At 36.6% G+C, this 221,480-nt stretch overlaps 1 protein-coding gene and 3 pseudogenes across 5 annotated transcripts; 3 read left to right on the top strand and 1 right to left on the bottom strand.

The window, feature by feature from the left end:
* The first annotated feature begins 7,920 nt into the window (after window positions 1–7,920).
* Window positions 7,921–8,990, top strand: LOC101041643 (eukaryotic translation initiation factor 4E transporter pseudogene; annotated as a pseudogene).
* Window positions 8,991–27,034: 18,044 nt separating this feature from the next.
* On the top strand, window positions 27,035–27,995 carry LOC101041964 (acylglycerol kinase, mitochondrial pseudogene; annotated as a pseudogene).
* A 475-nt stretch (window positions 27,996–28,470) lies between these two features.
* LOC101034521 (large ribosomal subunit protein eL28 pseudogene) lies at window positions 28,471–28,902 on the top strand (annotated as a pseudogene).
* A 34,100-nt stretch (window positions 28,903–63,002) lies between these two features.
* On the bottom strand, window positions 63,003–218,879 carry PPP1R12A (protein phosphatase 1 regulatory subunit 12A). 5 transcript variants are annotated; one of them, XM_074402511.1, is made up of 26 exons: window positions 218,454–218,879; window positions 159,556–159,686; window positions 139,608–139,726; window positions 126,839–126,998; window positions 122,524–122,668; window positions 116,828–116,902; window positions 116,154–116,242; window positions 115,852–116,009; window positions 111,885–112,009; window positions 103,930–104,145; window positions 102,631–102,725; window positions 101,949–102,053; window positions 100,876–101,043; window positions 100,297–100,473; window positions 93,319–93,409; window positions 91,620–91,820; window positions 91,215–91,383; window positions 88,982–89,103; window positions 86,838–86,903; window positions 82,674–82,690; window positions 79,857–79,992; window positions 77,557–77,661; window positions 72,513–72,560; window positions 69,930–69,960; window positions 69,160–69,210; window positions 66,501–66,591 (listed from the first exon to the last, which is right to left on the bottom strand). In XM_074402511.1, exons 1-25 carry the CDS (start codon window positions 218,688–218,690, stop codon window positions 69,179–69,181), a joined length of 3,018 nt encoding a protein of 1,005 aa, XP_074258612.1. In that variant the 5' UTR covers window positions 218,691–218,879; the 3' UTR covers window positions 66,501–66,591; window positions 69,160–69,178. The 5 variants fall into 5 exon arrangements, with proteins under 5 accessions (XP_003927878.1, XP_074258613.1, XP_003927879.1 ...); XM_003927829.3 differs by lacking the exon at window positions 69,930–69,960 and having other exon boundaries at window positions 63,003–66,591; window positions 218,454–218,877; XM_074402512.1 differs by lacking the exons at window positions 69,930–69,960; window positions 100,297–100,473 and having other exon boundaries at window positions 63,003–66,591; window positions 218,454–218,877.
* Between the last annotated feature and the right edge of the window lie 2,601 nt (window positions 218,880–221,480).

Raw genomic sequence — 221,480 nt, 5'->3', positions numbered from 1 at the left:
ACCCTCCTAAGAAAACTGGTGTCCTGGTGAAAAGGGTTGGCTAAGAGGAAGGACTTACTAATATCTTAGACTTGCGGGAGAAAAAAGTTCGACAGTTTATTGTATTGGCGATCCCAGTCTTGGAGGTTTCCTCTTAACCCCGTCTCTCCATCTCTTTACAAAGAGTGAATTTAGCAGCAAAGCTCCCTACCAAAGTACTAACGCTGCGCTGATGCTGATTTGAGATGAGCTGGGCAGTGATTGTCTCTATTTCTTCATTGTTAACATGCCAGAGGCTTATCCTCAGATGCAAGTCATCTGAAATTTATGGATCAGGTGGTGGGTGGGCTGCCACTGACGCACCTGAAAAGACTGACCTTTCTATATCCAAGTAATGTCAGGGCACATAATTGTGGGCGGCGACAAATGCCAGGTCTCCATTTTGTAAAAAAAAAAAAAAAAAAAAAAAGTAGGAGAACCCTAAGTCACACTCTTACCTAACATAAACCTTTCTTCCTGCTTAATATTCCTGTTTCGCTCAGGAGCACATGGTGAGTGAGCAATCAGTGTTTGCCTGCCACAGAACTGGGAACAGAAGAAAGTGATTCACATGCTGTGTATTTCTCAGGGAAAGACAGTTCTGGTCTTCGGTCTGGAACGTATGGAGAGAGGTGCAGAAAAATCCTTAGAAAAGTAAAGGCTTTTCTTGGGAATAGGACTAAAAGGGTGAGCAGCTGTTTACCTAGCTGGTACCAACCCCAGTGTGCCAGCTGAAATTTCCCAATTACATAGTCATTATTTTGTTTTCTGAGTTTTACGGAGAGTAAGGAAGGGTGGGACATTAAATGTATTCACATTAATATGCTTTGTAACTTAACAAAGGACTTTGTCTTAGAAGGGCTGCAGGATATAGTGGAGAGAGGGTATAGTCAGCCTGGATACAAACCTATGTTAAGTAGATGAAGAGGTCTTGGGCATGTTTAAATTACCTGGCACTCAGCTTTCTGTACTATACAATTAGCAAAAATCACATTATTTTTAAGCTGTCTTAAGAACTGACACTGCACATAAAGTGTGCTTGATTCGAGGAAGGCACTCAGTAAACATAGTCACTTCTAGGGACTTACAGTCCTTGGTCTCTAAAAAGTATATGGGAGAAGAGGAAAGTAAAATAGGTGGGATACTGAATATACAATATCAACCTAAAAAACGATAAAATTTGAATGAACTAGGATAACACACCACATAAATTTATCACTGCATAGGTTAAGACCAGTTCTCTTAGTATTAATAGGTTGTGAGTCAGGAATTTTGACTGCTACTGACTTGTGTGGCTTTGGGCAAGTTGCTTAACTTTTGTGCCTCTGTTTACTTTTGTATAAAATGGGGATAATAATACTTTCTACATTGTGAGAGTGTTGTGAAAGTGCCTGCAGTCCTCAGATAAAAGGTAGTGTGTGACTACCAGAGTAGTTATTATTAGGTCTGTAAAGATCTTTAGGAACCATGGATGAAAGAGATTATAGAGGTACAAAGCTTTGTGTTTTATTATTATTATCATTTATTACACCTTTTGTCTTTACCATTCTCAATATTCCTGAAGGTATATTTCACAGCCGGACTGCTTCCAACATTGCACCAATGTATTTAGCTGAGTCAGTCCTAAATTGCAAGATGTTTGCATATCATCAATCTTTATGTATAGCATTCTGATGAAATAATCTTCAAAGACTTGGAGCTTGGTTTCTCAACCTCAGCACTATTGACATTTGGGGCTGGATAATTCTTTGTTGTCCTGTTTAGCAGCATCCTGGGCTTCTGCCTGTTAGATACCAATAAGACCCCCCCGCCTGGGATAAAATTCTTCCCCCATTGAACACCTCTGAATTAGCCTAAAATAACCAGTTTTTAGCTATGTACTTGCCCTTAATAATAAAAAGAAACATGATAATGCCTACAAAACATTCATTTTAATATGTCAGAGTGAAACCTCTTCTGGATGTTAAAGTCTTAATGCTTTTAAGGCATGGTATTATTAATATGTATGGATAGCTAGCATATTGGGAAGTAGCCATTTTGCCTTAAATGCAGATATTTCTGGAGCATATGTAATTCGTCCTCTAACATCAAAGTATTACATGTGCATAGTATAAAAAATTACATACTTTAAGGCCGGGCGCGGTGGCTCAAGCCTGTAATCCCAGCGCTTTGGGAGGCCGAGACGGGTGGATCACAAGGTCAAGAGATCGAGACCATCCTGGTCAACATGGTGAAACCCCGTCTCTACTAAAAATACTAAAAATTAGCTGGGCATGGTTGCGCATGCCTGTAATCCCAGCTACTCAGGAGGCTGAGGCAGGAGAATTGCCTGAACCCAGGAGGCGGAGGTTGCGGTGAGCCGAGATCGCGCCATTGCACTCCAGCCTGGGCAACAAGAGTGAAACTCCGTCTCAAAAAAAAAAAAAAAAAAAAAAAAAAAATTACATAGTTTAGTTCTACAAGGAATACAACAAAAAACAGCAATCCCCTCTCTACCTTACCCACTCTGAAAACCTTACCCAAAACTTTAAACTTTTTAAACTGTTTAGAGATCTTTATATTTTTTATGTGTATATCTGCTATTGTATGTCTTGATTTTTCCATTTTTAGATATCTCATAGAAGAGAATTTAGCTCTAATATACTAATGACACAAATACTTTTCATACTCCTACACTCCAACTATATTTATATCATGATTTTTATTGAATAAACATTCAACGTTTTTAGTATTATGACTAGACAAATACTGTTCACAGCTGAATCATGTGGTGTACTATGATTGCATTTTTTACAACTGTTTTTCCTTGTTGTACAACTATACCTTTTAACCATTTTTCTGCAGTTTAATCTTGCCTCTTTTATCATCTTTTTTCTTATACACTAGTCCCGAGTTTATACCCAAATTTTCCTCCTTTCAATGAAGTTAATCACCCTGAGTAAGCTATTAGTTCTGTTCTACCTTATTCTCTCTTTTCTGGGGGGAGAGCAGGGAGAAACATCTCTTCTGGAGCCCTCCATCCCCTGCTTTAATCTGGTTGGTGATTTTTTTTTTTTCTTTTTTTCTTTTGGAGATGGAGTCTTACTCTGTCGCCCTGGCTGGAGTGCAGTGACACGATCTCAGCTCACTGCAACCTCCACCTCCAGGGTTCAAGCAATTCTCCTGCCTCAGCCTCCCAAGTAGCTGGGACTACAGGCGCATGCTGCCATACCCACCTAATTTTCTGTATTTTAACACACTATAGAAATGATCCCTGAAGTATAGTCTTAATTTTCTGTATTTTAGTAGAGACAGAGTTTCACTGTGTTGCCCAGGCTGGTTTCAAACTCCTGAGCTCAGGCAATCTGCCGGTCTCGGCCTCCCAAAGTGCTGAGATTACAGGAGTGAGCCATTGCACCTGGCTTAATCTGAATTGATTTTTTTTTTTTTTTTTTTTTTTTTTTTTTTTTGAGACAGAGTTTTGCTCTTGTTACCCAGCCTGGAGTGCAATGGCGCGATCTCGACTCACCGCAACCTCTGCCTCCTGGGTTCAGGCAATTCTCCTGCCTCAGCCTCCTGAGTAGCTGGAATTACAGGCATGCGCCACCATGCCCAACTAATGTTTTGTATTTTTAGTGGAGACGGGGTTTCACCATGTTGACCAGGGTGGTCTCGATCTCTTGACCTCGTGATCCACCTGCCTCGGCCTCCCAAAGTGCTGGGATTACAGTCGTGAGCCACCGCGCCCGGCCAATCTGGATTGATTTTAAGGCTTGTTGCTTTGTGGTCATCCTGGGATTATGCTTCTCTAACATCTTGAGAATCATTTTCTCTGCAGACTTCTTGTTTCCTTAATTCCATACTTTTCTCTTGTTTGTTTCTCCCCTTCATTTTAGTGAAGTATATCCTCAGTATATTCTGAAGATAGGATAATTCATTCTTAGAGACCTTGCATATTGGAAAATCTGTTAAATTCATCTTCATACTTGATTAATAGTTTGGTGAAGCATACGACTCTAGGTTAAAAATTATTGTCCTTCCTAATTTTGAAGGCATTGCTATATTATATTCTAGTTTCCAGAGTTGCTGTTTAGAAGACCAATGGCATTCTGATTGCATTGTATCTTCTGTCTCGAAATTTTTGGATTTTCTTACCCAGATCCTCTGAAATATCTTGAAGATATGCTCTGATTGGGTCTTTTATCATTATCATGTTAGGCATTCAGTGGACTCTTAATTAGGTATCTGCCTTCTAGTTGGGAAATTTTCTTATTCTCTTTCTTTGAAAACACATTCCTTTTGCTTTCTCTGTTCTCGCCTTCTGGAACTCCTGTTAAGTAGGTATTGGACTGCTAGAAGTTCTCTAACAAATTTTTTATCTTTTCTCTTTTTTCATTTCTTTGGCATGTTACTCTACTTTCAGTGAAATTTCCTTCACTTTATATGCCAGTTTTTCTATAGAATTTTCCATTTCTGACAGTTTATTTCTAATCACTTTCTTATTTTCTAAATATTTTTTTCTCTAGCATCTTGTTCTTATGACTCATATTGAGCATTTTTTTCTCCCTAAGCAAATTGCCTACTTCTTAAAATTTGTTTTAATCTTCATCTTTCATGTTAGAGCACTTCCTCATCAGTCTGCTGTTTATTCATATTTAAGACTGAAGAAATGAAAAGCTCACTACACTCACTGAAAGCTTTTCTGTGAAAGGGAAGAGCTTGTTGACTGATGGGCGTCATTTAGGGAGCCGGTGTTTGACCCCAGGGATTTTTCTGGAGGCGTGCGTCAAATGAAGCATCTGTGGAGCTTCTTTGGCTCAATAATTTTCCTTGAATAAAACTGTATTTCTGTTTGTGTTGTCAGTTGCCAATGTTTTCAGGTGCCAAGTAGGGAAAGGAGACTGGCAGAGTCTCATTACTCAGTATGCAGATTCTCACATAATCCCTATGCTTAATATATCTGACATACCCAGTTTCAGGGCTTTTGTAATTCAACATCTGCACAACGTGAACTTCCAGTCCTCTGCCAGGATCAGGAGAGATAGCTTCCTTGCTACTGAGCCCTGCAGAGGGGATTTGATAATTTGTTTATTGTGTAGGTTTTCAACTAATCTTTCTGTTTTCACCTCTATCCTTCACTGTTTCAGAGGTATATGCTGCTGCCTCCAATTTCTGAATCTTTTTTCAGAGCTCTGCAAGACAAAAAAAGATTACTTCTTACTGGCTTTGTCTCTTGTAGGTTGTTGGAATTTACCTTTCTCTGCTCTGCTAAAGTCTGCTTCCTGTCTTTCTTCTTCCAAAATTTTGTTCTTACTGCTCATCCTCTTTGTTGTTACTGGTTTATCATTTTACTTTGGCTTTAGTGAAGTTACTTGAGAAAGTAAAGATAAACATGTGTGTTCAACCTGTTATAGTGAATAGGAAGTTCAATTCATCCATTTTGCAAATTTCCAGTTACTTTGCAATCTATTCCGTAAGTCCAGATCAGCAGAGACCTCTACATCTTATTTCTGTCTTCAGTGAGTTACATCATAAGCCCATATTGATGTACACTATAAGAAAGAGCTCTAAAAATTGGTTTTATTTTCTATAGGCTGTTTTTGAAGGTGTTTTTGAAGGCCCATTACATTACATAATGTTTCTATTATTAAAAACCTAGAAAAAAGTTCTGATATCCATATTAAAAATAGATGTGGTTCTCTTTTGCAACTGTTTTTTAACCATTTAGTAAAACTATTTTTATATAGCTAATGAATATTCTATTTTCAATTGCCTACAGGTAATCTTAGACCAGATTTTTGGCCTATCCAGGGAAGACCTAGATTTTATGGTCCCTGAAGCTTATATAATTTTATGGACTTTCTATAAGAAAAAGAATCCATAAGAAAATAAATATTTAGAATAAGTGAGAAATTATTTTAAATTATGAATTTTAATAAATTAACAAATGCCACAAAATCACAAAAATCCAGGAAAAAAAAATTCCTATTCATTTACTGACACATTTCTATGCCATTTTGTATGCATTTTATTAGTGATATTATTTATTGATGCATAAAGTACATGTCTTTACATGCAGATATATCCACTATTTGTAGTACAAGTATATAGGTTTATGTATCACAAACATATGAACTCTGATAAATTTTACATCAAAAAAATTCTACTTCAAAAAAGAAAATTATGTATTGGCCATTCATAATTTTATCTCTGGCATTGTATCATATATTCCTCATAGGAAAGAATATCTGTTCCTCATAGGAAAGAATATAAAATGCCAATGAAAACTTAATTCTCTGCTTATTTTACATGTCTTATGATTGGAAGAATTTCCCACAGACTGGCTTTAGTGCTATCAGACTATACTACTCTCCAAAAAGAGCAACCATTGTTCTGTCATCGACATACTTCCAAGTTACTCTTACTTACTGAGGACTTTAACTCCTAGCTGACTTTCTTCCTCTCCACACCTCTTTAGGTCCAGCTCTTAGTGATAACATCTACAAACATAATTTATCCAGGCTCCTGGCATCTCAAATACTTGACCTCCTCACTCCAAATAATGTTTTTCCTCTTTACCCCCCACTTCAGCTAGATATCTCTTGACTTTGTCATCATCAGTAAGTGCATCTTCAAAATCTCAGTTCTGAACGTTCCATTTTTAAAACTCTACCACCTAACTCTTAAGCACACTTCTGTCATACCCTCACTCCAACCATTTTTCGATCTATTGATCCTACAAATTTTTCATTATCCTTCCTTTCCATGTCCTAACTTCCTTACTCAGCTTCAGTTCTAAAGTTTATAATTATTAGGCTCTTCTGTGTATACCTGCTCAGCTAAAGAAGGATAGTTAAAAACACTATGGCATGCTTTCTAACCCTACTTTAATGCATGACCGCAGTCTCAACTAGGCAGTCCATCCTATCTGGCAATCCTGCAATCCTAGTAAGCTTGCTCTCTTGTATACCAAAATTACTAGCTTATATCAATCTTTTAAGCCTCTAATTCCACCTTATACCAACCTCACTCTCAGTTGATGAGCTTGACTTTACACTTCACTAACTAAAGCAGCACCACTCAGAGTAGGGCTTATCTTCCCAAGGCAGCTTTACCCAATCTTCATGCATCTGGATCTACTCTCTGCCTTCTTATTTCAAATGAAGTTATCTGCTCCTCTTAAAGGCTGTCCTGCTATCTGTGTCTTTCCTCATTTGAGGGTTTTGCTTCTACAATTATACTCTCATGCATGATCAGTTTCTTCTTCTCTATTAAATCACTCCCTCGGCATACAAATGAGTGCTAGTAATTCCCTCTGTATTAGTTTTCTCTTTATTGTTGTAACAAATTTCCACAGACTTAGCATCTTTAAAAAGACACACACACACACACCTTTGTCATATTACAGTTCTGTAGGATACAAGTGCAACCTGGGTCTCACTGTGCTAAAATCAAGAGGCTGGCAAGGCTGCATTCCCTTGTGGAAGCTCTTGAGAACAATCTATGCTCTTGCCCTTTCCAGCCTCTAAGAGGCCACCCACATTCCTTGGCTGGTGGTCCTCTTCTCTCAGAGCAAATAATAGTGCATCTCTCTGCCTTTCCTCCATAGTCACATCTCCCTGGGATTCTCTCTTTTGCCTCCATGTTCTACTTTTAAGGATCATTGGGACCACCTGAATAATCCAAGATTTTAAGGTCAGTTGACTAGCAACCATAATTCTATCTTCACTCTTAATTTCCTTTTGCCATGTAACTTAATACATTAGAAGTTCCAGAGATTAAGGCCTGGACGTTGTTGGAGGCCATTATCTACCTACTATATCCGCTTAAAGAAATAAACTTCCTGGCCAGGCGGCAGGGGGACGCCAGAGCGAAGGCTGTGGGGAGCCGCGCTGGGACCCATGGGGGCGGGGGGAGGGGAGCGGCAGCCAAGGCAAAGGGGCGCCGAGTGCAGAGCATTGTAGACCAAGGAGCCATGGATAGGAGAAGTGTGGGTGAAACAGAAAATGGCAGTGCTTTTCTTGACCTGAAGAAGCTGCTGCCTCCAAATGCCCCCATCGCCATACAAAAGAACTCTTGCGTATAAAAGAACTCCCCCATTCCAAACGGCAGCCTTCTTGCCTTTCTGAAAAATGTGACAGTGATGGTGACTGGGACTCTGAGAAGTGGCATGCCTCTCTTTGCCCAGCTTCAGCAGAACTCACCAGTGGAAAGTCTGAAGAAAGAGTTAGATACAGACCGGCCTAGCGTGCAGGATAGTAGATCCACCAGAGAATGTGAAAGAAAATGACTTAGATGTTCTCAGCCCTCCGAGATGGAGCCTTGGAGGGGGCTGCCACATAACAGCTGCTGTTAGCTCCTGGTGCTCAGGAAGTCCGTTAAAAAAAGACAGTGATGGGCTTCGTCTGCTTGGTGGAGGTAGGATTGGCAGTGGGAGGATAATCTCTGCCCAGACCTTTGAGAAGGATCACCGTCTTAGCGATAAAGCCCTGTGGTACTTGAGAGTCAAGAAACCGAGAGAGGGACTTTAAGGATAAGCGTTTCAGGAGAGAGTTTGGGGATAGTAAGCATGTCCTTGGTGAGCATAGAAGAAATGATTCTTACACAGAAGAGAACCACACTGGTTCTCAGCTGGACCCACGAGTCAGTCTGAAACCATCAAACTGACTGGCTTCAGTGATAACATACTAGAAGAAGATCACAAAGGGAGAAAAAGAACAAGGCGATGGACAGCCTCTGTGAAGGAAGGTATAGTAGAGTGCAGTGGAGGAGTGGCTGAAGAGGATGAGGTAGAGGTCATCCTTGCACAGGAGCCTGTGGCTGATCAAGAAGTGCCAAGGGATGCCGTCTTGCCTGAGCAGTCCCCAGGAGAATTTGACTTTGATACGGTGTCATGCTTGGCTTCGATGAAAGAAGATGTTTTGGGAGAAGAGTCAGTGTCTGCCAGTTAATTCAGTAAGTGGCTGACCAGTTTTTCATTTGATTCTCTTTAGTTTTCCAATAATCATAGCATCAGCAAATAATGATAATTTTGCTTTACTTTTTCCTATTTCAGTTTTTAAAATTTGTTATCTAGTTGTGTTGGCTGAATAACAGTGATAAAGAAGATCTTTTGCTTATTATTGATATTAATGGGAATGCTACTCTGCTACAAGCTTCTCTGTTATAGTTAGAAACAAAAGTCTCTGGCCAGATACAGTGGCTCATGCCTATAATCCCAACACTTTGGGAGGCTGAGCAGGGAGGATCACTTAAACTCAGGAATTCAAGACCCACCTGGGCAACTTAGAAAGATCTTATCTCTACTAGAAATTAAAAAAAAAAAAAAAGTCAGATATGGTGGCATGTGCCTGTACTCCCAGCAACTCGGGAGGCTGAGATGGGAGAATTGCTTGAGCCCAGGAGGCTGAGGCTGTAGTGAGCGGTGATCATGCCACTGCACTCCAGCCTGGGCAACAGAGCAAGACCTCATTGAGAGAGACAGAAAAATCTCCAACGAAAAGTTTTTAAGTTGTCAAACGTGGGGTGCTTCTCAAGGACCAAGTCTTTTTTTTTTTTTTTTTTTTTGAGACGGAGTTTCACTCTTGTTACCCAGGCTGGAGTGCAATGGTGCGATCTCGGCTCACCGCAACCTCCGCCTCCTGGGTTCAGGCAATTCTCCTGCCTCAGCCTCCTGAGTAGCTGGGATTACAGGCACGCGCCACCATGCCCAGCTAGTTTTTTGCATTTTTAGTAGAGACAGGGTTTCATCATGTTGACCAGGATGGTCTCGATCTCTTGACCTCGTGATCCACCTGCCTCGGCCTCCCAAAGTGCTGGGATTACAGGCTTGAGCCACCGCGCCTGGCCAGGACCAAGTCTTTGAACATGAAGAGGTTTATATATAGGTTATTTCTGGTAATGGGGAATTTATCATAAGAATATTTGGGAAAGTAAGGGGATAAAAAACCTTGGCAGCATAGTTGCTAATTACTCTTCATCTCACTCTTTTTTGCCATCCTAACACTAAAGTATCCTCACATTTTTACATGCATAAGGTTGTCCAAAATGTACCTCCTCAAGAGTTACAGGCTATATGTAGAGGCAAAATTCTCTCAAATGAAGCTAAATTGATAGAAATTACACTTTATTGCTCTGAAATTACTCATTACTTAATGGATGTACTGGCGAATAATGAAATTCCTGAACAACAAGAATAGGAAGGCATGATGAGATCCACCTGATCTGGTAGTACACGAACTCATCAGTCCTCAATTAGCCAAAGTTTTGGAGACTTTTTCCTCAAACATATAAAAATTTGGCCTCCACTTGTCTAATCTATCAATACTCAAGATTTCTTGTCTAAAAACATTGCCTTCAGGTTGTGCAAAAAGGATTTCATTTTGATTCTCCACAATGCCTCAAATATAACAGATGTTAAAAAAAAGAACTGTTGAATGAGTGCAGGTTAAGTAATTAGTGCACTGTGTGTGATTTTCTTGGTTTTATATTAGTGATATGTTGCAATGTATACTGAACAAATGAAAGACTTTATCTGACAAATGCATTTGTTTTTTTAAAGATGATAAATGTGGCTCACGCCTGTAATCCCAGCACTTTGGGAGGCCGAGGTGAGTGGATCACTTGAGGTCAGAAGTTTGAAACCAACCTGGCCAACATGGCGAAACCCTGTCTCTACTAAAAATACAAAGATATTAGCCAGGCATGGTGGTGGGTGACTGTAATCCCAGCTACTCAGGAGACTGAGACACAAGAATCGCTTGAACCCGGGGGACAGAGGCTGCAATAAGCCAAAATCACACCTCTGCATTTCAGCCTGGGCAACAAAGTGATACTCTGTCTCCAAAGAAAGATAATAAATGTATTTTCAAAATGTCATATTATTATAAGAATATCATGTTTATGGATTGCTCACAACTGGATTTGTACTGAAATTTTATCAACTATTGTGGTGAAGATTTACTCTGTCCTCTGCTGCTTTGTTTTTTGTTTTCCTTTTAAAACACCCAAAAGGCACTGTAACCCTCTAACTGTTATTTATTAACAGCACATATGTTGAGGTAAGGACATTTTAAGCCCCCAAATTGCTGACTTTTCGATGTTTTAGTGTCTGTTTGGTTTTTCTTTCATGTTGCAATGGTGGGAGAAAAAGAGCTGAATAACTTACGTTCTGCTCTGCAGGTAATAGGACAAAACTAAGAAAATTTTAAGAGTCTGAAAAAGGTTTGTCAAAACAATTCTTTTGGCTTAATTCTTTAAACTCTCTTTAGCTATTTGTTTGATATGAGCCACTGTAAATAAAATAACTTAATCCTAGAAATGCAAATAATATGTAATTCATCTTCAAATCAATTGCTAGGCACTTAATAAATGATATTAAATGAATTAGTGGATAAAGAAACTCAATATATCTTTCTTTTTAGAATTCTAACTTACCTACCTACCTAGCTATGGAGCATAGAATTGGTAGATCCAACTATTGATACATGACTAGAAAGAAATGTTTCATGAAATTTACTCAACATTTTTATTTGAAAAAGGAAAATATTCATATTTCCCTTCTGAGTCACTTTTTTTTCTTTTAGAGACAGGGTCTCACTCTGTCACCCAGGCTGAAGTACAGTGGCAGGATCACAGCTCACTGCAACCTCAACCTCCCTGGTACAGATGATCCTCCCACCTCTGCTTCCTGAGTAGCTGAGACTACAGATGCATGCCGCCACTCCTAGCTTTTTGTTTGTTTGTTTGTTTGTTTTGCATGTTTTTTTTTGTAGAGGTGGGTTTTTGCCATGTTGCCCAGGCTGGTCTCTAACTCTTGTGATCAAGCAGTCTGACCACCTGAGCCCCGCAAAGTGCTAGGAAAAAGCATGTGTGAGCCAACATGCTTTTCTCTGAGTCATCTTAAATGTTTTAGAATTTCCACAAAATTAAGAAATAAGATGAAAGAGGCCGGGCGCGGTGGCTCAAGCCTGTAATCCCAGCACTTTGGGACGCCGAGGCGGGTGGATCACGAGGTCGAGAGATCGAGACCATCCTGGTCAACGTGGTGAAACCCCGTCTCTACTAAAAATACAAAAAATTAGCTGGGCATGGTGGCGCGTGCCTGTAGTCCCAGCTACTCAGGAGGCTGAGGTAGGAGAATTGCTTGAACCCAGGAGGCGGAGGTTGCGGTGAGCCGAGATCGTGCCATTGCACTCCAGCCTGGGTAACAAGAGCAACACTCTGTCTCAAAAAAAAAAAAAAAAAAGAAAAAGAAATAAGATGAAAGAAAATAAGTTTTCTACATTGTGCAGTACTCTGATGATGGCTAGTCATCAACATTCACTTAATCACTTATTCATTAAAGGGAATCCTAGGATCAGAGAACATTAGAAGCAACATTAGACATCACCTAACACAGGACTCACAAATTGGTGACTAGCAGATCCCAGATGGTTTTTCTTGACCAGCACTTTCCTTTTTTTTTTTTTTTCTAAATATGATTTCGAACTCTGTACAACGGTCAAGCACCTCACAGTGCTGTAGGTTCCTAAGCTCTATATTATCTCCTGGGCTTTTCCCCCAGCAGCCTCAAAAAATGTTTTGGATTCCCATGGTTATTTAATAAATGAATTCTAGTCCAACACCTCACTCTACAGATTAGACCCAGAATGTAAGTAGACACGATGTGTTAATGTTAAAAGTCTGCATAAGGCAGCAGTTCTAAAAGTAAAGGATGGATTCTTGGGATTTTAGGGGGATTTCTAGATGTGTCAGAGGTTAGTTTCTTACATCATTATATATGGCAATAGCCAGTGTGCTAAGCTCTTTCAGGTTGCCAGGGAGAGCTTTATACTCAGGGTCTGTCTGTCTGGTGATGGAGATTTATTGAAAGGATATGAGAAAGTGAAGAAGAAAAGAAACCATGGTAGCAATTGAAAGACCAGGCCTGAGGAACTAAAGCCCAGAGTAAAATACAACAGTGGATTCAGTAATTTTCCATTTTCACTACTTATCAGCTCCTCTGTTTCTCTCTCAACTTTTTCATCCTAGTTCACTACTCCCTGTCTCCTGGTATCTATTGTGTTAAAAATCTAGAGGGGAAATATTTGATTGATTCAATTGTCACAATATAGAATCACTCCTCCATGGGCTAATTATCACCTCAGGTTCCTGGCTATCCTAGGAATCAGCATGTATCAGGTATTTTGAACACAACCTGCAGCAATAAATATATTTTACATGTGATCTTATGCATGCATGCATATACTTTTTTTTTTTTTTTTTTTTGAGATGGAGTTTCATGCTCTGTCACTCAGTCTGGAGTGCAGTGGCATGATCTCAGCTGCAACCTCTGCCTTCAAGATTCAAGCAATTCTCCTGTCTTAGCCTCCCAAATAGCTGGGACTACAGGCGCATGCCACTGCACCTGGCTAATTTTTATATTTTTAGTAAAGATGAGTTTCACCATGTTGGCCAGGCTGGTCTCAACCTCCTGACCTCAGGTGACCCACCGACCTTGGCTTCCCAAAATGCTGGGATTACAGGCATGAGCCACCGCACCCAGCCATTTATACTTTCTTAAGATAATATTTAGCCAAACTATGTTTTACACTCTGACAATTTCTGTTCTTCACAGTCCTATTCTGTCCCATTCTACTCTATTCATTTAGCTAGTTATGCCATGCTGAATTTATTCCATAACTGTAAGTTTTTACAACAATGCTATAGATCAGTGTTTTTCAAACTTTAACATATAAACAAGTCACCTTGGGGGTCTCGTTTAAAATGCAGATTCTGATTCAGTAGATCTAAGATACTGTGTTTCTAACAGACCTCAGTAATGCTAACACTGCCAGTCTATGTACCACACTTTGAGAAGTAAGCCTGTACGTAGTTTGTCTTTGGTTCTTGTGGCTCAATCCCTGGTTTAATCAGCCAAGGTCAGAGGCTTAGAATCTTATTATAAAGTAGCCAGGCATAGTGGCTCACGCCTGTAATCCCTGAACTTTGGGAGGCCAAGGTGGGTAGATCATCTGAGGTCAGCAGTTCAAGACCAGCCTGGCCAACATGATGAAACTCCATCTCTACTAAAAATACAAAAAAAATAGCTGTGCATGGTGGTGTGCACCTGTAATCCCAGCTACTCAGTAGAATAGCTTGAACCTCGGAAGTGGAGGTTGCAGTGAGCCAAGTTCGGGCTACTGCACTCCAACATGGGCAACAAGAGCAAAACTCCGTTTCAAAAAAGAAAAAAAAAAGCAATCTTAGTATAAAGTATGAAGATCTATGCACAAAGATCTTTGGCCACTTTGTTGAGAAAGAGCTGTGGCCATGATAGGCATTCAGAACAGCAGAGACTCATACCAAGTATGGTGACATTTAGTTCAGATCTTAAATGCGATAGTGTTCATTTAATGAATATTTATTTATAGAAAATTTACTATGTGCCAGGCCTAGTTCCAGGATAAGACAAAGTCTTTCTTTCTTTTGTATTTTATATGTTAATGGAGTAAAAAATTACATCTATAATTTCAGGTTATGGTAAATGAAATGTAGAGAAATGAAGGAGGGTGAAGGGAAAGATCATGGCAGTGTGAGGTGTTCGATGTGTTAGATTAGGTGTTTGGGCAATGCCTTACAAGGCCAGTGGCATTTGACAAAGACTCAAATGAAGAAAGACAACCTTGGGAAGATTTAGCCAAGGCAGAGAGGACAGCAAGGGCACAGGGACTCAGGTGGGAAAACAGTGATGTTGGAGGGTTCAGCCAGAAGGTGGGGCTGACTAGAGAGGAGTAAGAGAGGAAAGATGAGGTCAGTTAGGGAAGCAGCCTTGATCAGGGAAGACGTTACAGGCTGAGCTAAGTTTGGGTTTTATTCCGAAGGTGATTGGAAACACTGAAGGGTTTTCAGCAGGGAAATGACATGAAATTTTAATTTTAAATGACTACTCCGGTGAATATGTAGAAAAACACATTATAGAACAAGCTTGTCCAACCCACAGCCCATGGGCCACATGTGGCTCAGGATGGCTTTGAATGCAGCCCAACACAAATTTGTAAACTTTTAAAAAATATTATTTTTTGTGTGATTTTCTTTTAGCTCATCTGCTGTTGTTAGCATATTTTATGTGTGGCCCAAGACAATTCTTCTTCTTCCAATGTGGCCCAAGGAAGCCAAAAGACTGGACATCTCTGCTTAGGTCAAGAGTAGAAGTATGAAGATTGGGTAAGGCATTATAGCAATAGATCATATTGACTCATTGTGTCCACTGAATTGATTGTACCAAATTGTTTAGAATAGGGGATAAATGGAAGTATTCAGCACTGCTGAAAGACTAGAAGATTGAAAATATAAAGATGCGCATTTATATTAAGAGCTTTGTTGATAATTGACATCTATCAATTCAATTCAGGATGCAAAATTCAACGGACAGTGAAAAAATATAATTGATTGCCCTATTTTTCCATAAACCCAGATTTCTAGGTGAGTTCTTTTTTTTTTTTTTTTTTTTTTTTTTTGAGACGGAGTTTCGCTCTCGTTACCCAGGCTGGAGTGCAATGGCACGATCTCGGCTCACCGCAACCTCCGCCTCCTGGGTTCAGGCAATTCTCCTGCCTCAGCCTCCGGAGTAGCTGGGATTACAGGCACACGCCACCATGCCCAGCTATTTTTTTGTATTTTTAGTAGAGACGGGGTTTCACCATGTTGACCAGGCTGGTCTCGATCTCTTGACCTCGTGATCCACCCGCCTCGGCCTCCCAAAGTGCTGGGATTACAGGCTTGAGCCACCGCGCCCGGCCTCTAGGTGAGTTCTAAGCTTACACAGCATTGGCCTGACCTCCATTCCCCAATGTCCAGATACCAGAGTAGAAAATTTCATCTTCCTAGAATTATCAAGTGTTCAATATCCTGAGACTGACTCAAGTAACAGGAAATTATATGTTTTTTGTTTTAAATAATAAAGTAATGAATATTGGTTAAAGGTACCATCCCCCTCATCTCTCATAGGTGATAACCTTCTCCCTCTGGGCTGTCTTGTTCTAATCTGATCTTGCTGCTCTTATTTCTTGTATTATTCTAAATTTAAGATGTCATCATGTGGATAATGATGTACCATTATTTAGTATAACATAGAGAAAGAAAAGATACCAACACTACCAATTAAGTAGACATATCATCAAATATAAGATGAACCTCAACTACAGAGATGTCAAAATGTGAAAAATATGTTCTTAAAAGTTATGAGGTATGTATTTTTATCATTATCCATCTACTCAGAAACCTAGAGGTCATCGTAGGCTACCCTCTTTCAACTCTGGTCAGGCACTGGAATTTCTACTCCCCAAATATCACAAATTCTTGTCTTTTCTTTCATGTTGGAAATCTCTTATCTGTTCTAGCCTGAACAACTTTATTAACTACAAAGTCATTCTCCACATTAAAAGGAGAATGATAATCAAAAATATAGATCTGATAATTACACTACTAGATTAAAAACTTCATTATTCTCTAGTTTACTTCTGGGTCTAGTCTAATCTCTTCGTAATCTTTTTTTTTTTTTTTTTTTTTTTTTGAGACGGAGTTTCGCTCTTGTTACCCAGGCTGGAGTGCAATGGCGCGATCTCGACTCACCGCAACCTCCACCTCCTGGGTTCAGGCAATTCTCCTGCCTTAGCATCCTGAGTAGCTGGGATTACAGGCACGTGCCACCATGCCCAGCTAATTTTTTTGTATTTTTAGTAGAGACGGGGTTTCACCATGTTGACCAGGATGGTCTCGATCTCTCGACCTCGTGATCCACCTGCTTCGGCCTCCCAAAGTGCTGGGATTACAGGCTTGAGCCACCGCGCCCGGCTTAATCTCTTCATAATCTAAACATACTTTTTGATCTTGTCTCTACCTCTGTTTTTGTTTGTTTGTTTTCATTTGTTGTGTTTCAAGACGGAGTTTTGCTCCTGTTGCCCAGGCTGGAGTGCAGTGGCGCAATTCCAGCTCACTGCAACCTCTGCCTCCCAGGTTCAAGCGATTTTCCTGCCTCAGCCTCCCAAGTAGCTGGGATTACAGACACCCGCCACCACACCCAGCTAATTTTTGTATTTTTAGTAGAGACGGGGTTTCACCACATTGGCCAGGCTGGTCTTGAACTCCTGACCTCAAGTGATCTGCTGACCTCGGCCTCCCAAAATGCTAGGATTTACAGGTGTGAGCCACTGAGCCTGGCCTCTACCTCCTTTTTAAGTAGGCTCAGGAACTTAAAAACAAACTAGTATGTAAAAAATGTATTCTTCTGTAGTGGCTTCACCTTCTCCTTTTATTTTTTTCCTTCCTTGAGACAGGGCCTCACTCTGTCACTCAGGCTGGAGTGCAGTGGTACAGTTATGGCTCACTGTAAGGCTCACGCAATCCTCCCAGCTCAGTCTCCCAAGTAGCTGGAACTACAAGTGCATGCCACCACATCTGGTTAATTTTTGTACTTTTTGGTGAGACAGGTTTTGCCATGTTGCCAAGGCTGGTCTCAAACTCCTGAGATCAAGTGATCCTCCTAACTCAGCCTCCCAAAGTGTTGGGATTAAAGGTATGAGCCACCTTGCCTAGCCCCTTTCTCCCTTTTCTGCCTTGAGAATAACTACTTACCCTACAATAATTGGTTTAAATGTTGCCTCCTTAGTAAACTTTTTTGGTACCCTCTGTGCCCACTCTCCAAGAATCTAAGTGTTTCTTCTTCTGCGATAGTTGACTTACAGGCCCCTACTTTAACCTCTATCCAATGTTATAATTGCTGGCCCTTCTGCATTGTAAGTTCCTTAAGGTCTGCAAACATAATCTGTATATCATCACATGCTCAACACACAGCTTTGTTCCTGGCACCCAAGTAGGCCCTTAGCAAATGTTTGCCATTAGTAAGGAAATGATGTGATGCTGAAAAAAAAATTACCCTTAGTAAATAATATGTGATCTAAAAGTTATAAAATATCAATTACTCCAATTTTGAGGAGGGAGTCAGGGCCAAAGAAAAGACATGGTCCCTCTTGCCTTTCTCATCCCCCAGTGTGAAGTCCACTGCTCTTGCATGGAACCCAGAGTACTATGGAGCTCTGATCCTGGGACCCTCTGTGGCTACAGTGGTCCCTGAAGTAAGTTTGTGAGGCAAAGCAACCTGGCTAACCATAGAATGTGGGGATGCCTTTTTGTCAGCCATCATTGTATTCAACAAAAGTAGTCTAGATTTATAATCAGTTGATCCATGTGGCTTATCACTAGAAATTATTTGATGAACTTTCAATCAGCATTTCAAAAAATTATAATGGGTAATTTTCAAAGTTAGTCAACCATATGGTAAAAGAGCAACAATCCCTGTAAAACTTTCCTCTATAACTCTCTTAAGGGTAGGTGGTCAAAAATCAGAAAATTCCAAAGAAAACTGAATAGTCCAATGTATAAATTGTTCTTTAAATTATTCTAAGGCCAAGGGGACGATTTTCTTTCCATTTCACGTCTTTGTACACCATAGCACCTCACAGAGTGCCAGTACCTTGTGGGTACTTAATACATGTTGATTGAAAAATGTTGAAAGAAAAATCTTACTTTGAAAAATTTTGTCACTGTAATTTTGCCTTGGGCTTGTTTCTTTCACACTTGGATAAATAACAGGGAAAAACATAATCAGTCTCTAAGCCACTAAAATCATGATTGACTTACTTATGCCCCTATATTACTACAGTATAAATATTACAATAAATATTCAAAGTGATGTTCAAGCAGCAGAAGGTCAGAAAGCAATAGGACTATATTAAGGGGAGGCATGAGCACCCAAATTTCTTCTTATGTGGTGTTGCTCTAATTATGGTCTACAGCAGGCGTCCCCAAACTTTTTACACAGGGGGCCAGTTCACTGTCCCTCAGACCGTTGGAGGGCTGCCACATACTGTGCTCCTCTCATTGACCACCAGTGAAAGAGGTGCCCCTTCCTGAAGTGTGGCGGGGGCCAGATAAATGGCCTCAGGGGGCTGCATGCAGCCCACAGGCCGTAGTTTGGGGACGCGTGGTCTACAGAGTTGTGAGAGGTTTGAACAATAAGAGAGAGTATAAGGACTATTCAAGAAGTAAAGGGAGGAATAAGAAAATAATATTGAGAAAGACAATTTATATTACATCAAGCCATTTTTAAAATGCCATTTTGTAGTAAAAAATGGTTGAAGATATGAGCCTGTAATCCCAGGATTATGTGAGCTCAAGACTTCAACCCTCTCTCAAACACGGGGGAAAAAAAAATGGTGAAAAGAAGGTATTTTTAAAAATAAGAGATATGTTCATGCAATGTTAGTGACTTGAAGGACTCAAAAGAAATGAAAACAGCCCTTTCAGAAATGAAAACAGATACAGGATCTGTATCAGCTAGAGACTATGTAGTATATTGGTTAAGATATGAATTTTTAAAGGTGTTGGTTCTTTTTCTTCTTTTTTTGACAATTTAAAATATTTTTTAAGTAACAAAAATTATATATATTTATCACATGCAACAAGTTTGAAATACATATACACTGTGGAATGACTACATTGAGCTGATTAATATATGTACTGCCTAACATACTTATTTCATATGATGAGAACACTTAAAATCTACTCTCTTAGCAACTTTCAAGAATACAATACCTTGTTATTTACTATGATTTCCATGTAGTGCAATAGATCTCTTGAACTTATTTCTTCTACCTAACTGAAATTTCTTTTCCTTTGACCAATATTTCTCCAATACCCCCCTCCCCACCTCCCTCCAGCCCCTGGTAACCAGCATTCTACTCTCTAATTCTATGATTCCAACTTCAGCTTCTTAAAATTCCACAAATGGGTGAGATCATGCAGTACTGTCTTCCTATGCCTGGCCTATTTCACTTACCATAATGTTCTCCAGGTTCATCCATGTAGTTGCAAATGACAACACAGTCATCCTTCTATGTTGTCAGGGATGGATTTTCTTACTTTTAAGGCTGAATGTTATTCCATTATGTATACATTTTCTTTATTCATTCATCTGTTGATAAACACAGGTTGATTCCATATCTTGGCTATTGTGAAAAATGCTGCAATGAACATGGGAGTGCAGATATCTCTTTGACACAGTAATTTCATTTCCTTTGGATAAATGTCCAGTAATGTGGTAATTCTTTTAAGATATGAGTTTTAAAGTCAGAATTCCTTTAATTGAATCTTGCCTATACCACTTACTGTATGATCTTTGTTAAATTACTTCATTTCTACTGCCTCAGTTTCTTCACCTGTGAAAGAAGAAAACAACAATATTTACTTCATTGGGTTTTTATGTAGTTTAAGTGGGATAAAGCTATAATGAGCTTAGAATGGTGCCTGGCACATACCAAGTTTCTACTAGATGAATGATGTTACTTCAGTCAGTCCTCTTCAGTCAGAAAGGAAACTATGAAGTTAGCAGTCATTTATGTGGGGGCAAATAAGAATTTTGAGTTCCTAATTATTTTTATAGACTTATTAGGGGACATGAGGCTTTGGGGTCAAACACTTCTGGATTTGTCTTAGGGGACACTTATTTACCTTTTCTAACATCTTTTTCAACTGTAAAATGGGCAAAAGGTTATAACTAAGTCATATATTTCTTGTGAAAAGTAAATGAAATTAATTATGTAAAATCCTCAACAGAAAGCTCACAGAGTGCTTAATAAGTGGTAGCTGTTGCTATCAACAATAACTAATTACATTTATTTATATATTACAGGTATATCTTCTTAGTTTCCTAAAATTGCCCAATTCAAAAAGAGCTTAAAATGTTGTTACACAAACCTATTCTTGAATGTTCTATAGTAACACTTGCCTCCTTAATTTTTTAGAGCTAATTAGAAGTATTAAAAATATATAAATTTTGAAGGTATACTCTATTTTGTATAATCAAAATATATTAACAATGTTGAGATTTCAAAGTGAGGACCACATAGAAACATTAAAACAATTATATTATTTAACCTGTTTTAAAAAATCACAGTTTCTAGTTTTAAAGTTCTATGTGCAAAAATGAAAAAGAAAAAATTGAAACAAAAATACTGTAAACAGTGGACTTCGTAGCTCACACCTGTCTCTAATCCCAGCACTTTGGGAGGCTGAGACGGGTGGCTCACCTGAGGCCAGGTGCTTGAGACCTGCCTGGCCAACATGGCAAAACCCCATCTCTACTAAAAATACAAAGATTAGCTGGGTGTGGTGGTGCGAACCTGTAATCTTAGCTACTTGGGAGGCTAAGGCATGAGAATCACTTAAACCTGGGAGACAGGGGTTCCAGTGAGCTGAGATCATGCTACTGCACTCCAGACTAGGTGACAGAGTGAGACTCTATCTCAAAAAAAAAAAAAATACTGATAAATGAAGGCATATTTTGTTGATCAGTACAATGAAGAGGAGGCAACACAAGGTTGATAGAAACCTAGTAAAGGGGGTCCAATATATTTGAAGGGATAGCTCATGTTTTATTTCCCTTTTCATAACTATATAGCTCCAACACAGTGGTGGTCTGATTCATAGGCCTCAACTCTAAGGAGATATTCTTCCAACCAGCATGTTCTTATGAATGGTATAATTTAAATGACGATAATAAAAAGTTAAAGGTAGTTGCTGAAATCAACTTGGAAAACTTGGGAGAGAAGCAGATAGAATATGAACAAGAAAAGATCAGCTCAGATTGAGTCATCAAATAATTTTAAGAGGCATTGGTTTAGAGAGACACTCCTAGGGATCTGTATATTCAAAGAGAATTTTAAAATGATGTCATGGCTATGCATTTGTTTAATGGAAGGGACAACATAAATGGTTATAGAAAATGTGCTTTTGTGTAACTTGAAAAGGTAGAAATTGATACACAACCTCAAAACACTTCATCAACTAGGATTGTGTTTTCCCCTGAGGCTCAAGAACTTTAAAGTCACATGAAATATTTCATTGTCTTGTGATTCATAATGCTGGCACGTCTTACATCACACTCAGTTAAAGAATAGGGCCTGCTTCTATACATCATCTCCCCACAGAGAAACTAAGGAACAGAAAGGCAAGTTACATTGTCAGAAATAAGATCTTCACTCCTATATTAGACATTTTTATTCATTTCTTCTTTGATATCTCCATACCTGACTTTTAAGTTTCTGTTTCCAATATACCATATGCTCATATGTTTTTCAATTTCAATTTGCAACAGTTTCATTTTGGTCGAAATTAGGCAGGTAACTGGAGGCCTTCTATATACAGTTGTTTTGATTTCAAAAGGAATGAGTCAGTATAGCAGAGTGGTTAAATTTCATTATTAGGTTTCAGACAGACGCAGTTCAAATCCAGATCTGATTTATGTACTTCAAGTCTCTAAACCTCAGTTTTCTCATCTGTAAAATAAGTATAATAATAATAATATTGACTATCTGGTTGTCTAGAGCATTAATTGTATGTAAGGGACTATGGTAAAAACTAAAGGCATGATAATTATTTTTGAGCTCTTTGTTATATTTGTTGAATTATAGACATTTACTTATTAAGATGGGAACTCAAGTCTTTCTTGCTTCATGGAGTATCCTTAAGAAATAGCATCTCTTCTGCATTTAATATTAATTGCATACTTTGAAATACCTTTATTCTTGTTTTCTATGGTGGGGTTGAGATTATTATCTCAATGAATAGAATAAAATGACTGGAAATGAGACTTCTGCTTCTGGTAAGATGGAGTAAATGTACTTTTTCCTATTCCTCTCATTAATACAACTTAAAACCCTAGATATTATCTATAAAACAAACATAAATAGACTATGAAAGGTGGAGGGAAGAAGGCAGACCAGCTAGGGAACTTGGGATTCAAGGAATAACATGGCAGTGAATTCCTTTGGTTTTCTTTTTTTCATTTTTTTTTAAGACAGAGTTTTGCTCTCTTTTTTTTTTAAGACCTGTTTTTTGTTTTTTGTTTTTGTTTTTGTTTTTGTTTGAGACACAGTCTTGCTCTGTTGCCCAGGGTGGAGTGCAGTGGTGCATGATCTCAGCTCACTGCAACCTCCACCTCCCAGGTTCAAGCGATTCTTCTGCCTCAGCCTCCTGAGTAGCTGGGAGTACAGGCGTGCAACACCACGCCTGGCTAATTTTTGTATTCTTAGTAGAGATGGGGTTTCACCATATTGGCCAGGCTGGTCTTGAACTTCTGACTTCATGATCTGCACAAGTCAGCCTCCCTAAGTTCTGGAATTACAGGCATGAGCCACTGCCACCCAGCCGAGTTTTGCTCTTATTGCCCAGGCTGGAGTACAGTGGCAAAATCTTGGCTCACTGCAACTTCTGCCTCCCGAGTTCAAGTGATTATCCTATCTCAGCCTCCTGGGTAGTTGGGATTACAGTTACCTGCCACTACACCCAGCTAATTTTTGGTATTTTTAGTAGAGATGGAGTTTCACCATGTTGGCCAGGCTGGTCTCGAGCTCCTGACCTTAGGTGATCCACCCGCCTTGGCCTCCCAAAGTGCTGGAATTACAGGCATGAGCCACTGTGCCTGGCCAGGTTTTCTTTTTGCTTCATATATCCTGGATTGGGTGCTGGAGAAGGCTATAATCCAAATCCCAACAAGCACTGACGAAAAAGTAAAAACCCCTCAAAAAGTCTGCTTTGTCTAACTAAAAAACCAGGAAAGGGGCAGCCTAAAAGGACAGAAAATAAAGCACCAGGCTGAAATAAAGCACCTCAACTACCCCACCAGAGTGGTGTCAGAAAAAACTAGGGAGCCAAAACTTTTGTGCCCATTACGCAGCAATGAGCCTCCGACTCCCGTGCTTCACAATGACAGTATAAACCATGTTGGGGGCTTGGTCTTCCACTACCACCAAGTAATAATGAGATGTCCTCCCTCCCTACTGTGGTGGTGTAGAGGAGGCTTGGTGGAGAGTTAGGACTTTTACTACTGCCTAGCAGTAACGAGACCACACTCCTTCATCCCTCTGTGATGTCAGTAGAAAATGTACAAAGAGGAGTGTTGAGACACTTCTAGTTCTCTAAGTCAAGGAGGCCTAGTTGAAGCCAGAACACATAGCCTTGCCAAGAAAGAACAAAGAGCCGCTGACCAGACCTGTCAATGAAGGCTGAGTACTGAACTTCTACCCCTAACTGGTGGTAATGAGATAACATTCCACCACCCTGCTTTCCCTGCTAGAGTGGTATCAGAGGAAGCCAGCTAAAACAAACTTTAAATAAGATTCAGAGTCTCATAACATAATGGTTCAAAAATCCCCATTTCAATAGAAAATCACTTGTCATACCAAGAACTAGGAAGATCTCAAACCGAATGAAAAAAAGTCAATAGATATCAGCTCCTAGATGACAAGAGAGTTTAGAATTATCTGGCAAATATTCTAAATGAGCCACCATAAAGATGTTTCAATGAGTAATTACAAACATGCTTGAAATAATTTTTTTTTAAAAATAGAATTTCAGCAAATAGAAAATCTCAGTAAAGAAGCAGAAGAGATGAAGAATCAACAGGAAATTTTAGAACAAAAAATATAATAACTGGAATAAAAATGAAAAAAGCAAAATAGAGATGACAAAGCAAATAATAAGTAAACCAGAAGACAGAACAATAGAAATTACCCAATCTCAACAACAGAGTTAAAAATAGTGTGGGAAAAACAAAAATGAACAAAGCCTTAGAAACATAAGGAACCATAACAAAAGATCTAACTTTTATGTCATTAGAGTGCCAGAGGAGATGATAAAGAGGTACTTAAAGAAGTAAGACTGGTGCTGGGCGCGGTGGCTCACGCCTGTAATCCCAGCACTTTGGGAGGCTGAGGCAGGTGGATCACAAGGTCAAGAGATCGAGACCATCCTGGTCAATATGGTGAAACCCTGTCTCTACTAAAAAAATACAAAAAATTAGCTGGGCATGGTGGCGCGTGCCTGTAATCCCAGCTACTCAGGAGGCTGAGGCAGGAGAATTGCCCGAACCCAGGAGGCAGAGGTTGCGGTGAGCCGAGATCGTGCCATTGCACTCCAGCCTGGGTAACAAGAGCAAAACTCCGCCTCAAAAAAAAAAAAAAAAGAAGTAAGACTGAAGGGCTGGGCACAGTGGCTCACACCTGTAATCCCAGCACTTTGGGAGGCTGAGACGGGTGGATCACGAGGTGAAGCGATCGAGACCATCCTGGCCAGCATGGTGAAACCCCGTCTCTACTAAAAATACAAAAATTAGCTGGGCATGGTGGTGCACGCCTGTAGTCCCAGCTACTCGGGAGGCTGAGGCAGGAGAATTGCTTGAACCCAGGAGACAGAGGTTATGGTGAGCCGAGATCGAGCCATTGCACTCCAGCCTGGGTAACAAGAGCGAAACTCCGTCTCAAAAAAAAAAAAAAAAAAAAGAAAGAAGACTGAAAACTTGTGAAGTTTGACAAAAGACATAAACCTACAGATTCCAGAAACTGAGCAAATGTGATAAACCGAAAGAAATATATAACAAGACATATCGTAATCAAACTTCTAACAATTGAAGACAAACAATCTTGAAAGCAATGAGAAAAAAAATGACAGTTTACACACATTACTAGGGGATAAACAATTCAAATAACAGTGGATTTCTCATTAGAAATTATGGAAGCAGAAGGAAGTGGCACAACATTTTTCAAGTGGTTAAAGCAAAGAATCATCCACTCAGAATTCAGCAAAAATATCCTTCAGGGATGAAAAACAATAAAGACATTCTCAGATGAAGGCATATCAAGAGAACTTGTTGCCAGCAGACTTACACTTTAAAAATGACCAATGAAAATGCTCTAAACAAAAAAAATGATGAAAGAAGGAATCTTGGAATATCACAAAAGAAAAAAGAACAATACAGGAAAGATAAGCAAAAATATGGGTAAATATATAGATTTCTTTCTGTTTTTGAGTTTTCTAAATTTTGTTTGATGAATTAAAAAATTACAATACTGTATGATGCAGTTTTAAATGCATGTAGAGAAAATATTTAAGGTACTATAAATGGGGGATATGTAAAATGATATAAAGGGAGATAAATTTCTACATGTCACTCAAAGTAGTAAAATAACACCACCGGTAGACTGAGATAAGTTATATATATGTATGGTAATACCTAGAGCAACCAATACAAAAATAAAGATTTTCATTTTAAAACACTGTAGATAGGCCAGATGCAGTGGTTCACATTTGTTATCCCAGCACTTTGGGAGCCCAAGGCAGACGGATCACAAGGTCAGAAGATCAACACCATCCTGGCTAACACAGTGAAACCTCATCTCTACTAAAAATACCAAAAATTAGCCGGCCATGGTGGTGGTCGCCTGTAGTCCCAACTACTTGGGAGGCTGAGGTAGGAGAATTGCTTGAGGCAAAGGTAGTAGTGAGCCAAGATTGTGCCACTGTACTCCAGCCTGGCAACAGAATAAGACTCTGTCTCAATCAATCAATCAATCAATCAAGCACTGTAGATAAATAAAAATGGAATTCTAAAAAATGTTAAGTAACCTACAGGAAGAAACTGAAAAAAAAAAAAAAAAAAAAACGACATTAAAAGGATAAAACAAACAGGAAAAATAAAACAAAATACTTATGCCTCCAGGTAACAATAATTACATTGACTATAAATGGTCTAAATATACTAATTAAAAGATAGATATTGCCGGGCGCGGTGGCTCAAGCCTGTAATCCCAGCACTTTGGGAGGCCGAGGCAGGTGGATCACGAGGTTGAGAGATTGAGACCATCCTGGTCAACATGGTGAAACCCCCGTCTCTACTAAAAGTGCAAAAAATTAGCTGGGCATGGTGGCACGTGCCTGTAATCCCAGCTACTCAGGAAGCTGAGGCAGGAGAATTGCCTGAGCCCAGGAGGAGGAGGTTGCGGTGAGCCGAGATTGCGCCATTGCACTCCAGCCTGGGTAACAAGAGCGAAACTCCGTCTCAAAAAAAAAAAAAAAAAAAAAAGATAGATATTGGCAGAGTGGATTAAAAACAAGACCCAGAGAAGTCACGAGCGGGAACAGCCATGAAAATCTCTAGAAAATGATTGTGTTCTTTAAACATTTTGAAATCATTGGAAGAAAACTACAGCTGGGCTCTGCCTGCTGACCTGGGGAGGCCATTGGCTCTATGGAAAACACTGTGATAACCTACTAAAGAGAGCAGCCTGTCAAGAAGCTCAGGTGTTTGACAATCAACTTATTCATTCCTCCCCATGCACAAGTGAAGAAGGCAACTGTTTTTCTCAATCCTGCAGCTGGCAAAGGCAAAGCCAGGACTTTATTTGAAAAAAATGCTGCCCCAATTTTATATTTATCTGGCATGGATGTGACTATTGTTAAGACACATTATGAGGGACAAGCCAAGAAACTCCTGGAACTGATGGAAAACACAGATGTGATCATTGTTGCAGGAGGAGATGGGACACTGCAAGAGGTTGTTACTGGAGTTCTTCGATGAACAGTTGAGGCTACCTTCAGTAACATTCTCATTGGATTTATCCCACTGGGAGAGACCAGTAATTTGATTCATACCCTCTTTGCCAAAAGTGGAAAGAAAGTCTAACATATTACTGATGCCACACCTGCCACTGTATAAAGAGAAACAGTTCCACTTGAGGTCATGCAGATCAAGGGTGAAAGGAACTGCCTGTGTTTGTGATGACCAGCCTTTGATGGGGATCCTTCAGAGATGCTGGCATCAAAGTTAGCAAGTACTGGTATCTTGGGCCTCTAAAAATCAAAGCAGCCCACTTTTTCAGCACTCTTAAGGAGTGGCCTCAGATTCATCAAGCCTCTGTCTTGTACACAGGACTTACTACAGAGAGACCTCCCAGTGAGCCAGAGGAGACCCCTGTACAAAGGCCTTCTTTGTACATGAGAATATTATGAAGGCTTGCATCCTATAGGCATAACCACAGGATGCCCTTTCCCAAGAGGTCAGCCCAGAGGTCTGGAAAGATGTGCAGACCTCTGCACAGCAAAAGAAACAATCAACAAAATGAAGAGACAACCCAGAGAATGGGAGAAATTATTTGCAAACTACCTATCTGACATGGGATTAATAACCAGAAAATATAAGGAGCTCAGACAACTCAACAGAAAAAAGAATCCAAATTGAAAATGGGCAAAAGATATGAGTAGACATATCTCAAAAGAAGACATACAAATGGCCAAGGGGTATATTTAAAAAATCCTCAACATCACCAATCATAAGAGAAATGCAAATCAAAACTGAGATATTATCTCAGTCCAGTTAAAATGAGTTTTATAAAAAAGCCAGGCAATAATGGATGCTAGGGCAGATGGGGAGAAAGTGGAACCCTCCTACACTGTTGGTGGGAATGTAAATTAGCACAGTCACTATGGAGAACAAAATGGAGACTTCTCAAAAAAAAAAAAAAAAAAACAAAAAAAACAAAAAAAAACCTAAAAATGCTCTTTTCGTCTTAGGCCACCGCTGCGAAGGGAACTGCCATCATGTCTGCGCATCTGTAATGGATGGTTGTGGAGAACTGCTCCAGTTTCATGATCAAAAGGAATAAGTGAACCTACAGCATGGAGCCCAATAACTTGAAGGCACACAATTCCTTCTGCTACAAGGGTCTGATTCACCACAAGACCGTGGGCGTGGAGCCAGCAGTCATTGGCAAAGGTGTGGTGGTCATGAAGAGGAGATCCGGCCAGCGGAACCCTGCTGCCTCCTACGTGTGGGCCACCATCAATAAGAATGTTCGAGCCACACTTAGCCACATCAGACACATGATCAGCAAGAGCAAGTACCGCCCTGACCTGCACATGGCAGCATCCGCAGGGCCAGTGCTACCTGTGCAGCCAGAAACCTGTGATGGTGAAGAGGAAGCAGACCTGCTCCACCAAGAACTCCTGAGCCCCCTGCCCCCAAAGCAGTAAAGACTCAGCTGGCTTTCTCTCTCTCTCTCTCTCTCTCTCTCTCTCTCTCTCTCTCTCTGTCTCTCTCACACACACACACACACACACACAACGAAAAATAGAACTATCTGATGACCTAGCCATCCTAAGCTGGGTATAGGATCCGTATAAAAGGAAATCAGTATATTGAAGAAGTATCTGTACTCCCATGTTTATTGCAGCACTATTCACAGTAGCCAACATATGGAATCAACCTAAGTATCCATCAATGGATAAATGGACAAAGAAAATGTACATATATACAATACAATATTATTCAGCCACAAAAAAAGAATGAAATTCTGTTATTTGCAACAATATGGATGGAACTGGAGGGCATTATGTCAGGTGAAATAAACCAGGCACAGAAAGACAAATATCACATGTTCTCGCTTATATGTGGGGGCTAAATGTGTTGATCTCATGAAGATACAGGGTAGAATGAGCATTACCAGAGGCTGGGAAGGATACCAGAAGTGGAGAGAGGGTGATAAAGAGGGATTAGTTAATGGGCACAAAAATATAGATAGAAGAAATAAGATATAATGTTTGGTAGCACAATAAGGTGACCATAGTTAACAGTAATTTATTGTATATTTCACAATAGCAGAGTGGAATTGGAATGTCCCTAACACAAAGAAATGATTAATGTCCAAGTTGGTATCTCAGTTACCCTGATTTGATCATTACCCGTTTAATGCGTATATCAAAATATTACTTCTATAAAATATGTGCAACTATTATATATCCATAAAAATTAGAAAAAAAACCCTAAACATGCAACTACACAGTGACCCAGCAATTGCACTCCTGGGCATTTATCCCAAAGAAATAAAAATTTATATTCACGTAAAAAGCCGTACACAGATGTTTATGGCAGCTTTATTTATAAGAGTCGAAAATAAGGGCCACGTGCAGTGGCTCATGCCTGTAATCGCAGCACTTTGGATAAGTGAGAGATTGAAGTAGGTGGATCTCTTGAGCTCAGGAGTTGGAAACCAGCTTGGGCAACATGGTGAACCCTCATCTCTACAAAAAATACAAAAGTTAGCCAATGTGGTGGTGCATGCCTGTGGTCCCAGCTACTCAGGAGGCTATGGAAGGAGGATGGCTTGAGCCCTATAGGCGGAGGTTGCAGTGAGCTGAGATTGTGCCACTGCACTCCAGACTGGACAACAGAGTGAGACCTTGTCTCAAAAACAAACATGCAAACAAACTAACACCTGAAAACAATTTGGATGTCCTTCAATCCTTCAGTGGGTGAATATTTAAAAATCTGTGGCACATCCATACCATGAAATACTCAACAACAATAAAAAGGAATGCATTCTTGATACATACAAAAAAAAAGATGAATCTTCAGGGAATTATGCTTAATGAAAAAATAAATCCTGAAAGTTTACATACAAATGATTCCATTTACATAACATTCTCAAAATGACAAAAATCATAGAAATGGAAAACAAATTAGAGGTTCTTGGGGGCTAAGGAGGGAGTCAAGGTAGGAGTGAAATGTGTAGCTCTAAACGGGAAACAGGGACTCTTGTGGTGTTGGAATTGTTCTGTATCTTGACTGTATTAATGTCAATATCCTATAATTTTGCAAAATGTTATCATTAAAGGAAACTGGATAAATTTTACATGGGATTTATTTTTCTTTCCTTTTTCTTTCTTTTCTTTCTTTCTTTCTCTTTTCTTTTTTAACAACTGCAAGTGAATCTCTAAGGAGACTTTTAGAAAAATATTAAATTGACAGGCGCAGTGGCTCACTCCTGTAATTCCAGCATTTTGGGAGGCCAAGACAGGTGGATGACGTTGTCAAGAGATTGAGACCAACCTGACCAACATGGTGACAACCTGTCTCTACTAAAAACACAAAAATTAGCCGGGTTTGGTGGCATGCGCCTGTAATCCCAGCTACTTGGGAGGCTGAGGCAGGAGAATTGCTTGAACCTGGGAGGCAGAGGTTGCAGTGAAACGAGATCACAGCACTGCACTGCAGCCTGGCAACAGGGAGAAAGTTCGTCTCAAAAAAAAAAAAACAAAAAAGAAAAAAAAAAAGAAAAATATTACCCAGCCTTAGTTTACTATTTATCTGTAAAATGAAGGAAATAATAGCTGTACTGTATCCTGGAATTGGGCAGCTAAAGTTGGAAAATGCTTAAGAACTTGGACATAGTGCTACATACTTGGGTTTACAGACTTCTGGATCACAGAGTTGTTAATAATTTTCTATTTCATTGGTATCCAATTTATTTTTTTTCTAGACCACAGATTGGACACTGAGGAGACTGGTGGGAAACAGCAAAGGTGCTTCTCAGACCTTCTCCTTCCAGCATCCAGCCACACTTCCCTCTCAGTCTTGCTTTCATCCGTTTTCCATATTAGAATTCTGAAGCGTTTTGTAGAAGAAAATTGTGTTTTACTTACATTTTGAAACCAACTCATTTAATTCCAATCTTTCACTTTACTGATCAGGAGATAGAAACCAGAGAGGTTTAATGACTTACTCAAGACACTGAGGCAGTTGGTGGTGAAGCTGAGAACAGAACCAGGTCTAGTGACCCCACAGTGTTTTTTCCACTAAATCATGGTGACTTGTATGTTGATTGCTTTCTCAATATTTTTGTCAGCAATCAAATAGCTTCTTAAGCAGCTAATAATTTAAGAAAGCAACACCATATTGTTGTCTAGAGGCATAATTTTGTGCAGTACTTCTTAAGCATATGGGTAGAATTTTAAGCATTTTGGTAGTTGAGGTCTGGGATATTGTTCAAGGAGTATCTTAAACATAGGTACATTGTTTAGCGTACATATTGGAAAAGCTTATTGGTGCCACCTAGTGGTTGGAGTGATAGGTATTAGCAGCAATTCAGAAGATATCTCAATGCCCCACCCCACCCCACTTTTGTTTATGCTTTATCAATGGATACATTAAGTCATCGCCAACCACCTCAGCCACTTTATTTCTATAATATTTTAGGTGAAAAATGCTTTTTAGAATACAAAAGAAGAGACTTGGTTTTGGGTTAGCTGTAAAGTTTATCTCTGCTAATTAAACTTTCTTCTTTTTTTTTTTTTTTGAGACGGAGTTTCGCTCTTGTTACCCAGGCTGGAGTGCAATGGCGCGATCTCGGCTCACCGCAACCTCCGCCTCCTGGGTTCAGGCAATTCTCCTGCCTCAGCCTCCTGAGTAGCTGGGATTACAGGCACGTGCCACCATGCCCAGCTAATTTTTTGTATTTTTAGTAGAGACGGGGTTTCACTATGTTGACCAGGATGGTCTCGATCTCTTGACCTCGTGATCCACCCGCCTCGGCCTCCCAAAGTGCTGGGATTACAGGCTTGAGCCACCGCGCCCGGCCAACTTTCTTCTTAATAGAGCAAATTATTTAGATGAATTATTTTCAAACTCAAATTACCTGCTAGTTACAATTAATTCTTAAATCAGAAAAAACAGACACTTAGCACAGATCCTTAGGATTCCAGTAAAATGAATAGTTGGGTTCAGTATGTGTTTAGAAGTACTAATTTTTAAAAAAAAATTCTGTGATTCAGATTTTTTATTGAAACAGGTATTTTTCTGTTAAAATATCTTGTGACCATATTAAAGACTATTGTCATAAGAGCTGCAATAATAATTAAGTGCACAATTTAATCACTAGAAGATTTTAACCATTTGAAGTTTTCTAATGAGCATACATTTCTTTCAATGAAAACTTATACTGAACAGATACAATCCTTGTCCTAACATCAAAGCAATTATTTGCAGACCAAACTCATCAGTACAATTATCAAATACCTAAAACATTTAATTACATATTTATTCTCACCATACATTTTTTTTCTCTTATGAAGGGTCACGAAAGGAGTGAATCACAAAATAATTTGTTTGCCCAAGGTGTTATTAACTTTAGAAATTGCTGGTCTTCTGGGCTGGCCCATTTATCAAAGCCATTTTCAGAACAATTATGACAATGATGACTAAATACACAAGTAGACAAAAGATGTTTGGCAGACAAGGAAAAGGGAAGTTGTTAACAAGTCTGTAAAAGGAACTTGAATAAACCCAAGAATTGCAGGGTACAAAGGTGAGTGTTGAGAGGAATGGGATTAGTGACAGGAAGAGAACAGAAAAATGTTTTAAGAAAAAAATGCCCAGCGTGTGGTGGCTCACATCTGTAATCCTAGCACTTTAGGAGGCTGAGGCGGGTGGATCACTTGAAGTGTAGAGACCAGCCTGGCCAACATAGTGAAACTGTATCTCTACTAAAATTACAAAAATTAGCTGGGCATGGTGGCGAGTGCCTTTAATCCCAGCTAATCGAGGCTGAGGCCGGAGAATCACTTGAGCTTGGGAGGTGGAGGTTGCAAGAGCTGAGATCGTGCCACTGCACTGCAGCCTGGGCGACAAAGCAAGACTTAAAAAAAAAAAAAAAAAAAAAAAAAAAAAGTGAGGTGTCATCATCAGAAAAGGGAGAAAGTTCTCAGATAATACTTAAGAGGGCTGAAAAAGTTTAACTAATGGGAGGAATTTGGAAAACATATTTAAGTGCCCACTTAAAACTTTCAACCTGTGCAAATCATGCTTTCTGGTGTTTTTGTTTTTTTTTTTCTGAGAGTTTCACTCTGTTGCCCAGGCTCCGGAGTGCAGTGACATGATCACAGCTCACTGCAGCCTTGACTGTGCTTAAGCCACACTCCCATTTCAGCATCCTGAATACCTGGGACCACAGGCCCACACCATCATACCCAGCTAATCTTTGTATTTTTTTGTGGAGATGGGGTTTTTGCCATGTTGCCCAAGCTGGTTTCCAACTCCTGGGCTCGAGCGATCCTCCTGCTTCAGCCTCCCAAAGTGGCCTGAGCCACTGTGCCTGGCTAAATTTATTTTAATAATTGAGAAATTTTAAACCATTGATCAGATTTATATTTTCAGACTGCCAATTCGAAAAGATTTACTGAGAAAACATGATACAAAGGTAGTCCACTTTCAAGGGCAAGGATCAGACATGAAGCTTTTGGGTAGTAGACATCACTCAGGTCAGAATATATTTCTCCTTAAGAAAATCTGAACATTTGAACACCCTCAGAATTGTTTAGTTCAGTGGTTTAGATTGAATGTTGAAGACATAGGAGAAAATGGCAAGTTATGAAAGAAAAGTACATGAGAACTTTTGTGTTGATTTGAAATTACATGAAGTAGAATGAGCATTAAGTAAGATATTGTTCAGCGCCTGGCTTCATTGCTTATGCTTTAAGCTCATGAATTCAATTTCTTCCTCTTAACTAAAAATCATACTGTCTGTTATGATTGTTGTGAGGATTAAATCATATACTGTGCATAAACTACCTATCAATGCTTGGCACATAGTAAGGTATAAAGAAATGTTCATTTCTTTTTTCTTCATGACTAAACATACCAGATAACATTTAGCAAAGCAGTCAGCAAAGCCTTCAAAGTTCTTTCCCATACATAGTTTTTTGGTTTCACTGGTTTCATAGACTTGTAATGGCAAGAAGTCACAAGGTTTTTTTTTTAACAATACTCACATAAAATTCTTAATGCCCAAAGAATCTATTATAACACATAATTATAACAAGATTTTGTGCATAGTGACATATATTTTTAAATTTTCAAATAATACAAGATAGGAAAACTAACATATTCCATTTTGACTTGAGGTTGCAAATTTCATAGTCTGGAGTCAACAAGGAACTTCTTGAATAAGGGAGATAAGAATAAGGGAATAATAAATATATAGGCTACAAAAAGAACACTTCTGTTTTTAGGATCAGTATCAAATAAATGTGAAATATTGGTGATTTCTTTCCTTTTTTTCTTTTTTTTAGACAAAGTCTCGCTCTGTTGCCAGGTTGGAGTGCAGTGGCACTATCTCGGCTCACTGCAACCTCTGCTTCCTGGGTTCAAATGATTCTCCTGCCTCTGCCTTCCGAGTAGCTGGGACTACAGGTGCATGCCACCATGCCCAGCTAATTTTTGTGTTTTTAGTAGAGACGGGGTTTCAGCATTTTGGCCAGGATGGTCTCAATCTCTTGACCACATGATCTGCCTGCCTCAGCCTCCTAAAGTGCTGGGATTACAAGCATGAGCCACTGCACCCAGCCAATGTTGCTGATTTCTAAAAAGATTTTTGTATCAATATTTGAGAAAAATATTCTTGCTTCTATTAACATTTTCAAAGATTTATACATGAAAGCCGGGCACAGTGGCTCACACCTGTAATCCCAGCACTTTGGGAGGCTAAGGCAGGCAGATCACCTGAGGTTGGGAGTTTGAGACCAGCCTGACCGACATGAAGAAACCCCATCTCTAAAAAATAAAAAATTAAAAAATTAAATTAAAAATTTTAAAGGCCTGGCGCGGTGGCTCAAGCCTGTAATCCCAGCACTTTGGGAGGCCGAGGCAGGTGGATCACAAGGTCAAGAGATCGAGAACATCCTGGTCAACATGGTGAAACCCCATCTCTACTAAAAATACAAAAAATCAGCTGGGCATGGTGGCGTGTGCCTGTAATCCCAGCTACTCAGGAGGCTGAGGTAGGAGAATTGCCTGAACCCAGGAGGCGGAAGTTGCGGTTAGCCGAGATCACACCATTGCACTCCAGCCTGGGTAACAAGAGGGAAACTCTGTCTCAAAAAAAAAAAAAAAAAAATTAAAAAGATGTACACATGAATGGAGATGATAATTTTTAAGGATTCTGTGCAAGATTTGCCACCCCTTCCAATACTATTCCTGTCCAAATCCAGAAACATAAACATGCTATAACAGGCAAAATGTCATTATTGAGATAGTATCTACGTTACAGTTCCTTACCAACTCCATAACAATAATCACATACTCTCACATTAATAAACTGTGTTTGCAGACATGTCCATTCAGTGGTTTACTGATGAACTTTGAAAAAAAATGTTGGCATATCGTAAAGTGCAAATATAACCCTTTCTAAAAAAAAGAGTCTGGCAATATTTAAAGTAAAAGTATAGCGTAAATTTTTTTCAAAGTGTAAAATATTGAGTGCTAATTATATTTTAGAATGGTGCCTAATCATGCCTATTAAATATATAACTTTGCCATATGAAATTGTTTAATGTTTCTCTTATTAAGCTACTAAATGTATTTTTGTTCTTTTCTTTTTCTTTTTTTTTTTTTTTTTTTGAGAAGGAGTTTCGCTCTTGTTACCCAGGCTGGAGTGCAATGGCGCAATCTCGGCTCACCGCAACCTCCGCCTCCTGGGTTCAGGCAATTCTCCTGCCTCAGCCTCTTGAGTAGCTGGGATTACAGGCACGCGCCACCATGCCCAGCTAATTTTTTGTATTTTTAGTTGAGACGGGGTTTCACCATGTTGACCAGGATGGTCTCAATCTCTTGACCTCATGATCCACCCGCCTCGGCCTCCCAAAGTGCTGGGATTACAGGCTTGAGCCACTGCGCCCGGCCCCATGTTCTTATATTTTTCAAGTAGATCTTTCAAAAAATAGGCCAGGTGTGGTGGCTGATGCCTGTAATCCCAGCCCTTTGCCAGGCTGAGGCGGGTGAATCAGCTGGTGTCAGGAGTTCGAGACCAGCATGGCCAACATGGTGAAACTTCACCTTTACTAACAGTACAAAAATTAGCCAGGCATGTGGTGCATGCCTGTAGTCCCAGCTACTTGGGAGGCTGAGGCACGAGAATTGCTTGAACCCAGAAGGCGAAGGTTGCAGTGAGCCAAGATCAGGCCACTGCACTCCGGCCTGGGCAACAGAGTGAGACTCTGTCTCGATTTAAAAAAAAAAAAAAAGCCCATAAATACATTTCTTTGCTTTCTGCAAATTTATATTATCTCTGGATATATATGTTATTCTGTTCAGTTATTCAGTCATTTACTCAGTTTTGAGTGTGCCTCACAATATTGAGGAGTTTGGATTTGCCTGTATCCTTGATGTATATACTCTAGCCAAGGCTTCAAACACTTTGAAGTGCATTTCTTTGTTTTGGACAGTCACCTAACCTCATCTTCAGCACAGTTATAGTCCTCCTGCTATACTCCTTTCTTCCTGTCTCAGGGGAAGAAGCGTAAAGAAGTGGGGATAGGAGCTTCTAAATGTTGCTCCAATCAATCCCCCAAATTCAGATATGAAGGACAGAGGGCATGTGTAAGGGTGTGCCCCACAGTGACAACCACTGGCCTGTGCAAGGAGTCCCCCAAGATGTGAGAATGGACTGAGTATGATTTTCACATGTATGATTTTAAGTTGCTAGCACCCATTCTACTCCACTCCTGCTCATCATTTCCTCATTTATGAATCTGACATTCTAGCTTACTTGCCTGAGAATTTAGCTGCAGTAACTCTTTTCTTCCACCTACTGGCTTTTTATCCATTAATCTCCCTAGCTTGATAAGGAGGGGAGAAGTAAAAAGGCTACAAGATCAATTCCAACCCTGTAACTCTATAGTGTTCACTAAAGTTTTGTATTAAATTTTATAAATGACAAGTGCTTCATTAACCTTAGCTTTTATCACAATTTTTGTCAGATTCTATGAGTATCTTGTTGCTCTATATTGCTATACTAGTTTTGCTGCCTGTTATACATGTGTTCTTTGGTACTTAAAATGGCCTCTAAAATGGATTTAATTTGTACAAGTATGAGGGGAAAAAATGACTCAATTCAGGGCCTTAGACAAAAATAAGATATGCTGACTTATGGTTTTATGGGAAGAACTGATTGATGTACTCAAAACCAATTATAACCACTGTGGCAGAGGCACAAAGTAGTACCATGAAAACCTGAAGAAAACTCGGCTTCGCAAAAGGGATGCCATGTTAGCTGGCCCTTGACAGCTGCATTGGAAACAAGGTAGATTATAGACAAAGACATGGAAAGTTAGAGGCCTGCTCTGAGAGTGAAATATCGATGGAGCATAGAGGGAGGCAAATTAAAGTGTGATTGACTTAAGAAGCAGACCTGGCACAGTGCCTGGCTTATAAGAGATGGCCATTCAGTGTTGAAAGAAAAGAAGATGGATTATGTCACTCTTCTGCCCAAAATCTTTCCATCACATTTGAAATAAAAGCCTAGGACCATACCCTGGTTCATGAGCCGCTACAATGCCTGCCCTCTTCCCTCCTCACCTCATGTCTTACTATTCTTCACCCTGGTTAGTTCTGCTCTGGCCTGCTGTCACCTTCCACTTCCTCAAGCAGGTGAAATGCACTTCTGCCTCAGAATGTGCATCTGCACTTCCCTCTGCTAATCCAATTCTCCTTTCAGATATGCATGCCCCTCCAGATCTCACCTCCCTCAGGTCTCATCCCTCAGGTCCTCTAGGAGATAAGACATGGGCATGTGAAACAGTTACGTAAGAATGCAAGCAACATGGATGGAACTGAAGATCATTATCTTAAGTGAAATAAGCTGGGTACAAAAAGACAAATATTGCATGTTCTCATTTATATGTGGCAGCTAAAAAACTGGATGAGATGGAGGTAGAAAGTGGAAAGAGAGATAACAGAGACTGGGAAGGGTGAGAAGGGTGGGGGAGGAGGATGAAGGGAAGCATGTTCAAGGTTGTAAACATATGGTAAGATAGAAGGAATAAATTTAATGTTTGACAGCAAAATCGGGCGACTATACTCAACAAGAATGTATTGAACTCAGCTGACAAATGCCCCTAAATACACTGACTTGATCACTATGTATTACACACATGTAACAAAATTTCACATGTACCCCATAAATTTGTACAAATAATAAACAAATATGAGCCAAGTACAGTGGCTCACACCTGTAATCCCAGCACTTTGAGAGGCTGATGCAGGACTGCTTAAGTCTAAGAGTCCAAGACCAGCCTTATGAAACTCCATCTCTACAAAAAATACAAAAATTAGTCAGGTGTGGTGGCACACCTGCAGTCCCAGCTACTTAGGAGGCTGAGGCAAGAGAGTCACTTGAGCCTGGGAGGCAGAGGTTGCAGTGAGCCAAGACTGCACTCCAGCCTGGGTGACAGAGTGAAACTTCATCTCAAAAAAGTAAAAATAAATAAGAATGCAAGGACCTGTAAGAAAAAGATCAGTGGTTATAATACTGAGTGAAACAGATTTTCAGTCTGTTGGAGAGAAAAGAGAGGATATTGTGGGTGGAAGGTGGAAGGTGCCTCAAGAAGCAGGTAAGATGCAAGCAGAACATGGAAAAGATGTCTGGAATGTGGCTAGATAAACAGAGGTAAGAAGCCTTCTAATCAGGGGAATCAGCACTTTGGAGAATAGGATGGGCCAGCACTGCTTAGAGTGTTAACATGGGAATGGAGGAAGGAGTATGGCTTGGTAGCAAGATTACAAAAGGAGGCCCTTGAAAATAAGCCTGAAGAATTTAGACATTCTCTTGAGAATTATTAGGAGAGAGTGAAAGTAAAATGTCAGTGAATAACTGGCTCAATAACAAATACTTACTGAGTACCTATTATATGTCAGGTATTACACTGTGCCAGTACAGCATTGAACAAAACACATCCCTGCTTTCATGGAGGTTAGAAAGAAAACACATTAGCTGATAAAGATATGTAGGATAAACTGGACAGGAAGATTAGCCCTGACCAAGAGAAAGGGATGCACATGACATAATACATTTGCAAAATAGGAAAAAAAGGGAATTGGGCAATGAATGAATATGGAGAATAAAGGCAAGACAAGAGTTTTGGGTCTTTGCTTTGTTTTGCTTTCCTACCCACCATTCTATTTTTCCTCACAATTGAGAAATTAGTCCGAAGTTAAGACTTTTAAAGAATTGAGTGTTGACTGACACCTATTTACTAGGTTATTAAAAGGTTTGATTTTACAAACAGCTTTGTAACAATCTTTTTTACTTAAAACCGCAGATTCTCTCAGTCTCTCTGCTGTCTTATATGGTTGGCTTATATAAACCAGTCAGGAACTGTGTAATAAATAATTTGCAATAATGGTTGAAATAGAAACAATGTATTTTACATAATTAGGCATTCAGTAAGTATCTGTAAATGAATGAAGTTTTCTAATTATTTGCTTTAATAAGTTAGAGCAGAATCAGTGTTTTCTGATAAGAATGTTTTTCTTACTTAGCTGAATTATAATATACTTCCCTGAGTGTGCTGAGAAAAAAAGGTGGTGAGTAACTTACTGCAGTCAGAAGGGAATCTCCCATAATCTCCAGTTTGTTTTATCTATGCCAAAGATCACAATTTAGCAGAAAACATTGGAATGTGAAAGTCATACAGTATGTGTGTCCCAGAGGGAAAAAGTATTTGAGATCTACTGCCTTAAAAGTCATCCTCAAATTTCATCATTCTACAAATTAGTTGTTTTCCTTTTTCCATATTCCTTTCTGATTTGCTCTAATGCATACATATTAGTTGTATACGTATATTCATTTTTATGTACTATTAAGCTGGACATTTAAAATGAAATATTAAAGGTTATTCTATAGCAGATTCTTTTACTACATAAGGGAATCCAGTAGGTTTATAACCCAGGCATTTGGCAATGAGTTGCAGCTAATTGCCTTTGTATATGGTAGACTTTCCTAGCTTTTTTTTTTTTCTTGATATGGAGTCTCGCCCTGCCTCCCAGGCTGGAGTCCGGTAGTGTGATCTTGGCTTACAGCAACCTCTGCTGCCTCGGTTCGAGTAGCTGGGATTACAGGTGCCTGTCACCATACCCAGCTAATTTTTTCTATTTTTAGTCAGACAGGGTTTCACCATCTTGGCCACACTGTTTTTGAGCTCCTGACCCTGTGATCCACCTGCCTCGGCCTCCAAAAGTGCTAGGATTACACGCGTGAGCCACCACGCCGGTCACTTTCCTTGCTTCTTTAAACTTCTCTGCCCCTGCGAAACCATCTTCCCCCACCCAACAGGTAAGACAAAGGTGACTCATGTTCTTCACACATAAACACACCTTGTACTTTAACTTATATAATCTCTACTTAACACTGGGCCTTCACTGCAGCCCAGAGAGTAGAAAGTGTGTAAGTTAATATTCACTGGAAATTTCATTCACTGAAAAAAGTTTAATGAAAAAAAAAAATTATCGCTGGCTGTGGTGGCTAACACCTGTAATCCCAATACTTTGGGAAGCCGAGGTAGATGGATTGAGTGAGTCCAGGAGTTCAACACCAGGCTGGACAATATGGGGAAACTCCATCTCTACAGATATACTAAAGTTAGCCAGGCATGGTGGTGCATGCCTGTAGTCTCAGCTACTTGGGAGGCTAACGCAGGAACATCGTTTGAGCTTGGGATGCAGAGATTGCAGTGAACTGAGATTGTGCCATTGCACTCCAGCCTGGGTGACAGAGACCCTGTCTCAAAAAAAAAAAAAAAAAAAGAAAACCCAAAAAATACATTACAGAAAATTTGAAATATAAAGGAAAAAATATTACCCTATAAAGCTAATCGTTAATATAAAAGATTAATTTTAGTCCATTTGTTTTAGCCCTTTGTAAAGGTAGTTTTTAAACTATAGAAGTAATAAAGTAATACAGAGTTTTTGTTTTCAGTAAAGGCACAATAGCTTATATTGGACTGTTTTCCACAAATAACAATTTCGGACCCTGGACAACATTTTTAAAAGAACCGAAAAGTAGAAAAATGACCAAAAGTAGTTGCAAACTGAAAAAGACTTCACTCTGGTACTGTGGTTTCAATATGCCCCCCAAATTTCATGCATTGGAAACTTAGTCCCTTAATTTATATGTTGATAGTATTTGAAGGTGAGACCTTTGGGAGCTAATTAGGATCAGATAAAGTCATCAGGATGGGGCCCCTATGATGGGAGAAGAGGAAGGGAGACCTGGGCTGGCATTTCCTGCCCTCTTGCCATGTTATGACATAGCATAAGGTCATAGCCAGATGTGGCTGCCTGATCTTGAATTTCCCAGCATCTAAACAATGAGCTAAACCAAATCTCTTTTCTTTATAGATTACCCAGTCTCAGGTATTCTGTTTTAGCAACAGAAAATGGACTAATACACCTGGAAGAAGAGAACACCACTTAGTAAAATCTATGTTTAAACAGTAATTCCTGAGAGCATTTTCCAATCATTGTAGTAGAAGGAAGCTGGAACTCAAGCTTAAGTCTGATTGGCTTTAAGTATGAGAGGACAGAATTTGAGGCTGCCAGCACAGTGGGGAACTGGGGACAAAAGTTCTGAAAATGAGAGCCATGAAGATGGGAGTCCCAAACCTGTGCATTAATTACCTTCAAATCCTTGGATGATCTCTGAATTGCACATGCATTGTCTCTAAAAAGTTCATTGTAAAGCAATAGCTTAAAAATGCTCAGCAGAGGCCGGGCACAGTAGCTCACACCTGTAATCTCTGCACTTTGGGAGGCTGAGGTGAGTGGATGACCTGAGGTCAGAAGTTCAAGATCAGCCTGGCCAACATGGTGAAACCCCATCTCTACTAAACACACAAAAAATTAGCTGGGTGTGGTGGCAGGCACCTGTAATCCCACCTACTCAGGAGGATGAGGCAAGAGAATCACTTGAACCCAGGAGGCCTGGGCGACAAGAGTGAGATTTCATCTCAAAAATAAACAAACAAAAAATGCTGAGCAGAGATTTCATTTGTTGCTCACCATAAGAGAGACAGATTTTGCAGTCTGAAGGCTACAAAGTCAAAAAGGGGCTTGGTAAACACCTGAAGCTTTCCAGAGAAACTTGAGAGGGGCCATACCTTGGTGTAAAAACTGTTTCCTAGGACTAAGGATTTAATAAGGATAAAATTGAAATAGATACATCTTAAAGTTATAAAAATCAAGCTTACACAAGTTCAAAGTCATTAGCCAAAAACTTAGCTGCCTGCTAGAATGGAAATCAGCATTCTTCAGAGAAAGATAATGTGTTATCTACAATGTCTAGTATAAAAAAATTAAACATGTAACAAAACGGGAAAATGTGACTCAAGATCAAGAGAAAGAATAATCGATACAAACAAATCCTGACATGACCCACATTAGCAATAATTTTAAAGCAGTTATAAATATTTTCAAAAACTTAAAGGAAAATGTAGTCATAGTGAGTAAACAGGTGAAGGAATCTCAGGAGATATGCTATTAAAAAAAGAACCAAAATGAAATTCTAGAACTGAAAAGTATAATATCTGAAATTTAAAAAAAATCTCTGGATGGGCCTACCACCAGAGTTAAGGTGGCAAAAGAGTCAGTGAACATGAAGAGAAATCAACAGAAAATGTTTAATCTGAAGAACAGAAAAGAACAGGATGAAAAAATGAACGGAGCCTTAGTTAGCATTTGGACAATATTAAGTATTCTAATGTGCATGAAGTTTAAATCCAAGAAGGAGAGGAGATAACACAGTGGAGAAGAAGAAAAATTTGAAGAAAGTAATGAATAAAATTTTCTCAAATTTGGTGAAAATGTCAACTGAAAATCCAAAAAATGTCAGTGAATGCCTAGCAGCAAAAATACAATCACATTATGTACTACCAAAAATAAAGAGATGGTCTTAAAACAATAAAGGAAAAAATTACATATAGGAGAAAAATTAATTGTAGCTGAATTCTCATAAAAAAACAATGGAGACCAGAAGACAATGGTATGACAAGTTTAAAAAGCTGAATACAAAAAGTATATAAAAAAGGAATACAAAAGGATGTCAAAGGTAAATGATATGGTATGACAAGTTGGATCTACAGGAAGGAGCAAAAGATAAAAGACCATCTCTATTAGTTTCTTGTTGCTGCTGTAACAAATTACTACAGAGTTAGTGGCTTAAAACAAGACAAATTCGTCTTATGACTCTGTAGGTCAGAAGTCTGAAATGGATCTTTCCTGGGCTAAAATTAAGGGGTTAGCAGAGAGTGTTACTTCTGGGGGCTTTAGGGAGAAATAAATGTCCTTGCTTTTTCCAACTTCTAGAAGCCACCTGTATTCCTTGCTCATAGTCCCATTTCTCTATCTTCAAAGCCACCAATGGCTTTGAAGTCAAGCCCTTTTCATGTTGCCATTTCTATTGGTCCTCTACTGCACCCTTCTTTTCATTTGAGGATCCTTATGATTACCCTGAGACCTTTTGGATAATCCAGAATGTCCTCCCTATCCTAACATCAGTTGATTAGCAAGTGTAATTCTATCTGCTACCTTAATTTTCCTTTACCATATGACCTAACATATATAGAACTGCTACAGATTAGGCCATGGACTTATTGCAGGGGAAGGACTTTATTCTGCCTACCACACTAACTTTTTTTCCTCTTAATTTCTTAGGTACAACTGTTATTACACAAATCGTAACATAGTATTTTGCCATTAATAAATAAGAAGATATAAAATGTATGATAGCAACAGCACAAGGGGAGAAGGGTGGTAAATAGGATAAACTGCTACAAGTTTACATGAAGTGGTTAATCATATTAACTTGTAGTAGACTATGATACATTAGGGCTGTATATTATCCCCAGAGCAATCATATTAACTTGTAGTAGACAGTGATATATTAGGGATGCATATTATCATCCCTAGAGCAAAGTATCTTAAATAGAGTTCTATGGAACCTAGGTTTCTACAAGATGTTGCTAGTTTTGTTAGAGATTATGATTTCTAAAAAAATATAGGTAAAAATGTATTTTTTTTCCCTGGTCTTTCTGGTCTATATGGCAGTGCACAGTAGGATTGTGTTTATTTGGGTGAATACATTCTTAGGTTTTGATGTGAGATAGGCCATAGATAATCACTAAGTTCTGTATTGCCTAGTGGGGAGGTTGGCAGGCTTAGGGTGTCAGCCTCTCTCTTGAATTACCTTCTGTAATCTTCTATTTCATGCCACACAGACTTACATTAGTGAACAAGCTCTGTCAGTGAAATAGCAAATGGGAAGGAAGTTTTATTTGTTAAGATTTACTTGCCCTGTAATCCCAACACTTTGGGAGGCCGAGGCGGGTGGATCACGAGGTCGAGAGATCGAGACCATCCTGGTCAACATGGTGAAACCCCGTCTCTACTAAAAATACAAAAAACTAACTGGGCATGGTGGCGCGTGCCTGTAATCCCAGCTACTCAGGAGGCTGAGGCAGGAGAATTGCCTGAACCCAGGAGGCGGAGGTTGCGGTGAGCCGAGATCGCGCCATTGCACTCCAGCCTGGGTTACAAGAGTGAAACTCCGTCTCAAAAAACAAACAAACAAACAACAAAAACTGCATGAAAATCTGGACAATCAGTGAGTAAATCACTTGCTACATACAGAAATCCAGCGGCTTAGCAGAGGAAAAGTTCTTAGCAGAGTGCTTGAACTTAAAATCTTGCAGGTTTTTTTGTTTGTTTTGTCGCCCAGGCTGGCATGCAGTGGTGTAATCTCAGTTCACTGCAACCTCTGCTTCCCAGATCAAGCAATCCTACAGCCTCCTGACTAGCTCGGACTACAGACATGACTCATCACATCCAGCTAATTTTTTATTTTTATTTTTTTAGAGATGGGTTTTGTCATATTACACAGGCCAGTCTTGAACTCCTGAATCAATCAGCCTAACTCAGCCTCCCAAAGTACTGGGATTACAGATGTGAGACATTGCACCCAGCCGCAAGAGTACTTTCAAGAAAATAAAGTGTCAAGAGTTTGCTCCATGCTTTGAAATGCAGAATAGCTGCAGAAGTGAACCTGCTTAGCAGACATCTTTCATCACATCAAACAGTTGGCTAAATCTCTACAAGACCTTGTAGAAAACGTTTTTATTGCAATTGACAAAATTCTTAGACTTTCAAGGGAATTGAATCTTTGGGAAAATCATTTTGCAGAAAGAAATTTTGAAATGTTTTCAATGCTGCCTTTTTTTTTTTTTTTTTTTTGCAAGAGAGGTGGGATATTATAAAGTATACTTTTTATTGAAACCACCTGGAAGAACTTCAGTATGCAACTGAGCAGTATTCTCCCTCCCTTCCAATGCAGGAGGATCCCTTTAAGACCTTTTCAGCTTGAGAAACCTGAGTTGCAGTATGATTGTACACTCAAGATGAGAGCTACTGATCTGACTCTAGACAAATTCTGGATTTTGGGAGGGAGGGAGAGAAAGAGGGAGAGAGGAAGAGAGAACAAGAGAGAGAGAAAGAGAGCAAGAGTGAAAGAGAGAAAGAGTGAGTGACAGAGAGAGAGAGAGAACAAGAGAGAGAGAAAGAGCAACAGTGAGAGAGAGAGAGCAAGAGTGAGCAAGAGTGACAGAGAGAGAGAGAGAGAGAGAGAGAGAGAGAGAGAAATATCCTGTCATTCATAGAAAAATAATCATTATCTGGCTGGGTGCAGTGGCTTGCGCTTGTAATCCCAGGACTTTGGAAGGCTGAGGCAGATGGATCATCTGAGGTCAGGAGTTCAAGACCAGACTGACCAACATGGTGAAATCCCGTCTCTATTAAAAATACAAAAAAATTAGCTGGGCATGGTGGTATGTGCCTGTACTCACTACTCAGGAGGCGGAGACAGGAGAATCACTTGAACACATGAGGCAGAGGTTGCAATGAGCCGAGACTGTGCCACTGCACTCTAGCCCGAATAACAGAGTGAGATTCCATCCCCACTCCCCGCAAAAGGGTATCTTGCTGAAGTTTTCAGGTCCTTGTATGTATGAATAGGCTTATTTATTTCAGGTGAAAATGAATCTGTGTACTTATCCTAACCTATACCCAGAATTGAGAGCCCATTAAGGCACATTATAACCAATATAGGCATAATCTAACAATGATATGCTTTCAATTCTTCCCTTCAATCTTCTGTGCTCTTGTTACATAGTTACATTTAAATGTTATACTCTCAATATATTGTTCCTATTTTTTTATTTAGCCAATCATTTTAAGAGCTATTCTGAAAAAAGTCCTATGTATTTACCTATATCTTTTTTATTTTTTTTTTTATTTTTTTGGAGACGGAGTTTCGCTCTTGTTACCCAGGCTGGAGTGCAATGGCGCGATCTCGGCTCACCGCAACCTCCGCCTCCTGGGTTCAGGCAATTCTCCTGCCTCAGCTTCCTGAGTAGCTCGGATTACAGGCACGCGCCACCATGCCCAGCTAATTTTTTGTATTTTTAGTAGAGACGGGGTTTCACCATGTTGACCAGGATGGTCTCGATCTCTCGACCTTGTGATCCACCCGCCTCGGCCTCCCAAAGTGCTGAGATTACAGGCTTGAGCCACCGCGCCCGGCCCGTATTTACCTATATCTTAAGCATTTCCACAAAGTTTCTCTTTGGGTAGTTCCAAATTAGTTTGTATCCTATTCCTTCTGCCTAACTTCTTTTAACTTTTTTTTTTTGTAGTGCAAACGTGCTATTGAATTTCACATAGTTCTCTTAAAAAATATTTGTCGCCGGGCGCGGTGGCTCACGCCTATAATCCCAGCACTTTGGGAGGCTGAGACGGGTGGATCACGAGGTCACGAGATTGAGACCATCCTGGTCAACATGGTGAAACCCCGTCTCTACTAAAAAAAATACAAAAATTAGCTGGGCATGGTGGCATACGCCTGTAGTCCCAGCTACCCGGGAGGCTGAGGCAGGAGAATTGCTTGAACCCAGGAGGTGGAGGTTGCGGTGAGCCGAGATCGCGCCATTGCACTCCAGCCTGGGTAACAAGAGCGAAACTCCATCTCAAAAAAGAAAAAAAAGGGTCAAAAAATATATATATATTTGTCATTCATTTTTGGAAGATACTTTGCTGGTCGGGCATCGTGGCTCACACCTGTAATCCCAGCACTTTGGGAGGCTGAGGCAGGTGGATCTACTGAGGTCAGGAGTTTGAAACGAGCCTGTCCAACATAGCGAAATCCTGTCTCTACTACAAATACAAAAATTAGCCAGCCATGGTGGCAGGCACCCACAATCCCAGCTACTCAGGAAGCTGAGGCAGGAGAATCACTTGAACCTGGGAGGTGGAGGTTGTAGTGAGTCGAGATTGTGCCGTTGCAATACAGCCTAGGTGACAAAGTGGGACTCCATCTTAAACAAAACAAAACAAAACAAAACAAAACAAAACAAAACAAAACAAAACACTGCTGTGCACAGAATTCAGAGCCAACAGTTCTTTTTTCTTTAAAGGTATCATCCCACTGTTTTTTGGCTTACATAGTTTCTGAAAAGGAGTCTGCTACTATTTTTAACCATCTTTTTCTGTATGTAGTGTCTTTTTTTTCCTCTACTGATCATCTGCAAGATTTTATCTTTATCTTTGGTTTTCAGCAGTTTGAATATTATCAATCTAGTTTAATTTTATTTTTTAAAATTCTTCTTGGCATTTTCTGAGCTTTTTGAAACTGTTTCATCATTTTTGAAAAATTCTCAACAATTATCTCCTCTCTTTGTAGGATTAAAATTACACGTTACAATATATGATATTGTTCCACAGCTCTTGAATGCTGTTTATGTTTTGTGTTGCTTTTGTCACTTATTTTTCTTTTTGATCATTTCATTGACCTATTTTTTTTTTTTTTTTTTTTTTGAGACAGAGTTTCTCTCTTGTTACCCAGGCTGGAGTGCAATGGCGCGATCTCGGCTCACTGCAACCTCCGCCTCCTGGGTTCAGGTAATTCTCCTGCCTCAGCCTCCTGAGTAGCTGGGATTACAAGCACGTGCCACCATGCCCAGCTAATGTTTTGTATTTTTAGTAGAGATGGGGTTTCACCATGTTGACCAGGATGGTCTCGATCTCTTGACCTCGTGATCCGCCCGCCTCGGCCTCCTAAAGTGCTGGGATTACAGGCGTGAGCCACAGCACCCGGCCCATTGACCTATTTTTAACCTCACTGTTTCTTCCCTTGATTGTGTCAAATGTATGCATATGTTGGTATTAGTCACTTTTTATATCTGTTACCGTGATTTTAAAATCTATCATTTGAATACCTTTTACCTTCTATCTCTCTGCTGATTTTCCTTATCTGTCCATGCATGTTCCCTACCTTTTCCATTAAAGGCTAATCATAATTATTTAAAATTTCCTATCTGATCCAACATCAATGGCATCTCCAAATCTGGTTCTATTGATTGCTTTTGTGTCTTGAAAATGGGTTAAATTATTATTTTCTTGGCTTTTTTGTATCTTGTACTTTTTAATTTCTTGCTGCACAAAGTAGGTAGAACAGTAGAAATGGAGAGAAATAGTAATAAGTTCTATTTATTACTGGAAATGACATTTCTACTGTTCGTTTGTAGAGGGTTGAGTCAATATAGTCAGGAATTGAGCAAGATTTGTCTTTTACCATTGCTATGTTTATGTTCCATGTACCACAGGTTTAAAATTGCATGAGATTTACCTAGTGCTTAAGGTGTGATTTGGTTCCAAGAGGCTTTTTCCTCAATGTCCTGCTTCTTCCTTAACTTTATGCCTTCTCTACAAATGTGTGCCTCAGAGTTCTCCAGGCTTTTGTCTCTTCCCCAAAAGTAGACTTCTGTTGCTTGATACTTGGTACTTGTTATTTGGCACTTGCTGTGGGGGTCGGGTAGGGAGAGAGAGGGCAGGAGAAATTTCTGTGGTCCTGCCTCAGCCTCAGACTTAGCCAGACCCTGTTATCTCTGGGTCTAGGAGTGAAGGTTTCTCAGTGATCATATCCCTCACCCAGAGGCACGAAACCTCTCATGGACTGGATCCATAACAGTTTCTTGCCCCTCCTCCAAATTAGAGGGTTTTGTTCTTTATATTCTCCCAGATGCTATGGTATGTCATCTGTGCGCTGGGGGAGGTAAGTTTACTGCCCTTACCCTAACAACATAAGTATTTTGTTTCTTAGGGAAGAAGGGTCTCGGTGGAGCTTTGTGTGTTTACCACAGAACTGGCTATTCTCCTCTCCAGGCCTATACTACCAAAGGAGACTTCCTATGAAATCCCACCCTGACTCCAGTCTTTCTCATCTGTATCCAGTGAAGTTAGTGAAAACAAAACAGCAAGAGAATGCAAACTGTCTTTGGGTCTAGGGCTCTCAACGGTTCTGTCTCATGCTGGAACAAACTCAGCCTTTAGCAATTTGTTAAGTATTTTAGCTGGATTCTTCTTACCTGCTTGTATGGTGGGCTTGTGTTCGTTCCCCTTATGCTTTGCCACAGGTAAGTCAGGGCTTTTCATCTTTTCTCCTCTTGAAGGTACTTATTTTTCCTCAGAATTTCCGGCTATTTTGATGCCTTATCTCAGTTCTCGAGTTGCGGGGTGGTTCAAGGCAAATTATTATTTTGTTCATTATTTTTTCTTGTTGTTAGCAAAATTAAAACTTATTTCCAGCTTTCTCGATATTAGGCAGAAGCTATAAGCATTCCTAAGGATGTGAAATGTCCTATCATATTCTAAATTCTCAAATATATTTGGATTGATTTTTAGACTTTTTATGCTATTTCATTAATCTGTCAATCTATGCATGCACCAGTTACATGAATTGTGGCTTTATTGTAAATAATGATGAGGGGCATTTCATCCATTCTCATCATGTTATTTTTCAAAAATTTCTTAGATATTCTTGCTAAGTTCATTTTTAAATATAAAGTGTAACACAATTTTCACTTTAGAGAAAGCTGAACTTAAAACAGTATATGCTTAAGACAGCACTCTACAGCTGTAGGTCTAAAAGAGACCCTATTTCTAATCTTTTAAAAATTTAATAATGTTTTTCTCTTATCAAATCCACACTTATTCACTATTGCAAAATAAAAAATAATAGATAGTTAGATAAAAAGAGTAAAATTACCTGCAATTCCAGTATCCACTGTTAGCTGTGGACTATATCCTTGTTACAGGATATAACTACAGAAGCAGACACATATTACACCTATTATATAAAAATGGTTTCACACTGCATAATCTTTTAAATTTAAAATTTTTAAAAATTAAATATTAAAAAACCATTATCAAATATTTAATAATCATTTAATAATAGTAAATATTATTAACAATAGTTTACAAATACATACCCTTCTAGGACAGTGATTTTCAAATGTGCTGCTTGGAACTCTAAGGATTTGTAAAAACTTTTCATGGAGTATTCTGCATGGGGTTGGAGAATAAAGCTAAGCCTGGCTCTGGCCCACTATTCTCTCTTCTAGTACAACATTTATTTGTCTCTTTTATTTCTTAGGGTTCTGCATAGGTTTTAATTTTAAAAGGGCCCCAAAAAGAAAAATACATCAAATAATCACCATTTTGCACCATCAATTAATTTTGTACGAACTACTTCAGGCATACAAAAAATAGAGTATAATATAAAACTTGAGCATGTATCACTAACCTCAAGGAATGGATATAATTGAAGCTTTCTGGATACATCTTTTTCATTCCTCAGAAGCAATCAACCACTATCCTATATCATTCTTCTGCAAGTACTTTTATATTTATATATCATTTATATTTATATATATCATTCTTCTGCAAGTTCTTTTATATTTATATATCCTGTAATCCCAGCACATCGGGAGGCCAAGGCGAGTGGATCACCTGAGATCAGGAGTTCAAGACCAGCCTGGCCAACATCGTGAAACTCCATTTCTACTAAAAAAAATTAATTAGCCGGATGTCGTGGCAGGCACCTGTAATCCCAGCTACTTGGGAGGCTGAGGCAGGAGAATCACTTAAACCCGGGAGGTGGAGGCTGTACAGTGAGCCGAGGTCACGTCACTGCACTCCAGCCTGGGTGACAGAGTGAGATTATGTCTAAAAAAAATCCTTTCTAAAGAAGTTGGGGCAATTATATATGCACATTAAGAATAAATGAAAGTTCCAGTTCCAGTTGTTTCACAGCCTCACACTCATGTTATTTTTGGAAATTATTATTATTTTTGAGATGGAGTTTCTCTCATCACCCAGGCTGGAGTGCAATGGCATGATCTCAGCTCACTGCAACCTCAGCCTCCCAGCTTCAAGCAATTCTCCTGCCTCAGCCTCCCAAGTAGCTGGGATTACAAGCGCATGCCATCACACCTAGCTACTTTTTGTATTTTTAGTAGAGATGGGATTTCACCATGTTGGTCAAGCTGATCTTGAACTCCTGACCTCAGGTGATCTACCTGCCTTGGCCTCCTAAAGTGCAGAGATACAGGCATAAGCCACCATGCCTGACCAGTTACATACTTTTTAAATTCATTTTTGCCAACCTAAGATATCTAATTTGGTCTTAATTTGCATTTCATTAAGAATGAGCTTGCACAGATTGTATAAACTTCTGTAATATTTATTGGCCATTCGGATTTCCTCTTCTGTTAAATATTGTTACACATATTTATAGTTCATATTTTAAAACTAATCTTGGAACTAATCAGTACTATGTATTGCAAATATCTTCTCCTACTATGTGACTTGTTTCATTTTTGTATATGTTTTTTATGCAGAAAAAATTTAAAGTTGAATGTAATAAACTATTCAGTATTTTCCTTTATGGTCATCTTTGTGTTTTCTTTTTTTTAAACCTTACCTTTAGATAAAAAAGATAGTCTCCCACATTCTATTAAAAATGTCAAGGTTTTTTTATTTGGGCTTGTAATTTGCCTGAAAGGGCTCTGCGTGTGTGTGTGTGTGTGTGTGTGTGTGTGTGTGTGTGTTGAGATACAGGTCCAATTTTATTGTTATTTTATTTAGATAACCAACCATCCCAACCATTCTTCCTCTGATTTGTGATTCTACATCTGCTACTTATTAAGTTCTCATAAGTTTGAGACTATTTTGGAATTCTGTGTTCTGTATCTATTGTTTATTATTCTATTATTGAGTTCGACATTGTTTAAAATATTATGATTTTATAATGTATGATAGTTTTTGGGGTAAAACTTCACTTTATCCTTAGTCTTCAAACTGTCTTGGCTATTCTTGGCATTTAACTCACTCACATAAACTCAAATTCTTAATTTCTGAGCAATAATATTATCCCTAAGTCATCTAATTTTCCATTTTTGTTAGTATATAGAAATGCAGGCCGGGCGCGGTGGCTCAAGCCTGTAATCCCAGCACTTTGGGAGGCCGAGGCGGGTGGATCACGAGGTCAAGAGATCGAGACCATCCTGGTCAACATGGTGAAACCCCATCTCTACTAAAAAATACAAAAAATTAGCTGGGCATGGTGGCGCGTGCCTGTAATACCAGCTACTCAGGAGGCTGAAGCAGGAGAATTGCCTGAACCCAGGAGGCGGAGGTTGCAGTGAGTCGAGATCGCGCCATTGCACTCCAGCCTGGGTAACAAGAGCGAAACAGTGAAACTCCGTCTCAAAAAACAAAACAAAACAAAACAAACAAAAAAACACAAGAAATGCAATTGATTTTTGAAATTGGCCTTCTATCCTGAGACCTTGGTAAATTCATTCTTAGTTCTAGTAGTTGTTTAGTTGATTCCTTAAGATTTTTGTGCAAACAATATGTCATCTGAAAATAGTTATACTTTTTCCTTTCAGATATTTATCTTTTATTTTTTCCTTAGAGTACACTAGCTAGGACTGCCAATACCATGTTGAATGGAATGAGTAAGGAAGGAACTAAGGGGACATTCATTACTTGTTCCTGATCTTAGGAAGAAAGCATTTAATATTTCACCATTATGTTGAGTGTAGACTTTTAATTGATTACCATTACCAGACTGAGAAAGTTATTTTATATTTCTAGTTTGCTGAGAGTTTTACATTATGAATGGGTATTGTATCTTAACAAGATGCTTTTTCTGCATCTATTGAAATGCTCATATTTTATTTCCCTATGTTAATATGAATTGATTTTCAAATCTTAAACCAACCTTTCAATTCTAGCATAAACCACATTTTTTAATTATGATGATTTATCCTTTTTATATAGTGGTTAATAGTGTTGAAGACCTTTGCATTCATGTTCTTGAAGGATACTGGTATCTAATTTTCTTGTAATGTCTCCATTAGGTCTTGGTATCAGGCTAATGCTGAACTTACAAAATGAACTGTAAAGTGCTGCCTCCTCCATTTTTTGGAGTTTGCATGTAAAATGTTTTATTCCTTCCTTAGTTTTTGGTAGAATTCAATATGGAAACCATCTGGACCTTTAGTTTTCTGTGAATCACAGCTATTTTAAAGTTTGTTTCTGATAAAACAGTTGTACTGTCAACTTGGACAAGCTGAAACTACATTTCAAAGAATTTCCTTCCATTTTGCTCTGGATTGGTTGGCCAAAATCAAAATATGCATGAGATTTGGAAGGTAGAGTGTAGTAGTAGCTAATATACTCTGATGGTCTTTGTGATGAGAAGTGGTGAGATACAAATGCAGAGGTGCTGGTGGGTTCGTCTGTTCTTGTTCTTCCCTGCTCCATGCCCAACTTTTTTATTTCTAACTGCAGAATCTGTTGACCAATTATGACCCAAGGCTCACTACCAAATGAAGTGGCAATACCTTTACACAAGCTTTCTTTACAGCTTTCTTCTGCAGGCTGAATTCAGAACTGGATTTGCCTGGCTTCTCAATTTACCTGACAAGCTGCAATTTGGCCAACTATACCTGTGCTTCAGAAGGGCTGGTTCATGACTTTTCTCTGATCCACCAACTAATCCTTTAAGATCCTTACTTCCTCAGTTTCTTCCACAATTGTGTCAAATCCTGTTCCTATAAATTCCTTATTTCATAATACGCACACTGGTTCTGCTTGAACTTTAATAGAGGTAACTTAAAAATTATAATTTTCTATGGATCTGTTTTAAATATCTTTTTCCCTTTCTGTTTTTACAGTCAGTTGGTTTTATCTTCTTGCATGCCTTGTAATTTTTTGATTGAATGCCGAACACTGTATCAAAATTATACTAACTTGAGGCTCTGGATGATGTTATCTTCTTCCAAAATGATGAACTTTAACATCTAGCAGTGAGTTAGGGTAAGAACAGATCATCTTAATCGTGTTCAGAATTGAGCTAATTTCAGACTTTGTGATGGCTTATTTGGGTTTATGCTTTTCTTTTAGGGAATAGCTCTTTAAGGATCCCTACCTTTTTTTTTTTTTTTTTTAAAAAAAAAAGGCTGGTATTTAATGGAGTTCCTCCCCTTTGGCAGGCCATGAACTCCTGTTTTGAATCCCCTACCCTGTGTGAGTGATAATACAGCTGCTCAGTTTTTCAAGTCTCTTGGCCACTAGTATCAATTGTCTTTGGGGAAAAGCGGTGCTGAATGTTAGGTTCACTTTTTTTGAGCTTCTCTTCTTTTTAGGATCCTGGTCCCTCAAGTCCTTGCTGCAAAGCATTGGAAAAAATTATCTATACTAAATCCAATTCTTTCCCTCTCATTCTGATCTAAACAGGATTTCACCCCCACCACTGTAGTTAAACTGCTCTTATAAAGGTCATATTGTTATATCCAGTTGACAGCTCAGTCCTTATCTAGTAACAGCAATCACTGCTTCTTGGACACATTTTCTTTATTCTCGAGCATCATTCTCTTTATTTTTCTCTTGTTTGATTGGCCAACTTTCATTATTTTTTGTTGGGTTCCTATCTTCTTGATCTCTTAACATTAGATGGCCTAGGCCCCAATCCTGGGGCCTTTACTCTTACTTGAATATCCCTTGGTAATCTTATTCAATATCATCAATTTCCTTATCATGCATATGCTCAGGCTCCCAGATTCTATCTCCAGTTTAAACTTCTCTTCTGAACTCAACATCTTGACCTAAATATACACATTGGTAAGAATTTCAAACTTAACATGTCCAAAACATAACTTCGTACTTTCTACCACAAACTTGTTTTACTGTCTTCTAAGTTAATTGCAATCCATCCTTCTAGTTACTAGGGCTATAATCCTGAAATCCTACTTCAAATCCAATCGTGTGGACTCCACCTTCAAAACAGACTTAGAATCCTACTGCTTCTCAGCACCTTCAATGTTATCTCCTTGGGCCAACACACTATCATCTCCCATCTGGATTACAGTAAGTCTTCTAAGTAGTCTAAGGGAGATTCCTTAAAAATCTAAATCAGATTATATAATTCTCTTAAATCCTTCAAATGGCTTCCAGTCTCAGATTAAAAACTTTATAAGACCATACATAATCTTGCCTCCAAGTATTCCTCTGGCCTCATCTTTCACTCTTGTCCTTGTTTACTTGTCTTCAGCCACATTGGCCTTCTTGCTATTTCTTTTTTTTTTTTTTTTTTTTTTGAGACGGAGTTTCGCTCTTGTTGCCCAGGCTGGAGTGCAATGGTGCGATCTCGGCTCACCGCAACCTTCGGCTCACCACAACCTCCGCCTCCTGGGTTCAGGCAATTCTCCTGTCTCAGCCTCCTGAGTAGCTGGGATTACAGGCACGCGCCACCATGTCCAGCTAATTTTTTGTATTTTTAGTAGAGACGGGGTTTCACCATGTTGACCAGGATGGTCTCGATCTCTTAACCTCGTGATCCACCCGCCTCGGCCTCCCAAAGTGCTGGGATTACAGGCTTGTGCCACCGCACCCGGCGCCTTCTTGCTATTTCTTAAAAATGCTTCTGCCCCCTGCCTTTGGGCTTGCTGTTCCAAATGAACATACTCGGAATGCTCTTTCCCAGAAATCCTGATGGATCACACTATCATTTCCTTCAGTCACATCACTGTTGCTTTCCTTAACCTACTTAAAACCAAAACCCTCCTCCCTAATATACTCTTCACCAACATTCCTTAGGCTTTTTCTTATCTCTGCTTTTTCTCCAAGGACTTATAATTCTCCCTATTTAACTCTGTTTTTCTGCCTACATCCAGTAGCATATAAGCTTCATTATGGTGAAGTTTTGTCAATTTTGTTCAGTGCTTTATCCCTCACACCTAGAATAACACCTGATACATAGTAGCACTCAATATTTGAATAACTCATCGATTTTCAATAGATTCTGATTAAATTTACAAGTCAATTCTAATTCTAAACAAGTGGTGACATTAAAGGTTTAAGCTTCAATGATCAGGTTCCTCTTGGATTATATTCCTATAATTTATTTTTTGCTTGCGTTTTGTCCTTATTCTGGTTATAGCCCTCTTCTTTTTTTGTGTGTGGGGGTTACTTTATATCCTTTATATCTTCTGGCAATGTGCTAACCATAAAACTTTACTTCACCCTTGCCCAGAGTGGTGAATAGAGACCCAGGACTGACCAATTAGTACTCCATCTCCCTGGAAAAACCTTAGCTCAAGGGATGAAAAAAGCTCATTTCCTGGGCTTTCAAATACTAGGTATTGGGGTAAGAAATCATTTCTTTCCTCTGTGGTTGTTAGAGTCATCCATGTCATAAGTTTCCTCCATTTTAGTAGGTCAGATGAGGTCAACGCACAGAAGAGGAGAGAGGTGACACCCAGTGGATTCTGTCTAAGGACAGCTAGACCTGTGAACTTCCTGGTAACTTCAGCCAATATATTTTATCCATCCTCCCACCAAATTGCCTTCTAGGCAATTTGAGTTTCTTCACTTTTAACTTCATAAGCACTGAATAATATACTACTCATTTAAATAGTATAACCTTATCTCCCCCCTAATAAAAATCTCGTTGGGTTCCTTCTGTAGGGATTCCCTAAAAAAGATTTTTGAAGTGAATCTGCTCCACTTAAAATGAATTCATTTGATTAGAAACTTCTCCAATCCAGTTTCAGAGATTAAGCTCCTCCCTAGCATTTTTCAAATGGTGGAAGCAGAGTCAGGAGTTTATTCCATAACAGCCAGGGATTTCTCACCCCACTAATTCTTTTCACTCCTCACTAAGAGCCTTAAGAATTCTTTTTTTTTTTCAACCTTAGTTCTACTTCAGCCCAGGTGATCTAGATTTGAAACCTATCGGTCAGTAGTTCTCAAACTTTAGCTTGCATCACAATTCCTTGGCAGGGTGCTGAAAAAGACTGCTGGGGCCAGGTGAGAGACTCATGCCTGTAATCCCAGCACTTTGGGAGGCCAAGGCAGGATTGCTTGAGCCCAGGAGTTTGAGACCATAGGGAGACTCTGTCTCTACAAAAAATAAAAAAATTAGCTGAGTGTGGTAGTGCATGCCTGGTAGTTCCAGCTACTCGGGAGGCTGAGACCTAGGTGGAGGAGGGTGGAGGATCCCTTAAGCCCAGCAGGCCAAGGCTGCAATGAGCCATGTTCATACCACTGTATGCCGCTTCAGCCTGGTAGAGCAAGACTCCATTTCAATAAAGCAACAGCAACGAAAATCGTTGTGCTTCATCTTCAGTTTTTGATTTTGTAGGTTTGGAGTGTGGTCTGATAATTTGTATTTCTAACAAATGCCCAGGTGATGCTGATACTGTTGGTCCCAAGATGACATTTTGAGAATTACTAATGGATTCATATATTAATAATATAAAGTGGTTAAGTATATTTTCCCTTAATCCAAGTACCCAGGTAACTGGCAGTCCTGGTATATCTAGCTGCCTAAGTAATATAGCAAATTGATGCATATTTTAGTAGTAGTAGAGTCCCTACATTATGTGCCATGGTGATGATGTACTTTACAGAATGCAGAAAGTTTGGGCTTCAAAGATAAGTAAACGTTGTGTTGGCCTTCCTAAGAAATTAAGCTTGCAAGTGATCTAGACTGTAGGACATTTTCCTCCCCACCTGGAATTTTTAGCTTTCTCTCTTTCTAGCAAGCAGAGAAGAGATGTAGGAGATTGGCTACTCTTTTCTTGATCAAATGTAAGGGACTATCATTCAGCTGTTTGTCTCATATAAAAAATCTTTTTCTAATTTGATTTCCCAGTAAAACAGATTAGATTTGTCTGTAAGTGTATTTTTCCTCTGCCATGGAATATGTAGCATGATTGAACACATGATCTTTTACTTTTTAACTGTTACTCGTGTTACCCAAGGTTTGCTATCTATATGATATCTTTTTTAACTACTAAGATAGAATACCTACATTTTAAGTTCTCATAAGTGATTTTACTGCTGAACTCTATTTTCATTTAGAAAAAAAGACAACTGATAGTTTAAGTTTCAAAATATGGTTTCTGGACCAACCAACAATATCAACATCATCAGAGAACTTGACGGAAATGCAAATTCTGGGTCCCACCCAGAACCTCAATACTAACTTAGAAACAGGAGCAACCAAAATTGTGTCTGAACAGGTTTGCCAGGTGACTCAAGTTTGAAAACCACAGTTATAGAGGAATAATTGAGCTAAACACTCCTAGGACAAGAAAGATGGTGAATATTACACACTGGGATGATATTACTATGATCCCTGTTGGAACAACAGCACATTTATGGAAGCACACCTCAATATTTTAGCTGAGACAATGTAAAGACAAATGAGGACAATGTGCATTAAGTGTACAGACCAATAGTAAAATATGTGAGAAAAAATCATTTTCTGAGAACTGCTCTAAAAATGTTTACTTTGCCCAATGAACTGTTACGATTTTTTAAATATAACAATGACATTTATAATGATTAATTTTCCTACTCCTAACTTGGCTGCTTGGAGATTTTCTTTTTTTTTTTTTTTTGAGACGGAGTTTCGCTCGTTACCCAGGCTGGAGTGCAATGGCACGATCTCGGCTCACCGCAACCTCCGCCTCCTGGGTTCAGGCAATTCTCCTGCCTCAGCCTCCTGAGTAGCTGGGATTACAGGCACGTGCCACCATGCCCAGCCAATTTTTCTGTATTTTTAGTAGAGATGGGGTTTCACCATATTGACCAGGATGTTCTCAATCTCTTGACCTCGTGATCCACCTGCCTCGGCCTCCCAAAGTGCTGGGATTACAGGCCTAAACCACCGCGCCTGGCCCTGCTTGGAGATTTTCACACTGTTTTACATTTAAATGTGTGTTTCTTCTAGGTGATTTGGCTTAGTTTTCTAGGTTAATTATCCTCCTTATTAACTTATCATATAATTTTTTTACTGAGAAGTATTTATAGTTATATAGTATTTGTGGGTTTTATTAAGAGTTACAAATTCTTCTTGGGAAAAGAATATAGATAAGATTTTTGAGGGAGCAAGTCTAGCATATAATACATGGTCAATGAGTATCTAAATGAAGTCCTGAATTTAGCTCTCCTGTTGCCTCTCTGACCTTCTCTCCTATTACTCTACTTCTTACTCACTCCAATATAATCATATTAACCTTACTGTTTCTCTAACATATGAGAACATCTGCACCTCAAGGTCTTTGCTTTTGTTCTTTCCTCTGCATAAAAATGCTGGTCTCCTAGACATCTGCATACTTTTTGCCCAATCTTTCTTGCAGTTTTGGCTCAGATTATTACATTCTCAGTGAGGCCTTCTGTAATTAGCTCTCCCTTCGCTCCTGAATTTTATCCTTCCCTAGTTTTTCTCTAGTTACCTATTATCTTGTAAAATAACATGTAATGGTTTTTTTTTTCAATCTTTCTGCTATCTGAATGTAGTCTCCACAACGCAGGGATTTTATTTTTGCCTGTTTTGTTTTTGGATGTATCTCCATCACCTACAGTAGTGCTTGGCATTTAGGTGGGAACAGGAACTTGTGAATGACACAAAGTATGCAAGAATCTGAATGTTTATATTTAGTAACTTTAAACAGCTTTCTTAAAAATCTAGATGCTAGCCTAGATTTTTTCTTCCACAGCACTTACCACAACTATTCAGATTTAGTCCTTCCTCCAAAACATTTAGTAAACACCTACTACATACCAGTCACTGTGCTAAGGGCTGAGAACAAAGATGAAGGAGATTCTGATCTTTCCAGGAGCTCATAGTAAAATAAATGATTTTTTAAAAAACCACAAATACAAGATATGCATAGGGTTTTGTACACAAAAAATACTAAAATTTAGGTCTTTTCCCCTCTGGTTTTTCTTGCTACTAGTCTCAGTAAAGCAAATACTAGACACTAGAGGGACAGTACAGTACAAAGAAAGAATAAGATGGGCAAGACTAAAGCTTCAGACAAAAGAACAGATCACAAATTATAATATTCTTATGCAGAAGAGCATTACGTAACAAGGTTAGTCTGAACTGAAGGCTGACAAATGGCCCAGATGACCTCAGGATATTTTAAGAAGCATTACGTAAACTTTAAATCCACAATTAGTGATAATCCTAACATTCCAACAAATAAAATAACTAAAATAATAAATATTTTCTTAACAATGATTAGCTCTTAAGTATTGATTAAAACATTTATTAGCCCACACTGTCTTTTCTATGGCAAATTAACATTTTGTATGTGGCACCTATAAACAGCCTGCCACTTTTCCCTATCTTTCCTTCTCTGGTAATAGCAACTAGAGTTCATAAACAAAGCAGACTCACATGAGTAGCAGGTCAGTGTCCCTGGAGTCCTTCAGGACAGAGAAGTGTCCCTCCAGTGTCCCTGGAGTCTTTAGGATGGACAGCATAGTTAGAGGTATACTTTCTTCTTTCAAATGGTACAAGGAAGTCCTCTGAAATCCACCTCTTAAACCTTTCTCCCTTACTAGTCTGAGTAAAAAATTAGCTGTTCATGGTAACCAAGAAAATTATTTCAAAATTTTGCTTTAACATATTTTAAGAAGAAACAATAACATTACATTTGTAAAACAAGATGCTTTGGATATATGTAACTGACTTTTATCAAATGAAGCTGAGATTCAGATTTAGATGTGATAGATGCCAAAGGCCCATGTCAAAGGTTTACACATCAGTGTCCCTGTAGGGTTTGCAAAAGTATTTTATGGATCTCACAAAATTTAAATTCAATTTTTTTTGCCAAAATGCTTTAATTTTTAGAAACTGTAAAAATGTTTAGATATAGGCAAAATTTGGACAATATTGACTACTAACACACTAACTTGTACTGTGAGGTCATCTTTGTGTGAGGCTTCTACCCTGTACCTGTATTTGGTTTTCACTGTTGAGGAAAGTAATAGCACACTCACTCACATAAACTAGTATACTACTAGAACATGTGTATAGTATATGTATATAAAAGGTCAGATGCATCTGCTCAGCAATGCTGTGGTCACAATCTAAGAATTGTGCAGTAGCAAGTGAAGGAGTCAAGCTGCTGTCATTTAACCATCTTATAGAGGCCCATTTTGGCTACTTTTTTTAGAGGTGGGGAAATTCATATCTATGAGTTTATATAAATACAAATTTTATGTTTTACATATTTGGTATTCCATACGTTTTCACTGGGAGAGAAAAATCTGTTAAAACTATAGGACTAATAACGTTGCTTATCTTACTAGGGAATAAAAAAGGATTCTTGGGAATTAAGCTCTAAGCACCAATTTTTAAAAAATCGATTTTTTAAGAATGCAAAAGAAATTTTTCATGCAGGTATGTTAAATCTTTTACAAACTTATAATGGACTATTGGGCATCATTAGAGTTTGCACCAGAGAATCAACTAACTGCTTGAGCATTATTATAGCATTCCTCAATTTAAAACAAAAAGAAAAACAAATTATAGGGCAAAGTGGTATTAAGTAATAAGAAGCCCTAAAAAAGGAAAAATTTAGCTTGTGTGGGGGTGAGGATATCAGATTAGAGGAGGAAAAAAAATGAAGAAATTCCATCCTCAAAGATAATCAAATATTTTAAGCCTAAGTATATAGACTCAAGAAACGTTATGTAATTACATGTAAATAAACTATCAAACTAACTGGTATATGAAAAAAGTCCTGGATTCAGAGTTGGGAAAAACCACCACTGCAAAGTTTTGGTTAGAGTTTTGTGTTATACCAGGCTTTGGATGTTGAGCCAATAAAGAATATGTAAACCTCAGCTTTCTCACCTGTAAAATGGAGCAGTTTAAGGATCATATGAGATATGCTACTGAAACAGACCTGTAAGAAAAAGTGAGAGGAAGAGAGGAGAAAGTAAATCTCTTCTTTTTTACTATCACTCTTCCAGACCTACAACCACGAAGTACATATTCTACTAGTTATATATTGTTGAGGACAGAATCTACTAATATCCTTCATTTCTTCAAACTTTTCCACCTTTCCTTCAACTTTTTAAAAATGAAAATGCAGTTGGTTTATGAGACCCAGACATTTACTGGAATTTAAGCAGGGACGTGTTAGGATAGCTTGGGTCAAAATAACTTACTTCTAATAACCTTTAGACAACTTTTAATAATAAAACATTGAAGTTACAGTAATAAGGTAGAATTCATTATGTTTCCTTATTATATAAATAAATCTCACACTTCTGACTCCTGTATTTTTATTTTAATTGCAATCTGGTTATTTTACAGGCAAGGAACAGCAATATAATACTCTCCCCATCACTTACCTAAGAGAAAGAGCACTCTTGTTTATATGGCAATTAACACCAGAGAATCTTCCCAAAATCAAAGTCAAGAAATGGATTTAGTTATAGAGAGATGAATAATAAACATGAAAATAATCAATATTTTACTCTAAACCCAATACTTTTTGGAGAGCAGTTCTTGTAGGTACATTATCCCTGCTGAACATCATACTCAGATACATAGAGACCACACATATACAGTGTAAAACATGGAACATCAAAGCAAAGACTGTCCATCAGCTAGCTTTCATCTTTGCAAACAAAGGTTATCATTAGCAAGATAGAGCTAATGAATAATTAATAATTTTTAATGGAGTTTGCACTGTATTCTGCTTATAATGTCAAAGTGAAGGATAATCTACAAAGCTATTTATTATGTCCAATGGGAAATGTGTTGGAATTGGGAGTCATGACTGTCTCAGATAAGCCAGGGAAGACTAAGTGGTAATATATTTTTAAGCAAAAGAAAAAGGTTAGCTTAATGGATTAGCAAACATCTACTCACTTTTTTATATGAATACTCTTCTAGAGTTCTATAGTGGCTTTTCATTTGGTTTTCAAGTATTTGCATGTGAAATGCTTTTTTTTTTTTTTTAATTGAGGACAAATAACAGTAAAACCTACCATTTTGAGCATGAATAGGTAAAGTACCAGAAATAGAAATAGTAGAATTCAATCTTTGTTGTATTAAAAACACAGGCTTACTACCAGTCCTCTATCAATGTTCCAAAATCAAAAGTGCTTCCTAATTATAGATGTGTTAACATGCCAAACCTTGGACTAATCCAAATTGGAAAATGATCTAATATTAAAGTAAATTGTATGTTTCAATGGAATATTACCTTTATATGTATCACTGAGCCTATGTCTGCAGGTAAGAAAAAGCACAGGTTTACTTTTAAAAAACCACAGAATGTTTATGGAAGTGATATCTTGTGCTACAAAGCAACTACCCTGAAACTCACTGTTGTTACTATTTTTTTTACCCACTTATTATCATAAAAAAACTAGTTCTCAGATTCTGCATACAGACAGCTTTATGTAAAATATATAAACATTTGTCCCAATTGGTACACAGATTGCATAAATACGGCAATTAAGATCACATTTACAGATGTGCATGTACAATGCTGTGCAAATTATCACAATATTACAATTTCAGAAATTATTCAAATTGGTATCCAAGTAAAGCAATTAGTGAAAAAATACCCATGCAGAATTTAAATATCTCAGAACAAAATTTAAAATGTCTTCATTAAAAGTTCACACATTTAAAATAGTTTTATTCATTTTATTTGTATATGTCAAAATACATTTTTATTTCCAAAATAGTGGGTTTTGCAACTAGTTTCATGCAGAAACAAGGTCTGCTCAATACTACCAATAAAATCAATATAGCACAGTAGCTGTTCAGTTTTAGATACAAAGAATAAATAACCTAAATACAAAACACTAAAATATTAGAAACATGTATTTAATCATTCTTCACAGGCACCCAAACTTCACAAATATAAACCATAGCATGCCTAACTGTTGTGCAACCAGAACATGTTGCGGTCACTCAAACTGATCAGTTATCTATGTATTTGACCTCCACGTAAGACCATGGAAATTCTCAATATTCAGACCCACCATTCATACAGTTCAAATATAACCAAAAATAAAACTCCCACAACTATCCTTGTACCTTTAAAATCAAGAATCCTGAGCTTGGTAGTAAGAGCATAACCTTATATCTTCATAAAACCAATCAAGAGAGAGAGGACTTAAAATCCTGCTTACCAAAACACCCTTACCCAACCCCAAAGTAATCTAAAATAGGCAGAACACAATGACCTTTTAAAATGAAGGGGTACAAATTCACATTTAATATAGTATACAATACAATCAATAATACAATCAGCTACTATAAGCTTTACAATGTACAATTTATTCAAATGGCTGAACTCTTCAGTGGTTAAGGAGACAGTTATGTGCCAGAAAGATGTAGTATTTTTTGCATGGTTTAATGAAAATATAAAAGCTACTTGTCCAAATAAAAGCCATCTTCACTATGTACTTGGTTTTGCATTTTTTTTTTTTCCTTAAAAAAAGGCCACTGAAATGTATAAAATGGTCTGAACATGATGGTGGTATCAAAGTTGATGCCTCTTCACATGGCAATAACGGTGCATTTAACATTAACTCACAGGTTAATTTTGCAAATGATTTCATAGCATTACTTTGGCTAGCACAACAGTTTTAGACAGCACTCAGATAAATATAGGTATGTGAAATGTAAAGCAATTATCTTATGCAACTTTAATTATGGTTGAGTACTATCAAATGAAACTCAAAATCAAAGCACTTTACAGTAGGAAACGTTTATAAAGATAGGGCTCCACATAATGTGTAACTTTTAAAGTCTTATATCACATTGTTAGCAAATTTTGTTTTTTAACACTATCATGGAGTCACCTACTCTGCATTAGCAGACATTTGAAATAAGAAAATACTCAAGCATGCTATGTTGTGGTCTAAAAATCAAAACAATACACTTATTTGTATATACAGCATCACTCAGTACCTGCTAAAATGAATGTGAAGATTACAGAATCTAACATCTTATATACTACAATAAAAAAAAAGTGACCAATGAAGCAGAAAATAGGAATTAAAAGATCTAATCTCAAACGACTTTAAAGCATTCATATAAGAAATAAATGCATATTGCACAAACAGTGAAAGTATATTTTCCACCAAGCAATTCAGTTCCAGGTGGGAGACAACACAGCATTAGCCTAATACATGACAATAATCACAGAAGAGCAAGTGTTCTTTTCTGTAAATGAAAAAGCTGTGAAAACATAGAAGACTCTGCCACATGAAGAGTTAGAAGGAAAAAATACAAACCCAAACTTAGATGAAAAGCCAAAAAATTTAAATATTGAAAAACTGGAAACTGTGGCACATCAAAAAATGTTGAATAACTGTCTTCTGTGAGAGCTGAAAGTTTTTGTTGACACAAAAGTATTTATGTACAACTAAGGCTTACTGGTTAAATATCTGAGGCATATCTGGCCTTGAACACTTTCCTTATGTGCTGGAGCTGTAAACAAGTTTTCTCAGTCATTAAAAAAAAATCTTCTCAGCAGCTGCATTAACATGAAACAATGGTCTTGATTTTTAAAAAAAGAAAGAAAGAAAAAAAACAAAAAACAAAACCAACAACAAAAATACCCCAGAAAATTAAACAAAATGAAACAAAAATTCTAGATAAGAGGGCATTTGGCAGGATATCCGAAAATGACAGTCTCCAAGAATTCTTCCCAGGCTTCCAGTGACTGCCAATTATGGTCCACTGGGTTACTAATATGTGCAATTCCATTACTTGCTGCCTTTTTTTTTTTAAATTATTATTATTTGGAAAGTTTGCTTATAACTCTGATCAAGGCCCCATTTTCATCCTTTAGCCTCTGGTTGTCTGCTTTTAGGTCTGGTAACATCTATAAGGAGAAAAATCGAAGATAAAGTTTTACCTTAATAAAAAGATAAAACATAATTCTTAATAAATGTTATCTTTTCACCACAAAACACATGATCAAGCTTTGTCAGTTATATATATTTCTATCTAAAACATGTATCAGGAAGAAGGAAAAAAAACCCACACCTGTATTTGTAAAGCTAATTAGTTTCATAAATGCTGGAATGAAACATTTATTCTCTCCAAATTTTCCATTGAAATTTACTAAATCACTTGATTTTATGACTCAAAAGCACACCACATTCGAGCAGCCAAGACAACGAAGCCTGTTTTCGTTAGGTTAGGCTCTTAAAACAAGTTCCTGTCAGCACTTAAACCAAAGACTTTTGCTTTATGTATGTTAGACCTAAAACCGTAATACTTAATATTGTTCTACAAGAAAGCCAAACTATATAGGAAAATATTGAGGAAGTTAGAGTTGTTCTAAATTATTAAAATTCCTTAAAAGATTCACCTAAACTACCCTAGTTTAAGTTGTCTAATACAATGTCTGATCCTAGATATATGCTTATTAAATGGTAACAAGCAATTACTATTAGAATAGTACATCATTTTTAAGCTAAAGTAGTAAATCTGTATCTATGATTCAAGCATTACAAAAATAACCAATTTTGAAGCAAACGGCCTCCTATCTTCAAATGATGCATCTCAAATTTCTGTTGTTTTACAGACAAACATGATGAAGGGGGTAAAAATGTTACAAGTTAACTGAATTTTCTACTATAGATGATTAAAACTGAATGTTCTTTGCCAGTTTCACTAGGAAATGAAATAGCTCATATTTTTGGCCTTTAAAACATACTTTCCAAAATAGTCCTCTTTCTCTAGTTTTCAAAATATACTAGGTTATTTAACTAGAGATAAAAGTAAAACTTCTATTTGCAAAACTACCTTAAGCAAAGTCTTTAGGAAGATTTAATTTTATGTGGAGCCGATATGTTCTTACCTGTGTTCAGAATCTTTAGATTAAAAAAATAGTAATCTTAAGTTTATTCATTTGAATATTTGTTATAAAAAGCTGAATGATTATAAACTAACATGGTTCTGACTTCAAATGACATTTTGAAAAACCGATAATGCATGCTTAATCTTCAGCTTCAAAATATATTAATTATGTGTAAAATGTTATATGCTTTACAGAATGTTATGTACTCTTTCGTGTAATATACTGTTTTCTCTGTAGTAAAGAACTGTACATAACAGCTGTATTTTAAGTCCTAAAATATCTGTACAGCTAAAAAATGTGCAAAAGCTTTACAAAACGTACAAGACTTTAACTTAAATTCCAAAATCATCCCTAATTTTACTGTAGTTCATCAGTTGCAATATACAATTAGTGACAATTTCTAACATTCTAAGAAGCCATGCATAATTAGTTATATAATATGCTCCAGACACAATGGCATTAATTTGTAAAAGTGAGCTCTCACTAACACAAAACACGCCTACTGATATAAAAACACCTGCCTGGCTCTACCAAGAAGAAATGGTGAAACTAAAAATTATAGGTTCACAGACTCCAGTTGCCTGTAGAACCCTGAGCGTTTGGCTACCACTCTTGTCAAGGCCCTATTCTCAGTCAGCAGTCGCTCATTTAACTCCCTCAGAGATTGAATTTGCCTTATTTGGTGCAGGTTCTGCAGGAATCGGAACATAAAGAAATAGGAATAAAAAATAAGAAAATGTAAAAGAGTATAATGAGAATACAGAATCACAGGTAATAATTTTTTTAAAAATATTAAGTCTTAAGAGATTCAGAAAGGTAAACACTGTATTCCTAAAATCCTATTTCAACTAAACAATACATAAGCAAACAAAATACACACGATTTGTCTCCAATCTTCAAAGCCATTCAATAATAATGATCTAATAAAAAACAATTTAATAACAAAACATCTAAATCTTGAACTTCTAATTCTATGGGCACAATATCCTATGCACTGGTTAATTAATTCACAATGTGATAAAGATATTTTATTAAGGACAATGTGGTAAGAGGTAATCAATTAACTATGCTACTTTTCCTGTGAAGACATTCAAAATATAATTATTTCTACAGGTAATAGGGAGTTTGATAACACAGCTCTGCCTGTTCACTCTCCTAAAGTCCTTTACTTTCAAAGAACACTTTATTTTATATTATCTCCCTCCACTTATTTACTCACCAAGAAACTACAAGTTATATAGAAACGTAAATAAATAATAAATCCTACATCCTATTATTATTACTGTCTAATTTTTTCTATACCTGAACAGCAAAGTGCTCCACAAATTGATTATCAAAATGATTTGGGTTTTATTTTTTATTTTATGTTTGCTCCTTCTTTTCACAGGTGTTAAGATTTGGGTTTTAAACCCTCTTCTAGCTCACTAAAACCTGGATTCAGGAAGAAAGAGAAGCACAGATATAGATAGTTCACAAATTGGGTAATCAGCTTTGAGAACAATTAATGTAAACCATATCTGTAATAGTATTTTACACATTAATCATAAACAGCACTGGCTCTCATAAATAACATAGTTTACTTACTTTGAGCTCTTCTTCCATTTCAGATATTCTTCTTTCTAGGGCTCTTCGTTCCTAGTCAATTTAAGGTAACAATATTAGTTATGTAATTATTACATTCTTCAGTTTTCTTCTATACTGTGAAATAGTGATACTTCAGAATTAAAGATCCAATCAGGAGCAGTGTGGAAAAGATGTGATGCCAGTGATGTGTAAAGAGCTTTCCAAAATGTGAGAAAAATAAATAGGAAGATCTTTATCCTTACTTTAGTACAAGCTCTTTCTTTAAAGCTTTGACGTTCTGGGAAGAGGCTATATAACATGTTCAAACTACTTTTTTAGTTCATGTGAAACTTAAGAGTGAACCAATACTCAAGGCTGAAAATGGTACAGAAAAGAAAAAAAAAAAAACTCACACAAAGATGCAATTATATTACAGTGATAGAAGCAGAAAAGCAAGAAGCAAACATGCCTAAAATATGTGTACTTTACAGTTTCAAAAGGATGTAAGAGAAGCTCATTTCCTCCACCCATAATGTGTACTAGCCATTATTTATCCATTTGACTTTATAGCTTTGTATTTAGGTTGACACTGTGTGTAGCATTAATGCGGTGAATCTAATGGAGAAGCAACTGTAGCATTTATTTTAAACTTGTTTCAAGAAGTGATAGGCAAAGCCAACACATTATTGCAGTGTACTGTTTTACTCTCCCTTAAATAATAAGCATTCTAGGGTGTTATGCAAACAGCAAGCAGCAGTAATTGATGAGCTGTAAAACTGGTTAGGTCATACCGCCCAGAAGATACTGACTCTTGCCGGTCACCTTTCAGATATAAACCATTTAAATTTAGTTTAATCACACTGAAACTATTTCTAAGACATTCTTTCCCAGATTAATAACAAATGTTGATATTTAGTCAAGCAGTACATTTACTGTAAATGTTAATATTTTTAGGGTATGTGATTTTAAAAAGTAGACAGAATCCTATTTATAGTCTTTTAAGTAACGTGTTATTCTAACATTGGCATGTCTAAACATTATTATAGAGACAAAAACATTATTTTCAATACATAAACCTTTCTCCTAGTAAATAATAAGTCATGACAAATTCATATAAATCATCACACTTCTCAAAACACTAGCACTTGAAGTGTCATACTTGGTCTTTACCACTTTGCAAAATACCAAAAATAGAATATTTCTTCTGAGAGGTAATTTCCCTATCAGTCTGTTTCATTAGGTGGCTTCAAGATTTTAACTCAGTGGTAAAGTAAGACAAGAACACTATACCCAACTGCCTTATTCTATTAGCTCAATGAAATTGACAACTGTAAAACTCTATGAAGTTTCTCATGTTTGTGACAAACAAATGTATTAACATTAAAAAACATGACTGGCCAGGTACAATGGCTCAAGCCTGTAATCCTAGTACTTTGGGAGGTCTACAGGGAAGGACGGCTTAAAGTCAGGAGTTCAAGACCAAGACCTGGGCAACAAAGTGAGATCCTGTCTCCACAAAGATATTAAAAAATGAGCTGGGTGTGGAGGCATGAACCTGTAGTGCCAGCTACTGTGGAGGCTGATGTCAGAGGACTGCTTGAGCCCAGGCATTGGAGGATGCAGTGAGCCATGATTGTGCCACTGTACTCTAGCCCGGATGACAGAGCGAGATTCTAAGGAAGGACGGAAGGAAGAAAGGACAGGAAGGAAGGAAGGAAGGAAGAGAGGGAGGGAGGGAGGGAGGGAGGGAGACAGAGGGAGGAAGGCAGGGAGGGAGGGAGGGAGGGAGGAAGAAAGGAAGGAAGGGAGGAAGGGAGGAAGGAAGGAAGGAGGAAGGGAGGAAGGGAGGGAGGGAGGGAGGGAGGGAGGGAAGGAGGGAAGGGAGGGAGGGAAGGAAGGGAGGAAGGAAGGAAGGAAAAATGGAAGGAAGGAAGGAAGGAAGAAAGAAAAATATGGTTAAGAGAAAATGCAAAGTGTTTAATTTTGTGCCTGCTTGATACATAGAGAATGCTGAATAAATATTAGCAGTTTCTATTAACATCATGATTACAGAAAGTGGATTAGCTACTTTGTAATTTATCCACATTTGACAAGCAGAAGATCAGGTGAGCATGTCAGGATATGAATGTCTCTGCATCACGTATATGTTAGAAAAAAAAAGTATCGAAATATCATCTCTGCATGACAGATTATGGCTAACTTAACATTTTCTTTTTTTTTTTTTTTGCTAAAGTTTCTGTAATAAACATCATTACTTTAAAAAAAAATTAAATATTTAAAATTGTGACTATCTGAAAAATAAGTATTACTTTATATACAGTATCTATGCTTTTCATCTCAACCATTAGTATGAATAATAGAGAACTGATTTTATTATTTCTGCCTATCTGGAGATAAAATTAAGTAACAGTTACTTAATGTCTTATGTCTATGACATAGACATTAAAAGATTACTTTTATATTCTGTGTTTTTTTAAACCATTTCTCTCTTTTTTGGTGAAAAAGATAAATTGGTTATTTTAAAAATAGAACGGAAGAAAAATGTTTTTATATTAATAGCTCCTGAGTATTTACTCTTTGATCATAGCTACCAAGATGTTAATTTCCTCTCTGTTCAAAACCCTTCCAAGTCTAGCTACTGCTCCGCCACACTACAAACAAGCTTTGGGCACTTTTCTTTTAACTTTTGGATCATTTATACAATCTCAAATGATCAGGCTAAACTTGTAGTTATTCCTATGGCTACTCCTAACCCCTGGGCAACAATAAGTGGAGAGAAATACAAGTGAATATATTACAGTCAATAAAAAATTGCAGAAGGACATCAAGTGGCATAAGGATTTTCTTCTAATCAATTTTCCCTGTTTAAAATATCCTACTTAAGTTAAATATATAAAGTCAAAAATTAAAAAAAAAATTATTACATTAACTTTTAAAAGAATTTGAAAATTTGATGTTCCAGATTTAAAAACTTTATTTCAAGAATGGAAGTATTTTAGGTTTATAAAGAATTAACATAAATATATTTATGATGAAAACATTCAGGTACATAACCATAAGAGATAAATGGCATTTCAAAAATATCAAATTCACTATCAAAATGTATATAGTGCATTTCAGAATCAAGACAAGATAGTTTTTTTAATTCATTAAAAGAATTATGTGGTAAATTAAATTTTATTTAACAAGGTCACTTCATATCTAGAGAGACCCCATAAAATTCTACAAAGAAGCTAAGCTGTAAAATACATTAATTCAATAAATATAAATTTAAACTTATTAAAACTATCATTTATAACAACACAAACAAAAACCTACCATTGTTTACCTAAAACAAGAAAGAGAAAAAAATAATTAGTAAGTGAGACACTTACCCTTTTTTCCATTTCCAACAGTGACCTATCAGCAAATCTTTCTTGTCTCTGCAACAAAGTAAGAAATTATAAAGAGGTAAATGCTACAAAGATTGAGGGGGACCATAGTAACTCTCTTTTAATGGGTACTAAATCACAATATTCAAGTGGAGTAAAACACAGGTTCTTGAGTAAAGCAAAGGAAAACAGAATTTGTATTAAAATGACAAAGAGTGAAATGAATGTTTAGAAATAGAATGGTAACCAGGGCTCTCATTTTATGTTCTCTATCACTTTTCCCCAGGAACTTTCATAATTTAGTTGGGCGTTAAGCAGAAATTCTTTCCTTGCCTACACCATCAGGAGTGGCGAATCAGAATGGTCAGATTCCAGGACCTTGATTGAAATATATTCATTACCAGGTTGAGTGACTGTATCCATGCAGCCAGACCAGTAAACTGGCTTTTTTATCTTCTCCCACAGCAACCTTGGTCTTGGCTCACATTCCAGAGGTTTCTTTTCTAATCATCCATGCTCCACAGTTGGCAGGAAGGTTCATATAACTTTTACTCATAAGAAATTCTAGCTGTATAGCTTTTTTCTGCTGATGAGCTCAGGCCTTTCATTTTTTCCACTTCCTGTACTATGTAACCAGCTCAAAGTTGATAAAATCCTGAGACCTGAGCTTGGTTTTAGGGGATGGAAAAGCACCTTAAGTTTTAGCCACATATTGTATCCTGTACTAAAGAGCTCTGGATATTGAGCACAGGCCCCATTTAAAAATAAAACAAAACAAAGCAAAACAAAAAACAGTGGCACCTTAGATCTTATTTACACTGATCTTTGTATAAACATCTCCCTTGGAATTGCTGGTCAATTCGCTGAAAATGAATTCCTCAAAAGCCAACTTGCTTAATAACCAATTTTACCAATTTACCAAAAATGGTTTTTGACAACTTTAGCAATGCTTTATGGCTAGTAACCACAAAATACACTTTAAAAACAAATTGATTAAACACAATTTCACTGTTCGATACGGTAATTTTAAAGATACTTCTTTGCATAATTTCCTTTTCTGCCAACCCTTTCAGCATTCACATTTTAGTATTTCTAGGACTTGTAACCAAGTCACTTTTTGATCCTTCTTTTACAATTTTTATGGTTTTGGTGTATAACAGTTGAAGAACTAATCATGGCCAGGTTTTGTTATCTTTTTTCTTATTTTAAAATAAGAAAAAAATATTTTAAAAGGCTTATAAACTTTTGTGCTTATTCTCTCTGGAAACATAAAAGTCAATATTCCAATTGCTTCTTGTGAGAAATTCAGTTCAAAATTTTAAATATGAGGCTGGGTGAGTGGCTCACACCTGTAATTCTAACACTTTGTGAGGCTGAGGTGAGCAGATCACTTGAGCCCAGGAGTTCAAGACCAGCCTGGGCAACAGTGAAACCCTGTCTCTACAAAAAAAAAAAAAAAAAAAAAAAAAATTAAACAGGTGTGGTGGTATTGCCTGCAGTCCCAACTACCAGGGAGGCTAAGGTGGGATGATTGCTTGAACCCAGGATATTGAGGCTGCAGTGAGCCCTGACTGTGCCACTGCACTCCAGCTTGAGTGACACAGTGAGTCACTGTATACATTTACAAAAATAATAATAATAATAATTCAAATATGAGTAAGGTTGTTCAGTTAATTCTCATTTCTTTGAGTAAGGTTGTTCAGTTAATTCTCATTTCTTTTTGGTTTTGAATTTAAACATTTAATTGCTAGAAATATAAAACAAAGGCTGATATGCCACTTGAGGATTTTAAAATGACATTCAAAAGCACCTGGAAAAAAATCAAATAGCCAGAATAATGCCATCACATGTATATTAACAAAACTTCACACAGAAAATTAGCATTTCATTGGAGATTTTTTCATATGGGAACTTTTAGCTAATTTATGTGGTTTGCCAATTTCATTGATTAAAAAACATCAACATCGGTTTAGATAATATTTTTACTTAGTTAACTTTCTTGTTAAACATTCCAGTTAAAGCTGTTAAAATCACAATGAGTAAATTGGTAAACTGGTCATTTGGCAAAGCAAACTGCTTTCTTCTAAGTTGGCCTATTTTCTCCCTTCCTTGGAGACCATATGGGAAGGAGGGTGCCTGGGTTAGGGCAAGAGTCAAGGATTCCAGAGTCTCTTGGCTAAATACTTTCAAACAGACCTAACTTTCAAGATTAACAGTCCATGCCACTTTCAAAACTGCCACTGCTATTTGTGACAAATATCTGACACAAATATTTGTATATTTGTGAATAGTTATAAAGTCAATCAATGCCAAAAAAAGAGATGGAAAAGTTCACAGAGGATTCAGGATAAATGCCTGAAAGTTGAACCCAAAAAGTTTACTTTAATGCTTACCAGTTTTACTTTTATGAATTATACTTCTCATTATTAACTCAGTATACTGGACGTGACACTCACAGTACCTGCCAAGGCAGAAGCTGTCATACTTTTTAATCCTACTTCTCTTACCAGGTAACAGAAACTGGTACCTGACCCACAGGCAACTTTCTGTCCAGTGACCTATGAAATGGTCACTAACAAAACAGGCTGCTCCATACTGGGTAGTAACTAGCTAATTCTATCAATTCCCCTCTCTTGCAGGGTTTGAGTGAGATGAGAGACATATAGAAAGAATTACATGACAATGAAGTAGGCAGCAAAGCAGAACACAGAGAAGGCATTAAGTAGGGGAGACACAGATTAGCTGAGTCACCATGACAGAATGCTATAGTAGGGAGCAGTGGACATTATTATTATTTTTTGAGATGGAGTCTCACTCTGTCACCCAGGCTGGAGGGCAGTGGCGCAATCTTCCTGGCTTAGCTCCTGAGTAGATGGGACTACAGGCACCTGCCACCACACCCGGCTAATTTTTTTGTAGTTTTAGTAGAGATGGGGTTTCACTATGTTGGCCAGGCTGGTCTCAAACTCCTTACCTCAGGCAATCCACCCACCTCGGCCTCCCAAAGTGCTGGAATTACAGGTGTGAGCCACCATGCTCGGCTGCATTGAACATCCTTACTTAGAACTAACATTATAATGAAATCCCTAAAGCTGAAGCTATGCTCAGAGAACTCATTATATTTTAATGTATGCAGGCTCACTAAGCTACTAATGCAACATGAAGGATAATGACAATTTCATTGATTAAAAAACATCAACATCAGTTTACTTTTACTTAAAGGTTAACTTTTCTGCTAAACATTCCAGTGTACCATAAAGCCTAAATATAAGTCAGTAGTTTTAATGTTTATGACATTCTAAGTTTACAACACCTCACTATAAAACGTATTCTTGTTCTGTTTTACTTTTCCATGTATCTTTACAAAAACCTCCATTAACATGAGGAGCCTTCACAACCTCATGACGTTAGCCTGACCCCTGGAAGTTTAGCATAGTATCCACTGTGTACAGACAATGGCTTTACAACACAAAAAAAGTTAACAAAAAGGATCTGGTAACAAGTAAAAATTCAACAAATAGAATGAACTTTTTTTTTTGTTGTTGTTGTTTTTTTAGAATTAATTTTCAATAATTAAGAAAAAGATAACTGTAAAGACTGATAAAAAAAGTATGCAGTCCCATCTGCAGATCTGGATATGGTGTTTCAGATCTACGCTTTCAGCTGGATTCTAAGAGTTGTACTGAAGAAATATGTTTATGCTAGAAAGTCTCAGATTAAAATTGAACATGTTTGTTTTCTTAAAAATTACAGGATGCCTTAGAGCCTTTAGCATATAAATAGACCATGTAGTCTCTAGCATGTAAAATATGTTAGCATTTCCCTAGTCTCTTTGATCACAAAGCTTTTTTTTTTTTTTTTTTTTTTGAAAGGAGGAGAAGATGTACCTATTCCTATCTCCCAGAACTAATGTTCCATGGAAATGGAAAAGTGGCTTGGGAAACAATTCTTAGGTCATAGTACAAAAGGCTGTGAGTTTTGCTTGGCTAACCCAATTTTATTGTCCAAATTTATCTTCTCTAGGCTGCTGCATAGAAGGAACTTACAAAAGAAGTTATTATTAAAATTATCTTCTTCCAGCACAATATAAAATCACCTTTACTTGAATAAACAGAAAATATTTGTAATAAATAATTATAAAAAAAATTTTTATATGGCTATAAGATGATTCTGTATAGATGCTTTTAATGCGTTGTTACATTTGGTATGCTGGAAATAAGCATTTAAATCCTTGACACACTACAAAATTGGTATTAAAAGGCTTTTTATACATTGACTTTTGACTGAGACTATTTTTTTTTTTTTTTTTTTTTTGAGACGGAGTTTCGCTCTTGTTACCCAGGCTGGAGTGCAATGGCACGATCTCGGCTCACCGCAACCTCTGCCTCCTGGGTTCAGGCAATTCTCCTGCCTCAGCCTCCTGAGTAGCTGGGATTACAGGCACACGCCACCACGCCCAGCTAGTTTTTTGTATTTTTTAGTAGAGACGGGGTTTCACCATGTTGACCAGGATGGTCTCGATCTCTGGACCTCGTGATCCACCCGCCTCGGCCTCCCAAAGTGCTGGGATTACAGGCTTGAGCCACCGCGCCCGGCAATAATTTTTTTTTTTTTTTTTTGAGACAGAGTTTCGCTCTTGTTACCCAGGCTGGACCGCAACCTCCGCCTCCTGGGTTCAGGCAATTCTCCTGCCTCAGCCTCCTGAGTAGCTGGGATTACAGGCACGCGCCACCATGCCCAGCTAATTTTTTGTATTTTTAGTAGAGACGGGGTTTCACCATGTTGACCAGGATGGTCTCGATCTCCTGACCTCGTGATCCACCCGCCTCAGCCTCCCAAAGTGCTGGGATTACAGGCTTGAGCCACCGCGCCCGGGACTGAGACTATTTTTTAAATTTACTCCAGAAAAAGTAAATAATCCATAAACTGCATTATCTTCCATTATCAAACTTCTATTTAGTGCATTAGAGAAAATTTTAATACCATTTTTAGATGGAATAAATCACAACCATTACCTTTAGAGTAACAAAAAGAAAAGGGTACGAACCTGGGTGGCCTTTTCCAACTGTAATTTAAGATCTGTTAGTTCCATATTTGTATCATGTAGCTGTGCCTTCAGCTTTTCATTTTCAGCTAGAATTTGTTCATAAAGCTACAAAAATTAGGGTAAAACAACAAATTACTTTTCTACTCTCCTAATACTTTAAAATCTCTCATTGATTACTTTGTAATATTAAAACAGCTTACTATAGCATATGGGTTATAAAGGATACATTTAAAAAAACCTTCAGGGTTGCAAAATAGAGACTTTTGGTTATACAAGTGTGTTTGTCCCCTATAAAGTCTTAAAATTAGCTCCAGCATTAAAAAATCAAGACTTGACAGGAAAATCAGACTTTTCAGGTTCTCTTAAAAAAGGTCCAGTTATCTGATAACGACAGAGCACATACCCGCACAGCAACAGCGGCTAGGGTTAAGGAGTCACTGTGATCTTTATTTGGAGTCCGTGAGATTTTGTGCCCATCATTCTGTCTCGAATTCCCAAAAATGAGATGGAGTACCTACTGTATTTATCATTATACTTCTACATTGCTTAAAGTTAAAAGGCAAATTATGTATTTCCTGAAATATTTCAAATTCAGGATAAAATCCAAGACTTTCCACTTTTCTAATGCTGCTTTTCTTATTTTCTTTCTTTTTTCTTTCTTTTTTTTTTGAGACAGAGTCTTGCTCTTGTTGCTCAGGCTGGAGTGCAATGGTGCAATCTTGGCTCACTGCAACTCCCACCTCCAGGTTCAAGCAATTCTCCTGCCTCAGAGTCCAAAGTAACTGGAATTACAGGCATGTGCTGCTACTTCCAGCTAATATTTATATTTTTACTAGACACAGGGATTTCACCATGTTGGCCAGGATAGTCTCAATCTCTTGACCTTGTGATCTGCCCACCTTAGCCTCCCAAAGTGCTGGGATTATGGGCGTGAGCCACTGCAGCCGGCCTTTTCTTCTTTTTTAACACTGCTTCTTCCCTACCGCTGCTTTACTACTTCCACCATAATTCTGGCTATGATCATCTCTTACCTAAACTATTCTAATTCCCTGTTCTCTCTCTAATCTGTTTTAGACATAGGAGCTAAAAGTAACTTTTCAAAATGAAAATCTTGTAATTTTCATAGGCCAACCATTCCATTTCCACTCACAAATTAAAAACTCTTGAATGGCTTCCCAATGTTCTTAGCTATGAAAAATCTTACAGTGGCCTATAAGACACTGTATAATCTATACAACTAGCTGCTGCCTCAAATAAATATTCCTTCCACTCCACTAGCCATAATTAAAATTTAATTATTCCAATGCATTATGTATTCTCCCACCATCAGGTCTATGTGCTTATAGTTCCACTCCATCTGGAATAACTTCCTCTCCCATTTTTGTCAGTTAACTATTAGCAATCCTTCTGTTTTTGGCTGAAGCCCCAATTCCTTTGGAAATCAATCCACTTTCTTTTGTTATACACTTTTATAAAACTGTTTCTCTACTTCAGGTTAACTGTCTCCATTATTTTACATTCATTAGTGTGACTATATAATAAGGTCTGTCTCCCCCACTACATGGAAGATGCCCGCAATAGCAAGATAATACCTTCATCTCCATTTGCCCGAGTAGAATCTCTCTAGTTAGCATAGTTCAGTTCTTTACTGAATAAATGATGAATCTTATTCATAATGTAAAATGATTCTCTCCCTCCCCCTCTCCCCTGACCTAGCTTTTAAGAAAGTATATAATTCAAATAGCTGCCAGATAACTGAGGACAGGTACAAATGCCATTAAGCTTTCTCCTTCTCCAAGAGACTTTGTGTTTACTATAAGCTCAAAATATAAAGATATAAAAGAATCCCAGATTACTGAGTTTCTGGGATTTATTTTTTCTGAATTACTTAATTCCTTAATATCACTTGAGCTGCCCCAAGTTTTTCAGTTACCTATGAAAAACTATCAATATATTATCTTAGGAAAAGCCACCTTCTCTGTTTGGCTGCTTCCTAGTGACAAATGAAACAAAGTGTGTATACATTTGTGTGCAGCCCATTTAGTAATGCTCTGCGCAATTACAGCAATGACTCGAGATACTTAAATGTAAAATCATCTTGGCTGATTTTCCCTTCCCTTTAATAAACAAACAGCTATTTACATTCTACTTACCATCACTTGCCGAAAACTGAAAACGAAAGTAAGTTATTTCAAAATACTGATTTCATTATGAGTTTTTAAAATAACATTTGAATATGAACATCTCAACATACAAGATAACTTACTTTTTTATTAAATATAGCTAAATAACCCAAGTACCTTTTTAAAGTCAGTTGAGTCATCCTTTTCTAGCCTGCTACTATAAGATTTTCTTTCTTCTAAGTAACTGTATGATCCAGAGCGACCCAGCAAGGAATCATATCGATCACCAGCTGATGAAGAACTGGTTTCATATCTTCAAAAGATGAATTTAAATAAAAAACTTTGTTATAGGCTTTTACAGCTTAACATACATCCTAGTACATATAACTTAATAGGTCAAAAGAGTAGGTAACAATCTCCTTCTGTTATCTGATAAATTTTTGTGATATATAATAGTGGGAAATTTTACATAACATACACCCTAGTACATATATAACTTAACAATTCAAACTTTTTTTTTTTTTTTTTAGACGCGCGATCTCGGCTCACTGCAACCTCCGCCTCCCGGGTTCAGGCAATTCTCCTGCCTCAGCCTCCTGAGTAGCTCGGATTACAGGCATGTGCCAGCATGCCCAGCTACTTTTTTGTATTTTTAGTAGAGACAGGGTTTCACCATGTTGACCAGGATGGTCTCGATCTCTTGACCTCGTGATCCACCCGCCTCGGCCTCCCAAAGTGCTGGGATTACAGGCTTGAGCCACCGCGCCCAGCCAACAATTCAAACTTAACATATGTCCTAGTACCTATATAACTTAACAGTTCAAAAGAGTAGGTAACAATCTCCTTTTGTTATCTGAAAAATTTTTGTGATACACAACAAGTGGGAAGAGACAGGGTCTCACTCTGCTGCCCAGGATGGAGTGCAGTGGCAAGATCTTAGCACAATATAGACACAACTTCCTGAGCTCAAGTAATCCTTCCACCTCATGAGTTGCTGGGACTACAGGCACATGCCACCCTGCCTAATTCTGTACTTTTTCTAGAGATGGGGTTTCACCATGTTGCCCAGGCTGGTCTTGAACTCCTGGGCTCAAGTAATTCATATGCCTCAGACTCTCAAAGTGCTGGGAGACCACAGGAATGAGCCCCTGTGCACACCCTATTTTTTTAATACTACTAATTTTCATTAATTGAGGAAGACGTCAAAAATTTCACATTTAAAAGCCAAAACGTGTTTCACATGATTAATTTTAAATTGTATGTTTCCTCCCACATTTTAATACTTCCAAAATCAGAACATAGCTTACAATTGATGATGCATTATAGTTTAATTGGTAGCACCTTTCCTTTTTTTAGTGGTAGGTTACATGTTTTAAAATGAGTAATGCCTTAGATTTGATGAAATAAAGTATATCCAAAGTGACAGATAATGGGTTTGTCCTAAACAGGAAAAACGTATCTTATTGGTAAAGGAGAACTCTCTTATTATTTGGTTCTGAAATTCAGGTTACTTTTTCTGATAGATGTCATTGCCTCTGCATTTCAGTTCAACAGAAGCATCAGTAGACAGAAATTTATTATTGGTCTTACAGGGCTGTGGTTAACAATTACAAGATAAATGGAATGGACATCAAAATCAAGGATATACAGTGCAGGTTTTCTGAAAAGATGGATAATTTTGAACTATAGACGATATTATTATTACTTTTTTTTTTTTTTTTTTTTTTTTTTTTTTTTTTGAGACGGAGTTTCACTCTTGTTACCCAGGCTGGAGTGCAATGGCGCGATCTCGGCTCACCGCAACCTCCGCCTCCTGGGTTCAAGCAATTCTCCTGCCTCAGCCTCCTGAGTAGCTGGGACTACAGGCACGCGCCACCATGCCCAGCTAATTTTTTGTATTTTTAGTAGAGACGGGGTTTCACCATGTTGACCAGGATGGTCTCGATCTCTCGACCTCGTGATCCACCCGCCTCGGCCTCCCAAAGTGCTGGGATTACAGGCTTGAGCCACCGTGCCCGGCTACTTTTTTTTAAAGACACAAGGTCTCACTGTGTCCAGTAAGGAGTGCAGGCTGGAGTACAGTGGCACAATCATAGCTCCCTATAACCTTGAACTCCTGAAGCTCAAGTAATCCTTTTGACTCAGCCTCCCCAGTAGGTAGGAATACAGGAGAATGCAATATGCCTGGATAATTAAAAAAAAATTTTTTTTTTTGGTAGAGATGGAGCTTTAATGTTGTCCAAGCTTCAACTCCTGGACTCAAATAATCCTTCCGCCTCAGCCTCCCAAAGCGTAATTTATAGGCTTGAGCTAGATGACACTTTTTTTTTTTTTTGAGACGGAGTTTCGCTCTTGTTACCCAGGCTGGAGTACAATGGCGCGATCTTGGCTCACCGCAACCTCCGCCTCCTGGGTTCAGGTGATTCTCCTGCCTCAGCCTCCTGAGTAGCTGGGATTACAGGCATGCGCTACCATGCCGAGCTAATGTTTTGTATTTTTAGTAGAGATGGGGTTTCACCATGTTGACCAGGATGGTCTCGATCTCTTGACCTCGTGATCCACCCGCCTCGGCCTCCCAAAGTGCTGGGATTAACGGCTTGAGCCATCATGCCCGGCCCGATGACACTTTTTAAAGTGTCTTCACTGGTTCTCTTTTGTCTAAAGCAGGGCTACAAGAGAAGATTCTGAATACCTAATCAAATAAATTTCTGGCCAAGGGTGGGTTTTATCAAACCCTGATGTTAATAATAGTTGAACTTAAGAAACTACGGAATACCTCTGTTGTAGAGATTTGGGAAAAAAAATCTTCTTACTTTGACTAGTGAACTAGAAGTAAAGCCTTTAACAAAGAAAGCTAGTAACAACGATAAGGCCATCACAATTTCTGTAATTTTTTTATTATCAAATAATTTTACAAAATCCCAAAATTCCTAGCAACGCATTTTTAACAAACATAAAAATAAGAAAGTTAGTTAAAAAATATATAAAACATACCTAGAAATGGAATCCGTCTAGAAAGAAAGGAAGAGAAAAACACAGGCATAATACATTTTTATGCTTTCGTTAAACTATTAACCTATGATTAAGTAAATTTAATTTAATGTCAATAGCATTTTCACACAATTAAGGTAACATCTGTTTCTACATATGCTTTAATTTTACTGAGGTTGTTTTTAGAAAAAGGTTCCAGAATACAGAGTCACTATATTTTCACATGCATACCATCATGTAATTACATGCAGCAATTTATGGGTATCTCTTGTGATTTCCTATAATAACCACTTACATTATTTTTTAATTAGAAGAAAAAAATGAGATTAAGAAACATATCTATTACATATACCCAAAGAGCAGGAGGAAGTAATATATTTATATTAAGAAATATCAAGTTTACCGTTATATCTCAAAGCAGTCATTTTACTCATTTTTGTTTCTAGGGCAAATAAACACCTATGGTATTTTATGCATGACAGTATACACATTATTTTATTTAAAATTTACTTTCTGGAAATCTAGCTATAGATCTTCAAGGTTAGCAAATCATGTGACAGAAAATTTAATTTTCTCAAGCAGGTGGTATGCTACACTGAAGTTCCAGAAAATCTTATCTAAATGGTGAAATGATTAATAGGGTAAAATAGTCTTACTGGGGGCCAAAGTAGTCTTTTTTAGTAGTCAAATTTAACCTTTTCTTTTTCTATTGAAATAGTCACTGATTCCATAATTTTCTGTAACTATTCATAATGGTTTGTTAAACTTCTTAATTTAAATATTAGTGATTTCCTATTATATTTATCTTTGGAGACACTGTAAAATTACTGGGTTACTTTTGGGATTGTTGAAAGCCTATTTTGGACTAAAAAATTTTACTAAAATCTGTGTAAATTTCTTCTGCAAAACTAATTTTAACTTTGCTCCCTACATTGTTTTTAAGGTAATGTTTTATTTTATGGATTCATTCTTTGGTTTTACAACAATTAGCAATTTTAAAAAATAAATTTCAATTTTCAAGATATTCAAATTGAGTAAAACAGCCATTCATGAACTAAAATGTCTACATTTCAAACAAAAACAATACATCTCACCTTATAGTCTACATTTACATTCACGGACTTAAATTTTAAAAATAAAAGGCCAGTCACAGAAATCACTCAAATTCTGTTTGTCTTGAAAAATCATGGTGTTATAGCCGGGCGCTGTGGCTCAAGCCTGTAATCCCAGCACTTTGGGAGGTCGAGGCGGGTGGATCACGAACGAGGTCAAGAGATCAAGACCATCCTGGTCAACATGGTGATACCCCGTCTCTACTAAAAATACAAAAAATTAGCTGGGCATGGTGGTGCGTGCCTGTAGTCCCAGCTAATTGGGAGGCTGAGGCAGGAGAATTGCCTGAACCCGTGCCTGTAGTCCCAGCTAATTGGGAGGCTGAGGCAGGAGAATTGCCTGAACCCAGGAGGTGGAGGTTGTGGTGAGCCGAGATCGCGCCATTGCACTCCAGCCTGGGTAACAAGAGCGAAACTCCGTCTCAAAACAACAACAACAAAAAACAAACAAACAAACAAACAAAATCACGGTGTTATCACTGATTATTATTACTATTTTTAGGATGAGGTGTTGCTCTGTTTCCCGGGCTGGAGTGCAGTGATGTGATCACAGCTCACTACAGCCTTGACCACGTGGGCTCAAGTGATCTTTCTGCCTCAGCCTCCCAATTAGCTGGGACTACAGGCATGCACCACCACAACTGATAATTTACTGTGGAGACAGAGTATTCCTGTGTTGCCCAGATTAGTCTTGAACTCCTGAGCTCAAACAATCCTCCCACCTCAGCTTCCCAAGGTGTTGGGATTATAGGCATGAGCCACCATGCCTGACCTATCATTATTTAAAGACTTAAGAATTGTGGTAAAAAACACATAATATACAATTTACTGTGTAAACCATTTTTAGAGTATATGGTTCAATATTTTAAATTAATATTCACATTGTTGTATAAAAGATCTCTAAAACTTTTTCATCTTGCAAAAATAAAACTCTATACTCACTGAAAAACTTTCTTTGTCCCCCTCTTCCTAGCTCTGGCAACTATGGTTCTACTTTGTTTCTATGATATCCAAATAGGTGAAATCACACAGTTCTTGTAGTTTTGTAACTTGCTTATTTCACTTAGCATAATGTCCTTGTTCCCTAAATTTTAAGATTAATTTTCCAAAGTAAAAATATCCTTCTTTTAAATGATAAAAAAACATTAAAAAATATCAAAACTCACAGTATTGTAAGTTCATATAATGGTATATAAAGTTCCTCTGCAATTCCTCATCCCTCCGTTCTCTAGATAAGCACTATTATCTAACCAACATTTTTTGGACACATAATATCTGTGAATATAGATAACATTGATCTATGCACACACATTGCATCTTATTTATCTACATCCATTCTTCCTTTTTCTAATGATGTAGAATTTACTAGGTTTAGGTGAGATGACATGTAGCCCATGTTGGTAGCAAAATGGCTGCAACAGTTCAGTGATAAGCCCTGTCTATCCTAAGCCAATTATAATCCCATCCTTATGAGCTAAATCAGCCTGAGGATGAACCTGATAAAAAGGACTGCAGAATATAACTGAAGTACAATAAATTTTCTTGGTTTAATCTGGTTTGAGTTAGGTTTTTGGTTACACGTAACTGAAAGAACTCTAAACAATTTATTTAAAAATCAACAAAAACTACTTAAATTGCAACTAAAAAAAAACCTTTCTTCCTAGAAACGATATTCTTCTTCATCTTAACAAATCTCATATATAATTTTATCAGTAAAACTTAAAACACAATATATATCAATATGCTTCAAAATTATAACTTTAAAAGCCAGACAATCTCTCTTCCACTCCAGCTTGGTGGGGGCTGCAGTCTGAGTGATAAGGCAATGAGAGGTGTCAGCTTAGAATGGTTTACTAATTTCCTCCCCTCTTGTTTACCTGACAATTGTTTGTCCCTGCAAGACGGGAATTTGTAGGGTACCAGTGGGAAAGAAACATGATGAACAAATTGGTAGAATATAATAAAGAAGGGGCACAGGTAATTTGTGGAGTGCTGACAAGTGATAGGCAAAGAGTTTATGTACCAAAGCTTTAGGCCTGCAAATAATTTAACCTCAGAACCAATTCACTTTTCAATTTGTCTGGCCACCTAAAGCTAAAAGAAAATGTTGGGGTCAAAATAGGCAAACTTGGTCCTAAAATAATGTTCATAGTCACCTACAACAGGTAATCAACTTTTGTTCACTTCATATTACTGTAGCTCCTTGCTGACTAAAAAGAAATGTGATAGCTCTATTAAGGAACTCCAACTCAAAATGAAGAAAATAATATGACCAGAATGCTGTTTCAGGCTAGACAGTGCCAGGTTTAGAACTCGTGTTGTTCTACTCTATCCCCATATGAATAGAAATATTCAAAATATTTTAGCTTTCTGTACAGCCAAACAATAGGGAAGGGGATGAGGGGAACTTTCAACCCTTGTTGGCTATGCAGCCTTTTCAATTCAAACTTGCTTTAGGTCCTTCATCAGTACTGAGAGGAATAAGATGTCTTTAAAAAAAAGATCGTTGGGAAGGTAATTGTGATTCTGAATATAAAAATCTGTTGGAGACTTTAAATTTCTAAATATATGTAAAAGAAAGTTAAAAGACGCTTATCTTCTCCAGAACATAACTTTGACATATAATTTACAGAAATAAAATCTGAGCCAACTATTTCTAGATTTCCACTACTTTTGAGTATTCTTCAGATATTTTCCTTTGGCCAAGGGTACTATTTCTTTTTCTGCTTTTTCTTTTAACTCCAAAGGTTAATGACATACAATAAATTACACCCACTTAGAGTGTACAATTTGGTGAGTTTGGCAGTTCTGTATATCCAAAAAACCATCACTAAGATCAAGACCCAGAACATTTCCATCACTTCCAAAACTTTATTTTGTGACCCTTCCCAGTCCTTCTAATCCTAATCCCCAGGAAAACACTGATATTGCATACCCAGCATGTAGGTAGAGTATGCAATAACTGTTTTGCATGAATAAATATAATAAAACACAATTTAAAAGTAATTCTTAAAAAACATGAATACGTCTCGATACAAAAAGTAATGGTATTTACCTGAGTTTCTTTCTTATTGGATCCCTCTTCTGAGTCCGATTGCTGTTCCTGTTCATTTTCATCACTCTAAAAATACATTGCCAATGTACTTTAGGAAATTTTACTAATAATTTCAAAAATTATTTTTTAAAATAATTTTTGGGAGTCCTTATCTTTCAGAGTATACTTGAGACATTTGTAGATAAAATGACATGTCTAGGATTTTCTTCTAAATAACATGGGAGTTGGGAAATGGGGCGGGAATCTAGCTGAAAAAATGACTACTTGGGGTAAGGCTCATTATACTACTCTCCTTCTATACAGTATATATTTAACTTTTGTACAGTAAAAATAAAAACAAAAATAGAAAACCATCTTTGCATTTCCCCATATGTTCTTCCTTTACTTCTTCATTATTTGTCTGATTTTCCTTCTCTTTTTAAACTTTTAATAGACATGTGCACTCTTGATTCATCAAGTCCAATATATATTTTGTCCAAAGCATGGACAATGCAAAGATATGAAATCTCTTCAACTCCATTTAATACTTTCCCATATTTTTGTGCTATTGTTTTCATATGCTTTAGCTCTTTAGAGATAAAGGGGAACATACAGTGAGAAATGGGTCAATTTAACAGGAAGACAGATGATTCCATGTTCATTCACTGGAAGAATGGCTAGTTAGATATTTTCTTAAAAAAAGTATTTTTATGGCTGGGCACGGTGGCTCATTCCTGTACTCCCAGCACTTTGGGAGGCTGAGGCAGGTGGATTGCCTGAGGTCAGGAGTTTGAGACTAGCCTGACCAACCCTGTCTCTACTAAAAATACAAAAAATTAGCCAGGCATGGTGGTGAGCACCTGTAATCCCAGCTACTCCAGAGGTTGAGGCAGGAGAATCACTTGAACCCAGGGGGCAGAGGTTGCGGTGAGCTGAGGTCACGCCATTGCACTCCAGCCTGGGCAACAAGAGCGAGACTCCGTCTCAAAAAAAAAAAAAGTTTTTTGTTTTTTGTTTTTTTTTTTTAATAACAACAGAAGTAAATGTACTGCTACATACAACAGTATAGATATATCTTATAAACTTAATGAGTTATAAAATTTATAGTTCTAGTCATATGCTCTTCAAAAACAGACATAGTTAACTATGGTGTTAGAAATCAGGATACCAGCTGACTTTGAAAATGAGGATGATAGGGATTGAGGAGAACATGGGGGCAATCTACACTGCTTTTTTTTTTTTTTTTTTCTTGAGACGGATTCTCACTCTGCAGCCCAAGCTGGAGTGCAGTGGCCCAACTTCTGCTTCCGGGTTCAAATGATTCTTGTGCCTCAGCCTCCCGTGTAGCTGGAACTACAGGTGCACACCACCATGCCTGACTAATTGTTTGTATTTTAGTATAGATGGGGTTTCACCATGTTGCCCAGGGTGTTCTCGAACTCCTGAGCTCAGGCGATCCACCAGCTTTGGCATCCCTGGCATCCCAAAGTGCAGGGATTACAGGTGTGAGCCACTGTGCCCGGCCTACATTGCTGTTTTCATTCATCATTCTGAGTGGTGATTATGTAGATATGCTACCATTGTGCTAATCCATTAAATTATATATGTATGAATTATGTTTCTGAACATACCATACTTCAATAAAAGGTTTACTTTTTAGAAAATGGAAACAAAATCAACGAATAGCAATGTCAGGCATACAATCAAGCAATAGGAAAAACATTCATTTTTACAAGACTGTTGTAATTTGATAAGCAAAGCACAGTTTCTACTTAGCATGCTTTGAGATGGATGTAATCTGTAATATAGATGTTATAATAATATTTACGAAAATGAAATTAGTCTCAAAAATTCTTTAAAGATGTTTTACAAGAAGCAGTTTAACTATTATAAAATAAAATAAAATAATCAATACATGCACTCTGAGCTTCAGACATTATTTCTATTGCATAATTATGTCAGAACTGCTTTTAAGTAGCACCAACAATCTAAGTAGTTAACTATCCTTACAAAGAATTTTTCTTATTTAACAACTCAACTCAGAAAACATAGTGATGATTTAAGGAATACATAACCTAAGGCATATAAGAAATTATTAGCATGTACTTCACATTAAGAATACTATCAAGAATACTATCAAATATTGTATTTTAATAGGTTCTTACATCTTGCGTCCAAAATGAAACTCCTGTAGATCTTCTTTTCTCTCTTGGTCGCCGTCGTTCTCTGATTGATTTAGGTTGTGATTTATCTTCTCCTTCTTTTTCCTCTTCTCTTTTTTCTCCCTCTGTTCAGAATTGCAATGAACCACACACTAGCAATATATCTTGACAATATTTTGCAAGGTAATTGTAAAAACAATTCTAAGCCAACCTCCTTCGTGAAACGTTCTAAATTTCTCAAATCAGAATTACATTTTTGACCCTCTCTGAGCTCCTATACATTTGATTTGTTATTTTATTTTATTTTTTGAGATGGAATCTTGGTCTTGTTTCCCAGGCCAGAGTGCAGTGGTGTGATCTGGGCTCACTGCAACCTCTGCCTCCTGGGTTCAAGCAATTCTCCTGCCTCAGCCTCCCAAGTAGCTGGGATTACAGGTGCCTGCCATCATACCCAGCTAATTTTTTTTTTTTTTTTTTTTTTTTTGTAATTTTAGTAGAGACAGGGTTTCACCATGTTGGCCAGGCTGGTTTTGAACTTCTGACCTCAAGTGATCCTGCCTGCCTCAATCTCCCAAAGTGCTGAGATTACAGGTGTGAACCACCGTACCCAGCTTATACATTTGATTTAAACATATATCTCTATCTCCCATTACTTATGTTAAGGATCATGATAAAACTTATCTTCATATTCCTAGTCCTCAACTAAAAATGTTGTTTAAAAGACACAAATATTTGATAAAATGAAAATAATGAAACCCTATAAAGAAGAATGGGGTACTAGTTATTAATGCCTGAGAAGGAAATCGTTATTATACTCAAAGCTGACATTATATGGAATAAAAACAGTTCTTAATGATGAACGGCTAGCGGGAATCAAATAAATTTATTGGTTTCTGCTTCTAATATTGCCAGTCTTTGCCAGGCAGTGATACAATATTCACTTCATTTCATTTCCATTAGATAGTATCTAAGAGCAAGCCTGTTTCTTCTGGAAAATGTTTATTAAAAACAAATCAGCACAAACATGTTAGTTTCAGTATTTCCGTTTCATTCCTGAGACAGTTAAAATGGCTTCAGGCTTACATACTAGAAGAATATTAGAGACTCTGAATACGCTAATAAATACAGATGCACATGAAACAAAATGATTTTAAGACATCCCAACAGAGTATTAAGAGAAGTTTTCAAAGCTGTTTTGGAATAGGTTTAGGGCAAAGACCTCAAACTCCAAAGCCCACAGCAGCTATCCAGGTAATATCAATGGCTAAAATGGGCCAGGGGACTATCCAGGGGGATGGAAGGCAGGCAGCTGCTACTACATAGCTCCAGGTAATTGTTGATATGTGAGAATTCAGATCCAGTGTTGCCAGATCTGCCAACTTTTCAAGAAATGCCAAAAATATGAAGTTTGAAGTGAGTATCTCTAATTTTAAATGTTGGTTAAAAATTTTCACAAACACTATGAAGCCCTTACTCATAGCAGTTTAAAGAACTGAAATATCTCAATGACCAACATAAAAAAATACATAGCTGGAAATTGGGAAAAACTTTATTTTCTGGTGTTTATTCTACATTATTACTGATATTTATCAGGACTAACACAGTAAGATTTAGGCTTTAAAATATAAAAAGCCTGTAATTAAAAATAATTTTATTTAGTATTTATCTCTGATTTAAAGTGGGAATTACTCAGAATTTAAATAGAAAGTTTATATAAAATAATAGGAAATGGTAATCGTATCAATATACCACTATATAGTTGAGAAAGAAATGTATTTTTCAAGAAATAAGCGTAAAAAATATGTTTTAGTGAGATCATTACATGTATTAAGTAATTTTAGTTTACAACAATTTCACAAAAAACATGTAAATGATATGATCTCCACAGTAGGCAAGAAATAGCTTAGAGCATCTGAGAAGTACTACATTAATAAACTGCTTCTAGAAATAAGTCACCCACCAGTTCAATATTAACTTTTCTTTATAGGTGGACATGAAGACTTTTGTGAAGCATTGGGTTATAAAAATATTAATATCAACTGCAGGTCATATTATTTTCTATATCTGCTTTCTACTTTTCTCATTCTCAACCTTCATATTCTTTCTGTTTAGGTTCAATAAATCACAAGTTAGGATGTTGTTCCTTTTTTGTTCGAATTATTATTTAGGAAACCCTAATTCAAAAGATTATATTATACGAAGAAAGCAAAGTGTTTTCAAAATTTGGTATTCTTACCTCTTTCATTTTCTTTTGTTATTCCTCTGGAGTAAGCAGACGTTATACCTACAAGACTATTTGGCCTGTTTAGTTGACTTGAAGCATAGAGTGAACTGCTTATAGTAGAAAGTGAAGAGGATGGAGTGGTTGAACTGGAAGTTGATACTGGCCTATAACGTTGATAAGTCTGTGAAACATTAAGATCAAAACCCATTTAAAACATTAAATACAAAAACATATAAAGTATTTAAAAATTCATTTCAAAGAAAAAGTAGTGATCTAATGCCAAAGTAATTCAGATTTCCAGCTAAAATTCTCTGAAGTATTTTGTACATGATTTGTTGGTATACAAATCTCTTGTATGCTGAGGACGTAAGAACTGTTCGTATCATTTGATTTGAATGTGTTTTGATATACTGTTACCTCATCATATGTTCTGGAGTACTTTTGTTTATATTCATCTTCTCTAGATGTTTCTGACTCCTTCTTTTCTTCTTGTTTCTCTTTATCTTGTTTTTCTTTTTCCTCTTTTTCTTTTTCTTCATTTTCTTGTTCTCTGGTTCGGGTAGAACGACTTCTTCCTATAGTTTTCTCAGCTTCTTGAAGATCAGTTAATGTCACTCCCTGCGCACACAAAAAGATCAATATAATTATTAGATGCGCTAAAGCTTGTTTCAAAGGAATATTTTAGAAATGAATATATTATATACAAATGCATTAAAAGTCAAATATGCATGTTTAGAATTGGTTTGCAAATGGACACAGCAAGTTACATTCATTCTATGAAGAATCACCATTAGCAAGCACAATGATAGGTACTGGGGAAGATATAAATGTAGATAAGAAACCACCTCTGGGTCGGGAGCAGTGGCTCAAGCCTGTAATCCCAGCACTTTGGGAAGCCGAGGCAGGTGGATCACGAGGTCAAGAGATCGAGACCATCCTGGTCAACATGGTGAAACCCCGTCTCTACTAAAAACACAAAAAATTAGCTGGGCGTGGTGGCACATGCCTGTAATCCTAGCTGCTCTACTCAGGAGGCTGAGGCAGGAGAATTGCCTGAACCCAGGAGGCGGAGGTTGCGGTGAGCCGAGATAGCGCCATTGCACTCCAGCCTGGGTAACAAGAGCGAAACTCCGTCAAAAAAAAAAAAATCACCTCTGTATTCAGAAATTAACAAAATGGTAAAAGATATGACAAATACTTTATGCATATAAGTGTTCCCCACAAGTTCAGAGTAGGGAAGAATAGCCAACATATATATTGTTTGTATATTACATTATAAATATTTATGTTTTTATATATGTATGTGTGTGTGTATGTGTGTGTATATGTGTGTGTGTGTATATATATATATATATATATATATATATATACACACACACACATATGCATGATAATTTTTAAGGCTTAAAAGAGAGTTCAATAAATTTTTCAAGATTTGACCTTGAAGAACAGGTTAGATTTCAAGAAGTGAAAAGTATAAAGACAGAAAAAGTATATTAAGGTCCTAGCAAATAGTTCAAACTGCAAGCTAAGTAATGGTTAGGATAAGACAGCTGAATCTGGACTGTGGAGCTTCTTAACTGTGGGAAAAGAGAAAGACACAAAAGTATACATCATATTTAGCATAATTAGAATGGCAAAGAGGAGGTAAGGAGACCACTAGCCTCAGCCTGAATGGCATTTTTTTTCATACTTGAACATAAGCTGCTTAATATACCTAATATAAGAGCCTATTCTCTGCGCCCCCCCGCTCCGCTTTCCAAATACTCAGTTATTAGACATCATATATGATTAATTCATTCTAACACCAAATACTCTGTGCCAGATGCTGTATTAGAAATAAGGATTAAAAAAAAAACTAAAAAAGACACAAACACATTTGCTAATTAGACGAAATATAATAGTAACAGTGAAACCACCCAAAAGACCATGGAAGAATTACTAGAGCAACCATTACCTTTTAAGGATTTACTCATACTATATACTGACATCAATATTTTCACAACAAAGTGAAAAAGAGAAAGGTAATTTGTTTAAAAGTGTGTATGTACACATGTACATATGTGTTTTATATGCTACTTATGTAAGTTGTATATATTAATTATATTAAATATACCTGTGTTGATCTTCTAGATTGTCTTGCTTGTCTAGATCTTGCTTTTCTTTGGGATTCAGACTCTTCATCCCTAACAGGAGTGAGGTATGATCTACAGTAATAAATTAAAAAATCATTAGTTGTAAATATAATACCTGTGAATGGAAATATCTTATCAATGTATATGAACAAAACCTACAAGTTTTATTTCAGTAAGTTTTAAGGAAAAGTCTTCAGAGAATGATCTTTGAAATCCAATAATGCAATGTGATAATTTCTTTTTAGATTGGAACTAGTTATATTTTAATTATATTTTAACATCACATTTTAATTTCCTAACTACATTTAAAAAAATCAGGTAATTTAAGATGAAATCATATTTTTAAAAAGGATTTAGAGAACTGAAGATTAAAAGTTTCAGCTCTACTGAAAGAAACAAGAATTTCATTTTGCCCAATTAAACAGAATGGATAAGGAGTAAATTTTTTGTCTGTTTTTAACTGAAGAAGGTTCTCTTCTCCAGCCCTGAAAATATACCCTAATAGTAATAATCTAAGCATCTTATTTAATGACCTTCTAAAAGGGGCTTTAAATTCTTCTCACCTATAGTATTTTCAAATACCGGAAGAAAGGTATCAAATTCCTTTCTAAATCTTTATATTCTCTAGGACACAGTCCTAATTCCTTGAATCTTTCCTCCTAGCCCCTTTTTGGCTCCCTGAAACATCATCTTAGATGATAATAATTAGTATATATGTGAAGTTATTTGACTAAATTCTATACAGTGTTTACTTTCAGTACAATGGTTAGGGCTGAATGTAACATTAGGTTATGGGATGATGAATGAGTACACAACACTCCCTGCATTTATTTTATTTTATTTTATTTTATTTTATTTTTTTTGAGATTGAGTCTTATTCTGTGGCTGGAGTGCAGTGGTGCAATATGGGTTTGCCGCAACTTCTGCTTCCTAGGTTCAAGTGATTCTCTCACCTCAGCCTCCAGAGGAGCTGGGGCTATAGGCGAACATCACCAGCTGGGGCTATAGGCGAACATCACCATGTCTGGCTAATTTTTGCATTTTTAGTAGGGACAGGGTGTCAACCATGTTGGCCAGGTTGGCCTTGTACTCATGACATCAAGTGATCTGCCTGCCTCAGCCTTCCAGAATGCTGGGATTACAGGCATGAGCCACCGCACCTGGTCTCCCTGCATTCTTGTCAGTGTGTTTTACTAATGATGTTTATGTCAGACAACATACTTTGAGTGGTGCTCTAAAGAATTCAAGTGCTTTTTATATATAAACAGCTTTTAAATCAGCATGTTACTCTTGAGTAACTTATTTTCTGATATAAAGAACAGGACCTGGCATTTATCTTCACTAAATTTCATCTTATAAATTTAAGCTTATGCTTCCTCTTGTCCCAGGGTACGCACCTTTTCAAAAGCTTGTAATCTATGTCAAAAGTTAAATAAGGCTGGGGTATGGTGGCTTACACCTGTAATTCCAACACACTGGAAGGCCGAAACAGGCTGACTGCTTGAGCCCAGGAATTTGAGCCCAGCCTGGGAAACCTGAGGAAACCTGTCGCTACAAAAAATGGAAAATTTAGCCAGGCATGGTGGCACATGCCTGTACTTCCAGTTACTTGGGAGGCTGAGATGGGAGGATCACCTGAGCCTGGAGATCAAGGCTGCCGTGATCTGAGATTGTATCACATCTCAAAAAAAAAAAAAAGTTAAATAAGAGTCAAACAAGTAAAGATATGACAGAGCCCTGCAGCACAACATGAAGACCTTCCTCTGATAATATTACTTGGGAAGTTAAATCATTAACGCATCATTGAATTACACCAACTAGCTCACATTTCTCAGAGAACACTTAGAAAGTAGAGTACAGTTGACTGCTGAACAACACAGGTTTGAACTATGCAGCTTGGCTTATATAAAAGTTACATCAAGTGTGCCTGCCTCTTCTGCCTTCTCTTCCACCTCCTCCTCAATGTGAGGAGGAAGAGAATTCTGACCTTTATTAGGACCCACTTCCACTTAATGAGTAGTAAATATGTTTTTCTTCTTTATGATTATCTTAATAATATTCCTTTTTCCAGCTTACTTTATAGTAAGAATACAGTATATTATACATATATAACATACAATATATGTGCTAATCAATTGTTTATGTTATTGGTAAGGCTTGCAGTCAATGGTAGGCTACTAATTTAGATTGGGGGACTCAAAAGTTTTATATAAATTTTTGACTGCATAGGGAGTTGGCGGCCCTAACTCTTGCATTGTTCAAGGATCAACTGTATATTTTCTATCCTGTTTATTCCATGTTTCCCCCTCTCACAACCCCAGGCAATGATCTAGTGAATTTTCTTTATTCATATGCTACTTTTAAAAAAGGCTCTTGTTACCTTTAGTATTCTTCTCAATTTGTAATTTATTTTTTTAGCCTCTCTGACACTATTCATACAATCGTTACACACTTCTGAATTTACTGTGTTTTATGCCTTCTCTTCTCTGTGTCCTTTAAAGCTCTAAGTTCAGCAGATACAGCACATCTTCAAACATCCTTAGAATCATCCACTGTTTTTTCAAAATACTTTTTAGAGAGCCCTCATTCATTTTATACATATATATAAGAAAATATTTCTTTCTACAGTCCTGAAATATTTGGAATCTGTTTCTCTAAAACTAGAATATATGACATTATTCTTAGCATTCACCTCCTTAGAGAATTAACCCTAAGATGACCAGGTCTTTTCTCACACAAAATCTTAGTTGCCTCAATTTCATCAATTAAGTCTTTTCTTGCTTAAAATTAGTTCAGAAAACTGGTTCTTCTTGCTGTTTCTACATAATTACATTTGTAGCTATGAAATTCACAAGAGGGAGTGTTACTTGAATGGGACATCCAACAAACTTACAGTAAGATGAAAACTCCATCACTATTATACTTTGACTTTAATTTTATTTAGATATAACAGATACTATTTTTTGTAACTATTATAGTGAGTTTCCTGGGACAAGTAATTCAAAAGGAATAAGAAAGTAACTAATAAACTTGTCATTAAAATTTAAGAAACATTAATTCTGGGATATAAGAAGGGCTTGGGCTTGTTATAGAAAATGATTGTATAAATTAGAGAAATGCTGCACATTCTATCCTTCTCTAGGAAAATTACAGTAACATACGAAAAGATCTGAGATATAATGAAGGATGTAATCTGTATAACTTGGTTTAACTCAGTATTTCCCAAGACCATTTAAACAGAGAATCCTCCTCTCCTGTCCTATTTTGTGGCATATCTAGTAAATATGGAAAAGTGCTCCTAAGAACATCAGCCTGGAAAATGTGGTCCAATGGCTATTTTTTTCCATTCATTCATCTAATTTATGTATGTACCTACTATGCAATTTATTACTTTTTGGACTTCTACCAAATGAAGAGAAAAAAAAGGAGATGAAATCTAAATGTCACAGTTAATCTGGTTAAACAAAGTTTACAGCAGGCTGAGTACAGTAGAGTATGCCTGTATTCCAGTCAAGGTGGGAAGACTGCTTGAGGCCAGGCGTTTGAGACCAGCCTAGGCAACATAACAAGACTCCATCTCTACAAAAGTTCAAAAAATTAGCTGGGTGTGATGGCACAGCTGTCATCCCAGCTACTCAGGAGGCTGACATAAGAGGATTGCTTGAGCCCAAAAGGTCATGGCTGCAGAAGCATCATCACACCACCACTTTACAGCTTGAGTAACAGAGATTTAAAAAAAAAATTAAAAAAAAAAAGTTCACAGCAAGACAGAGGGGTGCATGTTATCACTTTAGCATTTCATGAACTGCTCTGAAACTAAGTATGAACATGGACTACTATCAAATTTGACCGCAGTCAAATGTTTCAGTTAATTTATAACAGAGAAACTTGCCTTCTCACTTGGCTCTTTTTTAGCACCATGGCAAATAGTACTATCAACGATTACATTCTCTCCCAACAAGCCTGGATTCCTTTTCAATGGTTTCAAATTGCCACAAAAGTCAATAAATCTATTATACCTGGTTTCACATATGCAAGTTAGGGGGATAAAAGTTACTAGCTGAAAGACTTATAAAATCTGCACCTGCAGGTAATTTTAATTTTCCATATAGCATTCATCCTAAATTAGCATAAAAATATAGCTTATCAATTTATAATATAAACACATTTCTTTTATTTATAATTACCATCTAATATTCAGTACCTTTCTCCTCCTTTGGGGTACCTATCTAGAGTAGACCTCTAAGAATACAATGTAGAGAAGAAAAATAATTTATATATTTTACGTATTTTTAGTTGCAAAGAGTTGATCATTAAAAGATGGTAGAATATACCCACCAAACTCCATTGTTGCTTTTATCATTGCTGCATCATTCTGACCTACTGCATCTCTTTCTTAGAACTACACAGGGTATATAATTCTATTCCTTAGATGAATACCATTTTCTGAGAAACCGAAAGGGTATACCTGTGCTGACATTTTTTTTTTTTTAGCCACATAAATCACAAATACGGTGATTTATATCCTTAAATCACCAAATATACTTTTTAAAGGCCAATTTTAAATCATATACATTTCAGAACCATTAATGGAATTTAAATAAAAGACAAACAGAAGAGGCCAACAATGTATTCAAGACTGCAATTATTTCACATGGAACAAAACACAAACATTAATATCACTGCAAACATCATTGAAACAAGGTAAGACAAACAAAACCTCTATAATACAGAACAGAAAAAAATGTCGTCAGACACATTTTTATTCTTATGCTATTAGAATCTGTTGTGTTGAAAAATATATCCAAGCGCTTAATTTTCAATCTTCAATGTCTTCCATCAAAACTAATTAGAACTAATTCTAGAAGTCAAAATTCAATTCTCTTCAGCAGAATAAACCATCTATTGGGTTAAGAATCACAATTTGTTCTGAAACAACTGATGATTCAAGAGAGACATTTATTAAGTTTACTCACTGGAGAAATTTTCAAAAAGCACTGAATGCTAAGAGATAGAAAAGATTCTAGCGAGACTCTGTCTCAAAAAAAGAGAACAGATTCTGGAAGTTAAATCAAACACCTCATTTAATAGAAGAGACTCTAACTCAAAGATAATTCTAACCTTAAGAGTCAAGGCAGAAAAAAAAAGAAAAAGAAAAAGAAAAAGAAACAAAAAAGAAAAAAAGAATCAAGGCAGAGTAAGGAGTAAGAAACCAAGAACTTCTGACCCTTCTTCCTCTCAACAACCCCAACCCCACCCCCCAAAAAAGCAAAGTCCTCAAACTTATTTCTGTAAGTTTGATTAAATGATGGATACTAATTTCTGTTGGCTCTGTGGTCTTATTGAGAGCACTATGACAACCTAAAATGGACTTAAAACTTAAAGGAAAAAAGGGAAGAATAATTAAAATATAATATAACCTACACTGGTACTCAAATCACAAAATAGTAACCACCTGCAGTGGCATTATAAAGGTACCACTAAATTTCACCATAAAAATAGAAACAAACCCTAAATATAGACAAAAATTAAAGATGCGATGATAGAAAAAAAATAACACTACTTTTCATATACTTAAACACAAATAGCGCCGGGCGCGGTGGCTCAAGCCTGTAATCCCAGCACTTTGGGACGCCGAGGCGGGTGGATCACAAGGTCAAGAGATCGAGACCATCTTGGTCAACAAGGTGAAACCCCGTCTCTACTAAAAATACAAAAAATTAGCTGGGCATGGTGGCTCGTGCCTGTAATCCCAGCTACTCAGGAGGCTGAGACAGGAGAATTGCCTGAACCTAGGAGGCGGAGGTTGCGGTGAGCCAAGATCGCGCCATTGCACTCCAGCCTGGGTAACAAGAGCGAAACTCCGTCTCAAAAAAAAAAAAACCACAAATATTACTGTAAGGCCATTACTACTACAGGCCAGGCACTTCACTAGGCACAAGAGAAAAAGAACTCTGTATATGATTACTACGTGACGGAAATAAAACAAAGTTAATCTGGTCGGTATTTTAGTTAAAAAAAATTAGTTATATTGGTTAATTTAATTTTGCAAGAATAAAATATAAAAATAGAGCATACATTTGGTTTCTTGAGTTTCTTTTTTCAAAAGGAAAAAAAAAAAAAGCTAGGGACTATGCATAATATAGCAGAAAGAACTTAACTACTTTTCCTGCAATCTTTGGGCTAGCCTCAGCCCTCACACCCATAAACTATACAAAGTAAAATAGTCACGCATTATCTCCGAGTCTGTTTCCTTCTGTACAGCAAGGAAATCCCAAAAGATAGTAAGCTCCTTTGTACATCTATGATTCCATGCAAATAGGTGGCAACAGAAAGAAGTGAGCAATGTTTTAAAAACATGTAAGCACACAAATAAATTCAGACTCTTTGGAAAAATCCAAATAAGTGCTTTCTACGTATCAAAGATTAAAAAAACTAAATGAATGTATTCAACATACTTAAAATTACTTGGCTTACACTTATGCACAGAAGCCTTACCAAGAGAATCTTCAGATGAAATTCTCAAAATCAACAGGAACAAAACAGTTCAACATCCTTCATATTTCTTAATAATGGGAGGAAACAATGAAAAGAATGATAAAACTTGTTTTTGTCATGTTGCATCTAATTTTCCCTAAGTGTGTTGTATGTATTCAGTTCTTCATCAAAAAAAAAATTTTTTGAAATAAAACAACTTTAGAAACTTACAATGTTTAAGTAAGAAAACAACTGTCTTGCTCACTGACTTTAAAAACATTACTTCTGTCAGAGGTGGGTCACAAGCCTAAATACAAATAATTGCTAGAGTGTCAATTTACATAGTTCTGAGCTGAGAGGGTATTTCATTGATTAGTCTACTGGAGAGATGATCATCAACCTCACAAGACTTTTTTAAAACAATAAACAACTTTGATCACTGGGCAAGATATATCAGCAGTACTGTTAGGACCTTTACACACCTGCGTCTCTCCCTGACCTCTGTTGTGGAGGAGACAGTGCCAGCAGTAGTTGTAGTCAGGGTTGTGGTAGAAGCTGCAGCATTTACAACAGTTGGAGCAACAGGAATGGTCACTGATGTAGGAACACTGTCCTTTTCTTTTTCAGTACTATCCTCAGCCCACAAACGATTTGAGGTACTATAGCATCATAAGCAGCAACACAAAAAAGAGAAAAGGAAAACAGCTAAACAATGAAAGCACTTTCTAGCAGCTGAAAACACATGGCTACAGGGATGGATTTTTTTTTTTTTTAAAACGCAAGGTGAAACATCCTTAAATTATGAACCAAAAAGCTCACCCAGAGTTGTCAGAGAGAAATTTACATTTTAAGCAGTCTAATTGAAGGAAAGTTCATAGTTCAGGAACACAAATTTTCCCCCAGTCATGCATAATTGCCTCATTTTGGAACCAATTTTTGTTTATAAATAAATTTAACAAGATAAATGAAAAAATCCAGAGCCCCACAATCTTCTAAACAAAAATGCATGCACATACATAAGCACACAGTAGACCTGAGCACAAAATATATCTGTGACTTACCTGCTTTGTGTGCCTGCTGAGGAAGAACCGGTTGTAATCTTTGTAGTAGTGCTTGTGCTGGAAAGCAGGCTTTTCTGAAGCCCAGCTGCAGAGGTAACTGTTGGTGTTGATGTGGTGCTTGGAACACTAGAACTAATCAAATCATCTTGTCTTCTACCAAAGGAGCAACTAAACAAAAGAGTCATATCTATATAGGATGTGTCTGTATGTGTGTTCTATAGTTAATGTCTATACATTACACAAAGTACAAGGCTAGAAAAAAAATCTTTAAAAACTGTGTTCCTAAATACACCACCAGCTCCAGCACCAAGAGTTGCATCTACAACTTGCTAGAGTTTAGATGATTTCACTAATTTGGTAGTGTATCATTTTAGTGCCTCCTCCCAACATTCTCAATAAGACTCAAAGACGATCTGATATTTCACATTTCTGAAATTACTCCACACCATATGGTCATGCCAGGCTGACCCTGAAAAACACACTTTGGTTTTGTTTTACCCAGGGAAAACAAGATGCTGACATTTTTTTAAGAAAATTGTTTTAGCAATGGGTCAGATACCTAGGAAGTGACTGATGCCTACATGATACTTGTTCACATCTTACTTGTCTTTTTGGTTGCTTTTAGTAAATAAATTGTCTATAGGGCTTTTTTTCCCTCTTCCATATGATATTATGAACATTCCAGCTGAAAGCACTTCCATAGCTCTGAGTTCTAGGGCAAGCCAAATCTTTCCAGATCAACAATGATGACTAGATCAATTAAAACACTGGCCTGTTTAAGTTGTTCTAGGCAACGAGTTCCTTCTAAAGGAGTTCCTTTTAAATATGTTAACAGTCTAAAAAATATTTCATAATATTTAAAGCTTAATTATATAAAAGAAGGGCACAAGAATAAATTATAACCCATCTTTAAATATATATTCTGTGTTCAGAGTAAGTTTTATTTAAATAACAAAAGCCCATAATATTTAATAAAAACACCCATTTGTTTAAAATGATGTTAAATTGAGGGCTCCAAATTGCCTCATATTTTTATAAATGAATATGTAAAAATCATTTAAGAATAATATTACCTTTTATGATAAGTTGATCCTTCATTAACTGAGCTATTTTTTTTAAGATCATCTTCCCATTTTCTCCTTGTATATGAACTACTTGTTCGCAAACTTGAAGAATCTCTGTTAAAAGAATACCCTTCAGATTCTGGTAGATAACTTTATAACAAGATTAAGAAAGCTGTACACTTTTCCTATATTTAGGGGGAAAATTCAGGTATTTACAGAAATATACTTTTTGATCACAAAATACAAAGTAGGGGAGATGCTTACTTTAACCTCAGAAGATCTACTTTACAGTATATTATGTGCCAATTAAAAACAATGCTTATTAAAAATATATATTAACATATAGGATCACTTATGAGATCTTGGGGGAAAAAATCACAAAACTGGATATTATAACATGATTACAACTATATTAAAAAGTTCTTAAATTCTGTAAGCTGAAAAATAGGAAGAAACAAAAGAAAATACTGACAATGATTAAGGGCTTTTCTTCCCCTTTTCTTTCCCCTTTCCTAAATGTTCCAAATATTTAGAGAACTTGTACTAGTTTGGGACCCCATCTCCTCCCACTTTCCCCTCACTCTGTTCCAGCCACAAATTCTTTGCTATTTAATGAACATACCAAGCCTGCACCATGCTAGATAATAAAGATTTTATAGTGAATGCATAAAGGAAATCAAAATAAAGTCACCTGTTTTCTTTCTCTTCAATGTCAGATGTACTGGCTAGTCGTCTTGGTATTGTAGGTGCAACATATGCAAGCCTAGCTCCTTTACTATCTTTCTCCTTCAAAATGGAAAAAAAAAATGAGTAAAAATTAATTTGTGTACTGATTATAGGCAATGCTAAAAGTATTAAGAAAAGGTTATTCAATAACGTATAATTATATAGCTATCATAGTTACAGTATTTCTACAATTCCTAGCTAAACTTTAAAATGAATGACAATCAGCAATCAGCCTGTTTAAACTTGTTTTCTATTTTAGCCTAGAATTAGATGATATTTTAACATAAGGAAAAAAAATTCCTCCATATTTTAATGACTTTTGCTAAAACTTCTATAACAGATTAAAGTAATACTGTATCATAAACAGAAATACCTTTATTTTTTCAGGAGAAATAAAGTTTCAAATATGGTTCACTGAGAAGTCTCAAGTACTTAGACAAGTTACTCAGAACCTAGATAATCAATGCTCTCAAATACATCAAAATAGTCAAAACAAGTATTATTTAAATTATATTTATCCAAATATGGCTGAGAGTGTATAGTGACAAATGACACTGATTCATTCTTAGTATGCGGGCAGAAAATACCTGGAAACTAATTGCACAATAAATTGATTAAAAAGCAAAAATATTAGAATTACTTGTTGAGAAACTTGATCTGAATTTCCGATACAAGGAAACATTTCTAAGTAGAGAAAGAAAACTGTATGGTAAAAAATAGTCCAAGCACTGAAAATGCTGTAGAAATAAATAATAGTATTGAATAAACTGTGATACATTCTATATAATGCAACATTAATACTGACTCAAAATACAGTTATTAAATTTACTCATTAAGACAAAATTGCTTGTAATACGGTAGATTAAAAATTTGCTATTTTTTGCAGATACTGAATGTAACTTATGAGTATACTAATATTCTAGAATAAATGTATTTCTGTATTTTTTAAACTTCAGAAAATTTCTTGAATCATAATAAACAAAATAAGCCTGCTCCTTAATACAGTTCTATCATAAATTCTCAAGTAAGATAATAGATTCCTTTAACTGAGAATAGTCCCCTAATTTATGTTTTAGGCAAATACATCTGATCTTTCCAATACTTATAATACTGCATAAATTATATTTGTCTTATATAATTCATTAAGGTTAATTAACTTGATACCTAGATCTAAAGATAACTAGCAGAAAATCTCCCAGATTTGATGTTCCTGGAAAAGAAATCGTAAGAGTTTTCATAGAAACCAGATGGTGAAATAGATTACCTTTTCTTTATTATCCAAAGAGGAGGAAAGTCTGGGACTTGAAGCTGAACGTGTAACACCTGCAGTATCTTTTTCTTTCTGACCCTCTTTTGATGCTGTGATTTCAGCAAGTGCACCATAACTGCCGGTCTTTCTAAGTCCTAACCTCCAAGTTGCAGGAGACTCATCTTTTCTCTCTTCTTCTTTGGGAGAAATTTTTGTAGCTGTAGTTGGAAACTGTGTTTATTTTATTTTTTAAAGAAAAGAAAAAATTTTCAAAACTGATCAGTCCTTAAATTGGAAACAATAAGTTTACAGATAATATATTTAAAATTATGGTTCGCAGTTTCATGATAAAACATTTTTACTAAATAGGTTAATGTCTTAGTAAAAAATGTAAAGATCTAAACATTTTAAAGAAATAGACCACCTTCCCAGGGGTTAGACTTAAGAAAACACACTACACACAAATTATGATGCAAATACAGAAAACAGAAATGAGCACACCATAAGGACTTAAAACCATGCATCTTTGGAACCAATGTTATGTTGTAACCTAATATAAATTCTTGCACATAGAAATGCCTCACCATAGATTTTTCACCCTTATTGGGCACAAGAACAATGCCAGTTTTGCGCAAGCCCTGCCTCCATGATGCAGGATCTACTGATTCCACCACAGGCATGATAGGAGCAATGAAATCATACTAAAGCCAATTAAAATAAGACAGGTAAAGAGATAAAGATTGAAAGCATGAAAACAGAAAAGGGAAGTTATAAGCAAAAAATATTTTCTTCATTTAAAAATAATTTTGTAATAAATTAAAGCCCAATAATAGGATAATGATCCAATCTTTAAAAGTCAGTGGAGCAAGTTCTAGCTTTAGCATGAGATAATCTGAAAAAAATCTAATAAACTTCTAAAGCAACTAAAGGCATATAGAGTAGATAATATAAAATGTGAGTGAACAAACTACTGCATTTTTTTTTAATCCATTAATATAATCTGGTTAAAAATTTTTATCTCCAACACAATCAACAAAACTAGTAACTGATATTTTCTAATTATAACAATATTTTTAAAATCACAGCCTTAAATTTACCAATTTCCCCACCAAACATTAAATATTTCAACTATAACAAAAACTAATTTTATGTACAAATATTTATGCTATTTTTAGGGCTTTCCAAAAACCCTAAAAATGCATAGTTCACTTCATCAACTTCACTTCTAGAATTTATATATTCAACCACAGTTAACTATAGATTGGTGAATATAGCAACTAAGTAGTTGCTACAAGGTATTAATAGGGTATTAATACTTGTTAAAAAAAATCCTTTCTTTCATATCTATTGCCAACGTTTACTATAATTAGCAGGTTAATAGAGCTTGTTAAGCTCCCACGGTGATGCTTGAGGGCCACTTCATGGACAAAACTGTTACAAGATACACTTCTGGTACTTCCAGTAATGAATTCCTATCAGTAGGGTCTAAGCATTCCTCAGTTCCTAAAATGTGCACCAAAGTGCTCCAGGGTATCACAACAAAATCACAGGGGCTCTGTAGAATATTTTAAAGTCTTAAGAGAAGACAGTGACACCTTACAGACACTGCACAAACTGCCATTTTGATCACATTTGCACCAAACTACTTCATGAGGAAAGAAGTATTTCTTTTCACCAGTGGCACTCTGAAAAAAACTTACCAAACATTATGGACTCCAATAATCAAGAAAATTTGGGAACTCTAATACTCTGTGCAATATGATAGGTATTGAGACAACTGCTTATTGATTTGTGAGATTACAGGGCTAGACTATAAATGTTAGGCTTTGTGGCTCACAGATAATATTAATATACAAATTAATGAGTGTGGCTGTACCCAATAAAACTTTAGGGACAATAAAAATTTTTTGATTTTTTTTCCTCCAACCCGTTAAAACCATTCCTTGCTATACAAAAACAGGTAGTGGGTCAGGTGCCAACACCCACATTAGATCTCCCACCTCCTCAAAAACAAACAAACAGCCTTGAAACAAATGTTTTCTCCTATGATAAAATGGCCAGAGATCAGATAACATCCACTGTTAACGGATGAAGCCAACGTTTAACAAGTATTTACTAGCGTGTGACCCTCAGCTAAGAACTTCACATGGGTTATCCTGTTTCAACTTTATAACCACCTAATGAAAAATGAAATACTACTGTTACTGAATTTTAGAGTTGAGAAAAATGAAGCAGTACTATCTATCAATTTTGAAATGGGCATTTGTTATACTGTAATGGCTGATACACTTCCACTCTGCCCAAAATGAATTTGGATTGAAGTACTGCTTTATATGTCTAAAGGCTCATTATAATTTTACCTGGTACATAAATAAACCTTCCTGAAGTACTTAACTATACCTCCTCCATGAAACTCTCTTCTTCGGCTTTTTTTTAACTAGACGCCATCTTGAGCTTCTTTTTCTTTGGACTGTGACCACTCCTTTTCTTGACTGACTCTAGATGTGTACTCCTTTTCTTGACTGGCTCTGTGTGTGTGTGTGTATACATACACATACAGGTGACGTGCCTGTATGTGTATACAACTTTCCTTGAGCTAGCCCTTCCAGAGTCCTAGGATCTCTCATACTCTCTCTCTGTGTGTGTGTGATCTCTCATACTCTCTCTTTCTGTGTGTGTGTGTGTGTTTGTGTGTATGTGTGTGTGTAAAGCACAACTTTCCTTGTGCTAGCCCTTCCAGAGTCTGCTCTCGGATCTCTCATATTCTTTCAACTTTCTTTTCCTGGGGGTTAGAAGGAGGGTCTTTACTTCCTCAGGCTAAATATTAACTGTAGTTAGCTTATTCGCAAATGTATTATTCTCCAGTCTAGTCTCCTAAATTTCCAGTCCTAATTTTTTATTTACCTGTAGAGTGGACAATCTAGAACTATAACTGAAAACTCAAAACTCGCTATGCCTAAAATAAAACATCTTTACTTCGAAGCCATCTCTTCTTCAGTTCCCTATTTCTGCTAATGGCACTAAGGTTATCTCTTCAATCTCCTATGTTTGAAACTTCACAATTATGTTAGACCTTCTCTGTCATTTTCCTCCATCCATAAATTATGGGTCAAGTCTCTAAATCTCCTCCTCTCCTACATAAGCCCACAGCCACTTCCTAGTTCATATTCTTATCATTGTGGGCGACTTCGAAGACTTTCTAATAATTCTTTCTCAATCAGCCTCTCATCTTCAAATATATCTGTATACTGCTGTCAGAATAATACTCTAGAAAGAATAATTCTCTCATGGCATTCTTCAAACATCTTCCATGACTCTCTACTACTTATCAAATAAATTATAAAAGTGTTATCCTAGAAGTGAAGACATCCCACGATGTGGCTCTACTTTTTCTGTTTACTTTGTATATATGCACACTATAATCAATCAAATGGAAGAATTCATTTTTCCTGCCAAATTATTCCATATTATCTATACTTGCTCATGTTGTTTTTCTTCTCTCCATTTCAACAAGTTATATAGACCCTTCTCTCAGTTGGAGTATTACGTACTATTTATCTAAAATGTCCTGATCCTATCACCTTAAGTCAAATATAATTTCTTTTCCTGCCGGGCGCGGTGGCTCACGCCTGTAATCCCAGCACTTTGGGAGGCCGAGGAGGGTGGATCACGAGGCCAGGAGATGGAGACCATCCTGGTCAACATGGTGAAACCCCGTCTCTACTAAAAATACAAAAAATTAGCTGGGCATGGTAGCACGTGCCTGTAATCCCAGCTACTCAGGAGACTGAGACAGGAGAATTGCCTGAACCCAGGAGGCGGAGGTTGCGGTGAGCCGAGATCGCGCCATTGCACTCCAGCCTGGGTAACAAGAGCGAAACTCCGTCTCAAAAAAAAAAAATTTCTTTTCCTTTTAAATCATGCTACATCTATACAGTTCTATTGGAATACTTTATATGCCCACAACACATAGCAGTCTTTTGTTAGATTATTAGCTACTGCACTGAATTCAATTAACAAGCACACTTTATTCCATAAAAATTCTGAATTTTTACCATCAAGTAAAGAAAACACTATTTATATTTTATCGGAATGTATACCCATACAGAATAATAGACAATCTGTTTTCGAGATCCCAACAATACCTATTTTGACTAGAGAGACTTATATAAACTTATTGTTAGTTAACAATTTTAACACAAAATCAAACTAATGGTTTTATAGATAACAACTCCACAAACCATCAGCTTGATATTGCTATAGAAACAGTTCTTGCCGGGTGCTGTGGCTCAAGCCTGTAATCCTAGCACTTTGGGAGGCTGAGGTGGGAGGATCACAAGGTCAAGAGATCGAGACCATCCTGGCCAACGTGGTGAAACCCCGTCTCTACTAAAAATACAAAAATTAGCTGGGTGTGGTGGCGTGCACCTGTAGTCCCAGCTACTCGGGAGGCTGAGGCATGAGAATTGCTTGAACCCGGGAGGTGGAGAGGTGGAGGTTGCAGTGAGCCAAGATTGTGCCACTGTACTCCAGCCTGGTGCCTGGCGACAGAGTGAGACTCTGTCTCAAAAAAAAAAAAAAAAAAGAAAAAAGAAACAGTCTTTAATTTCAGCTGAAGGATTAAAGAATTAGGGAAAGACCATTTAAAGTAAACACAGCTATCTTTCACCATAGTTACCCTGAGTTACTAAGAGAAAATAAGTGAAATTTAAAACTGTTTTGTGTGCTTCCTTTTTTGTGATTTTGCCATGAACAGATGTGCACACACACACAGTTTATGTATTGGAGGAGAAAGCTGGAGAACTTAAGATAACCTTGTCTAAATATCAGAAGTGGAGTCATGATTGAGATCCTAAAAATAGGTAGAACTCTTTAATTGCAACAGCTTTTAAGATGCAATTAGAAATTAACAATGTGTTTAAGGACATTTTTATGTTAGGTCACTAAAGTTTCAGATAAATTTGAAAAACTTAAAAAAAACACTAATATGCTAAATTAAAGTAGAGACAGGAGTGTAAGTATCGCTGAATATTACAGGTTTTAAAAGTCATACAATACTGAAAAGAAGGCTCCTTCCTCATTAAAAATATTTCAAGCCAGATACGGTGGCTCACACATGTAATCCTAGCACTTTGAGAGGCCGAGGCAGGTGGATCAACTCAGATCACGAGTTTGAGACCAACTTGGCCAACATGATGAAACCCTATCTCTACTAAAAATACAAAAATTAGCTGGGTGGTGGGTGAAAGTAATCCCAACTACTCGGGAGATGGAGGCAGGAGAATCACTTGAACCTAAGAAGTAGAAGTTGCAGTGAGCCGAGACGGCACCATTGCACTCCAGCTTGGGCAACAAGAGTAAAACTCTATCTCAAAACAAAACAAAACCAACAAATCTTTCAAATTTTTTACACATGATTGTTTTGAATAAAATTTAGTTACAAAACTTTAAGAATAAAGAAACAATATAATCTTCAATGTAAGCTATGGTGCTTGAAACTGAGAATAGTTTCTAAATATGCAAATTCAGAAGCAGATGTTATAGTATTAATTGCATAATCAAGAGTGATTTTGAATAAGAACTTTTACAGCAAAGAGATTAATCGCCTACTATACTAAAAGAGGTTATAAAGAATTTTTTTTTTCAGTTAGGGCATTAGGTATAAATTGCCATAAATGTCGGCTATACATGAGAAAAAGAAAGTTGAACACAAGAAGCTAACTGCAAGCATTTGACTATAGTAGGCAAGAGATTACTTAGCCAAATACCCAAAAGAGAGAGAGCCAATGCCAGGCATGGTGGCTTACGCCTATAATCCCACACTTTGGGATGCCAAGGTGGGCAGATCACAAGGTCAGGAGTTCAAGACCAGCCTGGCCAAGATGTTGAAATCCCATCTTCTACTAAAAATAGAAAAATTAGCCAGGCGTGGTGGCATGTGCCTATAATCCTAGGTACTCAGGAGGCTGAGGCAGGAGAATCATTTGAACCTGGGAGGCAGAGGTTGCAGTGAGCCAAGTTCGTGCCACTGCACTCCAGCCTGGATGACAGAGCAAGACTCCATCTCAAAAAAAAAAAAAAAAAAAAAAAAAAAAAAAAAAGACAGCCAGTTTCTTGCCTAGATATTCCAGGGAGATGGAATTTTGGGGAACTTTTGATAATTTTACAGTCTAAACAGATCAAAAGATGCAGGCACAAATTTAGTACTCACTGAAGAAGTATATGGGTTCTAGAAGTAAAATAAATTTTAAAGCAGTTTATAGTGATGCTAGTTATAGCATAACAGTCTTCAAAATTTTGCGGAAAACCCATTTTTAAAGAATTTCTTATTAAAGCATACATAATTATTATCATATGAACATGAGTTCTAACTGAATTCAAGAAGCCCTCAGTTTTGGAATACATAAGGTAAGATAACTCATTCATACAGTTTCTCAATATTCAAACTGTGTACCAATGAAACCCACACATTTCTACCACTAATAATTTATATTACTGCCTTCCTTGGGAAGAGTTTTAGAGAAGGATTATTACTAAGAGTAGGAACTTTTTTATTCTGTAGTTTATGATTTCAAAAAGATCTATATTTTGATCACTTAAAGCCAAATCTAAATGCTGGCAAGACTGACAACACAATAGAAATGCTATGAGGATTAAAAAAAAAAAAAATCAGTTCTTAAACCCATGCAAATAATGTCAGATGAACAACAAAATAAGAAGTCCAAAGGCAACTAAGCACAGTGTACAATTCAAGTGGACCCCTGATTTTAAAAAACAAACAGCTAGAAAGTCTTGAAGGACAACTGGGAAAATCCAGGTATGTATATTAGTTATTATAACATAAATAATAGTTAAATTTCCTAAGTGTGCTTATTTTGAGAATGAAGGATAATAGCCTTGTACTTAGGAGATACATACTGACATATTTAGGCATGAAGTGTTATGATGACTGCAATCAATTTTTAAAGGATTTGGTTTAAAAAAAAGTATGTGTAGACAGAGAGGGAAATGAGTACGCTCATCAAAGATAAAAAAGAACTGGTGAAGAGAAATCTTTTTTTAAAAAAAGAGACTAGTAGGTCAAACATAAACAAACAAAAACCCTTGATTGTCAATTTGGGTTAAAAGAAGGATAGGTTCCAGAGAAGCAGGAAAAGGTAAAGTCTTAAAAAGATCAACACACTAACTGGAAAACACTGCTTCACCCGAGAGAAGAGATGAGAGGGATGGAGAACAGACAGAGAACAGAAAAACAAAGAAGAGGAAGAAATGGAACTAACATTTTGAAAGCACACTTAGTTGAAAGCACACCCAGGCTGTCTCAACCAATTCTTACAATATTAACGGTATTTCGCTTTACTTGGTTTTGTTACACAAAAGGAAGATAGTAAGTAACTTGCTAAGGGTCATAACAACTAATAAGACAGAGTCAGGAGCTCATCTCTGGTTTATCTGACCTCAGAGATCACGTTCCTACTGGCATACCAAAGTTGCCTGCCTAGTGCTTTGTACTATGAGTTGAAAAAATTTAGATTCTAGTTCTCTCATTGACTCATGGTAGTATTTTTTGTAACTTACTTACCCATGTGTGAAATTATCAACATACACACCTCTACTTAACAGAGATAAAGGACAGAAAAACTGAACTTCTCAAAATAAAAGTTCAATAGGAAAAAAAAACTGAATACAATTTTTAATATTATTAAAATTTTTATCTTTCTGCCATTTATTATCAACTATATGTAATATTTGTTAATTACCAACTATAATATCAACAGTAGTATCAATTGCAAAAAGGATAAAAAAACATGATTCAGAAGACTCATTCAACTTAGAAATATGTATTTGTATTCCGAAATCTTACATATTTTTGGAACAGACTATAAAAATTCAGAATTACTTTAATGAGCTAGTCCAAGTGGTACATAAATAGAACACATGCATTTTCATCAAATACAATTTCAGCTTACCTTTTTAATAGGTGATGTAGGTGTTACTTGACCTGATGACACAGTAGGTGTTGTAACACCTACAGTAGCTGCTTGTGTACTAGAAGTGTTGACATTAGTGACAGAAGCCAGGGGTTTTGTCTTATCTGTTAAAGACAAACAAGAGTCAAGATTCCATAGAAATTTGGTCTCAGTAGTTGGGAAAAAATCATTTTATATACCATTTTTGTTGAAGGTTTTGTTAACAAAAAGTCTTTCCCCACTGCTATTCCTTTTCACAAGTGGGTTTTTCAGGGAGCTTCTAGAATTGTCTCAATATACATGCTGAAGTAAACAGTTCAGATAATATGAAAGACACACAACAAAGCTTCTGACAATTAAAAGTACAAATCTGACTTCTGTACTTTTAAAACGAAGAAAATAAAAAGAAATTTAATTAAGATTTAAATTTGAATGCATGAATGCAATGTAATTAAAAATTTAATACTACCTATGTAATTTTCTAACAGATAAATAGCTATTATTACTGATGTAAAACTGATGGTTCCTCTTTAATCAAGGAAATCTAAAAGTGCTTTTATTAATAATTACCTCACATTCCTGTCAAATAGTATGGTTAAATGTCCCAAAGAGTATGTCTTCACACTCCTAAAAAGTCTAAAGTTAAATGGGCACAATATCATCTTCTTGGGAAATAATCCACCTAACTGTGTAGAGAATCAATCAACAAATAACTGTCCCCATTCTTCAAGCAGTATGCTAGGTACTAGCTATGTATCAGACAATGAAGACAAAATACCTTCACTTACAGTCTAGTAGGAGATATAAATAATAAATAAGATAAACCCCATGTACCACCATCCATCTTATTTATTTACTTTGACAGGGTCTTGTTCTGTTGTTCAGGCTGGGGTGCAGTGGCATGATCTCAGCTCACTGCAGCCTGTTACCCAGCTTAAGTGATCCTCCTACTTCAGGCTCTTGAGTAGCTGGGACTACAGGTGTGTGCCACCAAGGCTAATAATTTTTTGTATTTTTTGTAGAGCTGGGGCTTCACCATGTTGCCCAGGCTGGTCTCGAACTCGTGAGCTTAAGCCATCCTCCAGACTTGGCCTCCCAAAGTGCTGAGAGTGCTAGCATGAACCACAACACCCAGCTCCACCTTCCAACTTATTTTGTAAACATTATTAAGATTGTTGTAGTCATTCTATTAATTTGATTTCAATAAAGAATGAAAAAGTCCTAGAGGAAAAAAAAATCTAAAAGCAAAATGTACTTCTTTTTCTCATTTTCTCAACTACCTTTCACATTTGTAAATTGTTTGAAAGGTAATTAAAACTTATGATTGCACTCATTTTTATCTGCTTTATGAAAAGAGAAAGAACACTGAAGAAAACTGCTTTGGCAAATAATTTGTTTTGCCAAATTCCAAAAAATAGTTATTTATTATTATTATTTTCTTTGAGACGGAGTTTTTTTGCTCTTGTTACCCAGGCTGGAGTGCAATGGCGCGATCTCGGCTCACCGCAACCTCCGCCTCCTGGGTTCAGGCAATTCTCCTGCCTCAGCCTCCTGAGTAGTTGGGGTTACAGTTACGCGCCGCCATGCCCAGCTAATTTTTTGTATTTTTAGTAGAGACGGGGTTTCACCATGTTGACCAGGATGGTCTTGATCTCTTGACCTCGTGATCCACCCTCCTCGGCCTCCCAAAGTGCTGGGATTACAGGCTTGAGCCACCGCGCCCGGCTCCACAAAATAGTTATTTTATGTCACATAGTTTCCCAAGGAATAACCTTACAAAACATATTAAGAAATGGTTTACAAATTGTCAAATTAAGCTGTAGCTCTACAGGGAAATGGCTACTTTCTCAAGCTTGCCAAATAAAGTATGATAAAGCCTAGCTAATATTAAAAGAGTGAGAGGAAAGGAACCACACAGCATTTACATGGATTAATTCTTAAGGCAGAGTCAAATTTTCCTGGCACAACTGACCACTAGCAACAGGAAGAACAAAATTATCATAGTACAATGCTTCAGAGGAACATTTAAAGTTAGCTCAGTGAGAAACTGAGTGGACAGTAATTAGTATGTTTCAATTCCAAACTGGAACAAATACAATGCAACTTGATGGTAATTAGTTATATTTAATAGAATACTAGTGTTTTAAGGAAACTACCCATGTCATACTATAATCAAAGAAATTCAACTAAAAGATATCAGAAGATTTGCTAGTTAGTGGTTAAACTGGCCTAAGGTCTCTTGTTCGTTTTAAATACTTGTTGGTGTCTAACACTGAACAGTGAATTATATACAAACAAGGGCCAATGAAGAAAAAATTTAGTTAGCAAAAACCTAGAAATCTTTGAAAGAGATGCCTGGACTTCTAGTTGTTGAATTCTACTACATAAGTAGTAAAAGACTTGAAATTTAAGTTAGGAGATCTGAGTGCAAGTCTAGGCTTTCTTGTGTACATAGTTCAGTTTGTAATGATATACTTGACTACAGACTGAGACCTAAGAAATGTCTCCCAGGGAGGAGATTAACTGCATAAAAACAACTTTAGGCTATAGGTTGAGCATGGTGGCTCATGCCTGTAATCCTGGCACTTTGAGAGGCCAAGGTGGGAGGATAGCTTGAGGACAGGAATTCAAAACTAGCCTCAGCAAAATAGTTAACCCTACAAAAAATAAAAATAAAACTAGGTAAGTAGGTGTATGTGGTGACATGTGCCTGTTGTCCCAGCTACTGGAGAAGCTGAGGAGGGAGGATCGCTTGAACCCAGGAGTTTGAGAATAAGGTAAATGTGCCTCAGAAGAGAAACAGATATATTTAATAGAATATTACACAATAGCTAAAAAATAAATTATGCAGATAAAGTTACAAAAATATATTTATGGACAAATATAAAAAACTTTTGAGTGAAAAAATCAAAATGTATAACAATTCTTACCATATTAAAAAAACACAAAACAATATTATAATTTTTTTTTTTTTTTTGAGATGGAGTCTCGCTCTGTTGCGAGGCTGGAGTGCAGTGGCACGATCTTGGGTTTATGCAACCTCTGCCTCCTAAGTTCAAGTGATTCTCCTGCCTTAGCCTTCCAAGTAACTGGTACTACAGGTGCATACCATCACACCTATCTAATTTTTGTATTTTTAGTAGAGACAGGTTTCACCAGGTTGGCCGGGATGGTCTCAATCTCTTGACCTCGTGATCCACCCACCTCAGTCTCCCAAAGTGCTGGGATTACAGGTGTAAGCCACAGTGCCTGGCCTGTAATTGTTAAATATTACTTATGAATGCATAGATGTAAGAGTATACAAATGAGCTAAAAGATTACAGAAAAAAAACTAATGATAGTGATTGCCTTTGGGAAGGAAGGAAAGGGAAGCAGATTAGGGTTGGTGGCTAAAAAAGACAATACTGTTTTATTTAAAAATTGAAGTAAATATGATTAAATGTCACAGCTGTTAAAGTCTTAAGTCTAGGTTGTTGGAATATGAATGTTTATTATATTATACTTTACTGTATCTTTAAAATTTCTCAAAACAAGGCAAATTCCCCCACAGCTTCACAGAAAAGAGTTTTTACTCCATTTCTACTTTATTATTCTTAGGAAAAATTTGGGATGCTGCTGTGACCAGATTCCTGGACATCTGGACCTCAGAAGCAACAGGAGGATTTTTGAATTGCTGAGAACACATTCATAACCTATATGTACTTAAGGGAGTCTCAGAAGTCTCTGCAAGTTCTTTAAATATAGGTCGGGCAAAACACAGAGGTGAACAGCCTCCAGATCATTAGAGAATAACAAATTTACAACTATACGTAAGTTGCTAGCATTCATTGAAAGATAATTTATTAGTCTGGCAGTATCTAAACAAGTAGCGAATCAGTCTGAAAAATTTAAAAATTAAGTCTGATCTTGTCTTATTTTACACTGCAGACAAAATTCAATGAAAATTGCATTTATCCTTCAATTTTACCTGTTTCAGCTTCTGATTCTGAGTCATCTTCCTCATCTTCTTCACTAGAGCAGCTAGACTCATCTTTCTTTCCTTCTTCTTCTTCATCAACCTTTTCTTGTTCCAGAGATTCAATACGGGATGCATTTTTCTCTGGTTCAATAATCAATGTCTCTTTGCTGTTAAAGGAAAACAATGTTTGAATGAATACAAACACAAAAGGTTAAAATATATTCATTCTTCCCAGATCCACAATAATCATGACTGTGGCTATTAGGCCAATTCATTCATAAGTAATAAATATACTTGACTATTTTACTCACTTTTTAAAGGTCTTCTGTGACTGACTATTGTCCATATTTGCTGTAGATTCAATTAGTGGAGATTTCTTATCCCGTTTTTCACTATGGAGCTTTGTACAAAGTTATGCAAAGGAAAATAAGAAAACTATTAAAATAATATTACTAAGAGTTTAAAATAATAACAGTAGTTTTTCAGACATTAAGACAAAACAAAAAAAAATAAATAAAATATTTTTTGTTTTATCTGAAAAGGAAAGGGCTTGGATAAAGAATGAAATGGACTAGACAATTAAAAAGCTCCATGCAGGGCTAAGAGGGATTTTTACAATCCTCTGACTTTACTGAAAAAGTTGAGATCCACTAACCACTTAAGATGGTTGAGAATATTTTACTTAAAAAATTGCTTCCTAGTGACATAACTCCTTGCGTATCTACGACGTGCTATTGGATATATGAGATTTTACAGACTCCATCTTTTAAGTAAAACTCTCTAATGAAATTATAAAAACATATTATTCTTGAGGACATATACATCTAAGTATTCATTCATATACACATAAGTACTACCATTTAGTGAAACTTATTAACTTAAAACCAAAAAGTACAAAACATCACAAGAGTACTTCTGTAACTGTCTCAAACTCAAAGTTATTAAGATAATTAAGTAATATGGGCAATTTTTTCATCAAACATACCAGATTTTGTTTCTTTTGCAACTCTTCCAAATATCCTAAAATGTCTTCATCTGCTACATCAAATGCTGTTTGGCCCTACGCAGGAAACAACAGGGAGGGGAGTGGTGATGGTCAAGTCAGTAAATCATAAAATGCCTCAGTAATTCTGTACAATTTTATATAAAGAAGTTGTTAACATTTTTTACAGTGGTTATAAATGATATAATAACTACTGTAAACACATACAACTCTAAGGAAATGTACACAAAATGTATGTGAGACAGAAGCTGAGAACATCTTCTCATTTTTTTTGGTAGCAGCTTTATTTAGATATAATTCGTATACCATACGAACCACTCATTCAAAGTGTGCAATTCAATGGTTTTATTGATATTCACAGAGTTGTACAACTATCACAATAATTAATTTAAAATGTTTTTATCATCCTACGAAGAAGGAACATATCCTTTAGTAGTCACTGTCTGCATCCAGCCCAAGGCAACCACTAATCTACTTTCTGTCTCTATAGATCTGCCTGTGCTAGACATTTCATATAAATGGAATCATACACTATATGGTCCTTCATGATGGGTTTCTCTTACTCTACATGTTCTCAAGGTTCATGCATGTTATAGCATGTATCATTACTTCATTTCTTTTGATAAATATTATTCCACTGCATGATATATACTAATCTAGTCATCAGGTGAACATTTCCATTTGCTTTTTGTCTATGATGAATAATGCTGCTATGAGCATTCATGTACAAGTTTTTGTGTGGACACTTGTTTTCATTTTCTTTGAATACAGCTAAGAGTGAAATTGCTGGGTCATTTAACCTTTTGAGGCCTATTTCTTTTTGATGACCTCCTAAAACTAAAATTCTTGGTAAAGTAATAAAACATATATATATATATATATATATATATATATATATATATATATATGCTGCTTAGCATTTGGCCAGCCACAGTTAGTTCAGATGAACATATGTCAATCTATTTTAATTCACTGTGAAAGAGAAAATTTCAAAGAGCTGCTGACTAAACATACTAAGATTTTTTCCTGCTTGTCTGCATTAGTCCTTATCATAGCCCTACTGTTACAAGTTCCCAGGATGCTTAGAAGTTCATTATTTAGAATATAGTCTTCTTTATATGTTATCCAGTATATGATCCTTTCACAGAAAAAAAATTTGTTTGTAGTGAAAAAATATGTAATTCTGAAAGAAAGTTAAAATTTCTTAACAGTATTCCTATATCCATAACAACATCAGAATGGATAGATAATAATGGCTTCCATAATCCCATTAATTTTTCCATTTAAAAACAACAACCCTCGATTCTATACCAACATCAGGATGTTAACATGTATTCAGAAAGGAGCTAATTTCCAAACATTATAAAACAAACTATAAGCTAGCCAATATCTGAGCTAGTTTTCCCACTGTCTGTTAATAAAATAAAAAAGTTACTGTTTACAAAGGCTATCTTTTTTTTTCAGAGTCAGGATCTCACTCTGTCTCCAGGGTTGGAGTATACTGGCACAATTGTGGCTCACTGCAGCCTCAACCTCCTGGAGCTCAGGTGATCCTCCCACTTCAGCCTCCTGAGGAGCTGGGACCACAGGTACACACCTCCATGCCAGACTAGTTTTATGTATCTTTTTTGTAGAGATCGAGTTTCACCATGTTGCCTAGGCTGGTTTTCAACTCCAGGGCTCAGGCGATCCACCCACCTCTACCTCCCAAAGTGCTGACATTATAGGTATGAGCCACTGTGCCCAGCCCTATTATATCTTAAAAGTATTTAAGGTTTGCAAGATTCAAAAATACTTATCATACTTGCCTTTTCTTGCTAGAAAGCCTTTCCAGTAGGAATTTAAGAGACAATCTATCCTTTCCCACTCAGTCCAAGATAAGTTTTAGTTTTAGTTTTAGTTTTAACAAACTTTCCTCCCATTTCAATCTTGGGAAATAGAAGCCAAGATTTAAATTCCTGAAGAATAAATAGTTCTGAAATCAAATAACTGGCTCAAAACTTAAGGTGCCCTTTAAATTAGAAATGCATGTTAATTTCAGTTTTGCTATACCATATGCTTTATATAATGATTTTTAAACTGTTAATAATGCTATACTTTTAATGTAAATAGTGTTAGATTATGTTATGTGGAAACAATTCACTAACTTCTTTTTAAATATCAGTTTAAACATTATCAACCCTTCCATGAATGAACTACCCCACCTTGAAAATGTTTGAGGTATAATTAAATTTTTGTGGCAGTTAAATGCAATGGGGTCACTTTAATAACCAAAGAATTCTCCTCTTTAAGAATAAGAAATTAGATCACCCTACTTTTTTTTTCACTTTCTCCCTTGATAAATGAGTCTACTTTGCAAACAGCAGCTGATGCAGAATAGAAACTAGAGTAAAATATGGGCTGTAAAATAAGAATTTCTAATTTCAAAAAAAGCACACTCATCAACTTAACTCAATAACTTAAACAATCTGTAGCACAGTTATAAAGCTAACAGTTGTGAAGTTACAAACATTGTCTGGTTCTTAACTACCATAGGGCTACTGTGCTTCACTGATAGAGTATAAACACAGTATGGTATAAAAGCAGTGTCACTCAAAGCAACCAGGCAACAAAGGAGGACACAATGCTGAGGTACGAGAACCTAAGAACTCTATCAAGAGACCTATCTTAAAAGAAAAATAAATACTTAAAACAAAACAGTCCAATTCATCTGTTCAGAGTCACAGACACACTAGAGACATTATAAGTCTAACTTCCTAGCCTCTTCATTTTTCTTTACTCACTTATTCTAACCACATTGTTTTTTTAGGTACAACCTCTTCATCTTCACAACAACCGGTAACTCAGCCGGGACAAGTATTAGAACAATTCTCACTGTACAGATGAAGAAACTCAGTCTGAATGCATGGTATTTGCCCAAGGTCACACAGGTCATTAACAGAAAGTGAAAATAGAATCTAGGTCTCTACTACTCTAGTGTGTCATTTTGTCTTTATCAAAAATAAAAATAAGTTCAGATGAAATTAGGGTAAAAAATATCCTTGTGTCCATTAATAGCAGAAATTGCTTTGTTACTCATTTAAATCTTTATAATGAGTTATATTAAGTCAAAAATTTGTCTGCTAACCATTGTATTAATTCAGTAAGAGAAATTCCAAACAGAAAAGCATTCTAGTCAATATTTAAAGAAAGAATAACATTTAGGTACATTCTAGCAAAGCAATTATTTTAATAAAGCAAATAAAACCCATTATATTTAAAATCAGCATCACACAACTTATAATCATGAATTTAAATGACAGTAAATATGCATTATGGTTTGCAAATGATTTAAAGAAATGAGACTGAAGTCTCTAAATAGATGATTTATCCCACTTCATATAGAAAGTTTCAGATTTTCTATGATTTGTTACACTTACTATATTACACATTATTTTCCCAAATCTTGTCTTCTATTACTAAATAATTTATCTGAACTCTGGTAGTATCTTGAGTGCACATCTTTAACATCATTTAAAAAAATTTAGTAAAAATGTTCAATCTGTAAGTACTAAAAAGGCATCAAATGACAATATAATTTCACATAGGCAGGCTTACAAAATTAAGACAAAGTAATTTATTTTGATTGAACATAATATATGACATGTTATTTTAAAATGTAGACAATAAAAAAGTTTAATTCATACATGCAAAGTTATGAAATTAAAATTTTAAAAATCAAGGTCTTAGAACTTCTCAAAAGAAAAAAATGCTTGTATTTGGATATATTTATGGCACAAAGGCCTTTAAAATGCTATAGATACTATGTAGCTCCTCACTATAAAAAACAGTCTTTAACATCTTGATTTTTAAAGGAAAAATAATATTTTGATATATAAAATATAAAAAATAAAATTTACATTTTTATAACTTAATAGTATCTTGAAAAATAAAAGATGAGGAAACTAAGCTGCTATTATAGTAATTTTTTAAAAAATGGATAAAAGGCAAAATAATTTTATATCCACTCCTTCGCTGAGAGCAAAATTATGATAAACTGTATGGCATAGAAATTAGACAATTGTAGGCCAGATGCAAATAAAATAATTTTTCTCATACATACCATATATTGTGTATGTTTCACTAGAACACTGATTCAGTAGGGGAAACACACTATGTTTAAACTTGGAAGTGAAATAATCCATTTTGGAAACCATCTCAATTATTAAGCTTCTCTCATCTAGTTCTTATCTGGAGGCTACTGTTACTAAATGAATCAATTATCAGCACTGCCCATACGAATGGAAATGTGGTAAAGGGTCACTGCTTGGGAGAGAAACAGGAATGCAGACCAGAGTTCAAAGGCTAATAGGTATCTGCTAATTTTTTTCAAAAAAAATTTCTGAAGGGTAATTTCTACATGAAAAGAGAGACAATATGACTTGCAAAGCTAAAATTAGCTGGCTTTTTACTTAAACAGCATCAATACTTATTTGTCTTCTAATATTGATAACAAAATGACCATTAGGATGAAAAACAACAGAGAAAGCAAATTACTAAAAGTTTTAAATAAAAATTCAGTCCAAAGATTTTTGTATTCGTATATAAGGGCAAACCAATCATTCCCCCAAATTTTTTGACTTTCCTTAAGACTTTTACCAATTCCTATGATTCTCATGCCTTCATATTTCTTATATAAAATATATTTTTTAATGAGTTAATGAAAATATATTATTTAGAACTCTATTCCAAAAACAGCAAGAGAATTAGATGGCCCTATTTTGATTAAAGGTGAGATCATTTTATGAGTGTCTGCCACATAACCTATGGTATTATCCCACAAAATGCAATACACAAGGAACATTCTATGGAAGAGTAATTAAACTCACTAGAGGAGACATGTTTTGAATTCTCCATGATACTTATTATCTACCAACATAGAGGGGAAGAGACTAGCAGGAATACTGGTGACTAGTTACCAACTGATCGTATCTAAAAAGGAGTAGAGGAGAAAAGTGTAGTCTAACAAGAAACCTGATAATCTGAATCTTTTCATGATTTTGTGAAAAACACTTGTATGACACTTTCTCCCTCCTTCTTTTTATCTAATTGTGGTATTAAGTATATCATTTACCTCACTGAACTGTTTTCTCATCTGCTAAATTAGGAGACAAGATGATGTTGCATCTCAATGATCCCCCCTGGCAAAAAACTTCATAGTTTTTACTGTCCTCACCTGCTGTAAGACCTCATTACTTATGTCACTTAGACAACTACTCTAAGCAAGCTAAAACACTATCAGCTAAAGAATGAGAAACATTCTTCTACATGTGTTCCAACTCAGAGGGGTGGCAGAAAACACTCACATAGGAATGTAATATTTTGTCAGCTTCTGAATTCCTAAGAACATAGTACCAATTCAAGTATCCAAATCTACTCTACATGTATGGCAATTTGATTACTGAAAGAGTAATACTTCTTTCTTTGCAGCACGAGGCCAGAACTACCTCATATGGTAGGTGAAAAGACTTAACCTATTAATTAGTTAAGTCAGCTGAATGAAAAAATGTTTTATACAGTTGATAAAAATTCAATTATATACCGTAATCCTTATAACTTTTTGAGACTACATTTCTAACTATAGTTTCTAAAACTATATTTCTAAAAGTTAAAATATTAAAATACTTTAAAAGGCCTACCACTTTGTTGACCATCTCCATATCACAGAGATTGTCCACTAAAATTCGACATGCTTCTTCTTTACCCCAATGAGCTGCAGCATGAAGAGGTGTCCAGCCATCATAGTCTTTAATATTAACATCATATCCTGCCTGTATTAAAAGTCTAAAGAAATTATAGTGAATTAGACAATCATTAAAATCTAGAAATAAAGAAACATGATCAAAAGCTTTCTACCCATGCAATTTAACTAGAATTTTCAATTAATTTATTTTCAGAATTCACATCCTTCCCACTCAATGAATTAATTATGGCAAATACAAAGTAATAATTCTCAGAAAAAACTCAGAGAAAGAGGAGCTTGAATCACTGCCATAATAATGCAGTTTTAATTAATTTCCAATGACTCTAAGTCTTATGGTTTGGTACGACACTGATTAATTCTTGTGAATATGACTTGTAAGTAAAATTTTCACAGAAAAGCACACAATTTTTTAATGTAAAACCAAAAACTGATGAGTCAATATGTACACAAAACTTATTTATTGCAGGAACTATCATCTTCAGGTTTTCATATACCATCTCAGGCTAAATGTTTTTAAAAAATATACTGGAATCAAAGAAGCTTGTTTTGTAATCTTTCTGTTGCCTGCAATTCAGGAGCTGAAAATTTTCAAAAGAAAATGACAATCTGACTGTTAGGAACAAAACAAAGCAAAAAAGCATATTCCAAGGAGTCAGATCTATTTTTCTGAGCAGTAGAAAGCAGATACTCCAATCATCAACAAGCTAGAAAACAGAAACACATTTTAATAAAATGCAAAGAATTACATAAATTATGTTAGTATGCCCTTCTAACTACATATTGACAACATCCTTTATTTTACTTAGACATTAAGCTCAGAGAGCAAGGATGGGTCTATAAACTGCACATAGCATAGCCCCACACAAACAGGCGAACGAACACTAAATACAACTCATGAAATCTAGTTAACCTTTACCTTACTTTCCAAGATGTTGAGCTTGAGGACCTTCTTTTTACCTACAGGAGGTGGTAGTGACAGCTAATGTATAATCCCCCTTCATTTATTTAAGAACAAATCTCGTATTTCATAACAATATCTAATACAGCTGTTTCTAATCCTGTTTCCATAACAGATCTGAAGAGCTTGTTTTTTAAAAACAGATTCCGCAGCTCACCCCAGTACTACTCAATCAGCATACGGGGAGATGGACCCTACTAATCTACTGTTCTTAAGCCATCCACATGATTCTCCTATCATTGTCTGTCACCTGCCTGCAGACCAACATTTAAGAGCCATGATATAAAGAAAAGCTAAAAGATATAAGTCCAAAGAAATATCTCCACTGACATATATTATCATAAACCTTATTAGAAGAGGCTGAAACAATACAGGAACATAAGAGAAAAATGCTGTTTCCCATTAAGAAATATGAACTACAATAATGTCAAATATGCTGAGCAAAATTTTAAAGTATTTGTAAATCTGTGTGGAGAGGAAAGAGAGAGATAGATAAATTTTTTCAACATAAAAAAAGACGGTGTCCATATTCAAAGAGCTTTTAATGGAAGTGAAAAAACAACCAACTCTCATGGATAGGTTCTGTGAATAGACATGCAATAGGAGTACAAAACTGAAAAGCATCACAATCAAATTGAAAGGAGTTGTGTGTGTTTGTGAGGGAGAGAAAGTGTGAAGAAGGTTATATTTGAAACAGATCTTTTCTATTTATTTCATATACATTTTAATTAATTTTTATAAGTAATAAGTTCACAAAGTTAAAGAAAAAAATAATAAAAGGATATATAGGGAAGTCACTCTCTCACTGCTGACCTTTAGCCAACTAGTTTGCCTTTGTCCAAAATAACCATACTATTAATTTTTATGGGATCCTTACAGAACAATTTCATGCATACATAAGCAAATATGATTTTTTTTACAATAAATACATACTTGGATCCTTGATTTTGACATTTCATAATATATCCTAGTGCTCTCTCTAAGATTTCTCATTCTTGTTTTAATTATTGCAGAATATTCCAGTGAAAGCATATACCATAATTTATTAAACCATTCTCTTATTCCTATTATAAACAATGCTGCTGGCACATATCTTACTTCCTATGTGAGTGAAAGCATCTGTTAAAAACAATTCCTAGAGGGAGAATTAGGGAACTAAAGAATAACTGTTACTTTGATTGAATCTGCTCAAATATCATTTCTACTAGTAAAAGTGCCTTTTCCCTACAACCTGCCAACAGGGTGCCAAATGTTTTGACCTTTGCTACTAGTAAAAGTGCCTTTTCCCTACAACCTGCCAACAGGGTGCCAAATGTTTTGATCTTTGTCACTTGACAGATGTAAAAGGGCAACTCATTGTAGCTTTATTTGCACTTAATTATGAAAAAAGTTGAGCAATTATTTTTCATATGCTTAAGGGCCTTTAACTGATTCAAAGGATTGACCAGAATTTGCCTCCAAGTTGAAGAAACGGTGAATAAAGGCATCTAGACAGAAACAAGAGAAGGCATTAAGATATCGTGACAGAACTTCAATAGATACATATAACTGGCACAATTCATACTTTAGGGGCAAAAGTGGTACCTTAGCTTAAAAGGAAGACAGTTGAGGAGTTTAAAATTTATCCTGATCCCACTAAGAACTAATAAAGGACTTTGGGAGTTTGGATAACCTAAATACAAAGATCATTTGGAAGCAGTCCAGAAACCTATTTTGCAATGTAATCCAGTACTCATATATATGTTTACAGAAACAAGTGTTTTAAGAAACATTCTTACTTTCACTATAAGTAATACTCTAATATTTTCTATTCTTTTTTTTTTTTTTTTGAGGCGGAGTCTTACTCTGTTGTCCATGCTGGAGTGCAGTGGTATGATCTCGGCTCACTGCAAGCTTTGCCGCCCAGGTTCAAGCGATTCTCCTGCCTCAGCCTCTCAAGTAACTGGGATTACAGGCGCCTGCCACCGCACCCAGCTAATTTTTTGTATTTCTAGTAGAAACGGGGTTTCACCATCTTATCCAGGCTAGCCTTGAACTCCTGACCTCGTGATCCACCCGCCTCTGCCTCCCAAAGTGCTGGGACTACAGGCGTGAGCCACCGCACTCAGCCAGTATTTTCTATTCTTTAAAAAAAATGCTGGAAACTCACTAAATTAATTTCATAACCTGTTTGAAAAGTTATGGATTAGAGAGAAACGAATGGACAAGGAAATTAATTAAAAGGCAACACTACCGTACTATTCTTAGAAAAAGGCCTAAATTATTGAAGTTGAATAGAGATTGAAAAGAGGAGGCTGAGTGTTGATGGCTCACGCCTGTAACCCCAACACTTTGGGAGGCTGAGGTGGGCAGATCACTTGAACCCAAGAATTCAAGATCAGCCTGGGCAACATGGTGGAAACTTGTCTGTACAAAATATACAAAAACTAAGTTGGTATGGTGGCACGCATTTGTAGTCCCAGCTACTAGAGAGCCTAAGGTGGGAGGACTGCCTGAGGCTCTGTCACCCAAGAGGAGGAAACTTAGGAATAAGTGACCCATATATTCTTTACTGCTTTTGCTGATGAGTGGTAATAAACAGACTGATATTAGAAGCTCCAGTGAATCATAAGCAATATATTAATAAAAGGTGCAGCATGTTCTGCTAAGTGCTAGTCTTACTTCCTTCACATATATATAAGAATAATTTTATATATTGAATAATACATTGAATAATTTTCTTCATATAGTTGCCAACAATTGCACTGCATAAGTAAAAATATTACTGTGAAATGAAGAAGCTCTGTTCCAAGCAAATTTGCTGAACAATAGATAGCCCTATAAAGTTGCTTATGTTTGAATATTTTAAAGAGTGATAATAGTACTAAGTTCCAGTGTTCAAGTAGTAAAAAATAAAACTGTACTTAAAATAAGTTACATGTAAATAAATACTCTGCAGGAATCAAGCTCTCAAAATTTGATATGTTCACATGACATTGTTCTTAGACTCAGAACCAGTCAATCAATCTAGAACCTCGAAATGACTCTCTATAGTGATTTATTAGTCCGGAAGGTAACAGATAATAGTTGACAATTAAATTCAACCTACTGGAATAATAAAACTAGAGAGCTGAAAGAATTTTAGAACAAAAGCTATCATATTCAAAGTAGTTTTCCTCTTTCTTCCTGAAAATAGGCATTAAAGAACTCTTTCATGTTGCTTCAAATCGATGTTTGTAGGTATTTTAAGAAAAGGAACAACGAATAACGATGACAAACCAAAGTAGAAAACTCTGTAAAAAACAATACTTACTTTAAAACTTCCGTATAGCCTTTAGCAGCTGCAACGTGAAGTGCTGTACCTCCAGATTTTGCATGCCGGACATCATTTATATGACCACTATTTAGCCACTGCCTGGCATCTCTAAGCATGATCCGTTCTTCTTCCTTTCGAGCTGCTTCTATATCAACCCCTGATAAAACAAAAATAATTGTTTCTATTTTTGCTTAATAAAAACTGTTCTTTCTATGTTGGGAAATAAAATTATCCAAAACATGTCAAGTTTAAATAAAAATTAAAAATGAAAGTATATATGTATCTTTTTAAATGGGCTACTTGATAACAAGTTGGTTAAACTAAAAAATGTGAGAATACTGCAGACATTTTATTAACTTTCTCTATGTATTGTTTGGTTTTACCCCATAATACTATTTCGATCTTATTTTTCCTTTCTGATTATTCTTATTTTCAAAAATCTGAACATTTCCTAAGGTATAAGCATCCTTTGGGCTAAATTTTTTTTTTAACAATTATAATGAATAAGTCTCAAATTTCTATCTACTGTTTTGATCTGTTCTATGAAATCTGGCCTAGCAGGTACAAATGTTTACTGAATGCTTCAACTTGGAGGTTCTGTCTTCATCTAAAATGTATCATACTTTAAAATACATTATTTTCTACCAAACTTCTTTCATTTCATTTTCCAACATAGTACATTCTTTATACCATTAAAATTATTTTCATAATTTTAGTAAGTTATATAAACGTTCATTCATTTAAAAGCACTTACTCTAAGCACTATGCTAGGTTGAGGTGATACAAGTGGGAAGAGGCCAGGCGAGGTGGCTCACACCTATAATCCCAGCTACGTAAGAGGCTGAGGTGAAAGGATCACTTGATCCAGATGGTCAAGAATGGAGCAAGCCACGATTATGCCACTGCACTCCAGCCTGGGTGAAAGCAACACCCTGCTCCCCCCACCCCCCCCAAAAAAAAAACCTCCAAAAAATAAAAAAAGGAAGAATAAATGAATAGGACCCTCGAATTCCTTCTTTTAAAGAGCTCAACACCTTGGAAAAAAAATTAAAGATAATCTTGAAATTCCTGAATGATCTCATGTGATCTTATGGCTTTGACTACTTGCTATTTAATAAACAGCACACACCACAATGCATTTACAATCTGCCTTACTCCACAAGTCTATGAGCCTTTTTGTCTTTTATCCCCACTGTCTGGTAGAATACTTGATACAAAGTAAAGGGAGATCAGAGCCAGGTGTATTGGCCCACACTTGTAATCCCAACACTTTGAGAAGCTGAGGCAGGTGAAGCATTTGAGGTCAGCAGTTCGAGACCAGCCTGGTCAACATGGTGAAACCCTGTCTCTACCAAAAATACAAAAAAAAAAAAATTAGCTAGGCATGGTGGTAGGCACTTGTAGTCCCATCTACTGGGAGGCTGAATCAGGAGAACTACTTAAGCCCAGGAGGTGAAGGTTGCAATAAGCCAAGATCACACCACTGCCCTCTAGCCTGAGTGACAAAGACTCTGTCTCAAAAATAAATAAATAAATAAATAAAAATAAAAAAGCAAAGTACAGAGAGATCAGTAAATGTTCACTAAATAAACAATGAATCAACAAACAAAAAACGAAAATACAAACACATACACATTTCCTCAGCTAAGATTCTGCCATAATCCATATCCATGTATATAACTGTTTGGTCAAGATTTTTTCATTCATCCATTCATTCACTGAATATGTACTGAATGCCTACTATTTTACCAAGTACTGAATTCTGGGTTTTTCAAGGCATACCAACATAATTTGCTCTTAGTTTGGATACAGAAGGAAAAGAGAGGTCAAGAATCAATCAGAGGTTTACAGTCTGAGCAACTGAAAAAATTAGTTTCAATTTCGGAAATAGGAAGTTTAAGATGCCTAACAAATATGTAGTCAGCGACATCAAGCAATTAGTTGGGTATCTAAGCCTGTAGAAGAGAGAACTCAGGAAATAATGTAATAAAATAATATGCCATAGGCATCTCAAACTCAGTGCTACAATCTTAACCTAATTTTCCCCAAAACTTTCTATTTGCTGCCTGTCTTGTTTTCCTACACTAAGTGCCCTCACTTACCTAGCAACCTGAAAGTCATCTGAATTTCCCCCTTTCCCTTTCTCTCACCCCATCTGTGATTGTTAATTTTAGGTGTCAACTTAACTGGATTGAGAGATGCCTAGATGGCTGGTGAAGCACTGTCTCTGGGTGCATTTGAGGGTGTTTCTAGAGGAGACGGACATGGGAGTCAGTGGCCTGGGAGAGGAAGACCTATCCTCAATGTGGGCAGGCACAATCCAATTGGCTGGGAGAAATGGGCTGAAGAATGAGGATTTGCCCTCTGTGCTTGCTCTCTGCCTTCAGGAGGAGGAGACCTTTTTTCCTCCTGCTTTTGGATATCAGACTATACAGGTTCTTCAACTTTTGGACTCTGGGACTTGCACCAGTGGCCCCTTGTGGGGCTGTCAGGCCTGGCTGCAGTGTCAGTTTCCCACCTTCTAAGTCTTTGGACTTGGACCGAGACACGCTACTGGCTTTGAGCCAGTCACATTACCAGCTTCTCTGGTTTGCAGGTGACTTATTGTGGGACTTTGTTGTGATTGTGTGTCAGTTCCTCCTAATGAATTCCCTTACATCTACTCTACAGGTTCTGTCTCTTTGGAGAAGCCTGACTAATACACCAGCCTGTCAGTTACCAGATTTGGGGTTGCCACCTCTACACCGTCTTCTAAATGGCTCCTATCACTATCTTAGTTCATAGCTTATGTCTCACAGTTTGACTACTACTACTGACCCTTGACTCATTCAGTCTTTAGTCCCTTCCAATTCATTTCCCAATCTACTGCTGAACTGGAAAAAATTAAATATGATGTCGTTTCTCTACATAAAATTTGTCAATGGCTGCTCCTGTAAGACAAAGCTCAAGCTCTTTAGTATAGAAGACAATGCCTTTTATGACTTGGTCTCAATACATTTTTAACTCCGTCTATAGTCTTTCTCCTCTACCACTATCTAGTATTCTAACCATCTAGATCTCCACATAGTCCCCAAGTACATCATGGTCTGTGCTGTCATGCAAGCTACTATCCTCTACCTTAACTATATTTTTATACTGCCTGCTTATTAGCACACTACCATTTTTTTCAAGACAACTAAACTGCTCAATACTCAACTGAAGCTAAGCCTTTAAAAAGCAGACAACAATTCAGAAATATTTTTAAAACTCCAAGATTACACAAGTATAGGAAAAGTCATCTTCACACTAGAGATTGTAAAATCTCATTACTGCATATGAAAGAAACTTGCAGGAAGATTTTCCAAATAGACCTTATAAAAACAATAAATTGTATAAACTATATATGCAATGAATATAACCTATTATAATTTTTATAAAAGTCAGTAGCTACCATTTCTATAGTAAAGCAGTTTTACATATATCAAAAATTTCCTATCAAAAGATTATCAGCCCACTTTAAGATATGACTAATGTTAATAACCTTTCTATTAAGTGATTTGTCTCAGATTTGCTTTTTGAATGCGTTATTCTCTTACTGCCTTTTAAAACAGGTTAACTTTTTTTTATTATCACTCCTGTCATTATAATCTTAAACATTCTGATTTTTATTGTCTTTTACTATTGTTTCCTTTGAACTTTGAGTAAAAAAAAAACTACTTCTTCTGTATTTATCTAATTTCATGCTATCTTTATCTAACGATAAACCAATTACCTTCTTTAGCTTCCAAATAGTGCTCATATCTGATTCATATAAAAAACAATCCGAGTTTAAAGGTAATGTGAAGGGCAATTTCTTGTGTTTAAGAAAATTAAATTAGAAAACAAAAATCTTTACTTTGTTCTTAAATTATTAAAATACTCCCGATTAGAGTATGTTGACCCTGCTTAGCTCATCAAAAAATGAAACAAACAAACAAACAAACAAACAAACAAACAAAACACAAAAAGAAAAAAAACCCATCTAATTGCACTATATGTTAGGAGACTTGCTTTCTAATTTCAGTGTTTTGACTAACTAGCCAGTAATCCTGAGAAAGCTATGGCTTCTTTGGATATTAGTAAGATAGATAGGTTAAGAATACAGATATTAAACTGAGACTGGCTAGGTTTGAACCTCTGATCCACCACTTACTAGGTGTACTACCTCAGTCAAGACAATCTATGCTATGGTCTGGTTTCATTTGTAAAATGGAAGTGACGACAGTACCTATCCTGTAGGTTTGTTCTGAAAACTAACTTAATACATAGAAAGTGCTTAGATCAAGAATAAGCCCCTAAGGTGTTAATTATTATTATCAGTTTGAAAAGTCTATGATTCTGCTTCTCATTTCTTGATTTCTGTTTTAAAAGAAAAAAAAAACCTTATAATGCATTTAACTGATCCTTAACCCACCTACTATAAATGTAAGGTTTTTAACAATGAAAACAGTATATAATAAAACTAAATTGGTTGTAACAAAGTGATTAGACTAACATCTGTCACTATGATTTAAGAGCAGTAAGCATTAGATTAAAAGTACAGCCAAATCTCTTAGATAAAAATAAATAAATAAAATTAGATTGGAATTTGGTCAGCTAACAGATTCAATAATTTATTTGTGTCCCTAGCTAAATAAAGAAAATATTACAGCTACTGTTCAATTATCACTACTTTCAAAGGCAATTTATTTAAGCATAACTAGTTACTGACCAAATGTCCTAGAATAAGAAATAAAAGCCAAAAGAATAATTAAAGAACTTAAAAATATTAAATAATAATTTTCATAACCAATTTGAGAAATGTTACCACTACTGGTCATATGGTTTGGCTGTGTCCTCACTCAAATCTCATCTTGAATTGTAGTTCCCATAATCCCCATGTGTGGTGGGAAGGACACTAGGGTACTTCTTCATAGCAGCGTGAGAACAGACTAACATGGTAATTTGGTACCCAGTAGTGGGGCACTGTTGAAAGATACCCAAAAATGTGGAAGTAATTTTGGAACTGAGTAACAGTTCCCCACAGTGGGAGGTAACTGAATCGTAAGGGTGGTTACCCTCATGCTAATGTTCTTGTGATAGTGAGTGAGATCTCATGAGATCTCATAGTTTAAGAGGCTTTTGCCTCTTTGTTCAGCACTTCTCTCTCCAGCCACCCTGTGAAGAAGGACGTGTCTGCTTCTCCTTCCACTATGATTTTACTTCCTCTTCCACCATGATTGTAAGTTTCCTAAGAACTCCCCAGCCATGTGGAACTGTGAGTCAATTAAACCTCTTTCCTTTATAAATAATCCACTCTTAGGTACTTCCTTATAGTAGCATGAGAATGGACTAACACAGTAATTTGGTACTGGGTAGTGGGGCACTGTTGTAAAGATACCCAAAAATGAAGAACAATTTTGGAACTGGGTAACAGGCAGAGATTGGAACAGTTTAGAGGGTTCAGAGGAAGAAGGAAGATGTAGGAAAGTTTCAAACTTCCTAGAGATGTATTGAATGGCTTTGAACAAAATGCTGATAGTGATATGAAAAATGAAGTCCAGGCTGAGGTGTTCTCAGACGGAGATGAGAAACTTGTCGGGAACTAAAGCAAAGGTCATTCTTGTTATGCTTTGGCAAAGAGCCTAGTGGCATTTTGCCCTGGCCCTAGAGATCTGTGGAACTCTGAACTTGAGGGAGGAAATTTAGGGTATCGGATGGAAGAAATTTCTAAGCAGCAAAGTGTTCAAAAGGAAGCAGAGCATAAAAGGTTGAAAACTTTGCAGCCTGATGTGACAGAAAATAAAATTTCTGGGGAGAAATTCAAGTGGCTGTGGAAATCTGCCTAAGTAATGAGGAGCCAAATGTTAATTGCTAAGACAATGGGAAAAATGTCCCCAGGTCATGTCTGAGACTTTCATGGCAGCCCTTTCCATCACAGGCCTGGAGGCCTGAGAGGGAAAAATGGTTTAATGGGCCAGTTTCACGGGCCCCCCTGCTGTGTCCAGCCTTGGGACTTGGTGCTCTGTGTCTCAGCTATTCCAGCCATGGCTAAATAGGGCCAACGTACAGCTCAGGTCATTGCTTCAGAGGTGCAAGCCCCAAGCCTTTGTGATTTTTATGTGGTACTGGGCCTGTGGGTATGCAGAAGTCAAGAATTGAGGTTTGGGAACCTCCACCTACATTTCAGGGGATGCATGAAAAGGCCTGAATGTCCAAGCAGAAGTCTGCTGCAGAGGCAGAGCCCTCATGGAGAACTTCTGCTGGGGCACTGAGGAAGGGAAATGTGAGTTCAGAGCCCCCATACAAAGTCTCCACAGGGATACTGCTTCATGGAGCTGTGAGAAGAGGGCCACCATCCTCCAGAGATAGATCCACTGACAGCTTGCACTGTGTGCCTAGAATAGCCACAGACACTCAATATCAGCCCACGAAAGGAGCCAGGAGTGGGGCTGTACCCTGCAAAGCTACAGGAGCAGAGCTGTCCAAGCCTGTGGGAGCCCACATCTTGTATAAGCATGACCTGGATGTGAGACATGAAATCAAAGGAAATCATTTTGGAACTTTAATGTTTAATAATGACCCTACTGGATTTCAAATTTGCCTAGGGCCTGTAGCCCCTTTGTTTTGGTCAATTTCTCCCATTTGGAACATGCATATTTACCCAATGTCTGTACCCCCATTGTATCTAGGAAGTAACTAACTTGCTCTCAATTTTACATGCTCACAGGTAGAAGGAGTTTGCCTTTTCTCAGATGAGACTTTGAACTTGAACTTTTGGATTAATGTTGGAATGAGTTAAGACTTTGAGGGACTGCTGGGAAGACATGATTGTGTTTTGAAAAGTGAGGGCATGAGTTTTGGAAGGTGCCAGGAGTAGAATGACATGATTTGGCTATGTTCCCACCCAAATCTCGAATTGTAGTTTCCACAATCCCCACAAGTCATGGGAGGGACTCCATGGGAGGTAACTCAATCATGGAGGCAGTTACTGTCAGTGCTGCTGTTCCTGTGATAATGAGTTCTCATGAGATATGATGGTTTTATAAGGCGCTTTTCGATCTTTGCTCAGCACTTCTCTTCTCCTGCTACCATGTGAAGGATGTTTGCTTTCCCTTCTGTCACGATTGCCTGATTGTAAGTTTTCTGAGGCCTCCCCAGCCCTGTGAAAGTATGAGTCAACTAAATCTTTTTCCTTTACAAATTACCGAGTCTTGGGCATTTCTTCATAGCAGCTTAATTATAAAAAAGCACCCTAAATATATCTCTAGTTGTGTTAGTCCATGAGAACGGACTTCGCTAAGAATGATTTCCCTTCTGTCATGACTGCATGACTGTAAGTTTCCTGAGGCCGCCTCATTAGTCATTAGTCCATGAGAATGGACTGATACAACTAGAGATAAATTTAGGTTGCTTTCTAAATAATTATTGAAATCTGTTAGAGATGCCCCTATACTTTTTTGTTTCTTTAGAATTAAGATATGCTATATAAATTTATGCATTCCCATTATATGTATCAAATGAACATCATGAAGTATTTTCTAGGAGACATTTTAAATAAAATGTAGTGTGGTACAGTGGTACAGACTGGGCTCAAGATATCTTTCATATTATTTAGGACAGATCTGTCCTACAGTACTACCACTTCCTACCTGTATGATCTTGGGTAAATCACTAAGCCTCAATTTTCTCATCTAGAAATGGGGTAACAGAATTGCTATGAGGATGAAGTGAAGATATGCATGTGAAGCTCTTTGATCAATGCCTGATGTAATAGCCATTTAATAACAGTCAGCACTATCATTACTACTACTATTACTGTTAGCACTTAGCTTTTTATCTCCGGGGTCATCTCATCTACCAGTTCCCAGAATTCCCACTCCTTATGGTTCTCCTAGGTTTGCTTTTCACAACTTTACATATCCTAAGTTCTAACAATGTACCAACCACTGCCACCAAGATGTGTTTTAGTACTATAAACTCAACATATACTCATGTAGTTCCTCAGTCTGTTTGTCTCATCTCATACTTTCCCACATGAATTCATCTAATCATCACTTCTTCAAATGGAAACTTTAGTGAGTTAGCCTTAATTTTTCCTTGATATCCACATTCAATTTTTTCACCAAACTCTTCTAGTTTTACTTCAATATTTCCTCAAGACAGCCTGTTCTTCATTTCAAATGTAACAGGTTTTGGCTCTTACCATCTTTCGCCTGGACTAATTTGAAAATCTTCAAGGAATGCATGTCATCATATATCCTACATTCTAATTTCATCCTCCAAGTTGCCATAAGCTTTATACTAAAAACCAAATCCAACCAGATTAATTCATTGCTTAGAGATCTTCGCTGCATCTATCCAATGCATACAAAATAGATTTCCTTCACCATCTGGCTCCATTCTATCTTTTCAGGCCTCACCTTCTACAAATCCCGCCCTGACTTAGCATCTCCATTCCAGTCCCAATGAATGTATGTTTTCCAGTCTACATATGCTATGTACATCTCCAATTGCTTTTCTTTAAAAAAAAAAAAGAAACAGGGTCTCAATCTGTTGCCCAGGCTGGAGTGCAGTGATGTGATCGTAGCTCAAAGTAACCTTGTATTCCTGGTCTCAAGCAAGCCTCTCGCCTCAGCCTCCCAAAGCACTGGAATTATAGGCATGAGCCACTGTGTTTGGCCTTCCAATTCCTTTTCTTTGCACATTTTGATACCCTGCCTTTTCTGTCCATCAGTTCCCTTCTTTGCCAAGAAAACTCCCTCTAAATGTCATCACTCTGAAACATTTCCTCACTATAGCTTTTTCTATTCTCACACAACATTCTGTTCCTATATATTTTAATGCACACCGTATTGTGAAGCTCTCTTTATTTGCCACTTCTGCTAGACTGTGAAATCCTTAAGGACTGTCTTGCTTTCTTTATTAACACCTGACACATAGAACATCTGCTAGCACATTAATCAATATTGAATGAATCCTTTTCTAATCAGCCCTGCTTACAGTTTTGCTAAGTTTCCCTTATATAGAAGGAAATCCAATGCAAGAAACTTTCAGTACAACTCCACACCTTTTCTAGTTCATAACAATTGCTAACGTCAGATAATAAATAGGAGCCTTAAATGTTTGTTTTAAAGAATTACCATTGTTTGACAGGAAACTGTGATCTGAGCTGTCTGAGCACTCATCAGAGCAAAATGGGCAGGTAAGTTCTTCTTGCTATGTTGTGATGCTTTATACCTATTCTTTAGTTTACTCAGCTCTAGAAAATCCCATGACTCTAAAATACTTGTCTAGAACATGGCTGTTAAAAGCTCTTCTGTGTGCTTATTCAGGCTCCAGCTTATAACCACTTTTCTACTGCATGTCTTGTTTTTTCCTGGGCTCTAATTATCTTCAATCACTTTTTATAACACCTCAATTCTATTTTAGGTTTTTCTCAGTTTTAGTGCTTAAGATAGTTTTTTTTTTTTTTTTTTTTTGAGACAGAGTTTCGCTCGTTACCCAGGCTGGAGTGCAATGGCGCGATCTCGGCTCACCGCAACCTCCGCCTCCTGGGTTCAGCCAATTCTCCTGCCTCAGCCTCCTGAGTAGCTGGGATTACAGGCACGTGCCACCATGCCCAGCTAATTTTTTGTATTTTTAGTAAAGACGGGGTTTCACCATGTTGACCAGGATGGTCTCGATCTCTTGACTTCGTGATCCACCCGCCTCAGCCTCCCAAACTGCTGGGATTACAGGCTTCAGCCACCGCGCCCGGCTTAAGATAGTTTTTTAAAAACAAACCCACAGTTGGCTAGACGCAGTCACTATGCCTGTAATCCCAGAACTCTGGAAGGCCAAGGAAGGTGGATTGCTTGAGTTCAGGAGGTCAAGACCAGCCTGACCAACAAGGTGAAACTCCATCTCTACTAAAAGTACAAAAATTAGCCATGTGTGGTGGCATGCACCTATAGTCCCAGCTCCTCAGGAGGCTGAGGTGGTAGGATCACTCAGGAGGCTGAGGATATAGTGAGCCATGATCATGTCACTGCACTCCAGTCTGTCTCAAAACAAACTAAAACAAAACAAAACAAACCCACAGTCATCACAAATTTTCCTAATCCCAAGGAATAAAAAAGTCTCCTTTCGTGGAATTTATTTGCCTTCTACTCCTTTCTAATCCTTAGTTTCTATTTTTTGATGAACCACATTTCCGCAGGAGTCAGTCTTCTACATCAATATTTCATACCATTCTCCTATCATTTGACCTTAGTAAAACATAGCTCTAATAATATGTCTGATCACTGTCTAAAGATAATGAAATATAACAAAAATCACATGTGGCAATTTGTGTGTGTGTGTGCGCGCGTGTGTGTGTGCGCGTGTGTGTGTCTGTGTGCTGCCCAAAAGTACTGCAGAAGTAACCACACATATACACATAATTTTTTTTAATTGTAGTAAAATAAACAAAATAAAATTTACCATCTTAACCTTTTTTTTTGTTTTGAGAAAGGGTCTCATTCTGTTCTGTCACCCAGGCTGGAAAGTAGTGATGTGATCACAGCTCACTGCAGCCTCGAACTCCCAGGCTAAAGCCATCCTCCTCTGCTTAGCTGGGGATTACAGGTCTTAACTATTTTTAACTGTACAGTTCAGTAGTGCTAAGTACATTCACATTGTTGGGTAATGCAACTACAGAGCTCTTTCCATCTTGCAGAAGTAAAACTCTGCCCATTAAACAACTGTCTTTTCTCCCCGTATTCCAGCCCGTGGCAATCATCATTCTATTTTCTCTATGAATCTGATTATTCTAGGTATCTCATATACGTAGGTTCATCTGTTTTTGTTTTTTTTTTGTTGTTGTTGTTGGTCATTGGCTTATGTCAGTTAGCATAAAGCCCTCCATGTCGTAGCATACGTTGGATTTCTTTCCTTCTTAAGTCTGAATAATATTTCACTGTGTGTACATTCCATATTTTGTTTACTTATTCATCCATGAATGGACATTATGCTTGCTTTCACCTTTTGGCTAATATGAATAATTTGTACACCCATGTTTGTACAAATATCTCTTCAAAGAGTTATTTTAAATTCTTTTGGGTAGACCAGGAGTGGTGGCTCACACTTGTAATCCCAGCACTTTGGGAGACCGAGGCGGGCTGATCATCCGAGGTCAAGAGTTGGAGGCCAGCCTGGCCAACATGGTGAAACCCCATCTCTATTAAAAATAAAAAATATTAGCCAGGCATAGTGGCGGGCACCTGTAATCCCAGCTACTCAGGAGGCTGAGGCAAGGAGAATAGCTTGAACCCAGGAGGCAGAGGTTGCAGTGAACCCAGATTGCACCAAGGCACTCCAGCCTGGGTGACAGAGTGAGACTCTGTCTCAAAGAAAAAAAAATTCTTTTGGGTATATTTCTAGAAGAGGAGTTGCTGGATCATATTTTATATATACATATGTATACACACACACATAGAGCTTTATTAGGATATAATTCCCACAGCATTTAAAGTATAGAATTCAATGGTATTTTTAGTGAATTTGAGGAGTGGTGTAACCATCATCATCATCATCATCATCATCATCATCAACTTTAGAATACTCATCACTCTTAGGAGAATGAACTCTGTACCATTAGCAATCACTCCTATCTATAAATGAATACCTCCCAAATTTATATATCCATTTTTTAATTCCAGACTCACATATTCAACAGTTTGGATATCTAACAGGCAAAACGAATTTAACATGCCTGAAAATGAAGCCCTGATCTTTCTGTATAAAACCTACTCTTCTTATAATATTCACACCTCAAACAGAAACTTTATCCATCCATTTGTTCAAACCAAAAATCTTAAGAATCTTCTCTTTTTCACACTTCATATCTAATGACTCAATAATTCTCTTGGCCAAACCTTCAAAACATACCCATAATCCAACCTCTTCTCATCACTTTACTACCAGTCAAAAATAAATCACCTTATTTTATCTGGATTACAGCAATTATGTCCTAACCACTATCTTCTGTTTTTGCCTTCCTATAATCTATTTTCAACAAAAGTCAGAGAGATCTTTTCTAAAAGTATATTAAGTCATGTCAATTCTCTGCCTCAATCTCTCCACTGGCTTTCTATTTCACTCAGGTTAAAAGCCAAAGTCTTTCCAACAGCTCACAAGGCCTCCTGCTACTTCTCCTCATCTCCTACCTGCCTCTTCCTTTGCTCTGCCTGTTCTCAGACCTCATCTCCTACCTACCTCTTCCTTTGCTCTGCCTATCCAGTCATGCTGATTTACTTGCTGCTTCTCTGCATATGTAAGGCATTCTCCCATTCTTGAACTCATTGCTCCCTCTGTCTGGAATGCTCTTTCCCCAGATCAAGATGGCTCATTCCCTCACAGCATTCACATCTCAGCTTAAATGACCCCTCATCAATGAGGCCTTCTTGACCACACTATTCAACTGCAACATGCCACATCTACCCTGTGTACTTTCTATGTCCTCTTTGCCTGCTTTATTTGCTCCAAAACTTTTGCTTCCATATAATTTTATGCCTAATCCTGCTGCTTGTGATACTTCTTTTAACTTTAAAAATACTTAAAAGATAGAGTTGAGAACAGTCAGTATATTTTAGAAAACAGAATCTTACTGTACTATTGTTTTACAAGCTGAATTTATTTTTTTCATTCAATCATGATTGTCCTTCAATGTCAACAAATTTTTTTTTGCTAGAAAAGTATCATATTCTTTCTAAAACATTTTTTCCATTTAGGTTGCTTTTGATTTTACCTTGCCGATTAACTTCATTTTGAAGTAGCTCTTCCATTGCCTCCTCCTCTGCAATATCTAAAGGTGTGTCTCCTTCACTATTGACAGCCCCAACATGTGCTCCCTGACCAATCAAAAACCTGTAAAACCAAAGGGAAAACAGTTAAGCAAAAGATACTATCATTGAAATAAAACTAAATGCATAACCAATGAGGAAAGTTCCTATATAAAGCAGCAATAAAAAAATCAAGGACAGTACACACATTATTTAAATTTTAAAAAACCAGCATAGAGCATGTTTCTTTTTTTAAATTTATATTTCCTAATTTTTTTATAATGTATGCACCTTGCTTTACCAATACAAAGATGTAAATTTTTAATAATTAGAAAGTCTTTCATAAAAATGCCAATTTTTAATAATAATTAGAAAGTCTCACAGGATCCAACACCACTGAGACTTTTCATTATCTCCATGTGGACTGGTTTCCTTACTGATCTCTGTGCTCCCAATCTCATCCTACAAGCAAGAGTTCTTAAGCTGGGGTTTGTGGGTAAAATTCAGAAGTTTCATTAAAAAAAAATCAATTAACACAGATATATTAAATTATTGCTTCACTATTTTTAAATTAGTTATTAAAACTATCACTGTCTTTTTATTTAATATTTTACTTAAGAAACAGAGAGACAATTACACTACAAACATATTTTAAAAATATTTTGATAAGTGCATTCCAATATAACTGGCTTCTGTGTACTCTATATTTTAATTTATACATCCAAAACACAATTCTAAGAAAGTATCTATAGGCTTCATCAAACCTGCCAAAGGGATTCAGATACAAAAAAGTTATTAATCTCTTTAACCCTGTCAACAGCACATCTCCCAGAGTCATCTAGTGAACCACATAACCATCTATTACCCAAGTCAATTCCTAACTTAAAATATTTTTTGAATGGCTCTACCATGCTAGGAGTAAAGATAATATTCGGCCCTCACTGACCCGACCTCGTCTTTTTTGTTAGCCTCCTCCTTCTTCCTGCCTGTATCACACTTTAGGTTCCAAAAATATAGCACTACTTGTAGTTCTAGATTAAACCATTTTATTTGGGTATCCTTGGTTTTATTTTTTCATATGTAAAAAATGGGCCTTTTTCTTTATGTTCCTAACCAATTTAATTCATTCATATTTAGACCACATAAAAATATTCTCATTATAAAAGAGTTAAAAAAAAAAAAAAGTACACATCTACAGAGGGAAAAAAGAACTCCTTTATACCTCTCCCACTATTATGTTCCCTATCCCAGAGATAACCACTAACAACAGTAGGGCAAAACTCTTTCCAGTACTTCTGCCATAAATGTACATGTGTGTAAAACATACATACACCATCACTTTTGGAGTTCGTTTTGTAAAGCACAAATTAATGAGATTATTCTAAATGAAGTATAATGCAACTCTTCTAACACCTGAAAAATATTCCACAGTATGTCTGGTTCATACCTTCATTTAATACTATTCTCTTAATAGATGTACACTTAAATATTGACAGTTGAAACAAACCATCTTTTAAAATTTTACCAACATCATGGAGCTAAACATGTTGTCATAGCTTTAATTTATATTTTCTGATTATACACAAGACTGAAAATATTTAGATATATTTACTGGCATTTGTATTTCTCCTTTTGTGAACTACTTATTTACATTCTTTGCTAGTATTTCAATTGTACTCATTAATTCAATCAATATTCATGGAGTGTCTGGTATACATCTGGCACTATGCTACATACCAGGAATGTAATGATAAGCAAAAAGAAACACACACCTTCCCTTCAAAAAGTTTATAGTCTAGTAAGAGAGTCAGATTAAATATACAAATAAATATAAAGCTGTGCACGTAACAGAATTAGGTGGTGTCTAGGATTAAAATGAAAAATGGATTTAGTGAAGTCAGAAAAGGATTCTCTGATAATTATGTAGGTACTAACAAAAGAGAATAGAAGGGCAACATGGTGTAGGTGAAAAAGAACAAAATCAATAAAGTCCTGTGATAGGAAGTATGTATAGCTAGATGGAGGCCCAGTTCATTTTCCTTAGAGTAAATGAAATAACTGATCAATCTCTATGTACTTTATACACACTCACATACCCCCTCTAACAGTGGTTACCTCTAAAAGATAGAGGAAGTGAGATTTATATTGGTTGTTTTATGTGTTAATCAAGTTTTCTGTAGTAAGTTTGTTTTGGACATGTGTATCAGATCACAAAAATGGCTACTGTATCATTTTGTAGTTTCATGTTTTATACTTGAAAATATGTTATAAAAGTTTTATGATCTTTATGGAAATTCTACAAACAGAAGTTATATGAGGTTATTTTTTCTGTTTTCATAGTTTTAAAAATGCATATAAAACTAAACAAGAATATTTTCTTATAGACTACAAATAAATAAATGAATCTAAAGGAGAAAGGTAAGATAAGTAGTCTTATTGTGCTATGCTCAGAGAGAATATGTAATTATTCTCCTAGGCAAAATTCCAAACAACTAGGGATATTTACATAAAAATACATCTATTCTGCTTGGGTACCAGAAATCGTTCAAAGGATACAAAGATTGAGAATGAAAGGAGTATCTCAGAAGAGCTGCAGTGCTTGAACTACAGGAAGCAGAATTTCAAGGAAATACCAGGTCAAAGCCAAATACAGACAAAACAGAATATATATAAATAGGAAGGATGTTAAGAGAAACTAACAGAGTAAAGTACTAAAACTGCTGGCAGCATGCAGGGCCCAAAACAATCCTTGAGCCAAAAGTTTAGGTATGTGTTTTATGTACATATATACATATATATGTATATGTATACATACACACACACACACACACACAGAGACACACAAAATTTACAAACTTCTCCTACGCTCCGGAACTATCAATTGCAAATATAAATGTTACAAAGGCACACTGGAAAAAATAATAATAAACAAAATCCCACAATTAATTAATCCTATGGTAGATTAATTCTTATCTACCATGAATAATCTCAAAGAAATTCAAAGGTTGGATGGGTGAAAAAAAGCAGAAACTTTTTTATGCTCTGCAGACTTTGAGTTCGATTCCCACCTCTGCCTGTTGACACTTGTATGACATTCAAAGACATAGTTGAGAATAATACATTTTAGTTACATATTAGTTATATATTACACACACACACACACACACACACACACACACACAAAACTTAAACAATTGAAGTCTAATTTATAAAATAGTTTTACAGGGCAATGTGAAGTTTGAATGAGTTAAAAATAAAAGTACTATCTGTTATCATATGAAAAATGATCACATTTAATAAGCAATGTTTCAACTTTGGGAGGCCGAGGTGGGCAGATCACCTGAGGTCAGAAGTTCAAGACCAGCCTGGCCAACAAAGCAAAACCCCATCTCTACTAAAAAAAAAAATACAAAAAAATCAGCTGGGTGTGATGGGGTATGCCTGTCATCCCAGCTACTTAGAAGCTGAGACAGTAGAATTGCTTGAACCCAGAAGGTGGAGGTTGCAGTGAGCTGGGATTGTGCCACTGCACTCCAGCCTGGTGACAGGGCTAGACTTTGTTTCAAAGAAAGAAAAAAAAAAAAAAAAAAAAAAAAGGAAAGCAATGTTTAAGATAATGTGAAACAAAACACAGGCTATCTGGAATATCAGAATTTCACTATGAGAGACCCTGGAGATACTGAAAACAGACAGCTAGATTTCCTTCAGAACAAAAGCTGAGGTATTAGAAGCTACTTGTGTGACTGTTAATTGGGAAAAATATGTCATATTTATACTAAGATTCCTTGAAAAGAAAAAAACAAAAAACAAAAAACAAATTTCATATTGGAGTTCCAAACTGAAAGTTTCAAGTTGGGCTACTTTTCAAATGAACACTTAATACTATTGAGTGCTTCAGGGTAAAAAAAAATCAGGCCTGTATTTTCTTAACAATAGACAGTAATTTCCTTAAGCAATTCAAAGGTAGTCAACATAAGAGATGCCACCTAGTATAGGATGAAATTCTTTTTTATCTTTATTTTTGAAGAGACGGTCTCATTCTGTTGCCCAAGCTGGAGTGCAGTGACGCAATCATAGTTCAGTGTAACCCTGAACTCTTAGGCTCAAGCCATCCTAACTGCCTCAGCCTCCCCAGTTGCTAGGAATGAATAGAGGCACACAGTACCACACCCAGCTAAATTAAAAAAAAAAAAAAAAATTAGGATGGAGTCTCCCTGTGTTGCCCAGGCTGGTCCCAAACTCCTGGCATTATGCAATCCTCCTATCTTGGCCTCTCAAAGTGCTGAGATTACAGGTATGAGCTGCTGAGCCCAATCATGAAATTCTTAATCAATTGTAGCAACAAAAAATGGTAATCTGACAATTTTGAGTTTATAACAAACACTCTAGCAACTCTGATTTGATAATTTTAGATATGTAAATGAGTACGCTTTCAAATCAAGACATGATCCAAATGGATTTTTACAAAATTATTTGTGTATGTGCTAATTGGAAAAATCTAACAAAAGGTGTAAAGTTGTTAACAAAGGTATTGGCTGCAACGTGAGTTGAGTATGGTTTATTAGATAGGCAGGTGAGATTCTGTGTTAAGTGACTTTGGAAGACAAATTTTGATAGTTTCCATTATCTTCTGAGTTTTGTCAAAAACCAAACTACAGAAGTGAGTAAGAAAAGGAAATAGCTCATTTAAAAATTTTGATCTTTTAAGAAAAACTCCATCTTTATATTAGAAGCTAATGAGAACTTAGTGAAGAGAGACAAAGCAACTTTATCGGCAAGAGCTAAATATATTTAGTGTCCAAATTTAATGTATAGTTTCTTATTCAGTTGACATGGTTTGGCTCTATGTCCCCAACCAAATCTCATATTGAATTACAATTCCCAATGTTGCATGTGGAGTCTGATAGGAGGTGACTGGATCATGAGGGGTGGTTTCTGATGGTTTAGCAACATCCTATTAGTGCTGTCTTGTGCTAGAGTTCTCACAAGATACGGCTGTTTGAAAGTGTGCAGCACCTCCCCTCTTTGCTCTTTCTCTCTTCTTGCTGGCCATGTGAAGATGTGCTCATTTCCCCTTTGCCTTCTACCATAATTCTAAGTTTCCAGGGGCACCCCCTGCCATGCTTCCTGTACAGTCTGTGGAACTGTGAGTCAATTAAACCTCTTTCTTCATAAATTACCCAGTCTCAGGTAGTTCTTTATAGCAGTGTGAGACTGGACTAATACATTATTGTAGGAAAACTAGTATCAAAACGTTATTTTAACCAGTATACAAAGTTTCAAAACTCAAAGTTGGCAAAACAGCATTGTAATAGTTATGCTTATTGATAATCTGAATAAATTACTCAAAGGCATCCTAGGAGACAAAAATTATGAAAACTAAGCTATCTGAGCTATTCAAAGATTAAGCAGAACATTACACTCTTAACTTCAGAAATAAATACTATTTTCATTGGCAAGTCTCTGAGCCACAAAATGCACAACAGTAAATAATTTTGAGTCATTAGTGAAAATGCACTTTTCCACTTTCTTGTGAAAGTTCTATACCCCAATGAAAGATACTGTGTAACATTATGGATCCAAACAAAAGTTCTGACCTAAGATCTTTGAAAGTTTTCTTAAAAATAATAGTTCTTTTCTATCAGTACTTAACAAATGTGACACATGGCCTCCATGATTTCTGATGAGAAATCTGGTGTCATTCAAACCATTTATCCCCTCTCTGGTGTAGTTTTTTTTTCATTTCTTTCAAGATTGTTTAATCTTTAATTTTGAAAAGTCTGTATATGACATGTCTTGGTGTGGACTGGTTTGGTTTACCCTGTTAGAAATGTGCTAGGTTTTTTGAATCTGTAGGTTTACGTCTTTTGCCAAATTTGGGAAAAGTTTTTAGTGATCATTTCTTTGAATACTTTTCCAGTCATGTCCTCTTTCTTGACTTATTCCGAAAGATCTGATGTCATAGATACTCACTCTTTTGTTCTCTATTCATTTTTAGCCTATTTTCTTTCTGCTGTTCAGATTTGGCAATTTCTATTTTTCTATCAGTTTACTGATTAATTTTTCTATTTCCTCCATTCTGCTGTTGAGCCTATTATCCATTGAAGTTTTAAATTTAGTTACTGAATTTTTCAGCTCTAAAATTTCCATTTGGTTCTTCATATCTTCTATTTATTTCTTTGCAGAGTATTTTTTTGCCAAGACTTTCTATTTTTTCATTTGTTTCAGGCATGATCATAATTGCTTGTTGAAGTATTTTAAGATAGCCGGCTTTACAATCTTTGTCAGATAACTTTAATATCTGTTATTCTGGTGTTTCTCTATTAATTATCTTTTTACATTCAATTTGAGATATTCTGGGTTCCTGGTATGACAGTTTTTTTTGTTTTGTTTTGTTTTTTTTGAGACACAGTCTCACTCTGTTGCCCCGGCTGGAGTGCAGTGGCTGATCCTCCCACCTGAGCCTTTCGAGGAGCTGAGATTACAGGCATGTGCCATCATGCCTAATTTTTTTTTTTTTTTTTTTTTTTTTTTGTAAGATGAGGTTTCACCACGTTGCCCAGTCTGGTCTCAAACTCCTAGACTCAGATGATCCCCCCACCCTGACCTCCCAAAGTGCTAGGATTACCTAAATAAAGTGAGTCACCACACTCAGTCAGACAATTTTCAATTAAAATCTGCACACTTTGGTAATTAGAAGACTCTAGATATTATTTAAATCTTCATGTTAGTTGGCTTTGTTTGGTCCTGCTCCAGCAGATAAAGGTAGGGAGGTGCCATCTCATTTCTGCAAGGTGGGGGTAGACGTTCAGATTCCCCACTTGTCCTCCATTTACACTAGAGATGGGGCAGCTTCTTGATTCTCCTGGACTGGGTGGGAGTTCTGACAAGTCGCTGGCTGAGAAGCTACTGCTCCCATGCAGTCTCCACTAATACCCCTGGGTGCTGGGAGGGTGCCAGGTTGGGGGTACATGGGTAGAGAAATGCTTTCACATATACACCATGGATACTATGCATCCATAAAAAACGATGAGTTCATGTCCTTTGTAGGGACATGGATGAATCTGGGAACCATCATTCTCCGCAAAGTGACACAAGAACAGAAAACCAAATACCATATGTTCTTGCTCATAGGTGAATGCTGAACAATGAGAACACATGAGCACCGTTTGGGGAGCATCACATATTGGGGTCTGTTGTGGGGGCAAAGGGAGGGACAGTGGGGGTGGGAAGGTTGGGGAGGGATAATATGGGGAAAAAATGCCAGATATAGGTGATGGGGGGATGGAAGCAGCAAACCACCTTGCCATGTGTGTACCTATGCAACAATCCTGCATGATCTGCACATGTACCCCAGAACCTAAAGTACAATAAAAAACAAACAAACAAAAACAATGAAAAAGAAGTGGTGAAAGTATTCATTCTTCAATAGGACTCCTCTGATGTTACTCAGCAGGGACAAAAGCTTCTCTTTACTCCCAAATAAAAGTATAAGTTTTGGCTTCCCACATGGTCTCTAGTAACACTGCAAGTGGGGGGAAGGGCTAGTGAACAATTCTACAGGAATTAAAGTCCCAACTCTGTAGCTGGCCTAATCTGACACAATTCCAGTGGAGGTGTTAGAGTATCTCATTACAGCTTAGTGAGGATGGAAATCTAGGATCCCTAATTGGCCTTTGCTGGTATAGGTGTGACCAAGATTTTTTTCTGTGGTGTTTGGTTGAAGTAGAATGGTTATTCTCAAAAAGTTTTCTGTCTTGCTAGGGTGTCCCTCTACTATTTAAAAGATTGGGTTTTTGTTGGAGATTTTTTTGTCTGTGGCCATTGTACTTCTGAATTATCAACTTCTTCAGCTCTAACTGTGGGATATATGAGGCAAAAAGAAAAGGCAGGGAACTATCACTGTGTCATTATTTGCGTCCTGAGATCCCTAGCTCCTCTGCCTTATTCTCTCTACCTTTCAGAGTTGTGTTTTACATATAATATTCAGAGTTTTTAGTTGTACTCAGCATATAGTATAATTAATTTTACCAATAACAAAGACCAGGCCAACACTTATGAGAGAAATTAATCTCTTTCTGAAATGTGGCACCTAGATTGTCATTTATAAAAGACAAATTCAAAATCAGGGGAAGTATTTACATTTTCTTCATCAAGTAACTCTTAAACATAGAAAATACCACAGACTCTTTCTATTTTTCCCCAGCGAATTGATTCTAAACTTCTTCAATCATGTATTAACTCTTAAAACCATGTATTTATTAAAACCACTTACATGCTCTAGTATTTTACTTTATTACTGCAACTTCCAATTCTCAGAAGCAAAAGTACTATTCATTCTTTAACAAGGTACACACTTCCTACACATTTTAATATCACTGAAATCTTCTATATTCAATGAATCTTAAAATCACTGACTTTATATAACTGATGTTGGCCAGGTAGCAGACATGACTGGGTTGTCATTATTAACCACATGTGACATCAGTCACAACCATTTATATTGTTGAGTTATGTGCATTGTTGGAACTGTATTTGTTGACCTTAACTGTTATACAAAATTTTTTCTGGATGTTGTCTGAAAACTTTTTGTTGATACTTTATGGTAAGACCAAGAAAGTGCCAACATCAAAGCTTGCAGAATGCCTATCAGCGATGCAGAAGAAAATCTCAAAGCAAGCAGTGTTGCAATACTCTAAGCAGCACAGAGAGTAATACTGTGTGGGAAAGGAAGAAAAAAAACTTACATGATAAAAATAAATACTGCACCATAATTTTATTTAATTTTTAAAATCAGGATTTATGATGTTACAACAATGGCATCTTAGATCTGATGAAATCCAGTATGTGCATTATAAATATACCCAAAATATTTCTGGCTTCCTACTGCACTTTTTCCATTGAAAGCTCGAATTAGACCAATCTAAATTAACATTCTACTATACTGTCTCCCTCTTCTTTAGCTTTTCCTAATTCTGCTATTTAGATGCTTTAATAAGTTTAATAGCATAATTTTCCCAATGACAAAGGCTAGAAAGGGAGGCAGAATAGTGTAGCGTTTTCAAGTGCACATTTGAAAAGTCAGACTGTCTAGGTTCAAACCTTAGCTCTGCCACTTATTTTGTGAGATTTCTCTCCATGACTCAGTCTCTTCATCTATAAAATAAGTTTGTTTGGTTTTTTTTTTTTTTTTTAAGAGACAGGGTCTCATTCTGTTGCTCATGCTGGAGTGCAAAGGTGCAATCATAGTTTACTGCAACCTCCAACTCCTGGGCTCAAACAATCCTCCCATCTCAGCCTCCCAAGTAACTAGGCCTACTGGCATGCACCGCCAAGCCCAGCTAATTTTGTTGTTGTTGGTAGAGATGGGGTAGCTATGTTGCCCAGACTGCTCTATAACTCTTGGTCTCAAGCGATCCTCCTACCTTGGCCTTTCAAGGGGTTACAGGTGTGGGCCGTTGTGATCAGCCAAGTAAAAATTATTAATACAGGTCTATTATCTCTCACCCACAACTAAATCTCAAAATTGTTTGTATTTTTTTTTTTTTATCTTAAGAGATCTGGAAAAAAAAAAAAAACAAAACAGAAATTCCATGTCTTTGTTACTGTGAATAGTTCTGTGATGAACATACATATGCATGTATCTTTATGGTAGAAATTTATTTTCCTTTGGGTATATAACCAATAATGGGATTGCTGGGTAAAATGGTAATTGTTTTAAGTTCTTTGAGAAATCACCAAACTGCTTTCCACAATGGCTGATCTAATTTTCATTTCCACCAGCAACAGAAAAATAAAAGTTTTTCATATTTTAGAAAGATAATATTATGGATTATGTAACACTCCCACCAGATCTGGGGCAGCACTCCATAACCAAACACAAAAATATTTCTGCAAAAAAATACATTTACAGTTAGGTAAGATAAAGACTACAAATAGCCTCCCATCAGTTCAGGTCATGTTCTGTTGTCAAATGTGTCTACACCAAACAATCTATGTTTTCATTTTTTGCAGTTTTGGAGGTTTATGTATAAGGGCCTGTGGGTAGGAGTAATACACTTTTTTATGTGACTGTTAGGATGACTGAAATTATGTTATTTAAAGGACTTAGAATGGTAACACACACACACACACACACACACACACACACACTCACAGAGTAAGCACTTGGTAAATGTTGGCTACTGTCATCACTACCACCTTTGATTTTTCTTCCTACCTTAGTACTTAGATCCAGTAAATCACACCAAGACTTAATCAATTATATTCTCCAAATTTCTTTCAGACCCGCTCTACTTCGAATCCCAGCACTACTGCCCTAGTTTTCTTGCCCAATCTCTCTAATCTGTCAAGAATCTTCCAAAAAAACAGACTTAACTGCATCACCACTAAAGGACAAAGTCAGCATGGCACACAAATCCTTTACACTGTAACTGCAGCTCACTTCCCCAGTCTTACCTGCTACTCTCTCCATATTCCACTAATGCTTTCTCTCCAAAAAATTGTAACTCCAAAGAGGCTCTTCTGCTTAATGCAATCAGAACCAGTATTTGTTTGGTTAACCAAAAAGACTGATTAAAACAGGCAATCACAAATTATAACACATATATGTAAATAATGCATTTATTTAATCATAGAAGACATAAATGCATATTATTTATCTATCCTTTAGTGAGGACTAGTCTACTTCTTTGGATGTCTTCATGACTATAAATCCATGCTGTCTTTCTGGCATAAATGATATCTGTAATGTGTTACCTAAGACTTCAAACTGTCTTTAAAGTGAACCAAAAACTTGATGTCAACAGCAAAGCAATTTGAGTACGCAATATTTTTAGATTTTTTTCTTTCAGTCTTTCAGTTGTCTCACCCATATCTAATTAAACAGCAATCATTCTTTTAGGGCACTGCCATCGAGTCTTTCCAAAGTATTCAACTTTGTTATGTTAGCAACAATATTCTGGTTTTGTTTGTTTGCATATAACAGGCATTAACAGTCAAAAAACACATACAAATAATGTTTGGTAGGTTTGCAAGTGTACTTAGTGGCCTATTAGCTGCAATGTTTAGGCATATGGATATCAGTCAGTAAGTTTTAACACAGAAATGGTAAATATAAATACAGTGGTAGCCAGTTAAAAGAACTTTATATTATTTCTCACACTCAAATAACATGACTTTACTCAGGCAGCTCCCAACTCCCAGAGGCAAAAATTACACTAATCATTTAAAATAAACTAATGTTACCTCCTCTAGAATCTTTCTTTAATTGGCCTAGACAGAATTTAAGTACTTCTTCCTCAGAGTTCCTTGTACACTGGTCCATTTAGTTTATCAAGTATTAGAGTTAATTGTGTATCTAGCTATAAGCCTAAAGATGAGGATCTATGTTGCAGTCATTTTCAAATCTCACAGTGCCCAATGCTACTATCAGTTATAATATAATGAAAAAAGCATCACCGGAATTTAAGTTGCAAGAATAAAAGTCCAGTTCTGACTGTGAAATAGGAGTAACAGTGAACATTCCCATAAATTTCCATGAAAAACTGAATAAGAATGTATATGAGAACATCTACAGCTTTTAGCAAATATGCCTCATTATTATTATACAAGGATATAAATATCTCAAACTTTTACTAGTTTCCTAAGATCTTAATTTCTCCAAGACTTCTAATCAAAATACATGATATGCTTTATACTAAGAAAGTATTCTTGACAAGAAGTAGATAATAAAAATGAAATTCATGGATTTGCCACCTTTCCTATGGCCCACATAACAACATATGAATGAAAATATGACAAATTACTACTTCATTCTCCTCTGCTCCTTTCTTCTAAATAAGTATGCCCTAAAACCAAAAGATAAAATGACTGTTTCCTTTGTTAAACAATCCAGGAAAACCAAGAACTTACCTATTTTCCCCTAAAAAGTTGTGACCAAAAATATTATAAACAATAACAACAAATTCTGCTAATATTTACTGAATAGAAATGTTTGCCACATATTCTGCCAAATGTCTTATACCCCGATCTCATTTAATCTTCACAATAATCTTATAAATTAGATACAAGTATTAGTATTTCCATTTTATGAAGAAACAGAGGCTTAGAGAAGTTGACAACAATTACTTAACAATTACTCAACAATTACTTAACAGAATTAAGATTTAATCAGAGTTGCCTGATTCCCAACCCTGAGCTCTTAACTCCTATACTACAGTATTTCTTGCTGGGAGGAGGTAAGGTTTATTTTTTAGATTTGGCAAGAATTTCTGAAATTCTTGAAATTTCTGTTTTCAAAGCACCAAAAATAACAACATTACTGAATCCCACATAGAGGGACCAGCAGATGCAAAGGCATGAAGCAAGACGCCTAGTCTGTTTAAAGGCTCCGCCAAGACACCAGTCTATGTATAGGACAGAGCCTGGAAAAGAGTGGAGGATGGAGTCAGAGAGGTGACAGGGCACCAAAGCACACCTTTATAGGCCACCAGAACTCTGGCTTCTACCCACAGCATAAATCCACTGATAAGCTTTCAATAAAACTGTCATGTTACTCAACTGAAGTAATTTAAAACGATCATTCCGGCTACTGTGGAAAAAAAATAGATGTAGGAAAGATGACCTATGCCTACAAGGAGGCAACTGCAATAATTCCAGTGAAAAACAACAGTGCCCAGGATCAAAGAGAAATGAAAAAGGTAATGAAAAACAGACACTGGATATATTTTGAAGTTGAGTCAAAAGAAATCTTAGGATTCTGATGGAAGATTATAAAATAAAGGCTACAATGAAGAAGAAAAGCCAGCCATAAATAAGTCACCACACATAGTTGAAAGTTATATCCTTAAATAGCTAATTCTTTAATCATCAAGTGACAAAGATAATGAAGTTTTTTCCATACTGAAAATGTCACCAGGCCAGGCCTGGTAGCTGATTCCTATAATCCCAACACTTCAGGAGGCTGAAGCAGAAGAATCACTTGAGGCCAGGAGTTTGAAACTACCCTGGGAAACATAGCAAGACTCTGTCTCTACAAAAATAAAAATAAAAAAATTAGCCAGGAGCGGTGGTGTAAGCCTACAATCCTAGCTACTCCTGTCGAGGCAGGAGGACTGCTTAAGCCCATGAAGTCTGGACTGCAGTGTGTTATGACCATCCCACTGCACACCAGCCTGGGCAACAGAGCAAGACCCTGTCTCAAACAAACGAATGAACAAAAACCTATGAGCATTTTGTAACAAGATATGAAATCTTCACAGGAATGTCTTTAAAATTACTCCAAACAAGAAGAAAAACATATTAAGTATACCCATTAATAGTCTACTCCATGTTCTATGAAGATATATAATGCTAGGCTAATATAGGGCTAATTTTCCTCTTATATTTGAAAATTGAACACTAAAGATATTCAAGATAAAAGCATTCCTTAAATATTTGAAGTGGAAGCCTAAACAATAAATATGGTGACAAAACTAATAACATTAAAGATTATATCCAAATAATTATACCTGTAACCAAAATGTTAAAGGACTCATTTAAGTTTTCTTATTCATATACAAAATATTTTACAGATAAACATAAAAATTCCTATAACTTGCAAGAATACAAAAAAAGGGGGACAACTTAAAACTAAAATTACAGTCAATTAACCAACACTCACTGGTCAATCAAGAGGGACACAATGAATAAATGATAAGCTATAATGACATACTACACAGTGGAGTACTACAACTGAAAAGAACAATGATGGGTATTTCTATACTCCACTCAATAGTTATCTCCAGAATAGACTGTTAAGTGAAAAAAACAAAGTGAAGAAATATGTGTGTGATATTCTATCATTTATTACAAAAAGGGAGGTTAATATTTCAATAAAAATAATACTTTTATTAGCAAACTAGAGGTTATTTTTTAAAATGGATACCTATAGGGTATGGAATGAAATAGGGTGGCAGAGCAGGTATCGCCATTGGAAGTAATATTTTACATAAACTGTGAAACAAAATTAAAACTTTTAAAAGTAAACTCTCAAGTGAATTCAACACATAGAAACCTGGGGGTATATTCCAAGTTGAATACACTAAAGACAAAAAGAAATGCCAACAAAAAAAACCCCTCAAAAACAAAACTTTGAATGTTTTCAGTAATCATACTGGTGGTGGTGGTGGTATTATTAGACTCAGTGTAATGTATGTGTAATACACAAGGAAGCAAATTAGTAATTATCTGTTACTTTAATCCTGTACTTCTCAGCAATGAAGGACAGGAAAGACAGTGATACAGGAGAGAAGAGGTTAAAGAAAAAACACTTTGGTGCTGATTGGGACTTGAAAACAATGACCAACCCCAGTAGCAATGAGCACTCTCAGCCATCCTAAGGAACTGGGTTTCTTAGAGAAATGAGGACTCCAGGCCTTGGGCAGGAATGTAAAAGATTAGTCTGGAAAATCTTGCAATACCAGAAAGTCAGGAAGCTTTTAAAGACTACTTAATTTGGTCATGTGCCAAGGTCTTAGGAAGCCAATTTGAAGAGACTCTCAATGACCAAAGAGACTCTCAATGACCAAATTGAACCATTTGCTAACTGATAAGGATAATAGCTGCAATGGACTGAAACACATCAATATGTTCAAATGCATGAGCTCCTAATATTACTTAAATTAGAAAAAAGAAATTAGTCCCTACTGAGGGTAGATAGCAAGGAAACTTATTATTTAAAAAACAAGTACATAAAGAAAAATAATAAAGAATATATTCTATTTCCCCTATAAAAATTGTACTGGGGTAATATGGTTTGACTGTGTCTTCACCCAAATCTCTTCTTGAATTGCTGTTTCCATAATTCCCATGAGTCATGGGAGGAACCCAGTGGGAGGTAAGTGAATCATGGGGGCAGTTACCCCTATGCTGCTGTTCTCATTACAGAAAGTGCGTTCTCATGAGATCTAATGGTTTTATAAGGGGCTTTTCCCCTTCTGCTGCACTTGTTCCTGCTGCCATGTGAAGGATGTGATTGCTTCCCCTTCCGCCATAATTGTAAGTTTCTTGAGGCCTCCCCAGCCCTGTGAACTGTAAGTCAATTAAACCTTGTTCCTTCATAAATTACCCAGTCTTGGGGAGGTTTTTTACAAAGCTGTGAGAATGGACTAATACAAAGGGTAACTAAATAGTAGAGATAAGAAAATTTCTTTTACAAAAATATTCCAACTAATAAAAAACAATGACAATTAAAATGTTACTACTGTAAGTTCCTATGTTTTCACCTAATTATTTCTTCAGTCCGAGGACTTGGTTTTCAAAGCTTTGCACATAGTAATTCAATTATAATTTATGGCTGTAGATGTATAACTAATTGGTAATTCAAGATTGGAACAATAAATTACATACATGGGTTCTCAGGCTCTATAATCATTTGCCTTTTCTAATATGTCCAAAGTCATACTGTTCCATTTTATTTTTGATCCATAGCCAATGACATTAATACTGTAATTTTTAGGGATGAATATGCCTTGATGTGATACTGCAAAGTTTGTACTGCTTATATTAGTTTGATGGGACTACCATAATAAAATGCCACACACTGGGTGGCTTAAATAATAGTAATGTTATTTTCTCATAGTTCTGGCACCTAGAAGTCCAAGATCAATGTGTCAGTAGCTTCGGTTTCTTCACAGGCCTCTCTCCTTGCCTGGTAGATGGTTGCCTTGTTTCTTCACGTGATTTCTTTCATCTCTACAAGAGGGACCCTGGTGTCTCTTTTTGTGTTCAAATGTCCTCCTCTTATAAGAAAACAAGCCAGACTGGATTAGAAACAACTTCATCAGCCTCATTTTAATTTAATCATCTCTTTAAAGGCCCCTTCTCCAAATACAGTCCCATTCTGAAGTACTGGAGGTTAGGGCTTCAACTAAGTATTTTGAGTAACACTATTCTGCCCATCATACTGCTGATGCAGCATACCAAAGGAAAAGAATGATGTTAATGAATACACTTTATTATCTGACCTGATATATACAGTAGGTGCTTAAGTATTTATTAACTGCATAATTTTTAAAGCATGTTAATCAAAGCAATATTCTTATGAATGAAAAACTCAAGACAGTGAGTATTTATTAAAACAATGCTTAAGCTGAGCATAAAATGAGGCTCCGCTCATTTATTTGTACTCATTCCACTCTGGAGAAAAGAGATTATTAAATAACCTCTATTTTCAGTTTACCCTAGGACTTCTACTTTGTTAAGGATAAGCAAAAGTTGAAGGTAATTATGTTGGTGAAAAGGCAAGATAACTGAGCCACAGTATGAAGAGCCATCATTCATCTATCTATTCGTTTGGCTTCTGTCTAGAAATGAAACTGTAATCTGACATTCTTTGTTCTACTATTTTCAATAGAAGTTAAAAAGTTAGAACTAAATGTATACTAATCATCCTCAAATCCTCAGAGTAAACTAATCTAGGCTTAACTGCCTATATCAATAGAGATGAATTACTACTATTCTGTGCATAAATATAGTTAGTAAAGAAGTATATAAACAACTGATATGTTAGAGATGATGATGAATTTGCCAAAAACATTAGAAACGTTTCCTGAAAGAAATGACCCTTATACAAACTGCATCTTGAGAGTTTGGTAGCAGCTGTTCAAGTAATGCAAAAGCAGGCAAATAAACTATTATGAAGAAAGACACACTTATATAAACCAGTAGGGAATGTTGGGGAATTAAAAGTAGTCCAGTATTGACAGAGTGAAAAATGTGAAGTGGAATCCAATATGAGAAAAAAGAGGAAGAATCTAGATCATTCCAATTTTATAAATAATCTTAAATTATTGAGACTAAGTAGATTGGTCAAGGACACAAAGCTAATAAATGGCAGAACTAGGATTTGCAACAAATTTAACTCCAAAATATTTCAGTTAGCACAGTGACCATATGCCACCAGTTTTCCTAGGATATCCCCTGGTTTATAACTATTGTCTCTATATTATTATTTTATTAGTGCCTTCCTTCTTTCATGCCTATAAAACACTCTTATCTGTGAACTATCTTCACCCTATCAATTAGGTTGCCATGCTATTACTTTTCTACACCCAAGAAAACTAGTTTCATTAACTTCACTCAATCATTAGAAAAATTAACTGCTGAAATAGGTGTTTTAATTTAATTATTTCTTTTCTTTTTTCTTTTTGAGACAGGGTTTCACTCTTGTTGCCCTGGCTCAAGTACAATGGTGCTATCTCGGCTCACTGCAGCCTCTGCCTCCCAGGCTCAAGCAAGTCTCCTGCCTTAGACTCCAGAGTAGTTGGGACTAGAGGTGCATGCCATCATGCCTGGCTAACATTTTTGTATGTTTTGCCACGTGGCCCAAGGTGGTCTCAAACTTCCGAACTCAAGTGAGGCCTCTCAAAGCATTGGGATTACAGGTGTGAGCCACTGAGCCCAGCCTGCTAAAAGAGATTATGCTGATAAAAATAATTGGGCATTTGAAAAGATTTGGGGCTATCATCACCTTAACAAATCATCCAGTATATATATGCTAGAGTTAAACTGCCTTTTATAAATAGAAACAGTCATTATTTTAAAGAAAGAATCTCACATGACAGAAAGAACAAAAAGAAAAACTTATTCTTCTAATTTTAATCTGGTTCAAGGAAACTATGAACTTCAGTTATAGCACAGTCATACATTAAAACTAAATCAATCAGATTAGCAACTATGGTCAAACTTGGCCATACAAAGGTCACTTTTGTTTGCATAAGTCCTGTGAAGCATATATTCCATATCCCACCCTCCAAAAAATGAAAAGTAATAGTCTCTCTACTGATAACACTAACAACTGCAACAAACTCCTTACCCTTCCTTATACTTATACACTAGCATGCAAAAGCTGAATATGTCAAGATATTTACATTTTCTAGCTACAACATGGACAAATGCCCAGGACCAGGCCAAAATAAGTCCCTGTAGGGGATGTCTTCAGGAACTGGAGGGCGCTCTGAGAAAGGTTTTCCTCTTTGATGTATACAGAATACGGAGAAGATAAGAGGTATACAGAATACGGAGAAGATAAGAGGTATACAGAATACGGAGAAGATATTTTCTACCTGCAATCCATTTTTTTGCTTTTGGACATGGATATGTAAAACACAATTCTAGAGTTGTGGCAATCATCTTGTAATCAGTAGAGGACAAGACTAAGAACAAAGTCCATTTCTAGGAAATTCAGAAGAAGAAAACCTGAAAGATCCCAGGGCCTTGCTGACATCACTGAGTGGCTTAATAAACCTAAATATTCTTCCTCTAAACAATATTGTATCCTGTATAACAAGTACCACTATTCTTTAGGTCATTTTAAATTGGGTGTTCTATTACTTGCAGCTAAAAGCATTCCAACTGACACAATGGGTCTGTGACTCAATCAAGTCTATGCAAAGAAATTACTTAGAAATTGTCTTTTCAAACTCAGAAACATGAATACAGAAAGGAAACATAAGGATTATAAACATCGGAAGAAAGAGGTTGAGTTTTCATTTTCCCAGAGTAGATAAGATAGTGGTCAAAAGTTAATATGTACTATTTCCTATGAGCCAGATACTATGCTTGATGAATTACTTCAGTTAATCCTCACAACAAATCTAGGAAATATTATTTTATAGAGGAGAAAACCAAAGCCTAAAGAAGTTAAACAACTTGCCAAGGTTATACTCCTTGATAGTGACTGAGGAAGCATTCATATTCCACATCAATTAACTCCAGAGCCTAATCTTTAAGTATAGCTGAAGATAAATGCACAATTATCTTTTTTTTTTTTTTTTAATTTCTAGAAGAGATCTATCTAAGTCTTCTGTTGAGCAGGCAAAGTCCAAAAAGGAGGTAAAGAACTTGAGAATCATGACTGTTAAGTTTGAACAACCACTGCTGTTTCCCAATGGGAAAAAGACTTCCTCAGTTTATCTTCAAAGAAATCAAGGCTCAGAAAGAGGAAACAAATTATAGAAAGATGTCGTACAGTTAGCGGTAGAGCCAATAATAAAATTCAGGTAATTCAGACCTTATCCCTCCCAGGCCAGAGCACTTTTCATTTCACCATACACTGCTTCCCCCTTGAAACTGAGATATTGTATCTCCAATATACATGGGGTTGGGGGGTGGGGAAGCAAAATGTATAGAGATAAAACTATGAAAGCTTACTAAGATATTTAGAGTCGAATTCCCATGTTCAATATTTATTAACTGATAAGCTTTGATATGAGCAGAGAGACAACAAAACTGTTTACTGTGTGAATAGATAGTAAGAAGAAAAATAATTTAATGAAAATATTATTTTCAAGATATCTATACTTCCATTACTAAATACTTAAAAAAATTAGATGTTCTTGGTATGTACCCACACATTAAAGGTAGTAGAGAATACAATTACTATTCCTCATTGAATTTTCTAAACAATGTATTTTTTTTAAACAACCTTCAAAAGAACTAAGCAAACAGGCTCACTGAAGAACTATGTATCATAGTCTCCCTACAGCAATGTAACCCAGTTGACAACTAGTGTTAGTTTCTCCTAATAATTTATGATTATAAATGAATGGGTTAGACTGCTAAATATTAGCCCTGAATAATTTGACAATGCTCTAGCTATACACAAAAGAAAAAAAGGTGGGGACAGAGAATGTGTACAATTACTAATGTTAATACAAAGTACCAAAGGCCAAAGAGGGTGGGCAGACAGAAAGAAGATCTGATTCTGATAACATACGGTTTCCCAATAAACACTTATTTTCTTTCTTGGAAAGAATAATTTTCATGAATTAAAGTAATACAAGACTTCACTCATTTATCTTTATCATTTCAATAAACACTCAGGTCTCTCCAACAGTATTAGGATAAAATTAAAACACAGAACTGACTTACTCTGCAATATCAAGATATCCACAGGAAGCTGCTGCATGTAGTGGTATCCAGCCTTCATTATCAGGTTGATTAATATTTGCTCCATTTTCTACCAGAAACTTTACCATATCAACATTGTCATCAATGCAAGCCTAAAAATAAAACAAAAAGCAAGATTGGAAAAAATATGAATTAATACTCTGAATAATACATCAATAGAATAAAATTCTTACTTTGTAGCTTTTATAATACAAATATTCTCTGTAAATCAATCTGCTGCTATCTTGACTCTACTCTATCAAACAGGCCAATGATACTAAATTTTAAGAGTCCTTGCTTAGGTATACATACAACAGTAATGTATGTGCCCACACTCTATGGCAACCCAATTCGGGTAACAAGTACATATTAAAATGAAGACATCATAATTAAGTACTAATAACATTCTCTACAGCAGTGGTTCCCAAACTGTGATCAGCTGGGAGAAGGGGGAATAGATTCTTTTGGTAACAGCAAAACTGTTTTCAAGATAAAACATGTTATTTCCCTTTTTCACTTTGTTGACATGTATACTTGACAGTATAAAAGTACTAGCTATATAACTGCACGTGCTTTAGCACAAATAAAGGCAGTAGCCAAAAAAACCACCTCTCTATTAATAGTCACTGTATCAACCATGTACTCATAATTTTAAAAATTGCCAAGTACAGTGGTTTATGCTTATAGTTTCATCTACTTGGGAGATGGAAGGCTGAGGCAGGAGGAACACTTGAGCTTGAGTTTGAGGCTGCAGTGAGCTGTAATCACACCACTGCACTCCAACCTGGGCAACAGAGTGAGACCCTGTCTCGAAAAAAAGTGGTGGTTGGGAGAGCTGACCCTGTCTCCAAAAAAAAAAGTCGTGGTTGAGGGGCAGCAATTTTTACTCATACATGTCTTTGACAAAGCAGTTATGTATTAAATCTTGGCCCCTGTATACAGGTCTTTTTTATATTCTCTGCAATGAGATGGAAAGTGTATGTTAAAGCACCTCTTCCAAGTATGATGGTTGTCTTGATAAAAAGCACTTGTGAAATTGAGATGCAAGTTGATGTAGCCACTTTTCCATGCAACATTATGTCTAGTTAAATGTCAAACTACAGTTAGTCTAACTTTGATTTCTGGCAAATCTTTTCTTGAAAATGAACAAAATGAGTCTGTCACTTCAAGAAAAGCAATTAAGTGTATTTGTTGCCAATGATAAACTCAAACTTTCAAGAAAAAACGAATTATTTTTATGTAAGATATAACCCATTTGGTAACATGGGTAAATCGCTGTTATTTTTAAATGAATAGTATTTTAAATCCTCAGTTTTAAACTCTAAGACTGTAAACATTAATAGATACAACTAAACAAAATGAATTAGTTATTTTAATTAAAAATGTTATTTGGTAACAGGGGTAAATCATTGTATTTTAAAATGAATTAATAGTATTTTAAATCCCTGGTTTTAAATTCAGACTGTAAATATTAATGCATATAATCTACAGAAACAAAAGCTCATTGAAATCTTCAATAATTCTTAAGAGTATATAAAGAAAAAATCCTAAAATAAACAAATTTTGAGAACTACAGTCTTAAAATAAATAAGAAGGGAACTTTTATCAAATGCTTGCTTTGTGCCAGGTAGTAAGGGAGATGCTTTATGTATGACTTACACACTATCCTCACAAAAACCCACTCCAAGGTACTCGTTGTTCTCCACAACTGTTCCTAAAATCACTGCCAGTCACAAGAAAGACCTTACTATTCGTTGACCAGCTACCTCAGGGCCTTTGTTCTTGTGGTTCTATCAGGAATGCTCTGCCCCCAGATCTAGGCATGCTGATTCTTTCTCATCACACAAATCTCAATGCAGATGTTTCTTCTTCAGGAAGGCCCTCCTGGACATCCTTTTAAAGTAATTACTACTACTCCATCACATTATCAGTAATATCAATAGCCACAATTTTCTTATTTATATCTATCTTTTACCTCTACTAGAATGTAAACTCCATCATTTTCAGATTAGGGATAAAGTCTGTATGTGAATATAAAAGTACTTCATACATGTCCTATGAGATAGGTTGCATTCACAAATATACTCCATTTACCCTGGGGAGGCTTTCTGGAATTGGCACTATTCATAACCATCGTTGTATCGTCCCTCTTGAGATGCAATCCCCATGTATTACCAGGACCCCTGACCAAGAATGTGAAGTCTGTGTCAGGTATTTGGCTTGGTGGACTGGGAAGGTGGGATGAAATAAACTTAAGGAGTCTTTAACTTGGTGAAAGGTGTTTTCCCTCCTGATTCACACAAAGTCACTATTTTCCCAGAGGGCAAGTGGCTTTTTCTTTCTAATTTGGGTAAAACTGAGTAATGAACTAATTAATTCCTATTTCCTGTCTATGATAAACAAATAACTAATATACAACTAAGAGTATGTGGGATGATGACTATCATCTCTGTATTCTAAAAGTGGTTCTAATAAACTGATCAGTAGAAATATTAATTTACAATGTCCTCTTTGGTTTATTGTTAAAAGATCTTTGTTGGAAAATTCATGTGCTCCCCATTTAAATGTATAAAACGCCCAGGTTTAATAAGAATCTGGAAGGATATTTTAAGTAAGCTGTTGAAAGTAATAAAAATTGATGTGTCATTTAAAAAGCGGTTTTAATACATTTTGCTACACATAGACCATTACCTTTATGTACCCATCCCTTCAAAAGAGGCTTAAACACCATGCGAGTACTTAACCATCAAAGGAAGTTCCTGTTTGTTTTTATCTGGGAAAAGAAATTATTTTCTAGTATTGAAAATACATCAACAGCAACTAAAAAGGATATTAATGTCAGACTATATCTAATGGAGAAAACACAAAAGAGCTTCTTAAGTGCCGCTTCAACCTAAGAAAGAGCAGTTTGGGTATGGCTGATCAGATACAACAGATCAGCATTATACAGAAGCAATGCATAAATGAAAAATGACTGTATCCACATTTCATAAAATAAATCTCTGCTCAACTCTCACCTTTTTGGTATTGCCTTTGTTGGCCAGCATATTAAAATTACAATTCCTTCCCACCATTTTATATCCAGAGTATCTACTTTATTTTTCTCCATATCGTTTATTACAACATACATACTTTATTTATTTACCATTTGTTTACCCCACTCCCAGCATGAGAATTTACTGACAGCAGGAATTCTGCTGCATCCTCAATACCATGCACAGTTCTTGACATGCAGAATTTGGCTGCTTCCACAATACCTTGAGTTCTTGGGCTCAATAAATGAATTAATGAATGTAGGAGGAGTAAGCTAAGATTCAAAGAGATTAAGTACCTTCAATAGGTCACACAGACAGGAAATGATAGGGCTGGGAATCTAACAGATGCTCAGATTCCAGAAACAGCATTTTCCACACTTAACACACTGCTTTCCACAGATTTTCCTGGTTTATCAACATATTTCTCACCTACAAGAGAGTATCACACATTCTAGGGGCTTAATAAGTATTAGCTGTACAAATGAAACAAATTTTCCTTACCTACCATAGAAACAAAGTAAATGCTTTTAGCAGCATTTCCCTAAGGAAGAAAATGACAAAGTTTATGTTGAGAAAAACACTATATACAGTGTACCTAAAAAGTATAAAAGCAGGAGGCCCAGCTAGGCCTATCACAAGGTCAAGAGATGGAGACCATCTTGGCTAACATGGTAAAACCCTGTTTCTACTAAAAATACAAGAATTAGCCAGGCGTGGTGGCACGCAACTATAGTCCCAGTTACATGGGAGGCTAAGGCAGGAGAATCACTTGAACCTGGGAAGCAGAGGTTGCAGTGAGCTGAGATTGCATCACTGCACTCCAGCCTGGGCAACACAGTGAGACTCCATCTCATGGGGGAAAAAAGGATAAAAGCATTGAGAGGGAATCACAGCTTTTGGTTTTAGATTCTAGTTCTGCCTCTGCCACAAATTTTGTGGCTGTGAACAAGTAATTTAATCTTTTTGGGTGTTGGTGTCTTTATATTTCAAGTGGAGGGAAGAAGTGTGTGTGGGGTATTTATTATGAAAATTCCCTATCATATTTAAAATTATTATGTATCTATGATTCTTCCCCCTAGAACAAGTCATAAGCAACCTGATGGCTGTTTTCCAAAGTGCCTAGAACAAACCTTACATATAAGAGACGATAAATGAACACATAAGCAACATTGATACAGATATTGCTCAAGAAAAGAACTATTATTTTTCATAGGGCGGTGGTTAAAAGAGGTTTGAGAATCACATATATTTAATGACAAAGGAGAAACGTAAAAAGTGTATCGTATTAGAAAGCAGTTTATCGAACGCTGAGATAAGCAAGTGACTTACTATGACTTGCATAATCATTCACTTTCCTTGAGAAATCATAGTGATTAAGATGAAGTCTTGCTCTGCTGCCCAGGCTGGAGTGCAGCAGCGTGATCTTGGCTGACTGCAACCTCCACCTCCAGGGTTCAATTGATCCTCCTTCATCAGCCTCCTGAGTAGCTGGAACTACAGGTGTTTGCCACCATGCTCAGCTAAGTTTTGTATTAGATGGGTTTCACCATGTTGGCCTAGCTGGTCTCAAATTCATGACCTCAAGTGATCCACCTACTTTGGCTTCCCAAAGTGCTGAGATCACAGGTGTGAGCCACTGCATGCTGATTAAATTCTATTCACTTTTTTTCTCAACCTCTTTTAAATTCCATAGGCTCCAAAATTGTATCCTGATTTTTATCCTCAGTATAAAAACATAAAACCCTACTTGATAAATGAATAATATCAACAAGCAAATAAGAAATGATTCTTTACAAAAGAATATGGGGAAATGTCCACAATATATTAAAAGGTTTTGTTTGTTTGTTTGTTTTTTAAAGCCTACAACACTTGGTATTCCCGGTAGTCTCTTGTCCAAGTACTAACCAGACCCAACCCTGCTTAGCTTCCTAAATGAGATGAAATTAGGCGTTTTCAAGGTGGTACAGCAAGTTTTTTAAAAAAGGATGCAAATATGGAAATGGAAAAGGATAAAAGAATATAGGAGAATACCCATGCTCTATTGTTTTTTAATGTCTAATATGATTTAAAGTTTTATATTAGTCTGTTCTTATGCTGCTATAAAGATATACTTGAGACTAAGTAATTTTTAAAGGAAAGAGGTTAATTGACTCACAGTTCCACATGGCTGAGGTGGACTCAGGAAATTTACAATCATGGTGGAAGGAGAAGCAAACACCTCCTTCTTCACATGACAGTGACAAGGAGAAGTACCAAGCAAAAGGAGAAAAGTCCCTTATAAAACCATCAGATCTTGTAAAAACTCACTCACTATCATAAGAACAAAAGCATGTGGGTAACTGCCACCGTGATTCATTCAATTATCTCCCACTGGGTCCCTCCCACGACACATAGGGATTATGGAGACTACAATTCATGATGAGACTTGGGTGGGAACACAGCCAAAACATACCAACTTTACTAAAAAAAAAAATTCAAACAAGACTAAAAGAATATATCCTGAAGGTTAAAAATAATGGTTGTGAGATCCACTTGCATTTTCTTTCTTAATTTTTCCTGTATTTTCAAAATGTCTACAATGAATAGACAGTGTCTCATGAAAAAAACTCAAGAAATTATTTCTTACATAAAAAGCATTAAATGGTAATATTGAAAAACAACCATGGCTGGGCGTGGTGGCTCATGCCTGTAATCCCAACATTTTGGCAGGCCGAGGCAGGCAGATCACTTGAGGTCAGGAGTTCAAGACCAGCCTGGCCAACATGGCAAAACCCCATCTCTACTAAAAATACAAAAATTAGCCAGATGTGGTGGCACATGCCTGTAATCCCAGCTACTTGGGAGGCTAAAGCATGAGAATCACTTGAATCTGGGAAGCAGACGTTGCAGTGAGGCAGATCATGCCACTGAGCTCCAAGCCTGAGCAACAGAGCAAGATTCTGTCTCAAAAAAAAGAAAACCAAATTGCTGGTGAAAGTATGAAACTATCTTCAGAAAACTAACAGTATCTACTAAAGTTATGTAGAATGGATAAATATACAGGATGGGGTATATGCATATGAAGGAAGATCCTATTCACATAAGAATCCTATAAATTGATGAAAAAAGAATATTGAACAAAAAGAACAAAATAATGCTATCTTCAACACATGAATGAAGTTCATAAATAAACAAATGAGCAAAAGAAGGCAGATACAAAAGGATACATACTGCAGATTTCCAGATAAAATAAGATCTGGTGATAAGGCTCAGAACCATGGTTAAATCTGTGGGAGAAAGGTGGGACATAAGGGGGGCTTTCTGGACAGTTGGAAATGTCCCTATCTTTCTTGGGGTGATTTTTACATAGAATATACATATGTAAAATCATATACTTATATAGTTTACCGTATGTATTATACCTCAAGAAGTTAAAAAAAAAGTGACTACCATTTGCAACTACTATGTATCACTTAAAATACGTATTCCTTTAACTTCTATGCCCTGCCTCCTCAAGCTCCACATACCAAATGCAATCCTTCTTTTAACTGATAACCTCTGAATACTCTGAAAACATTTTTTCCCCAAGAATTCTAGTATATTTTCTTTTTACGGCTAAATATCACTAATTCCTTTCGCTACTCTTCATATTATATATACTAAAAAGTATATATGCCAAGACCGTAGGAAAAAGATCACATTATAATATAGGGGATAGTCCATAAATAACAATGATCACATAGGGACCATAATAGTAATAGGTAGAAAGTACTAAAATATCACTGAGGACATAAAGAGATCTGTTTGTGACTAAGAGGGTCCATACGGGTCCCTACATATTTGAGCAGTTTTGAAGATTATATAGGAGTTCAAGTAGCAAATCAACTGGCAGGAACCTCACTGAGCGAAGCCACTACTGATTTTAAATGTTCATGGAATACACAAACAGTAAATCATCTGGTGGTATACAGTATCTTTAAGTTATAAAATAGGATAAGGTTAGATGGTAAAAGATCTGAATATAATGCAAAAACTGTAGTTGTACTGCAGATGGTTTTCAACCTCTTTTTACTTCAACACACAAACAGAATCTATGTTCTCATCAGTAATGGTGGCTCAAGTAAGCAGTAGAACGTAGAAAAAAAATTAAGAATTTTAAGATGAAGCTTGAAAAAACTAGTTTTTAACAAGAGAGGTGACACAATCAGATCAGTATTTCAGAAAAATCACAGAAGCAATAAGAGGGAAGAGCCTGAACTAAGCAACTGCAGGTATTGGCATACCCAGTTTTACTGTGCCTCATGGCATTTTTTTACTGCATTTTTGTTATTGTTGTTTACAACTTGAAGGTTTGTGGCAACCTTGCATCAGGCAAGTGTATTGGTGCCACTTTTCTAAACATGTGCTTACATCATGTCTGAGTCACAGTTTGGTAATTCTTTTGATATTTTAAATTTTTCATTATTACTGTATCTGTTACGGTGATTTGTGATCAGTGATCTGCGATACTACTATTTCAATTGTTTTGGGGCACCATGAACCATATTCAGAGAAGATGGTGAACTTAATTGATAAATGTTATCTGTGCTCTGACCACTCCACAAACTCGCAGTTCCCCATCTGTCTCGCTTTCCTGAGGCCTCCCTATTCCCTTAGAAATAACAATATTAAAATTAGACCAGTGAATAACCCTACAATCACCTCTAATTACTCAAGTGAAAGGAAGAGTCATACGTCTCTCATTTTAAATCAAAAGCTATAAATGATTAAGCTTGGTGAGAAAGGTATGCTGAAAGCCGAGGTAGGCCAAAATCTAGGCCTCTTGCACCAAACAGCCAAGTTGTTAACGCAAACAAAAAGTTCTTGAAGAAATTAAAAGTGCTACTCCAATGAACACACAAATGGTAAGAAAGCAAAGCAGCCTTACTGCCGACATGGAGAAAGTTTTAGTAACCTGGATAGATCAAACTAGCTGCAACATTCCCTTAAGCCAAAGCCTAATCCAGAGCAAGGCCCCAACTCACTTCAATTCTATGAAGGCTGAGAGAGGTAAAGAAGCTGCAAAAGAAAAGTCTGAAGCTAATGGAAGTTGATTCATGAAGTTTAAGGTAAGAAGCGATCTCCGTGTCATAAAAGTGCAAGGTGAAGCAGCAAGTGCTGATGGAGAAGCTACATCTGGAAGATGCAGCTAAAATCACCGATGAAGGTGGCTACACTAAACAACAGAGTTTCATTGTAGACAAAACAGCCTTCTACTGGAAGAAGACGACATGTAGCACTTTTACAGCTAGAGAGGAGAAATCGATGCCTGGCTTCAAACTTCCCGGGACAGGCGGATTCTCTTGTTAGGGACTAATGCAACTGCTGACTGTAAGTTTGAAGCCAGTGCTCTTTCACCATTCCAAAATTCCTAGGTCCCTTAAGAATTACACTAAATCTACTCTGCCTGTGCTGTATAAATGGAACAACAAAGCCTGGATGGCAGCAGATCTGTTTACAACACGGTTCACTGAGTATTTTAAGCCCACTATTGAGACCTATTACTCAGAAAAAAGGATTCCTTTCAAAATATTACTGCTCACAACAATGAACCTGGTCATCCAAGGGCTCTGATGGGAGATGTACAGGATTAACGTTGTTGTTATGCCTGCTAACAAAACATCCATTCTGTAGCCCAAGGAGTGCTTTCGACTTTTAAGTCTTCTTATTTAAAAAATACATTTTGTAAAGCCTTAGTTGCCATAGATAGTGATTCCTCTGATTCATCTGGGCAAAGTAAATTGAAAACCTTTCAGAAAGAATTCACTATTCTACATGCTATTAAGAACATTCGTGATTCATGGAAGGAGGTCAAAATACCAACATTAATGAGAGTTTGAAAGTTGATTCCAACCCTCACAAATTACTTTGAGGGATTCAAGACTTCAGTGAAGGAAGTAACTGCAGATGTGGTGGAAGCAGCAAGCGAACAAGATTTAGAAGTGAAGCCTGACTGAATTGCTGCAATCTCATGACAAAACTTGAATAGATGAGGAGTTATATCTCATGAACGAGCAAAGCAAGTGGTTTCTTGAGATGGAATCTACTCCTGGTGAAGATGCTGTGAACACTGTTGAAATGGCAACAAAAGGTTTAGAAAATGACATAAACTTACTTGATAAAACAGTGGCAGGGTTTGAGAGGATCAATTCCAATTCTCCAAGAAGTTCTACTGGGGGTATAAAATGCTATCAAACAACATCACATACTACCACGAAATCTTTCATGAGAGGAAGACTCAGTTGGTAAGGCAAACTTCATTGTTGTCTTACTTTATGAAACTGCCACAGCCACTTCAACCTTCAGCAACCACCACTCTGATTAATTAGCAGCCAACATCAAGACCCTCCACCAGCAAAAAAACTATGACTTGGTGAAGGCTCATGACCACTAGCTTTTTTTTTTTTTTTTTTTTTTTAAGCAATAAAGCATCTTTAAATTAAGGTATGTACTACAGCATTATGATTTTTTTAAAGATATAATGCTACAGTACAGTACATTTAAAAGATTACAGTATAGCATAAACATAACTTTAATATGCACTGAGAAACAGAAAATAATCTGTATGACTCACTTTATTGTGGTGGTCTGGAACCAAACCCACAATAGCACCAAGGTATGCCTGTACTCATATGAAACCATATTAAGGAAGCTTAGGAGGAAATGTGCAAAGTTTAACCAAAGATATGAAGAGTTAAGATGCAGGAAGAAGCCATTCATGAAGATAAACACCACAGATTCAAGGAGCAGGCTGGGAAAAGAAAGATGAGGATTTTATTTGTTTTGGCTGAATTTACAGATGTCTGTATACCTATCTAACCATATAGATCTGGAGCTGTGAAAATAAATGTGGGATGAAAATGTCAATTTGTGAATTATCTGCATTGAGGTAATAAAACAATGGGACTTGAAATCATCCAGGGGAAGTGTGTAGAGAAGTGATAAGATTAAATTATGATTAAGATATTCTGTTTGGAAAACAGATATTTGTGATACCTTAGGCAGTAAAGAGCTAGAAACAGAAAGTTCAAGACACCAACTAGTAAAGAAGACAAATATAAAAATAGATAATTATATCAAAAGGAATATGGTAAGACAATTATAGACATGTCCACTGGTTTTTATGAGAGCTCAGAAAAGGAGAACTAAGAAGGAATGGTGGTTGTCAGGGAATATTTCCTGGAGATGACTCATATACCTGAGTTTAACATAAGAACAAGTGAAAAACAGGTCTGGTATATTAAAGATGCAAAGCCTAATATAGTGAGGTAAGCAAGATCCAGAATAGAGTCTTACCTGCCACCTTTTGAGTAATCCTCTGACACTGAAGATAAAAGACTTGCATGATAAATCGTTAATTTTTAAGGTTTCTCCATTTGAAGGTGATTACACTGGCTCTTTGAAAGACATTAACACAAAGAAATAGCTATTCTCCGATAAATAAAATACTGCTAGTTTTGATTTTAAATGTATACGCTTTTAAGTTGACATAATGTAAGAAACACAAAATACCAAAAGCAATTAATGTTAAATTTGCTTGTTCTTTTGTTTATAAGTACTTTTTGAAATATTTTAGTATGAATTAAATGCTGAAAGCATTGTCACAAAATATACATCACGTATCAATCTCAAGTTAATGGTGTAAATGGTTCAAACTGTTCTACTCAACATTTATAAAGTACATACAAGAAACTGGGAAAGCATGCCCATAAAAATATTGTTGCTAAGAGAATCAAAAGAGAACACATGCAGCATATTAAGAGACACATGACTTGCTGGCTTAAATTTTGGATTAAATTTGATCAGTTTATTGAACTATATAAGGAAAGAAACAGAACAACTCAAACACATTTTCAAAATCTTATCTGACATGGTCTACCTTCGAGTTTTTCTTGAATGTAAGAAGTACCAACAATAAATGGCTGTGTGAAGACATTTTTGTCATTTAATTCTAGGTACAGACAGCTTTGTCAACTTGAGTTGTAAACTAATTCAATAAACCAGTTCAAGTGCATAAAACTTTTGTTTTTTATTGTTCCACACATGTTCATAAGGAAAAAATTGAGAGGCCTGATAACAAAGAGTTAATGAGGTGTTTATACAATGCTCAAAGCAGAGTCCATGACTTAAAGAGAGATCTTGAGTGAGATATGTGTAGCTTGAAAAAACATTAAATTTCATTCTTAAAATAGATCAAAACAAGTATGTTTAAAAGAACATAATTTAATTGAGTAAACTCGACATCACAAAACCAGCAGCATTTGAAATAAATTCTAACACTGTTATATTCCTTTTCACAAAAGTATTTTTATTAAAAGTACAAACTCTAGAGCCAGACTGTCTGGAATTAATCCAGTTCTGCCATTTACTGATTGGGTGTCCTTGGGTAAACTCCTCATCTTGTGTGCCACAGTCTCCTCATGAAAATGAGGATAATAATAGAACCCACTACCTCAAAAGTTTACTATGAGAAATATATGAATATATACTGTGCATGAAGTGGTAACTGTTCAAAAAAAACACACTATTGTTTAGTCCATGATAATTCTTCCCCATTTATTTTCTTCTTTTTTTATATTATTACTCTAGAATGCATTTTCATCCCACTATAAATTATGAAATAGTTAAATGGCAAAGAACTGTCAAATATTCCTTTTAGTGCCACTTTTGGCAAGAGTTCCACGTCCTATAATTTATAAGAGGATGGTTAAGTTTTAAAAGTTGCCCTAAGAAAATCTTAGGGATTACAAACGTCCTTCAAACAAACTCTTCTGTAAACTCTTTCATATGAATATATGCATATATATGATTCAGAAGAGCAAAGCAAAAGAAGAGTTGTGTGAATGTAATTATAACAATTTAGGTGAAAATGAAATTAGTCAATTATCTGAAATGCTATCAATGTGTGCCTAATCATTAGCAACAGCTAATTATTGATAGGTAATAGATAAATTAGTTTGATTTAATTTGAATACAGAAGTTCTCTTAGTCAAGAAACAAATCCTTTTTTTGTGGGGGTTAGACACAGTATCTCACTGTGTTGACCAGGCTGGTCTAGAACTCCTGGCCTCAAGAAATCTTCTTGCTTTGGCCTCCCAAAGTGCTGGCATTACAGTTGTGAGCCACCACACCCAGCCAAAGAGAGGCAATTCTATATGACTCTTAGGACAATCTCAACTGGTACGCAGAAATTTATGTATGTACCAGAAAATATTTCATGCTCCAAGCATTCAGGGTGACATAAATGTCAGTATGTTTAAAGAGGAACTGAACTGGATAATGTCCAAGTAATGTTTTTGTTCTATTTTAAAGAAAACTGAAGAGGGACATTTCAAAGGAGGAATTATGGGTGTGGTTTACACGAGGAAAACAAAGAAGAGCTCCAAGCAGTACTCCTATACGAAACAATAAAAAAGAAAAACCTTGCATTAAAAATACTGGCAAATAAATGAGCAAGTGTAATTTTAGGAGGCCATCTCTATTTAGTTATGAAAACCCAGAGTCCAGCATTATGTTTAAATTGACCTTTTCTCACCTTTCTACTATTTCAGGTGTGAAAGTCTAGATGTAAAAACAGAAATCTGTCCACATAATAAAATATTCAAATGAGATTCAAATGACAAGATGACTGTAACAAGAAATCCAAAACATACACAATGGTTAGACCACAGGAAAATCTTCATTTGGACAAACAAAAGTTGAGGTTTATGTATAGTATCCTAGAGCAAATGTCTGACAAAGAGATCACAATATATATTTGCTGACTGAATGAACTAGACATAGCAAGTATAGGATATTTTTAAAAATCTAAAATAATTCAAGACAAAAACCCACAAAAGTTTCTAAAGAAAAAGAAATTTAATTACAGTATAAACATTTGTTTAACAAAAAATATATATTTGAATGAGAATGCCAAAAACTAGAAACCATAAATGTCCAAAGATTAAAATATGCTCTTTATCTATTCTTATTACATAGCTGTGTTATTTCCTTTACTGATAAAAATCTATAAAGCAGTAAGTTGAACCTAGATTTTTAGAAGCCAACACTTTTATTTGGGGACACAGTAAGGGAACAGCATTTCTTCTGTAGGTTGGTCATTAGGAATACAAAACAAATTGAACTTCAGGGTCGTTCTTTCATTAATAATTTTTACTGACTGCCTACCATGTATGACATAATGCAGTAAGTCATTCATTTTCGTAGATACAAACATCAACACTAGGGGGCATATTCTCCTAGCTTCCTTTATGCACAATGCCTAGCATACAGCAAGAACATAATACATATGTAGTGAATCAAAATAAAATGCTAACTTCTTAAACGAGTAGGCATTTATGACCTACTTTGTATACATAAAACTGTATTAAGTACGGTGTTAAGACACGCTGACTTTATTAGTATTTTACGTATTTCCAGTCTTTTGGCTAGATTATAGTTCCTTACCTAACAGTGCTATTTCAATAAAATTTTGTTGATAAACTAAACAATCTTGTCTACAGGATGCCCAATTAGGAAAAAAATATAAGCAAGGAAGTAGAAAAATGCTATGAAATTTAAAAGCGATATAGCAAAATAAAGGAAAACCTCAATATGTGAATGGAAATTAGTTTTAAAAAAACCTTTTGGTGAAAATAAATCTTATGCAGGTCTCTTACTGTCTGAGATCTGGAGATGGGGTGGAAGGCAGATACAGGGAGAGGTTTCCCTGCTGAATTCTATCTTTTATCAGATGTGGTTCACAAACTGAGCTACAGGGGTTTAATCAGTAAACATATTAGTGAGAAAGATTTAGTTTCAGGGAAACAAATAAAAGCTTTTATTAACTATTTACTTAAAAACAAGTTACAAAAAAAATACTCATAATATGATACAGTTCTTGCCATTGAAACATCTAATGAAAGGCTGGAAGAATTAACACCAAAGCATTAGTTAACACTTTGGAAATAGAGCCCTGGTAAATCAATGTCATAGCAAGGAATGGCCTACTTACTAATACGCAGAAGAGGAGGCTGATGAGCTCTCCCTTTGCTCCTTTCTCCACCAGCCTGGTGATAGAAAAAACAACAAAATCCAGGCTCAGACTTGCTCCCCACTGGGTTCCTCATGCCAAGTGAGCCACAATAACCACCAACACATGAGGAACTAGGGAGACACTGACTGGTAAATAATATCTACTGCATTTCTGCATCTTTATCTGGTCTACAACATTTGTACTGCAGTGCTTGCTATTTTGGTACAATTCTGTACTGAGTCTAACTTTTCTTGCCAATCTTTGAACACAAATCAGCCCTCTGCAGTCTAACCTAATTCAGCAACTATGAACAACACATACTACAGGAAGAAAAAATAAAAACAAATGAGGGGAGGGTTGTTAACATGCCTTAGTCTGTTTGAGCTGCTATGATTTTTAAAATACCATAAACTGGGTGACTTACAAGCAGGAAACATTTATATCATAATTTTGGAGTTATAAGTTCAAGATCAAGGCACTGGCAGATTCCATGTCTGGTGAAGGCCTGCTTCCTGACTCACAGATATGTCCTCATGTGGTGGAAGAGCAAGCAGCTCCCTTGGGCCTCTTTTATAAGAGCACGAATTCCAATTTATAAGCGTTCTACCCTCATGACCTAATCATCTCCCAAAGATCCCGTCTTCTAATACCATCACCTTGGGGTAAGGATTCCAAGATATGAATTTTAGGCATGAAAGAAATATTCGGACCACAGCAGCATATAAGCATGTAACTTAAGATAGAAACAGCAGTATAGAAAACAACTTGACAAACCAAAGGCAATGCCCTACATTTTGATGCTCCTTAACAACCCTGAATAAGAAATCAAAAGTAAAATGATAAATCTTATTTAACAATAAAATCCCATCAATTACAGGAACAAGATAAACTCAGAATTCAAAACAGGATGGTAAAAACAGACTCATACCAAGTAAATTAGAAAGGATTTAAATACCATACATTCTAATAAGGTAGAAATAGTAATCTGGCTAAGAAAATGAGATGAAGATTAAAACGGATGAGTGTTGACTTCTTCATCTTCCCTGTAAGCAGCCAATTGAGTATGTCTAAAATTGAAATGTAGTTAAAAATTATCCTAGCAAAAATATCCACTGCAACGTTTTCAGGCCTATAAGCATATGTAATATGTACCCTTTTTAACAGAAGTATATCAAAGGATTTGTATAAAGAGATTCTGAAAGATGCTTTCTAACTGAATGATGGTTAGTTATGGACAATCAACATTCACTGAACAACTTACTTTTTAGCAAAAAGCATGGAGGTCTAGCTCAAAGCTAAAAACGAGCCAAATCTTGCCTGCAATAAACTCACAGGCCATCAGACATAAGCATATACATAGATAAATTTCAAATATTAACTCTCTAATCTCAAATTCTCCTTACTCAATTATACATGAGTAATTTCTGAAACCTCAAGAACACACACACACTAACTCATTCTCTCTCTCTAATTGAGAAAAAGAAAAGTTTTGGAAAAGAAGGAAAATTTTGTTTGTCACTTTATAGATTATAACCTAATCTCAGAAGATGTCACTTCTGAGATTAGGTTATGAAAAGACCATGGCTTCCATCTTGGTATGCACTCTCCTCTCTTGCTCTCTGCTGGATCACTGCAACCTGGGATAAGCCAAATGCCATGCTGGAAGACAGACGTGTTGAGAGACAGATGTGGCAAAGAAGCAAGCCTGCCAATAACATGAGTGAACTTAGAAGCAGATCCCCACCCTACTCTACCCAAACCTTCAAAAGAGATGGCAGTCCCAGACAATAGCTTGAGGAAAATCTCAGGAGAAATCTTTAGTGAGAAGCACCCAGCTAAGTCGTATCCATTCCTGACCCACAGAAAGTGTGAGCTAATGCTTGGTATTTTAAGTTTGGGGATAATCTATTATGCAGTGATAACTAATGGCCACATTGTTGGATTTTGATGAATGTATAAGGCATTCATACCAGTCTTCACTGCTTAAGCTTATGTGTATCCAAACATTATGTTCCCTTCTGCAACTTATAATACCTGTCTTTTCTCCCGTATTTTCACCCTTCTTAAATGTCATCACCTAAGAGTTACCTAAACTTAGTCCTGTCTCTCCATTTCTACAAATTCAAAGCCCTAATAACACTAGACCACCTTCCATTTCTTGAACATGCATAATCTGAAATTATAACTTAAGAACCAATAAATAATTGTTTGATAATGTGGCAGCACTCAGATTAACAAAACTGTACAAAACAAGTCTAACCAGATTATTTTAATAAATACTAAAAATTATTATTCCTTCAATATTTACTTTTGAAGAGACAGGTCAAAAAGCAGTGATTAAAAAAAAAAAGTAAAGACAGCTTTTATACATTTGCATTGAGGGAAGGAATATAAATTTTCTATTGCATAATTCATTCATTCAGTCATTTTCTTCAATGCTTGTACTTTTATATTTAAAGATAACATTTTAATACCCTTTCAAAGCAGATCCCTATCCTGTCAAAAGGGAAAGTAATAAGGTAGAAATAAGAACACCTAAATTTTCAATTTGCCTCCTGAAACAACTGTCAGTATGGAGCCCTTCTGAAAGTAATTTTTAAAAAAATCACTGCACTATTTCCCAAACTGTTTCCCTGAAACTACTGAACTGAAAATGTTAATAAATGCTATTTGAGGTCAGGCACGGTGGCTCACATTATAATCTCAGTACTTTGGGAGGGTGACGCTGGCAGATCACTTGAGGTCAGGACCTTGAGACCAGCCTGGCCAACATGGTAAAATCCCATCTATTAAAAATAACAAAAATTACCCGGGGGTGGTAGCAGGTGCCTGTAATCCCAGCTATTCAGGAGGCTGAGGCAGGAGACTTGCTTGAACCTGGGAGGTGGAGGTTGCTGTGAGCCCAGATCACGCCATTGTCTTCCCAGCCTGGGTGACAAGAGCAAGACTCCGTCTCAGAAAAAACAAAAACAAAAACAAAAACAAAAACAAAAACAAAACAAACAAACAAAAAAAACTACGGTAGTTTAAGACTTAATAACTTCTCTGGAGGAAGACAAAGGGTGCCCTTCCCTAAGTAATGGACGACACTTGTTAAGACCCTACAGATTTCTCCTCAATTTAGTATTATTTTACACCTTAAGCCTTTATTTCTTTGGTCTTTTCCAGCCTATATTAAGGTAGCTAAGGTTAAACAACTCCCTCCCACCATTTTCTGTGATATTATGAACACACCTGTCCTAACATACTTTAAAAATTGTGTAATTATCTACTCGTATGCACTATCTTTGCATTCATCCCTTTTCTCCCCCTTCTGCCTCCACTGTACTATGGGCTCTCAAAAGCAAGGACCCATCTTAGTTGGTACTATACATACATATACATAGATACACAGAGTATCTAGAACACATTAGACAATTATCAAATGCTGAAGGGAAAAAACCTACAAATATGACTTAACTTCGTTAGCAAGACTAGGAAATAGTTTACCAGTACTTTGTCACTTGTAAATCTGTGATCAGAAATGTTTCTGTAATATAGCTGACTTACTACAGGAGAATAGACAGGTTGTAAAAACCTTTTCCAAATTTCTTTTGTCAAACAGGTGAATAACACTTTCCCTTTTCCTACATGAAACATGTGTAATTGATACTAAGAATTTTCTACAAAGTGTTAAGCCATCTTACAGTTTAATGTATAAACAAGTGATACTCATGACCACTCAGAAAAGTCATATTCTTCAAGGCAAAAAAATAAATATACTTAGAGCTAAATAAGAACATACCAGAGTAGAAGTAAGTTATCCTAGCATCCCTCTGTCACTTATCATTGTTCTTCCTGAATGTTCACATCATTATCACCTGTGCTCTCTATTCGGCTAGCAGGAGTTCCATGGCAGAAAGATTCCAAGAAAGTAATAATTTTGCTTTCACCTTCCCTAGTATCTGCCATCAATGCGACCTACACTTCCTAGTTACACCACATGAAGATCTCACCCCTCTCTACCCTTACAGTGACATAAAATAATAAGACTGCTTTTAAGTTTCCTTTAAAAAAGAACAAATTACATAACCAATGACATGCAATGTTCTGTTAAAATAACATTAGCACTGTAGCATAAAACTATTGCCACAAAAGGAATTCATCCCTTCCTCTAGTAAGATAGACTATCAATGCACATAAGATTCTTAGTAATTTAGCTACTGTGGTAATAAAGGCAGCCAAAAAGACAGCACTGAAGACAAAGTAAGAGCCAGTTAGTTGGTTTTTTTCTTTTCTTTCTTTTTTGGAGTTGTGCCTTGCATTTCACTGAAAGTCTAAAAGCTAAGTCTTGACCATATAAGGCTTTGGGATTCCCATGGATGGAAAGATCAAGAAAAAAGTTAAATCTAATAATCTCAAAATACATGCACATAGGTACTAAACTATCATCAGAAAATCTTAAATTCTAGTTTCACTTAAACATACTGTCAGATCCCCAAAATGTTCCTATGAAATATTATGATCAAATTCACAAAAAGGAATATATACAAATCATTATTTTCTTTTAAAAAAAAGTATTTTAACGGAAATTTTCATAAAGTCTATTACACATTCCTTTGTCATTTTGAACAAATACAAAAATGTGATTTAACTTTTTTCTATTAACTCATTATTGCATCAGTTATTACACTGCTGTTACACAACAATGTCCTTATAGCCAATAGTTTATGCAGCTAAAATATCTAACATGCTTTTTGGGAATTATGTTTGGTTTTAATAGGTTGTCTGCCTTTCATCTTGCTTTCAGCTGTCTCCTCTTAAAACTGACAACCTTTTATCTTCTATACTAATTTGCAACACTTAATCTGCCAAACATTTTCCTTAAAACAGCCTAAGAGTACAAAAAAAAAAAAAAAATCATGTGAGGACTTCTTAGTAAAATAAAAGTTCTTATGCTTACGTGTATGGATTCTGCAACTTCTGTGTCAGTTTTATGAGTAATGCTTATTTTCCAAATATTTTTAAGTCATAAACTTTCCAATATGAAGAAGTTTATTAGAGAAATTAAGCCCTGTAAAATGTAGAAGGCCAGCCCACAAGCAAGTAATGTCAAAACTGACCACTGCTGAAAAAAAGAAAGCTAACATTATTGGCAATGTTTTCTTCACATGGAGATATTTAAAAAGAGCAATCACATGAAGCAAGTCCTGCAGATAATTTCAGAGCTCCTGGAAAACAAAACAAAACAAAACAAAACAAAACAAAACAAAACAAAAACAACAGGAGCAACTCTAAGAAAATGTAGAAAGACTCTATACTAATACTTTGTATTATTTACATTTTATTTACATCTCTGCTTACTCTGACTTCAGAATAATATACTAGCAAATCACTGCACAATGTAATTTTTAAGGAGTAGAGAGCCAAAAAAGGGGAGGAAAATAGAAGCAGCTCAGCTTGCAAAACTTAGCAATGTAAAAAGGTCAACGGAATAATTAAGTCTGATCCAAATGGAACATTTTCTGATACAGCTATTTCATGTTAAGAGAACAGACTGTATACCTAAGACATGAAGGTACACCCAAAACCTGTATTTTATTACAGTGGTAAACTTCCTCTTCCAGAAAACATTTTTATTTATTTATTTTGAGACAGAGTCTTGCTCTGTCACCTAGGCTGGAGTGCAATGGTGGGGTCTCGGCTAATTGCAACCCCCAGCTCCTGGGTTCAAGCGATTCTCCTGCTTCAGCCTCCCAAGTAGCTGGGATTGCAGGCACCCATCACCATGCCCGGCTAATTTTTGTATTTTTAGTAGAGACAGGGTTTTACCATGTTGGTCAGGCTGGTCTTGAACTCCTCCTGACCTTGTGATCTACCTACCCGCCTTGACCTCCCAAAGCGCTGGGATTACAAGCATGAGTCACCACACCTGGCCCCAGAAAACATCTTTCAGAAAACCACCAACAGTTTGACTTCAATGCCCTTCACCAGCTTTTGCTACACTGTTTAGATTTTGTCAACATTTACTGAACTACTATCAGCTGAGAATACAAAAATGAATGACTAATACAGAGCCTTATTAAATATATGATTTTAACAGACTCAAAGTGAAAACAAAATAATATAGCAAATGCTGTATTTTGCAGGAGCTCAGCGATTAGGCAGTAGCCTAAGTAGGAGCAAGGCTTCCAGAAAAAAACCTGATCTATGTCATTAAGGATAAAGAAATGGTGAAGGTTAAAACAATTGTTTTTAAAAAAAGATGAGTAGTATATCAAACAGAGAGCATTTAATATTGCTGAAGGATCATAAAGTACAAGAAAGAATAGTAGGTGATTAGAGAGAATTAAGGAGAAATAAGGTGGTGTTTTGATGGCCTTATAAATCATGCTAGGAAGGCCTAAATTTATACTGGTACAACAAAATTTTTCAAATGTGAGAAATGTAAGATCTTTCTAAAAGGAAAAACAATTCCCACAGACATCCCTAATATCAACTGGAATTATTTTTGTTATAAAGTTATTTAAATAGCTAATAACATAAACCTAGGCCTTTATATAAATGTTTCAGTGCATATCTAAACCAAAATGAATTTTATTTTTTATTTTTTTTGAGACAGGGTCTCACTTTTGTCACCCAAGCTGGAGTGCAGTGGCTCAAACATAGTTCACTGCAGCCTCAACTTCCCGGGCACAGGTGATTCTTCCACTTCAGCCTCCCAAGCAGTTGGGACCACAGACATGCCACCTAGCCCAGCTAATTTTTGTATTTTTCTTTGTAGAAACAGGTGCTCGCTACATTGCCCAGGCTGGTTTCAAACTTCTGGGACTCAAGTGATGCTCCCATCTCAGCCTCCCAAAGTGCTATGATTAAGACATGAGCCACTGCAGCCAGCCCAAAATAAATTTATAAATTTTCTTGCTCTTTTTCTTAGTTTGTAAATGGGTGGGTGATGTCATTTCACTGGGAATTGAACCCCGCTTATTGCAAAGATTTTTTAAATCCATCTTGGTCTTTCCTCATTTGTCTATGACAATATGTTCTATTTGGCACCAACTCCAGCATAAATGCAATTGTATGCAACAGAAATTACAAAGCAGTATATCAGTACTAAAATAGTCATTCATCTTGTTCATCTATCCATCTAGATTTTACTTTTTTCTATTAACTAGATGGATAGATGAACAAGATAAATGACTAAGAATTCACACTAAACTCAGTGTGATATCTACCAGCAGATATTTTTAAAATGTCTATCCATGCTCATATGTTTTATTTTCATAATAACAATTCAAAAATTAAAATATTCTTGTTGGATGGAAATTAAGAATGTTTCAAGAAGGCTTCATAAAGACTTCCCAAGAATGATCCAGCAACCCCATTACTGGGTCTTTACACCAAAGAAAACAAGTTGTTCTACCAAAAAGACACATGTCCTTGCATGTCCATTGCTGTACTATTCACAACAGCAAAGACATGGAATCAGCGTAGGTGCCCATCAGTGAGGGACTGGATAAAGAAAACGTGGTATTAATACATACACACCATGGAATTCCAGAGAGCCACAAAAAATATAACAAAATGTCTTTCGCAGCAACATGGATGCAGGTGAAGACTATTATCTTAATTGAATTAATGCCGGAGCAGAAAATCAAATACCGTATGTTCTCACTTGTAAGTGTGAGCTAAATACTGGGTACTGTATTCATGGACATAAAGATGGCAACAATAGACAGTAGGGAGTTGGGGAGGGAACAAGGGAGGAAGGGAAGAGGTGAAAAACTGTTGAGTACTTTGCTCAGCACCTGGGTAACAGATATATCACGTAATATACCCAGGTAACAAACCTGCACGTGTACCCTCTAAATCTAAAACAAAAGTTGAAAAAAAAGAAAAAAGAAAATCAGGTTACCAAAAAAGCAAAACAAAGCAAAAGAAAAAAAACTACAAGCCTCCTAAGTTCCAGGTTTATGTGATCAAGTGCAGAATGATGCCAATACTTCCAAATGTTTCCCTGTTAAGATCTTCGAACTCTGAAATTCAGCAGAAAACACGGTATCACATCCTGTATCTTTTTAACCCTTTTTAAGCTGAATCTTCTTTTGTCCTCATTGTGAATTCCTGGTTCTTGACTCATTCCAACTCTTCCAGTCCACTATTCACAGGCTTTACTTGCCTCCTCTCTACTTCAACTACACATTCACTTCACTTCAGGATTCTTGGTAACTATTGCCAATCTCTAGAACTGAGTAATACCACTCATTTGCTCTCTGTGCTCTCACACAGATGCTGTCAAACAATGCTAGGAGAATTTAGAAACTAAGTTGACTTGGTCCTCTAAAAATTCACTGAGTTTGTGTAATATTCTACCAGCAGATAAATTTTTTCCATCCCTCTATATACTAAGAGCTACTTAAATAAAAACATTTAAAAATTTTCCTTGTTATCTTCCATATATGCTATTCCTCTCGTTCTCCTCACATTTTATTTTATGAAAATGTTCAAATACGCAGCAAAGTTGAAAGAATTTTCCAGTGAACACCTATATAATCACCATCTAGATTCTACTATTAACATGGTATCTTATCTATCCAGTTATTTTTTTACACATTAATACACCTATTCTGAAAGTACCAAAAAAGTAAAACTATAGTGTACACTTCTCCCTAAATAATTCAGCATGTTTGTCATTAAGTAGCATTCAATATACTTCATTATCTTGTGATGCAAAATGTAGATACAATGAAATGCAGAAATCTTAAATACATATATATATTCACTGTGTCTTACCAATGCATAAATCAGTGCACACAACCTAACATATCATTACTACAGAAAATTTTCCCATGTCCCTTTCTGGTCTATCTCTCCCATTCATAGTCAACTAACGTCTGGGTTTTTTTTTTTCCACCACAATAAATGAGTGGTCATTCTAAAACTTCATATAAATGGAATATTAGAACTTATCTTTATTTTGTCAAAGTCTTCTTTCAGCAAAAGGTTTATGAGATTTGTTCATGTTGTTGTGGTTATCAAGTAGTTCATTTCTTTTTCTTGCCACATAAATATTCCCTTGGATAGCTAGCTATACCATAGTTCATCGACTTCATCATTGATAAACACCTGGGCTATCTCCAGTTTTCGACTACTAAGAATGAAGCTGCTGTGAATATTCTGGTCTTCTTAGAACATATGTTTTCTTTTTCTCTTGGGTAATCATAAGTAGTGGAATTTCTCAGCAGGTATTCGCTGACTTTTATAAGAAACTGCCAAACATCTTTACAAAGCAATTGTACCAATTTACATCACCAACGAGAATTCTAATTATGCCACATTACTGCCAGCATTTCATGATGCTCACATAAAAGGTTTTCCATTTTGGCTTTTCTGATTAGTTTAACATGACCTCTTTTTGGAATATAATAGGCATTATGTTGTACCATTCATGTTATTTTGCATATTATTTATGCATTTGTCTTGTCTCTATTAAACTATATGCTTCCTAAAGTTATGAATTGTGTATTAGCCATCCTTTTCTCCCTGCAATATTTACAGCAGAGTGCTTTGCACCTGCTAGAACAATAAATACCACTTTCATTCAATTCTTTAATAAAACTTCTTTGCCTCTCCTGTTTGGATAAGCCAGGGCAAAAAAAAAAAAAAAAAAAAAAAAATCCAACAAGGCAGATCTGTGAAATAAAGTAACAGATAATCAAGAATTAGCAATGGCCTTCCAATTTTATCCTAGTCCTCTGCCAAAATACAAAACATCCTTAAAACCATTTATTATCCTATCTGTCCTATAATGATGTCATATCTAGACACATGCATATAGAAACATAGAGGGAGAGACAATAAGCTCCATGTAAACTCCACCAGTGCAGGGATTTTTGTCCGCTTTTTGAATTCACTGATGGATTATAGGGACCACCACATAATAGGCACACAAATATTTGTTGAATACATACAAAATACATATTTCCATAAATGTGCCTTTTAAACAAATGGCAGGGAACTTAAACCATGAGCAACAAAGCTTTTTAAGTCTATAGCTTTAACATCCTTAAACCTAATACCCATGAACATACCATTCAGATAGGGATTTTAAAGTATTTCCCAAGGTGTATCTTCACACCTTGGAATGGTAATTCTCTTTAATGTAAGTACATGACTTTGTGATGTATACACAGTGAATTATAAGGGAAGGAGAAGGCTCCTAAATAGTCACCCCACATGTACCCAATCAACACAGCAATCAATGAAATGTCATAAACCATACTATAGAAGGACTGTCCATCTTTTAAAAATCTCAATTTAACTATTCATCTGGGTATCTACGCACCAAATAAATCAGGAGGAGAATTTCCAGGTGTCCATTCTCTTCAAGACCCTAAGATGAGGTCCTTGAAACAGGTTATTGAGGAAAGAATCCTTCATATCACTAAACATTTCCTGAATATCTAGCAATCAATGTTCCAGGTACTATGTTAGGTGCCAAGGCTATAAAGACAGAATCAAAAAACGTGTATTTTGGTGGAAGAAACAGTTAAGTAAATAAACAATTACAGAACTGTCACAGAAATATGTAAGAATGTTAAGAACTCACAATAGAGGGTTCTAGATTAGGAACCAATTAGGATAAGCTTTTTGGCAGAAGTAACTGTTTGAGATGCCTGATTACTAAGACAGCAAAATAAGGTTCAATTTCAAAAAAAAAAATTTTAGTAGTAATCATGCTCAAACACCAGCTTTCTCCAGACCAACTGATCCCTTTCAGGAGGACTCCTTTGATTACTGAAGGACATTTGGGTTGCTAACATGACAGCTGAAGGACATCTGAGTTGTTTTCAGTTCTTAGTTATTATAAATAAAGCCACTATAAAAATGTGCATACAGGTTTTTAAGTGAACATATGTTTTCATTTCTCTGGAGGCAAAAAAGTAAGCTTACTTCAACTTAACTTTCTCCTTGCTTTGTGAATGGTGTTATTACAAAACAAAACAAAAAACACCAAACCAAAAAAAAAAAAAAACACACAAAACAACAACAAAAAAACTCTATGAGACAAGTGCATAGCTTCCTTAAAGGTAAATATTACCATGCAATAATCACAAAAGTTATTAACTGAATATGCATAGCAAAAAGATGATAATGAAGAAGGAAGCAAAAGTAAAGCAAAAATCAGATTAAAATCCAAAGAGAAGATACTGAATATTTTAATTTATTTGTTGAACAATTATTTACTGAGAACTTGCTATGTGCCAGGCACTAGGCTAATGCTTGGCTTCACTGCTAGACAAACAAACAAATAAATGCATGATTACACTCTAGGAGAAGAGGCACGAAAGAACAGTATCCTAATAGGAAAACACAGGTTTTCTAGAGAATAAGACATGGAGTCAGGGAAAAGATTCAGGAAGTACAAAACTTAAAGAACAAACAGGAGTTAAGAGAAGGTGAGGATAACGGGTGGAAGGACTGTTCTAGGCAAAGGGAAAATATAAGAGCTGGAATATGAATGGGCTCAGGATACTTCAGGGTATGAGGGGAAGTGTAGCTAGAATACAGATGAACAAGAGAAGAGACTACAAAAGTCAGCAGATCCTCGTAAGTCTTGTTAAGGATTTGAGATCTTATTCCCTAACAACTTGGTTCAACTTAGAGTGTCAACTACTTCATATATCTCCAATTAAGAGAGATACAGAATTTCAAAGCAGATTTCAATATCAAATCTATAATAAATGTTTCTAACAAACAACATTTCCTCTGAGATTCAAGTGTTACTAATAATATAAGTACCAATGTTTAACCTGAGAATCTATTTTTTCTTTAGCCCTTTCATTAGTACTGCATTTTATATATCATTTTATACATTCAGTATTTCATCTAATCCTCACAATACATTGTTCCAATTTTTCTAGCAATTTTATGCCAGAGTCTTGAAATCTTTGATAACTCAAATTGAAAAAAAGTGACATTTAAATGAGATTCAGTTCAAAAAACATTCATTTACCTTATACAAGTTATCAATTTTCAAAGAGATTTTTAAATTGGATATTGGCCTTTCAAACTTAAAAAAAATTATTTTAATTTTTGTGGGTACATAGTAAGTGTATATATTAAACCTGTTCCTTTTTAAAAACAATTTCTTGCTTCCATGCTATTTACCTCATAAAAGTCATTTTAGCTAATTCTACCTAAAATAACAATCAAGGAGAAACCTACATTTTTATGTTACAGGTAGAGCATCACTAATCTGAATCCCTAAAATGCCCCCAAATCCAAAATTTTTTGAGCACCAACATGATGCTCCAAGTGAAAAATTCCACACCTGACCTCATGGGACAGAGCAAAGTTAAAATGTAAGTACACGACATATAATTTACACAGGATCCCCCACTCTTTAGATGCGCTATCATTCCTTTGCATGCCCAAATTCCTCCATGCAAGCACACCCATGTGTACATTTAAGAAAACACATGTGGACATTTAAGAAAATGACTGCTTATAAATAGCACATAAATTCTGTCAAGGGTAATGGTGATGCCAAACAACCACACACTGTCCACATGAGTGACCGAAATAACAGCATCTTTGCTTTCTGATGGTTCAGTGTACCCACACTTTGTTTCATGCACAAAATTATTAAAAACATCATAAAGGCTGGGCATGGTTGTTCACACCTGTAATCACAGTACTTCCGGAGGCCAAGGCAGGCAGATCATGAGGTCAGGAGTTAGAGACCAGCCTGGCTAACAGAGTGAAACCTGTCTCTACTGAAAACACAAAAATTAGCCGGGCATGGTGTTGTGCGTCTGTAATCCCAGCTACTCGGGAGGCTGGGACAGAAGAGAACCCAAGTAGCAGAAGTTGCAGTGAGCCAGCATCGCACCACTGCACTCCAGCCTGAGCGACAAGTATTTTGGATGAGGGACACTCAATCTGTATTCTACATAGCACAATCTGTATCTTGATACTGTAAGTCCATGTCTTGCTTTCTAGTTTCATGCATAAATGCTATGTTTTATCTATTTTGCTTATTACAATTAGTTCTATGAGAAAATGAAGGTAAATATAAATACAATCATGAATTCACAGTTCTTCATACAAGGAAATAAATGTAAAACCACATCATACAACTATTACTGCCTAGCTGGCCCATTTTTCCCTCTACTCAGTAACGCTACCTCTCCCTCCCAATACATTAGATATTTTCCTTGAAAATCTGCCTGTTGAAATCATCTGCAATCAGGAAAGTTTACTTTTTATGAAAAACTGTATCCCTTTTTCACCTGAGGTCAAGAGTTCAAGTCAGCCTGGCCAACATGGTAAAACCTCTTCTCTACTAAAAATACAAAAATTAGCCAGGTGTGGTGGCAGGCGCCTGTAGTCCCAGCTACTCAGATGCTGAGGCAGAAGAATCACTTGAACCTGGGAGGCAGAGGTTGTGGTGAGCCGAGATTGCACCACTGTACTCCAGCCTGGGCGGCAGAGTGGGACTCCATTTCCAAAAAAAAAAAAAAAAAAAGTGTGGCCCTTTTTTCTCACAATTCTGCTAGCCTAGAATAAAATGATGACACTTATGTGTAGTGCTAAATAAACAGAAAAAAACTGTCTAAATTAGTAAAGTCAGTTAAGATCCATTCCTTTTGTATCCCCAAACAGACGGTAAACTCACAGACAGATACTTTCTGTATGTGCCCCAATACCTAACAAAAGGTCTAGAATGGAGTGTTTACTCAAATATTAACTCCCTTTTCCCTTTTGTGGGAAAGGCTGTGCTAGGTACTTTCACATATCCCTCTCATTTCATCCACCTGATGAAAACCCTGTTGCAGAATATTATTATCATTTAACAAGCTCTGAAGAGGAAAAGGCTTAGATACAGTAGCTGATTCCAGGGGTAGAAGTTCTTCTCTCTTGGGAGGCCGAGGTGGGTGGATCACGAGGTCAAGAGATCGAGACCATCCTGGTCAACATGGTGAAACCCCGTCTCTACTAAAAATACAAAAAATTAGCTGGGCGTGGTGGCACGTGCCTGTAATCCCAGCTACTCAGGAGGCTGAGGCAGGAGAACTGCCTGAACCCAGGAGGCGGAGGTTGCAGTGAGCCAAGACCGCGCCATTGCACTCCAGCCTGGGTAACAAGAACGAAACTCCGTCTCAAAAAAAAAAAAAAGTTTTTCTCTCTACATTTTACTTGCTTTCTATTTCTTAGATACCTGTAACACCCTACAATATCATGTTTTATTAAGCAATTGGCTGTTTAATGTACTTCAAAGTATCTGCAGATTTCACTTGCTTCATATTGAACTCTGGAGGGCAACAGCACTAGGTCACTGTTGCTTACAAGGGCTAAAAGGTGATGTATTCTCAGTGAAGGTGTGTGTGGTGTAGAACTAACGTGGAGACGAAAAGTGGAACTGTTGTTCAATTATTTAAAACACATCGAAGCATCTTCACTTGTAAGTGAAAACCAAAACCACACAAAGGTAAATTCAAATATAAATACAAAAACATTTCTAAAACCTAAAATAGTGAAATTCATGTGTGAAAATCGACTTTAACACTTTATATAGTAATTAAATTCACACATGGCTTGGTTTATCTTCCTTCCAGCTGCTGTTACTAAAATATCTTTCTTCACTAATTCTATTCATGTTTTACTATAGCTATTATTATCCTGCTTGGTATACCTAACAGCCTTCAAACAACTTTAAAAAGTCTATTCTGCAAAATTCTGTGTAAACATTCTAACAAAATAAAATTGAAAAGCCTATTAAACCTAAAAATAGAACTTAACAACAAATTAACTTAACAACAAATTACTGAAAATAATTTAGAACTTGAACTACATAAAGAAAAGTTGTTCAAATATTCTATTCTAGAATGTTTTGTTTTGCCTTTTTTTTTTTTTTTAAACTGGAAGGGGAGTACCCAAACCTTCTGTTTCCCTGTCATTTCTGGCAATCATTTTCCACGCTTATGCCATTCACATTTCACATTTCACAAAAGATAAAAAAAAAAAAAAAAAAAGAAACCTCAAAGGGATAAAAACAAAAAACAAAAAACAAGGAACTAGTAAGTGGCACAGAAGGATTTAAACCTAAGACACAGAACCAGTATTCTTTCCAGGTGCCTTCCTCCTGAAGGCAGGATACTGCAGATACTTTCAAATTTAAGGCTACTTAGAGACTTAAATTTGAGTCATTTATTTGGTATCGTAACTATCTTTCAAATTAGGCATATTTTTATTTGTAAATTTGTCTTTGCTTTACTCTTAACCCATGTATGTATTTTTAATTATGATTCTGAATCAAGCATTTTCTGTAGAAGAAATCACTAAATTGTGATACAAAATGACATATTTTTAAAATTTATATAATCTACCTGTGATACATTAAATGTGAAAAATTGTCCTTTTCTGTAACAAACTGAAAGAAGTAAATGATTGTGTACAGTGCAGGTGAGGACAGAGTAAAACAGACTCACATTCCTAGTGGTCAAACTGGTGTAAACCTTTGAGAACGATTTGGTAATGCTTATAAGAAGTGGTTTAATATATTTCTTCATTTTCACCCAGAAGAGTCAGTTGGAGATGCTTAGCTAAGGAAATTAACCTACTTTCACTGAAAAAAATCTTATGCATCAAAACGTTCATCAAAATATTAGTGGCAGAGCAAACATACAGTAAATATTTGCTATTTAAATGAATAAGCAAATGAATAAGTGAACTATGAATAATAAAAATCTAAAAACAGAATTGGAATGGTTAAGAAAATTCTAAACATCCAAATTAATATTAATGACAAAAACTAAAAACATCAGCTATATGGTAAGTGGGATAAAAAAACTGTATAGTTCAGGCCGGGCGCGGTGGCTCAAGCCTGTAATCCCAGCACTTTGGGAGGCCGAGGCGGGTGGATCACGAGGTTGAAAGATCGAGACCAACCTGGTCAACATGGTGAAACCCCGTCTCTACTAAAAATACAAAAAATTAGCTGGGCATGGTGGTGCGTGCCTATAATCCCAGCTACTCAGGAGGCTGAGGCAGGAGAATTGCCTGAACCCAGGAGGCGGAGGTTGCGGTGAGCCGAGATCGCGCCATTGCACTCCAGCCTGGGTAACAAGAGCGAAACTCCGTCTCAAAAAAAAAAAAAAAAAAAAAAAAAAAAAAAAAAAAAAAAAAAAAAAAAAAAAAAACTGTATAGTTCAATCACAAGTATGCTTTTTAAAAACCCATAAATACACAAAATACATTTAGAATACACACTAAGTATATAAAAATACAAACACATAAAAATTAGGCAAAAGGAGTATACTAATACATTAATATAGGGTAAAGGACTGGTGGTTATTTTTTTTCTCTTATTTCTCATTTTCTAGATTTTCTATAGGGCAAATATAGTACAATTAATATTTTTAAAAAAGCTAAACATCATCAATATTTAGCCAATATCAGAAGAAGAAAAAAACAGCTTGCTTTAAATTGCTTATTGTACACAAATTGCTTTTTTTCTTTTTTTTAAGACAGAATCCTGCTGTCACCCAGGCTGGAGTGCAGTGGTTGTGAGCTCAGCTCACATTCAAAGGCATTTGGGTTTTTTATTTAAAAACACACAAAAATCAGCTGGGTGTGGTGGGACTGAATCAGGAGAAACACTTGACTCCCAGGTTCAAGCGATTCTCCTAATTCAGCTTCACCACATCCAGCTGATATTTTTTGTATTTTTTGTAGAGATGGGGTTTTGCCATGTTGACCAGGCTGGTCTCAAACTCCTGACCTCAGGTGATACACCCATCTCAGCCTCCTCCCAAAGTGCTAGGATTACAGGTGTGAGCCACTGCATCCAGCCTACAAATTGCTTGTTGTACTTATTCTACATAAATAGTCTCAGTATGTCTCTTTAAATCCTTGCATAATTAATTCATAGTGTATTTCATTAATGTATAAATATAGGTTATAATAACTCTCTAGCTCCCCTCACTCTAAAGGTCTCTTAGGTATGTAAGTATGAGAGAGAGGCAGGTGGGAAAGGCATAGCTGTCATCTACAAAAAAGTCCCTGTGAAAAAGATTACAAGAAAATTAAAATGTATTTTGATATGTTTTCCAATCACCCTAAGATTATTAAGACCAGGAACGCCTTGTCCTTCTTTTAGCTCTACTAAAATTTATCTGCTCATGATTTCAACTTACAATAAGCATATTTTGACTTTCAAATGACAACTAAAAAGATAAAAGGAACTCTCGAACTTCCTTAAAAATTGGGGGGAAAATATTTCTGAGTATCCAAAGAGATTTAGCCTATACTACTAAACAGATCATCAAGGTTAAAATTTTTAAAAAATTAAACAAAATAAAAATTAAAGATCACTTGGTGTATTTTCTTGGGAGGGAATGAAAATTAAATTGATAGAGTAAGTGCCTACGAAGACAAAAGTTCACTCTACTATTGCCTACTTTCACTACTTGGGCTTAACCTAACTTTATTACTCGTTATAAAAACAAATCTGTTCAGGCATGATGGCTCACGCCTATAACCCCAGTGCTTTGGGAGGCCAAGGCAGGAGGATCACTTGAGGCCAGCAGTTTAACACCTCCCTGGGCAACACAGCAAGACTTCATCTCCACAAAAATTTAAAAGTTAGCCGGGGATCGTAGTATATGCTGGTAGTCCCAGCTACTCGGGAGGCTGAGGCAAGAGCATTGCTTGAGCCCAGAAGTTAAAGGTTACATTGAATTATAATCCTGCCACTGTATTCCAGGCTGGGAGACAAAGCAAGACCTAGCTTCTATATATTAATCTACGAATCTATCTTTTGTTAAAAATTGGAAGACTGCTAGACTGAATTCTGTGATGTATAATAGCAGTTCACAGTATTTTTAATGGAGTGGCCTCCATTCTTAGCCTAAGAAACAATCAGATGGTCTGCTACATAAACTAAATTTCTGAAGAATAAATTTCTTCATAAAAATGGGTATCTGGGGTTGAAAATGTTTAGTTAGGAAACTAAATCACAACTGATCTCTCCCATACAAAGCTTTCTTTAAAAAATGTTAACTCTTACAGTGTCTTGCACAGTAATTAAAGAGTAAAATCCTTTCTGAAAATTTACTTCTATTTAAAACACAGTGAGGATCCAAAGCATTGTATTTAATTATTTCAAATCTTCAAAGAACATACTGTTTGTAGTAGCGGAAGCATCTATGATAACTACCATACGTAAACTAGGCTCTAGCTTTACTTTTATTCCAAAATAGGAAGACAGTAGTTAATAATAGAAAACCCAAATGCCTTTGAATTTTTTGCTGAAACTAAGAACTGCTTTCTTGCAGTCTTTGTTTTTTATCTCCCTGTCATCCATGGTCCTTTAAAACGTAGAAGTTCTAAACTTGGAATCAGATTATCCAATAATAACAAACACGATTTCAGTAATGGAAAAAATGACTTAATATGAAAGCAGAAGCTAGGAGAAAAGCAGGTATATAATCTCATATACTTAAACTGAAAATGAAACAAAAGCATTTAATAAGGCTTTTACACAATGTCTTCTGATACATGAACATTTTAAAGAAGATAATGGAAATATAAAATACTACCAGACCTGTGACCAACTACTTTGGTGTTAGATTTTAGTAATCATATGTTCAGTTAACACTGTTCAGACAAAGGTATTAAAATCAAAGGTTGATAATTAACCATATGCCAACAGGATCCTCAATTTCTTGTTATATACCACACAAGATTATAAACAGTGAGCCCTGGAATAACAGAACACATTAGCTGGCAAGAGTAAAATCTTGGCATATCCTAGATGCATCCAGGAAGTTTCTTGTACACCCCATTGGGACAGCTTTATAACTGACCTATCAGATTTGTCCTATAATTAAGTTGCAGGGATTCTTAAGGATATCAAGGGGCTGGAACCTGGTGATTCAAGTAGTCCAGAGGCACTATGGCATAGTGTTTGAGAGAACAGTGTCAGTTAAACTTCTCAGGTTCAACTCCCACCTCTGTAATTTATAAGCTTTGTTGTGACCTTGCAGTCCCATCTTTACCTCTCACTGGTCTAATGGAATAATTAAATGAGTAATACCTCATATGATTAATGTGATAATGTAACTCTCTAAAGTACATCTGTTATATCCTTAAATACTATTATACAGTGTTTACTATTTATTATTCTAATCAAATAGGTCCCTGTGAAGTCTCAAAGATGTTAATGCCCAAATAAGTCCTTCTGAAGACTCAGATAATAATTCTCACAACTGTAACTAGAATCTGTTACAGTATGTACTTAAAAGTTCTGCACCCTGGCCAGGTGTTGGGGACTCACGCCTGTAATCCCAACATTTTAGGAGGCTATGGTGGGTGGATCTCGAGGTCAAGAGATGGAGACCATCCTGGCCAACATGGTGAAACCCCGTTTCTACTAAAAATACAAAAATTAGCTGGGCCTATAGTCCCAGTTACTCGGAAGGGTAAGGCAGGAGGGACTACTCAGGAGGGTGAGGCAGGAGAATTGCTTGAACCCAGGAGGTGGAGGTTGCAGTGAGCCAAGATCGTGCCATTGCATTCCAGGCTGGCAACAGAGTAAGACTTCGTCTCAAAAACCAAAGTTCTGCATCCCAACCACAGTCTCAGTTTAATGTCATACTATTTGTTGTTCTTTGAGGTGGAGTCTTGCTCTGTTGCCCAGGCTGGAGTGCAGTCGTGTGATCTTGTCTCACTGCAACCTCCGCCTCCCGAGGTCAAGTGATTCTTCCACCTCAGCCTCCCAAGTAGCTGGGATTACAGGCATGTACCATTATGCCTGGCTAATTTTTGTATTTTTGTAGAGATGGGGTTTCACCATGTTGGCTAGGCTAGTCTTGAACTCCTGACCTCAGGTGATTTGCCCACCTCTGCCTTCCAAATTGCTGAAATTACAGGCATTCGTCTGGCCTGTCACACTGTTTTTACAATTAAAAAGGGGAGGAATCATTTTGTAAACTGACAACAAATAACATTTATCATTTGGATGGGGATAAAGAAGAAAGCAATGACAACAAATAACAACAGTTACCATTTGGATGGGAATAAAGAAGAAAGCTCTTTACTAGGTAAGAAAAGAGCTGATCTGAATCTAAAAGACAGAATTCAAACATAATGGATGGAATGACTACAACTTCTAATTAAAATGAACTTTAAGGCTGGGCACAGTGGCTCATGTCTGTAATCGCAGCACTTTGGGAAGATGAGGTGGGAGGATCAACGGAGGTCGGGAGTTCGAAACCAGCCTGGCCAACATGGCAAAATCCAGTCTCCACTAAAAATACAAAAATTGGCTGGACCTGGTGCCAGGTGCCTGTAATCCCAGCTACTCAGGAGACTGAGGCACAAGAATTGCTTGAACCTGAGAGGTGAAGATTGCACTGAGCTGAGATCATGCCACTGCATTCCTGCCTGGGCAACAGAGCAAGACTTTGTCTCATAAATAAATTTTTAAAATCCTTAAAAAATATACTTCAAAGTATAATTTCTGTGACTTTATTTTTAAAACAAAAAACTTTTCTAATCTTCTAAGAGCTATATAAAATTAAAATGTTTTATATCTAGTTTAGTCTACTATGATTTCACTCCTTAAAGTTAACGCATTATTAAAACATGTATGTATACGTTTATACAAACACACATAAACACATCCAATTTCGAAGGCTAGTCATAACGCAAAGATGAATACTAAATTCAAAACACTTAAATTTATTAGTTTAGTGTTAAGTACACGCAGCTATTAAAATATAGAATTTTAGTGGCTAAAAAAGTTAATATTACTGATTTGAAAAGGGAAAGTAGAAAGAAAAAAGTCTTAATTTCTTAGTTTCTAACACAAATCACTTTGAGACTTAAGCACAGAATTGTGAAGATTAATATAAAATACTGTCCCAAAAAATCCCATAACTTTTTCAGTAAACAGAAAACTTACAGCATCAAATAAAATCAGAGACTGGAAGGGATATTTTTATCTCTAAGGTGAACTACTAAAATGGCTTGCTAGCAGCTGTGTCCTAACCTGTTTACCTCTACTTATCAAATTAATCCTCCTGCAGTAGCCGTTAGATCATTCAATCTCCTGTTACAAATTCACAATTTATGAATTAAGTCTACACTTCAAGGCTTGCTACAATCCATTCTCTCACTCTTTTTTCACACACCTTTTTTCCATTTCCTAAAACCAAAAACCCTCCAGGCTCAACACCCTGATTCCATTTCTATCACTTGGCTTCAGCTCCTTCCTCAGTCTCTCTCCTCTTCAGTGCATTTTATCCTAAACAAACTAACACAGGAACAGCAAACCAAATACTGCATATTCTTGCTTAGGAGTGGGAGCTAAACAACAAAAACACATGGACACAATGAGAGAACAGACACTGGGGTCTACTTGAGGGTGGAAGGTGGGAGGAGGGAGATCAGAAAAAAAATATCTATTGAGTACTAGCTTTTTACCTGGGTGACAAAATAATCTGCATACCAAACCCCCATGACACGCAGTTTATATAACAAACCTGCACATGTACCCTGAAACCTGAAATAAAAGCTTTTTTAAAAAAAAGACTATAAAAATTCTAACAAAATCTGTTTAACCTCGTTTAATGGAACATCTCCCAAACATATCACAGCATTTTTTTTTTTTTTTTTTTTTTTACTTACCATGCCTTTTTTGTTTTGCTTTTTTGTTTTTTGAGACGGAGTCTTGCTCTGTCACCAGGCTAGAGTGCAGTGGCGCAATCTTGGCTCACTGCAACCTCTGTCTCCCAGGTTCAAGCAATCCTCCTGCCTCAGCATCCCGAGTAGCTGGGACTACAGGCACACACCACCATGCCCAGCTAATTTTTTGTATTTTTAGTAGACATGGGGTTTCACCATGTGGGCCAGGGTGCTCTCGATCACTTGACCTCGTGATCCACTCGTCTCAGCCTACAAAAGTGCTGGGATAACAGGCGTGAGCCACCATGCCCAGGCAGCATGCCTTTTAACATCTTGTAAAGCATCAGCTTTTGACTGAAAAGCCATCTGAGAAAAAGATACCTTTCCTCTACTACTGTATTAGCCTCTGGAACTGGCCTCCAAGCAGAACTCTCCTCTCCACCTCCCACTCTCCCCCCACCCAATCTGTTCTACAGCTAGCAGTTGTCTCTTAAAAATGCAAATCTGATTAGCACTAAAGCAATGAAAACACTTTAATGCATTTCTGGGGATCTAGTCGAAAATAGGCTTAGCAAGATCCCCTGGATATTGCCTGATCTGACCTCAACCTATCTCTAGGTTGCTGCACCATTCACCAATGGTTTGCTGCACCATTTTTCTCACCCACTGTGCTTCAGTCACACTGGCCTTCTAGTTCCTCTGCTGAGCCTGCTTTCTCCAAAGGACTTTTATACATCCTTTGCTCTGACCGAAACCTATTTCTCCATCTTCTACCAAGAACCTACCTCTCCACCCTCTACCATCAACTCTTTTCCAAACTCTCAAAACCTTCTGTTCTTGTATAACACTTTATACTTTTCCTTCAAAATACTTATTACAACTTGCATTTATATTATTTAATGAGAAGAGGGTCTTGTTTTGCTAATCTCTGTATTCCCTAGCTCCCAGTATTATGACTGGCACATACAAGGCAGGCAAACATTTTTTAAATTAATGAAACACTGCCGGGCATGGTGGCTCATGCTGTTAATTCCTGTACTTTGGAAGGCCGAAGTGGGAGGGTCACTTAAGCCCAGGAGTTCAAAACCAGCCTGGGCAACATAGCAAGACCCCCTCCCCCACTACAAACAAATAAAAAATAATTAGCTGGGTATGATGGCATGGACCTGTAGTCCCAGCTACTCAGGAAGCTGAGGTGGGAGGATTGCTTGAGCTCAGGAGGTCGAGGCTGCAGTGAGCCATGACTGTGTCACTGCACTCTAGCCTGGGTGACAGAGGAAGATCCTATCTTTAAAAAAAAAAAGAGAAAAGAAAAAAAATTACTGAATCTCTGATAGTATAATCACCTAATTAGTATAAGAGAATCCCTATCAACGATAAACATTTTTTTTTTTTTTTGAGACGGAGTTTCACTCTTGTTACCCAGGCTGGAGTGCAATGGCGCGATCTCGGCTCACTGCAACCTCCGCCTCCTGGGTTCAGGCAATTCTCCTGCCTCAGCCTCCTGAGTAGCTGGGATTACAGGCACGCGCCACCATGCCAGGCTAATTTTTTGTATTTTTAGTAGAGATGGGGTTTCACCATGTTGACCAGGATGGTCTCGATCTCTTGACCTCGTGATCCACCCGCCTCGGCCTCCCAAAGTGCTGGGATTACAGGCTTGAGCCACCGCGCCTGGCCGAAACATTTTTATAATCAGTTTAACGAAAACCTTCAGCAATCTCCTGTGAAATTTTAGCTTTAAAATGTCTATTAGTCCCCAGAGTACATGTTTCATTGCTATTGTGTATGTTCAACCAAGCAAGAGATAAACAAAGTTTAAATATATTTGAAATCTCACATACTTCTTATACCATCAATGTATGAGAATTCCAGTTTTTCCATATCCCTTCCCAGCATTTGATATTATCAGTCTCTTGTAATTTTAGCCATTCCAGTGGATATGTACTGATATCTAATGTGTTCTTAATTTCCATTTTCCTGGTGAATGAGACTGAATAACTTTTTGTATGTTTATTACCATTTGAACATTTTCTTTTGTGATGCATCTGTGTATTTTTCTTATTTGTTGTTTAAAATACATGTGTGCACATGCACGTACACATACACACACATCTTTTCCTTTATGGGTAATAATGTTTTTGTGTCCTGTTTCAAAATTTTCTCCTACCCCAAGGTTATAAAGATATTCTCATAGTTACCTTGTAGAATATCTATTATTTTTGTATTTCACATTTAGATCTATAATCCATCTGGAATTTGTGTGCATGGTATAAGGTATGGTGGGAGATCGAGATGAACTTTTTCCCCTTGTAGGTAGGCTAACAAGACTCTTTTCTCCACTTTTCTGAAATATCACCTTTATCATAAACCAAGTGTCCATATCTGTCTGAAGCTTTTTCCAGACTCGATTCTAATCAATTAGTTTGTTGTCTAATCTTGCACTAACACCACATTGTCTTAATTATCATGGCTTCATGATAAGTCTTAATGTCCATCCAAGTCAGTCAGTGTTCTCACTTTCTTATTCCTAAAGACTGACTTCACTGTGACTGGTCTTTTTAATTTTTTTATTGATTTGCCATTTTTTACACAAGCATACACAAAAACTCAATGCACACATATCTGGGATTTTGTTTGGACTTGTGTTGAATCTGTGATTAGTTTGGGAAGAACTAACATCTTCACAATACTTATAAGTCTTCCAAGCCATGAACACAGTACATCCCCTCAATTATTTAGTTCAGTGATTCTCTTAGCCCCTTACAGGAATTCTACAAGATTAATACTCTCGTTCTCTTACAAGCATATGGTGGAGTCTTCCAGGAGCTATGTATGTGACATCACAATAGGCCAGATGCAGAAGTGGATATGAGAATCAAGCTGTCTTAATTAAGACATTAAAAAAATTTCCAAAAATGTAAAACAATGCCACTCTTTTTGTTTTGCAAAATACACCTATTTTTCATAATATTTTTGTTGGAATGTAACGGGTTATTATTTTAAAGTAAGTATTTAAAAGTTTTTTTCAACTTTCTTTCCTAATTTGTTAAAAACAGATAGCCAACTAAACAAAATCCTCTTTGGGTTCCTCAATTTTTTTTTAACATTAAAATAATAACAAACAAAAAATTAAAAATATTATGGGTTCCTCAATTTTTTAACATTAAAATAACAGACAAAAAATTTAAAATATTATTTTATTGCAATGTGGATTCACATGTAGTTGTAAGAAATAATACAGTTATCCCTTTGTCTAATAAATCTTTGCAAAACTATAATTAGAATATTAACATTGATATAATATACCTATATTGATATTTCCCTATTTTACTTATTTGTACAGTGTGTCCTTAATTTTTAAGATTATAAAGAGGGTCCTAAAGCCAGAAAGTCTGATAACTGCTGGCTTAAAATTTCTTTAACATTTGTTTGAACCTTTTTATTTGTATAGACTAAACACTTACACAATCAATACTGGCATCTGTCTGAACTCACTTATTTCCAGCTTTATGTCCCATCATCTCCTCAAAATACATGCCGGGTACAGTGGCTCATGCCTGTAATCCTAGCACTTTGGGAGGCCGAGGCAAGTGGATCACTTGAGGCCAGGAGTTCAAGACCAGCCTGGCCAACATGGTGAAACTCCATCTCTACTAAAAATACAAAAATTAGCACTGCATTGTGGTGGGCACCTGTAGATCCAGCTACTCGGGAGGCTGAGGCAGGAGAATCGCTTGAACCTGGGAGGCAGAGGTTGCAGTGAGCCAAGAACATGCCACTGTACTCCAGCCTGTGCAAACAAGAGCAAAACTCCATCTCAAAAAAAAAAAAAAAAAAAAAAAAAAAATTATGATTACAGTTAGAGAGTTAGAGTAGTTTTTTTTTTTTTTTTTTTTTTTTTAGACAGGTTCAGCCCCATCACCCATCAGCCAATACTGACAATCTTATATGATACACAATAACCGGTGATGGATCACCTGGTCCCTTTCCTGGAAATTTGGATTTAGAATTCAGAAGGAGATAAATCTCTCTAGACATCTAGACCAGAATGTAAACTCTGGAAGTGACCTTATTTTCTGCCTTCTGAACTGGGAAAACAAAAAATCTAGTTTGCTATAAAAAAGAATAATATGGGTTTATTAGAAACAATAACAAGAAACTTAAGAACTTGAATTGTATATAGTACCTGATTTTAATTTATTCCAGTAGCCCAGGTTCTATGAGATACTATAATCTTATAAATTATTTAGGCCAGTTCCAAGGGCTTTTCTTACTTATAACCAAGACTCCTAACTAATACGTGCATAAAGTCCTTAAAGGTTGGTCTAACACCACGGGTAAGTATGTGGCTTTGAAAACTAATTCCTTTCTGTTTTTCAAGGGGCTCATAAGAAAATAATTGAGTTGATGGAGTTCTGGGAGTCTTGGGGTATTGTAAGACTCCAAGAACCATACTATGTAGTATGTGTGCTTGCTTACATATGAGAATGTATGTGTGTTTATGTATAAATTTGGTAACAATTCTAGAAAAAAAAATTTGGAATATAGCTTTGGTTTTACCTCTGCAGAACTAACTTTGTTATATGAAGCCATTCCCACGGCAGGTCATTGGTAAGATCTGCTGAACAGCAAACAAATCTAAAACCCTAGACACATCCTACAAATGTGATCTTACAACACAGAAAAATAAATTTTGTTTTCTAAATCTAGGCTAAACACTATTTTCGCTTTACAATGAATTGGTATATTTTTAAATTATTATATTGTTGTCAGACACAAGGCTTGCTGTTAAACTTCCAGTGACTTCTCATATGTCTGTCAAAGATAATCTCTACAAACCTATACTCATTAAATTTTTAATGTGGAAGTTTACATTAATACCCATTATCTTTTCATCTTATTATTTAAAATCCACTATTTTATGCTTTTTGTAGTTCTCTCTCAGCTTCTACAGCTGTATCTGCTTAATAGTATAGGGTCAAGATTAACCACTATGATAATCTTCCCTTTGGGTTGACATTGAGTGATGATCAATCAGCAGGCTGACAACTATACAGTAGTTCACCCAGCTGCTATTAAGCCTAATCCTGATAATATTTATGCCAAATTTTTGTCATGTTAACCGTAAGATGTAACAAGAGCCTTTCCATGTGCTTTACTTAAAAAATGAAGCTGTACTGTTCGCAACATTTCCTCAGTTACATTTATAAACCTTGACAAGAAAGGAAGTAAAGACAGCTCAATATAACTTGTTTTCAAAAAACTCAAACTGGCATCTAGTTCTCAACACAGTCTCTTCCAGAACTATCTATTTAATAGTGGACATTAGAATTTGGCCAGTCTAGAAGACCACTTTAAACAAACGTACATATATAAACAAAAAATGTGTATGTAAATTAAATGTCATTCTGTCTGTTGCCTTCCATTTTCCTGTTCTTGCTCAGGTTTATAAATTTTAAAAGTTTTCTTTTCACTACCTTCAAAATTATTTTCATAAAATTCATGTAACTATGGGCTTCAGCATTCCTCATTCTATTTTGAGATTTGGGGCTGTTTTTTCAATTCATTGTTAGAATGGATATTCATCAACAAATGCTTTGTGAATTCATAAAGAACAGGGCAAAAGAACATATTGTCTAAAAATTGCTTTTCTAATTTTTTCTTCTACATTATCTCCTATTGGAATTGTTTAAAATTCTGAAAACCACATTTTCTCTTTTAAAACCCCTTTGTCCTTCAAAAATGACTTGCCTTTTTGGTAATTATACTTAGCTTTTCTCTGAACTTTCTGTAGTTCACTTGCAAAAAGTTACAAAATACATCTAACCATATACAGAATTACATTATTTGCTTACAAAAACTCTCCCAAGGTGTTCATCACATAGTCAAGCAGTCACTCCTCATGAAATAAAAGGTCAGAGAAAAGACAAGTATAAGTATAATACAGAACTACTGAACCATCAACACCAGCTTCCTTGAGTGGCCAAAGACTGGTAAACTAAAATTCATTAATTATATCAGTGTTTCTATATTTAAACCACAAAACATTACTGGGAATAGCCATTTAGGTATTTTTCTCCAATTGAGATTTTTTTTTTCCTGCTTGTTGCAAAAGATTCAAAAATGACATAATTCAAAATCTGTATTTTCCTCCCAGAGACAACCAATGTTAACAGTTGAGGTAATTTACCAGATATTTTCCCTATGCAAATAACCACCACTCATACCATACATACTGTCTTGCAATCAACATTTTTACATTTGAGTGCTTTTGAAACAAGAAAAACTTATTTAATATTCCCACATATAAAGACTGTCTGTAAATGTCAAAGATGGGTTGAAAAGGGAAAAAGATGCTGCATTATATACTGATGCTTACTCAAAGTCAAAATGATCCAAACAACCTTTCTGTACAACTTTTACTTTCCTCATGAACTGTAACTTTTAATAATATTAAAATATGTAAAAACCTCTCAATCAAATGCTCAAATCAAGTCCTGTAATATTTTAAGCAAAAGAAAAAATATTAAATATATTAGGCATTAAAAAAGTATATAAAGGTATACGCTTAGTTATAGCTAATATTTTACCTTTATTTTCCCTGAAAAATAACACTTAGTAAATTTAGAAACTGAGAGAAGTTAGAAATTGTCGAATTATTTCACTGTACACTTATCAGAAAAATCCAACATGCTCTGAGAAAATGTACTCTCATCTATTTTCACCTGTGACTCTATTTTTATAGCATACTATTTCAGTTAATACAAGACTTGTAGACTGTTACTACTGCCATTCCTTTATTCCTCTCCAACAGTTCTGTGATCCACTCCTCCCCATAGACCTCTGCCACATATATAATATCATAAAAGTAAATTTGGCTTTACTTATAAGTTCTTTACTAATTCTTCTGAACTAAAAAGTACAGAAAAAAAATTTTTTTGGAAACTTTTTTTGGGAGTTCACTGAAACCTTAAAAAAAAAACAAAAAAAAACCTACTCAAAAATTTGTATCCTGTGGTTTTTCTGCATGTTCATAAATTGTTTTCTACTTGGTCTTCACATTTCCAGGGAATCAGAGAGACTTAAGAGAACAGACTAAAACCAAAGGAAAAACCACACTCCAAGCATGATCTCCATGTATTACTTAAAGTTCAGCCAGCCCTTCTCCGTGCGTGCACGACACCCTGTATAGATAGCCTTTAGCGTACATTTTACACTTGATTTTCTTGTTTACTTAACTGTCTCCCCCAGTATCATTCCACAATATCAATACTCTGCTGCTGACCTATACAGTAAGCACACAATATTTACTGCATGCTGTGAAAAGCAACTTCATCACCTAGTTGTTCAAACCAGAAAACAGGTGCACACACATCTTTAAATCCAATCCCACAAGCCAATCCACCTCCAATTCCTACCAATTCCATTTCTTAAATATATTTTAAGTCCATCTAATATTTTTCAACCCTACTGCTACTATGAGCTAGTTTATCACATAGTCATCTCTCTCAGACTACTCATCTTCCTAAACTGTCTATCTCCAGCTTTGTCCTCTCTTTTCAGTGCCTTGTTTACACTGCAGCCAAAAGTGATTTTTCTTAAAAAATAAAAATTGATTGTCTCATTTAACCTGATTAAAATCCTTCAACTGGCTGGATGCAGTGGCTCACGTCTGTAATCCCAGCACTTTGGGAGGCCAAGTCAGGCAGATCACTTGAGATCAGGAGTTCAAGACCAGCCTGGCCAACATGGCGAAACACTGTCTCTACTAAAAATACAAAAATTAGCTGGGAGTGGTGGTGTGCGCCTGTAATCCCAGCTACTCAGGAGGCTGAGGTGGGAGGATGGCTTGAACCCAGGCGGCAGAGGTGGCAGTGAGTCAAGATTGCACCACTGCAATCCGGACAGAGTGAGACCTCATCTCAAAAAACAAACCAACCAACCAACCAACCAACCAACCAACCAACCAACCAACCAACCAACCTTCAACACTTCTGTTTACTTCCAAGTCTTTAGATATGCTATTTTCTCTCTCTCTGAAATAGTTTCCCATAATCTTCCCTCCCTAACGACCCTGGCTAACATTTACTCATCACTTAGCAGCTCAAACATACAACATTATACATAAAGTCCTCCCCTCTCCCAAAATCCAGGTGGAATCTGCCTTCATAAGCTTCTATACTGTATTATTACCATTACATATCATTACACATAATTGATGTAAATTTATAATTGCCTGTATATTTATCTATACAAGCTGTGTTACAGCAGTGGCAATCTCTGGCTGTCCTGTTCACCATCATAACTATAGTGACTAATATGAAACCTAGGCTGAGGCTGGGGGACTGATAGAAGATAATTACTATGCCTCTGTCACTGCCTGAATCTGTAGTAGTAAACACTGATAAATATATAGTTTACTTTTAAAAATGTTTGAGATATCATTCACATACCATAAAATAACCAATTTAAATACAAATAAATGGATTCACAGAGTTGTGCAACTGTCAGCACAATTTTAGAACATTTTTGTCACCCTAAAAAGTTGCACCTATTAACAGTTACTCACCAACTCCCCTCAACACCTCTAGTTTCTGGCCACCATTTATTTGCCTTCTTGCTTCAAACATACATCTGCCTATTCTGGACATTTCATAAAAATGGAATCATATACCATGCAGTCTTTTGTGATTGGCTTCTTTCACTTAGCATAATGTTTAAGATTCATCCTTGTAGCAATTATCAGCACCTCCTTTTTGCTGCTGCATAATATTCCACTGATTCCAGGGACAAAACATATCACTTTACTCATGAGCTGATAAGACGTGTGTTATCATCTTTGGCCATTATGAATAATGCTGCTATGAACATTACTGCATGGATTTCTGTGTAGACACATTTTCAATTTTCTTGGGTGTATACCTGGGAGAAGTGCTGGGTCATATGGTAACTCAGTTTAACCTTTTGAGAAAATGACAGACTGTTTTGAAAGTGGCTATACCATCTTACTATTACCACCAGCAGTGCATGAGGGTTCCAGTTTCCTCATATCTGCCGTGATTTAAATATCCCTTCCAAAACTCATGCTGAAACTTGATCCCTAATATGGCACTGTTGAGAGTTGGGGACTTCAGGAGATCAGTGACTCAGGAGGGTTCCACTCTCCTAATAGATGAATCCATTCATGGATTCAAGGGTTTATGAATTAATGGGTTATCGTGGGAGTGGAACTTGTGGATTTCTAAGAATAGGAAGAGAGATCCTGAGCACGTTAGCACACTCAGCTCCCTCACCATGTGACACCCTGTGCTGCCTTGGAACACTCTATAGAGTCCCCAACAGGCAAAAAGGCTCTCACCAGAGTTGACCCTACAACCTTGGACTTCTTAGCTTCTATAACTGTAAAGAAATAAACTTATTTTCTTTTAAATAATCCAATTTCTGGCATTCCATTATAAGCAACAGAAAATGGGACTAATACAACATCCTATTCACTGCTTGTTATCTCTCTTTTTTTTATTATAGCCATCCTAGTAGGTGTGAACTAGTATCTCACTGTGGTTTTGATTTGCATTTCCCAAATGGCTAGGTAACTTCACTTTACTGTCGACTCTATGAGGGTACTGTTGGTATATGTTTTGCTCAAAAAATATATCTCCACAGCACTTAATAGTGTCTGGCACAGAGGAGACCTTTAATATATGTAAAATGAATATATAAAAGATTTTTTTTAAGGTGTGTGCATGGTAGGGGAGATGGACTGTATGTAAGTGAAGGAGAAAACAGAAAATGACCCTGAGATTCTAGCTTAGTAAATGGAAGACAGATATCAAAAATAAGATACGGATCACATAAAAAGGAGAACAGATCATATAAAAACAAAGTTGAAACTACAGAAATAACACAAAAAGACAAACAGACATGAGAACCTTGGCAACATTCATCTTCAAGAAAGAAACTGATAAAAAAGGACACAAAAAAGAACAGGGGCATTCAGAAGACAAACCAGGAGTGAATAGGGCTGTAAAAGGCTCAAGACATCTGCTGATAAGTTGCCTATAACCTACAGAGCTTTCTCAGGGATGTCTTCCATGACATTCTGTGTTAAGACCACTTAATAAAACCTCTAATCTCACCTTGTATCTCTACTCTACGACTTATTTACATTGTCATAATTTGCTCACACTGCCACCTCGCTGCCACCTCAACTAGATCATATTCTACAGGTAGGCAGGGACCGTTGTTTTTAGAGATTAGTACTGTGCTGGACATATGATAAATGGCAATATCTGAGTTATTCACTAATTTAAATGAAATACCGGCATCATATAAATGAAGAATACAGATATTGTTTAATATTTTAATAACTTCAAACACTGTTTGCCTTGTCTTCCTCAATTGCTTCTCTGAGTGAAATATGACAAATTTTGTGTACAAACACACACAGAGTAATAAAGCAATAAAATAATTTTCCTCAGCTGGGCATGGTAGCTCATGCCTGTAATCCCAGCACTTTGGAATGCCAAGGCAGGAGGATTGCTTGAGCCCAGGAATTCGAGATCAGCCTGGACAACACAGCAAAACCTTGTTTCTACAAATAATAATACTGATTTTAAAAGTCAACCGGGTATGGTAGCACATGCCTGTAGTCTCAGCCACTCAAAAAGCTGAAGTGGGAGAATCATTTGAGGCCAGGCAGTCTAGGCTGCAATGAGCTGTGTTCACATCACTGCACTCCCAGCCTGGTGAACAGAGCAAGACTCCATCTTAAAACAACAAAAAAACAACGATAATACATAAAAGAAAAATTTTCCTATGGGTGACAGATAGGGGATAACATTATCACATGAATGTAACAGATGTGTGTCAGCATGAGTACTTTCAAGGTTAGTTTTCCATTTTCAATATACTAGAAACTTTACTAAAAATGTCTTTTGCAGACTTAGAACCCAAATGCCCATCAATGATAGACTGGATAAAGAAAATGTAGCACATGGAATACTATGCAGCCATAAAAAAGAATAAGTTCATGTCCTTTGCAGGGACATGGATGAAGCTGGAAGCCATCATTCTCAGCAAACCAACACAGGAACAGAAAACCAAACACCTCATGTTCTCACTCATAAGTGGGAGGTGAACAATGAGAACACATGGACACAGGGAGGGGAACATCATACACCAGGGCCTATGAGGGGGTTGAGAGGCAAGGGGAGGAATAACATTAGAACAAATACCTAATGAATACAGGGCTTAAACCTAGATGACGGGTTGATAGGTGCAGCAAACCACCATAGCACATGTATATCAATGTAACAAACCTGCACATTCTGCACATATATCACAGAACTTAAAGTAAAATTTAAAAAAAAGTCTTTTGTATAAGAGATCATGAAAATGGCATGCTATTTTGAGCAAAACATAAAATTGTAGGTGAGATTTCCAGGAAACAATCCTAAGGAATACAATGTGATAAGTAAAGATGTACATGGTATAATATTCACCATATCATAAGAAAGTGGAAAATACACTAAATGTTCATCAGGAAAAGACTAAGAAAATAAATTCTGAGATGTATATGCACGTGCACATGCGTGCGCGCAGGCATACACACACACACAACCCCCCACACCCAATGGAATACCATGCACTCATTAAAAGGGAAAATGCATATGAATATTAACATAGAAATGTATCTTAAAATATACAATGTTTCAAAACCAGTTAAAACCAGAATAAAAACAGTATAAACCAGAAAATTAGGTATGATCCCATTTATAAAAAATTACATACTTGTATAGAGATGTATAAATGGGTGTTAAACTTTTAAATGGAGCAAACTCCAGTCCTAGAAATTTGTTTCGCATTCAATGTCTTTTACATTTGTCATTAGTGTTTTAATTAACTAATTATTCTTAAACTTTTACAACTATTTTTATTTGGGATAAAATTTATATACAACATTAAACAAACAAAAGTAAGCCACATTTAAAAATAAAAAGGAGAGGCCAGGCACAGTGGTTCACGCCTATAATCCCAGCACTTTGGGAGGCTGAGGTGGGAATACAAGAAATTAGCCAAGCATGGTGGTAGATGCCTGTAACCCCAGCTACTCGGGAAGCCGAGGCAGGAGAATAGCTTGAACCCGGGAGGCAGAGGTTGCCAAGACTGTGCCATTGCACTCCAGCCTGGGAGACAGAGTGACACTCTGTCTCAAAAAATAAAAATAAAAAATAAAAAAAGATGGGGACGACCCATATAAAAGCAAGGCACTGAAGACACAGTAATTACTTATTAAATTTTCATGTATATCATAAAATAATTGAAAACACTGAGAAGATCAGAAATATAAAGGCATTTAATCTGTAAAAAATGATGGTTCAAAGAGTTAAATAGCGACAGGCATTTCAAAAGAAAAAATCTTGAATATGCTACAAAGTTCTTAAGCAGATTCCACGTACTTGGAAGGAATACAGAAATTGCTGAATATGTCATCTGCTCAAACCTTTTAAGAAAAACTGCAGAAACTACCTTGGAGAAAAACAATAGCTCTTAATGAAATAGTGTCATGATCTAGAGACAGCAGCATCAAAATCTTATTATTTTTTTTAACTGGAGACATGGTCTCACTCTGTCATCCAGGCTAGGATGCACTGGCATGATCACGGCTCACTGCAGCCTCAACCTCCTAGACTCAAGCAATCCTCCTGCCTTAGCCTCCTGAGTAGCTGGAACCATGGATACATGTCACCATGCTCAGCTAATTTTTTTTATTTTCTGTAGAGACAAGGTCTCACTTTGTTGCCTAGGCCACTTTTGAACTCCTGGGCTCAGTGATCCTCCCACCTTGGCCTGCTAAAGTGCTGGGATTATGGGCATGAGTCGCTGTGCCAGGCAGCACCAAAATCTTTTGCAGAAAACACAAACATGCACAAAAAAGACTGTGTTTACAAGCTATAACATTGACTTGTTTTGTCAAAATCTAGAACAGAAATACAGTACTTTAGGTTTAGAAATTCAGAAGCTTACTCATACACAGACTATGTAAAAAGAGTTAACTTAAATCCAAGGTGACCTATTTACGATCATATTCCAGTTAAGAATAAGCTTTTTAGAAAATACCATATAGGCCGGGTGCAGTGGCTCAAGCCTGTAATCCCAGCACTTTGGGAGGCTGAGGCGGGAGGTCAACAGATCGAGACTATACTGGTCAACATGGTGAAACCCTGTATACTAAAAATACAAAAAATTAGCTGAGCATGGTGGCGTGTGCCTGTAATCCCAGCTACTCAGGAGGCTGAGGCAGGAGAACTGCCTGAATCCAGGAGGCAGAGGTTGCAGTGAGCCGAGATCACGCCATTGCACTCTTAGCCTGGGTAACAAGAGCGAAACTCCGTCTCAGGAAACAAAACAAAACAAAACAAAAAAAACAATGAAAATATCATATAATCACAGATATTTTTTCACTATGATTACTACATGATCTACTTTTATTTACCAGACACATTTCTGAATACCATTTTCAAAATTTAAAAACTCTCCTGAAAGAAAACAAAAATCTCAACACAGAGGATATTTTTAAAAAATGTCTGGAGCTGAAACTCCAATAGCAAAGCTCTAGAAATGTTCCATGCAAGAGTATAAATATTCAAATAAGTTTACAACCATCTAAAACAACTTTGAAGGCTAATAAAATATGTATAATTTAGGATGTTTATTACTGAGTGTCTACGTGTACATGTATGTGTGTACACGTATGTGTATAACAGTCCATAAAAATACACTTTCCCATATGGTTATTAAACTTTAAGAGGGTACCAACTGATATCTCACAAAGTGTATTCTCCTTTGCACTATGCAGTATTCAAAAAAATGACATGAACTTTGTACAATCTTATGCTTTTATTGTTAGAGGTATTCAACTAAGAAAAAAAGTAATTTCAGCTCAAATGTGAGTTAAATCATAAGGTTAAAGTAAAGCTTTTTATAAAGTGAGGCTCTTAGCAGAATATCTTACTCAATAAACACAACATTTAAATAGACTACTATAAAGGAGACAGCTGAAGAATGCTTTCACTTCTTTCCATGGTTTCTACTGAATGTCATTTAAGAAATGCCTATATAACACATGACAATGTAGAATGTCTCCACCCATGAAAGAGTATTTGAGTTGAGCAGGAAGCACACTTAGGGCAGTAACATGGAACTCAAGTGTGTCTTTTTATGGTTAGCCAGCATAACAATGCAAAGATAAACAACCAAAACATAATAAGGTCAGAAAATACTGACACAAAGGGAGCCATAATAAAAATGTTATTTGGAAAAAACAGTGTGAATAAAATAATCAGAAAATATGCATTATTTCTAATGTTACTACACTAGAGCTTTCTTTTCTTTTTCTTTCTTTTCTTTTTTGGTAAAGACAGGGTTTCGCTATATTGCCCAGGCTAGTCCCAGACTTCTGGGATTGAGTCTCTCACCTTGGCTTCTCCAAGTGCTGGGATTACAGATGTGAACCACTGCATCCAGCCTAGAGATTACTTTTCTAAATAAACACTCAAGGATTTGTTTAAAGAAATTCATTATATATTATATATTTCTCAGTTACATAAACTGAGCTTCTATTGATAATCAGTAATATATCCCATTTCAAAAATCTAACTTCCTGATAATTCTTTTCTTTAAGACAGATTCCAGCTCTGTCACCCAGGCAGGAGTGAAGTAGCACAATCTCAGTTCACTGCAACGCCTGCCTCTCAGGTTCAGGCAATTCTTGTGCCTCAGCCTCCAAAGTAGCTGAGATTACAGGCATGTGCCACCATGCCTGGTTAGTTATTTTTTGTATTTTTAGTAGAGACGAGGTTTTGCCATGTTGGTCAGGCTGGTCTCGAACTCTTAAGCTCAGATGATTCGCTTGCCTTGGCCTCCCAAAGTGCTAGGATTACAGGCGTGAGACACCTTACCCAGCCAACTGATAATTTTTTTTACTGTAATAACAGTTACCTTTACACTGTAAGTATTATAAAAATAAGTAGTTGGTATGAGCTTTTTTATTAGGCTATTTTTAAAGTTTGTCAGTGCTCTTATGTTTACCCAAATTATCATTTTATATTCTATGAATTCTGCTCTTCAAAATATTAGTTTACACTGTGTTCAATTGTTTTAAATCATTAAATATTTATTGCGTACCTACTAAAACAAAATGCAGATACAAAAGGAGATTTAAAGAAAAAAGAATCAAAGTCCCTATCATAAGGGTACTTAAGGGACTTCTTTTTTTCCCCCAATATCCCTGGTATGAAGTTTCCTACAATTTGTCTCAAAAAAGAGTCAAATATGTACATGTATACATGTATAAAAAATTTACTGTAAATGATTAAAAAAACTAAAACAGGCCAAGCACAGTGGTTCACGCCTGTAATCCCAGTACTTTGGGAGGCTGAGGTGGGAGGATCACTTAGATCTAAGAGTCTGAGACCCTGTCTCCACAGAAGTAAAAATTTAGCTGGAAGTGGTGGCACATGCCTGTAGTTGCCCGATCAGGAGGCTGAAGTGGCACATGCCTGTAGTTCCCCGATTGGGAAGATCGTTTGAATCCAAGAAAGCTGCAGTGAGCCATGTTCATATGCCACTTAACTCCAGCCCTGGTGACAGAGTGAGACCTTGTCTCAAAACACACACACACAAACACACACATACACACACTCAACACCTGAAACAATATAAATTGCTATTAGGGTAAAGAAAAATAAAGGTATTTAAAAATTAAATTCTACGTCTCAAAAAAAGCATTTCTATCGCTGCTGATATATTCTGCACATCATAGTCAATCAAAAATAATCCTGGTAGTTCCTAAAATTTAGGACAATTTTGAATTCTGAGATTAATTTAGAGACAGTACTACTGCAGTTCAATTACCATAGAAAGGTCTTAAAAGTGTGGGCTAACTAAAACAAAGGTGGATGAAGAAAAAAATTATATGTGTGTCTGTTTCACTTGATTTTCAGTTAATTTACAGGGAAATCTGCAACTACTAAACACCACCATAATGATGAAAAGATGTAAGAATAGTTTCTTCTTCAGACTTCAAAGAAGATACCTAGCATAGTGTAAAGTTTGAGTTTTGGAATCAAACAGATCTACATAAAAATCCCAGCTCTGCCATTTATTTTTTTGGTAAATCTTGAGCAAATGAAAAAGCATGTTGTGAAAATTAAACTATTGTTTGGAAAAGCACTGCTCCTCCATAAAACATTAATTAAGTCATGGCTACTACATATGTGACTCCAACTGAGAATAAACTCAAAATTACTGAAGGTCTTCAATCCTTCAAAGAGGTATACCAAAATGTCAATATCTCATCGTCTTTTCAACGTTACTGTGGAGCCCCGCACACTTGCAAAAGAAAGGTGAAGTAAAATATGGCAATTTTTCAGGCACAGAGGCAATAAAAATAGCAACTTCATATAATGTCAAGAAGTAACATGTTATGGCAATAACAAAACAGAGTTTTATGTCTCCCCCTATTAAAAGGTTTTTAAAATAATTTTCTTTTAAAAATCATCTAGTAAGATTTTAAAAGTACTTTTCTTATGTGAACTATAATTTTTAAATGTGGTAATAACAAATGGATGATGAAACACATTTCCTTTATTCCACCCAGTGTTTCTACCTGGCTTTACTAGAAAATGCTCAGTCACATCTTGCAATCATACTGTAACTGAGGCCCATGAAAGATGGTCTTGGTTATGACACCTTAAAGTCAGACCACAAAAGTGTTGCCAGGAAGCACAGAGGCAGCAACTAAGAAAAAGCATTATAACAGCAGCAATGTTGGCACTGGTGCCCTACCAGCACACCCCATATATGGCTAGGGTTGCCCACTTATTTGTAGGAAGTGAGGTGCCAGTTTGGGGTTGGGAGGGTTTTGCTTGTTAGTTTAGGTTGGTTTTAAAAAATGGAATTAGGATGATTTCAATAAAAACTTTTGAAAGACATGAGCATAAAGTATTACAGCTTTTCTAAAGAGAAAATTATATAGAGAAAATATTTTACACTGCACATTCTTTTAGAAACAAACTTTAATGCTCTTTATAAGTGATTCAATAGGTTCTAAGATCTTAACATTCTCCATCAAAAAAAGTGTAAATAGTTACATACTAACTCTTAATTCAGATTTTTCATAATAATTAATTATTTGCTAACAACTCAAAACAAATTACTTCCAGTCTCTTTTACATTTCACATCTTAAGAAGACTACACAAAAGTATTCCTTTTACTGATGAGAGGATCGTGTATTTTACAAAGATGCTTAAAAGGGCTCCCTTAGAAGTAGATCAAATTTGTATTTTAAGAGCAAAATTATTTCATACTAAACCTATCTGTAAGTCTGTCTGCAATGGAAAGTAAAAGAAAAGCTATTTTAAAATTGTAATAGCATAGAGCATGGAACTAATCCTACTTTGCATTCCTCTAACAGTGGTACCCAACCTTGGCATCAGGGACCAGTTTCGTGGATGACAATTTTTCCATAGATGGGGGGTTAGGGGGTGGTTCTGAATGAAACCGTTCCACCTCAAATCATCATCAGGCATTAGATGCTCATAAAGAGCACACAACCTAGATGCCTCACAAGCGCAGTTCACAATAAGGTCCGCGCTCCTATCAGAATCTAATGCCACTGCTGATCTGACAAGAGGCGGATTTCAGGCAGTAATGTTAGTTCACCAGTCCATCGCTCACTTCCTGCTGTGCGTCCTGGTTCCTTACAGGCCACGGACCCATCTATCCACTGTCCAGCGTTTGGGAACCCCCACTCTACAGGACCTAGAGTCCAACAGACTCTTACAAAGTAAGTAGTTGATTAATAATGCAACTGTATATAGTATTTTTCTACCACTTAACCATGATCTAGGCTGCTTTAGAATTTAATAGACAGGAGGTTGATATTATGAGTCTTTTAGGCCAGGTACAGTAGCTCATGCCTGTAATCCTAGCATTTTGAGAGGCCAAGGTGGCCGGATCGCTTAAGGTCAGGTGTTCAAAACCATCCTGGTCAACGTGGAGAAACCCTGTCTCTACCAAAAATATAAAACAAACAAACAAAAAAAATTAGCCAGGCATGGTGGCATGTACCTGTAATCTCAGCTACTCGGGAGGCTGAGGAAGGAGAATCACTAGAACCTGAAAGTCAGAGGTTGCAGTGAGCCGAGATTGTGCCACTGCACTCCAGCCTGTATGACAGAATGAGACTCCATCTCAAAAAAAAAAAAGAATGTTTAAAAATCTCAAGATATTAAAAATAAATAAATTGAAGACCCACAACAAAGTTTTTAATTTGTTTAATAATCAAACAAATTCCATTATGTGCAAGAACAATATGCTAAGTATCTGATGCAGAGGTTCCAAAAATGTATCTCACGACATATAAATAACTAAGACTTCCTATTGATAGTTTGAGGTAAAAAGATACAATTCAATAAACCTTTAGTGAACACCTACTTATTATGTGCTAGGCTCTGGAAATACAAAAACGTGGAAGATTAGGTCCTCAGAGGCTATGAGGGAAGACAAACACAAACACTTTTTTATTGCAGGAGAGGCAGAATATAAGGGTATAGAGAACACCCCAGAGAAGAGAATGTGAATCTTGAACAATGACTAGGATTTTAATTGGCAAACGAGTGAGAGGGGATAAATAGCATGGCTAAAGGCATGGAAATAAAAAATGTAAAGATCTAGTTGAAATTTAAGCAAGTTAACCAATTTATAAAGGACACAACACAATGAAGATATATCAAGCATAAGCTAAATGGTAAAATGTATTATATCCAAATTTAGAGAGCGGAGTGAGTGATACCACCAGAGTGGTATATTGTCCAAAGATTAATCTGACAACAATATACATGCTAGATTGAATTAGGGAGAGAATAGAGGCAGGAAAAACAATTAAGCTATTACTACACTCTAGGAAAAAAATTAATAAAGGTATGAACTAGGTTGACAGAGTGGCAAGGAAAAGAACTGATGGAAAGGTAATTGTAAAGAAAAGACTGAGCTAGAAGACTGACTGGATTATACATAGACAAGGGGAATGAGTAAACAATAACTGTTTAACTTATATACCAAAGATTAATCTCACAACGATACGCATGCTAGATTGAATCAGGGAGAGAATAGAGGCAGGGAAAACCATTAAGCTATTACTACACTCTAGGAAAAAAATTAATAAAGGTATGAACTAGGTTGACAGAGTGGCAAGGAAAAGAACTGATGGAAAGGTAATTGTAAAGAAAAGACTGAGCTAGAAGACTGACTGGATTATACATAGACAAGGGGAATGAGTAAACAATAACTGTTTAACTTAATCTAAAGGTATACATCATTAACAGAAACAGCGACATCAATGAGAAGAGGGCTTGATAAGGAAAGATGTTCCATTTTAGGCTGAGTTTAGAGAAATTTCTGACAATTATATAAAACTGTCTTATAACCAAATTAATAATACTTTCAAAATAATTAGTTAAAAAGGATGCTGGTAAAGCCCAAAGATAAAAAGAATTATCTCTAATGTTAAGGGATAAAAGTAAAATTATAATACTGAATTCCAACTGTGAAAATTTGTTTTTGAACAATAAGAAGTTCTATGAAGAAATTACAAAGGTTAACGTGAACACAGTAGTCACCATTCTACGGCAAAGGGGGGGTGAACCTGTATTTACCATATTACTACTTAAAACACATTTATATATACATATATATATATATACATGTATATATATATAATTACAATATATTTAATAGCATTGCATTTTAAATCAATACATAACCTAAAAAATGGAAATGAGGCTTGAAGATTTGCAGAATAGAGGGAATTGTAAACTGACTTGGAAGCCCCTGGCGCAGAGGAAGAAGAAAAGATTTTAAGGTTACAATCAACAGGCTAAACTCAAAACTGCTGGAGAAAAATCTCGGCCCTGTATTTTATGCAAACCAGTATCAGTAAGAATCAGCAATAAGGCATTCTACACATAACCGTATTAATCTCTCTAAATCTTTACAAAGTATGCCAAAATAGAGATATAATCACATACTGTAAAACTCTACCAGGTAGCTTTAAAGTCAGAAGCTGTTTATTGCCCTGTTGGTAAAAATGAAATTCTACTCTAGAACTCGGTTCTAGAAAAAACCAGAAATTTATATCTATGCTTAACTTTGCACTGTTTTGTAGCCTTGGGGGGTCAAGTCTCAGTGGAGTGGGTGGGGGAGAAAGGCCAAGATAGGAAATTTGACAAGAAACACAGCTTCTTCTCCTATATAGAGGACATGTTTCTATACAAAAAGAACAGCTAAAAACTGGGTATCTTTTATAACTTCTAATGAGAGAGCACATTCAACAAACAAATAAACCTTTAAATATAAGCTGTTTATATTTAAAATGAAAGCAAACCATTAAATTTTTAAAAGTGTATTTGTGGGTTGTGCAGTTCGTAAAACTTTTCTCTTGGCAATGAAATTTAGAACACTTGAAAAAACCCAAAAAGCAAATGAATATTCAAAAAACAATAACCAACCTGGTAAAACATTTTAGGTATTCTATGATCTTTTGAGAGGTTAAATTTTAAAGAAACGATTCAAGGACTATTAAATCGGTGATTTTAGTTTTTATCATTAAATGTGGAAAGCAAGCTAAGTTCAAGAGATTTCTTAAAAGCTTAAAATTTTCTCTTGTGTGTGGTTCTTCATTTTATTTGTCTTTCACTACTTGTTGTCCTAAATTTGCCCAAAGTGAACTCCGTTTTCACAGTAACAATGGGAAAAAAGTACAAGAGTTGATAAATAAGAAGTGAGAGTGAAGAAAACATAACAAAAATGTTAATGCTTGATATTTTAAAGATTTTTGACTTAACAGATTTCAGGAATAAGCAGATAAGGAAAAATTTTATGGAAAAGTGGAGGCAGGCAGAGGCTATGGGTTCAAACCCACACAAATAGTGACAAAAAGATATTACTCAAATGGCGTAAATTTAGAAACTTGTTTGTCAACTAAAACAAAATACCCAATAAAGATGTATCTACACAACACCAAACTAACCACTGAATTCAGTTTATCAGGAAGACACTGGTAAGTGACAATTCTTGCAACACGTGAATATTGAGAGGAGAAAAAAAGATCTCAAGAAGGCAGTAAAATATATTTTCTCTTCCTCCCTAAACCAGTATTACAGTAATGTAAGTATCAGAAATTTTCCTTTTTCCAAGCCAATAAAATTGGGTTCCTCCACAATAGTAACTTTAAATTTCCATTTGACAATTTGAATGAAACATATTGATGCGAACCATTATCCAATTATCCTGACCTCCTACAGTAATAAATGTCTTTCAGATTTTCACACTAAAATGTGTAAAATGTGTAAAACAAGTTCACTTGAAAGAAATTTGAAGATTCATCTTATATAATTACATTATCATTTTTAATGCTAAAAGTTTTTCACTCTCAACACCATGGTTTTAAAATCTTAAGAGTTATGATATGCCTTAAATAAACTTCAGCTAAATAAAGTTTGCTATGCATTAACGAATCTAAATTAATGAAATAGAGAAAGTGCTAAAGACCATGCTATATTTTTACTGGGGCCATATTTTGAATTCCATATTTGTCCTGCAATCTGTCAATCATTTCAATGTATCCAGTCAACTTTGTAAATAAAGGCTATACTCCAAGTCTGATACGAGAATTCGATTACATAAAATTTAAAATGGTCATCATTCACTTAAACAGGAAGCAGTACAAGGAAAAAATGCCACTACACACCTCTTTTTAAAAAGCATCAAATTAATGTTCATGAAGTATAAAGCCTTGAGTTTCAACCTCCCAAACAAGTTTTTAACTACTACATTACTCAAAATAAGGCTATGATCTTCCACATACAACCAAGGCAACTTTGAGATAGCTTACAAGTCGTTTCATTGTAAGGGGAAGCTATTGCTGTAAAGATGTTTTCTATTACAGTAATTCCAAGTTGCCCGCTAAGAAAATAGAAAAAGCCTATGTCTTGTCATCTATTACCATCACTTAAAAATTGCTTTTATGCAGAACTCTACGTGGTTGTGTTGCTTTTGGCCTGTTAAAGGCAAGGCAACATTATCTCTGGATTGCCAATAGTTTCTCCTTATTTGGCTAACATCGAGAGATCCCAATCAGACTACTATAAAACTTTAACATGCACAAAGCATCCATTTTGAGAAAAGTTTGTGACCAGCTTTCTTCCCCCACCCCTAAAAGAAAAATCAGAGCTTGGTAACTGGCTTTGAAAAAAGTGTCCCATATTTATTCTTCTCTTTTTAACTGCAGTGCACACACCCCAGGACTGGGGCTCAAGGATCTCTGACACTGCGGCAAACTTCGAGTATCAGACTCAACACGTTCCTGTCCGGAGGTGGGCAAGCTCTTCAGGGGGCTTCCTTAGTCTACCCACTTCCATCACCTTCCTTTCAGCCGGTGCAGATCAGCTAATTACACCCTGTTTTCCCCTCCCCAATGACCAGGAGTAATAAATGAGAAAACAGGAAATCGTTCGCTCAGGGCACTCGGCTTAGGGCTCTAGATTACTGTTATTATCATCCTCATTTGTAATCGAGTCCTAAAAAGTGCAACAAATCCAATGACCACCTACAAGTCAAAGATGTTCATCTGCGTAAGCGTCCCTAGTGCCCCTTGTTAGTTTTCTTCCTTCAGCATCCGCCCGCACCCGCCTCCCCCCCCGCCCAAGTATATCACTGACACCGGGGCCCAGGCACAATCCCACTACACCCCTCCCTGTCTCAACCCGAAATCCCAGACACTCATCCACAAATGGCCCTGTGGCCCCAAGACGACCACAGTTCCTTTTCCCCTATGCCCCGGAAATCACCCGGTTCCCAACTCCAACAGCAACTGTTCTAAAGGGGGCCTCAAGCCCAGCGCTCTCCGCTCCTCCAGTTCTCTCCCTCCCGCCCTCTCGGGAAACCGCCCCCTCACCCGCAGCAGGGAGTCTCCCGCCGCCCCCAGCCTCCAGAGGCGGAGAGCCGAGGGCAGGCCCCGGCGGGAGGCCGACGAGGACCCTCAGGGTCAGGAGAGCCGGCGGCGGGGCGCACAGACCTGGTGCAGGGCAGTGAGTCCGTCCACATTGGCGTAATTGATGTCGGCGCCGCGGTGCAGCAGCTTGAGGACCTCGTCCGTGTCGCCGCTGGAACAAGCAGCCAGGAAGACGGCGCCATCGTCGAACTTCACCTTGGTCTTCTGGCGCTTCACCACCGGAGGCTCGAGGTCCGTCTCGGAGCCGATCCAGCGCTTCAGCTGCTCGTTCCGCTTCTGCTTCGCGTCCGCCATCTTCATCCCCTCTCCTGCCGCCGGGTCTTCTTATCTTGAGGGGGGGAAGGGGGAGGCGGAGAGGGAAGAGAGGGGAGGCAGGGGGTGTGTGAATGTTTCTATGAGTGCGGGCCAGAGGAGGGCTGGGAACCAGGAGGAGACGCTCGAGACTTCCAGTATCCCACAGAGCACTGGGGCGGCTCGCCCGGCCAAGCGGACCTCCCTTCCTACCACAGAAGCCCTCCCGCCCCCAGCACGGCCACCCGTCACCGGCGGCCAATCTAACGTAACTTCGCGAGATCCGGACAAGGACGCGCCCTTCGACCAGTGCGCATGCGCCCTGGGCCTGCGCCCGCACCAGGAAAAGCGCTCCCGCGAACTGCGGTGGGGGCGGCCGGGCCACCGGAGGGAAGCGGGTGTGGCCCGGGCAGCGGGGACTGGGACAGACCTCGAAGGGAGGAAGCAGGGAAGGAAGGTTGTCCTGCGGGCTGGGGGCTCCCGGGGTTCCGGAGGCTAGCAATGGAACTGCAAGGCTCTGCAGGGCAGGTCTGTCTGCTGGGCTGTCTCAGCTCCTCCGAGTCGTTGGCTCAGGGCGGAGGATTTTCTTATTGGCTGCGTTATTTGAATGGAATGGAGGATAGGTCGTGAAGTAGGTGCTGGTGGTTGCTCTTTCTAAGGAACTCAGACGAACTTGGGCACGTCAGAATTAATAACCTTTTTTAAAGTGGGGTCTGCGTAGCCGAGGGCTTTAACGGTACGTTCTTGAGGTTACCACCTATTGATGAGGGTTGACCTGCAGTAACTGCGTTGGCTTCCTGCCAACCCCCACTTTAGAAACGTTTTTCCTATTCTCTTTACTGTTCTGTTTTCTCTCACGCTTGAATCCTCCTCTTCGATGCTTTAAGCCTGTCTGGTACTACCCGTGAGCTTAGCTGAGCCTGCTTACTGGTCCTTACCTTTTAAGGGATTTCTGGTTACAGCTCCATCGCTTTCTAAGGAGGGGTAAAGACCCAGCTGCGTCTAGCATTTAAACGGAATGTTAGTGAAGGCAATGAATTCAACCACTATTTATTGAATACTTACTATGAGCCAGTAACTGTACTAGGCACTGAAGATACAATGAAAAATGTGACATTTATTTGAACCACCTCTTGAGTTCACTTGCCCAAGAAAGAATAATTTATTGTCATCATAAAAGCAGACTTTAACTTTGCCTTGTATGAACACATGCGTGCACACATAGCATTTGTAGTACTGTTGTCTTATGAGCCGTCCATCTGCAATCTCCACCATATTTACTGGACACTACATTGTTATTATCCACTATTTTTAGAGCATTTAGAAAAGCCAAAATGAAAGTCACAAAACCTTACCATGGAAGTTTAGGGGTCATGAGGACTGCATCCCTCCAGAACTAGTTAATTTTCTTAATTTTAACCAGAAGTAGGATTAGAATTCCCTCTGCAAATACTATGCACCTGTTCTGGGTCAAGCATTGTTCTAGGTGCTGGAGATAGAGCTGCGAACAAATAAGCTTTTCTTATTCTCAGCATGATGCCTTTTTCAGTGGACTACTTCACAACCTATCATATTGAGAAATAAAATAATTGAGTAAAATATGATTAGGAAACTACCTGCCTGTGAGACAATTTTCTGAACCACAATTATTAGGATAGCAATAGAGTCCAGGTTAAGGTAAAACTATTTCCTCTGAAAACATTGTAGAAATAGAAAATGAATGTAATATTTGTAAGATGTACCATCGTATGTTCATAACATATATTAATAAGTCAGACCTTTGAATACTGATGGTGTTAGGTACTGAAAAATACTGTTTGCACTAAAATACAGAATCCCTATCCACAGTATACAGCTCTCAGAATAAAAGGAACTTAAGGGTGCCTTGTCAGCTCCTCCCTCTACCTAGGCAAACTGACAGCATATCTTTATTGTTTTCCAAGAACGTTATAGTCTATTTGGTAGTTCTTAAAAGTGCCCTTTGAATATAGATGTGTATCTCAAGTTTTCATTTGGGCAAAAAGAGTTTGGTGGGAAGTATGCTATTCCTGAGTCAAGCACTTGTTTCAGGATGCAAAATTAATAAAACAATAGTTTATTAATAAAACATAGTCCATTCAGTTCCCTGAAGCTGTCAGGGAAAAACCAACCAACCAACTAGGACCAATAATCATGCAAATTTCACTGAGTTTAGTTTATCTTCTTTCATGTCTCTAAGGGTCAAGACACTGTGTTATTATTGAAAGTACTCTTAAACTGCCACCTACTTTGTCTTTAGGGGGGATTTTTTTTTTTTAGTTGTTAGTGAATTAGTGAATAAATGATACCAAAGACCTAGGGTTAATTCCAGAACAAGCAAAACTTTTCGTTGACACAACATAGTCCCAGCACCGTGTTTCAAGCCTGTAATCCTACCAGTTTGGGAGGCTGAGGAGAACTCTGCCCAGGAGTTCGAGGCTGCAGTGAGCTATCTGCACTATAGCCTGAGCAACAGAGCTAGACCCTTATCTTCACAAAAAAAAAAAAGAAAAAAAAGAAGACACACAGACAGACGCTTTTACTTTATATTTGTCTAAGCAGAAGAAACAGGAGATATGTAAATATTTTCACTTTCTAATGACCTCTAAACAGATTGGGATGTGAGGATACATTTTAGCTCCTTCAAAGCAAATTAAGCCTTAAAATAGAAGTACAAATAAAACTGTACTTGCTAATTTGCATATATGTATAAAATGTATTTTTGGCTGCAGCAAATCAATCATGTTGTAGTTTTTGTTTTTCTTTTTGAGACAGGGTCTC

Source organism: Saimiri boliviensis, chromosome 7, assembly GCF_048565385.1.
Source record: "Saimiri boliviensis isolate mSaiBol1 chromosome 7, mSaiBol1.pri, whole genome shotgun sequence".
Taxonomy (NCBI): Eukaryota; Metazoa; Chordata; class Mammalia; order Primates; family Cebidae; genus Saimiri; species Saimiri boliviensis.
This window is presented reverse-complemented; position numbering and strand designations above follow the sequence as displayed.

Excerpts from the sequence above, each read along its gene's own strand:
- PPP1R12A (XM_003927829.3), bottom strand. The coding sequence starts at position 218,690 with ATGAAGATGGCGGACGCGAAGCAGAAGCGGAACGAGCAGCTGAAGCGC. Across the intron at positions 104,146-111,884 it reads CTACATCACCTATTAAAAAG|TTTCCAACTACAGCTACAAA; the intron begins GTAAGCTGAAAT and ends AAATAAACACAG. Across the intron at positions 72,561-77,556 it reads AGTTGGAAAAGGCCACCCAG|AGACAAGAAAGATTTGCTGA; the intron begins GTTCGTACCCTT and ends ACTTTGTTGCAG.